The following is a 225,353-nucleotide window of genomic DNA, read 5'->3' on the forward strand; positions in this document are numbered from 1 at the left end:
AAAAATACTTAAAATTATTAATTTTAATAGCTAAGATTTGAAAATATAAAACAAAGTCTTAAAAATTACCATATACCTAAGCGGTTCTTACAGCAGACTAAACATTTAATTTACATTATATTCATATCATAATATGTAGATTATTATTTTTATTTTCATAGACATTTCTAGCTTAAATTTTTGATAAATTGAATATTTATACGAAAAATAATGATTTTAGTTATTTTGTTAAAATTAAAAAAATATTATTCGTAGGGAGACTTGCCATCATTAAATTTACTATATTAATTATATATGTATATACCTAATGATATTTTCAAAATATTGTTTAACCTACTGTATTAGTATTACTAGGTAATATAAAATATCTTAAGATATATAGGCTGACAGTTGTCGTTTTCACTTCTTCAATATTTTCCCGTGTGCAATGTAACATATTATTATAATATATATCATTGAATTCAAATTTAACACATCCATTATTGTATACCACCAATAACAAGGTAAACTCAATACCTACGATACCTCTACGGCTCTACACCTAACACCTAACCTACAGCAGAGAAACTACCCCAGCGTTGACCACATAATTTTTGTTACACTATAAAACAATGTCATTCGTATTATTATATACATTAAAATATATATGAGAATTTGGTATCAATTTCTAAATAAATGAAGCCACACTAAGTACAATAGTATTTGGTTATCGGTTTTCATTATAATATTGATAACCGTATATAATATATATATTTGTAAAGACATATAGTATGAAACGTATACTTAGTTATTGAGTTAGGCATTAATGCATTTTTTTACAAATATTTATAAAATTCTTTTTAGAGAGAGTTTCAGCTGGGAATATTATTTTTCAACAAACGGTTACTAGCTTTATTTGTGTAAAATAATGGAATCTCTCTTTTATACAATAAATATATTTTGAAAAATAATTCAATTTTTCAATCTCTGTCTGAAGTGTTTAATAAAAGAAATTAAAAATTAAAAAAAATGTATTGACACCTGTAGTATGAACAATGTTTTGAACCGATGATGATTTTATTTTCTATTCTCTTAACATAATAGTGGTTTTTATTTTTAAATTAAATATGTATTTTGAATACTATTTGTATGTTAAAAGCACGTCGGCTATGTACCTTCCTGAGTGCCAACTACCTAATACGTATGTAATATGTATTATATTTTATAATCTATATTATTGTTGTACTAAACTAATATTTTATTATGTATTGTATTACAATTGGTGCATACAGTCATTCGTAAAGTGAACGAAAATAACATTCGGGCAATTATTTACCATACCAAGGTAGTATACCGTATACCAATAACTTCTTACAATATGAGGTAACATACCACATTACCTATCATTAATGGTCGTCCATGGGGTAGTTTTTCTGTGCATAATACAAATTTGACCGGTATAAACGTATATACAAAATATAGTTATAGGTATTACATATTTATTGTTGTTTTTTTTTATTATTCTCTAAAGCATTTCTAACGTATAGTGCGCGTACATATAAAGTGTTTATAGTGTATAAACGTTATTCTATATATCGCTTCTCTTATTCTCTTTCTTTACCCTCTCCCTCAAACTAATTCTCTCTCTTTCTCTCTCTCTCGGTAATCGGTCCTGAGCTGAGGAGCAAGGGCGAAGTATGTCAACACCGTGTAAACGGGGCGTGGGTCCTCGTCTCGTGTGTGTGTGTGCGCACAGGTATAAATGTATAATACGCGTATAAGAGTAGATATAGGTGGTACAAGATATTATACACCTATATAGATATAAGAAAATAATTTAATATTATACAACATCAGCTGTTTGGCCATCTTGGCCGGTACTACCACCGCTGGCGGCGGCGCAGCAGCAACGGCAAACTGGTTTTCAATCCGTCTCTGTTTTTGTTTTCCCTTCGGCGCGCCAACGAGCACTGAGCGTCGAGAGTCGATACACCGAGCAGTGCTACGTCGAGTTTGGTGTTTGAAAGTTTGTCGTCGTTGTCGTCGCGTCGTGTGGTGACGCGTGCCGGTTGTTGTTTTTTAAGGTTTTTGTTTCATCTATTCCGTTAAAAATTATACGACGTCGTTTTCCGGACATAATGTGAACCCTGTGGATCTGCTCGGCGGCAAGCAGATCAAGAAGATACTTACCGGGCCAACACTACATATTGCCGCCAAACCCATTTGGATTTGAACGACACAAGGATCTGGTAGGTACATTATGAAAAATATTTAAAGTATAATGTTTATTTAACTTAAATAGTTAAATGTCTTATCGTTTTCGTTCTTAAACCTATGCGTTATCCAAAACTTCAATCCGTCGTTTCAGCATTTGAGTCCTTTTAGTTATAATACTATATAGTTCCTTAATATAATATGTTGAACGTTGTAAAATTGTAGGAACTTATTGAAAGCAAGTGGGTTTTTAGAATTTAAAAAAAAAGACATATTAATTATTTAAATTAACACTTGATATTTTAAAAGAAAATTACATCTTAAATTTTCGAACACAATAAAATTAATCAGAATAAGAACCAACATATTTTTCATTCTAAAATACTACATTTTAAACGAAAAAATCTTGATATATGACAAATTATATGTATTGATTTGATACTGTGGGATAGGTGTGCATCTCAAAAGTAGTCGCCTTTTAAATTCTATAACTACGTTTTTATTAGTCTATTAACTATTTACTGTTATAATAGTTAAATATAATATGTAACTTTATTTGCAAATATCAAAAATATTGGAAATATTTTACGTCTTTTATAATGTTCGTAAAATGTGAAACAAATTATGTGTATTATAGTGCATATTGCTTTGGAAATGTAGAACTATAATATGGAAGTTCTTCTAAGGAGCATTTAAAAGTATATAATTTTTATTTGTTTACATTACATGTCTTATTTTTATATAGCTAACCCCAACCGTCATACACAACACACTTCATAAGTATTAAGTACATACATAATTATCGTTCTAGTATACCTATATAATTTTTTTTATTAATCCGACCGGCTATCCATAAAAACGAAACTTTCGAATAAAAAAATAGATGAGACACGAGAATCTATTCAAGTTATAAATCTATAGGTATTTGCGTGCAAAACAGTTATAATTATGCTAAATGCAAAGGATTGTACCAAAATATCATACATTTTAATACTAAAAATTATTTATTTTCGAATCGAAATATTAACATACATAATGTATATGGCAGATATAGCTACAAAATGTGTGTGTAGTAGATTATTTTATTACAATGTATTATTTTTAAGTCTGTTAATTTCAACTTGTAATTTACAAACTTTAAGTTAAAAATGAAATTGTTTTTTTATTATTACTTATATTTCTAGAATAGTTATTATTTTAGTTTTTAAATAAAAAAAATTACGATTATTAATACATTGACATTAATACATTTATTAATGTCTCTAATAGAAACAAACAGCAGGTGTCAAGGTCCGATGGGTATTATTTAACCTTTAACGTATAATATATAATGTAAAATAACAGTTGAGACTAAATACACTATAATATTACACAATATATTCACTGTGAATGCGTTTTGACGGTTAAAAAACGGACAAACTAGACGGGACACGTGTTCAAATTAACTACTTGCACGGTAAATTGTTTCCTGCAATTAATTTATTGCTATTATTTTTTTCGGGTTCTCGTCGTGTCTCCAAGGAACACGGTTTGAGAAATTATCACGTTTACACATTTAATATAATGCCATCATTGTTCCAGTCGTGCGCATGAATAGCACACATCACCCACATTTCTTTATAGTTTCCATAATATTATAGTCATACTATTATATAAATATTAATTATTATTTTATTTAACCCTTTTTCTATTGTGCATTTTCATTTGAAACATTTTTAACCTATCAAACTAAAATAGATTCCTATATTAATATACATACGTTCATTGAAATAAACTTTGAGGCTTGTCGTCTGGAATAAAAACGTAATAACATACTAAATAAGAATCAACTAAAAAAAAAGCGGACTATTATTGGTCTTAAATAAAATTCGAACTCCGCCGAACTGTGTCCGATTAGTACGTGTTAAAAAAAATGTTTTTTATAGATGGTTGTAAAAACTGATTACTTTGGCTCTTTTATGGGCTAAACATTGTTTTTTTTTCGTGCAGGTTTATGACAACGTAGCAAATACTACGAACTCGTAGTGGTATATAATATTATAAAAATAGTCAACGTGAAATGCAACTTCGCGAGTAGTTTATGTTTTCTTCTAGAACGTTAATATTGTATTATCAGTATACTAGTATACACCTTTTTTGTAGAGAGAGATTTCGCCGAGTAATATGATATTTTAAATACGGCTCTAAAATGTAAGCTAAATTGAACGTTATTTTAGTTTTGATCACACTAAATATAGGTTAACGAGTTTTCTCCTATTTAATGACTCGTGTATTAATCGTACCTATATAAAAAAAAAATCTAGATGTAAACATATTATATTAATAATATAATAATGCACCACCCCTTTGCTTTATTTATGTATATACAATTATGAACTGACTTCATTAGATTTTAATTTTACTAGGTATATCTATTGAAATTTAAAAAGTTAAAATAAGCTATTAAGCTGACATAATATTATTGCTATTACTTTTGTAATCAAAAACAAAAGTATATTTTTGGTAAAACAATCTGTACATTAAAGAGCATACTATAAAAATGTAGTAAATTTAAAAATGTTATTTATTCATTGCAATTATTGTAAATGTAACAAGTACTAGCTAGGTATAGGTATTGTCAAAATCTTTAACTTTATTATAGCGTTTATACCAACCCATGTTTTATAATTAGTAGTTATTTCCATTTAGAATGCATATACATTATGAATTCCTTGAAATCAACATTAAGGAAATAATTGTGTAGCGTTGATTATCGGTACTTTTACATTTTTTAAATTTTATTTCAGTTATTTACAACATTTAATATAATTAAGTAACCTGTAACTAGTGTAACTCTAACTTAATTAGATATTGCTAAGTAATAATACTTAGATAGTGCTTCAATCTAAGGTTCTTTATAAATTATATTTTATACAATTAATCATTTCAGTGAAAAGACAATACAAGTTATTTTAGTGTATTTTTATCAAAACTCTTATAGGTAATACATTTTTAAAGTTTATACAAACCAGATATAGGTACATAAAGGACATAGGTACGTATTAATAAAAAACTAATTCAATTTTAATTATATTAATAAATAAAAAAGAGAGTAAATTAAGTTTGTATAATATAGCTGTATAATATTATGAGACTTGATAGTATATTAAAGTCAGAGCCAAGAGAAAGGCATAAGACAGTCACGTATGACGTATACAAACAATTATGTTTAATAAGGCTTCTACAACTTACAAGAGTTGCTAAAGGTTGGAAGTACATCTCATATTTAACTTAAGCTACCTAACTACAGATTGAAAAAATATTAAAAGTTTTACTTTTGTTTTCTAAAATTAAACGAACATACTATACATTTTCGAATAGATCATCTACGTCACTTTTACTTTAACTATAAAATTAAAGACTAAAACATATAATAATAATTAATTATTTAAAATTTTTGAAAAATAATATTTTTAAATATGATATGGTGGATTGATTCTATTATTGTCTTTGAAGATTCTATTGTTATGTAATGAAGAATTTAATCATAATAAGTCTTCAACAATGGATTTCTTATTATAACTTATATGTTTACAGACCAATGAACAATAATATAGGTAGGGGACCATAAAATAAAGGTTAGGTTAGATATATGAAATAGGCAAATGTATTAAATATTTAACAATATTCTATTTTATAACAAATTCGATATTACTATATTACTATATTATATTCTTCAAATTTCAAAACAAATAAGGTTCTAAAAATAATTTGATATTATTTTTAATGTTTGAAAAATGAAGTTGATTTTTTTAAATAACTCAACATTTTAATATTAAATCAGTAGTAAATGAATTCAAAATATTTCAGGAAAATATATAAATAAATAGTCAAACTGATTTTACATTCTTTGTCAATGTTTCAGTATAGTTAATAAAAAGTAAAGAACTGCATAAAGTATTTACGGATAATAAACGTAATAAAATATAGTTATATTATTGCAGAATTATATTTTATATACTATATCAAAAAGGCAAAAATTCTTAAAAGAAATTTAAATGTATGCAGATTTCAAAATATACAAATACTTCCTGTTATATTTTAATAATTCAACATATTTTACTAAAATATTATACTTATTGATCATGTTTTTGAAAACAGTAAATAGTTGAATGCAATCTTTGTGTCTTACTCGAAAGCATTGGAAAATGTGATTAAAAGAATGTCTGTTATTATTGGATATAAATACGAAATAAGTGCCACTTAGATATTAAGTACAACATAAAAAAAGCACTATGAGTAATATACTAATAAATATATTGGTAGTTAATTCTATTTTTAAATAATGACTATTATAGTTTGAGTTCAAATTCCACCTGATAATTGTATAGCTACAAAACATCATATATATTGTTCTCATTTACTGAATATAAACGATCGTTATATCATAAACGCATATTAAGGACGAAAAAAAAATGGTTTTAACATTGTCATTTGTCAATAAAGTCAAATATTGTGGATATAAGGCTATCATGGATGGTGCTTGACTAGTTACATAGATACTTCAGAAACTGAAGAAATCGAAAAGCGTTGCAGTATAATATTATAATATAACAAAACTATAAAAGAATCAACAGTATGTGGTTTAATAAATGGTATAACTTTAAATGGATCACTTCGTATAACTTATATAGGTATACTACTTTCTTAATATGTATAAAACATACTTAGTAATAATGAGAAAGGAAGTACTTATTCAAACTATTTTATCTGAAATATATTCTCGGATCTCAACTATAAAATGATAAAATCAATAAAGTTTGGTTTTTAGTGAACAGTTTACATAATAAATTTAGAATAATTGTGAAAATATTAATCCATTTCACTAAAAATCATGATAATGTTATGGAGTTATATAGCTCTATAATAAATTATAGGGTACTATTTTTAAAATACATTTTTTAAAGCAGGCTCTTATAAGAGTAGTTTATTGCTTTACAGTTAAAATCACTTTTATTAAATAATAGTTTAAGTATTAAATAATTATTAATTACCATGTTACATTCAAAGTAAACAGCTCAAGGACATTCAAGGGAAAGGGTGGTTATTTCTTGGCAAAGTGATAATATTCTATATTAAATATTATTATTTATTGAATCCTTATTAAATTACAATATGTAGATATAAATATTTAGTCCTTGAAAATAAAAAGTAAAAATAGTGAAACTTAAGATACTTACATAAAACATTAAATGATAATATTTTGTTAGAATAGAATTGTTTTAATTATACTGTGTTTATTAAAATGCAAATAACGTATTTCGTGTTGGTTAGTATTATTATTTTTAAACAATTAATAAAAAAAATTATATATATATATGGATATGTATATCATTTTATAACATACGAATACAACAAACACGGTATGTTATTGTATTATAATAATTATAAACAATTACACATACTTACATTATATATATTTTATTTAGGCTCAATATGCTTATTATTATTAAGTTTTTAAATGTACATCAGTATGTTACTATATCATAATAAGGATAATCGACAATTTCAAGTAAATATAAATGTGATTTTTAATTTTTATAGGTGTTCAGACGTACAGCGTGCTAAATTATGTTGATAAAATATTGTCTATATGTTATTTATAATAATTTGGCTCAAAATTCAAACATAATCGCAATAAACAAATCAGTGATTTCAATTAAATAAATTATTAAATGTTTAATCACAAAATAATAATGATAAATTTAAACAAAATAAATGAGTTACCTACTAATATATACTTATTTACTGGCCATATCACTTAATGGAATAAACTTAATAATATAAAGAGTCTAACTTCTAATCGACTTTACATTGGTCGTAATAATTTGTTAAAACCTAACATATAATATATACATACACTGTTGGATATAACGGAAAAAACTGACAGACATAATAATTTAAATATTTAAAAAAAAATTTAGATAATTATAATACATTATATTATATAAGAAAAAACAAAACAAAATATTGATAGAACACTAGTCATTACTTATTAGTTATTAGTTATTACACAGTTAGTTAATCACATTTGTTGGTTCTTAATGTTACACCCTGCTGCATGTATGTATAAGCAAAAGAAAAATGATAATTTTTCTGTATAGGCACATACTTATAATATATTATGATCTAAGACGTGTAGGAAAGAGATGCATTATATACCCTGCAGCCGAACAATTACTAGGTAAATCAGGTCGTGCACGCAATAATAATAATATAATAATTATCGCTGTACGTGTCCCTATGGGGTTATCAGTAAATAGGTAACTTTAATATTAAAATATACCTTTCTTCAATAATATTGCAGACGTTGCAGTATTGTCTGTGATGTACGTATAATATAGGTCCAACAAGGCAACAAACCAGTTTCCATCTCCGGATTCCCCGGGACTGCAAATCGAATTTCTTTTTTATACTTTTATCTTTACACAATTTGTTCTTTATTTTTTAAGTCACGGCGGCGGAGTCATGGAGGCAGCCGACATCATACCCGTTCTTCAAGAACGCGTCGCCACCTTACCTGGAGGCCGAGACCTGGACGGACGGCCGTTGGTTGTGGTCGTCGTGCAACCATGGATCAACAACCATTTGGACACTGCACTAAGATACTATTCGTCTCTATACAGGTACCTACACGCACAATATTTTTACCTACACATTTATGATATATTTGCTTTCAATTTTGAGTATTCAAAGATAGACCAAAGTACGCGAGAAAGTACGTTTTACTAAATCTATGGCAGTAAAAAAATGTTTCCACTCATCCAGTTTTTTTTATTAAAAAAATTCTTTCTGTACTTTACTCAATTTACTCAATTATAATCACTTATTAATCTGCTGTGTAATTCACGGAAATTAATTATTATAAACTTTAGTTTATACGATAAATTTATAAAATTCCTTTTAACTGCCAGTAATTTACACCGGCTAGGTATCACAGTTTACGGATACCTCATGGAGAGCACATGCAGTCGCAGGTTTATCAATCGTATATTTTTTCGTTTTCTTTTTTAACCAATAAACAGGCTAATAACCTAACCTAACCAATAAGTCACTGTGGGGAGCTATATCTTGCATATAATCTATGAGTAATATAACATTATCATGTAGTACGCTGCAGCTGATTAAAAAAATTATATTAATATTGCTTATTTATATTTCTTACAGATAGAAATGTTTTAAATGATAAACAAACATTTATTTTAAAATGTTTTTTTTTATTTTTTTTACAATTTATTCTATCGAGAAGCCACGCTATTTTAAGGTATATCCTACGGAGCCCTTAAAAAGGTTAATCTTCTTCCTTATATCTTGCTATAATGCACCGTCCGTAGACATAATACGAAATACGAATAAAGCATACACGAATTACAGGATGTACCTACTGCACATTTGAGGTTGCAGAAACAGCTGCAGGTATTGGTTAATCCTCTCGCTTTTTTCCTCTTAATCCTGTCAAATCCTCTTATAAATTAAATAGGTTATATTATTATAATTAAAAATTATAAATTTATGTTTAATCTTCAACGCATCTTAAAACGATTTTTAAATCTTAGAGGAGTTCGGAAACATTTTTTATGAGTAATGCCAACCATTTTTCACAGATCGTCCCTTAATGTCGTAAAATTTTTCATAAGGCTTGATGATGAAAGTAATAATTAATTTTAACTACTGAACAAATTTAAAAAGTACCTCATTCAACTATTATAAAGTATCATATTACTCGTATATAATATAAATTAGCGCCATCCCCTACTCCGGGGCATAGCAGAAACCTACGGGTGCCCCAATAGAAATTCTGCCAAAACTCTCACCCACGTGTAAAATCAACCTACAGTTCCATAAGAACCTACAGTACTACCCCCTTCCCAATGGCCTTAGTTGCCGCGGGATAATTAAAAAAAAAAATATATATAAATTAGATTAACGAATAACGATCAATAGTTTATTACTGTAAAGAGTTTTTACTTGGTTGCAGGTTGGATAGTAGCCAGTAGGTACGAGTAGGTATACTGTTGTAAATACAAATCAACCTGCAGATTTACGTGTTGCTCCTTACCTTATTAGTATTATACCTATTTTAATCATTTGCTCATAATTATAAGTAAACGGAAACTTAATTACTGTATGAATAAGGTAAATACTTACTTATACTGTAGTTTATAAGAACCTACTGTTATTATTTGAATTTTTGAAGTTTTCGTGATTATTTCATTTATTTCATAAATAAACAAACTATAAACTAAAAATATACAAAATATTTACCTTATGTGTATTTCTAATGTTAATACAATACAAATGCTAATTTTTGAATAATTTAATTTATTTACAAACGACAACCTCTTTGTTGAGAGAAAGTTGCTCAGTTTTATGGCGACAGTTACACTTGAACAATATCCACCACACTGCGGGTAAAGGTCACATACTTCCGTAGTGTGTTTGGGAATAATATATTATCGCATATGGCCTATGCAATCTGCACATTGTAATAATCACTGTCTATGTTACGATTTAACGAATACATACTAATGTTTTATGAATACATAAAATAATTTAAGAACTGATGAGTGGTATAGGTACCTAATCATAACATACTCGTGATTTTTGGATATACGAGTAATATGCTATTGTGTTTAAACTTCTACTTCACACTGAATATTCATACATATTACTATTATTGAGCACCTATAGATAATATTATATATTATCAATGGTATTATGATATCATTGTTAAATGGAGGTAACTTAACCAAAACTAAAACAAAATAGTCGTAAAAAAATATCGCGTTTATAAATTTAATTTGGCCAGTTTTTTAATCATCTGATTAGTATTTGAAATCCACATACTCATTCATGAAAATACGATAATTTAAAAATTATTGAAAGGGAAATATAATATAATACCTAGTAAGAAATAAGAATAATATAATAAACAGGTACTGTAGTCTATATAATACAATAACGATATATATACCATTGAACTGAGATTGAACATACGAGTAAATCAATAATCAATCAAATAATAAATGGGTTATCAAGTGGTGCCTACTTTAGTTGTACTATAATAAATTATTATAAATTATTATAATATGTTATGCACTTATTTTAAATGACTCTATCATAAAAGATATTTTATATAATGGTATATAATATAATAACAATAAGGTTTGAAAGTCATTTCAATTGTTTAAACGTATTAGAACGTTTAACAATTCAATTATTTAGTTTATGATAAAACAGCTTATTATGAAATACGTAACATGTACCTAGTGTTGATACTAACGCAGAATTAAACTAAGAACGCTAATATTATGTTGTAGATAACAGTTATTTTAGAAAATGTCTATAGGAGAAGATTTTTTTTTTTAAATTCAAGTCAAAACATTAAAAACAAAGTTTATATGAAAAGTAAAAAATATAAGTTCTATATAATTTACTACTATTAAAATTAAAATATAGGTGTAGCCGGTATAGGTGCCTACTGAAAAAGGCAGCTGATCTAACAGAAGATTGAAATAGATACTATATGGATAAGACACTTAAACGTTTTGTTATGTTTAATAATATACTTTAGGCCAGGCTCCTATATAAATAACGAATACAACTCTCCATAGAATTATAATTTTAAATTGAGCTAAAATCATTTTTTGCGTAGGTTGGTGTATATTTTTTTTAACCTTGTAGATAATGCCGCATTTTTCTCTGTAGAGTGTATTTAAGTACCCGTTTGTTCCTTTAAAACATAATTTTCGCCTTAAAAAAAGAGAAGTTTGGAGAACGGTTATTCTGTTTTAGTAAACATAATACAACAACAAAGCATTTAGACTAAAAGTGATGTAGGTATGCCATTTGTACAGAATTGTATTTTTATAATTGGGGAATATATATAACACGTATATGGTATATCAATAATACGTACATTTTGTTAATTTTTTAACCTTGTTTTCGCAAATCAAAAAAAAAAAAAAAAAAAATACAACAACATTTGTAACGAATAACATAACAGTATAATATGTATCTGCATCATAAATATTTTCACTCGATATTCCAGCTCCAATCTTTAATACTACGATACTCTGAATAATTTAATGATTAAAATGTGCTCAAAACCTGTCTTGCTGAATGGAAAAAATAAATAAATCTATAGGTCATTTAAAGAGTATTGACCTAAAATAAAATTACAGTAGCCCACCTGGCGAGAAAACAACAAATATTTCATAGTTCTTATTGTATTACATTTTTACATTTTAAATGTATGGATATTATTATAATAGTTTTTTATTATAGCTTTGATAATGTTTTGATTTTAGTTATTATCTATGGAATAATACTTTTATGATGCAATTATAATTTTCAAATCAACGACGCACCTTTTAAAAAAAAATCTAAATCTAAAATACTACCGTTTTAAAGAACCAAAGTTTTTATTTAAATATATAATAATTAATTTTCTCAAATAGAGATTTTAATTTTTATTCCTTTAGATCAATATATCACGTAAGAAGTATAGATCATAATACATATAAGAACCTAAAAACAAATTTGCTAATTTTTGTTATTCTGACGTATAGTCTATTTTTTTTAGTATAATAAGACTTAGCGCTCATATAAGTTATAACGCATTTAGAGCATTATAGGTACGCTGAAGTATTAGTATTATAGTAAACTATACGTGTCCAAGTTGAAAACAAAGCTAACATTTTAAATTTATATTATAATAGTAAAAAATCAATTAATTATTACAAAAACATTACGATAAAATATTATGTATAATTTAAAAATATAAATTAAATTGCACTATCTAAAAAAAAACTAACGAAAAAAAATTTTAAAATTTTTCTAAAATCGAAATGTTGACGTATTCACATACTATATTATTATACCCAGATTTAGATTTTCAAGTAGAAATCCAGTTCATTGATACTAGACACTAGTGATACTCACAACCAAACTATTATTGTTTTTTACATAATATGTATAATTTATAATTACAGTCCAGAAACGAGACAGACAGGTTTATGCGTCGTTCTCGATGCTCAGAGAAGTACATGGAAAACAACCAAGAGCGTCATGCATAAAGTGTTTGAAATCTTGGATGTGAATATCGGAGCGATGTTGATTGTGAGGTTAGATGTGTTTTGGGACAAACAACGTGTAGACAACTGTACAAAGTCTAGGACTGAAGGAGAGGTACGTAAGATAATATTATTGTAGAGACCTAATTATAGTATAGTTATGTATATATAGTTTGTATCGTAGACTTTTATTAATTACTAAGCACGTGACTTTTTCCGTAGCCAATTTTTGTGCCGTTGTCTAGAATCCACAAGTACGTGTCGCAAGATCAATTACCCGCAGATCTGGGAGGATCTTGGATTTATAACCATGAGCAATGGATACACAATCGTGTGGTAAGTATATACCAGAAACGCTTAAATATGGCTGTAATAAACACGGTCTGGGTACATGTTTTAGAAAGTTCAGCTTTAAAAAAATAAAATTTAGAAAATACGTGTTTTGAAATACAAGAATTGTAATTTAAAAACCATAAAACAACATTTTTGATAAAAAAATCTTTATTGTTTGCAATTTTTAGTGTTATTTTTCTTTTAAGTTTTTTTAGTTTTTGTTATTTTTTTGAGAATTTTGCTATATAAAATGATAAATATACATTATAATAATAACCTAATTAAACTATTAGATGATTAGTTGTAGTGATATTCTAAAACTTGATGTCCAAAACTATGACTTTCTAAAGAAACTCTCTTCGATCTCATTAAGTGCGTTTTCTTCTTATTTTCTTCTTGTATACAGTGTGTCCCGTGAAGATTTAGGTACCCATTGCAATTATTTTATATTTTAATTGATTTTAATGTTTTGGTAAAAAAGTTAAAAAATATATTTTTTTATTAATTATTTCCAAAAAACTTAAAGAGCCATTTTGTAGAGTTTATTTTTCTGAAAATATTGACATTTCAAAATTTTATTTTCATTAATTTTCTGATTTTTAATATTTTTTTTAGTTTCGAGAAAAATTGTGAATTATTTAATACCGTAATGTTATCAAACATGTGACCCGCCGCGCCGCGCGCATTTCCATACGGCCGACCGAATACCTTCCGTGTTCCTATAATAGTTATGAATTACCTATAATCATATTTTATTTCTTCAAAACTAGAAAAAATATTAAAAATCAGGAAATTAATGAAAATAAAATTTTGAAACGTCAATATTTTCAGAAAAATAAACTCTACAAAATGGCTATCTTTAATATTTTAAGAAATAATTAAATAAAAAAATATATTTTTTACATTTTTTACAAAAACATTTAAAATTAAAAATGAAATAATTGTAGTTCTTATCCCTATGAATCTTATAATAAAACCAGTATTTTGATTTCTCCGTTATGTCGTGAGATATCGCAATGGGTAAATCCTCACGGGACACCCTGTATATATATATTTTTTTTTATTTTTTTAAATACATACTTTACTGTATTTAACCGCGTTTGGCCTGTCTGTTGTCTTATAAAGAGAGTTGAAGAGTTCATCAAAAGCTCGGAGATTGCCGTGTCTGATATGGAAAAATTAAGACAGCACTTGACCAATAATCAGGATTTGCTAAAACACAGCACAGCTGACATCGTGCTGACTGTGTCTGGTGAAAAGTTTAACATCGTTATCGATCATGTGAAAAAGGTATCTCAATCCGGCCAGGCCATATGCCAGCGGATTGAAAAAATGTACGCGGATCAAGGGCAACCGTTTCCGCAGGATGTTTTAGATACCAAAGAAGCGCTTGACCGGTATATGAGGATCGTCCACGATAAAATGATGGTGGTCGTCGACTGCTGGAACGGCGTACAGAAAAAAGTCGAAAGTATTAAGGTAATTGTTTTTTAATCATATGTGTTAGTGTATCCGTTGACTATTCATTAGACGCCTATTTGATATTTTGTGTATATCTTCGTTATATTATAGGAAATGCGATATTTGGAACAAGGCATAAAACACGTCGTCAATTGGATTCTCGGGCCGGGCGAAGAGATGTTGAATGGAAAACAACAAGTAGGCTACGATATTGTCTCGGCGGAAGAGTACAAGAGAAATCATGAAGCATTCGAACTTCAATGCCGAGTAATTATATAACATATATTATTATATATATAATTTAGTTCATGGTAGAAGTGATCATAGTACCTTTTCTAGCTTTAAATTAGTAGTTATAGCGAGTAATTAATGTATATTGTTTGTTAAAAGGATACCTATGGACATTATGCTGAACTACTTCACAAAATCAATAACCTTCCCAACTCTAATTCCCATTGCTACAAGGACCTATTAGCTCAACGGGACTTCATGGATTTCGTGTGCCGAAGTTTTGCTACACGGTTAGAAAGAAGGAGAAATTTACTTATAACGTCAGCTCGATTTTTCCGATTGGTCGCAGAGGTAATGTGTGTTATGTATTATGTACAATGTTTTTATTTATTTTTAAATTTGTTTGTCATACTAAATAATTGGACGCAAACTTGTTTAGTATTTTCAAACTACAAGTGATGTTTACGAAACTTTGGTTATGGGTACCGACATTGAAGCCTTAGAGTCAGCTGATAATACTCTGTTACAGTTGAAGCAACAACAAGAGAATATTGGTAATTAAATATCATAAAGTTTTGACATAGAATTATTATTTTTGAATTTATTTTCTCATGTGTTATATTATTATGCATTGTTTAGAACAAATCGAAAGAGATTTAGTAAAAGAAGGCGAAAAATTATCTGACATGCTATCGATGCCCGTTAAAAACGCCATGGGAGTCGCATTAAACGTCGATTACGAAGCGGACATCGTAAACGTATCTGAAATATTGGAAATGACTAAGGCTCGGTGTCAATTGTTTTGCGATAGCGTGGAACTGCAGCGATTGACGTTGCAACAGGTTTCGTATGTACTAAACTACGAAACAGACGCTTCACAAGTGAGTTCTATGATATATGTGTATTGTGTAACCTATAACATTTATGGTGTGTTAAATTATATTTTATGTATATATACATATCACTATATCAGACACAACTTTCATTAATTTATTGTAAATTAATTTTTATGGAAAGTAACAAACGTAAAATATAACTGTATTCAACAATCTGTGAGCACTGCGTGTGCACTATGCAGCATTAAACGGAATATTTAGATTTAGCACGACTTATAGTTGTTGTTTTTTCATCGTTATATTAATTAAAGCAAATTAATATATTTTTTATACTTTGTAGTAATTATAATCATAGTATTACCACATTGTTCGATTCGATAATTTGTAGGCAATCCAATGGTTAGAAGACTTGTATCATGTTCTACTCAAATCTCACTATCACGTAGGATCTAACGCGGAAGAAATTCAAGCTCAAAAAGAAGAACACCAAGCGTTCCAAGAAACAGCAAAAGTAATGCATTATTGACATAAAACTACCTATTGTTCGCATCTCACTTGACTGATAATTTATCGGTTTTATTATTTTAGGGTACTTATGATTACGGTTGCCAGTTGCTTAACGCTGCTCTGTCCCTACGACAATCCTGTAAATTGACCGAAACGAGAAATTCTACACTCGCCAACAGTTTATGGCAGTCTTGGAAACAACTCGACGATATTAGCCAAGAGCAATTGACGCGGTTACGAGTGTCTACCGTTTACCACAGAAACGTCGATAAGGTAAAAAAATCTAAAAATCTAAAATATATGGGATAGATGTTAATACTTATAAAATATTGTCATGTCTACATATGGTTTGGGATGGCTATACATATCGTTGTGGTATTAATTGAATAGTTATTGTGATTTGTAATTATTATTACATATTTATTTAGTACTGCGGACAGCTCAGAGAGCTAATGGAAACCGTGCAAACCATTCAGGACGAGAACAACAACAATACCAGTAAACATAAAGGTCGATTGCGCAAGTGTTTGGTGTCGAGGGAGAAAATCCTGTTGGAAGTCGGCCGGACCGTTCGTCTCGGGCGCATGCTCAAAACTAGACTTCGCGAGCCTCTTTGCGTTCAACAAAAGTAACAAAAAAAAATTAATAAAAGATTAGAAAAAGCAACACAGATGCTGTGTATAATATAATGTTTATATTTATAAAAAAATATCCGATGTTATGTATGTATGTGCGGTTTTCAGGAACGAAGACGTACGGTACCTCAACGAGAGTGCGGTGGATTCGGTTTGTCAGAAACTGTCCGTGGTCACCGAACTTGCCGAACAATTAGACTTTACCCTATCCGGATTGGCCCAGAGTACGATTACACACGTGCTAGATGATTCTAGCGGTAACGTTACACAGGCGAGTTTATAAATATTTATGACTTAATCCAATAATATACGAGATACGACTATCCTATATGATACCTTTCCATATTGGCATCATGAATGCATAAAAAAGTGAGATATAGAGATAAACCCCAGTCCTCACGTCAACGTTTTTATACATTAGTTTATTCATTAGGAATCGTTGAAATGTATAGTTTTAAATTCTTCGTTGATTAATAACTTATGAACGATTGTTAATAATGCATGATGATAATAAATATTAATTAACACGCGAATCTGTTGGTGCCATAGGAGTGGTATGTGAATCTGAACAAATCGCCTGACAAAAATAAGGACTGCGTGACGGCGACGACGAAAATGGAAGAGAACATCCTCTGCGGGAGTAGCCGGTCAGACGCCGAAGACTTTGTGACGGCTTCAGACTGTACCGGTACGCCGCCTTCCAGGTCATCTTCGTCGTACCACACGCCGTCCGAAGGCGAAGCGACTTCCAATTCACCGTGGTGGGAACTCGACACCATCATTGACGCCGAAACGACGATGGACAGTTCCAAGTGTATGCAGCTAACGGATGAATCTCAACAGGTATAAAATTTTAATTTTTAAAAATGTTTGTTTCATCATTATAGGTATTTTTCAAATAATAGTTTAACCTATACGATTTATATTTTTTATTTCCTAATCTGAAGCGGAATTCTATTCTAAAAAAAGCGGGTAAGTCGTGGATGTCGCTCTGCTGTATAGTAGCTAGGTTAAAAGTGGGTTACTGTAATGGATGGAATTAAATTTGAATCCAATGATATTATTATATCATTGTATACGAAAAACGATTCTGAACGAAGACAGTTTATCTGTCTAGGATATATTATAGATTATTAAAAATTTTCAAATCTTAGATTTAAAAAGAAAATTTTTTATGAATTTCTAGTTTAAAATAATTTGTGAATTTTCGTGATTTTTACTTATGTTGTCAAAATTCAAACTTTGAACGCTTGTAAAAAAAAATTGTGCCAATATATTTCTTTTATTTTTCACCTGCTATTGTAAAAATGTGTTAGAAGCCTTAAAATGAGTTTTATATAAAAAAATTTTTTTGTAAATACATATTATTATTTTGATACGTACTATGTATAATTTAGATTTGACTGATTTGGAACTATGTGTGTAGTACGAAAATTTGAATACTTTAGGGACTGGTGGCATATACGCATATATAGTCCTCTAAGTTAATACTTATTTTTATTTATTACTGCTATAACCAAAAGAACCGGTAAGAATCATGTAAAGAAAATGCCAATCTTAATAACTGGTAAAATTTTCAAGTATCTAGGACTCATACTTTTTGAATAATAACAAATATTTAAAATCGTTTCAGGATAAATCGTTATCGTTACGCTATTTCGTAAAAATTTAAAATTCAAACGCAATTAAAATTTTTCCTATAATGACGCTTCGAGTTTTCTCTATAGCTACTTGAAGTAAAACTTATGGAAAACTTAGTGATGTATTCTTAATCTTTAGTTATAAACACAAAAAATTTTATGATTTTTCAGCTTCAAAATTACTTGCAAATTTTCACATTTTCGACAGATTTCGTAAAAATTTGAACTATAAACGCTTATAAAAAAAATTGTGCCTATGTATTCTTATAATTTTTTAATCACTTTAAGAATAACTTATGAGGAACTTTGTATTAAATTTTCAAGTATTTTGATAGGGCCAAAAAAATTTTATCAACACTTAAAAAAAAAATTTTCAGACAAATTGAAAATTTCAGTCGTCTATAAATATCTCAAAAAAAGTCAAAATATTTTGAAAATTTAATCATGTAAAGAAAACACCAATCCTAATAACTGGTAAAATTTTCAAGTATCTAGGACTTATACTTTATGAATAATAACAAATATTTAAAATCGTTTCAGGATAAATCGTTATCGTTACGCTATTTCGTAAAAATTTAAAATTCAAACGCACTTAAAATTTTTTCTATAATGATACTTCGAGTTTTCTCTATAGCTACTTGAAGGAAAACTTATGGAGAACTTAGTGTTGTATTTTTAATCCTTAGTTATAAACGCAAAAAATTTTATGATTTTTCAACTTCAAAATTACTTGCAAATTTTCGCGTTTTCGACAGATTTCGTAAAATTTTGAACTATAAAAGCTTATTAAAAAAAATTGTGACTTACGATTTTTAATTTTTTTTAGCTACAATAAGAAAAACTCATAAGAAACCTTGTATTAAATTTTCAAGTTTTTTTGGTCGTCCAACATTTTTTTACCGACACTTCAAAAAAAAATTCTCAAAAAAAGTGTAAATTTCAGTGGTCTATAAATAACTCAAAAAATGTCAAAAATTTTTGAAAATTAAACTGTATATAGAGAACACTAACATAAACATTTGGTGAAAATTTCAAGTATTTAAAGTGATTATTTTTTGAATTACAACCATATAAAAAAATCGATTTGGTCGAAAACTGATTTTGTGTAACCTAACCACTTGGTGGTCATTTAAGTGGAAATAAATAATGATTAAAAAATATACTAGGCTTAATCAATTAACTCATAAACAATAAATAATTATAAATTAACTTTATAACAAATCACTGTCGTCTGTCACGAAGCCCGTGGTTTGAACGATGATTTATTCCTAAATAATTGAAATTACCTATTAAATTTCAGTTTAATATTTTTTTTTAAATTTAATCTTTTAATAACTTTTTTGACAAGTTCGAAAATTAGTACGAATGCCAAATGTAGTAATTAGAATGATTCACATTTGCAGGATATCGACGTGAAAACCGAACTGGAAGAAAACGAGTCGGAATCACCGAATACCAGTGATCTACAATTGAATACCGAAGACGTCGCCGCCATAGAGAAGAGTCTACCGATTCTGGACGAACAAGTCAGCAGCGACGCAATAGACGAAGGAATTATTATTTTACAAGGTTCGGAATATGAACAAGAAACCAATAACAACGATTGTACATTTTACAAACAAAATTTAGCCAAACAAGCACTAGCCGGAGTGTTCTAGGGTATCTATTATAGGTACCTGTTTAAAAACTGTTTAATTATTTTTATTTATGTTTTAATTTTATGTTTATAACGCACTTATGCACCAACAAGACTGGTTCACGAGACAAGCGTCTGATTTTTAATTATGTTTAAGATGCAATATTATTATTTTATATTTTTTCTCTGTTATTAATTTATTATATTTAAAATATTAAATTATTATATCACCAAAAAACTTCAATTATAAATACCTACCTATATATATGTAATATGTAAAACTGGGTAATACACCTACTGTATTAGTCAAAAACTGTAGTTTGTTGTTTATTTTAATTTATAATTAATATATATTATAGTTTTATTTTTTGTAAACATTTATATTTACTATCATTATTATTATTTAAATAAATCAAAAACGTGTTGAATTAATTATCTATTGTTTATTATTATCATACAAATTGTATGATACAATAACAATGGAAAATTACGAAAGTACATTTAAATACTTTTTCGTCGATTGTACCTATACTTGTTGTCTTTTAACAAAAATGTTATTTCAGAATTTTGAGTGGAATATAAAATAATTTACCAATAAGGTAATAAACTAATAACGAACCATAATCATTAAATATAAACACTGTCGTGTAGCGGTGAATCCTTACAAGTTATTAGTTTGAATGTTTTTATCGGTAATAAGGTAATATTATAATATTATTTTATAACCAAAAGATCACAAAGGGTAACTTTATATAGAATTTAAAAATAAGAATTACAATTATTGTCTGTAGTAACTGGCATTCTATTTCACATCGCTCGTCTTCGCAGAGTTAAACGCGTCAATGGCATGTGTACCTAACTAGTGTTAAGTCTAAGTAAAAGTATCACATTGTTACTAACACATTTAAATATTAATATGAATGTGTATATATTGTACATACTTTGGAAATTCTGGTAAAGACTTATTTTTGAGAATTCTCTTATGAAAAAAGTCCCCAATAAAATATTATATCTAAAAGCTACTTTTTTACGTTTACCAATTCTAAATGTTAAATTTTCTATTATACTATCAGTAAGTTTGATGAACTTGTATGTTAGGAATACTTTATAATAATAATAAAAAAAAAGAAGCTACTTTTGAGTTAATTCAAATTTGCTGGTCCTATATACACGTGCTTAATTACCTATATTATGTTGGTAAACAGTAAAGTTAGATAGATAGCTATTTACCTTTGAAAATGTTAATTTCGGTTAATCGTGATTCGTGATGGTCATTTAGGCCAGTTGTCACTTGTCAGTTATAATAATTATATTAACCGTTGTAGTTATGGTTAAACTAGCTTATCCTCGTGTACTTTGTTGCCTGTTAAAAATACGATATGATATATATCTGTATGACTCGAGATTTGTGTTTAATTCGTCGTAGTTAAAGTGATCATAATATTTTATCGCATTTATTGCTTTGTAAAGGTGAAACATTTACAATACAATCATAGTAATAATTATTTTTTTTTTATAACTAATTTGTAAATGAAAAAACCGATATGGGTACCTAATTTACGTGCAATTTAAACGACTGGTGTCGTCTCCCGCGGTCAATCGTAGATACTCACAGTTATCAGTGCGGCGGAGTAGATAGAGCAAGTATCACCGCACTATCAATCAACGACACAGTAGTTCATTGATAAGATAACACGTCCTCAATTTGATGGTTATGTTATTATCGTTATTACACTGGCGACTTGCTTAACTGATTATTATTATTTTTCGAAAGTCCGAAGACACGTCGTCGGGTAATCGTTGCTGTTCGTCTTTCAACCGCTTGACAATATGGTGCTCGACTTGGACTTGTTCCGGACTGAAAAGGGTGGAAACCCGGACCAGATTCGTGAAAACCAAAAGAAACGTTTCAAAGATCCGAGTTTGGTGGACAAAGTTGTCGACGCCGACGGTAAATGGCGGCAGCTGCGTTTCAAGGCGGACAATCTAAACAAGTTGAAAAACCTGTGCAGCAAAACAATCGGTGAGAAGATCAAATCTAAGGAACCGCAGCCCAAAGATGGTGGCGACGTCGCGTCCGATTTCGTTTTGGACACCATCACAGTCGACGTTTTGAAACCATTGTCAGTGGAACAAATCAAAAAAGTGCGCGTACTTATCGACAATGCGTTGACCCAAAACGACAAGGACCTAATTGACATAGAGAAAACGAGAAACGATTCGTTCAAAGAAATCAGTAATTTCTTGCACGAATCGGTTCCGATAAGCAACGACGAAGAAGAAAACGCTGTTGTCGCCACTGTTGGTGATTGTACGGTAAAGAAGAAGTACTCTCATATAGATCTAATTCACATGATCGACGGTGTAGATGCTGATGCAGGAGCCACTGTATCAGGCACCCGAGGATATTATCTCAAAGGTCCAGCTGTGTTTTTACAATCTGCACTTGTCCAAGAAGCTTTGCGCCGATGGGATGACAAAGGATACAAACCATTGTATACACCGTTTTTCATGCGAAAAGAAATTATGCAAGAAGTCGCTCAACTTGCTCAGTTTGATGAAGAACTATACAAGGTAATTGGCAAAGGTAGTGAAAAAGTTGGTGACCATAATTTGGATGAAAAATATTTGATTGCAACTTCTGAACAACCAATAGCAGCTCTTCATCGCGACCAATGGTTACCTGAAGCTAGTTTTCCTATTCGTTACCTTGGAGTATCGACATGTTTCCGACAAGAAGTTGGATCTCATGGAAGGGACACAAGAGGAATATTCAGAGTACATCAATTTGAAAAAGTTGAACAGTTTGTCTTAACGTCCCCATTTGATAATCAATCTTGGATTTTATTTGATGAAATGATTAATAATTCTAGACAGTTTTATGATGATTTAGGCATTGCTTACAGAGTTGTTAACATTGTATCTGGTGCATTGAATCATGCTGCAGCCAAGAAACTCGATTTGGAAGCGTGGTTCCCTGGATCTGGAGCATTCCGTGAATTGGTTTCTTGCAGTAATTGTTTAGATTATCAATCAAGAAGATTACTAGTACGATATGGTCAAACAAAAAAAATGAATGAAAAAGTTGATTATGTGCATATGTTAAATGCTACTGCATGTGCTACAACCAGAGTGATCTGTGCTATTTTGGAGACTTATCAGACCGAAACGGGAATCAAAGTGCCAGAAATATTGAAGAAATACTTGCCAACCAGATATCAAGATGAGATACCATTTGTGAAATCGGCACCCATTGATGAAGAAGATACGAAGAAGCAAAAAAAACAAAAAGAGGGAATGAAAAATAAAAAATAAAAATAAATATATTAATTGTTCAACCTTCCATGTATCAATAAAAATTTTTAATATTTAATTTTGCTTAAATTTGTAACAAGTTAAAATGCTATTATATCATAAATTATCCTATATTATAAGGTATATTACTGGTACAGTGGTACTAAGCAAAACATTATGTGAAGTTTAAAAATATATTATTTTATACTTTTTACATGCATGCAGTTCCATCAAATAATTTGTGCTTTTTACTACGTCTAAGAATTAAATAAGAGTTGAATTTAATTAAAAGGTCTTACACAAATAAAGTAATAAAACAATTTTAATTACTTATATCAGTATGAGATTTTTAAGATAATATTTCTTGTACTACAGACAATTAAAAATAAATACTTAAAAAATAATGTTGTATAAATTAATTAATCATGAACCTTTTTGTATCATTAAAATTTACTTTAGTCATAAGTGGTTCATAGGTTATATTTATTGTTTACAACTAATATTTCATAACATTTTTAATATTTAAGACAAGTTTATAATTTATTTTATCTGTGATTTTATAATATAATATTTTTAATATTAAAATAACTATATGACTTTAAAGTGGCCGGATCAAAAATAATCAACTCATTGGTTAGTGCTTACCATATAAAGTTCCTAAATAATATAATATATATATATAGATTATATCAGCTATTGATTGTAGTGATATATGGAGATTGAAAAGAACATTATAAAGTTATAGGTATAAATAGCCAAATAGATATTAGGTAGGTAATGAATAGTAAATATTATGTAGTATAAGTGTTATAGGTTAGGTAAAATATTATTATTTTTTTGTTGTTGTTATTATTTAAGCTTCAGCAACTGAGCCCATTAGGTGTAAGTTGATTGGTACTGTTGAGATTCTGGGACTGTAGGTTTTTGGGACACTTGTGTATTTGTACAGCAGAATTTCTAGTGGGTATCCGTAGGTTTCTGTCATGCCTGGATGGAAGATGGCGGCACGGCAGGAAAATGTTATAATAACTTACATATATATTATTATTTTTTACTTCTAAGTATGTACTATGTATAAAACTTATCATATTTTAGAAAACACTAATTTTAAAATGAACTCGCCCAAAATAAATTATCTTCCTAAATCAATAGATTTTTTTTTGAGAGTTGACATCTAACATATAATCTAGGTATTATACATTTGTGTAGTACAAAATTTGACAATCATAACTACCTAGTCCCTAGGTACGTACGAGTATTAGAACCAAATACAAAATCTTTCAGTTATAGAATCAATATGTTTTTCCTAAGTCCATGTGTTATGCAATTAAAAAATTGTGTCATTTTAATGTTGGCGGTGACTGCTAACTGCCCGGCTGGTAGAATAATACTATAATAGGTAGACTAATCGCATGCGGACATGTACATAATATATTTAGTTCACAAATTAGATCAATTATCAACATTTGAGACACTGATTTTTTTCAAATTTTGTTTTCTATTGAACTAGGTACCGTAACACTTGCATTATACCTATATCATCTTAAGAGGACGTTATACCAACATTTGTTGTCTCCGTCTTACAAATGCGTAACATACCAAATTTTACTGTCAGCAGTAAGCAGATCACGTTTAGCTTCGTAATTTTATGAATCATAGTAAATTAATCTCTCATAAATTAAAGCTAAAATTGTCATAGACTTTGTATTATATTTTTAATTTTAAAGTGAGTTGTGAGTTTTTTAAGGTACTTATACAAACAATTTACAATTTTAAAATTCTTATAACTCGTTTTAAAATTAAAATATGATAAAAAGAATATGATATTGCTGAGATAATAATTTTAGTTTTAAAATTAATAAGAGGCGAATTCATTCTAATTTTTAAACTAATCGAACATCGAACTAAATGTCTAAACATGATCTGCTGATCGTAAAATTTGGTATACCTACCTATGTGACGCACTTGTAAGGTGGAGACAAGAAATGTCAGTGTAACGTACGGTTAACATAACGTAAATCTGTTATACAAAATATATACCATAGCTATATTTTTAAAATCATATGTTTCATGCTTGTATGTGTTAAATGTTATTATTTATGGAGCTTTTTTTCTTGATAATGGTTATTATTATTAATACATATCATAGACTATAATCTAGGTATAGTTAAATTTAATATATTATTTAATAATGTACCTATATCAAAAGGATATCAAACCCATATATTGTCTTGTCCACATCTAATAAAAAAAAAAACAAATATTAGAAAACGTACAACGTAGAAAATGTGCATACAGCCATTTTAGCCGATCCAATTTTGTATTATTACTCGTTTATATCATAGATTTAATATTGAAGCGAATACTGAGTGATTGACCTATAATAATATTATTTTTTTTTTTATATTTGTGCACATTATACCTATCTTAAAATTTGCAACGCGATTGTATAACAATGTTTGTGACGGAGATATTTATTATGATATGTAAGCCATTTAGGTGGGAAGAGTTTAAAATAAATAATTTTGGCACTGTGTCGCCGGGCGATGGGCGACTCTCGTTTATAGAGTGTATATATTTTTATAAAATGACAATATTTCAGAGAATAAAAAAAAAAGTTTCATAGAGGTGTTTCTCTGCTATGCCGACCATCAGTATAATGTGTATCGTGGTCGTTTAAACGTTGCTATACAGTCGTATCACGGTCGCCCGTTTTTACTTACTGCATAATATTGTATGTTACATGCACAAAGTACCTCTATTATGATACATATTTTTTGTCGTGCACAGGTTTACTTTGAATTTGTATAGAATGTTCGTTTCGTCATAAACGGAATAAACTCGGGTATGCTGTTATTTCAACGGTCTGTTGTGTCCAAATAATAGGTAGGTACGTTTTTGTGACAGTAACATTAACAACATTATTTAATATAGATGAAACACTGAAGTATCCATCCGGGATTATCGAATATAATAATAAAAGTCGCGTTTTACTGTATCCAGCTATATGTTTATGAATGGATGTTAAATTATAATATTATCACCGACGTGTTTCCGAGCGTGTAATGCAAATATCGATTTAAATAAATTTCTAGTGTCGACAATCGGCAATAGTGCGCTGTAAAAAGCCTAGCTGTATGATACAATATTATTGTATTGTACCATAATATCAGAATTTATTGAATTTATTTAATCTTCTAACAGCGTAGGTATGCACGTTGCACGCATGTTACCAATTAGGTATCATAGAAAAAAAATTTTAATTAACTTGTACCATAATTTTTTGTAGACACAGGGAGCGGAGGAGGGGATTGGAATTATATTTCAATAATTTACACATTTACATCGTATTTTACACATTAAATATTATTTATCATGTACTTCCGTACGTAAAGATTATTATTATTATTATTTAAGAAACCATTTTCCAACTTTCGAGATAAGTATTTTAGTTAATTAGGTTTGTAAGCAGATAGGTAGATAATTTTAAATCAAGTAAATGATCTCGTATACTATTGAAGCATACTTAGTCAATTGATCACATGCCTCATTAATGAAATAGAATATTAGCAGAAGTTATAGGAACCGCAGCTATTTCCTTAAAATAATCAATAAGTATTATAATATAATAAACGTGAGAGAATTAAAAGCGATTTTAAAACACTGAAGAGATTTAATTTTTTCATTAGATAATTAAATAAAATACTTTCACTAATACTATTAAATAAATACTTGAATTGGAGTAAGAAAATTGTGTTTTTTTTAATCACATTTCGTATTATATTATGTTTATGTTCAGATAAAGTACATACATAACAGTTACAACTTACAATACAAGGTTATAATATATAAATTATACATATTAGGTACCAACTTCCCACACAGTAGTGGCATACCTATAGTATACCTACCTATCTGACTATAAATATTTTACAATATTTTCAAAGGTTAGAAAAGAAAAAGTGATAAATTATAGTATTATAATTTATAAAAGTCTACTTCTATAATACTCTGATCACTCTTGATGTCTGTAGCTCATTACCATACTAACATTACGTCATAAATGACTCAGTTGGCTGATATTTATATAGGAATGCCTTCTACGATATACCTTTATTGATCAGCTTGAGGTCGCATACTAAAAACACATCGATACTGAATTTTATGTTTTGGTATTATATGTCTTTCGAGTTTCTATTAGTACATACCATTATACGATATAAATACACGATGCGCACTACGTATATATATCATAGCGGTGTAGGTATAGTTCGAATTGAATAATATAAAACATTTCAGCATTACAAAAGACATTTTATTTTATTTTATTAAATATTTACGAAGTTACTAACACATTTTTTGATTATTTAAGAAATGTATAATTTTAAAATGATGTATTAAAAATTATTTAGGTTAATATAACTTATAACAATAATATGGTCGGTAATGACTAATGACTAATAACAATAATGCCAATACTGTAATCACGAACAATTATATATATTTTTATTTTGGACTGTAAGTATACCTATTACTATGTTTTAAAATTTTCCTGTTATGTATTTATGTAAGAAATGTTATATAAATGTCAGTATTTAAAAGTATTTAGGGATTTATTATGTTCGATATTACGACTAAAATGTAACCTTCTGTTTTTAAAAACTACTATTTTTATAATAACACAATTCTTCCTGCAGATGACACTTCAAAAACAAACGTGCATTCCTACCCCTTGAGTAAACATGTACTGGTTCCATTAATTTAGGGTTCTCTATTGAATCATCTTAACATCCATATATAGTGGTCTTACTTTTTATCTTTTCAGTTAATCTTAGCTGAGTAACAGACGAGGCAGACAATATTAGTATTATTCGTCGTCAATAAATAGGACATTATAAAACAACATTATCCAGATTCCAGCACATAGACATAATCAAATTCTAGAAACTAATATTATAAAATAGTATGATATTATACGAGTATCGGGGACCGGGGTACTGTATTAAAAATAAAGACAGATTCCGAATTCATGATATATTTTATAGAAGTTCATTAAAAGATAAATAGGTATATAATATTTGACCAAAATATAATCATTAGTTGCATATTTATAACTCACACATTGATATCATAATATTACCAACGATTTACATTCATAAAATCTAATTTTACACATAATTGGACATAGTTGTAGATTTGTTGGTTATAGATCGATTATTTAATTCACAAGCGATCAATATCAAATTGAAAAATTATGCTGAAAAGTTTAAAAAAAAATTATCATATTGACATAATAAATTGTCAGCTTGACGCGATAATTCGGTTAGTCAATAATCTGGCGCTGAAACAGCTGTCTGCAGCCTGTTTCCCATTGACGAAGTCTTAAAAAGTTATTATACTTTATAAAAATAAACCATTTTTATGTTTTATAAATTGTGTTCTAAAAATATTTTTTTATACTGTTTTGCTACAAGCTTTTTTAAATTAAATTATTGAAAAAATAAGAAATACAATTATTTCGTGTAACAATATTTTAAACAGTTAATTAAAAATACTCATAAATTGAAATCAATCGCCCCCTTTCCCCCACGCATAAAATTGCGCCTGTTCAGTCCATGGTATATATATATATATATATGTATAACGTAACAATAATAATTATTATTATACGCTATACACTTATAATTGTTTATATAGTGGGTTTAATATAAAATAACGCGTATACTGGTGGTCTGGTCCAGTCAGAGGATCCTGTTTTTAAGACTCGACATGTGTTCTCATGTGCGCGAATATCTGAGATATTGTACGCTATAAATACGAACCCTGAAGAAGCTTTCTCCAATCTCGCTTTGTGTCCCGGCAATCTGCCAAAAAAGATCACCACGACGTTGGGTTTCCAAGATGAAATGCCGACGCTTCAATGCCGTGTTCCGATGTTTTTTGTTTTTTATTTTTATATAATAATATCGGTGCATAAATTTTACACGTTAGATTTTTACGCGGCAAGTGATTGAATTCTGGATATATTGTGTGAATGCGTGCATATCATAAAATATATAATGCACAAAATACATTTATCATAATTGTGTAAAACTTATGAGTTACATCCCGATCCCACTCCTGTATTGTAACGTACCTACTACTATTATTATATTATTATAGCGCCTGGGTTTGTGTCTTTGCGTATATAACTAAATGTGTATATTATGTGGTCTATACCTACTCGCCACTCGCGTGTCTACGAAAACTTTATATTTCCTACTATTAATAATAATATGTTTGAAAATATTTACTCAATAAATTACTGCTACATTTTAAACTGCAGCTGCGTTTTAAGTATTTTTGGTGTGAATTCAAAATAATGAAAATTAAATTTGTTGTTTTTGTTTCACTTAACGATATGTGAGGCGAATTAATAGTTAATTTATTAGGCTAATAAATAATTTATGTAAGCATTTTAAAAGTTGAATTTTACATATTATACTTGGCAAGTGGGTATTAAATTGTAATTCTTACGAGGACAATCTACGTATTAGTGATTGTTGAGAAACTATAGAGACACCATTTATACATGTTTATCTAGCAAAATATTAGGTATAAGTTATATTACCTACGAATTATTTCGTATTTATTATAGGCATTATTTATATTACATTTTGTCTTTTGAATAAATATAAAAGTATTACGTTTGCTTCTATTCGCGTTGTATAATATTGGAGATTACTATATATGTAGCTAGTACAATAGTTTGACATTTAAAATACAGCTGTTTAAGCGGGTTGGGCTTAAAGTAGGTAACTATTATATAGGATAATAAAACGGATGAAATTGATTGTATTTGCGACTTGGGGACGATTCATTTAAATGTTTATAGTATAAAATATAAAAAAAAACTTTGTAGATGGGTATATTTATTAAATCAATATACATCAGGGATCATGTGCACAATTTGAAATGTATTTAAAAGTTTTTACTTTGTAAAAGTTTTTAAACATTTAGGTACCTAATATCAAATATGTATCAATTATGTAAGTTAAACAGTTTGATCGTATACTTAAATTTCATAAAAGAAACTGGTGTTGTGGAAAATGTTTATACTTAGGTACACTCAGTGGCGTAACCAGAGGGGCTTAGAGGTTCAACCCTGCCCCTCCCTTGGCCTAAAAATAAAGGATACAGTGATATTCCCACTAGTATAAATCCTGGCTACGCTACTGGGTAGAGCAGTTGTTTTAAAACATTATTGATAATTATTAACTTTGCTGTAAAACAAAATGGTATACACATGTCGTATGCTACCTACGTAAAAAATATATTCTGAACTTACCAAAACGTTTTTATTGAAGCTTGCAGTTTGTAGTTTTACAGTTGTCATTGAAATTATAACAATTGTATACAGATGTGTCTTTTACATCTCTTAAAAAAACTTTTAAACACATTGGTTGGATTTCGAGTAAATTTGTAGCTCCTCGCGATCTTATATTTTATTTCACTTTTACATGTTTCATAAAAACTCGATTGTTTGTATTCGAGCTTTGAGCACCTGTATGCGGGTTTATGAACCTCTTGATATGGTCAACAGTGTAGCGGATAAAATGTGATATTTTAAAGTGATTTATGTAGTATGCTCTCCAGTCTCCACTCATCTTAATGAATTGTTGATCTACGAAGCAAATACGAATACAATCATAAGAATAGTTGTTAATGTGTTAAAAATAGAATGAGAAAATGCGTAGATGGCTTTATTAATGTAGATAGTATACGATACCACCAATAAATTGACTGTAGTAGCATACGAGTCACATTTACTAACAAAATAATCCCTGGAAACATTATATTATTACCATGGTCATTTTCTGGTTGACATTAATGAATGATTAACGAGTTAAACCTGAAACAATATTTATGATTGTCATCAATTTCTCTTTGAAATGTTTAATAGTACTTATACCAAGTTATTTTTTACTTATTAAAAATTACAATATACAATTATTTTAATATGTCTGTATATAGTATCGTAAATATTATTTTTATCTATCAAGTTAGATGAATAATATTGTTAATATTGATAATTATATATTTATATAATATACCTAATTTAATGTTTTTTTGGAATCATAAATTCATACATCATTTTTATTCATAAACTTCATAGTTAATACCTTCACCGCGTATTAACAAACAATACAAACTGTCTGATGTCGATTATGAATTAATATTATATGTTTCATATTGTCATCAACAATTTGTGGCTTGAGCGTAATGATTTTTTGCGTAAATTTATTAATTTATGATTTTTTTTGTGTTTTGTAAGCGTAACCATATCCAAAGAGTAAAAACTAAAAACAAAATATGTTAAATTTATTGTAGAAATAAAAAGTTATTAAATATAATTTTTATTCTCTCTGTGCAGAAAATATTTTTGAGTAACACTATAATTATATTTTGGTCTGGACATATAATACGGTTCCTAAAATTATTATTTTGAACAAATTTATAAATATTATGTAATTTTATTTAGACTGATTTATAATTATTTTATATTTACTTTCAACATTATAATACATTTAAGAAAACGATAGATTGTTTCACTATTAAATAACACAAGCATTAAAATCATATGCATATTTTGTTTTGTTTTTCTTTATAGGATGTGGTTATAATTTGTTTGGTCTGCAGTACCAATTGTTATTTTTATGATTATTATAATAGTAGCTTTTTTCAGAGAAATGGAGAGTGATGATGATTATTATACCGTTTCCGAGTGTTTAAGTTCAAAAGTTTCTTCATACGGCTCTTGTACACCAATCGCTTCCGATCAAGATGAAGAAGTAAATATGGCTTAATTAACTATTAATACTTTGTATTATGACAAATTTTACGTAATAATAATATACCGTAATAAAATTTTAAATTTTAAAATTATACTACTAATTAAAAATAAAATCATGTTCATCAAACAATTTTTATTACCAACGAACGATTGCATTTAATCAGCTAGTGTACCTACCTACGATCGAAAGATTTTAATATTATATTTTATGTAATATCATTTTTATAATTTAATCACCACTGCAAGTATTGTTTCACGAATTGTAAAAAATACTATAATATACAATCGCATTTAGAGATTACTTATATGTTTGTTATTACAATTATTTTTTTTCTGGTGCCGTGACTTGCTTGAGCTTGATATATAAATCACGTCCTAAAAAAAAAAAATTATGATAAAAAAATATATATACATACATATATATATATATATGTATTAACGTATATTTAAGTCAAGAGTAAGTGTCATAAATGGGTGGCTGCTTTCTTCAAACGTAACATGTGTATATTATAATTTATTGCAAACTGTTTTAATATTAATATTGACTATGTTTTAATACCTTATATGTCTATTGTATATTTGTATTACATTTACTCATTGTGCCACGATAGGTATATAGATTGTAAATTTCATATAAAATAAAAATAAAAACATTTTTTTTTGCATTAAAGTTCTCAAACAAACAATTTTTTTAGCATGTAGTGTTTTTTAAATGTATGGCATAATGACTAGGTACATGCCTGAACATAAAACATAAAAAAACGGTTGTTGCATTGACTTCCAAATACTAAAGAGCTCCATAAATGATCAATTGTATAATTTTATCAATAATATTATGATCAATAAAATTAATATCAAATAGTTTTGATATATTCAATGTATTGAACACGTCATGTTCAATATAATATGGTCAATAATATATTAATATTACCAATATCAGATATTGATCATTTATGGCACACTAAAAATGTATTTATTTATATAAACATCTATACAACATTATTTATATCATTTATCTTTTGCTATAGTTAGTTATAACGTAAAAACGGTAACTAAATTTGAGTTGAATCGCTTTGAAATTTTCAGATCAATAAATTTTTTTATTTGAAATAACTTATCAAATATCCTAAGCATGCAAAGATCATAAGGAAGAACTCATACTAATAAACGCATAATGGATATATTTTATAAGCAATCCTTACCTAGCTAAAATACTTAATAATTTGTTCATAATATGGTATATAGTAAATGTGCAAACAGTTAATATTTAGTATTCCTTTAAATTTTCTGATTTTTGAGCTATGATTTTTCAGTTCGATACGAGCTCTGTGGTCCGAGAAGTGTTGCAGAATAGAAGATTAGTGCTTTCGCCGGTTCGAGGATGTGTAGAAACTAGCGAATATATTTATAAAGATACACCAATTCTAAGAACTGAAAAACAACCTAAAGTAAGTAAATAATTTATTTTCATCACTCTACAGTAAATTTCAAAGCGTTCATTTATTAGTTATTTTATTACATTTGTGTGACGGATGCATCTAAGAAGAGGTCAAGAAATTAGTTATACTAGGGTTATAATAGTTATTTTATTGTTTTATTTTTTAATTACATCGTTAATATTTATGACTTCGATGGTAAGACTTTACAAATGTATTCGTGTTGGTACAGTTCATTAAATAAAAATTGCCCTAAACCACAGACTGGAATCCAAATTACATATTATGTGTAATGCATGTTGATTATATATGGCTTATTCTAAAAATAAAATGTAGGTATACAGTTATAATTCTATTTGATTTTTAGGCTTAATTATGTATACTACAGTGATTCTATCAACGTAAATCACATGACAACCAAGTACAAATAACACTAAATATTTTTAAAAAAGACTTGAAATGTATTCAAAAACAACTCATTTAACGTTACAACTTACAAAGTCAAAACTTAAAAACGTATAATCACAATGAAGATTAAATATTAAATAATTTATAAACACTTGACGTAAATTAATATAATATACAAACAATAAAAAAAAGGTTTGTTATAATATCTATAATTTTTTTAAATTAAATTATTTTAACTTCTAGTTGGGGATGTCTAGAGTTTTGTGTTAAAAATATAGTATTCACGCTATATGATAAACAAATCAATATTGTAATAAATATAGTCGTAAATAATTGAAAAAATTGAGATCAATAATTAATAAATATAAAAATGTAAATTTAATTATATTAATTAATTTAATTGCTAAATATCTATGAGATTTTATGATTTACTACAACTCTAATACAAATTAGGTACTTCAGAACCATACACCTTTCTCCCATGGACCATAATATTTAATATTAATTTTTTTTTTAATAAAAAAAAAAAACAACACAATACCTTCCACTTATAAAAACTTGCTCAAAAACAAACTGCATGAGAATCTTAGTTCTCAGATATTATATAATATATACTGATGCATTTAAAACAGATATCAAATCTTGAAATTATAATAAAAATAACATACAAAAAACCCCTCCCCTTCCCTTTTCACAAATGTCAATATTCACAGCAAAAACGATGGTAATAAATAATAATACACCAAAGCTTTAAGCCGTAAAATAAATCCACGTAAAATATAGAAACACCCACACACAATTTGGTAGATCCACATGCCCATTGATTAAAAACCATTCGGTTCCATCGTATAGGCGTCTTGTTTCCGTTTATTTCCGAAATCCATCGTGGCGTCATGACATTAAATATTGACTTTTTGATCTCAACCTCGCGCTCGCTGATCATCAGCAATAAAACACGCAGCAGCTGTGTTGTGGTCCAATTAACCTTTTATAAATCCGTCGTCGAATCTGACTAGGATTTTTGAAAATCGATTGGCTACATATTTTTAACTTATAAGCTATAAGATATATTAATAAATATACTGATTGTAGATAAAGAAAATTATATTACCGATATACGCATCATTGCTGGTTTTTATATTTTATAATGTATATATTTATAGGTACCTATGTAACGAATTAGTCTGGTATTAAAAACATGAAATATTTATTATTAGATATAAATTTTTATAGCCTATAACCAATAACTATATTTTAAGTGTGGCTTGGTGAGGCGCGGTCGGACGCTCATTCTGCGGGAATGCAGTTGCTAGTTTTCAGATGGGTGACCATCCGACATTTTTAGCAACAAATCCTTGCCACACGCAAGTCCCCACTAATAATAATAATGATATACATATTATATATTTTAAGTTTTGGATGTCAAAATAATATAAGTATACTCGTACATCAAGCATTAATTATACTGTGTTTTAGGGTTTCTCGTTTTCTTTAGTTTTAGTGTTCTATTACTTTTACCTTTTTATTATTTTTAAATGGAAAAATGTATGTATTATGTTTTTTACATAAGAATTGACTGTTGAAGTTATTACTTATTAGTTATTACTGATAATAGTTTCTACATGATTGTATTTTACATTTTATTATTTTGTTTGTTCACATGTTATATTAAACTGTACAAGTTGGTTATTTTAGATTAGTAACTACCTAATAAGTTAGTACTGTTTGCAATCAAAAAATCATAAACTATGCGAATATGATCCCATCAATACAGACATTCTATAAAATATCTATAAATATAATGTTTTACTCAAATAAATAATAATGTTGCATATTATTTAATATTTATTAAAATCTACGAAAGAAAACATATGTCAATAGTATAGTTTTTTGAGTATCAGTATGTCACATAAATGTCACGTAATAATAATATATTTTACACTTAACAGTTAGGTTTCATGTCAATAAGTACTTAATGTATTATTATAAATAATTTATTTTGAAATTTAAGCTAAGTAACTAAAATATATAAATAATTGTAATTGTATATTATGTTAATAATATGTTATATCAACTATTTTTATTAAAAAATATTACACTGTTAAAATTAAAATTAATATTATTATTAATCCCTACGTCTCACATTTTTCTCTTTTCTCTACATTCAGACCTAAAACTAAAAACAATTAGTTATGAATCTAAACGTTTCTATAAAAGATTCCACAACTACCAAATACTCATTCGAATCCACTTAAAAAAAATTTGGTCTCCACCACAATACCTGGTAATCTCTCTAGACGCCTAAAGCGTAAGCGGTGTCATGATTTTTTGTAAAAAAGCCCATATATATAAATAAACAAAAAAAATCAATAATACTAAATGTATTAAGTAACCATAGGAAGTATCATCAATGGGTGGCTACTTTCATCAAAATAATTTTACCTGTCAATTTATTGTCTTTTGCCTATATGTTTATTGTATTGATGATACAGATTGTATATTACTGGTGAAAAAAAAAAAATTATAATAAAAGATAAAAACTCAGCTAGCTATATTTTATATGATTTATTTTTATTTAAAAACAAAAATCATTGAAAAAAGCATAGATAAACCATAAAATTGTAAAATTAATCATTAACTTATTATTCATCTTGATAAATGTTAATCAATTAAATTTTATACCTAATTGATTAGATTAATTTGTATTTTGCATAACATATTATATCATTGATTCGCATCGTATAGGTTTGATGAACGTTGTCGGAATTTTAAGGAACATCAAAGGATGTTTAGATATGATTGTTGCGCAAGACGAAAATGTGTCCGTCACACAGACACGTGACCCGAATAACCTACAGGCCACAATATAGGTACTAAATTGTTGATAATTTATCAATAACTAATAATCAATAGGTGCCGAATAGGCGAATAGGAACATATTATTTATTAAATTAAATTAGGTATGTGTTAATGAATACATAAACTAATTACAAAATACGAAATAAACGATTCTGGTTAATCACTCAAAATGTCCGACTAAAGATTTGTGACCAGTGTATTTATTATTTATTATATATTATGCATAAACAAGCGATGTACGTCATCCGCTATAGTGGTTCGAAAAATTGTAATTTGGGCTCTTTTTGACTCGCCGGTGTTTGATTATAACAAGGGAAATGTAGTGGAATATTTGTCGGTCCTATAACACATATTCAAATAATATATCAAAATATTTTATTTTTTTTTCGGTTCAGACGAGCTTTGATATCTCTGATTTTCGAGATAGACGCGTATATCTAAGCACCTACACTAATACCTATAGTATGGGATGATCCATTATATCGGGATGACCCCAACCACAGTTAGTAGTTATTCTTTAATTAATAATTATAAAATCGAAAAGAATTGTTTCCGATGTATAGGTAGAGTAGTCAGTCGCGGACGGTAGCGGCGAAACAATAATAATATTATTAGTTACTACGACTATCGCGCGATACGAGAGAGTGATCAACCGACAACAATCGGCGGTGGTGTCGGCGGCGGCCAAGTGGTCGCGTCGTGCGTCGGTAACTGGACGGACGGGTGGGCGGGTGCGGCTACATGACTCTGTGGTCATCTCGAGCGCGTGCAGTCAGTCCGAACCCGGTGGACCGATCGGTTGTGTCGCGCGTGTCCCCTCCGCTCGCGTAAGGTTGCCGTCAGGTGCCGCCGCCACAACAACGTTCCCCCCGAGCAACGCGACGACGTTTTCTGACCCGCGTGCGCATATTATACAACGGACTCGGTAGTGTTTAACCGCGAACGTGTGGAAAATATTGTCGCAGCCGGCCCGGGATGGACCGCGACTCCCGGCCGCCGGCCACCACGATCAGCACAATAGCCGTCCGGAGCGGCGCCACCAGGATCGTCATAGCCCTGTTACAGGTATGCCACACGTCGTTACGATGACTTACAAAAAAGACGTTCTCGATCGGGCTCCCTCGTCGGCTCATATTATTATTTATCATTATATTATCGAGCCTCACCGTGGTCACCCATGGGCCACGACCAGTGTTGAATCCAGACAATTTTTCTGGGCGGGGGCTCACTTTTTTTTCATTGGTGAACGGTGATACGTCATTTTAGTATTATGAGTTACATCTATTAATAGGTAGTTATTCTTATTACAATTTATAATTTAGACATTTCAAATTTATATAAAACTACAAAACAAATTATTTTTTTTAAATTTTTAAATCAATCTAAGGTTAATTATTATAATTTATTACAATTCAGAAATTATAAATATTGAAAAAATTACAAAATATATTAGAAACCTATTAATTATTTATATTTAAATTAGTATTGTGCATTTAATAAATAAGTACATTTTGTTGAAAGTCAAAAAGTTGTATTTGTCAGGGGGGGGGCGAAATAAATTTCAGGGGGGTACCCCCCCCCCCCCCCCCCCCAAAGTATACCAGGATTCAACACTGGCCACGACCCACCCGGCGAGTCTCTGTATATATAGGAGGAGTCGATTGAAAAGCCGATATAACACATATTATTGCTGTTGTTCTTGTTCTTGTTGTTCTTGCTGTTTTCGTCGTAAATGTCGTTCGCTTATAACTCGATTCCGATTTTGACAAACATCCCTTAAAAAAACAGCCGCGATCTACTTTGAAGTCCGTGACCCACACGTGTAGCTCACGCGATACGCACTTGTAATATTATGGAATAAAAGTTCGAATCGGCACGCGATTAGTCGTTACGTTGTATAGTATCGAATAAACGATTTTAAGCGCCGCGACTAACATGACATGTCTGTGATATTATAATTAGTATATATTTTTGTACATACGAATAATATAATGATTACGATGATAGCACGTATGTGTAGTTAACGTCCAATTTTAATCACGTTTATTCTTTATTCTTAAAATTGAAAACGCGAGCGAATAATTAAGTACCACATTTTTTACAATGACATTATAGGTACCTACCCAGTAGCACTAATTGATTACAACGGTTAACAAATGTTGCGTGCGCAAAAATAATTTTTATCGTTCAGCCGAGTTTCACGTATAGTTTTATTATTAGTGAGCCATACTACTGAGTACGGTATTTTTTTTCACATTTAAATTATTTCATATGCTGTGTACCTACTACTATATAATATTATTATTATTATGGCGAAATTTGTAATAGGTATGAAATTTATGTGTTGATATAAGAAACCTCTAATATTATATATTTATTATTTATGTGAGATATTGAATGGATTTTAAATGAACACTATCACAATAAACCATTCCTAGAAATGTAGCAATAATTTACATAGTATAATAGAAAAAGACGAATATTTTTCGGGAATTTGATCGCGCAAGTATTTTATAGTCACACTTTCTAACACGTCCTGTAGGTACATTTGTATATTAAAAAAATAAAAACTGACAATTATTGATGTAATATAACATATAAGTGAATATTGTATTTTCCGACAAGATTGTATTTAAATAAAATATATACTATGTACATATGCGTAATACATACGCGAGACGTTTACTCTTAGAGTACAATTGGACCGCGGAACACATCTGGAACCGTTCCACATATATAGGTCATAACTCATAATAGATTTTAAATGCACCATGACTCGTCGACGAACTGGCCAAAACAAAAATCCCTTTACAAAGGGTTAAGTAGTGTGTGTGTGGGGGGAGGGGGAGTCGGGAATCTAAAGCTCATATTATAATATATTATATACATACATGTACAGCCCATTTTTAGCGCATTTGCCATATTTTACGACTCGCATGAAAATAATACGTGATTTTACGTATGCCGTACATTTCGACTATATCAAAAAAAATAAACATTATGATACATATTAAAGTGAATCTTTATTATAAAATTATAAAAATTATATTATATTATAGAGTATACGATTGATGGACTACATAGCATTTTTTTTTTTCTGTAAAAGTAATAAATATCAAATAAAAAATATTTGAAAACTTTGCAAATTATCACGGCCCGTGACAGTCTTAGATCCACAGAATGCTGCTGTATACTCTTTCCTGCTCTCGACGATCGTTTCGCATCCAAAGGGTTAGAACGTGTGAGCATATTGTCTTTGCTCTCGGCGTGCGTGTAAGTACTGCGGGACAAATTCTTCGAAGAATGTTGTCCCGGTGCCGCGATTCCTATTTTGGGCATGGCGGAAATGAAAGTCAGTGAAATATCATTAGTCGTCGTCTTTTACTGCAGTCACACACACACATATATATATATATATATATATAGGTATTGCAGGTCATACCAAAACGTAGTCACAGTCGAAACAAAATGTTTCCCTATAAATCGTATTATTATATAGTCTCGAAAAATAGATTTCTCGCGGATAAATTTCTTCTTCGTCCGTCTCTTTTTGTATATAGGTTCTTAACAATCGATGATATTCCGCATGACATATGCGACCATAAGATGTAACTCGAGAGTGAGGCGATATCATTCTTTAGTGCGAGATTGCAGCGTTTTGCATATCTCCTAATTTGTTGGCATGAGATGTTCCGTATTTTTAGAATATATCTCAGCTTGCAGCAGTAGCAGCAGCAGGAGTTCGCGCCTGCTGCCCGAGTTCAACCGCGAATAATATAAACGCTGCAATAAAAAGAAAAATGTAAAAATAGAAAAGGAATACACCAGACTGCACATCGAAACAATATTTATTTTTTCTTTCATGGGAATGCATGTCGAGTTCATTCATACAGCAATATTAAGTGCTTTCAGATATCAAACTGTAGATATATTATATTGTATTAATGTAGGTATAATATCTGGGGATAGAATATTTTTTTAAATTATTTTTGACTGTCAACTATAAGTTATTATAGAGAATAATATTATATTATAAATGTAGGCAATAATGGATCATGGATGTTTCTACATATAGGGATTCCTATAATATTGGTGTTTTATTTTTTATCGAAACTTTGTACTTTGGCAGATAGCGTTGATATCATCAAAATATTCAAAAGCAAAAATATAAATTTTGTACTGCGAATGATATTAGTAATAATTTCCATTTATAAAAATATGTTGATAACAAAAAAAAGCAATGAGATTGAAGAATTTTTAGAAATACGGTTAATATTCAGAAAATTACATATAATATTATGTTCAATTTTGTGAACACATATTAAATCGTATACACTATAGGTACATGTTAAATTATTATAATGACAAAAAAAAAATATTTAGTTCGGTATTTAATGAAATATTTCATATTGCCATACCTACGTAATAAACTATACAGCGTGGAAGACAGACTGCAGGCATACAATATATAGACATACATCATCATAAATGACCCAGAAAATTGAAAAAAATTCCGTCTACTATGCTATGTGGTCGAGTGAAATTAATGTGAACTTGACATATACATCGTGAATAACTATAAATATTATTTTTATATTATCATAATAATATGTAATTTTAATTTTACCGTATTTACGAATTTAAATAAATGATATTATTATTAAAATATTTTTTTTTATAAAAAATATCTATATACTATTTTCTGAAAACATTTTATATTATTTATATTACTAGAAACAAGTATTGTAGAATATTTTTTTATTAGTTGAAGAAAATAACTTAGAAAAGTAGAAAATAATAAATTTATCAATTATAATAGTTCATAAAAAATTGTATTCAATGAGTATTAATATTGGGTAACTATATTTATATTCCAATACGTTTTGAATTGGAATAAAAATTACCAAATAATATTAAGTTTTATTCCAAAACGAACAAATTGATTGTTATTTTTTTATTATTATTTAATATATTAGGTATATATCTTATACTTAATAAATTGGTTATGAAATAAAGATATTATGGGTACCGGGTACCGGGTACCTAATTAAAATTATTTTAAATAAGGTCATATTTCAAATTTTCTAAACACTGCATGTCGTAGACCCCATTAAGCCTACACACTTGGAACATAAAACAATAGACTATTACGGATAATATGAATTCTCCGATTGTGCGTTGCTAACAAATGACGTGTGTCGTGTGTGCGATTTTTGATGATATTTGTCGAGGTCATATACATACATTACTCGACAATTTTTCTGTATGTGTGTAGTGAAATTTTAAATTGTCATTATCATTACTGTTGCACATAAATATATGGTATATATTATGGAAAATCACATGGCAATTTAATGGTCCTTTTTTTTTAAATAGAATACAAAATATAGATAGGTTCGGCTCTAAATCAATAGCAACAGCTGCACATGCAACACACGGAAAAATGTCTCGGCTTTTTAGGTCTCACTGTTAAAAAACATGTACAAGTACTCAAAAATGTTGCATTATATTGATACATTATAGGTTTTCGACATTGTATGTGTATTGTGTAATACATATTTAATTTTTAAATTTCTTCTTTTTATTAATATATGATATACATTATATACCTATGTAAAATATAAATAAGATAACTAATCAAAAAAAATAAAGATCCACAATGTGAGTTGAATAAAGTACTGTTGCATTTAGTGAATTACATTTTTCAAATCATACAACATCATTACATCAACAAAGAGTTGGCATATATAGTTAAAAAAAAATAGTTTGTTTATCTTAACCACTTCCGTTTAAAATAAATTTAATATGCAAGATGTAGTTTTTATTGTATTTTGAAACAAACATATGACTACAAAATATGTCATTTAAAAGCGTAAATTATAGTACATATATTCTTCTTTAAATTATATAGTTTGTAACCGCAAGTAGGTGTAAAACGTTTATAGGATAAGTTGATGTTATATTGCCATCGAGGGGCAATTACACCAACATATTATTTCTTTTTCAATATTTTTCGCATTGTAATTACTTTCATTATCATTCAAATAATTTGATTTATTAACACAATATAATTATTTAAATTATTATTTTATATATACTATTATATACACAATAACAACTTACTTATAGTATGCATAATATGTTTATCTGCCTAATTCAGTCGTTGAGAATATGTATTTTAATTACATGAATACCATTCGATATTGAATAAATAATATAGTTGGTAGCCGTCGTTAGAAAGCATTTATAGTATTCACATACATCACAGTTATTAAAAAAAATCGTATGTTTATGATAAATTATGAATGTTTCTTGTAGCATTTTTTGTTTTAATTTTAACTTATGAGATCGAATTAATATGCAGTACAGTACCTGCAGGTGCACACATGTGTGGCTGTGTATATACCATAATATTTATTTATATTTTGTGTTGTACTGTCGGTTTTCTTTGAGTAGCCTATATAAACGAAATTTTGAATTTTGATTGTATAATACGTTATACGCCATAATAGAACATATTATATGCATTTACTAACGTAGGTAACCAAATACATAAAGGATTACATTTTGCTCGTTTGGAGTTGATGTTGTATACCATTTATTTATAAGATCAATGAATTATTACGACAACAGTCTGGACCATGAAATGTAGAACACGAAGTTTTGTTACGATCTCAGTTGTTTTGTAAAAATTATATACTTTAAACTGCTTGCAAATGACTATTCACTACTAAAACGATACTAAGGTCTAAAATAAATATACAAAATATATCCACTTGATGGAAATACCCCAGTACTGGCACACCAATATTTGCTGTATTGGATGTAAAAATATAAAAAAAATCGTCCGTATTTAAATCGATGAAAAAATGTTTTAACTGGATGTCTCTAATGTATACATCGAGTGTTTAAAAACCGGTTGAAACGGTATCTGTACAAAACAATCGTCTGCGTGCAACATCTCGAAGAGAAAATTGGCCAATCGTTCAAGTGTATCAAAATTCAAAGGGTATACCAGATATCTAACATCTCATTTATATAATATTATTTTAACTTAAACCATGTGTCAAGGTAGTATATTGGATTTCAAGTACCTATTTATTTGTGGGAAATTTATTTTATATTCATCACTGTCGAAAATAATGAAACATTTCTATTTAGAAAACATATAATGTAACATACACAATATTGCAGATGTACCTACCTAATTATTAACTACATTCCACCATTTTAGAGGCAGAATTCAGGAAAAATATAATGAATATAAATGTCAATAGCAAATTATCAATTATCAAATGATATATGTTTATGTATAGTGCGTAGGTATTATCACCAAGAAGAAGGCCTTGTGAAATGCTTTAACAAATGCAATACAACTATTAGACAATAATGTTTTCCGATATACAAATGTCAAAAATATAAATCAATTATTATATACCTAATTTATATGATTAATGTCAGAAAAGCTTTAGTATAAAACGATTTATGACTAATGGTCGTAACAATGTTGATACATTAACGATAATAGTGTGTGTGGAAATCGTTTTAATTTGACACCAGATCATAGTACCTATTAATTGTATATAATAATATCGAGTCTTGAAAAAATAGAAAAATATTTCTAAAACCACATTTATTATAACATATACATATATATTATATACAATTATGGTAAAGTGATGCGTATAATTGTGTACCTATTATAGTGTATTTAAATTATATTTGTCAATTATTTATAAAATATTATTCGATTTGTAAGTTATGTTGATCTTCCAAATTAACTATTCAATATACCTAATAAAAACAATGACAGTATTTTTCATTTTTAAACGATTTCAGATTTTCAGTTCTTATTATAATATTTAAAGAGTGAAATCATATCATACTCGTATACCGTGACAATTTATCGTTTTCCATCAAGGAAATTATTAGTTATTTCGATTGATATTAAACTTAAGATTTTGTTTACATTGAATACCACACTCTTAATATGAATTTGCAGCACCCATAGATTTAGCTGGATGAATATTTGAAAATTGGATAGTGTGCGTGATCATAAGGATATACAATAATATTAACCTACGTAAGACGTCTAAATAATAAAAGAAATAAAAAATAGAATCTAAAATTACGTGGGCTAATGATTACAATTTTTGACACTATATACTAGCTGTCTATTGATTAACCATTTAGATTTTTATAGTAGTAAAAATCGAAATGCGATATCTTATCGTACAGCATGCACATGAGTATACAGAACACACACACACACATAATATTATATTATAATAATCAGGCTCAGCATATCATCACGTGTTTTAAATTTTTTGATTTTGAATTGGTTGCATTAGCCGCCTAAGTCGTAGTTGATGGTGGTTATAAAACAAAAATAATTCATTTATATTATATATAACTATATAAAGATGTAACCGTGTTACAAGTCAATGTATGTTGACATTTAACAAGTGTATCGTATAATATAGAATGTGACAAGGTACAGAAAGCGTATATATGAGATTATCGGTGAATACTATATATATATATGTGTGTGTGTGTGTGTGTGTGTGTGTGTGTGTGTGTGTGTGTGTATACCCATAAGGTATATAATATAGATTATAATATATTATATAGTTGGGTCCATGGTTTCTATAATAATTTCTAAATAATAATGTCAGTGCCGATTTTGTGATCGCGATCTCTTAGATACTTAGATCGTTGAAACAGTAGGCGAACCTGATAGTTTCAGAAATACGTGTGATGATATTTGTCTTAAACAGAGACCCTGGTTGAAATATTACACAAATCATTGCATATTATATATCTAAATGTTCGGATTGTTATCACCAGATAAAAAATAGCTGTGTAGGTAACGGGATATTAAAGTTATAGGTACATTTCGTGTACCGTATTAATCGTACATATTATGTAGGATTATTATTGGTTCCCTTTACGCTGACATTTTTGTTTTTATTATCAAATATTTGACGAAGAATGGGTCATACAAATGGGTTATATACATGATACATGCAATAACCTTGTATACTTCAACCGTGATAAGGACTGCAGAGCGGTGGCTAACAATAATATTATATTACGATGAATTATTATTCACGAACGTCGAGAAGAAAAGCGCGTAACTGCAGGTACAACTTATTCGCGGGATGTCCAAATCAAGAACCGTGACCCGGAGTCACGTAATATTGTCTGCAACGGTCGATATATACCTACCTACCTACGTATATATATATCATCGAATTCATCGGACGTATAGAAATAATTATTAACTAACCAAACATCGACACCGGATGCTTCGTTACACTACTACCGATATACGGGTAGTGGGTATACTATAATATGTGTATAGCTAATATGAGATCTTCGCGAGATGTTTATAACTTTATAAGTATCATACATGTAGGTATAGAGGAATAGAAGGTATATGGTAAGACTCGAGACTTCCATACCGGACGACTTCTTTCGTCGTCGTCGTATACGTTATACGGGAATATTGACGTTGAGGGTATAACAGGTATAGGTTAAGTTTATGTGTATAAGTGACTATGTGAGTACCTATGTATAATTGTGCGAACATATTGGTTTTATAGGTACTTATCGTTGGAACGTATAGATACGTCTCGAACATTTGTTTTTTACTTTGGCACACATTATGTTATTTTACAAAGTATTTATATCGACTGTACTGAATGTATGAATAAATCGGTACTATCATAATAGAATGTGTTCAATTTTTTTTCTTCATAAAACCATCTAATTTTGATTATTATTTTATGCGTCTGGCTGTGTGAAAATATATTGTAAGATATGCGAGCTAGTTTGACATTTAATTATTTAATAGTTAATAATTAAATTGTATATGTTGTATATGACGTAAGTATTGGTATTACCAATTTTCATACGACTGCGGATATCGGATCCACTTCAAATTACGTACCTATTTATAAATTTGCTAATACTATTAAACAAACTAGATGAAAATATTTGATATCTAGATAGTGTAATATATTTTTATTGATTAATAGAAAATATAATATATATATATATATATATAAATATATTACTAATAAAACAAAAACATATAAAAAATAATCGTCCCCTCGAGTGATTAAAAAATATAATATACATCATTTAAATTACCCGTTTGGTGTACCTACTACAGTTATAATTTAAAGTATTGCACTTGATATTTTTTTGAACTAGTTAACTGTTTTATTAAATAAAGTACGATTTAAAAATTTTCTAAATTTAAAATTAAGATCAATAAACAAAATATTTTCATAACTATAAATTCTATCAACGATAATTTATAAATTATTATTAAATTATGTTACAGTTGTTACACTACAGATTTTATGAATATTTATTAACAAAATATTATGTATAATGTTCAACAAGCTTATTATATTATTATAAAATAATACAATTACTCATTACTTATGATATTTATAGGTGAAAAAAAAAACTAATAAATTATTCTTTTATTTAAAACCGGATATTATATAAAATTAAAAAAAAATATATGTAGGAGTTCCGATTGTCGTAGGATGCCAAAATAGACCGCTGACCGTTGTATCCTATTAATACAGTATACATGCGTTGACGCATATAATATGAACTCGATTAATGAATCCATTGCATTGATACACAAACATTGATATATAATATATTGATATGTATCACAACTCATATTTCTAAAAACTAGAACAAATATTCAAAAAGCAAAATAGAAAATAAGTTAAAATCACCAGTGACAGCTGACATGTATGATTAAGGAAAATAAATGTTCTATTCGATTGAAAATAAATTACACAACATTTTTAAATAGATTTTATTCCTATATTTGTCATGTAAGTAGTTTTGTAGGATGGAGAAGACATTTTTAGAAAATACGAGTATGTATGTCATTAAGTTAATAATATAATATAGGTACCTATATTAAACATTTTTAACTTACAACATTTACTGAAATGTGAAAAAATATAATTCATGAAATGAATTCAATGAATTTCTGCAAATAAAAATGCATAACATATTTTTCAGTAAGAGTTTAAAATATATTAATTGTGACTTCATAGTTTTACCTTTATAATGTAGAATAGTACCTATAGTGTAAATAAGGTAATTTTAGAAAGTGATAATACTGGGTGACAAAATTTTTTTTATATTTATGGGAACTGCGTGTCTGAGTAGGTGTGTAAGGTATAAAATATAATATATCATAACAATAACACTCACATGCAGTCATCATTATGACATATGGTCAATTGTTTAGTTTTTTAATAATTCTTTACGCGAGTTCATATTAAAATATCTATAACAATAGGTATATTGCCTGAAAAAATCGCGTTTCTACATATTCGACTCTACTGTGGTGACTGATCAGGTATTGCAGGCTTTCCGATATATCCTTAAGTGGAAATTAAAATATATATAATATTCACTATAATTTAATAACTACCTAGGTTCACGTTTCAAGTCATTGTCATCTACATATTATAATAATGATGATCATACGCTGTGTGTACTTGTAATCACGCTCCAATAGATCATGGCATATTAATGTGCACAACTGCACATAAATCAGAAAAAGCAAACACAAAATAATATATATATTTGAGGCTATCTAAAGTTATAATTCTGAATATTTTATTAGTTACGTGCGATAGACTTCTGAGACTAAGAGCGCCTCAACTATATAATAATAATTTAATAATAACATTAATAACACATATTATAGCGTATAGTAAGTACGTATTAAATAGGTCGACGCGCTACGACGACTAACGGCGTTTTTCCGAGTGATCATATTATTAATAATAGACACATAAACATTAAATTTTAAACATTATTAACGTTGATAAGTCATAAATGACTATGACTAATTAGTTATTATTATTGTTCGCAGGGTGTATGACATTATTATGTTCTGCGCGGATCAACTAATTTATTACGATGCTTCGAGTATAATATAACAATTTTTACAGTTAAAAAAATGTTTAGAGTATGGATTCTGGTTGAAAATCAGATCTGGTATTCTGGTTGGTACTTTGAAGGATCAAAATATCCTGTAAAATTCTAAATCATCAGATAGTCTTCTCGATAGTTGAAAAAAAACAATAACAGTAAAGCAATAATATTAACGTAACACCAATTTTTGACAACATCTATTCTGTTGTTTTGCTGTACCAAAATACCTAATTCAAAAATAAATGATAGCATTTATATTAGAGTATTTTCTAGACATATTTTCACTATGTGTTGAATTTTTTAAGATATTTATAGATATTTAACATTTTGAACTTTATTTTATATACATGTTGATAAAAAATGTGTGTTATGGACTTATGGTACGGTAAGCTTGAAAATTAAATACAGGGTTCCTACTAAGATGGTTGAAACAGCTATCTAAAAATATTGAAAGTACATATACACAATTTTTTTTATAGATGATTTAAGCTTAAATTTTAAATAAATTAAATATTATAATATTATTTAATATTTTATCATAATTAAACAACTACTATAAGTAGAAACTTGAAACTTTCCACCTTTATGTATATTATTATTAGCATAATGAAATATACAAAGTACCAACTTATTTAGATTAATTCTAAGCTATTAATACCATGCATTTATTCAGATGCAGTTTTGAACTTCTACGGTACTACAACTTACCTATTATATAGACTTATGTTATTAAGTTAATATAAGTTAGGAATATTATACACGATGAAATAATATAAAAATATTATTATTAGTATAGTAAAAAGTATATAATATATAATTATAAAATATAAATATAATATAAAATATTCGACAGTATGTCAGCTCAGAATAGTTTTTTGTTTTATTATTAAACTAAAATTTACACACCTATTACAGTGAAATACAGATGTATATTAACTATCCAAAACATACATACCAGCCCTGATAAATCACTGGCTAATTTTTTCGGTGAACGGTATGTAAACCTAAATACAGTGTATATAATATTGTACATAATATGTAGTTCGTATTTATATTTTATATGCATCTATACATTGTTTTCAAAACAAAATATTTCTGTCTCATATATTATTGTGTTACACAATTATTATGTTCACTATTAATTCAAAGTAAAATAACAAATAAATATAGTGTAGTATAGTACATCGTTCGTTAGTCATTCAGAAGTAATCGGACACGGTTTCTTATTTAATTTATTGGTAGGTATCTATAATTTAAAACTCGCGTATACCTATATAATACGTTCAATAAGTTTCGGATAATAACATTCGGGGCATATCTAATGCGACACCATTCATATTATTTACACAAAGAATCTTTCGCTTTCTACTCGTCATCTACACGTGTTTTATTTGACTATTATTAAAATAAAATTGAATTTTTTGTTTTTCAACTTTTTTTCTCCGACTTACAATAACGTTTAAAATTAATAGTATATTATGTTATTTTAGTGCACATACGATTATGTATTATGCATACGCGCGTGCGTGATAAGAACTTCAAACATCCACGCGGCGCCGTCAAAACGTCGGGCGTTAAAATCCCTTTTAGAGATTTATGAATATACCAAACGAGCGCGCTGATAACGGTTTTGTGTAAAAAAACAAAAAGAAAATTAGGTAAAACACTTTGGCCCGTGATCGCACGAAACTCGTCAGAACAATATTTACGCGATTATGATGATAATATTTTTCTTTAAAACGACAAGACGTTGGGCGTGATTATTCGTGTCGACTGTGCGCGTCGGGACGGACACGAAATAATAACGCCGAAGGAGTCACGGTGAATGTCCGTGGTACCTACTGTCGAATGTCGAATAAGTAATGGCTGCAGGTAGTTTATTATACACCTTCGCAGCTGCAGCCTGCTGTATTATAGTATACCTATATGTGTCTATACGTAAACACATTAATCCTTTCATCGTCGCGGTATATACTCGCGTTTATATCCATACTATACCGTGGTAGTGGTCATCGCGCCGGAAATCCGTTCGACCCGCGGATCGGCGATGAGGGGGAACGATGTATATAAAAAAAAAAAGTCTGCAAGTAGAACAAATTAACGATACAATGTAGGTATACGACACAACGACGACGGTTGTCTGCACGAGTTTACGCGCGTTGTTGTCCGTGTTTGGGCAAGACTCTCTGCGTCTCACCACGCGCCGCCTGCAGTCAGCGCACGACTATACAGCTTTGGCGGCTGAGTTCTTTTATTTAACGGGACTCCAACGGATCACCGACCGTTGGCTCTCGGCGTGTCGGAAACGTTTGCACGTGCAAATTGTGTACCATACCTATATTATAATTATATCTCGAATGTAATCGATTACGTACATAATGAAATAATATATTATAATCACCGTTTTTATAACATAATATTACTATATACATCGTCGTGTGTGTCCGACACAGCAGATTTTTTTCTTAATCGTCGCGGCGCAGCAGTGTGTAGGTATACACATATTATATAGTACATATTATTATGCTTATACAAATTTATTAATATTATAACCACATCATAGATTATAACTATAGGTACACTGCAGTGTGTGTACCAGTGGCGTAGTTATGATTTGGTTCTGGGGGGGGGATATTTAATTAATTGGATAAACGTAAAGTGGGGTCTTTGCCCCCACACCCCCTAACAGGATATTTTTTTTTTAACATAATTCTATACATAGTTACATTAATACAAACATTTATTTTCATAAATACACACTGTGTACATAGTATATAATTTTGTATTATTGACACCGTATCATTATTATTATTATTTATTGTTATTATTATTATTATTATTATTATATGATTACTGTTGGACGACGGTGATGGAGTAACAACTAACAAGCAACGTGTATCGATTAATTATCAAATGATATATTTACGTTATTATATTTAGGTGTTATGTACTTATGGCAAGTACACAATATACTGTACGCGCACGTGTTTACACAGTACCTATAACGATGGTATAATATTATTATGCTGTAAAGTGTAATAAATATTATAATCGTTACCGTTGCGAGTTATAGCGATACTATAATATATAGGCGTATATTTATTACGCCGTATATACTATATTGTTTGATGTAAATCGCGATTTATCGAATAACACACATGTACAATATATATATATACAACAGTGTCTATGATAAAGAATGAATGATAATAATGATAAAAATCGATACCTTTCTACCTTAGGACATGTTATGACGTGTCAACAATAAAAACAAAGAAACAAATTCGAATTTTGTCACGCACGCCCTCGACTATAATACGTTTATAATGGGTATCAATATATACATATTAAAGTATTAGACACATAATATATAATTACTATTATGTTATGGAAATAACTACTAAATAGCTGTAGACATATAGTTCTGCAGATAAGATGTATAGATGAAAAATTGTCTAATCATTGATGAAGAAACTGCGCAAATGAAAAAAAAAAATGTCTTGAGAAAATCGACGTATTTTTTATCACCTGAAATTTGTATTATCTATACAATATTTGATATAATAGGTTTAAAATATTATAGTTAGGATTTCTCTGGCTTGGTGACTTGAATGGAGAAGCCGCACTAATGACACTCCAGAAGAATTAAACAAATTATGTATAAGATAAAATTACTATTAACAAAAAATGTCGTTTGATTATTGAAAATTGGTTCGTATAGAAAACTGCTATAATCACAATGTTTCCATATTAATATATTGCAGTATTCTATAAATCAGTCAAATTACAATACAATATTACAGTATCACAGTTCATTAAAGTTATAAAATTACTAATAACAAGTTAACATATAGGTACTTACTGCAAAATTACGTAATTAATTATCTCTTCATTTTATACTGCGATTAGGAATCAAAAAATTTTGCAAATCCACCTTTATAGCCATTAAAATAAGTCGTAAAAATGTAAATATCGGTAGGGGTATAGGGTAAGGGATGTTTGACGAAACTATATTCTACTGGAATATTTTTTTCGTTTTGTAAATGTTGGGCCAAATTTTTACGGGTTTTTGAGGCTTGTATTATATAAGTAGTTTCGCTTAGTCGATAACAACAACGCAAATTACACATACCTATTGTTGTCGGTGCGCTGACCTGTACATAGTGTGTCTGCGCTTGGACACATTACTTCTATATAAATGCGTATATGTGTGCATTTTTCATTTGCCGCGTGCCAATATGTTGCACGTTTCTCGGTCATTTGTACGCGGAACACGTGGCCGAGAGCCATCGTCCTCATGTATATAATTCCCCCGCGGGAGACTTATGGGAGACGCTTATTTTGTGTATAGTAGCTGCAGAAACTTCTTTAAACCACTGTATAGTTTTGGTTTGTTTTCATACGAAGCGGAAAAATTGCAATGATTTTCTGATGATCGAAGCCAGAACGGTATATTTCGGATTTTATATTTTATATAGCGATGTTATATATAATATATACATACATATATGCTCAATCGAGTGTTTCTTTTGGCTTACTTTTGTTTTGTCCACAATATTTTGATAAATTATACACACCGTATTCGTATTGTTTATCTTTAAAAACATTCCAGTTATCTACCCCCTCTCTTTGTTAAATGTGTTAACTGCGCCTCAGGACGATTTTTTACACACAAACACTCCACTCATCGCTGTATCTCAATAACAATAATAATAATAACAAAAACAACAATAATGATGCTGGTCGATTGTTTACAAAATTCAACGCAAACCGTTTGATCTCTCCGAACACATGTTGCATATTATACAGGTATAATATTATAAGGACAGACGATGATTATAATTTATAAGACGTAGCGTCAGTATGAAAAAAAATTGTGGCGAAATAAATTCGAATTGGTCACCGTTAGGCAGTAAACCATAGTAACATTTTCTTAAACGCACACCTATTATATTAAAAGTAGGGAGTAGAGACGCATGCAGATCACTATAATAATATAATAATATTTAATCGCATAATATATTACCACTGTCTATTCATTGGAACCCCAATTAGTATATCAATATAGGTATTGCGGCATTGCGCACGTTTCGCTCATTTCCCTCCGACCGGGTTCGTACACGTTTTATATATGGCGCACAATTATTACAATATAAAACCATATATCTGTTATGATACACGTGTCTATATTATGTCGTTTTCGTACGTACGTACACTAAAATTATTAAGCCAAAACGTGTTTCTTAACGTATAAGTCATAGTATTATAGGTACTCGCCATATGGAATATATTATTATATTTTATTATTGTACGGTGCGAAACGTCTAACGAAATCGTTCGACAAGATCAAACGGTTCACAGAATGCGAAATAAATAATATTGTGTACGACACATCATACATCGATTTTATGAAGAAAAAAAATGAATGTATTAAAAACAATTAAAAATTGTACGCAATTGTCGTTATTACGGTACGATTGTATGAATTCGTTTCGGTGTAATAATGTAGAAAAGGTAGGATAATATAAATTTTTTTATTTTATTTTATTTTATAAATTATTCGTATATGACATTTTATGTATATGTATAATGTATTTACTACATTATTCGTGCCAACAACTGATAGTTCACCAAGTTTTTGGCATGTGTAAAGAGTGATTTTACGATCATTATTTTAATGTTATATATTATTTTTCACTTTAAAATTACCCTTAACAAATTAATTTGATCTGCGACACACATCTTTTAACATCATAGGTAGGTTATAACATTAAATGTCATATTAAGATGGATCTAACCATCCAAGATTATAACATTACATCCATCACTAACGGACTCCAGCACATCATCCGTATTTATATTCCGCGGACTCAGCAGTCACCTATCGAACTATTCTAAAAAAGAATTATTGTAGTACTGTTTTATAAATATCTGTGTCCAAAATGTATTTTATCTCTCCTCACGGACACGTGACCGTGTTTCCGTAAAGAACTTTTTGAATCTCCGAATGTAACAAATATTTATACGCCTTCAATATATTTTGCACCTGGTGCACGGGTGCACCCCAGGTGTCATCACACAATGAATCTTTATTTATTGATTTATACTACTAAATGTAAATTCGAATAAAAGACACGCAAAGGAAACTGTTAGTGATCACTATGGGTGGATTAATTTAAAAATATTTCACGTTTATATTATGGCTAATAACTTTCAAACGTTTACCTAAATGTTTAAAACTGCCGTAGTATATAGGATTTTAAATTTATACATGGAAATAAAGACTTCAGATTGCCAAGGCCCAGGAAAGTGTATATCTTTAACAACACACGCATTATAATAATAGTAGGCACGAGTATATTAAAAAAATTCGTATATTTATTGAAATATTTGACATTCATAACAAAATTGTTTCATAATTTATTTAAATTTTCTGAAAATGCGTACGCACGACTTATTATAGTACGTGTTTTATAAATTGCATGATTAGGTATCTACTAAAGTAGGCAATTTTATTGACTTTTTATTACATTAAATTTGTATATTATTATATATAACACTTAATCGAATTCTTAACAAAAAATATTTATGATTCATTGGTACATGTATGTGTAAAATATTCAATAATTTTTAACATTACCTACTTATATTAATATAAGTTTCTATAATAATTAATTATTAGTTACTAGTAACTTATAATCTAGTTTAATAACAAAAATGTGCATAAGTTGTACAATATCAATAAGTTAATTAATTCATTGATTACACAATTACATAATAAATTAGGTATATTCATACTTTATATTCTTATAATAATAATAATTTATTATGGTTAATTATATTTTAAAGGTAATACGTATTTCTACACAATTTTAAGTTATAACTATTATTGATGATTCAATAGATCAGTTATTGTTGTAATAGAGACTATAAGTACTTTTTTTTAAATTGGTAGTTTAATATCTGCGGTGAAAGGTAGAGGAAAATCGCGTGCCACTAATTTCTGGGTACAATTATTACACCTTCATAATAATTTTAACTGTATTTAAATTCGATAAATAACAAAAAGTATTTCAATGCACTTTTCCCCATTACAGTCTACAAGATTTTATAAAAGTTATTGTATGTGTTATATAAGGTTATAACTCATAACATATATATGTACCAGTTATTCATAATATTCCATGGAATCTTATATTGTATTTATGTTATAATTGTCGGCGTACACTCAATTTAAGTTATTACGAATTTACGAAAATAATAATAGTATGTTAAATTATTGAAATAAAAACATTGTTTTTTTTTTATTATTGTTTCAGTGTCGTGACGTTTTGGAATTAAAAGTCCTCGAACTATGCCCGGAACTTACGTTGCTCGGGGAGACGTTGGTAGAGGCTTCAAGCTTGCAGGCCGAACACGAGAGAGTGTTGGAAAAAATAAAGGTTTGAATCGTTTCAAAATCGATTGTTTACAGAGATTTGGATGTAAAGTGTTTAATTTTAGAACGATAAATGTACCGGACGCTTTGCGTGTGTATTGCTATGCATCGTATAATATATAATATATATATTACGAACTACGGTGAACGGTGCCAATTTTGTTTCGAAACCAGACCTTTCCGTTAATCATTCTTGCTGTTTGTTCACGTACATTACATTTTATAAATGTGTTATAGTTAATAGTTATATATACATTTTATAATAATATAATGAATATTATTATTTATTATTTTATTACCCGTACGAGTGCCTTCATTTTTCGTTCACCTTGACGCCAACAAACACTTTCATAGATCTAACTATTAAATGTAACCCGATTTACATGCTCATTAATGAGTTCGCCCCGACAACGTCTCTTCAATTAACCGAAGATTATATTTCTATAATATATTGCAGTCCATATTATAACATTGCGTTATACATTTTATTCTTATATTTTGTTTGCGTAAGTACATAACAGTGCTCGTATATACTATTGATGACTTTTATTTCATCACGAAACGAATAATTACTAGGTAAAGTTACCTACTGTTGTGAAAACTCCAATATCCCACATCTATTTTGAATTGCCGCAGTAAAGTTATTTTGTTTTTTAAACACTTAACATTTTTATAATCATCAATTGAAATCCAAAGACTGTTTATTATAATGTACACCCAATATACACATAATTCTCTAATATCCACATCTATAATGTACGATTTTGTTTGGAAATTTCGATTGATAACTGGGTCATGATTTTCTGGAATTAAACGTACCCAAATTAGTCGCTGTTAAGAATACAGTTTAGACACCTCTTGATTCACTCAACCTAACTATACATTAGAGATTAGAATATTGTCACATCGCAACTAGCACACGAATATTGAATAGTTAATATCGCCACACTTCATTAAAATAATATAAATAATAATATATAGTATAGTGTTCATACATACCATTTATGGTGGTAACCGGCAATGGCATCAGCCTTGGCTTGATAACGCCATATAGTATACCTATACATAATATATAATGTATAAACATATACCTACGCGGTTGTATTTATTTGTTTGTGTGAGTGTGTATTTTATTATGTATGCATATTGCATATATTATTACACATTTGTGTACATTCCATGTACGAATATATAATATTACATATACGTAACGCTAAAAAATAAACGTGTTTTTATGATTTCGGTGTATAAACTGTTATTAAAATATAATATCATGCCTCTATTATATACAGGAAAAGCAGAGTCCCGTCAACGAGTTGTTGAAGAAAGCCGATCATCTGATAGCTACACAAAACACGCAGCCCCAGGTGTATGCCGCTATGGCCGATTCACTGGGATTAGCTTGGAAAGACGTAAACGATGTACTTCAAAAGAGAAGTTACTTGTTACACCTGAACGTCGAATATCACCGGTATGAGGCATATTATTCAGTATTCACACACACGACGTTGTAAAAATCGTACATTAATGGTACATTAATGGTCAGGGGCGGAGTGGGAAAAAAATTCAGGCCAGGAAAATTAAGTTCCTCCAGGCCACCCAAAATTTTCATCTCCTGGTTAAAAATTGTATTTTATCTAATTTTATATGTAAATACATATACGGGGTGTCCCAAAGAGATCTGACATTCTGACAAATCAAATAACTTTTGTTCTAATCAATATTTTTAAAAAATTTCTTTTAAATATAATCCATAGACACTTGTGCTACATTTTTTATTTTTTAATACTGAAAATAAAAAACTTAAAAATTGATAAATTTTTTTTTAGAAATATTCAATATAGCCAATTTGTAAATCTGATTTTTAGAAAAATTTATATGGTAAAAACACTTATTTAAGTCAAATGGCTGATTTTTTACATTTTTTTTAAATATCAATATTTTCGTTAAGTAAATTACGATCTAGTTTATGTTAGAAACATTTTAATTTCAAATAATATAAAGTTTTTTAAAAATATTTTATAAGAAATGTTTTAAATATGTGCATGTCAAAATATAATTATTTTTTTTTATTGCATTTTTTTTAATAATATGTGATGTATAAACTATAAATTACTATAATTAACTATAATTTACTTAACGAAAATATTGATATTTAAAAATTTTTAAAAAATCAGCCATTTGACTAAGTGTTTTTACCATATAAATTTTTCTAAAAATCAGATTTACAAATTGGCTATATTGAATATTTCGAAAAATATCAATTTTAAGTTTTTTATTTTCAGTATTAAAAAATAAAAAATGAATTCTAAAAATGAAGCGCAAGTGTCTATGAATTATATTTAAAATAATTTTTTTTTAAATATTGATTAGAACAAAAGTTATTTCATTTGTCAGATCTCTGTGGGACACTGTATATAGGTACTTATATATAGGCAGGCAAAGGCAAACAACAAATAGGTACTAAAAGAATAAATTATAGTGTATGTATTTTACAGATAAAACTATTATCAAAACTATAAAACCGAAATAAAAATACACAAACCAAAATAATAATAAATCATAATATGTTCTAATGAAATTAAAATAAATATAGCAACCGTATATAGATAAATAAACTCTTTCATTACTCTCCATTATTTTTTTTTCTATCTTTACTTTAGGTAAACTGGCCATTTAGCTTCCAGGTCACCGGGAATTTTCCTCTATCCCGGTGGGCCACTCCGCCCCTGCCTATGGTGGTATTCGAAATTCGATAACATTGTATGTTACTTTATCGGCTCCTACAACCAGAATAAACCCATGTATAATTGATATCGCCTTTTTTTCTCGGTGACCTACGTTTCTCAATAGCCGCTGATAGATATTTTAATTTTTATGTTGTGATATATATTAAACCACTGTTTTCAGACAAGCCAAAGTATGTATGGAACGTATTAAAACGTTGGAAATGCTCTGCCACAGTTACCTGCCGACCGACGTCGAATCGATAAAAAACCATCTAGAGCATATCCAAGAAGTTCGTAAGTCCATACTGGAAGCGCTGATGGTCGCTTTGGGAAATGGTACCCAGTTATTGGACGTTTTGAAAGAAATGCAAGCCAAAGGAACTCTGGATTCGAGGCCGGGATATAACTATAATTCTATATCATTAGGTATGGCGTAAAATATTATGTGCATCGTATTCAATTATATGACTGCGATACCAATCCTTTATTAATTACGAATGGGACAGAATGATAGACAGTTTGTTGCCCTAAACAATCAGTAAGAGAAGTAACGATTAAATTACACAAAAAATGCATTTCATTGCATTAAAAGAAAAATACCGCAGGTATTATAATTGTGCTTGAACGATAAACTCGATTGAAATATTTTGTACATGGCTAATTAAACAATAAATCCAAGTAGGTAAGCAATCAATAAAAAAATGCGCAAATGCAACAATTATAATGACATAATATTGGTGACAAATTATTATTTTTATAGTTATTCAAATAAAAGTAAATTATTATATAAATGATTCATACCTAGGTAAATTCCTAAAATTGTGAATAGACAAAAGTAAAATACATCAACATGAATTCAACCATACTACGAATAAACAATTTAAATATAAATACAAATGTGATATGTATAAACTGCAAAATGCATTTTATCAGTTTTTATTATTGCATGGAGATAACATTTTGTATGAGTATTCCTACCTAAACATTAAAAAAAAAAAAAAAAAAAACTATCCACAATAAAATTCTTTTAACTCGATGTATACATTTTCATAAATAATGTAGTGTAGACAAAACTTTGATAAAATATTATATAGCTAAACTATTTACACATAATTATTATTATAAAACAAAAAATAGATTTAGAATATTAAATTAGACTCCATTTAATAAACTGGCAGTAAACATTTGGGATGGCGAAGGGAATATAACGTAGAATGGGTTTTTTTAAAATATTTTTACACCATTATGTAGATATTAAAATTATGATTTTTGGAATTTTTAAACATAGTTAAAGACAATATTATAAAATACTTACATAATTTACAATATTTAAGTATCTTGCGGCCATACCAACTTAGGTTTTTAAATTGAGAACCTACATGCATGTTTTAATATGAATTGTCAATCAAATGATTTTTCTGAATATTTTAACATATTGAAATATTTGTAAATTGTAATCGAAATCTGATCGAAAATTTTCTGTTGTTCTGTTTTAAATAAAAGTATAAACATTAAACATAGTATCTTTTAAAAGGATATTAATATTGTTAATTTTGTTTTAAAAATTATTGGATGTAATATTTTTCCTTAGGCATTCTGTAATATTATTAAGTTATTGTCTGAGTATACTTGACCAAGAAGTAATTATTAAAAAATATCTTATACTGCATATTTAATTGTAATTATTACCAAGTTCGTATCCATTTACAAATTATTTAAAATACAGTCGATTCCGTTCGATTACTATTAAATAAAAGTATTTGAATCAGAATTGCGCAGATACTCTTCGTTAAAATTTAAATTAGTACAATACGTTATTTTCAGAAAAATCACCTGATTTATAATTTGCACTAAAACATGCAGTATCATTTGAAAAAGTTTGTATTGCTGCAGGATACTTTTTGAATCCTTTGAGAAATCAAAGTACTTTAAATAAATGGATTTTACTACATTTAAAAATTCCTAAAATTTTAATAGAATATTTCTGTAATAGCCAATAGGTGTATACGTGTGCATAATTTAAATATAAAAATTACATGAAGGTTCTTATTAAAAAATACTCTGTATATCATGTAATGAATATAAATGTGAACAATTAAGTAAATTAGATCAATTATTATATGTTAAATAATTTATAATTTGTTATTAATTCTATGAATTTTTGTTAATTATTTTGCAACAGTTAATTTAATTTAATTCTATATTGTTTCACAAATGTGTAAACATGTATTGTTACGTGTTTTACTTGTATAGCAAGACGAGTAACACATTTTTTTTGTATAAATTAAAGTTGGTTTTTATAATAACGTTTGGTATATATTTTTTTAAGCCGTGTCTCAAGTAGAACATTGGTTGGAGAAACTTCACGATAAACGTCATTCATTGGACATTGATTGTCACGAACGTAAGACAATGTTGGAAAAACGACTGACAATATCTTTACTAGTCACCGATCTAAATTTACTTGAAAATATACTATCTGAAAGAAGAAATTCTTTGGAAAAAGTTAAAAATTGTCTAGGCGATTCACATTATGAATGTTCTAAATTTACGGAAGTCAACTCTAATCTGATGACCGAAGCAAAGGATATAAGAGACCAAGCGCTGAGGGTAGCAAGAGCTACGGAGCAATTGGTGTTAACTAAAGGATACATGGAAGAAGATTATAAATTTAAAGCATATAAACTATTAGAATTAGCAACCGAATACTTGGAAGAACTAAATAGGAGAGAAAATCTTTTGGATGCCGCTATGAAATTTTTCGAGTCAGCTGAGAAAGTAATAAAATATCATGTCATAAAATGTATTTTGTAAACAATTATTTAATTTGCATCGTGGTAGGTTCTCCGAGCATGGGAAACCATACTTCAGCATTCATCCGATGAGCAATTTGCATCAAAGAACACATACGTTACAGAGACGGTAAAGCGAACCGGCGCCTCAGTAATTCAAGAAGGGAATTTAATACTGAAAGACTTACCAGAGGCAGAGGTATTTAATTTATCTTAACATTTGGATAATACTAGACGGAGTAATAACTTTACTTTTTAGGGCGTTAAACGGGTTGTAGACGAGTTGGAAAGGAAAAAACAGCTAATATTGTCAATCGTTATGAAAGACCGTGACAAATATATGGAATCTTCAGAAGCAGTTAACATGTTTTCAGAGAATTATAATAAAGTAACAACATATTATAACATTACTTAATGATACATAAATTTATCAGTATAAAAACCAATAATTTGTTAGTTTTATTTATAATACGTAGAAAATAATAATTATTAAAGGTGTTCTTATAGTTTGATTAGAAGTAATCTATTGCTCTGAGGGAGGGAGAAACGCCTAATTATACTGAATAAAAATGTGATAAGTACATTTAAGAAGTTTGAAATTTACCAGCATCGGGGAACAACACCCTGTTGTAAATGCCCCCCCCCCTAATTACTTCTCTGTTGATTAGATTGGTAAATACGTGAGTAGGTACTATGTTCTAAGAAAAAGTGAATTTTTTTAATTATTATTTAATTAAAATTCCTATAATTCTTAACGAGGAGGGTACTTACTTATTAATTTTTAGTGTACTTAATGTTATCATAAAACTTGTGTTTAACTTATGGAATTAACATTGTGTGAAATTTTAACTAACTATTTAAGTTATATATGATTTGATCAAACTAAATTAATGATTTATATTAAGATTACCTACACATACTTATAAATTAATACCAATCTATTTATTAAAAAAAATATATTTATTAATTTAACCTGTATAATTTATGATACTATTTCAGATATTTTCATGGCTTGTAAGTTTTGCTGAATCTTTCTTACACGAACATAATTTTATGGGAACAAATCTCACAGAAGCACGAGAGTTTTTAATATCCCACAAAACTCTACAAAGAGATCTTAGGGTACGTAAATAAAACTGCATATTAATAATTAAAAGATTGATTTGATAAAAATTATACCATTTTTTAATCAATTGCAAACTTATCGTATACGAAATATTTAAATAAAATATTATTTGCTTTGAGTAAAAAAAAAATAATAATAATAATAATAATAATAAGGTCAGTAAACTATTAAAGTATCAAAATGCATTTTTGATACCAAAATATTATTTGGCTCTGGAAATGTATACAAAAATATACTTATACATTAAAGAAATACGATCACATAAAATGAGGTTAAATTGATTTATGGATGATAATAATATTGTATTGTCGTCATCACCATCATTGTTCTGTTATAATAATAATATCATACCCTGAATACTACTACGTAGACAAGATTTTATATTATATTTTATGCATTTTTTCAGACTCGAGGGATCGACATTAACGCATTGGTAAACTCAACTAGTCTGCCACCGTTAACGTATATCGATGCTGAAACTAGAGTTGATCTGGAAGGTAAATCGATTGTTTTAAAAGATCATTGGAAATATTTGGATAGAATATTGGAATGGAGAATACAATTATCCGAATTGTATGTTAAATTTTACACATCTTGTGAACATTTAAACATCGAATTTTCAAACTTGGATTCGGTTATCGGAGATCATACCGATGTGTCTGATCAAAGATTAGATTCTGCGCACAAGTATTGGACAAATATTCTGCAATTATATATCCAACTTAAGAATACAGGAGAAAAGTTTTTGCATCAAAGTTCAAAAGTGAGTAAACTGATCATTAATAGTTATTAGTTAACAACTTTTGTGATCGATTTATTAAAAAAAAAATGTAAACATTCCCTTAATTTTACGCATATAGGCAACACGTTTACATCAAAATATAGGTAGTTGTATCACTTGTATCCTAATGATATAGATCCAATAACTATAATTTAAAAACAATAAAGTTATATTTTACATCATTATAATTCTAATTCATACACATTTATACTTATATTTATGTTAGATTTATGTCAATAATTTTTTATAATTTTCTATAAAATGTATGAAATTAAAAAAATTGTATTCAGAAACAAGTTTTGATGCCCATCATACATCAAAAAATCATATTATCAGTCTCACAATCAGTGCCCGTCCAAAATTAGATGAAAAAATATGTACCTAATATCTTAGTTTTGTCTTATTGTCACTGCAATTATCAGATAATTGAGGTTTTTGTATAGAAACTCCATTATTTATATAATCAAGGTGCATTTTATATATAATATTTTATAGTTTATACTTGATTAATATCATTGATTTTAAATATTAACATATTATTGTATCTATCTATATGAATTAAAATATAAACGCATCAATCAGTAATGTATAAAATACTTTAAATTCAGTAATATTAAATCGACATTATTTTATCAGGTAAATATTAAAGTACAATCATGGTCTAAAATTAATTAGAGTAGTTTAATTTTTCAAAATATTTTACAGGATTATTGTTTTGAAATGAATGAAATAAAATACCTGAGATGTTGCTTACATATGGTTGAAACTATATTTATAATTATAAGCGTTTTTATTAAAATTGTTGTTACTGACGTTAGGACGAATGCTATAAAATTAAAACGCTTAATCGTAAATGAAATGTTATTTCATTAACTACATATTATATTTTTATTTATTTATATACTTATAATAAATGAACTCTTATTTTTGGAATTCTAAGGAACACACATTTAATATATTTAAAACATTTAAACATTTAAACACGGTTGTTAAAAATTTTTCGGTAGTGTCATTCACTTAGAAATTATAGTTAGGTGAGTTTAAAATTTACAACATTTTATTGAAATTTGGAGTACAACTGTTTTACATTCAAAATTATTTTAAGACATTAATAATCTATCTGTGTGTTGGTCTAAATTATATGACATTATTTATTTATACTCACAGTTTAAACATGAAAACTAATTTGATTTTGATTTTTAAAAAACATTTTTAGTTATCGTTTAAAATCAATTCAAGACATACATGATACATAGTGTTAATATTTAGATTTACCTACTACAAGTGAGCATGAACACACGCAGCACTTAACGTATTATACGTCATATATTATGTTATATATTTAAATCGATAATGCATATATAAGTACGTGTTGTGTTGTATGTGTGCCAAAATTATAAAAATGAGGTCTCGCAAAGGAAAGTGTTCTCGATGAGCATCTCTTTGCGATTTTATATCAGACAGGCTTATAAGATTATTCTAGTTTAATTTTGATTACTATTATAACTTGACAATTATATTATGTTAATTGTTGGTCTGCCATCTATGAAATAACAATTTTTGAATTTTGAATATTAAAGCAAATTTATGTTTGTTTAGTAAACAATGAACTTAATAATTTTCCATCAATAAATTATATCTTTTAATTTCAATGAAAATATAATTAAAGTGGTTCAAGTATGAGAATAATATTATAAATTATAATACTTTAAAATTGAGCCAGTCTTACGAATTTTAAGTTAAAAATAAAATAAATCTAAAAATTATTTCCATCGCACAGCCCAATTTAAAACAATTTTTTTTATTTTTTTTTTATTTTTTTTTTGTCGTTTACGTCTTTTGGCAATGGCCGGCAAAACTAATTCGCACTTTTGAAAATTGGCCAACGTGAACTGAAGTTGACTAATCACGTAATGAATTCGTCCATTATTACGTAAATGCCGTTTTCTTGTTCGTTACATTTCAAAATGACCGAGCCGGCCGGCATAGTAATTTTTATTTTCTATACTATCGGACTGTCAGTTTAAAGACGTATACAGTCTCTTCTTCTATAGGTACATAAAAAACTGAATTTAAACGATTGCGACACGTACTAATTGGGTCGGGTCCCATTGAAACACTATGATAAAAAGTCAACACCAATGTACTGAACGTTAAACTTGTATCGTATTCGAAATTTAGAAAAGAAATTTTCAGGAAAGTTACAATTATATATTAAAAAATCTAATTCAACTTTAGAGCCTCAATAAACATTATCGTAAGATATTTACATACAATTGGGATGAATTCTAAGTTTAGAATCAAATTGTATACTTCTATACCTACTAACCTATCCATTTAGAATAGCCCTCCAGTCCGTTATATTTAATTGTTTCGTTTTTGTTTTCCACAGAGATTTATTTTCGTGTTTAAAATTTAACAAAAAACACTACGTTTCAAACAATTATTTAGATTTTATTTTAATGTTTATACTGATTTTGGGTGTTGGATGAATTCACAAGTTTCACATCACACGGATCAACACGTTCCATACGCACCAAGGCTCTAATTAGTACATTTTTCAAACGCAATACCTATTGAAATTTCAATCTCGACCCTATATATTGGATATTTGAATATTGTGCTACCTATTAATTCTACTGATTATTAAAAGAGATAAACATAATAACAACTCGGCGAATGTACTTTAAGGAATATAATATATGTATATTATATTCTAATAATAATAACAATAGAAGCAATATATAATATAAGAATTTTTTTCATTAATTAAAATATGATTACAATCTAAAATAAGAATATTAAGTTATTATTTTGTTTAGATAGGTACATAATGACGAGAATAAGTGAGTTTTAGAGAGCAGTCAGTAATGCCACCCAACAGATTACATTAAAATATCTCTATTAAGCCTGGTATTAGAAATTAAACCAATTTATATCAAATAAATTTTTAGTTGTTTATTTCATGTGGTAGCTTGATGATCGTAGTCAAAGATATCTAGTTCGAGTGAGTTGAAAAATTTCATCACCACAACTAGCCTATAGCATAGTCTTTATCACTATACTTTCCGAGCCCCTCGACAATAATTAGCCACCGTCGGGCGTAACATCGTTTTATGGGTGACAAAATAATATAACGCGTTGAGATGGGGGAAGAGAAACGTTTTTTTTTCTATTTCTATATTATGTATGTATATATATATATCACTTTCTTACTTTATTTTTCCATTCCACTCCTCCGCGCGTGTATATTTCCGACTTTTGGGTTTTAATTAGCGTTTCGTGCGTATGGTGGGGTCTTGTTGGCTGGCATGGTTCCTAATCGAGGGATGTCGCGTCTGTTAATACTGTACCGGCCGTTGTGTGTTACAGTCGGAGGACGCTCATCTGGAACTAGACGTAGCTCGGGATCACGTGCGAACGCTACTGGACACGTTCGTGGACAAGAAAACGAGAACTACTTCCGTCTGGGAGACTTGGCAACGAGCGTCGGCTGAAAACAAACTGGATAAAGTTCTCTGGTCCGAAACAATGTGCGAGAGCAGCAAGGTGAGTAGACTGTACCGGCTCGCGTCGTACTTGAATATTTACTAATTTTAAGTTATAACTTATATGTTAGGTATGCTAACTGAAGACCTTTATCATACAAATCAACCGTAACCTAATTAACAATTTTATTATTGCTATGCGCGCATAATATCATTATGGTTGAGAGGGTATCGGTTTAAAATACAACTTAGGTTTCTTGTATGTGCCATTTTAAATAATACAAAAACCCAAAATGTTGTCTAAATTTAATATAATTATAAGTTAGCTTAGTCTCAAGAGAAAGTGTGGGCTCGTATAAAAAACGTATTCAGTGTTCACTTAATCATAGTAATGTGAGGGTCAATGAGTTTAGTGAAAATAAGTGACAAGCCGACTACAACTGACAGATATATTACACTAATGCTAAACAAACACGTATTTTAAGTTTTACAAAGCTGTTTATATGTATCACGCACAGTTGTATATATTAATGAAAATATTTAAATCAGAAACAAAAATCAATTGAGGATCAATTGTTACGGTTGGTCAAGTTTACACTATTCAATGTGAAATACAATAAATTGTTAACAGCATTTAAGATTTTTCAGAATGTGTTTCAATTTTCTTGGTTTTCGTAGATTAATATTTAATTATTTATAAATAAATAATTTAATGTGTAGATATAGTATTTTTCACAATTTCTTAAATCATGAAAATAAGTAAAAAAAAAATAAATAGTTTCTTCTTATATTATTGGTATCATTTGAAACAATGAGTGTATTATACTAAATTGATCACTTTATAAATAATGAATTTAAAAAATATATTATATACCTTACTGCAGTTATGCACATTCGAATTTATTTTTTTAGAATTTATAAGTTTAATTTAAAATGTACAGCTGTTTAAATATTTAAAACGATTACTATTTTACGATGCGCATAATTTATCATTTATGTTTAAACTTCAAGTTCCCGTTTAAACAGTAAAGCAAATAAAATAATCTTCAACATTTATTTTCATGTTCTGCACTGTACATTTTCCAAGAATATATATAATATATTATTTATTAATTATTTGTTAATAGTTTGATTAGGCTTGAAAAATAGCAAATGTGCAAAAAAAACGTCACAATATCTTAAGTAATATCATAACCTTCGTTTGAAGTTCCCAAACTTTTTAAATATAAACGAGTTTTATGGCGCGGTGGATTGATGCCAACATCCATGGAATCAAGCAACTTTGTCTTTCCGCGTCATATGTCTACATGACATACAAAACTCGTCAAAACAGATTAATAATCTATTTTTTCTTTTTTGAGATTATTATTATCATACGATTTTTTTTTTGTTTAATGATGTTTTTTTTTTTATATAGACAGTAGATTGGGTTTCCAAATTGGAATCTCAATTATATCCAGTTTTGAAATCTGAACCGTCATCAGTTGATCGACATATTTCAGAAGTAAAACAGAAGTTAAATAATGTTCTACCGGAAGTTAAAAGAGCCCAAGACGATATTGAGTCCAGAATAAAAACAGCTGAAGAACTTATTGGAAAAGGTTAGCTGTTAAAAATCAATTACGAATTAAATCTAAGTTTTGATACATTTTAAAATTTGAAACCTAATAAATATTTTGTATTTGTTGTTTTGATTTAGGAAATATTCAAGGTGATAATATTTCTATACCTCCGAGGTTGAAAGAACTTCATAGTCGCCTTGTTGGAATCACTACAGAGTATCAAAATCTTTTAGATATGTTCTTATCGTTTTTCAATTCTTTACAAGAAGTAAGTTTCCTACTTATCATATTAGAAATTATATTTATGTCATGCACGTCATATTATCATAAAATCATTTGAAAAATTATTTATTTTTAAGTTTCACAATACTGTCAAAGAATCTGAAAGTAGTAGACCTGTCGATATTTTCAACCATAAATTAAATGAAGTCGAAGAGCTTCTTAAGAAACACAACCAATCTAGACAAACAGTTTTGGAAAGTTTTAAAACTGTTTATGCCGAAAATATTCGTTTAATGGATAAAATTAAACAACAGGTATTTTTTTTTTTTTTTACTTAATTTTAGGATAAAATTTTATTTGTACTTTTTTTCAAATATTCTACTGTCAATTTATCTATACATATATACAGGTCGTAGCCACCGTAAAATTGTTATTTTTATAAAAAAATGTTCATAACGGCTTTTTTTACATTGTAAAATATGAAAATATTTAAAGAGTCATTTTTTGTGATATTAACATCGTGTAATTTTATTTTGCGAAATTAAACATTTAATTCACACCATTTTAACTATCTATTAGTTGTTATTAGTTAAGTTTGGACGTGTTTTTGGGGTGGTTATAAATTATTCTAAGAACTAACATTTATTTTGTGGAAATTTAAGTAAAACACAAGGTTCGACTTTAAATATTTTCGTATATTATATCATATTTTCGAAAAAGTTCTGAATTGAAAATTCGTTATTTTATAAGTTTTTTTTTACAAATATAATAATGTATTCGTTTTGATTTATTCAATTACTATTTATGAAAAATATTTCTCAAAATGAATTATATTTATTTTAGAAGTATCTTTATTCTCTACCGTTAGTAACTATTACCGATAACTTATGTACGATTAAAACCTAAACGATATCTAGACTCTATATAGTAACAATAATTAAAAAATCAGTAGCTACGTGTTTGTGTATTTGCTGAATTATTATTCATATTATAATTTAACGTATGGCGTAATGTAATGAGGACGTACGTAGAAATTTATATACATTATTTTTTATTTTTTTAACTACATCAAGGTACTTACTTTTTTCCTTTACTTAAATAAGTAATTTTTTTCATATTTTATAATGATATAAATATATAAATTATACAAATATTAATATTAATATCACTGTGTATAATTTAGCATGTTTTTATAAAATACAACTTAAATTTACATATTTATGTACAAAATTTGGTATGGTATTTGATATGACATAAATAAATAATAAGATTGATTTTGTTCAATAAATGTTAAGTTTCACAATTAAATGACAAAATTGTGAAAAAATTACATAATATCAAATTATAGTGATCGTACTTATCCTGAAATATTTGTGTACTTGCAAATTACGTTTCCATTTCATGGAATGGCTAGTTTTTCATTAAAATTAGATTTTACGCAGTAGCTACGAAATTTATGATAGATTAAATGACTAATTAAAAATTGAAATGCATGTTTTATGTTTTTAGGAACCTCAGAAATCTGGAGAGCAAGATATGTATGTAGTTCGTTATTTGATGGAGAATGAAAGAAACCTTTGGGATCAATCATGTGAAACTTATTGTCAAAGAATTGAACAACAGCAACAATTAAGTCAGTTTGATAATGATCTTATTCAGATCAACAATAATTTGAATGATCTTTCACAACAACTATCCTCCACGCGAGGTCAATATGGTGCAAATTTAGCATCTGCCAAATCAGCTTCACTTGCCTTTCATTATTTTGAAAAAACTATATTAGTTAGTTATTAACAGAATAAAATACTATAGAAATATTTCTGAACTACGAATAATTTATTTTTATTTACAGCTTTTAGAACAACGAATCGAAACATTTATTAACGCTGCAAACTCATTGATGAATTTTGATCATAATAAGTCTGAACACATTCGTGAAGAATTAAATAAACTGAAGTCGAGATGGGATACGTTCCAAACACAAGTGTTAGAAAGTCGAAATCATATTGATCTGTGTGTTCGATATTTTACATTAATTAATGAAGTAAATGCTTACATTACATTTTTATTTTATATAATTATAATATTAATTATTAATCTATTTGTAATTTTGTAATTGTATTAATAGGCACAAGATTGGTTCCACGAAGGAAGTATACTTCTTATGAACATTGCTCGAAAATCAACCGAAGTCAAAACGAGTGAAGAAGCTTCAGCATTATTAAAAGAAATTGAAATATTTTTAAAACCTGGTGATTTAAGACAAGAAGAAAGATTAAATCAAATACATGAACTTAGTGTTCAACTTTTTGGAGAACATGCAGTTGCTGAAGTACCCCAAGTTGTTACAGAAAATAAAGAGCTTCTTGATTCATTCTCTTTGATTGCAAATGAATTAAAGTCTTTCGACAATAAGCTTAAATCTAGAGAAAAATGTGAAATAGATAACGAATTCAATCAAATAATTACTAATACTTATGAAGAAAAAATAACTTCTAACTCAATGACTAATGTAAATAAAATATTATATTTATTTAAACAAAACTTTGTTAACATATTTTTATAACATGATACGTTCTACAGGGTGTGTCACAAAATGAAACTAATGTTCCATCATCAAAGAAAATAAAACTCGAAGAAATCAATAAAACCAAACCTACAATAATCATACCATTACAGGATAATACAGTTGATGAAGGGAAACAGTTTACATTTGAATGCAGGTAAATTTTTTTTTTTAAATTAGTTTATGCTATATTAGAGTTGGTTAAATTTCTATACACTTATTGGTCAAAAATAGCATTGAAGGTGAACCTTCAAAAGTAACCTGGTTCAAAGACAACATTTCAATCGATAATAATCCAGACTATCAGACGTCTAAAATCGATAATCGATATATATTGACAATTGAAGAAACATTTGTAGAAGATTCAGCAAAATTTACGTGTCGGGCCGAAAACGATTCTGATTTTATTGAAACAAGTGCATATCTGTCAGTTAAAGGTAGGTACCTAAATAATATATTAAACAAACAAAATATAAATGTATGATATAATAATTTATAATGATCGTTTTATAAATAACACTTTAAATTATAGAATGCGAACCTGAACACCAAATTAGTCCATCTATATTTACAAAATTATTATCAGATTTGTTAGTAAAAGAAGGCGATGCTTGTTCGTTGTCTTGCAAGGCAGAAGGTAATCCTTTACCGACAGTGCAATGGTTTAAAGATGACATCTGTATCGATAATAGCCCTCAATACCAAATTACATATAATAATGGTGAAGCATTATTAAAAATTGAACACACCAATTCGTCTATTCACAGTGGAAAATATACTTGTGTTGCAACTAATAGACTTGGTTCAGATTCAACTACGTCAATTTTATTAATTAATGGTAAGTAATATTATAATATAATGATTTATTATACCAAAGGGCAGGGCCGATCAATAGCGGCGCTCATGGCAAAAAAAATTAGCATCCCCTCCCTAGATTTTCAAATTTAATTATATAAAAGTTTGCGCCTCTGGCAGGCGCCCACCTTGCCAGGCCCTCGACCCACCCCTGCCATACCATAATAGTTCAAAGTTTTTATAACGAACGATTTTGGGGTGGCATTTAGCTCTAGAAAAGCCTGAAGATGGACCAACGTTTGTTACACCTTTATCTAACGTAATGGCTAGAGCTGGTCAAAAGTTGAAATTGGAATGTGAAGTTGAAACGAATAAACCACCGGTATTAATTTGGTCCCACAATGGGAAAGTCATGAAAGAAATAAAAGATTTCAAGGTAAAATAATTATTTTATATAGTTGAAAGAAATTATTTAAATCGTTATCAATTGTTTAGGTTTCTGAAAATCGTGGGAAAATTAATTTAATTATTCCTGAAGCCTATCCCAAAGATGCGGGAACTTACAGCTTAACTATCAAAACGGAACAAGGTGAAGCTACCAGTAGCTGTCAAGTATCGGTAAAAGGTATACTCCCAAATGAAACTTCCGATTCGGAAATTGCAAGTGATTTAGAACCAATCAAACCATCAATACCGTTGTGTTTAAAAGAACAAACCGTTTTAGAAGGTGGAAGTGTTCATTTGAAATGCATAATTGTTGGACAACCCGAACCCGAAGTAATTAATAAATAATGATAATATTAATTAAAATGATGAAATTATGGTTTAATATAAAAAACGCGTCAATCAAACGATTAATTAGGTTATATGGTATCATGATGGAAGACCTGTCAAAGAATCCAAAGACATTCAACTTTTATTTCAAGGTGATCAATGTTCACTAATAATCAAAGAAGCTTTTATCGAAGACGCGGGGGAATACAAAGTAGTGGCTATTAACTCGGCGGGAGAAGCCAGCAGCACATGCGTGTTAAGTGTCGAGCCTAAATCCGGTATATACATAATAAAATAGATTTTCGTTTATAACACTTGATGAAAACTAAAATAATTGTTACCTATTTCTAATTGAATTTGTTTTTAGTACCTGATATAGACGAACTAGTGGTTTCACCAAAGTTCACCAAGCTGCTATCGGACGTATTAGCGAGGGAAGGTGATCCTATTACTTTAGAATGTAACGCCGATGGTTGCCCGAAACCCGAATTTAAATGGATTCGGAACACCGTTGAAATCAAGCCCGACCAAAGAATAATAGTAATGCTTACTCAGGGTGTAATGTATTTGGTTTTTTGTAATTGTGTGCTATACGTGTTTACATATTATCTAGTTGAGTACGGGCGAAGATGGTATGGCGACTCTTCACATACAAAACGCTTTGCCCGAGGACAAAGGACAGTACACAGTGAGAGCCGTGAACAAAGCTGGAGAAGCCAAGTGTTTTTCGCACGTGATTGTAAAAGCCATTTCGACATTTGATTCCGCGATCAAACCCTCAACGGACAAAGTCCATTTCGAAGAAAAGTTAGAAAAACCATCATTTACTGAGACGTTTCCGTCAGATGTAAACGTATTCACTGGTGAAAGTGTAAAATTCGAATGCATCGTTGTTGGCAAACCAGCTCCAAAGGCAAGTACCTATAGCTCGATCATTCGTCAGCCTTAAGAGTTAATACCACATATATATCACAACACACTGAGGCAGAAGGCTATAATATAATAACGATAGTAAACACACATTATAGGTGCGTTGGCTTTTCAACGAGAAGCCGGTAAGTGGAAAATCGTTTTTGGTGTCTACCAGTGGTGATCGTCAAGTCCTCACCATCCCCGAAGCGAACCCCGAACACGGCGGAATAGTCGAGTGCGTGGCCGAGAATGAAGCAGGCAAATGCAGATGCGTGTCTTCGCTTAAAATAGAAGGTATGGCATATCGCAAATAATAATAATAATTATTATTATTATAATTATAACTATTATGATTAATTTAATTTAATAACCCAAAGCTAAACACCGTTGAAAATATTTTATTTTATTATAAGCTTAAACGCACCTAACGAGTACGTTATAGTAGCGTCGAGGTATAAAGATTATAAACTATTCTTGTCACACAGTTATACGAAAGATGTCTGAGTAACGATGTTCTAAAAATATAGCCTGTGCCAGCATTCGTTTCCAACGTATGCATTCCCATTGTACAGTCACCGAACACTTGCACCACACACTACAATCCCTGTGCATCTGTCGTTCGTTTTGTAAAATAAAATACATAATATTTCGTCCGTTCTTTTTTTTCTTCACTGAACGTCGTTTAGTAACTCATAGATTTATTTTAATAGAAAGCGAAGTTGTTCCATCAACCATCATGGCCTATAACGGCAGCGGTGATTTAAAACATACAGTTTCCGAACTTTATGAATCCAGTTCGAAATTTGAGTCGAAACAATCGACGTTCATGTCGTCATCGTCGTCGATCAGTGGCGATAATGCTCCTAAATTTAAATTGGACTCTTACAGCTTACAATCGGAAAAACAAAATAGGCAGTTTGGTGACAACGCTCCAGTAAAGGTCGGTTACAATTTTGCTATACATAAAACTAATTTATTTATTTTGTTTTCATTAACATAACAATAATGGTTTGTAATAATAATAAAAAAAAAAATGTTTAGTCTGAATCGTTACGAACGGAAGAGTACCATAACACGGACGGAAAGCAAAGCCAACACGTGAGTGATCTGAGTTCCACCAACGTATCTGAAGAGCATCAAACTTCATTTTTCGAACGAGGACTGTACGGCCAAGGCGGGATCGTTAAGGACACTTCGCAAAAATCGTTGCTCGAAAGAAACATTTCGAAACAAACCAGGAAAGAAATGGCTCCTCGTTTTGTATCGGCTCCACAAGGTAAAATCGCTGAACAGGGAAAGGACGTGTTTTTGGATGCTATAATAGACAGTTATCCGCCATCCGACATCACGTGGAGCAAAAATGGTGTCGATTTGATTCCTGATGGTGTTAAATTAAAAATAACCAACGAAGTCAACAAAACTCGGTTAGACATTAAACGTTTAACTGTGGAAGACAGTGGCCAATATACGTGCAAGGCTATGAACACTGCTGGAGGAACAAGTTGTACAACAGACGTCATTGTTAAAAGTAAGTGATGGTACATTATAATATAAATTTAAAATTGCATATGATATCAATAACATGCCAAACTGTGCTTGTAACAGAAAACGTTTTTCCACCGGTAATGTGTCGAAGACTTTTACCGAATACAGTCGCTGAAGGTGAAAGAGTAGTTTTAGAAATTGAAGTGGCCGGCACGCCTGAACCAACAGTGAATTGGTTTAAAAATAATCAACCAATATCGTCAACGTCGAGTTTATACAGATTAAGACAACAGGGGTCTTGTAGTGCTGTAGTTATCGATAAAGGTAATAAAGTGAACATAATGAAAGTTTCAAACTTTAACGCAACTAAAATAATTTGCAGCTACTACGGAACATGCAGGAGAGTACAAAGTTGTGGCAAAAAACGAAGGTGGGGAGGCGGTAAGTTGTGCCGATTTGAGAGTAGTTCAACCTTTACCCGATATTGGATTAAATTTGTTACCCACATATGAACCGAATGACAACACAGATAAAGTGAATGTGGTGAGTAATAATAATAAATAATAAATATGATAATATTATAATTTTATTTAAAATATTTGGTTATTTATTTAAAGTTTCTAAAATATTATATTTTTATTCATTATAATCAGAATGCAATTCATTCACTTATTATTATTAATATTATTTTCGATATTTATTTCGTATACATGGTACATAATTTGATATAATTAAGTCTATTAAAAACATTACTACTTGTTCAAAAACAAAAAAGATATAATCCATCTATCCACGGTATTTTAATATTTTAAAGATTAATATTTTTTTTTTTACAAATCGGATCACGATAAACCAGTAATTTTATTGTTTACGGTACTTTATTGCATTTGTATCTATATGTTTATAGATTCTTGACAGTGTAGAAATATTATATACAAATATCTATAGTAAAAACTCTCTAAATTAACTGTAGACTATTATTTACATACAGTCGTAGGGAGTATCAAACAATGACATTCTAATTTGTATACTAGATAACAATGTAATCAGAAATTAACTCGCTTTTTAAATTAGTTATTCTTTGTGTGTTGTTCTAAGTATCTGTTGTATAATTAAGTTAAATTCAGTTCATAAAAATAAAATGTATGTAGGTACGACATTTTTAACAGCATATTGTCTAATACTAGTAGTAATGTTTTTCTTCAATTATTTGAATATAATTGAAAAAAAAAATTTAATGTAATGCCTCATAAAATTCTAAATAATGCACTAAAAAAATGGATTAAATTGTTTTTATTTTTAATAAATTAAATTAAGTATAAATTATAAATATACTTTGCCGCTCCACCAATCGCAAACTCGATCGTTATCTATGTTTTTCATAGTACAATATTGTATTGTATTGGACGATACAAGATGCAAGTATCTACTTTATTGTTTGCTATACAAAAAAAAAATATATAAATATATTCATATAAATATATTCATATAAAACTCTTTCTTATTCTCATTCATAAGTACATGTTCTGGAATTGTGATCAGACGAGTATCGAAAAGCAATCTTTGGAAAAAATTTAAAATGTATCGAAATTCCAGCCTTATTCATTATACATTTTGAAAATATTTAAATGCACATTTGTTTGTTTTGACTTTTAAGATATTTACATTTGAACATAAATAATAATTTTTATCATTTGGTTTGGTGTCTTGTTATGTATACATGATATTTCACGTAAAATCTTGAGTATCAATATTATAACATTATCTGTTTTAACACAAAAACAATTTAGGAAGTCTATATACATTACAATAAGAAGGGTTAATTAGTAAATATTAATTATGTTAATATTACAAAATTTAAAACAAAAAATCTAACAGTAGTTATTATTAAAATAACACAGTTATCAATCATTTTTAATAAGTACTTATTCAAGATCGATAATTGTTTTTAGCTATTGCATAATATATTATTATAAACAATAAATATTTATTCAACCATAATATACAAATACATTGTTTGATATGTTATAATATATCCTCTAATAAAATGAACATAAATATAATATTTATGTAAGTTATGCATTTAAAATTCAGATTTTTTAAAAGATATTTATTTTCTAAATATATAGGATTACTACAAAAGTATTGTACCGACAAATCAATCGAAACAATTGAATTTTACTACCAAAACAGAAGAGAACTCACATTTTTCTAAATCTGTCTTCGTTAAAGAATCGATGAACAGTAGTAAGGATGTAATTATGACTGTTAACCGCTCCGAAACAAATGATTTTGATTTAAATTCGAACAATTCAAACGCCAATTATGAAACTACTGAAAAACAGATATCTGTTCAAAACGAAAATATCGAAAATGCATCCATTACGAAAAAAAGTGCGCTGCAGTTCTTTAAAAATGTCATTGAAGATAACAAAGTTGAAAAGTCCAGTAATTCTACTATTGCTCCATCGGCAGGAGCATACAAAAGAGAAAGTCCAATAGATAAATTCAATAATAATTCAAGTAATTTTGCATCCGATGTTTATAATAAGACGTATAATATTGAAGAAAGCGTATCAAATAGTTCATTTAAACAGTCAAACGACGCGGAAGTCATTTTAGAACCAGGTCCACCGCCCACTTTTGATTATATGCCAAGAGTGCAATCTGTAAAAAAAGATCAAATGACTGAACGGTTGAGAAGACTATCAACAAATCAAAAATTATTATCACCCGAACAAATTCCATCCGGTGCCGTTAGAATATTTCCTGACGTAACCTCTGAGATAAAACAAGAAGTTGTTGAAGAAAGTTGTGTAAAAAAAGAAGTTATCAAATCTGGGTTATCCGAAGACACAAAAACACACACACATTTAGCTACATCCTATGCGTCACAACCATACAGTGAACCTCATGTTCCGCTGTTGAGACCTCAAGCTGACATAGAAGTGCGACCAGGATCCCCAAGACCTTCTGCCGAAGCTATTTCTATGGAGAAGCTATGGACTAAAGCACATTCACCACATGTTCAAAAAACTCCAGTATCGTATTCACCGGTTCATATGAAAACATATTCTTCGACGGAAAGCCAATCATTTGTTTCAGAGACCATTGAAAAAAATGGTGAGCTGGTAAAAAATGAAAGCAGAGAAGAGAAACAAGGTAGTCTAAAAATAGACAATGGCACTAAAAAAGTTTCTGAATCGTTTTCAGAAATTTCAATTCGTCCGACAAAACATGTCGAACCACCACGAAATGAAATAAAACGCCCAGCATCAGCACATATGTTTAATGAAGTAACGTCTAAAGATGCGTTCTTCGGCAACAAAGTCCAAACACAACATTTTTCTGAAGAATCGTCACAAATTAAAAAAAGTTCAATGTTTGACGTAATATCGAATAGTTCTGAAACTGTAGAAAGAAACAGTTTCAAAGCTAAATCTGAATATCAAGCGCAAAATAATCAATCGTTTGACAAAAATATGCAAAACACATATCAATTTTTACCAGAACGTTCAATGGGTCCAATAAAACATGTCGAACCACCGAACAACGATAAAATTGGTTCTAATTTTACACGGTCACATAGCGTAGAATCTGCCAAGGAAAAGCAATGGATGTCGCAATCGCCGGTAGCTTTTAGAGGACCTCCTCAAAATAAAACTTATTCATCGTTTGAAGCACATTCAAGTTTTTCAAAAAGCTTAGAAAAGGACGGGGTGTTAGTAGCCTCCGAACATAACGAAGAAGGCGGTCGAGTAGTGGACGACGGCGTTCAAAAAGTATATGATTCATTTTCAGAACGTTCAAAATTACCGACAAAGTTCGTGGACCTTTCAAAAAATACCAATAAATCAAATTCTATAAAAACCATGCAAAAAATGTTTGAGCAGACCGGTTCGTCATCCATGGTTTCTAATGTTGCTTCGAACGTAAGACCTTACAGCAGAATTAAATCCCGAGCAAGTGATAGCGATTTTGAGAGTGAAGCAGAATTGTCAAAATATAACGTAGAGCAAAAAGTTTCGGAGAGTTTTAACAGTTATGAATCGAAAATGTACTCTTCAAAAACTCAATTACAAGAAATTAAAAGTACTTCGATGATTATGCAAAGTCCGATTAAGGAAAGTGGTTACGCGGCTGATACAGACGAACCAAGGGGCTTTCAGAGCGAAGCGATAGTTAATAACCAAACGTTTAACTCCAAGAGGAATTCGGGGTTTCAAAGTGCTTCGATAAAGAAGGTTCGATGCGTGTTTAAATGATCGATTGAACTAACTGTGTTTGTGTTTAATCCCACATAATTAAAAGAATAAAAAATCTTCGACGTTTTTGTATTTTCTACGTAGATAATAATATGTGTGTTTATATTGGTTTTTTATGCAGATTTCTGATTTTTTTTTTCACATTTTGTTTGCAAACTCCGTGATAACACAATGGAATGCATTTAATTTAGTCACAATAATAGTATTAATAATATATTTAACACTGAAAAAACTTATTCACTGTTTATCGGGACGCTTTTTTTTATACCAATCGCAAAAGTGATTCGATGTCGTTAATGAATGTTAGTAATTTCACAGGCTGAGTATTCGGAAAACGAACGTCGTCAACCGCACCGAGCACATCCGACGCAGTGGACAAACCAGTATAATCAACACAGTCGGGCTCAAATCCGGAGCCCCGCGAAGTTCGTAAGGGGCGAATTCCGAGAGAGCGATTACGAGAGCGACTATGAGTGCAGAATACAACCAATATGGCGTCCGTACGACTCGGAATCAGAGGAACCGGTGTACAAGCCGGTCAGACCTGGTTTCAAGACTCCCGTAAAAAAGCCCGAGGTGTCGCGACACTTGCAGTCGGTGCAATCAGCGGCACCGGCGCCGGCTTTCGAATTGAAACCAGGGTCACCGCCCGAAATCGGTTTCGCGCCGTCGCCGGATGTGCATAGGTCGGTGAGCTTCGTAGAGTCAGAACGCGACGAAAGCGTGCAAAGGACCACACACTTCTTATCGTCTGACGGCCGTGGCCACGGGACGCTGGAACGAAATGCCGAAGCGAAGCGGCTGCAAAGGGTAGACGAGATGAGGAAGAGGTTCGAACAAAAGTCACTATGTCCGGCCGAATCGGATTCGGTGCAACAGACGGTCTCGTCTCAGCTCTCCCAAGGTATCATATTCGATCAGACGATTGTTATTGTCATTATTGTCATTATTTATAAGCTTTGGCATTATACATTCATCATATATAGTGGACGATAAATACTTAATCAGAGCTTTGCGCATAATAATAATTTATTGTTATATGTATTATATTTATCTTGATTTTTATTATTCTACGACAACAATAATATTAGTGTCTGATATTATTATACGATTAGGTACTAACCAAATCGATTTGTCCCAAACCGGAATTCCGTATTTCAAACACGATTTCGGATATGAGTTCGGCGTAGTGTATCCCGTGAACTCGAGAAACGGTAAAACGGCTAACCCGACGGATAGCGTCAACATACCAGTGACACACGAGTTTTCCAAAACCGATCGGACACAGACATCCGAGGTGTCTAATTTTAACACGCGCCGAGAACATTTTAATGCAACAACAGGTGAAGGATTTAATATTCTCTTCGGTACTCTTGATTTTACAAACTTAAAACTGTTCATTAACCGTACCTATTCGCGTACTATAATACTACAATAATATACTTTAGTATACGTAGATACTTGTTGGAGTGCTATTTTATAGATTATATCACTACTGTATCGGCTGAACTACGTATTATGATGTTAATAATTATTATTATTTTTATCACTCTATAACTGATACTGCGTCGCGTTTGATTTAATATAATATTCTTGATTATTTCTGTATGGTAGCTTAAACATTATTATATTGATTCGACAACACGCAGAAAACGACCGCTTATTGTTTGTGCAACGACCGGCTACAATATTGTACTCTACCGCTTTCGACTGCTTTGGTAAAATCTTATCTTCGTTTGTAAGTTACGTGCAAGTAGTATATACTATTCTTCTACTTTCGTGTTGATTTTTTTTTTAACCTTCTGCTTGAACTAATCTATTTATTACCATTGCACGAGCAATTTTTTCAAATCACTCTTGAGACTGTGGCCACGAATACTACCCCTGATCACTATCAATAATATCTATTACGTGCTTATACTTTCAGATGGAACCGTTATTAGCCCCGTTTACCAAAAAGAACTGAACGCCACCGAACACTCGGATCCATCGCACAGTTCACCGTACTTCGTAACCGTAAGCACCACGTTATAATCACTATACCTACATATTATTTTGATATTAACAATTATAAATCGCACGAAATGCTTAACTTTAACTAGTTCTGAGTGGTCGTGAATTAATTTTTTTAATTTTTTGTTACCTCTGAATCTGAGTTACAGATTTAAAGTTAATTTTACAATTACAAATTACAAATACAATAAATACTATCTAAAATAAAATATTAAATATATTTAATTTCGATTATTGAAGAGTATTTGGAAACACTGAAAACAATATACTTAATGATAAATTTAAGTATAAAAGTTTTAAAACAATTTGGTTCGATTGTAATTAATAAAATGTAAATACTGAATTTCTGATAAACATTCACAATGCGTGGTAAATTTATTTATTATACATAGTGTATATAATATGATGAATAATAAGTTCAATATTATTTTTTCAATCGATTAACTGTTGTTAAAATATATGTAACGCGATAGAGCCATATTATAACTCTTAATATTATTGAAAAGTTAACATTTTATTTGAAAATAACAATACTAATGCAGGAATTTATAGTAAAAATAAAAAATAATTCTAAAACCAAAACAAATTAAAAAATTATACATAATATTTTGATTAAAGTAATCAATAAAATATACAACTAAATACTAATAGAAATTATAAAAGTGTTTTTGTCAACATTTAAACCGTTTTGATTTGTGTCATTTCAGGTACCTACATATAAATTAAAATACAATCTTATATTCTTTCTGAGACTATGTAACAATGTGATTGATTTGTATCGTTGCAGCCGTTAAAAGACATAGCTGTAGTTAGCGGCAAGACTGCCAGATTCGAGTGCATAGTGCAAGGTGAACCCATCAGTGAAATCGTGTGGTCATGTAACGGCCAAGTGCTGGAGAACTCGGACTGCTACCAGGCACAGTACAGAAACGGCGTGTGCAGATTGACGATACCCAGGACGTACCAATGTGAGTGCATACCTCCCCCCCTCTCGACTTACCTGTAGAATCCAATACGGTTATATAAGTCCAAGATAATTTTTTTTTTTTAATTTGGTTCAATGATGGGACTTTTAATGTATACCAAATGTTATACCGGACATGTTATTTTCTAAACGTGGGTCACACTACATCGGTACCGGACATTAAAAAAGAAGTTCCACTATTTTTGATATTTGTTTTAAAAAAATAATTGTCGTATCATTTCAGTCAATGCCGGATCGTATTCGTGCACCGTGTCCAATTATCTGGGGTCCAGCAGCACGTCGGCCGACCTCCGAGTGTCAGGTGAGTCTCGCACGTTCATTCAACACTAAATTCATGTATGGGCTTGTACTTCTTTCTCTTCGAATACAAAAAAATTACTTCCGGTTGACGTGGTGGAGTTTTCGAGATTCTTATTTTATTCTATACAAATAATAATAATAATAATAATAATTTAATTTATTACATAGTGTTTAACATAATTTACGCAAATTTGTTTGTAGAATGTTAAGACTTATAAACGATTCAGTTATAAGAAAGTACAATATTGTTTAGACTTTAGAATGTATAGTGTTGTCTAACTACAAAACATGTCAAACTTATTTAATATCATTAACTTTGATATATCATATATATTATAAATATTATATTAATGTTTAGTTTTTTTTTTTGCAATTGTAACGAATATAGAGGTATGTTTTCAATTTCATCGTGGAAATAACAATAATAATATTATTGTTTTGTAACAATAAAAAGTTTCAATAAACTTTTTTTAAATTGGTTATGGTTTCTTCTTTCTCCTGTCTGTACGCTCTCGTGTGCCTCTATGCCTTCTACGCTTGTCTGCAGCAGTAAGTAATATTCATGGCCCGGTTAAATGGCAAACTTTGTTTCTTCTTTGTTTATTAAAAGCACGTTTACTTGTAATAACACATTTGTTATATTTACTAGCGAATGAGTGCGGTAGTATACAAACGAGCTTTAAAGTTTAAACCGCACGTGTTCGGTGTGATAATGTGAAAACGTACCTTACGTTTAATTTCTTCAAATTTTAAAATGATTAATCGATATAGAAATTTCGCCAAACAAAAGTATGTAAACACTGTATTTTTATTTTTTTAAATACTTAAACACACTTATATGACGCGCATCATTGCAGAGTTGCGCCGCAATCGAATAAATATTATTAACGTGGTAATTGGTATTGGGTAACCGTGTTAGTCAGACACATGAACACAATCTTATTAAATTTATTATTACGATAAGTATTCGTCCAGTCACTTGCAACTACGAATATAACTTGAACACAAGTCACAACCTGTTGAAGAAAAGTTCTTAAATCCGCTTCTAAAATATGCTATAAGATGCTGTAAACAATAAAATAAATTACACAAATGTTATTACTCGAATCTTACTTATTATGAGGAAATCATATATTATTATGATTTAATTATACGTGGTGTTTATTGCGTATGTATTTTGACTAGATGATGTAGTACACTCGTGATTTATATTTATACCACCATACATTTCACTTGTTTTTTTTTTAGTTGTTTATCGTATACTTAACAACTTTGAAAACAATATTTTTACATATTATTTTATAATTAGGTATTAAATTTTTTAATTCAAATTCTTAACAAATTGACAACTGCCTAGTAATTATAAAACCTAAATATACCATAAAATCTAAACATATATATTAATTATATATTTACCTCATATTTATACATACCTATTTCTTGATAAATTGAACGCTGATATTTTGATAAAAATAGCAATGACAAAAAAATAATAAAATCATATGAAACGTCGTTATTAAATTTCCTTAACACGAAAGTGTAATACACTTAATCTAAATAACCAACATTTTCTTGATTTAGATAAATTACCATAATATGTACTTATATGTACATGTATTAGGTTAAATTATTTCTTTTGATAAAATGTATTATTTTTTATTTTTTATAAATCAGTGTATAGGTATGTTGTAGTTGTATCAGTGTGCATCTTACAATATCTGATCTCACTATATTATATGCTAGCAGTATGGGTGTATGTAGGTACTTTTAAAGTAAACGTATTACTCATATTTATTCTAGATAATATATTTTGTACAGGTACGTAAATATGTTCATAGTTTATAGCGGGGAAAAAACCGTAATCCATTAAGGTCTAAACATATTCTATTATTTTTATACCGATAATAACGCTAAGCTTATAATTATTAAGTTTAAATTAATTATTTTTTTATTTATCATAATAAATTGAGGATAAGATTTCATGGAAAGACATCCGACCTGCATATGTCATGCTATTCATAATATACCAAGTATCATATTATTTACACGGTATTTATATTTGCTTTATTTTCCTTTTTAAAAATTGTGAATTTACTTTATTTTAATAACCTAACCAGAATAGTTTTCATTATGTGTAGGTATAACCAACTAAAATAATTATACTTATAGTAGGTACATTGTGCATAATATGTGAAACATTAGAATATTATAGAAATTCGTAATTCAAATATTTCTATATTAAAATTAGGTACTTTTAAAAAATGCACATTTAAGAGGACGCCACACCCGCACGTGTTGTTTCCATCTTACAAGTGTGTAACATAACAAATTTAACGCTCAGAAGTTCCAATTTAGCTCCATTAGTTTACAATTTAGAGTGAATTTACCTCTTATAAGAATTAAAGATAACATTTTGTCTATGTTATCACATACAGGCTTTTTATTATATTTTTATTTTAAAGCGAGTTATAATTATTTTAAGGTATACAAACAATTTACAATTTTTAAAAAGGAAAATAAAGCAAATACAGAGACAAAACATGCAGATGTGACGTCCTCTTATGAGCTTTATCTATTGTTTGACGGCGTAAATGTAAAAAAAAATTGCGTATTAAACTAAATTAAATTCATATTTTGTAAAAAGACTTAACAAGTGAATATTATTTGAACAATCGAAAGTAAAAATGATTGAAATATCAAATTTAAAAAAACTGAAAAATATTAATTGATAAAATGTACACCTATAAAAATAATGTTAAGACAAAAGTAAATTTTCCATCGCGTAAAATTGGGACATTACTATATAGTTGCCTCTGTATATTAAACTCAGTAAACCCGTTTATATTTAGACGTGTGTTATTTTTCGTTTTACTCCCACAACGATACATTATTGCATTCCGGTATTAAAAAATTCATTTTATATGATATGTGATCGTTTTATTTATATTTTTATTCAAGTGAATGATAATTTTTGTATGCATTCATAGTTAAATATTATTTTTTTACATGAACAATTATAGTTAAGTGAAATCACTATATAACATTGTATAGACAATCGTGGCCGAGTGGTGGTGGCTGGTGATAGGACATTAGAACACACCTAATTACGTTATAGTTATCCGTATTTTAATTTTATAATTATTAATTAAATATATTAATTTTATAAAATAATATATAAATGATTATACGTTTATGGGGCTTAGACATGGAAACTACTAATCCAGTTACTCCAGGCAGTTAGCACCAAATTATGCAAACAAATTTCTCGAGATTCGACGAGTATTCATTTCTTTCATATTCATTTTTCAATCCCTATATGTTGTCATAGAGTTGCTCACACGTGAATTTCGCTTTGACTTCTAAAAATATAGGGTGCACCCTATGGAATTATAATATTATGTTTACATTATTCTTAGAGATTTCAAGAATATTTAGATAGTAGTTTGAACCACATTCGAAAACATTCCGAGTGCTAAATCCAATCCACCCAAAATGGATTGCCCATCCTGTAGAAATTAGTTGACGTGTATCTATATATATGTTGTAATTTAAAATTAAAATAGTTTTATACCATAACCTGTAATATAAAATAATATGTTTGTTAATTTTCGTTAGTATTTTATATAGACGCAGGTAGAAATAATTATAATTTGATTAATTTAATATATTTTAATTTTGTATTAATTATTATTATTATTATTAGGTAGTTTCTTTACTGTAGTTTTTATTATTAGTTATCACTCAGCTGCGTTCATTCGACATTTGTTAATAGATGAGCTTAGTATAAATAATCTATGATTCAGGTGTAGACGTGTAGTGTGTAAACTAAAACGATCTATTTATACATTCCAATGAAAACCGGCTTTGAAAACCATTTCAACACAATTTTGGCAAATCGAATTTATAATTCCTGAATGTAATAATGTGTCGTTGTGGGAGGATAACAAATAATGGACTGCACAGTGTACACCTTCAAAGCTTTAATATTAAACTTAGATTATGTTTATTACGACTCCGCTAGTATATTCATGTTTCAATGTTTAAAACCATGGAACAACTGACTATTTATATATGGTTTTTATCTGATAAAATATATTTTTTAAATTTTATTTACCTATACAACTGCAATTTATCAAGAAATTTATTTTCCTAAAAATTACTGATTGATTTCTCAATACATGATATGATATATGAGTATTGAAGTGTTGTCACAGTAAAAGATCTATTTTTATCAACTAACTTAAAAGTAATTTGATGGTGGTATTAAAAATTATTTATATATAAAACATTTTGCATGATTATAAAATTAATAATATATTTTTATTTTAAATTTATGCTAAGCAGTTTTATAATTAGACCGATGAGCTATGTCAACGTAGTTGGCATTGTTATCATACATATATTTACATTTTAAAATCTATTTTAGTTACACGAAAAATGTTATCAAGGTAGGTAAATATTTCTCTCTTAAAGTTAAGCGGGATATAATTTAATCTAATCGGACGTCATACACGATCAAAGACTAAAGAGAATAGATTCTCGTGGATAATTTTAATGTAACTTATTTCAGTATTCGTAATTTAAATTTTTTTAAATTTCTGATGGTACAAAATAAATTATCAATATCTGCCATTTAAATAAGTTTGGGTAATAAGAAAATGATAGTACACTCTAAGCTATCCTAACAGAATACAAAAAAAGCTGTTACAATGAATTTTTTGGGGTGACTTAAATTTATCCGGTAAGATTTGTTTTGTTTAAGAAAAACTTGTTAATTCCACTAAATATACTAATTAATGATCAGAAAATAAACTTAAATTCCACCAAAATAATTTTTTGAAAAATTTAATTTTTTAGTTTGGAAAAGGCTTCGGTCACTATGGCCACTGACTGGTAAATTTTATTATAATGATACACATTTTCTTTACAATTTAAAGCTGAAATTAATTATCCATCGCGTTCATGCTATGTCATAGACTAAAATTGTTTGATTATTATTGTTTAGATTATTTATTTGTTTATTTATTAAAATTTGACAGTTATGAATTTATGATAGATATAAAATATATAAATCTTATTACTAAATTTCCTAAACTATATCTTATCAATAATCATTGTTGGCGATTAATTTGAAGTCTATTTATTTTTTATTGTATGCACATTTCAATGTAATGATGATTTGATTTTAATTTATTTTTTATTATAATGTCAGTAGAATTTACATAACTTAATTTAGTACCAGTGTGATTAACATTTATTTTTATAAACAATGTACTTAACAGTTGAACAGTTCACAGTTAAGCTTACATATTATTATGAATCTGACCCTACTATCAGCTAGGTACCTGAAAATCAGTGGAATTTACATGTGCAGGTAAACAGAGCCTTGTATTGGAATTTTTATTTTTATTTTTTTAAATTAATACGCAAGATATTTGAACCCTTTATGTAATTCGTCTCAGGAGGAAGTAATTTTGTTTTTGCTTTTGCAGTATAGGTAAGAATTCCGTCAGAAAATACCTAAATGGCCCAAATATATGTTATCATTCAGTGGCAACGGCCACGGTCCACAGAACCACCTCCAATGAGTTGTGGGAAAATATATAATTTCACTTGCACAGACGGACAGACGAGTTTAAATTTTCTTGATTTTCATAATGTAGAGGTTTTGGGGTAGGTAGGAACCTACATTATATATTATATACAGTAATATATATCTTAAAAGTTAAAATATGTTTTTTACCCAAATGATTAAACACTTTGACGTCACTGCGGGTAATCCATGTCATCATCACCGTCACCAATAACCAACCGTCTTTCAGACACAATATAAGCTTGTATTCATCATGGTTTTCGACGACTGTCTGACTGTCCGTTGTAATATAGACACCGAAAATGAAAATAAAATGGCAACAGGCGATGGTGGTGGTGACGACGGATTTTAAATTAGAAGAGATTCAAGGCCGGCCGTCGGACGATGGCACATACAGCATGTCGCGGAATATCGAAAAGTTTCACTCACAGTTTGGATTATGATGTTTATTTTTCATAAATCAAGTTCTATGAAAACGTATATTATAATACGACCAAAGATCATGTAGTTTTATTTTTACTTAATTTTTCTGCATTTTTACTATCCTTGTTATTGGATCAAAATTATAATCACATATCAGTCGTCCGTGATTCGCAAATACGGACCCGTATTCTGATCTTTCGTATATGTACCACGTCGTATATAATATATTCTATACCTATAATGTTCGGATTCGGAATGGTAGGTAAGCACTATATAGTATTATAGTATGTACCTACTACTATTATAGTAATACGTAATACTACCAAATAAGCCAGATTTTCTGTCGGTCGGTTGACAATGCGGATAAGTTTCGAAAATAAAACATCATAATGAATAATTAACGACTATATACATATCTATAAATACAGTATGCACTCCACAGTATTGGGAAATAAGCATTAATAACGGAATTTTCTACGCTGTATGGACTGTTATTAGTTATATCACCCATACGTGATTCAAGCGAACGATATCTAGATAATTATAATAAAAACAATTAGGTAATATTATTATTATTATTATTTTTGTAACGTTGGAATAGACGGAGAAAACAGTGGACGAAGATCGCAGCAACCCGCGGGATTTGGCATCGTTTCTTGAGGCTGTTTTTTTGGCAACTCGGCTACGACGACGGGTGACGGCGCGCATAATAAACGACTCTCCGGGTGCTGCCTGAAAAATCACTGGCAAAGCCGGTCTAATAATAACGCCCTTGTCGACGGACACGGCTTATCTTCTGTCTCGTCGTCTCTTATTCGCCACCCTCTCACACTCTCTCACTCGTTCTATTTCGCGTAATATCAAAATATTATAAAAACATAAAAATGATAATATTCGTTCACCCTCGGGAAGAAAATCGGTATAGGCGCTACTACGACGTAGGAAAAAAATTTGCATGCATTATCCGGATGTCGCCTCAACGACACGTCCAGAGTGAGGGCCCTACCTCAAAATATATACTTTCGAAATGTAAAAGAATTTTAAGCATTTAGAAACTCGTTGTTTTATTATAAATAATAATATGGTGATGGTTGCAATCAGTGTGATACGACTATAATACGAGTAAAACAAACTTCCATCGTGATGGTTAACAACAAATGCGTTGCAGCAAACTTGGCTGTGATTTTGTTCCCACTCGACTGGTGTGCATACTGTTCAAACTTACAAATTTTGATAAATAATTGACGTGACATTATGTTCTTTATATTTCTGTACTGCCAGATTTTGTGTACTTTATTTTGTATGTATGAACTGGATAAGCAAAGTGATGAACGACGGGTTTTCGGCAGATTCGTGGATAACGAATTAACAATAAGAAAATGGCCACGATCGAGGCAAAGTGCGCAAAATTAGTTGTATGTTGCTATAACAGGGGAAACGACTGGTTAAAAAATAAAAAATAAGTCTTCAGCTAGAAGAGTGACACCGGCAATATAATATATAATATCCATAAGATTAAATATGAGCTCATGATGTTTATTCAGACATTATTGATTATTATTACAGATGAGAAGTCTAAAATATTATAATTGGAATTCGTGTCCCCGCTAAGACCAGTTTGTAGCAGAAGTAACAGCAGGTCCTAGTTTGAAGAAAAACAATTGCAAATTATTAATTAATATTATTATAGTATATGGAATTAGTTTACCTATATACGTGCACAGTGATTTTTCGTGAATTTGGCAATGTATTTGCAATCTGTAGTGTTCCATTGCGCCCGTTGCAAATCGTGTACGTGGTATAGTCACTATTTGGACACGTTTCAGCTTATTATTACGATTTGCGAGCCGTATCGTCATCATCGTCACAATATATATACGTATATAATATTATGGTCGAGTGAAATAAAATTGATTTATTTATATTAAAATACTATACAATTATAAGTAATATAATATATCAACGGTACCTACAGAAATCCTCAAGTTCCGTCGGAACTCTACGCTACTGCACAGGTTGAAAAATAATATCGAAAAACTAACGATTATTGGTTTCAACAATAATATATCATATTCTGTTAAAAATAATAAGTGCTTACTTACGTATAATAAGTGACACGACACAATATTAATATGTGGACCATGAATAATGAAATATGTTAACGAGGATACCATAAACACAAATCATCGCAGAAGAGACATTATTCGATAATAATGTCACTATAGATGTTCATCATAGATCGCCCAATTCTCTACCCGCTAATGGTTCATCCAATCCTTGACTGTCCATACTGTAACAATTTTGCATTCGTTCGGATACATTCGTTTATAATAATAAATAAAATATAGTGTTGACATATTTTGTCTTGAAACATTTTACTTGACACGGTGTGTGGGCAGTGTATATATATAAAATTATATTATATAAAGTGATCACAGATGAGTTCTTGTGCAGACCAACACAATTGTACCAACGTCATATCTGTATTCTCGAACACAATTTATGATCAACGACCATCCTTGTCATGATACATCGTATCATCACGCGTGACGTGTTATTTTATAAAACTTTTTTGTCTTCTCATATTTAGTCGAGAAATGATTTTGACCGCCGAGTGTTTCCATTAATTAAACTAATTACTGAATAAACCGTTTGGCATAAGTATAATAATAGAAATGTTCAAGGTTAAAGTTGACTCGTCATTTGGTCCGTTAAAAACTTCGTTATAAAATTCGGACATTGGGTTAGGATGTATATAATATAAATTATAATAGCAAAATAATCCATCGATTTATCGTAACTTAGTCCAAAAATATCAATAATTCGTACTATAATATAATATTACATACTGTATTCAAAAATATGTAATTATTAAAGGGAATGAAATCGTTTTGCTATTACTAATACTAATAAACAATGTGTCTATAATGCTAATTTCAATGGTTATATACTATTACATACATTTTTAAAAACAAAAGTTAATAATCAATTTTTTAAGTAATTAAAAATTCTGCCGACGATGATTGGATAAATTGTCGATTTTCTGTTAAAGATACCCGAATTGAAACACGAAATAATTCCTAATGCTCAAATACATTATACTTATTACGTTTATGTATCACGACGTTTGGTCAAAGGAAAAATGACTAACAATGTTAAACGTGTTCATTTTTCGTAACTTTGCGTCATCGCGTCTTTTTTTTTTGGCACTCTAATGGCTTAGCACCAGTATCATATCAGACGAAGCACAGCGTTCCATGACGTCCATTATAATATTCATAATATGAAGAAAAAAAATTTATATTTGAACAACAGTTATCACAAAATGTGCAATCGGAACAGAGTCAATTCGACTGTAATCATTATTTAAGTTACAGAACTGTGTTCTTATCTACGACAATGGTACTGATCATATAAAATCTCTAATAGAAGCTGATAAACGATAAATAATATCTACAATTTTAAACTAGACAAAAATTAGTTTAATTTATGTACAATTTTGAATTTTTTTTTCCATATTATCATTTATCTCATAATTAATAAACATTTATAATTTATGTCCAATTTGCAATACTACGCGTACTATTAATTAAATATTGAATTACTGCTTATTTATGATACCTATAGATTTAATAAATTATAAGCCCAATGTGTATTCAGTTATTTTAATTTAAACTTTAAAGTACTTATATTTTAACGTTAAAAAAAAAAATAAAAAAAAATTCTAGATTAATAGTTAATGTAAATACAAATCGATCTAATTGAATGTCTCCTATTATTTGGAATTTATAAATGTGCAATATTCTTATCAATAAAACACTAAAAACAACCTTCAACAGGTTATTTTATTTTTAAATATTCTTACATATTTGATCAAACAATTATTTTTAAAAATTGAACACGCATGTAAAGTGCAAATAGTTTGCATTTTCAAAATTTAAAGGTTCAATAAATAAATTTTCCTTTTACCATATATTCATAATATATAATTATTTTTTAACGTCTCGTACTCTCATTTCATGCCAGAAGATGATTATTAGATCCACGAGGATAAAATATATTGTGGGCAAGAATTGAACATTTTATGTTCGCCTACACATCTGTATAATTTTATTCAAAATAACTCCATGAGCCGGCTGTACTAGAAGTCTAGAAATAATCCTATACATAATCGTCCAGTTATTATTTACTAACTTACCCGATGAAGGTAAATTCTGAATTTTTTTTTTGTATTAAATTTTTTTTTTTCCCCGTAATTATATATTAGGTTAGGCGACTGTCTCAAATTTTACTATAGCTACAACATTGTTTTATTTTAAATGAATAAAAAAGCCATAATTACTACCTATAGTTAAGAATACGAATACGATATCCCTACTTATAAATATATTTATTAAATTAAATAGATATATTTTATTGAAATAAATTTGCAAAGAAATATTTTTATTAAGTATAAAAATAACGAGATAAGTATAAGCCATATGGGCCTTCATATTTCATCGAGTTGTGTCATATCATACGTGTATTTAATAATATATTATGTTGGCTAGTGGTACTATCTTTATCACTTATACTATAGTTTAGCAAATTGTATTATAAGTATGTTTTTGAATAAGTTACACAATATACACTATACATCATTCTAATAACTATTCAAGTTACCTGATATAATATCAAAGTGTCTTGTTTAATCAATTTAAATATTAACCAATGAATAACAATCATGTAATTTTTTTTGTTATACGAGTATATTAATATTAATGTATAAATGTATTAAGATATTTTCGCTTGGACGTTATAAATTAATAGGTATTATCTTGATTTTTTAACTGCTAAAATTAGTAACAAACAATTTATGTAGGTACAATATTTTATTTTATTACGAAAACGGAAAACGGAATAATATGAAGTAATAATTTTTATAAAGTCATGTGATTGCTAATGAACAATAAAAATAAGATTTCTTAGAAGTCATTAATTGAAAATCTATGAAATCTTATTTTTATTGCTCATTAGTTAAAAATGTTAATAATAGGTTGCGAGTATACAATTTTGTATAAAAGTAATTACTAATTAGTAGCATAAGTCTTAAGATTGTTTTTATACTTTTATAGCATTATATTTAATTTAAAGATAATTATAAAATATTTTTTAAATAGAATATTAGTGTAATTTAGAATTTTAATATAATTTATAGTTAGTAAACGTTTTATATTTTACTATTTACTTATTATATGTACTACTTTTTTTTAGAGTAGACATATAGTCTAAATAAATTATTAAAGATTTTTTTTTACTTAACACCAAACAGGCATTCATCAACATTATATGCCATCACAAAAGATCATAACTTTATTGGCTAACAATTAAATATGATCATAACCAAACTGATAATAATATGTCATATAGGTCTATATAGTATTTTTGGGCAAAGTATCAATCATACTTTAAATATACCAAATGTATATAATATTATTCATAAATATCGGGTGTATAGTATCATGTATTAAAAATTAGAACTATTAGGTACTATATATACTAATTATTATAAATTTGACCAACTGGCGATGCTTATTGTGACAGATGATTAATCTATTGCTATTAAAACAACATAAAATTGTGAATAATATTAATACTAATCATACTATAGTCAAATAATTCAAGATTGTTATTGATAATAGTTATTATTAGTTGAATTATACAATAATATGTAATTATGTGTTGTATTTTTCAGATGGCGAATTAGTTAATTCCTACAATAATGATCTAGTGGACTGCGGTATTGTTATCGAGTGTAAATCCAACGAATATTTTAGTAAGTTGTAATATTATACTTATCACACTTAATATATCTATATATCCATTCTATGCACATGAAATATTTTATAAATTACAATAACGAACCAGATTTGATAAAAATAGATAATAAAGAGCTACAAATCATAGAGTACCCGATTTTGAGCGAATCTCATCGGATTATTTGAAAAATACTGCTCGCTGTTATTTGTTTTTTTTTGTTGTATTTTTTTTTACATTTGCTGTAGGATAATCATATGTTACACATTCAGAATGTGACAGAAATATCAAAGAACTCATATAATATGTCAAATTTAATATATACCAATAAAGTAATAAGTAGTAATATAATAAAATAATAAACATTATCTAAAACTAACTATGTAATAACTAATAGCTCTTATTGTTATCAGTGGCATGCCCAGGGGAGGGAGGTTGGAGGTTAAATCCTCCCTTACTATCCTATAAATTGCATTAATTCTGTCTTCGGCATTACAATAAATTGCAATTCATTAAATATATTATTAGTCATAATATCCCATTCGCCTCTTGAGATTCCTGGGTACACCACTGATAAGTAAACATTTTTTAAATATTTAACTATTAAATAATTATTGTTAGGTAATTATACATATATATATATATATAATTATTGTTAGGTAATTATATATATATAAATATATTTAAATGTTGGTACTTATAACTTATTTTTATTTAGTTAATTAAATTTGTTGAACATTAATGTCACACTCTGCATGACGTACTATAGTTATAGTATTCGTACAGGACATGTAAATTACGATTCATGTGTCTTTAAATTAAATTAAATCTAAAAATTAACTAAGAAATAAAAATGTGAAAAAGTATTTATAAATCCTGTTCATCAAAATATGATTTCAAAAAATTATTATTTTTATTTAGGCTATAAAATATCTAAGAAGAGTATTTAGTAAATAAGTCATAAAACTGCATTGCATCTCAAAATTATTGTAAAATATATACCTAATTACGTAACTCCGTTACATTTTTTTTTTATATATAAGAATAAGTTATTAGTACCTACTACGTGAATTAGTTATAATTGAAAAAGTTATTAATTTTTCGTGAATATTGCAAATTGCATATTATCATTTATGATAACAATCGTATTTGTTGATTCAATGTGCTAAACAAATTGTAAAAGTGAAAAATATAAGAAACCGAGACTTAAAAAATAATACACACGAGCTTTCGGCTCAAAACAAACTGCTATTTGTTAAATTTTATACGTAATTAAAAACATTTTAGGCCAGATTATATATCTCTCACAAACTGCTATAATTTTTCAACCGGTGAAATTCGCGACATATTTCGACAGGGTGCGCAATCAATTTTGAATGAGTGGTAGGAGGAGGATTAGTTTTTAAAAACTAACTCCATGATACACTATAATAATAATAATATGTACACGTGTCACTCTATTTATAACACTTCTATAGAACCTATAATAAGCAACTCGATTAGTATTTAGTTATAACATACTGTTATATTAATATTACACGTAAAAAGTCTTTGAACGTTTATCATCATTTTATTATTTGTTTTTTCGTCGTCTCACCAGAAATAAAATAAAATAAAATCGAACTTATCGTACAAGCTAGGTATGTTTCATAAGAGTGGTGCAAATTTTCATCTATATCTACGTGTGGTAGATTTTCACGGTTTAGGATATTATTAAAATGTATAATATATAATGCGATATATTCTTTATATAAAGCATAAAATATTGTTGACATATTATTAAAGCCCTAATATTTTCATGACGTAAATACTCCTAAAATATGTTTTTTACATTTTCAAATACATATTTTTTTATTATGGATTGCGTTATATAAAAATATAAATCTTTTAACAAGAATAGCTCGCTTAAAAGTTTAGATTTTTTTAACGTTTGTCAAGAAGAAAACTTTTATCGTATCGTTATTCGTTAACATATGTTTAATGCGACTGAACATAATATTATACAGTTTTTATTGGCACCATCAAGTAATTATTATTATTTTTAATCGTTTAAAATGTTACTTTATACATTTTGAGGCACGACGTTAGTAATATTATTATTGTAATTCGTTAAAATAAATTTGAATTAAATATTATTATCGTATTATATTACGGGAATTAAAAATAATATATTTAGAGCTTTAAAAAACATACGAATTAAAATGATATTAGTGAACATTTCATTTTAAAAATATTAAAACATTTAAATGTAATTATATATAGGTAGGTAGTTAATAAAAATGAAAATGTGATAGCCACCAGCCACCTACACATCTATTGCGCAAAACCAAAATTCTTATCTAAAGTTTAAATAATAATATATAGTATAGTTATGAATTATTGAGCCAAAAATTATTAAATGAGAATATATTTTACTCATTATTATTTAAGTTGGCACTTACCTATTCTCTATAGGTATGTACGCGTACCTGCATCTTATAGTTTCAAAATACAAATTCATAACTGATCGCTGATTTAGGATTAGTATAGTACCTATTAAAGTTTTTAGTTTTTTGCGTTTGAAATAATACTTTGGAATTCATTAAATCATCAATTTATAAAACGAATTTATTTGATTTTATTATCTACCCGTTTAAGAAAGTTAAGCATATTGTTATTTTGAACTACACTATTGCAACGTGCATTTTTTACGATGCATAAAATCGGTCTTATTACCAGACGACAACAAGGATTATTATTTTTAGAATATAAATCATTAAAAAGCCCCTTAAGATTTTTGACACCCCGCATTGTCAGAGTATTACGTTTTTGTCTATTATAAGTATATTTACAGGCACCTCAACACTTTCAAGTTCACCGTATACACCCTACACTTCTTAATAGAAATAAAAATAAAAATATTAGGAAAGAATGAAAAATAATAGTAAATAAAATAAACCACGTCCCACATAGATAGTCGCCTGTAAGGGACCCTCTAATTTTACAGAGATCTAAATAAAGCACATTACTCAAACGTCGGTCTCCCACCACGACAATTCCGCCGCCACTACAGCCGCCATCGTTCCAAGTACCCATAGTGCCACATACTTCGGCGATTCAGTTACCACCAAGGCGAGTCCGAGAGTGAATATCGAAAAGAACAACAAACACGATACCACCGTCGTACATATTATTATACTTAGCGAAAAAACATTTTCGGTAATCGCTTATATATACACTTATAGAGAGCGTGAGGGAACCTGTGCGAGTCGACCACTGGTGTCAATTAATATAATTGTTAAAATCTGTGTCGCGTACGTTTTCCACTCAAGTTTTCACTGTTTTCCGTTCGGTCGTTTTTTTTTTTTGTTTTGATTTTTTGAAATTCGTTTGACGCGCGTGCAATTTCCGGGACACAGGATCTAGTGAAGGATTTTGGTCCCGATCGTCACCCACCGTCCTGCCGGGGCGCGAGGAGACTTGTGCGTTAGTCATGAACCGACAACAACAACAACAACAGATTACCACCACCACCACCACCTCCTCGGGACAGAGGAGCGTGAATCGTACCGAACAACAGGTCACGAGACAATTCACGCAGACCACACAGAGACAAGGTATCTACTTACCATGGTTACCCGACTGTTTATCGTAAAACTATATTAGGTATCTAACACGAATCCATGAATCATTAGCCGGCGGTTATCCATGCCTATTCATGGTTGCGTTTACCACCTTGAAATCCTCGCCAAATTCTTCAATTTTTTTGAATCACCAACCTTTAAGGATTTACTTGGTCAAATTTCTTATATTTTGAACATCGTCTATCAGAATAATTTTGGGATCTATCTGTGATCGTTTAATAGTGTATAACGCATACATAACCATAAATTCAATAGGGTCTCGTAGAGATAAACTTATCATTTAAATCACTAAAATATATTGTAACTAATATTAATAGGTACTTATATTTTTTTGTTTAGTGGTAATACTTACGAATTTTGATTTTTCCATAAAAAGTGTTTATATTTATGTAGAACAATAGATTATTTCCATTAAAAAATAACCGTTTTGACTGATATTACTGTAGAATCTACAGTGTAGATAATAATATAATATATTTGAACAAACAGTATCTAAATAATAATTTATATATTGAACTTATCGGATAAATACGTACAATTTATGTATTATGTAGCTTAATATCATTGGTATTTTAAATGTATTTAAACTAAAATGTGAACCTAGCTAAATTATATTTAAGATATATATAAATAAATAAAATTGTATCAAATGTTATCTTAAAATGTTAACATAATATTATCAATATTGAGATGTATCCAAATATCTTATAAGCATTCTCGGGATATTAATCAATCCTTTTATTTTCGGGAATTTTATTTTTAAAAAAATGATTCAGTACTGAAGAATCTATGATGTTATTTTAGGTTATGTAGCGTAGTAGCGTATTGCATTACAATTATTTTAAAAAAAGTTTAACCTTTCTTAAACTTATATATTTTAAATATAGATAATTTTCAACAAAATTATAAAACATTATACTAATATGAAATACAAATTAAGCTGACTTTCAAATTGTTATTCATATATTTCTAAACATTTATGTTTGAATAATAATAATAACGTTATGTAATTTTGGTATTAACATAGTAGATTTAATTGATATGATTATATATAAATTCATTTTTTATGTTCACCGTATTCGCAAGATATTATTAATCACATTTTTTTGGAAAATGAATAGGTAATTGGTTTAAATTAAATTGAGAAAAATTACCAATTTATACAATTTAAGTATGAGACAATAAATAAAAAAGTAGATCTTCGGTTTTACAATTTTAAAATATAAATTTTATATGGAGTACAAAACTTATGAGAGTTATTGGCACAACATTCTAACTTGATATTTAGGTACAAGCTGAACACTGATATTCACTTAAGAGTTAAGAGTCAAAACTTTGCGAGTATTGTTTCAACGAATACCACATAAATAGATAATAATATTGCCATACCTATCGTATATGATGGCAATTGACAGTCATGCAATAAATTGAGTTATAAGACTCAGTGCATATATCTATTACACCTATTATGTTACATCTCGGTGTCTCGTTCGGTGTTTTCCATAATTCAAATATTAATTGTAAAACAATAATAAACTTATTACTTATATAGATACAATTTTTTTTAGAAATGGGTAGGTGTAACATGTGATATTATAGTGGTTTGGAACTTTGGAAGTTAATGGGATTTTGATGCATCGCATATTGTAAGTGTGCCGTTGGTTGGCGCGTCAATTACAGCAATCATTCATACCTGAAATTGTAATCTGTCCATTCATCTTACAATATAATACACAAATATACACACCAATGATCTATTCACGTTAATCTAGCTGAATATACAAATTTTCATGAATAATATTTGTGATAAAAAAAAAATATATAGTATCATATAGAATACAAATATTTACCATACCTGATGTTATCGCCCGGTAACATTACCTACCCTACTTATAAGTTATAACCACTTTAAGCTCAAAATGCAATTCAATAAAACAATAACATTATATTCGATATTATTTCATATTTGTACTTAAAAGATTTGGAAAAAATATTCTGCTTAAAATAAGTAAGATACAAATATATACATTTTCTCATAAAAAAAAGATAGTTGTTTTTCCGATGTTATATTGAAGTCAATAATAGTGATATAACATTAGATTTTCAAACTTCAGATTTAACAACGAATATTTTTTCAAAATAGCAAAAAAAAAAAAAAAAAACATCAAGACAATTCAAGTCAAATGAATATCTCTTTATATTATACATATTATATTTTATTATACCTCCTACACCGCGCTCATTAAACATATAATAATATTATCATACGCGTATCGGATGACAGCTACGATCAGCTGGGATATGAACCACCGCGCCGCCGCTGCTGCCGTCCTCTTCTTGCATACAGCGTGCGCGAAAAATATCGTATATAGTACCGTATGCATACCTCATGATTACGGGGCGACGTGACTATTTACACGACGACGATGATTAATAATTTTATCCTAACTGGAAACGGGCCGTATCGCCTTATATGATTCTTGCAAGGCTGGGGACACTGTGTTCCCAATATTGGTGCTTCGAAATGCTATCGACCTTTCATAAGTTCGACGCTGTTGTTCAACGACAGTCGGTAGAATGAACGCGCTGTGACCAATAATATTATTATATTGTTTGCCTGTAAATAATAAATATCATATCAATATAATATATGTATAAATGCTTATACGTTTATCGAGAGATAAAAAATAATCAAAAACTAATAATTACAACACTAATTGGAAAAAAAAATGATCTTACGGCCAGCTTGGAGACCGAAAATACCGCGAGACTTTTCAATTCACAGTAAGAAATTCGTAATGTATAAATAATGTATAATATAAACAACAATGATGTAATTATTATTTTTTTACGTGGGCGAGCTAGTTAAATTGTTTAGTAAATTGTTTTGGGGGACGGGACTTTATTTATCCGTACGGTTATCATCATCGTCTTCATCATGTCGAGTTATGGATAGAATGTAGATTGTGTTTTTTTCTTTTCATTTAATATATTATACGAGTGAGCAACCGTTATTTTCCGTATCTCATCCAGCTTACAGTGTAGGGAAACGGACAATTACGGCGTCTAATTTTGTGTAAACATATGAATTAAAGTATATTATATAATACATGGAAATGATACCATTTTTAAATTTTTTATAATATTTTTGTATAAATATTAAATTGTAAACTTGTAGACAACTTAAATTTTACTGTCCTCTATAGTATACTTGTAAATTGTAATAGAATAATAGTAATAACTAACCAATACCTATGTTATGGAAATTGATTGGAAACCCTTGTTTGTACATTTCAAGGAATATTTTATTTTTCAATAATTAATTTATACATAGGAAATGAATATTTTTGATCACGGTTAAATTTTTTTTTCCGATTTAAAAATGTAAATAAGTACGAAAAAATAATTAATATTATTACTCAGCTATTTTAAACATGTGAAATTCAAGCACCTACTACGCAAAACCAAAGACTGCAAATAACTATACGTAACTATTTTTAGTATTAAGTATCTTTTGATACTTTAATTAGATTATAGTACCTACTTAATTGTACATATTTCTTCACACAATTTGTTTTTATTCAAAAATATTAATTTATCGCAATAAAAAATTGCAATTTAAGTGGATTTAATTCGATTGTATATTTGTATAGTATTATTTTATTAAATAATTGTTGTGTAAATTATGTATGTATCTACCTAATATTGACATTAAGAGGACGCTACACGAACATTTGTTGTCTCTGTCTTACAAGTGCGTAAAATAGCAAATTTTCTCTCAGCAGATCACATTTAGCTTTGTTAATTGAAAAATTATGGTTAATCGCCTTAGATATTATGAAAATGGATGTAGTAAGAACGTTATCTGTGTTTGTATGTTGGCTTTGCATGATATTTTAATTTGCTAGCAAGTTTTGTGTATATATAATATAGCGTAAATTACAAATGTTCATAACTCGCTTAAAAATTGAATCGTTGTAAAAAATCTATGTACAAACACGGATAATGTTCTTACCATAAAGTTATAATAGATCGATTCACTTTAATTTTTAAACGAAGCTATAAAATGATCTGGTTGTGAGCATACATTTAGTATATTGCGCACTTGTAAGACGTGGTCAACAAATATTGTGTAGCGTCCTCTATTAAGATAAAATTATTGTGTTAGTTAAAAACTAAAAATTTAGACCCCTAACAGTCATAAATATGTAAGTTAAAACGTCTTATCTAACTTATATTTCTTTAAAAAATCGTTCGATAAAAAAAATATAAATAACAATCTACAAGTATTTAAATAAAATTATACCTACATTATTTTTAGTTATTATATTACTAATAATTAGGATGCACCGTTAGTATAATTAATTTGTCTCAAAATCAAACACCTCCTTGTACACTGTCAAAGCCACGTAAAAACCAATAATAGCCTAGGGATTCCAGACATCCTTTTTGAAGCTTTAAGTCTAATCGAAGACATCAGCAAAATATTTATTTTATTTCTTAAATATAATAACATGTACCTACAACTCCATCTAAGAAATTCAATGCAGGTACTCATTAATTTGCAGTTAATATTACTATTGTTTTAAGCTAATAACCTTAGTTGTTGATGCTGTACCAATAAGAAAAAAAATTAATTAATATGTACGCTGAAAGGTAAGAAAATCATATTTAATAAAATATAAAAAGTCACTATATAATACTATAAAGTTATCTACAGTCTGCGTCCATACTGTACATTTATTACTTTTAAATTTTAATTGGTAGGTATATATTATAATAATTTATTCACATACGTATTTAACAGTTTATTATTATGTAATCTGTTCCGGTAAATAAATCAAGCCAAAGTGCATTTTTAAGAACTTACTATAAATAGGAATTTTTATATTGACCTACACTAAACATTAAATTATGGTTTCGGTCAGACGTGTACAATAAGCAGAGTGTTTTCAAATATTACATTTCGTCAAGTGTCAAGTCAAATACAAAGTAAATTAAACCCGTACATATATATAGCAAACGAAATTCTAGCCGTGGTATTTTTTCTTATTTATTTATCGGAAGGTTAATTTTTTGTAATCATTATTAGATTGTCGAACGATGAATACATTCGATGTCTAAAATTCGTTATAAGTACGTTTGTTCTCAATACCATACATTATTCATTATTATATATGTTTGTATAAATCTATTAGAATTGATTTCTGAAATGCAATGTTTCAACATTACATTACTTAATTTCAAGAAATATAATTATAAATTATAACATTTTTAAGTTCTGAGTATTCTCACATTTAACGGTGGTTTTATAGACATGGCTTTTGTGATATTGCTTACTGACTGGAATTATTACACGAAGCATTTATAGTTTCTACTAGTCTAGAGAGACTTTATTACTCATAATATAAATATGTAATATGTTCCGATTTTGTGAAACACATACGAAAGAAGACCTTGACAACAATTATGATTATAAATGTCCCTTAGCTAAAACCAGATTTATCCATTTTGGACCGTGGATAGACCAATAAGAAGTGGTTTACATTGAATGCTGTGTTTGATTTTACATTTTTACCAGATTTGCCACAGTGACGTGCGAGTGAGTTGAATCCATCGCACCGCTGACACTGTTAAGTTATAAATATATACCCTATAAATCACGGTACGCTGATAATAGAAATGCACGCGCATGCGCTTGTTGCCGAATGTGCCTATTGTGCCGAATCACTTTATTATAGAATAAAATGTAATAATAATAGTAATTATTATTATTATCATTAATTTTTAATTGAATCCATTTATTTTTCTCAGTCACGAAAATATCATATTTTTACTTCTTTTTTTACTTCATACACTTTTAATTTTTGCATATAATTAAAGAAATTGTGCACATGCCATTAAATTAGATATACAAAAATGTCGTACGAAGTTAATGCCACTGTAATTTTTAACATCATCTAAATCATGGTGTTTACTTTATTTCGTTGTAATGTCACTTGGCGTAAAACAGCTGCGATCGCCCACAGCGCATGATGCATATATGACCTGTTCCAAAAATGAGTCCTAAGTAATTTGATCCCGTATTTCGCGCGACCATGCCAAGAAACGATATTATTATAATTACCGTTTACTCGAAGGGTGTAATTATAAAATTAAAAAATATGTTATATCAATCATAAAAATTGTATAAATAATATACATAATATACTATTATGATGTATTGTTCATAATATTATGTAGGTATAATAGGATTTCTTATTTAATAGGTAATTTTATAAATTTGATTTCTATTATTTCAAGTTCGAAATGTAAATAACTTTCAACTATTCAAATCTCTTTGGAACTATAAAATAGAAATTCATTTTTAATATATTATTTAACAAAATGCCTTGATTCAAACTTGTTAATATTGACTTATATTATGATAATTATTAATTATAATATTTCTTCTAAATTGCAGTCCACGAAGGATTTATTGTGCAGCAGTCTACTCCAAAATTTGGGTAAGTCAAAATTTGAAATACATACATACATTATGCATATAAATTATCTCTATAATAACAACAATTTCCAAGTAAAGCGATTTAACAAAAATTTATTCAATTTAGAAATGACGCTGCTCCACCAGTATTTGAACAGATATTCAAAAATGCTAGATTCGCTCAGGGCGGAAATGCGGTTTTTGAAGGAAAGGTTACCGGTATTCCAAAACCTTTTGTTTCATGGACCAGGAAAGGTGCTCCACTATTGGGTAAGTATAGTATACAGTATTGATCTATTACAGATCATTAAAAGAAAAAATAATGTTTAATAATATAATTTTTAAATTAAATATCCATTTTCAGAGTCATACAAATACAATATGACGTATGATCAACAAACAGGGAATGTTGTTCTTACGATCAATCAAATCGGTCCAGGAGATGAAGGCGAATACACATGTTCAGCGCGCAATCAATACGGTGAAGCAATTTGTTCTGTTTTCATTCAACCAGAAGGTAAAATAAAATCGCACTAAAAGCCTGAAAATAAATACAAAATGATCGACTGACTTATAGTTGTATATTATTAACGTGTTAAATTTTTATAGGTCATACCGTTCAAATACCTCAAGGCACGTATGGTTCGCAGCGACTACAACAGACACAGAACACGATGTATACAAATAATTATTCAAACATCGATGAAGTAAGCAAATATTATAAGCATGATCATTGATTACTACTAGTGGCTTATTTGAGTTATTAATATTTCTATTATCATGATGTAACATTGTAACAATGGTATTTATATTTTTGAATAAGGATTTCAAAGTCGATACTTTCGAATATCGCTTACTTCGTGAAGTGTCCTTCAGGCAATCCGTCACCAAAAGGTATCTAGGTGAAGAGGATGTCAAGTTTACAAGCAGCGCACACCAAGGCCCGGTCGTAGCACCTCAAGTGCTCCAGAAACCGCGTAACTCTAAATTAGTAGAAGGATCGAACGCTACGTTTACTGTAAAAGTGTCAACAGCTAAGGATACTAGGGTAAAACAATACGATACCATAGTAGCTATTAAATACTAAATAATAAAAACACGTTTTTAACGTTATTTTTTTGATCGTTTAGTTGACTTGGTTCAAGAATGGTCAGAGACTTGTAAACGGACCAAAACACCAGATAAATTTCACTAATCAAGTCGCTACACTTTATATACCACAAGTTAATTGTGAGGATTCTGGACATTACACTTTACTTGTCGAAAACCCACAAGGCTGTGTAGTATCATCTGCATATCTTGCCATAGAACCAACGCCGATACCATATTATGATAGAACAGAAGACAAGTAAGTTTGACTATTCCATACTTCGGGTACTAACCTACTTCGAAGTTAAATTAAACATATGCTTTAAGTAAACCAAAAAGAATGTTTCAAAAACATGTTCATATTACGTCAAAATTTTGCACGACGCTCAATTTTTGTTAGAAACATGTTATAGTGACCACTATGAAATAATATTATACTATAAACTTATCTACCTAATTTTATTTAGTTAAACAAAAACATTTATCATAAATTGTTTCGATTTTCTATGCCATATGTGTCTTATATTCTCGTCAAAAATCGTAGTATTTTTATGTTTTATTTTAAACGACTATAAACGATTGTTAAAAATAGTATTAATTACGTTGTAGGAATTAAACTGATTATATATTATTCATCCAGCACCAAAAATAATTATGATTTTTATTTTAGTTTTAGTAATAATTATTAAGTATTTAAACGAATGACATTTTTTTTTAGGGAAAACGTAATAACTAAGACTCACAATAAGCTTGAGTCAATAGAAGTAGTTGAAGGCAAGATGTTAGCACCAAACTTCGTGCGTGTGTGTGGAGATCGTGACGTGACCGAAGGGAAATTGACACGTTTTGATGTCCGCGTTACGGGCAAACCTTATCCCGAGGTCTCGTGGTATATAAATGGTCAGCAAATTAAGGACGACGCAACGCATAAGATACTGGTCAACGAATCTGGTGACCACGGTTTGATGATAACTAACGTGTCACAGGCAGACGCTGGTCAAGTGGTTTGTGTTGCAAGGAGTAAATCTGGAGAAACTTCTTTCCAAGTAAATATCACATAGTTCTTTTTTCGTCTAAACTTAACTACTTAACCCTTTAACGAATACTGACGTCAAAATTTAGGACGTTTTGTAATTTCTATTCTTAATAAATTATGACGAAAACTGAAAACCACGTTAATATTGTCGTAGAGACGTATTGTAGATATCATTGATTAATTAATCTAAAATGTTATTAATGTATTGAATACATTAGGAATTTAGGACATTTAGGAATACAAGAACGGAATACATAAATTAATTATGTATATTGTATACGAGTGATTCTCAACCATGGGGTTGTGACTAAATTTTGGGTTGCAAATAATTTTGAATGCATCGCCAAAAATTATAGGTACCTACCTAATTATACATTTAATCATCGTGTCACACACAGTCATAGAATACATATTAACATATTATGCAGTATTCAGAATTCAGATATATTATATAGATATTCAGATTAAAAAAATTGATTATTTAGTTGAATACTTGAATTAGATGGCACAAAGGTTCATGACTAAATATTATTTAATTCATGCAGGCACTGTAATCAAAAATAGTTCAATTCCTTATCGTGTATAGACGGGTCACATTCGATCAAAGCGTCGATAACACTATATAATACGATATATCAGCAGCTAACGACTACAGTTTGTAGCTGAGGGTCACTGGAGGGGCCTTATAATATAGTGTGATTGATCCGGGCACCATTTGTTTGTAAGGAGACCATACTATGGACATCATTATCACCATGTTACAATAGTACAATAAATTACTTTTATTATTTAATAATTTAATATTCCAATCATTCGATTTCATAACACATTATTTTTATTTAATTATTTCAGTTACTCTTCTAATGGTTTGTTATATTGTATTGATCGATATTACTTATTGCGATTTAGGAGACAGTTTTCGATACGCAGTGGTATCGGGGTGACCAAGTCCGAATCAACCCTACCTATCGCAAGACTTAAAAAATTCAAAATTTATGATAATAATTCCCACAAAATTAGCTGATCAAATTTTCCAATAATATTATTTATACTAATATAGATACGATGTAAATATGTAATTAATTAATACAATATTATACACAACGTTAAACGTTATTTGAAATTTAAAAATACTTTTTTAGAAATTGTTCCATGAAAAGTTAGGGCCCGTCCACTCGTCCACACAGCAGTGTTTGCGCGGTAAAGTCCAAACGGATTGACCGTCACGCTGTGATTTTTACGTAACTGTACAAACAGCCGTTTTTAAATCGACTTATGAACCATACTGTCCATAGTTACTATGCGATTTTAGCGCGTCCATCGCATGGTAATGTAGGCAAGGCATGCCACCTCCGTAGTGTTGCTTAGGAAGTAGGATATCAGGATGATTAAACCTCGGGGAAAATGCTGAAAAAAGTTTCTGAGTAGGAACCTACCCATAGTTGGCTAGTAGCTAATTAATTATTACGCCACCACACTAAATATTATCTACAATACGTCATATTATATCCTGACATTCTGTGATACAACAATGCACTATGGCACTATGCACATGTGTATTGTGTCATGTACTGATTTTACAATTACTTAATTTCATATAGGTAGGATAGGTACCTAATTATTTATGTAACATTATCACAGAATAGATTAAATCATGCCGAACTACATTGATTGTGATTTGAGTCAGCTGCAGCTCGCTGCCTACAACTCCCGCCAAAATATACTATCACAACATAATAATATTATTAGTTTATTGCAATTTACATTTCATCGTAGTTTATCTTTATATCAACGTTGACTCTTGAAGACGTTCTGACTGAGTTTCTGAATTTTGAATTCTGAATGTTCAAAATCCAAATAGTGAAACTGAATTTGATGTGCAATACGCTTATAACTAATAAGTAGGTACCTATCTAGTATCTATTAGTATTAGCACAGAACAAATTGTTCTGTGATATTAGGTAATATTATTTTCTTTCTTTGAGAATTTTGTATGTGCAATAAAATATTCATTGATTTTTTTTCATTGTTTATTTTATATGTTATATCTGCATCTTATACCTATAATATCAAATAATAAATAATATGTCTGAATTACTAATATTGACAAGACATGTGATTAATTTCTGGACAGCTTAATATTTAATTCTGAATGAGAAAGTGATAAGTAAATTATATAAAAACAATTGGGTTAAAAGTTAATTCCTAAATTATTTAATACACAAAATTATGCTATAGGTGGTTTTTGAAATCAAAAATCTTGTCAGTTAAGCATTTAGCTCTTATATTATCTCAACTTCTGACTTTTTTTATAACATTTTGTATTGTTTTTTTATCATGAAAATCTTCTGTAGAAAATTATGATTAATGTTTGTAAACGATTAATTTTTATAGCAAGATGGCTCTTATTATTTTATTTGAAAAAAATTAACTGATTTAAAAATGAGTTAATCATTTATATATTATTATGATTGAATTGCATAAACTTTTTCCAAAAAATACCTTTCCAATATTGATTTATAAACCTGTAATTTGTATTTTTATTCAAAGAGTAGTTACTAAGGCATAATATTATTTTAAGAAATATAAGATTTTTACCATCTTGATTTAGTATACCTATGTGGCTATGTCATTATATTATTTCTTCAATAATTGTCTATCCCTACTAATAAAAGTGAAAACGCTTAAATAAGTTAGTTTCAAGTAGGTGTTCATTTTTTATTACTGGAATTTTATTTGGTTTAAGCTTGTGAAACTTTTCTTTACATATAATGCAGCCATATCTCCATAAGTTTAAGGAATTATTGTCATCATTTTTAGAACATATTTTTATTGAGAAAAGTTGGTTTTATTATAGATTAGACATATAATATGGGTAAATTAATATTTTTATATCTATAATATAATTTAATCTATAAAAAAAATATAGATTAATGATTATAGTATATTGTTTGATTTGATGGATATAATATTAGGTTCAAAAATCAAAATTTTTACTCTGTTTAATATTTTTGTACTATATTTGTGTATTTATTTTTTAATTGTTCTGTGTTGTTCAAGAGGCAAGAAATAATAATGAATATATTATTTATAATTTAGTTCTTTTAAAGCAATTAAGTAATAATATATAATACTTGTTATTATATATTTATAAATTTCAAAGACTTATTGATGTCTCTATTTTGTATGTACCTAATTAACTAGTTTTTTTTATAAAGATAGTATACTTGTTAATGGGTTAAAATAATTAGTTTACAATTAGTTTTATTTGGTTTAATTTATTAAATTTATTTAGTGTAATTTGGGAGTTGTTGAAAAAGAACTTGTAGTTGCTCCAAAGTTTGTACAACGTTTTACACCTTTAAACATAAACGAAGGAGAAACAGTTACATTGAGTGTCAGAGCTGTTGGAACCCCAGTACCAAGAATAACATGGCAAAAAGTATGCTGAAATATTTTATTATTTTTAACATTATATATAGGTATGTAGGTTGACATATAATTTATCAATATTATTTTAGGATGGTGTAAACATCAGGGAACAACCAGGAATAGTATCTGTGTGGACAGAAGGAGGTGGTTCAGTATTAGAAATAGCAAGAGCTTCTCCAACAGATGCAGGTTGGTATCAATGTACAGCTCAAAATACAGCTGGATCGACAGCCACACGGGCTCGACTTAACATTATAAGGAAACCTCACCCTGAAGATTTCTCAGAAGACAGACGTCTCAGGTTGCCAAAACCAACACGAGTAATCGAACCTGAGTGAGAAATAGTTTTTATTATATATTATTTATTTAAATAAATTAGTCAACAAATTATTGTGTATCTTTCTTTAGGCCTGAGCCAGAACCAGAAGTCGTTTTTCTGAAGCATGTTGAGAGAGCAAAATACCATACTCCTCGTCCAGAAGAAGACAAGATTTATCCACCACCACGGTTCATTGTTCCACTTGCGGATATATCTCAACAAGAAGATGGCCGAATTCATTTTGAGGCTAGAATTGAACCTATTGGAGACCCAACAATGGTGGCTGAATGGTTTGTAAATGGTTATCCATTACAAGCTAGTAAGTTTGAACAAAATTTGGTTGTTAATAAAAAATCATTTTAGTATTGATTAATGTTTATTATTTTGTCATTTCAAGGTTCTAGAGCTATGACTTTACTAAACTACGGTTTCATAGCTTTGGATTTATTGAGCATTATACCAGAAGATGCTGGAGAATACACATGCAGAGTAACTAGTAGCTCAGGAACAGCTCAATCTACTGCTGTTCTCAAAGTTGAAGGTATGGTTGAGCAATTATTTTCTAAATGAAATCCCTGGGTTTTGATGTTAAATGATATATTATAGGGAGAGATGAAATTGATAAATCAAGTCAATATCCAGACAGTTTAAAATATATTGAACAATTGGAAGATTATTCCAAATATCAAAGAAGTGATAGTTATGATGAAGTTCAGCCATTACCACCCACTTTAGTTAAATCATTACATGATATGGGCGATTTACAAGAAGGTAGAAATGCTCATTTTGAAGCTCAGCTCAACCCAGTCAGTGATCCAACAATGAAAGTAGAGTGGTATAAAGATGGAAAACCTATTACAGCAAGTAAGTATAATTTTTTTATGGGAATAAAGTATCTCTACTAAAAATAATACTTATCATTATGTAATGGTTTAAGGTTCAAGAATAACAACAATATTTAATTTTGGTTATGTTTCGTTAAATATTATGCATCTTCGTGCAGAAGACAGTGGTGAATATACTTTAAGAGCAATAAATCGATGGGGAGAAGTTATCAGCACATCAACATTAAATGTCATTGGTTAGTATTTAACACATTATCAAATTATTATTCATCAGCATTTTAAGATGGTAATTCTATTGTTTTTTTTTTTTTTTTTTTTTTTTTTATGTATTAGCTCATAGTAGCATTACAGGTGATTTAGGCTACCCAGAACAACAAAGGTATATTGATCAAACTGAGGCTTTAGAACAATCTTACCTGCAGCAAAAAAATCAGGAATATAAAATAAGTGTGCCAGAAAGCGTTGCACCCCCACAATTTAAAACACCAATTAAAGATCAACAAAATATTAAAGAAGGTGGTTTTGCTCATTTTGAAGCAAGATTAGAACCATTAGGTGACTCGACACTTCAAGTAGAATGGTTAAAGGATGGTAAACCAGTTGAAGCTAGTATGTATACATTTTATGTACATAAAAAAACAGTTTAATATTATTATTTAAATAATAATGATTTATTTTAGGTTCAAGAATGACTGTATTCTTCAACTTTGGATATGTTGCACTAACAATAAAATATGTTACTGTTTTTGATATCGGAACATATACTTGCAGAGCTTTTAATAATTTAGGAGATGCTTCGACATCTGCTACATTGACTATTCTTACTAAAAAAGATGTGGTACAAGATAGTCAACACCCTGGAGGTCTTGAACGATTCCAATATTTGGAAGATTCAAGGTAAATTGACAAAATACAATTTTTAAATTAAGTTTTTTAAATGATTTTAATCAAACTAACATTTTAGAAAGAATAAACGAAAGGCAGAAGAAGAAACAGTTGTTACTCAAAAACCTAGATTCCTTGGACCATTAAAAGGAACAAATAAAATTGCTGAAGGGCAAAGAGCTCATTTTGAAGTTCGAGTAGAACCTCAAAATGATGTGACCATGAAGGTAATAATTACTACTTAATGTTGCATTTTTTATTTTAATTTTATTCATAAATATAATTTTTTATTCATTTATAATTAAAATGTTTTTTTTAATCTATAGATTAATATTATTCATTAATTAAAAACAAATTTAATATTTGTATATAAATATTTTTATTAAACATTTAAATGATATATTTGTTACATTAAAATTAAATGTATCTTTAATTACTAGAGTTACACAACATAAAACTACACATTTTTCAGAGAATTTTTTTAATTTTTAACATTCTCCATGATTATAGATTGAATGGTATTTCAATGGACGAGTAATAATGAGTGCTAATAGAATTCAAACATATCATGATTTTGGTTATGTGGCTTTGGATATTCTTGGTGTAAGAGCCGAAGATACTGGTACATATGTGGTTGTTGCAAGGAATGCATTAGGAGAGGCCCAGCTGTCAGCAACAATGCAAGTTGAAGGTAATTTTCAAAAAACTTATATAGTAGTATAATTTTGAATAATTTTGATATCTAATTAGTAATTATTATACATATATATTTAGTCCGTTCAAACATTGATACATCTACTATGCATCGGGGAGTAGTCGAAAAAGCTCCTTATCTTGAATCTAAAAAATTCACTGAACCTCAGTATGATATAGAGGAAATTTCAAAATCGAAACCTATATTTATACAACCATTAAGTGATCCTGCACCATTGAATGAAGGTAAAAATGTTCATTTGGAATGCCGTCTTGAGCCTATGGGTGATCCTACCATGAGAGTAGAATGGTTCCAAAATGGAAAGCCTGTAACAGTTGGTAATTATTAATTCAGATTTACCTTAATAATTTCATTAATATTTTATTTTATAAGCGTGTATAAAAATGTATAACGCAAATAATTTATCATAATATTATGTTTCCAAAAGGTTCAAGGTTCCGTACATACTATGATTTTGGATACGTTGCTTTGGATATCATACATGTCACATCGATTGACTCTGGTGAATACACTGTGAGAGCAACAAATCATTTAGGATCAGCTCATACATCTGCATGTGTCAATGTAAATATTATGTCTATTTTGACTTTAATATGAATGTTAACTATCTAACTTTTTGAATTTTATGTAGGTATTATGCCGATCAGATATTTTAACTGAAAGTCAAAATGAGTATGCATTAGAGCAGATACAAATGTTAGAAGATGCTTCAAGATATCAAAAAATGACAACTGAAGAAGAAACTATCACGCAAGGGCCACAGTTCACAAAACCATTACATAATATACAGACATCTGAAGGTACAAACGTGCATTTAGAATGTAGATTAAAACCAGTTGGAGATCCAACTATGAAAATCGATTGGCTGGTTAACGGACGTCCAGTAAAAACGGGACATAGGTTCCGCCCTGCCTATGATTTTGATTATGTAGCGTTGGATTTATTAAGTGTATATCCTGAAGATTCTGGAGTGTATACTTGTCAAGCTAGAAATGAAATGGGTGAAGCTGTTACCTCCAGCTCAGTAAAAGTGATTGCTAAACAGAATTTAATATTAGACTCACAACATCCACATGGTCTGGAAAAAATACAATATCTAGAAGATTCAGCGAGATACAAAAAGGCTGAAATGATTGAGGAATCTGTAAAAATAAAACCTCGTTTTTTGTCCAAGCCAAAGAATGTGGATAATTTAAAAGAAGGACAGCATGCTCATTTTGAATGCAAATTAGAACCAGTCACTGATTCTAACCTAGAAGTTCAGTGGTTTAAAAACGGAAAACCTATTATTATCGGTAAGATGATGTTTGAAGATATAAAATAAACTATTTTTAAACTATGTGTATTTTATACTGTATTATTTTATTAAAATATATTTTTATTATTTAAATAGGCCATCGCTTTAGACCAATCCATGATTTCGGATATGTAGCCTTAGATATCATAGATGTCATTGAAGAAGACACTGGAACTTATACATGCCGGGCTGTTAATTTACTTGGAGTTGATGAAACAAATGTTCATCTTACCTGCAGAAGTAAATAATTTTAATATTACTTAATTATGATCTAGTGATTATTAATTCTATTTGTATGCAGGTTCATCAGGTATCGTAACAGATACTCAAAATGAAATTGGTCTTGAACAAATTCAATATCTTGAAGAAAAATCTAGGTACAACAGAAGAGAAGATATTGAAGAAACAACTACTCAGGCTCCGATTTTCACTACTTCATTGAAGCATTGTGATATTAAGGAAGGCCAACGAGCTCATTTTGAATGTAGATTAATCCCAGTATCTGATAACACCATGAAAGTTGAATGGTTTCATAATAATGTCCCAATTAAATTTGGTTCTCGATTTACTGAAACTAATAACTTTGGATTTGTTGCATTGGATATTCTTCAATGTTTACCTGAAGATTCTGGCACATACACATGTCGTGCGACTAATTGGCTAGGACAATCTATTACATCAGGAAATCTCAATGTTCAATGTAAGTTTATAAAATAATAAATTAAAGTATTTTTTTCATTAATTTTATTTCATACAATTTCAGCGAGAAAGTCAATTTATTTAGAATCTCAACATGAAGATGCATTAGGTCGTTTAGCTCAGCTTGAAAACTCAAACCGTTATCAGCGTCAATCAATTATAGAAGATGCAGTAACACAAGCTCCAGTATTCACTCAACCTATGAGGGATATTACAATGATTGAAAGTCAGCCAGCTCATTTTGAAGCAAGATTAATACCAGTGGGTGACGACAAATTAAAAGTAGAATGGTTAAGAAATGGAATTCCTATTCAAGCATGTATGTATTCTATTCAATATAATATTTACAATTTCTTACTATTTAATAAAAATAAAATTTTAATCTTACATTTTTAGCTAATCGTGTATCAACAATGCATGATTTTGGTTATGTCGCTCTCAATCTTAAATATGTCTATCCTGAGGATTCTGGTACTTATACATGCAGAGCTATAAATGACTTAGGACAAGCTGTAACCTCAGCCACACTTAATGTGCATTGTGAGCATTATTTTTAACTTATTATTAACTATTTATAAAAATAAAATAACTTAATATCTAATATTGTTTTTCAGCTAAAGCTTCTCTTCAATTGGAAAGTCAACACGAAGCAGCATTAGATAAATTAAGACAGCTCGAAGATTCAAATAAGTATAAGAGAGTAGAACAAAAGGAAGTGGAAGTTACTGAATCACCTAAGTTTATTGTGCCATTAAATGGAACTGAAAGTTTAATTGAAGGTCAAAGTGCTCATTATGAATGCCGTATTGAACCTTATCCTGATCATACACTACAATTAGAATGGTTACACAATGGGAAACCATTGCAAACAGGACATAGATTTAGAACAACTTATGATTTTGGTTTTGCATCATTGGATGTTCTATCTGCTTTGCCAGAAGATTCTGGAGAATATACTTGTAAGGCAATTAACAAACTTGGCAGGGCTGAGTCATCAGTCAAGCTAGGAGTTCAATCTCGAGCATCAATTATTAGTGATACTCAACACCAAGGAGCTTTGAACAAAATACAGTATTTGGAAGACGACTCTAGATTTAAAAGAGCAGCTGCTGAAGACGTTTTAATGACAGAGAAGCCTCAATTTGGACGACCTCTTAAGAATATAGAACATCTTCCAGAGGGACGCAGTGTACATCTTGAAGCTACATTAATCCCAGTTAATGACCCAACTATGAAGGTTGAGTGGTATAGAAACGGAATCCCAATTCCTCAAGGCCACAGATTTAAGACAGTTTATGATTTTGGATTTGTTGCTTTGGATGTACTTTATGCTTATCCTGAAGATTCAGGTACATACATGTGCAAAGCCAAAAATGTTGCTGGAGAAGCAGTCACTACTTGCATAGTAACAGTTGATTGTAAGTTTTTTTCTTCGTCAATAAATTATTTTCAATTTTATTAAAAGTTATTATTGTAAATAACAACTTTTATTTATATAGCTAAATCTGGCCTTCAGTTAGACACTTTGGATGAAGATAGATTGAAAAAGATTAAACAACTTGAAGCTTATGAAAGACCTACAGCTCAAGAAGCTGTATTTGAACTTCAAAAACCAGTATTCCTCACGCCACTTAACAGGTAAATAAAGCTATAAATATTTTTATTCAAAATATTGTATTAAATTGTATACATTATATTTTATTTATGTATGTTAAGCCTTGAATTATTGAAAGAAGGAGAACATGCTCATTTAGAAACTCGAATTGAACCAATTAATGATGCTGATTTGAAAATAGAATGGTTTGTTAATGGGGTTGCAATCAAAACAGGTCATCGCTTTAAGACTACACATGATTTTGGATATGTTGCATTGGATATTTTGTATGCATATGCTGAAGATTCTGGTACTTATATGTGTAAAGCCACTAATAAAAAAGGAGAAGCAGTAAATACTTGTCAGATAAATGTTGCGTGTAAGTAAATTTATTTATGCAAATGTTATCGTTATGTCCTTTAAATCTTATAATTTTTTATTTATATATACTTTTATAAAATGTATTGTCATTTTTTATATAGCTCGTAGAAGTATCTACTTAGAAACACAACATCCTGATGGTTTAGAAAAAATTCGTGAACTTGAAGCGCAAGGACGCCCAGCTAAACTTGAAATAAATGAGCCTCCACCAACAGCACCAACATTAACTGATTTATGGGTATATTTTAATTTTACTCTGCTTAATTTCGGTAGTATTAAAAACCATTATTATCATTTTATCAGGGCACTACTGAGGTAGCTGAAGGAAAAACAGCCCACTTTGAGTGTCAAGTAAAACCTGTACACGATTCTAAATTGAAAGTTGAATTCTTCCATAATGACAAACCACTTGGATCTGCTTCTCGTTTCCATACTACATATGATTTTGGTTACATATCTTTGGACATTGGTCATGTTGTTCCTGAAGATGCTGGAAAGTATACTGTTAAAGCTACAAATGAATTGGGTCAAGCTACTTCAAATATTAATTTATTAGTTCAAGGTATTTATTAACTCCAAACTAGAGTTAGAAGATTATTCAGGAATAAAACTTACAATGTTTTGCATAATAGGAGGTGGAAGTATAATTTTGGACTCTCAAAGACCCGAAGGATTAGAAAAGATAAAAGAGTTAGAAATGGCTGTACCTTTCAAACGTGCAGATTATTCAGAACCTATATCAAAACAAAGACCAATGTTCACACAACCTTTACAAAATATTGATAGCATAAATGAAGGACAAACAGCTCACTTTGAATGCCGTCTTATCCCAATCGGAGATTCATCGATGACTGTCGAATGGTTTAGAAATGAAAAACCATTAGAAACAAGTATTAGTGGAATTTTTAATCCATTTGAAACATAATAAAATATTGCTAAACATTTTATTTTAGGTTCAAGGATTACAAAAACATATGACTTTGGATATATATCTTTAGATATATCTCATGTAAGAGATGAAGATAATGGAGTATATAGTTGTAAAGCTACAAATGCTCTTGGAGAGGCGGTCTCAACAGCTTCTATGAGAGTTAGAAGTAAATAATATTAAAAACTTAAATGATTGTTATTTTTATTAATTTTATCAAAACAATTTCTTTTGATTAGCAAAATCTGATATTCAGTTGGAGAGTCAACATCCAGAAGGTCTTAAAAAAATTGTTGAATTAGAACGTGGTCATGAGCCATTGAAGAGAGAAGAAGTAGAGAGATCATTTGAGAAACCAATTTTCACACAACTTCTTACTGGCCCTTCAGAACTTATTGAAGGTCAACATGCTCATTTCGAATGTAGAGTTGTACCAGTAGGTGATCCAACTTTACGTTTTGAATGGTATGTTAATGGAGTCGAGTTAAAAATGGGTAAGTTGTACAACTCAGATAATTTGAATAATTTAAATTTGTTGATACAAATTGTATATAAGGTATTTTATTTAGTATTTATTTGTGAATTTATATTTTATTTTTAATTGTTTTAAATAGGTTCAAGATTCCATGTAACAAATGATTTTGGCTTTGTTACATTGGATATCAGCTCAACTGTCTCGGAAGATTCTGGAGTTTATACATGCAAAGCAATTAACAGGGCTGGAGAAGCTGTTTCTTCCACTTCAATGAAAATTAAACGTAAATAGTAACTCGATTACATGTTATTTCTTACATAAAGTAATTAAAAATTGTTTATGTTAGATCGCTCATCAATTATTCATGAACCATTACAACCTGATGCATGGGAAAAAATTCAGCTTAAAGAAGCAGAAATGAATAAAGTTCCTGAAATGTTTATTGATACAAGACCACAACAAGCACCTGTTTTTACATCACATTTGCAAAATCAAGATCGCTTAGCTGAAGGTCAGCATGTTCATTTAGAAGCTCAAGTAGAACCAAGAGCAGATCCTAATCTCCGAATTGAATGGTTCAAAAATGGAGTCACATTAACGACTGGTATGTGTTGATAATTTATATTTTAATTTATTTTTTATAAAAAAAATACATAAAACAACGGTTAATGCAATTTTATGTGAATACATTTTAATGTCTATTATTAAAGGTTCAAGAATACGCAGTACTTTTGATTTTGGTTTAATCACATTAGCAATAAATAGTTTGAGACCAGATGATTCAGCTATCTATACGTGCAAAGCATCAAATCTCTTGGGTGAAGCTGTTTCAACTTGTACATTAAAAATATCTGATAGCCATTGGTTATTAAGTAACACATTACACCCGGAATCACTTTCAAAAATTGAAGATTTGGAAAAACCACACACTGGACAAGTTGAAGGACCAGAACCAGTTTTTGAAAGTCCTGTTTTTGTTTCTCATCTTAATAACTGGGAATGTAAAGAAGGAAGTGATGTTCATTTTGAATGTCAAGTAGAACCTTCCAAAGATCCAACTTTGAAAATTGGTATTTAAATACTTAAAAATATATTATTGAATTTTGAATAAATTTTGTTTATATATTTGACAGATTGGTTTGTAAATGGAAAACCACTTCAAAGTGCATCAAGATTTAAGTCTGCCTATGATTTTGGTTTTGTGACATTAGATATACATCATGCATACTCAGAAGATTCTGGAATATATACTTGCAAAGCTAGTAATAGCAAAGGTCAGGCTGTAACAAATGGAACATTAAAATGTACAGGTAATATTAATAATTTGAATCTGTAAACTAGTTTGTATGTAAAATCAATTATTATTTATAATTATTAAGGTCTCCAAGGCATTCATTTAGACACACAACATCCACAAGGAAAGACTGGATTAGAAAAAGTACAAAAAGTAGAAGATAATCTCGCTTCTAAATATCAACGTCAAGTATCTTTGCCAGAGGCAACTTTCCCAAAACCAATATTTGTTGTACCCCTTGAAGCTGAATTCATATTAGCTGAAAGTAAGCCACTGCATTTGGAGGCACAAGTTGAACCCAAGAACGACCCCAATCTCAAAATTGAATGGTACTTTAATGGAAAAGTACTTGATTTAGGTAAAATTACATCAATGATGTTTAGATTATTTATGTCATTATTTCAATTTTGGAAAATCTGTATTTTACTTTTAGGATCGCGTTTTAAGACAAACAATGATTTTGGTTTTATAAGTTTGGATTTAACTGATGTGTATGAACGAGATCAAGGAGTGTATACCTGCAAAGCATATAACCATTCTGGAGAAACATATACTTCAACAACTGTGTATTGCAGTAGCAACAAAGGATTAATTGAACATACTCAACATCCAAAAGGAGAAGAAGGCTTGGAAAAAATTCAAAGTTTAGAAGAATCTTTACAAAGGCAAAAACAAGGAATTACTGATAATGAGACTGGGCATGCACCTGTTTTCACTTCACAAGTAACATAATATACAAAAGTTTTATTAATATATATATTCAAATTTTAATTATTGTCAATTTTTATACTGTGATATAGTTCAAGGATCTTGGATTTTTAAGTGAAGGTGAAATTGCTCATTATGAAGCTTCATTAACACCGGTTGGTGATCAGAAGATGGTTGTTGAATGGTTCTACAATGGAAATGCCATCGAAGCTAGTAAGTTATCTGTTTGAGTCATTGATATTCGTGTATTTATTAATTTTAAATTATTTAGGTCACCGTATTCGTACAATATATGCATTTGGAATGGTTGTTCTTGAAATTCTTGGTACTAAAATAGCCGATACAGGAACTTTCACTTGTAAAGCGACAAATAACTATGGATCTGCAGAGATGAGTGTTACACTAGAATGCGTAGAAAGAATAACTGGTCAAAAACCAAAATTCACATCTCAAATTCAGAGTCTTATTGGCTTAAAGGATGGAGATTCTGCACATTTTGAATGCACATTAATACCTGTCAATGACCCTGATTTAAAAGTAGAATGGTTTCACAATGGTCAACCATTATTACACAAAAATCGTGTAAAAATGATTTCCGATTTTGGATTCGTAGTCATGGATATAGCATATATACAAAACCACGATTCTGGAGAATATGTGTGTAAAGCAAGCAATAAGTAGGTTTAAAGTTATAATCAATGAAAACAATTTATGAAATTATTAATCAACAATTTTATATTTCATTAAGGTACGGTGAAGATATAACTAAAGCTACCATTCAATACTCCGGAAAAGGCGGTGTTTATTTAGATTCATTACAACCTACTTCCTTAGCTAGAATTCGAGAGTTGGAAAATGCAACAGGACAACCAATTGGATTTGCATCATCTCCTGTATTAGAAGCTCCTAAATTCACAACTCAATTGGTTGACATAACAAATTTGAAAGAAGGGCAAAGTGCTCACTTTGAAGCTCGAGTTACACCAGTGAACGATCCAAACCTTGTTGTATGTTCTAGAATTTTTTGTTACCAAACTCTAAGAATCAATTTCATGAATGCATTTTTTTTAAAGGTTGAATGGTATTTCAATGGTGAAAAGTTACAACATGGTCATAGATTTAGAACATTCCACGATTTTGGTATAGTAATATTGGATATATTGTATTGTTATGAAGAGAACTCAGGTGTATATGAGTGTAGAGCATTCAATAAAGCAGGAACTGATACTACAAAGGCAAATCTTCGTTGTTCCTCCAAAACTAATTTGATCTTAGATTCTCAACTGCCTCGAGGAATGGAAGGAGGATTAGAAAAAATCCAAACTCTTGAAGATTTAACTCTCAGAGTCAAAGATGAGAGAGTATCTGTGGAAAATCGCCAAGCTCCAATGTTTACTGAACCATTATCCAATATTGATAGTCTACGAGAAGGTGAAAGTGCACATTTTGAAGGTCGCCTGACACCTATTGATGATCCTAATTTGAAGGTAAATTCATAACTTAACATTATTAAATCAGTTTTAATGATGTTTTAAATTATTAGGTTGAATGGTTCTGGAATGGAAAACCATTAAAAGCTGGATCTAGATTCAGGACTTTCTGTGAGTTTGGTTTTGTTATATTGGAAATATCTCCAGTATATCCTGAAGATTCTGGAGAATATTCATGCCGTGCTTCTAACCATTATGGTGAAGCTGTCACTACAGCCAGCATGAAAGTTCAAGGAAAGAGAAGTATCATTTTTGAATCACAGCTTCCAAAAGGAATGGACACTACTATTGATAGAATTGCCGAGCTTGAAGGTCTTGGAAAATCAAGAGCAACTATTGAAACTGAAGATGATCTTGGAAGAGCACCAGAATTTATTACAACTCCAGCTGATCTTAGTTTGTCAGAAAATTCGTTGGCTCATTTTGAATGCAGGCTTGTGCCATCAAATGATGCAAGCATGACAGTTACTTGGTTCCATAATGGCAAAGTATTATCTGCTGGATCACGTATAAAAACAATCAATGATTTTGGATTTGTTATCCTTGAAGTAGCTGGTGTTTATATTAGAGATTCTGGTCTATATACTTGCAAGGTTAGTTTTTGTAAATTTAAAGTCCAATTATATTTTATAAATAACATAAATAATATCATCTATTCTATATAATAGTATAGTAATAAATAAGTAAGTACTATATAATCATATTCCCAACATCATCCATTGTATGATTAATGATTATGCTCTTATCTTACATGGTACATTTATTTTTAAATTAATAGGGAAGTTTATGAAAAAATTGTATAATTCTACTTAAACCACAGAACATTTTGTACATACAGGGATTTTATATGATTATTATAATATTGTTTGTATAATTTTCCTGAATAAATATTCATTATATTTAATAGCCAGCATATTTAAATTTAAAATAAAATATTGAAACTTTCAATCATTTAGTAACATAACTTTCTTGACATACACATAGGCATTTTTCGGAGTCTATTGTATTTGGTTTAATGAACATAACCTGCTAGTTATATTGTAATATAAAGTACACATTTGCTTATAAATTAATAATAACAAAAACTATTATGTAGAATATAAGTATAAAAAGTATAAAAAGTATTAATTAGTGATTGTTACTTTAGGCTACCAATAAACACGGAGAAGCAACAGTAACATGTAAGTTACAAGTAAAAGGCCGACAAGGTATTGTTTTAGAACCTCAATTGCCTAATACATTCAGATCTGGTACAAAAAGTATTCAAAAGCTTGAAGAAAATATGTATAAACGAGAAGAAATATTGGCTGAAGATGAAAAACCAAATCCTCCTCGGTTTACTGTAGAACTGAAGGTGAATATTTTCTTACAATTAATCATAAGATTAAGAATCCAATATAATAATTTTTAATGTTTTTAGGATGCATTGGATGTTCAAGAAGCCAAATCCGTACATTTTGAATGTAGAGTAGAACCTGTTAATGATTCTACATTACGGATTGATTGGTTTTTCAATGGCAAACCTTTTGCTACTGGCTCACGTGTACATGTAATAAATGATTTTGGATTTATATCTTTAGATATGGATTATGTTTACTCTCGAGATTCTGGCGAATATATATGTCGTGCAACAAATAAATGGGGAACTGCCTTCACTAAAGCAAAATTAACGTGCATTGCCAAACAAAATGTCATATTAGAATCACAATTACCAGAAGGAATGAGTGGTGAAAAGTTAAAAGCGTTAGAGCAAGGGCCAGTACAAGAAAAAACAATTCATGATGAGATAGAAGCAATGCCACCAAAATTCCTATCTCAGGTAAAAAAAAAACTTTTAATGAATTATTATGTTCCTTAAAAAAATATATATTTATATATACACTATATGTAATATATATGTAGATGCATATAAGTATACATTTCAAAAGTTTATTTAAACTATACTGTTTGTTATGTTTAATCATTGTGTTTGGATATTATTTAAAATGCTTTGATTGAATTAGTAAATACTGGTGTTGTATTTTAATACACAGATTGAGTCAACTACAGTGGAGGAAGCAAGTTCGGTTCATTTTGAAACCAGAGTCGAGCCTAAAAATGATCCAAAATTAAGAGTAGAATGGTACAGAAATGGGAAACCATTACCTTCTGGGCATAGATACAAATCTATATTTGATTTGGGTTTTGTATCTTTGGATATACTCTCTATGTATTCTGAAGACTCAGGAGAGTACATTTGTAGAGCTGTAAATGACCATGGTGAAGCCATTACCAAAGCTATGGTCACATGCAAACGTATGTTAACATTTATATCTGATTTTAAAACATAATAAACTAATAGTAATAGTATTTCAATTTACAGAGCTCCCAACAATATTACTTCAAAATCAAGTACCAAAAGGTATGAAAAAGTCAGAGGCTTTGACTCAAATGGAAGCAGCTATTAAAAAATACACATCCGAGATCCATTTAACCATAGATGATTTATATGAAGTTGAGAAAAAACAACCACCTAGGTAAATTAATTAATTTTTATTTCCTTATTTTATGGGATGTTTTTTAGAAGAAGAATCAATGGATAATCTGTAGAAATTTGAAGTCTGCTTTCAGAAACAAAATTTCTTTAACATTATCATATTTACATACAATTTTATTATTACTTACTGATATTTATATTAATTTTCTTCCAATTATCTCACCAATATTATGCCACAAGAAAAAATGAAAAAAAAAAAATGTTTCTTTAATTTTAATTTTAATTTTAGGTTTGTCACCCAAATTAAAGATCAGTTGTCATTAGTTGAAATGGAATCAACCAAATTTGAATGTCAATTAGCTCCAGTTGGTGATCCTAATATGAAGGTTGAGTGGTTCTTAAATGGCAAACCACTAAGACACAGTATGTTTAATTAATTTATATACAATATTATTTTATATATGTATATATAGGAAATTATCAATAGTAATTATATTGTTTTATTTTATAGAGAATAGATTTAATCCAATTTATGATTTTGGTTATGTTGCAATGAATTTTGGTTGGATATATCCTGAAGACAGTGGTGAATATGTTTGTAGGGCTACTAATTTATATGGTCAAGATGAAACAAGAGCTACTATAAAAACATCTGGTAAGCCTGGTATCATTTATGATTCACAACTTCCTAAGGGAATGAAGAGTATTGAAAAAATAAGAGAAATGGAAGCATCATGGCAAGTGTAAGTACCCATAATGAAATTATATAATAAAATAAGATGTTTCTGATTGATTTATAACATTTATAGAACACCTGAAATGAAAGAAGAAGAAGAAAAACGTAGAGAACCACCACAATTTGTAAGCAAACCAGAACCTGTCACTATATGTGAAGGCGATTGGGCTAGATTCTGTTGTAGAGTCACAGGTTTCCCGAGACCAAGAGTTATGTGGCTAGTCAATGGAAACACTGTTGTCAATGTAAGTTTTGAATAAATATTTTGGTTTGTCAAATTTGTTATAGTTGATAATTTAATATAAATAAATGGTTTATTATAGGGAATGAGATATAAATTAAATTATGATGGAATGTGGCATCTTGACATACCAAAAACAAGGCAATATGATCATGGTAAAGTTGAAGTTATTGCTAGGAATGTATGTGGGGAGACTCGCGTGGAAACAATGCTCACAGTGAATTCAAGACATGATGATTATAGAGGAGTTTTGAAAAACTCACCGAGACGTAAGTATAAATATATTATAACGCAAAAAAACAACAATGGAAGACGCTTAAAATTAATTTTTCATGATTGTGAACGTTATATAATTTATAAAGTACCTATGTCAAAATAGGCTATGCACTATGCAAGTCTTGAAGGTGAATAATGCTATAATAATTAATAATATTCAAGTATGTAGATTTAATATTAAAACAAAATATTTCCACACATACGCACAACACAAAACTCAAAAATACACATACTTTTCCAATTCTTATCCTTTATATCCAACTATATAAGGCTTTTCTAACATGGTAAATTGGCTTGTCAAGAGGAATTCTTCGTAGCTTCTACTAACTATCTACAGCATTTCAATTTTTGGAGTATTGAATCAGGTATTGTGTTGGTTTTCTTTTTTAAACTTAAAATATTACCTACAATAATACTTAATATGGACATATTGTATAGTAAAAAATAAACTGTACAATAACTAACGCTTTTAATATTTTATTACTTGCTTTATAATAATTTTAGACGTAATAAACTTATTACGTTTTATTTTTTTTTTTGTATACTCATTACTCATCATTACATTTTTCATATATTATTTTGTAAGTTTATTTTATGATAGTTTATTATAATGTAAGTGTATTGCATGCATAGAGGAACCTTTATACCAATTTTTATAATTTGGAAAATGTATGAAGACAAATTGTAATTGAAATGTATGTTTAGCATGGTATGACAGTGATTTGGTGCAGTATCAAAGGGACCTTAAAGAGAATGAACTAGAAAAAGTGTTCACTGATAGAGCATCAAATGTTCAAAATGTTGATTATAGTAATATGATTATATCAACTGTTGGTGATCAAATGAAACAAAAACAGTTAAATGAGTCAAAACCCGAATGGACTGAAGCTGTAAAACAAAAGAAGAATGAAGATTATTACAGTAAATTAAGTAAAGTAAGTAAATGTTATACAAATTCATTAATAAATTAAAAAATATTAATACGTATTTTGTAATTTAAACATTGTCATATTTTTATACTTATACCTACTTTATAATAATAGCATTGGCTAAAATAAATTGAAGTCTGTTGTTTTATTATTTGGTACCTAAATCACAAATAATACCTTTAGCCTATGTTATTCAAAATATGAGTGAATGTATTGAAATTATACATTTATTTATTAATTTGTATAGTTGGAAGGAGATCAAGTGGTAAAAGAAGCTAGGATCAGAGAAGCTAATCATCAAGTATCATTAGCTGGCGAGAAGTTGAAAACTACAACCAAAAATATGTCTAAAAATTATGAAGAATCATTGTAAGTGCAGTGCGCTATAAAATTAATTTTTTATTTACTATAATTAATTAATTCTAAAATACTGTATAATATATGCAGTTCAATACAATTAAACATAACACCAAATTTATTTTATTTAGAGATAAAAAAGAAGAATTAATGCCTTGGCAAAAAACAAAGTTACTTAAAGCACGGGGTGGTGATCAAAGTCAACAAATAATACCGGATCCATCTGAGTCTTCAGTGCACGGAAAAGAAATTCATGTTGCAAAACAGCAACAAACACAAAAAGAGGTGAGTGAAAATTAAAAACAATAACATTCAATTTTGAATATTTATTTATATTTACTACGTAGATACAAGGCGATAAAGAAATACGCAGAAAAATTACTGCTACCGAGACGACTGAAGTAGAACACACACGCAAAAACCAAGAAAGAGTAGTCCAAGGAAAAATTGTAAGAAATTAATCATATATCATAATATAAATATTTTAGACACGTTTGTATTTTTTTTTCAAGGAACCGTCTAAACCACCAATATTTACAACCAAAATTCAACCCTGTCGTGCCTTCGAACAGGACCAAGCTCGTTTTGAGGTCGAATTCGATGGCGAACCTTTACCTACGATCAAATGGTACCGAGAAGACTTTTTAATACAAAATTCACCAGACTTCCAAATACACACGTTTAGTACAAAGTCCATTCTTATTATTAGACAAGTAATAATCCATTTTCAATACACTACAAATGGGTCAAATTTATATATTTTAATATTATTTTGGTTTTAAGGTTTTTATGGAAGATTCTGGTGTGTTTGCTGTCATTGCGGAGAACAGGGGCGGCAAGGCAAAATGCAGTGCCAATCTACTTGTCGAAGAACGTAAACAAGTCGGCAGGAAAGGACCCGGTCCACCGAGTTTTCTTTCTACAATGCAAGGATCAGTTGTGAAAGCCGGTCAACTAGCCAGGTTTGATGTTAAAATCAGCGCTAATAAGCCACTGGATGTTTATTGGTTAAAGGTATTAATTTAAACAATAACGGTAGTTTTCACAAAATGCGTGTTTTTAAAAACGATTTCAATTTTATTCTCATGTAGAACGGAAAGAAAATAACCCAGGACATTCGTTACAAAACAGTGGACGAAGACAACCAATACACGCTCTTAATCATCGAGTCAGTAACCGAAGACAGCGGAACTTATGAGTGTGTGGCCATCAACAATTCTGGCGAAGCGAGGTGTGAAGCTCCGTTGGTAGTTCAACCTTTAGAACAGAAGGATAAGCCCAAATCAAAACCCAGTGGTAAAGAGCAGGCTCCAACAATTACTCAACCGTTGTCCGGACAAGTAATACATGAGGGACAACCTGTGACGTTCAGTTGTAAGATTTCTGGACAACCTCGTACGTATATAAAAAAAAATAAAAAAATAAAAGGTAATAATTACATTGTATTTATATTGTTATTTTTATAATTATCATAGCAATATCAGTAAAATGGCAAAAAGGCGATAAAGTGATTAAACCATCAAAATATTTCCGAATGACGCAAGATGGAGAAACGGTATCACTTCATATATCCGAAGTTTTCCCAGAGGACGAAGGCACGTACAAATGTCTAGTATCGAATGCCGGTGGCCAGGCTGTCTTGTCAGCTAATTTGAAAGTCATTGGTAAGTCGTAAAACATTTTTCCATGTGAACAAAATTTAATATAATTCAATAATGTTTCAGTACCTGAAAATCAAGATGTAGCTCCAACTTTGAGCCCAATGAGGGACGTTATCGTTCCAGAAGGTAATTCGGCTCAGTTCCGTACGCAAGTGTCGGGTCAACCATCTCCGGCTGTGCAATGGTTGAGAGAAGGAACACTTATTCCTGAAACACCAGATTTTAAGGTGAGTCTTAGTATTTTATACCTATTTTTGAATGACATAATTTATACAATATAAAATATAAATGTATATTATGGATTCGTAATTTTTCCGAAGGACTATTTATGTAAGATTTAATTAAAATACCAAGCCTATGAATATAATTTTACATTTTAAGCAGAACCATTGAATGTAATTATTGATTTTATTGGTGGCACTTGGTCAAAAATTAATCACAATTTACTGACCCATTTAAAAATCTTCTCACATTCAACTTATCTATTATATTCCACCTATATTTTCGGCGCATACTAGTTGCTTCCCAAAATATACCAATAGCCTCCCGTCCTTATCGTAAATAAAAAGGTTAATTTACACTAGTTGCCTCCCATATATAATTAAGTAGTGGTTCATAAACTTCACTAAACAGTTCCACATAAATAGGTTATGTTTATTCATTATTAAAAATATCAGACTTGGTAAAAACAATAATAATATAAAAATAATCAATACAAATAAAACATATTTTACTACTAATTAAAAATATATAGTGCAGTTAAAAAACATCAGTCTTAGGTATAATGTTATAATGTTATAATTTAAATATAGAATAATGTTATAATAGTAATTTTAGACAAACAATTGCTGTCTGGGATATGACATTTAAAAAAAATTATTTATTACTCATTATTTATAAAAAAATTACACATCTATAAAAATAATAAATCAATAAGTCCAACAAAATATGAAGTAGTACCTTTTATTAGTCAATAACATAAATGTATGGTAATAATAATTTAATATAATATGTATAATATAATGGTAAATTATTTATAATATAAATTACGACTTTGAAATTACAAACTTATTTTGATACATGATGTTTGAAAATGTCTAAAACCACTCATATATTTATTACTTGACTAATGTGAGGCAACTAGTACAAGACCCTTTTCTTTTATGATAACATTTAGGGTATGTCGGGAGGCAATTCGTATAAAAATTATGGGCCTTTTTGACTTCGGGTGGCAACTAGTGTGCGTCCTAAATTTTTACTGACTCACTAGCTAAATAAGAACAGACAACATTTCACTTTCCTATACTCAAGTTTCACTAATGGGTGGCTTCTTATTCCTATTTTCATTGTATTTTTGTTTTGTCACCAGATTTATTATGCTAAATAGTACACATTGTGCATATTATAAATATATATATAATAATAATAATAATAATAAAAAATTAAATATACTTATATGTTGATGAAAACAGATACATATATATTTAAATCTTAAAGTATGTAACCTTTTATATATAAAACTATTCTATATATTATTATTTAATTATTTCATCAATGTTGACCTCTTATTGTTGTTTCTGAGTCAAATCTATTAATTATATTTTGGAAGTAAATTTTATATTCCTTATGTATGTACAGCATTGTTAAATTGCTTAAGCGTTCTTGATCTATAGTTACTCTTAAATATGTTTTCAATCGACATAAAATGGTGAAACTGGGTTCACAAGATGTAGGGTTGGTTGGTACCTATAGTTAAACATGTTTTCAGAATTTTCGAGTATATTGAAACCCTGCTTGTATGTCTTAAGATTTCAAATAATAAATCTTTTTCTTAATGGAGACACAATTTGGCTATAAATATTCTGTTCAATATTTTTACTTTACCTACCAAATCTTTACTTTGTACTTCATAAGTTTTACAAACATTATTCATGGATTCATCATGATTTTAATATCTAAATTAATGATCTTAATTTCTGAGTTTAAACTAATTATAATTTTGCACATACCTATTTGATATCAAATTCAATTCATAGTTTTGATAAATATTTTTACAACTATTCGTATTTTGAAAACTTTTTAACTTACACAATTTAATTTTGCAAAATATATTTACTTACCAGAAGTGAAATTCTGGTTGTTCTTATAAAAATCATGCAAAGTCTTCATTTTTTTTTTCTATATCTCTTGATAAACTTGTCTGTTGTAGATTAGGCTCGATAAAATTAATTTATAGTTTATAATAAATAGGTATTCAAATTCAAAATAAATTTAATGTTCTAACCATTAAAACTCCAATAAACTAAAAAGTTTAGTTGTGTTGAGTAATAGCCTTTTCAGTTATTACTAGTAGATAGGAAACAATTAACAACCTAATAATAGGCATGGAAAACATTTAAAGTGTATGAAACTGATAAGACGATAAGTATATCAATATAATATGCTATGTTATGTTTTAAGTAATCATAATATTATATTTATATTCAGTTTTTATAAAATTTACATTACTTAAAATTAATTGGGGAATAATTTTTTTGTATAATCTTACAAAAGTAAATAGTAATTTAAACATAAATATATTATAAAAATTAAAAATTGTTTAAATAACATTTAACTAAGGAGGAAGGAAAAATTATAAGTTTGACTTCTAAACATTTTTTTTTAGGGAACAGGTGCACATTCCTGCCTATGATTGATTTTACAATGATAATATTATTATTTTTATTTTAGTTTTCGCATTTTTAAAGTAGTGAAAATATTTTGAACTTAAATTTCGAGAGTTGTCTATAGTAGAAAATCTGGATCTGGATGGTCTTTTTTTGGGAGGGGGTCTCAATGTTTTTAGGATGATCGAGGGTAAGGAAAACTGGATTTTTTCACGCAAATCCAGTTTTGGATTAAATTGGTTTTGAATTTATGTTTTAATTAAAAAATGAATAATATTACGTAGAGACTTAATATTTTCATCAAATATATATAATATATTCAACTGAAAAATATTAAATTACATGAACACAATTTTTTTTATACAAGTTTGAAGTTAGTGTATATTGACAAAAATCGTCAAAATAGCGATAACTTGATAATTATCTTATTTTTAAAAATGCATGCATGCATGTATGCAAAAAATATTATGATTATAAATGTAATAAATGAGTTCTCATAAGTCATAAGTTTTTCTACAGGAATTTAAAATTAAGTTTGAGCATGAAGTGCATATTTTATGAGTGATTGATACTTACGTACATTACAGTAATTTGCTTAATTATAAGGTACACTGAGTACTCACTATTCGTAGAGCAAATTCCCTTTTTTTTATATGTATAAAGATATATTTGTATTTTACAGAAGAAGTAATATAATATTCTATTACGAAACAAGTTTATATCATAGATTATCCATTTGTAAATAAGTTAATTGTATGCTGTAGGTCTATGTAAGACTTTGATATTCATTTACCAATTGCTTAAATGTGAAAGAGCTATGGTTAATTTGGTTTCTATAGATTTAAAAGTCATTACTCATTATAAAACATTATATTTGAAAAATGATATTTAGTGGAACTTGGTTTACTTAAAGTTGTTAATAAACAAGAATATGTTTGAAAAGAAATTATTTTTGTTTTTATTGTTTTTTTCTTGTTCTTGATTTCCAAAGTTAATTTTTTAAGTGTCTTTGTTAAATTTCTACTCCATAAAAATTGTGAATTAAGTATGTCACATGCATTTTACTGATTTTTATCATGTAAAGAGTGATTTACTAAGCATTTCAGCCCTATTTTCTCCTTTAATAATGAAATTATTGAAACTGATTTTTAAATATACTCAAAGACCACATATTTTTTTTTAATTCAGTATATAAAGAGTGTCTTTAATGACATAAAACTTCTGTTTTTCAAAGAATACCTTCCCCCATTTGAAGTAAATTATTTACCGGAAATTTTTCTCAAAATGTTTCTCAACATTTGAACAGTAACTTTTAATATCAATCTACCAACATTATTAATTTGTAAAAATGGTCTAGTATAATAAATTGTAAATCCAATAATACATAAATTTTGATAACCTTTAATTAAATATTTTAATAGCTGAGAAATTAATCATTAGATTTTTGAAATAGGTAAGGACATTAACATTTTAAAAAAAGAGGGGGGTGTTAAAATTTGAAAAACAGAAGTTTGTAACACCACATGTCACTTATTAAGTTTTACAAAATAATTCAATAATTTGAAAAAATTTACTTTAAGCATATTTAAATAATTCAAAAATTAAGATTTAAATAATTCTATTATCAAAGGTAAAAACAGGAGTGAGCATGATTTCTGCTTGATGAATCATCTTGTATATCTTATTAAGTAAAATAAATTAATTTTGCAACGCAAGTATAACTCTCTCAAACCAAAAAAAAAAAAGATTTATTGTAAATCTTATGTAAGCTACTTTGTTCCTCATTTCAGAATCTGATGTATAAAAGAGTATAAGATTGAGTACACGTTAAAATTTCAAATAATTATTTGCAAATCTATCAAAGTTAGTTTTTCACAAAATGTGTCTTTCGTAAATAAAAAAACTAATTTATTGTGAAACCAAACATACTTCCATTTTAATTTATAATCTAAAATAGTTCAAAACAAATATATATTATAGAGTGCACCTACCTATAGGTTCAAGTTAATAATTTATAACGCAAAATATACATGACTGGCAAAAAAAATATTTAGAGCATCACTAGTAGTTTGATCTGTAACGTTTATAATGTATATCTATCATCTATTACTAAACATGTTTTAATTTAAATAAACAGTTGTTCATTATAAATTATAATATAACAATTTTCAGGTTAGATATTTGGTTTCTTAATTTATTAAATATTATACTTAGTGTTTGTATTTATGAATATTTTATATGCATGGTTACAGATGATGTACGAAGGTAACATGGCCGTTCTGTTGATAACATCGACTTACGAAGAAGATTCTGGTGTGTTCACGTGCCGTGCCACAAATAGCGCTGGACAAGTTGAGACCTCGGCCAAACTTACGGTGAAAAGTAAGAAATAATCACGATTACGTATAGTTAAATAATCAAACATATATTTGTACAGTATATATATATTTATAATACATGATGTATATATATATATACTGTGTCGGTTAATAGAATTAAAATATTATCGTTAAGTCACATATGGAAATGCTACCTGTGCTTTCAAATATTAATTTAAGAACCAAAATTTTCCCGAGGGAAAAATATGCTTAAGGTATTATTTTTTCTTCTCTTCCTATCTGTTTTTTTTTAATCAGTCCGTTAAGGTTGAGTGCTATTTATTATTTTAATAATGCCGATAATGAAAATGATAATCTATAAAGCTTAGTGTTTAGGCTTCGTTTTAACCTATGAATACTTATCAAGTGCCATACAATTATACACATTATTTCTTCTTAATTATTTATTAGTATTAATTTTAAATGTGTTGCAGTAAATTTTGTCTTATTTATTTAAATGGCTTTCGCGGCTATAGTTATTGTTATAAAAATGTATTTTTTATTTTTAACCTGATTTTTATTTGTTTTTGTATAATCATATTTTATTTATTAAATTATTTAAGCTGATGCGATTATATAATAAATTGTATTAACAAAAATTACATTATTATTTTTAATAAACGTCTATTGAATGCAAGTACTTATGTATCCTGTAATTTAGCCGATAAGTAGTGTTTATGGAATATAAGCCATCGGTTGTAAAACTGAAATAAGAAACTGATTAGACTGTATTTCCTTTTTCTGACTTGTAAAACTTTCGAAGTATTTACGAATTTATGTCGGATTCTTACTTCTTAGTAATTAATATATTATACTAGTAACAGATTTGCAACCGAAAGTACGTCCGTATACACAACGATATTATTGAGTTAGAATTTAAAATTATGTTACAAAACAGAACATTTATGGCTATACAATAGGATTTATCTGCGGAATATCTCATATGAAAAAATATTGCAGAATGGCTGTTTGTTTTAGCACCATTAAGTTAGCAGAAAAAATACAAATCAAAAGGCACCATTCAAGTAGAACAAACAAAATCAGTGTGTTGTATATATGAGCGATACCGCCAACCAGTATGAGCGTTGTACATGTTTTTCTTACTTAATTTCTTTTGTGCAATAATTATACACTATGTTCACGATGTAAAAACGCCAACGATTAGAGAGTAAAAAAAAAAAAAATTGAATTTGGGTCTAGATGCCGGTAAACATTGAACCGCAGAACGAGAAACTTATAGTAAGCACCACCACTCCAGAAATAATAATAGTGATAATTGAATACCAATGAATTCATTTCCCGTTCGCCACGGCCGTTCGGAATTTGTTCAACCGATCGCCGCCACCGTCGTGTCTAGGTGGATTTCCTTTTTTGCCACTGTTCGTAGTATTTTGCACTCGATGAATCGGTGTGTATATTTAAATACGAAAGCAATGCCATTTAATTATCGGGGCCATAATTTAACAGCAGTTGTTGTACGCAGTGTTTGCGTTTATCGTAATCCACCAAGGGGGAAACGTGTTGTTAGGACCAAAAACCTCTGCGTGGGAGTGGAGCTGGCAGGAACGGTGAGCGATAGAGAGAGAGAGAGAGAGAGAGAGAGAGAGTGACACGCACACACAGACAAATCTTGACAGGGACGTTGAGAGAAAAAGAGAGGGAGATAGAAATAATACAGTATTATTGTTAAGGCAATCTATTTTTGAACCGACTGGTGGTGCTTGCGACTGCCTTGTGACGTGCGCACCCTCGTCGAGTCACTATTTATGGAAATTCTTCGGTGTGGTGTATACACATTACACACACATGCACGTGGACAAAAAAAACTCATACACGGCGGTGGAAGTTTTTTACCGATGGAAAATTTTTTAACTCACGTTTTTTACCTAATCACACGGCCGTTTATAATTAAAACTCACAACATTGTGTTGATTTTACATTTGGCACGCGTCAGTCCTTTGGCGATTCTAATTGATTGCCGTAACGACGGCCACGTGACATCTGTGTATAGCGATGAATCACAGGATAAGCAGCGTCAAGAGAGAAAAAAAAATGATTTATGACCCTGAAAAGAGTGAAAAAAAAGCCCGACAACGAGTCCTCAAGGTCCGTCTGCTGTATACCTACATGTGCAACTGCAGGAGACGCTCTGAATCGAACTGCCACCGCCTTCACCATTATTGCTAGCGCACCATTGCTACTTGCCACCGCTGCATAGAGACTGTTTAAAAAACATCATACGATGGAATAAACTTTTACAATCAACAAGACAACAAGCGATCATCATCATTGGAGAAAAAAAAAACATATACAAACAAAATGTGTGTGGATTTATTTTTGGAAATAAAGACTAAAAGATTAAATAGAAAAAAAAATAGTTATTTATGTGTTTACAAATGTTATATGATTCGTATAAAATATATAGAATATACTATATTCAATATAGAATATTATATTATTATGGTACAATAGTAAATCGCCAAAACGGTGTCGGCTGCATCTGCCAACCCATGATGTAGTCGTCTGCGAACTGGTCGAACTCGGCGGATCAGCGGCGAGTCTATAACAAACAAAACCAATAACAGATTGTAGTGAAAAACTGGTTTCGCAATGCGGCCTCGGCCGTTTGTAACATGATAATATTATTTGTATTGCTTCAACGCGTGAATTCGCAGTTTGGGCTTACAGCGTCCGTGATCACCTTTCGCCCGAGATAAGTGTTATTTATCATTGTCTAAGTTACGATAGTTGCGGTCGTATATGGTCATATTGTCATATTGTTATACCTATACGGCATGGCGACGTGTGTTCTGTGTACCCGTGTCATGGTATTATTTTTAGCCGGACCTGTCATTTCGTTACCTGGTGTGATACCTATGTACGCGTAATCGGGTCATGCATATCTACAGACGCGTTCCGGAAAAGTCGGGATTCCCAATTCCACCGCCACCGTCGAAAATTACGCTGTTTGCCAAAAAGCTGCAAACATTGAAATTCGTTTAAAAATAGTGATTTTTCACAGTCGCATAATGCATTACACATCAAACGGGCAAAACATTTAATCGAGAGTCCGTGACTTACGTGATTGTCGCAAGTTGTCACACAAAGTTCGTTGGTCATCTGACCGTAAAATTTATTTGATTTAATTGGTACGTTTTGTTGTTCGTGACTAATGAAAATCTAATGCGGATCTTCGCGTACTCACGGTTTCATTACCTAGTTACGTGAAACGTTCCTGTTTTTGATTTATTAATAAACATGATGCGTGATCTGTTCGTTTTTTTTATTGGACATACATAATAATATTGCTGTTTTTTTATCGTGTCTGTTACGTATTATGTACTACAATATACATCTAGAACAGATTATTTAACTCTAGAAGTTTAGTTTTAAGTTTATATATTAGACATTTATATTGTATAGTCAATATGAAAACTAGGTCTAAATCTACGTTTATTGTAATTGTATGGCCTCGATAATCCCAATTATACACACAAAACACTACATTATGTATAGGTATAAATATATACATACGATTATACATATTATAAATAACAACAGAAGAGCCAAGTACAGGTCCGCACATTAGATCATTGTTTATTTATGCTTTTCACAAATAAAAGTGATCACATTTTTGTTTAACTATTTTATTAATACAATTCAAAGTTACATAGTATGCTTGAACTGTATTGTGTATACAAATTTGATAATATTACAATCGTTTCTCAGTGTAGTGAGGGTTTGTGTTCTTTGTATGCATAAAATATTATGAAGTCTTATTTTTTTATTGTTTAAATTCACGGATTACAACAAAATAAGCTTTTTAAATCAAGTATTTTCGAAATAAATTTAAATTAAATTTTTTTTTCTAAGTCTACATCATTTTTTATTTATTATTTATCTAACTGTATTTAATTTCTATACGTATTTATCTATTTTTTGTGCACTGTACTTCGCCATTTAATTATAACATACATTTTTGGTCATGATACCTATTCAAACTGCATATTTAAAAAAAATAAAAGTCAGTCATTCATAAAAATAATAATCACGTATACTGCAAAAAAGTAGATAGTTACAAATTAACATTGTTACATTAGGTGCACCTATAGTGCAATGTTTTTCAATAGTTTGGTGTTATTATAATAAAAAATATTAATTTTTTATTGAGTTTGAAATTAAATTTTAAACAAATAACATTATATTATAATTCGAAATATAGTACTCACGTTCTCAGTAGCCCAGTAGTGTAGTAGACGTAGTATAAGTAGTAGATAAAGAAGTAATATTATGGAAGTCTTGTTTTCTTGCCATACGCATATGAATGTTTTTAACAGAAGCCTCAGATCATACTGTTCTACAGTAGCACGTTGGCATATGTAGCATCTCCCCTTCTCGGTTAGCAATAATAACTCTTTCATCACACTTGGGGGGCCACTACACGTACATTACATCGATGAAACCTTCAACATGCCGCCGTTGGATTTGAACTCCTACCAAGAAGAAACAAAACAGAAAAAAATCTATTATAATAATAATAATAATAGTAATAATTTGAATGCCAAACATTATTCATACAGCAATTATATCGATGAACAATCATTGTTCCACATGCCAAATGCATTTGACCACCTTTAGGTTTGAAATTAATTAATTCATTATTATACCAAGCATTACTATATATATTGCGTATCGTAAATTATATTTTAGAATAATATACTATTTCCATATGTGATGATAAAGTATACACGATAACATTTTACTTCTATTTATGGTGACATCGATAATTACTTGGTTATTGGAATTTGGTCTGGTATATTATATATTACATTTTACGTTATACAGTAGGTACGTAAGTGATTCGAAAATAATATTCAGTATACATAATTTTTAAGTTGTATTTATAGTTTTGTTATAATAATCTTACTTAAAAATGTTATTTAAATTACTCCGATCAATAAATTAGATTTTAAAATACCAACGAATATTTTAAAAACTTGCTAAAATTACTATCGATTAAGGGATATTAATTACTTATGACATTTAAATTTGGCATTCGAGTATTGTACCTACGATACAATTTCTTAACATAATATTAAATTTTAATTCATCATAGAACATATATTTATTATTATTAATCATCGCTAAAGATCATGTGGTCATATCCATATATATATAAAAAAAAAATGAACTGAACATTTTTAATTTTAATTAAAAACATATGTGTGTAGAGCAATATACAATATAAAACAATTATGAATATGAAAATAATTTAATGACAGTTAAAAGAATGTATTACATTTATGTTTATCGATCTATATTTTTATGTTATGTTCTACATGGAATTAAGAAAATGTAGCTTATGTTAAGATTAATACAAATCTCCAAGATAAACATTAAAATAGTGAGACATGAAATATTCCATACAAATGGTGGCATAACAATATAAAATAAACGTTTTTATTTGATTTATTGTATAACAAAAATAAATAGATTCTACAATTGCCAAATTTAAAAAATCTCTTTCTATAATATGTTCAAACAAACATATTAAATATGATAATATACATATAATAATAAAACAATACTCTTAATGACCTCGAAATAAAAAAGAGTTGCCCACATATTAAAGATTAAATTTTAAAATTAGTTATGAATTCCATGTGACACTAAGTAAGTCAGATATAATGACTCATTTATTTGTGGGAGGTAAATTGTTACAACCATAGAATAAAAACTATTTAAAGAATTCACTATTTTTATATTGGCTATTTAGTCATACTTTATAGCTGCAATTTAAAACTTAAGACAACTAATAATGTTTTTACAGGACAACGCGGGGTTATTTATAAGACCGGTACATTTGACGATAAAGGTGTAGTGGATAGTATAGAACTAAAACAAGGGTTAGGAAAAACAAAAGAATTAGGTCCAAACGTTACTACTAAAAGTGATAAAAAAGGGTTAGAAACAAATGACAGTTTATTGCCATGGAGGAAAGGAATTGTTATTGATAGAATCAGAAAAACTTCAGTAGAAGCAAAGAGCATAATTACAGAGAATGTATTTATTGAACCTACAGAAATTGGTGATTTAATTACAGTAACACAAGAAGGTAAATTCATATATACATATGTCACAGAACAAATATTTACCTTAATTCAAAATAAAATTGATTCTAAAGATGTTGAAAAGGCAAAACAAATAATAAATCAAGTTTTGGTAAAAAAAATGAAACAAGGTGATATCGCGACTTTAAATGAAAGTGATAAAAAAGAAATAGTTGGTGAGGTAACTAATAAGTTAACACAGTTATACACGAAGAAAGTGGATACTAAATCATTTGCGAAGGATATTCTCAACAAAGTATTAACACGAACTATGGAAAAAGAACAAAAACATCAACCATATACGTTAGAACAACAAAAGAAAATTGGAACATTCATAACAAATACAGAAATGATTGTCCAAAATAAAAATAAAACACAAAAATCTAACTCACAATTGACGGAAGAAATAATAAAACCAAAAATACCAATTAAACAAGAAACACAATTAGAAAATCAAATTATTCATCAAAAACATCAAAGGACATTTAATATTAGAGATCAGCAAACTGAGAATTATGAAATAGTTCCAGATGAATACCAACCTAAATTAAATACTGATGTTATTGAAAAAATCGAAACCAAAGGTCAACAACATGAGCAACAAAATTACAATACGAAACCAGGGTTAATTCACAAAAATATAGTTACAACCAATCAGGAAACAACTTATTCATCGGAATACAAACATGCTTCAAAAAATGAAATGGATACTTTAATTGAAGATTTTAATATGAAAGGTCAAAGAAAAAACATTATTCCCTGGATGGAAGAAAAAAATGAACTAAAAAAACTTGAAGAATCAAACAATGACACGACTAATGACATAAACGACAAAGGAAAGCCAACCATTAAGGAGATTAACGACACATCAATAGATAAAACCCAAACCAAACCTAAAAAAGAACCTGCTCGTCCATGGAAAGAAGAAGCCGTTATACTTAAGAAAACAAAAACTGAAAAGAAACCTGTATCCAAAGAATCTGTTGAAGTGGTTACGCTTAAACCATTTAAGAAGCCCTTGGTAGATGAAACTTCGTTAACGGAAAAATCCCCGCAAATCGAGACAACCGAAACAGTGGAAACTGTCGAGGAGAAAGGTGGTAGACGACGAGTCAGAAAAACTAAAACCGTCGGAAACGACGATGTTCAAGAAATCGTTGATACCGTCGAAGAACAGAAACCTACAATCGAGGAAGTTCAGGATACGCCCATTGAAGAAGTTCAGACTGAACAGCAAAGAAAACCATCCGTGCCATGGCGAGAAGAAGGCGTTACACTTAAGAAAACCAAAACTGAAAAGAAACCTGTATCCAAAGAATCTGTTGAAGTGGTTACTCTTAAACCATTTAAGAATCCTTTGGTAGATGAAACTTCGGTAACTGATGAATCACCGCAAATTGAGACAACCGAAACAGTGGAAACTGTCGAGGAGAAAGGTGGTAGACGACGAGTCAGAAAAACTAAAACCGTTGAAAAGGACGAAGTTCAAGAAATCGTTGATACCGTCGAAGAACAGAAACCTACAACCGAGGAAGTTCAGGATACGCCAATTGAAGAAGTTCAGACTGAACAGCAAAGAAAACCATCCGTGCCATGGCGAGAAGAAGGCGTTACACTTAAGAAAACCAAAACTGAAAAGAAACCTGTATCCAAAGAATCTGTTGAAGTGGTTACTCTTAAACCATTTAAGAAGCCCTTGGTAGATGAAACTTCGGTAACGGATGAATCACCGCAAATCGAGACAACCGAAACAGTGGAAACTGTCGAGGAGAAAGGTGGTAGACGACGAGTCAGAAAAACTAAAACCGTCGGAAACGACGATGTTCAAGAAATCGTTGATACCGTCGAAGAACAGAAACCTACAACCGAGGAAGTTCAGGATACGCCAATTGAAGAAGTTCAGACTGAACAGCAAAGAAAACCATCCGTGCCATGGCGAGAAGAAGGCGTTACACTTAAGAAAACCAAAACTGAAAAGAAACCTGTATCCAAAGAATCTGTTGAAGTGGTTACTCTTAAACCATTTAAGAATCCTTTGGTAGATGAAACTTCGGTAACTGATGAATCACCGCAAATTGAGACAACCGAAACAGTGGAAACTGTCGAGGAGAAAGGTGGTAGACGACGAGTCAGAAAAACTAAAACCGTTGGAAAGGACGAAGTTCAAGAAATCGTTGATACCGTCGAAGAACGGAAACCTACAACCGAGGAAGTTCAGGATACGCCAATTGAAGAAGTTCAGACTGAACAGCAAAGAAAACCATCCGTGCCATGGCGAGAAGAAGGCGTTACACTTAAGAAAACCAAAACTGAAAAGAAACCTGTATCCAAAGAATCTGTTGAAGTGGTTACTCTTAAACCATTTAAGAAGCCCTTGGTAGATGAAAATTCGGTAACGGATGAATCACCGCAAATCGAGACAACCGAAACAGTGGAAACTGTCGAGGAGAAAGGTGGTAGACGACGAGTCAGAAAAACTAAAACCGTCGGAAACGACGATGTTCAAGAAATCGTTGATACCGTCGAAGAACAGAAACCTGCAACCGAGGAAGTTCAGGATACGCCAATTGAAGAAGTTCAGACTGAACAGCAAAGAAAACCATCCGTGCCATGGCGAGAAGAAGGCGTTACACTTAAGAAAACCAAAACTGAAAAGAAACCTTTATCCAAAGAATCTGTTGAAGTGGTTACGCTTAAACCATTTAAGAAGCCCTTGGTAGATGAAACTTCGTTAACGGAAGAATCACCGCAAATCGAAACAGTGGAAACTGTCGAGGAGAAAAGTGGTAGACGACGAGTCAGAAAAACTAAAACTGTCGGAAACGACGATGTTCAAGAAATCGTTGATACCGTCGAAGAACAGAAACCTACAATCGAGGAAGTTCAGGATACGCCAATTGAAGAAGTTCAGACTGAACAGCAAAGAAAACCATCCGTGCCATGGCGAGAAGAAGGCGTTACACATAAGAAAACCAAAACTGAAAAGAAACCTGTATCCAAAGAATCTGTTGAAGTGGTTACTATTAAACCATTTAAAAAGCCCTTGGTAGATGAAACATCGGTAACGGATGAATCACCGCAAATCAAGACAACCGAAACAGTGGAAACTGTCGAGGAGAAAGGTGGTAGACGACAAGTCAGAAAAACTAAAACCGTTGGAAAGGACGAAGTTCAAGAAATCGTTGATATCGTCGAAGAACAGAAACCTACAATCGAGGAAGTTCAGGAAACGCCAATTGAAGAAGTTCAGACTGAACAGCAAAGAAAACCATCCGTGCCATGGCGAGAAGAAGGCGTTACACTTAAGAAAACCAAAACTGAAAAGAAACCTTTATCCAAAGAATCTGTTGAAGTGGTTACGCTTAAACCATTTAAGAAGCCCTTGGTAGATGAAACTTCGTTAACGGAAGAATCACCGCAAATCGAAACAGTGGAAACTGTCGAGGAGAAAAGTGGTAGACGAAGAGTCAGAAAAACTAAAACCGTTGGAAACGACGATGTTCAAGAAATCGTTGATACCGTCGAAGAACAGAAACCTACAACCGAGGAAGTTCAGGATACGCCAATTGAAGAAGTTCAGACTGAACAGCAAAGAAAACCATCCGTGCCATGGCGAGAAGAAGGCGTTACACTTAAGAAAACCAAAACTGAAAAGAAACCTTTATCCAAAGAATCTGTTGAAGTGGTTACGCTTAAACCATTTAAGAAGCCCTTGGTAGATGAAACTTCGTTAACGGAAGAATCACCGCAAATCGAAACAGTGGAAACTGTCGAGGAGAAAAGTGGTAGACGACGAGTCAGAAAAACTAAAACCGTCGGAAACGACGATGTTCAAGAAATCGTTGATACCGTCGAAGAACAGAAACCTACAATCGAGGAAGTTCAGGATACGCCAATTGAAGAAGTTCAGACTGAACAGCAAAGAAAACCATCCGTGCCATGGCGAGAAGAAGGCGTTACTCTTAAGAAAACCAAAACTGAAAAGAAACCTGTATCCAAAGAATCTGTTGAAGTGGTTACTATTAAACCATTTAAAAAGCCCTTGGTAGATGAAACATCGGTAACGGATGAATCACCGCAAATCAAGACAACCGAAACAGTGGAAACTGTCGAGGAGAAAGGTGGTAGACGACGAGTCAGAAAAACTAAAACCGTCGGAAACGACGATGTTCAAGATATCGTTGATACCGTCGAAGAACAGAAACCTGCAACCGAGGAAGTTCAGGATACGCCAATTGAAGAAGTTCAGACTGAACAGCAAAGAAAACCATCCGTGCCATGGCGAGAAGAAGGCGTTACACTTAAGAAAACCAAAACTGAAAAGAAACCTTTATCCAAAGAATCTGTTGAAGTGGTTACGCTTAAACCATTTAAGAAGCCCTTGGTAGATGAAACTTCGTTAACGGAAGAATCACCGCAAATCGAAACAGTGGAAACTGTCGAGGAGAAAAGTGGTAGACGACGAGTCAGAAAAACTAAAACTGTCGGAAACGACGATGTTCAAGAAATCGTTGATACCGTCGAAGAACAGAAACCTACAATCGAGGAAGTTCAGGATACGCCAATTGAAGAAGTTCAGACTGAACAGCAAAGAAAACCATCCGTGCCATGGCGAGAAGAAGGCGTTACACATAAGGAAACCAAAACTGAAAAGAAACCTGTATCCAAAGAATCTGTTGAAGTGGTTACTATTAAACCATTTAAAAAGCCCTTGGTAGATGAAACATCGGTAACGGATGAATCACCGCAAATCAAGACAACCGAAACAGTGGAAACTGTCGAGGAGAAAGGTGGTAGACGACAAGTCAGAAAAACTAAAACCGTTGGAAAGGACGAAGTTCAAGAAATCGTTGATATCGTCGAAGAACAGAAACCTACAATCGAGGAAGTTCAGGAAACGCCAATTGAAGAAGTTCAGACTGAACAGCAAAGAAAACCATCCGTGCCATGGCGAGAAGAAGGCGTTACACTTAAGAAAACCAAAACTGAAAAGAAACCTTTATCCAAAGAATCTGTTGAAGTGGTTACGCTTAAACCATTTAAGAAGCCCTTGGTAGATGAAACTTCGTTAACGGAAGAATCACCGCAAATCGAAACAGTGGAAACTGTCGAGGAGAAAAGTGGTAGACGAAGAGTCAGAAAAACTAAAACCGTTGGAAACGACGATGTTCAAGAAATCGTTGATACCGTCGAAGAACAGAAACCTACAACCGAGGAAGTTCAGGATACGCCAATTGAAGAAGTTCAGACTGAACAGCAAAGAAAACCATCCGTGCCATGGCGAGAAGAAGGCGTTACACTTAAGAAAACCAAAACTGAAAAGAAACCTTTATCCAAAGAATCTGTTGAAGTGGTTACGCTTAAACCATTTAAGAAGCCCTTGGTAGATGAAACTTCGTTAACGGAAGAATCACCGCAAATCGAAACAGTGGAAACTGTCGAGGAGAAAAGTGGTAGACGACGAGTCAGAAAAACTAAAACCGTCGGAAACGACGATGTTCAAGAAATCGTTGATACCGTCGAAGAACAGAAACCTACAATCGAGGAAGTTCAGGATACGCCAATTGAAGAAGTTCAGACTGAACAGCAAAGAAAACCATCCGTGCCATGGCGAGAAGAAGGCGTTACTCTTAAGAAAACCAAAACTGAAAAGAAACCTGTATCCAAAGAATCTGTTGAAGTGGTTACTATTAAACCATTTAAAAAGCCCTTGGTAGATGAAACATCGGTAACGGATGAATCACCGCAAATCAAGACAACCGAAACAGTGGAAACTGTCGAGGAGAAAGGTGGTAGACGACGAGTCAGAAAAACTAAAACCGTTGGAAAGGACGAAGTTCAAGAAATCGTTGATACCGTCGAAGAACAGAAACCTACAATCGAGGAAGTTCAGGATACGCCAATTGAAGAAGTTCAGACTGAACAGCAAAGAAAACCATCCGTGCCATGGCGAGAAGAAGGCGTTACACTTAAGAAAACCAAAACTGAAAAGAAATCTTTATCCAAAGAATCTGTTGAAGTGGTTACGCTTAAACCATTTAAGAAGCCCTTGGTAGATGAAACTTCGTTAACGGAAGAATCACCGCAAATCGAAACAGTGGAAACTGTCGAGGAGAAAAGTGGTAGACGAAGAGTCAGAAAAACTAAAACCGTTGGAAACGACGATGTTCAAGAAATCGTTGATACCGTCGAAGAACAGAAACCTACAACCGAGGAAGTTCAGGATACGCCAATTGAAGAAGTTCAGACTGAACAGCAAAGAAAACCATCCGTGCCATGGCGAGAAGAAGGCGTTACACTTAAGAAAACCAAAACTGAAAAGAAACCTTTATCCAAAGAATCTGTTGAAGTGGTTACGCTTAAACCATTTAAGAAGCCCTTGGTAGATGAAACTTCGTTAACGGAAGAATCACCGCAAATCGAAACAGTGGAAACTGTCGAGGAGAAAAGTGGTAGACGACGAGTCAGAAAAACTAAAACCGTCGGAAACGACGATGTTCAAGAAATCGTTGATACCGTCGAAGAACAGAAACCTACAATCGAGGAAGTTCAGGATACGCCAATTGAAGAAGTTCAGACTGAACAGCAAAGAAAACCATCCGTGCCATGGCGAGAAGAAGGCGTCACTCTTAAGAAAACCAAAACTGAAAAGAAACCTGTATCCAAAGAATCTGTTGAAGTGGTTACTATTAAACCATTTAAAAAGCCCTTGGTAGATGAAACATCGGTAACGGATGAATCACCGCAAATCAAGACAACCGAAACAGTGGAAACTGTCGAGGAGAAAGGTGGTAGACGACGAGTCAGAAAAACTAAAACCGTTGGAAACGACGATGTTCAAGAAATCGTTGATACCGTCGAAGAACAGAAACCTACAACCGAGGAAGTTCAGGATACGCCAATTGAAGAAGTTCAGACTGAACAGCAAAGAAAACCATCCGTGCCATGGCGAGAAGAAGGCGTTACACTTAAGAAAACCAAAACTGAAAAGAAATCTTTATCCAAAGAATCTGTTGAAGTGGTTACGCTTAAACCATTTAAGAAACCCTTGGTAGATGAAACTTCGTTAACGGAAGAATCACCGCAAATCGAAACAGTTGAAACTGTCGAGGAGAAAAGTGGTAGACGACGAGTCAGAAAAACTAAAACCGTCGGAAACGACGATGTTCAAGAAATCGTTGATACCATCGAAGAACAGAAACCTACAACCGAGGAAGTTCAGGATACGCCAATTGAAGAAGTTCAGACTGAACAGCAAAGAAAACCATCCGTGCCATGGCGAGAAGAAGGCGTTACACTTAAGAAAACCAAAACTGAAAAGAAACCTTTATCCAAAGATTCTGTTGAAGTGGTTACGCTTAAACCATTTAAGAAACCCTTGGTAGATGAAACTTCGTTAACGGAAGAATCACCGCAAATCGAAACAGTTGAAACTGTCGAGGAGAAAAGTGGTAGACGACGAGTCAGAAAAACTAAAACCGTCGGAAACGACGATGTTCAAGAAATCGTTGATACCGTCGAAGAACAGAAACCTACAACCGAGGAAGTTCAGGATACGCCAATTGAAGAAGTTCAGACTGAACAGCAAAGAAAACCATCCGTGCCATGGCGAGAAGAAGGCGTTGCACTTAAGAAAACCAAAACTGAAAAGAAACCTTTATCCAAAGAATCTGTTGAAGTGGTTACGCTTAAACCATTTAAGAAGCCCTTGGTAGATGAAACTTCGTTAACGGAAGAATCACCGCAAATCGAAACAGTGGAAACTGTCGAGGAGAAAAGTGGTAGACGACGAGTCAGAAAAACTAAAACCGTCGGAAACGACGATGTTCAAGAAATCGTTGATACCGTCGAAGAACAGAAACCTACAATCGAGGAAGTTCAGGATACGCCAATTGAAGAAGTTCAGACTGAACAGCAAAGAAAACCATCCGTGCCATGGCGAGAAGAAGGCGTTACACTTAAGAAAACCAAAACTGAAAAGAAACCTGTATCCAAAGAATCTGTTGAAGTGGTTACTATTAAACCATTTAAAAAGCCCTTGGTAGATGAAACATCGGTAACGGATGAATCACCGCAAATCAAGACAACCGAAACAGTGGAAACTGTCGAGGAGAAAGGTGGTAGACGACGAGTCAGAAAAACTAAAACCGTCGGAAACGACGATGTTCAAGAAATCGTTGATACCGTCGAAGAACAGAAACCTACAATCGAGGAAGTTCAGGATACGCCAATTGAAGAAGTTCAGAATGAACAGCAAAGAAAACCATCCGTGCCATGGCGAGAAGAAGGCGTTACACTTAAGAAAACCAAAACTGAAAAGAAACCTGTATCCAAAGAATCTGTTGAAGTGGTTACTTTTAAACCATTTAAGAATCCTTTGGTAGATGAAACTTCGGTAACTGATGAATCACCGCAAATCGAGACAACTGAAACAGTGGAAACTGTCGAGGAGAAAGGTGGTAGACGACGAGTCAGAAAAACTAAAACCGTTGGAAAGGACGAAGTTCAAGAAATCGTTGATACCGTCGAAGAACAGAAACCTACAACCGAGGAAGTTCAGGATACGCCAATTGAAGAAGTTCAGACTGAACAGCAAAGAAAACCATCCGTGCCATGGCGAGAAGAAGGCGTTGCACTTAAGAAAACCAAAACTGAAAAGAAACCTTTATCCAAAGAATCTGTTGAAGTGGTTACGCTTAAACCATTTAAGAAGCCCTTGGTAGATGAAACTTCGTTAACGGAAGAATCACCGCAAATCGAAACAGTGGAAACTGTCGAGGAGAAAAGTGGTAGACGAAGAGTCAGAAAAACTAAAACCGTCGGAAACGACGATGTTCAAGAAATCGTTGATACCGTCGAAGAACAGAAACCTACAATCGAGGAAGTTCAGGATACGCCAATTGAAGAAGTTCAGACTGAACAGCAAAGAAAACCATCCGTGCCATGGCGAGAAGAAGGCGTTACACTTAAGAAAACCAAAACTGAAAAGAAACCTGTATCCAAAGAATCTGTTGAAGTGGTTACGCTTAAACCATTTAAGAAATCCTTGGTAGATGAAACTTCGTTAACGGAAGAATCGCCGCAAATCGAAACAGTGGAAACTGTCGAGGAGAAAGGTGGTAGACGACGAGTCAGAAAAACTAAAACCGTCGGAAACGACGATGTTCAAGAAATCGTTGATACCGTCGAAGAACAGAAACCTACAATCGAGGAAGTTCAGGATACGCCAATTGAAGAAGTTCAGACTGAACAGCAAAGAAATCCATCCGTGCCATGGCGAGAAGAAGGCGTTACACTTAAGAAAACCAAAACTGAAAAGAAACCTGTATCCAAAGAATCTGTTGAAGTGGTTACTCTTAAACCATCTATAGTTGATGATAATCTTGTTCCTCAGGATGATATTCAGAAATCTGATGTTGATTTGTATGTAAGTAATGATATTGCAGATACTGGTTTACCATTTAATGAAACGGATCTACCTGCTGTTGAAGACTATCCTATTATCAAAATTAGGTTTATGAAGCATGATGATTTGTTGAAAGAAGGTGTTAATAAAATGCCTGACGCAATTGTTTGTGCTCAAAAAGTGATTTCGTTCCCTAAAGATAAAACCAAAAATAAAAAGAAACATGTTCAACTAAATGAAGACATGAACCAAGAAAAAGAGTTTTCCCCTGACGATGAAGTTAGTGCTCTTAATGATGTAGAAATTATAGAACTTTCTCCAAACATATTAGATTCTAAGGATCTAAAGGGAATTATGAAACCAAGTGATGATAATATTGCAGATTCTTATATTATTTCACAAGTTGATGATTTATCTTTGGATACTTTAGGAAAGGCTAAAAATTTAACCGAACAGATTGTTCCAATAAAGCTTCTTGGTGAAAAATTAGAACTTCCTTGGAGAAAAGGACGTAAAGAAATCGATAATGACGTCGTAGCTCATTCTGAAATTATCGAGAAATCGGAATGTCGTGTTCCTAAAAAAGAACAGTTGAATTTAGTAGAGTTTAAACCACAACAACTGAAATCATCGGAAGCAGATAAACCGTTATTTGCTTCAATTCAACTTAAAAAAGCTTTTCCCAAAAAAGTCAAAGAAACTGAAACTTTGTCTGTTCCTAAAGTTCTACTGAAATCTCACATACATAGAATCGATTTTAATACAAATGAGCATTTCCCTACTTTTTCGTTGTTAGAACCAATTTATGTTGACAACGGTGTTCTGTCTAGAAATTATGCCGAGGCTATGAAAATAAAGAAAACTAAACCAAAAAAATTAATTCTTCCTGAACTTGAACCTGTAGTACTTGAAAAATATGAACCAACTGAATTTCATTACGACAAAAAGGATATACCTGAGAAAAAACCATCTTTAACAAAGCAATCAGTTGAGAAAAAGATTCCAGATGACGAAACCCCGAAAAAATTAATAATCGGAAAAGGAAAAATACCTGTTCAGAACGATGATCAAGAAAAAGTAGTTTTGAAAAAAGTCCCTAAAAAACCAATGGAAGAAAAAGTGGAAATGCCAAAGACAGTTGAAAAACCACATTTTAATCCTGAACCTACCTCAAAACCATCTGAAGACATAGATTTTACATTAGAACCTTTTAAACCTATAGGTGATGGTAAAAGTCCTGAAGGGTCTGAGCTGACACCGTTCGATAATGAAAGTTTACCTGATAGTGAATCACCAGTTAAAAAACCTAAATATATCAGGAAAAAATTAAAAAAAGAAGAATTGCCAATTCCTGATAAAAAAATATTACCTGGAACACCAAGGCCTATTCCAGTGGATGAAGAAAATGATATTAACCTCAAATATAAACAAGGAATACCAGAACCAGAAGTACCAGAGGAAATAAAACTAAGACCATTTTTATTTGAAAAACCAATTGACAATAGGGAACCAGAAGACCTTAATTTAGGTAAACCGGATGTATTTGATTATCCTAGAGAAGAGGAACAACTGGAGCCTAAAGGCTACGAGTTTAAACCTAAGAAAAAAATTAAACAGAAAAAACCCGGCAAAACTGTTGATATTCAAGTACCAACTGATGACAACGATGATGGCAATCAAGTGCAATTGTCACTGGTTAAAGATAGTCCCGTACCTGTAGAAATGGTTACTATTGATGTAAAGCCCACCAAAGTCGTTACTGTTGCGTTAGATAATAAACCATTGTTAGCAACTATCAAACTTAAAAAAGCACCTGCCAAGTCGAAGATTGATGTTGACCATGTCAAAATCCCAAAAGTACTATTGAAGTCTCATATTAATTATATTGAACTTAATGCACATGAGCATTTCCCTACTTTTTCGTTGTTAGAACCAATTTATGTTGACAACGGTGTTCTGTCTAGAAATTATGCCGAGGCTATGAAAATAAAGAAAACTAAACCAAAAAAATTAATTCTTCCTGAACTTGAACCTGTAGTACTTGAAAAATATGAACCAACTGAATTTCATTACGACAAAAAGGATATACCTGAGAAAAAACCATCTTTAACAAAGCAATCAGTTGAGAAAAAGATTCCAGATGACGAAACCCCGAAAAAATTAATAATCGGAAAAGGAAAAATACCTGTTCAGAACGATGATCAAGAAAAAGTAGTTTTGAAAAAAGTCCCTAAAAAACCAATGGAAGAAAAAGTGGAAATGCCAAAGACAGTTGAAAAACCACATTTTAATCCTGAACCTACCTCAAAACCATCTGAAGACATAGATTTTACATTAGAACCTTTTAAACCTATAGGTGATGGTAAAAGTCCTGAAGGGTCTGAGCTGACACCGTTCGATAATGAAAGTTTACCTGATAGTGAATCACCAGTTAAAAAACCTAAATATATCAGGAAAAAATTAAAAAAAGAAGAATTGCCAATTCCTGATAAAAAAATATTACCTGGAACACCAAGGCCTATTCCAGTGGATGAAGAAAATGATATTAACCTCAAATATAAACAAGGAATACCAGAATCAGAAGTACCAGAGGAAATAAAATTAAAACCCATTCCCCTTAAAACAACTTTAGATAATAGAGAAAGCGATGATGATGAATTAGGAAAGCCTAAGCCTTTTGTTTGTGATTTACCTAAAATTGATATATACTCAAAGTCTAAAAAATCACCTTCATTGAAATCCATAAGCGTTGATAGCCCTTTGCAGGATCTTGAAATTGTGAGTATAAAAAGAAGTGAAGAGTGCCCTGAAAATGTATCAATTGAAAGTGAAATTGTAGCACCCTATTTTATTGAAAAAGTGCAACCATTAGTAGCGGAACACGAAAAGCCTACCGCTTTTACGTGTTCTGTTGGGGGAGTCCCTACACCTGAAGTTAAATGGTACCGGGATGATCGTGAACTACATACAACTGATGTTTACGAAATAATTGTTTATGAGAATACATCTACATTGAGGATTTCTAAGCCTACAGAAGAACAGGCTGGTGTTTATGTTTGTCAAGCTACGAACGCAGCTGGAATTTCAACTTGTACTGCACTTCTTGTAGTGTTAGGTAGAATTGGAGTGTCAGTGATGTCCCTGAGTGATTTAACGTTTTTGTGTGATGTTGTTTATCTAAATATTGTACATATAATGTAATTTATATTTAAAATACATTTATTATGATCGCTAATTATTTTAACCATTTCCCATATAATGGTCTGTTATGCTTACGAAACCTATTTAATATTAACAGGTTTTTGGAAATGATTTATTTTTATTTTTAGTCTTTAATATATTATTTAAAAAAAATTTTAGATTCTGAAGAAATTGGTGAAGCTCCGACTTTTGTTGAACCTATTAAACCTAGAAAAGTCAGGGGAAAAAAATCTATTGAATTGAGATGTATTGTGAAAGGAATTCCTATACCTGAAATTATCTGGTGTCGTGAAAATGAAGAAATAATTTCAGACGATGACGAATATAGAACTTCATTTGACTTTAAAACTGGTGAAGCCATTTTAACATTAGTAAATCCTATGGATGTAGACCGATCCACGTATCTAGCTAGGGCGGTGAATATTCACGGGAAATCTGAATGCATGGCACATATTACATTTGGTAATACATTATACGATTTTGACTTAAATTAAATTAAAAAAATTATATATTTTAATTTCAGAAAAAGAAGAATATGGTGAAGCGCCCAAGTTTGTGGAACGATTGAAACCGAAAGTTGTGAAAGCCCATGAAACGACTGAACTCACATGCTTAGTCAGAGGTGTTCCATTACCATCAATAGTATGGTGCCGTGATGATGAAGAAATTATTCCAGATGAAAATCATATGCTAATTTACACTCCTGAAACAGGAGTGTCCAAACTTATTATAGTGCATCCTGATGATATTGATGAGTCAACGTACACAGTGAACGCAATTAATAAATTTGGAAGAGCTGAGTGTAGGGCAAATTTGATAGTTCGTAAGTAACATTGTATCTAATAAAATATATTTGTAGTTAATTAATTTTTAAATTTAATTAGAAAAAGATGAACTTGGAGAGGCACCAACATTTGTACAACCAGTTAAACCAAAAATTGCCAAATCAAATGAAATAACTGAACTTAAATGTACTGTTAGAGGAACACCGAACCCATTAGTAATTTGGTGCCGTGGAAATGATGAAATAATTCCTGATGAATGTCACTTGGTTACATACCACCAGGAAACTGGAGAATCGATCTTAACGATTTTAAATCCGACTGAAATCGATGAAACTATGTATACCGTGAACGCCGTGAATAAATACGGCCAAGCACAATGCCGGGCGAATTTAATTATACGTAAGTTTGTTTTATAAATGTCTAATATATCCTATTAATTATCTAAATATGTTTATTAGAAAAAGATGAATCGGGCGAAGCACCAATGTTTGTAGAACCAATAAAACCAAAGATCGCCAAAGCTAATGAGTCCACCGAATTAAGTTGTTTGGTTAAAGGAATACCCACACCTACTGTAATTTGGTTTAGAGGTGATGTAGAAATAATTCCAGATATCACTCATTCAATTGAATTTATACCGGATACGGGTGAATCGAAACTAATTATTTCAAAGGCCACAGAAGTTGATCAAAACACATACACTGTGAAGGCAACTAATAAATATGGCAGAGCTCAATGTCGAGCAAATGTAATTCTACGTAAGTAACATCGTTGAACAAATATATTATACACTATAAAAGTTTATTAATGATTTTAATATGAATTTAATTGATTATGTATTTAATATTTTCAGAAGAAGATGTTTTTGGTGTAGCCCCAACTTTTGTTGAGCCTATTAAGCCCGTACTAGCAAAACCAGACCAAACAACTATTTTACGGTGTTTGGTGAATGGTAATCCGATGCCAACTGTTGTTTGGTGTCGTGAAAAAGAAGAAATTGTTCCTGATGACATGCACACAATTCAGTTTATTCCAGAGACTGGAGAATCCACATTAACCATTGAAAAACCAACAACAGTTGATGAAGCACATTATACTGTAGAAGCAATAAATAAATTTGGAAGAGCTATGTGCAGAGCGAATTTAGTTTTAGGTTAGTATTGTAATTATGTAATTTACCATTTGTTTTGAAATAAAATTATCTAAGTAGCTATAATAGATTAACAATGCTGATGATTGTAAAATATGTGAGTTTTTGGTTTTTAAAATTCCATATGGTGCGTATCTATCATTATCGGTAATCAGTATTAAAAATTATGCAATATCTCTATCTTAGATTGTAAAAGTACCTAATCATAATAATAATAAATATTACATTTTGTTAATTAATTGATACACATTATTATATCTCATAAAAGGTAGGGTTAGGATACTTATTAAATTAATCAATTATCCCTTTAATAATTTGACCTGAGATAGGTACACCTTTGTTATACTGCTGTTATTTTCGCAAGCGAGTTTTGTGAGCAATGATGTGTAGAATGACTATAAATTAAAATGTAATATAATTTTCTCTGAAAAAAACATTGCTTCCCCAAAGAGTGAAACTCAAAAGAAATTGAACGATCACAATTTTTTATTTCTCTTTATCAGAAAAATGTTTGATAATGTTGAATTTACAGAAAAATATGATACTGGAATTGCTCCAAAATTTATCGTCCCGATCAAACCCAAAGCCGTCAAGCCAACCGAAACTGTAGAACTTCGTTGCTTGGTTACCGGGACACCAATGCCTACCATTGTATGGTGTCGCGGAGACGAAGAAATCTTGCCAGACGAAAGTCATATCGTATCTTATACATCGGAGACCGGCGAGTCAACGCTAACAATCTGTAATGCTACGGAATTGGACGTAAACGATTACACTGTGAAAGCAGTCAATGATTTCGGAGTGGCACAGTGCAAAGCCAATCTGATTATAGGTAATTACTAATGAATAATGGTCAAGTGACACTGTTGAATTCGGCAATAGTCACCGATAGTGTTAATTATTATATGAATGGTTTGTATAGTGGACGTTACTGTTGGTTCGTGCTCAATTTTAGCCCGTGATTACATTGATATCAGTTACAATATTTAGAATAATCAAGTTTTTACAGGCAGTTCTAGTTTTAAAATTAAAATTTGATTAAAATTGTTTATTATTAGACTTTATGGTAGTTCCTAATGGTTATAATAATGCTATATACTATATAGTATTTGTCATCAGAATGTTAACGCTAACCAAACAAATTATTTTTAAATTTAGTGCGATGTAATGGATATAAATTTTTCAATTATCAAAAGGTGCCCAATTGGATCTGTAAAAAAGCTTAGAAGATTAACTTTTATGGTGTTTTTTGCTAAAAAAATATAGGATTTAGTTAATACATTTTTGTTTATGGTAGGGGGAAGTAATAATAATATTCAATATTATTATTATGGTGGCGTAACTTGATAATAAGGGGACCCATGTGAAAATGTCCAGACTGGGGCCCTTTCCCCTTACCTGCTAAAAAAAAAATAGTCATAAACCTTATTATATTATAATTAAAAAATATTATTTTCTCACATGTCAATATGTCATATAATTATTATTTTTTTTTTTTTTAATTGTTTAATTATTTAAAAGTTACATAATTATTTTATAAAATCAAGTATAAAAATTAATTTTTCTTGCTTTGACGGTAGCAAAGTCGTTAATTATTTTGTTTGTATCAAAGTCAGCTGTTTTTTATTTTTCAATGTTCAATATACTGATGTTGGAAAGACGATCTTGGCCAATTGAGTTTCGCATGTAATTCTTTATCATTTTTAATTTTGAGAAAGATCTCTCTGCCGAAGCAACTGTTATGGCTAACGTTAAATAAATAAGACATGCACTTAATTCATCACTGTATGTAGTGTTAAAATCATTTTCTAAAATAAATATGGCCAGATCTTTTATATTTTTTATTCCTGAAATCTTTACAAACAATTATTCTTTTATGGATATAATAATTGACGTGTTAAGTTTAGACTTATCATGATATAATTGTACAAAATCATAAGAAGCTTTGACTATTTCTTCTTCTTACTTGAAACTAATATAGATGGATGTAGAAAATGGAAATATTCATTAACTTTTTTAAGCCTTAAAACCTTGAATTTATTTGAAATAGTACTGTATCTATAATTGGTAAAAATAATTTAATTTTTATATTTTCTTCCGTAATATTTAGTCGACGATCTCCATCTATCTCATCAAAATGTTTGATTGCAAATCTTGTTCTTTCTGTTCGATAATTCGTTGGTATGTCCCAACTTTTGCATAAGTTTTTGGTTGTTAATAATATATTTTCATACTCATAATTCAAACTCTCTAAACTCAAAAGATTTAAGATTTTATTATATTAAAAATGTAAAACAAAATATATAATATTTGTATACTACAGAATACAGATTATAGTAGAAATATTCAAATATCATACAAAAGATATCAGGAATCGCACCCAACACTCCCGATAATTGCGCCACTTCCCGGAAGTTCTAAAGTAAACAATTAATATAATACTTATAATTTTTAAGCACAATTGAGCTAAATTAAAAACCAATTTTTGACATAATTATATTATATTATCAAATGTTTTGATTAAGAAAGTACATTTTTATCAACATTAATTTAAGTAATATTAAAAATAAAAATGTCAAATGTCCATAAATTTAAACATAACTTTAAATAAAATAAAATAATTTAAAATTGAATTGTGTATTGAAAATAGTAATTTATGTGGAATGTTTCAATGTTCTATGCATAATTAAGTTTAAAAAAAATATATACTGATTTTAGGCTATATTTATTTTTATAGACATTTGAAATTTTATAGTTTTTTTTTTTTTTGATTCATAAATAAAAATGTACTTTAGTGGTTTAAATACATTAAAATTAAATATAAAGTTCATCGTAAGATTGTAAGGGAACATTACTATGACATTTGTTGTCTCCGTCTTACAAGTGCGTATCATAGTAAATTCTACGTTCAGCATATCTCGTTTATCTGCGTTAATTCAAAAATTAAAGTAATTTACCTCGCATTCAATTTTAATATAAGAATACAATCTAGATAATGCCATAGATTTTTTTTTATTTTTATTTTAAAGCGAGTTATGAGTTTATTAAAATTGTAAATTGTGTGTACATCTTAATATTTGTATAGCTTGCTTTAAAATTAAAATACAATAAAAAAATCTAAAATATTTAGACAATAATTTGACCTTTTAATTTTATAACAGGTCGATTTACATTAATTATTTAAGTAACTGAGTTAAATATAACGGAGACTACAAATGCCAGTGTAATGTTAATATTTAACACAAATATATTTTTGGACTGGATACATTGACTAATTTTTCGTAATGTTTTCGTTGTTATTGTTACTGATTGATTAACAACAGCATATCATTTATTATTCATGGGTTTTAATGTATATGAAACATATCAAATAGCATGCTATTCTGTATATTTTTATTAGTGTTTGAAGTTTAATTTATGACAAAAATGGATATTTTAAAGAAAAATAACGATTTTTTTCTTTTAAATTCTAGTTATTTGTTATAAATAAAAAAAAACCTTATCGGAATGATTTTTTTTTAAATATTCAGACGAATTCTTAGCTATTTATCCCACAAACCTATTTATACTGATATGTGGTACGCATGAATTTATATTTGATTTATAAGATAATTATAGGAATATATTATGATATATTTAAATAAATATAATTATAAGTATAATAAGTATAATGATACGAAATGTCTGTTGTACTTATAAAAAAAAAAAATATATTAATAATATATTTATATACAAAAAAATTATATAAAATACCATACAATTAAAAGTTAAATCTTCGCTAAGAATCATTTTTGTTTAAAATAATTATAATTCATTACATATCTATTATTATTGTATTTAACTCAATGAGTTGGTGTACTGTGTATTTAAAACCTTTATGATAAATGGTAAAGTGATCACTACTAGTTTTTAATATGAAATCCGGTATGGCTGATTTTTTAATATAGACTTTTTAATTATTTATTATATAATTTATAATAGTTTTCGGATTTTAAACAATGAAAAAAAAAGTCATGAGTGATCTATTCCCTTCTCCCTTGGCATTTAGCCGCTACTGATGAATCCACTTGATTATAATTTAAATTACAGTTTATGGAAATTGTGATTCACTTTAATGTTAATGTTACACTTGGTATATTTTCTATTTATTTTGAACATAATATTCAGGCTATTTATTTTAATACAATATCTCAAAAATGATGATACCATATTTAAACTTATTAGTTATTGCAAATATATTTTTAATGTCATTTTTAAGTTATTAAAATAAACCTTAACTTCTTATATAACTAAATCGATTTGTACAAACGATTAATTTTATCAAAATTAATTTCTTTTGAACAATACGAGCTACCTAATATATTATAATATATTTTGTTTTACACAGACGAATTCGTAGAAGAAATACCTGAAACGTTAGAGGAGGCGCCATCTATAACGAAACCTTTGCAACCTATTATAGCCAAAAAAGATTCGTGCGTGACGTTAGACGTGCATTTCAGAGGTACTCCCGAGTTAAAAGTTCGGTGGTTCCATAACGGTAAGGACATAACTGATAAGAAAACATTCGGGCGTACCTTAACTATAACGGAAACTACGACCGTGATCATTATTAAAAAGATTACCAAGAAGACCACTGGGCATTATGAAGTTGTAGTTACTAATAATCGCGGAGAAGCGAAAACATCTACTACATTATTGATCGAAGGTAAAATAATTCAATAGTACAACTGACATTAGAATTAACGTAAGCGTTAAAAACTGCAATTTACAAAGTACATTTTTCAAATATTACGTTATCTGTAGACGAAGATGATAAGGAAGAGACGATCGAGTCAGAAAAGCTGGTGGTCGGGAAAGCGCCATATTTCGAAACGGAATTGCAAACCGAAACAATATGGGAGGAGGAAGAGGAAGTAGAGGAAACTTTAATACGTCTCGTCGTAAGAGTAAAAGGTACACCGACGCCCAAGACCCATTGGTACGAAAACGGCATAGAAATAACTCCCAGTGAGGAGTTTGAAATTGAAGAAAAGGACGAAGGAGTATCTGTGTTGACTGTTAAGAAAAAGCCAACTGAGACCGTTCGGGAAATAACTTGTGTGGCAACGAATGAGTACGGGACAGCTACAACTAGTACATTAATAATCACAGGTAATTTTGGATATTTATAGGCACAGTTTTTTGAAGATTAGATATGTTCTTTGAACATGTGTATACTCTTATATAAATAGATTGTTTTGTTTTTCAGTTTCAACCGACGTTCTCTTCGCCAACTTTCCTATCGATTAATTTATTATTAATTATCTTGCACACTCACACATAAACACACACACCCAAACAATATATACATACTTCGTCATGAAGTGACGCCCTCCAAATGCTCTTATAATTCAGTATTGTTCATAAAAACAAATTTATTTATGTATCCATGTTCTTTAGGTATCAAAGGGACGAAAGCCTACAGAAAGCCGTCGTGGGTTACTCAGATGGAAGAATTGCGGGAACAATTACAAGGTAAATGCACTGCTGATAGTTTTGATGCTTGTTGTGTGTACAGTCCCGAAACCCGGGTCGATGAAAACGACGGAGACGAGACGGTCGTCCGATACGGTACGTACTTTGCTGATTATGACGTCAACAGCACATTTTACTTGAGCCCAATACAAGAGCACAGTGAACCCACTTCTTCGGACGGTGGCTCGGATCGGGTTCGGTCCCTATCCTGCCAGGAGGTATCGTCCTCTTCAGCGGCGGATACAGAAGACCCGACTGGACGCAGCCAGACTTATCCTAGGACGCATGCTGACGAATCGGTGGCTACGTATAACCGCCGCAAGTATGCTGGCCACCCACTAGAACCCCGTGAAATTGACCCTGAAATGTTCTTCCAGCTGCATACAGCTGATAGCCAAGACGAGCTCCAGGAGTTCTTGTTACTGGAGAGTCAGTGCATGTCCACTGACGGTGGTCTACACGCAGCGTTTGTTGACGAAAAACCGAGAAAATAACTGAAATTCAAGATATTTTATTATGTTATAATTATTAACGATTATTTTTGTTATTGTCGCCGCAGAAACGGTTCGTATACGTCTTTTCGTGACGTTTGTTGTAGTTTATGTGAGTCAGTTAACTAATTATAATTGCAAGGTTTCATTTTGTCGAAATACGCTGGCATTGATTTACTTATTTATCGATAATCTAGAAAGATCGATCAAGGATGAATTGACAGTGTATTTTTGTAATACTTGAGATAGGTAATTATTTTATATTATCCATATTGATTTCATCGTTAACTTTTGATATTTATCTATTTCAAAATCCAGACGAAACGAAACGCTGTGAATTAATACGTTTTTCTTAATGTTTTTGTGTTTTTTTATTTTATTTTGTTTGCTTATAACTGTATGAAATAATATTAGTTTTACTTTTTGTGCTTGTGTTGTTTTTTTAAACTTTGTTTTTGTTGTATCCTGAAAGTACTTAAATGTTGATTTTCGATCCAATTAATTAAAGATTCAAAACTCTATTCCAAATAAATGTTTGTTGTGTTCCCAACTTCAATCTATAAAAACGCTTTTATATAGAAAAATATAACCTCATTAGAGCATTATTAACTTATGTAAATTATAATACTATTTCGTCGAAAACGAGTACATTAATTAATCCTCAAGAGGACGGACGTCGTACTCGCATGGGTTGTCTACGTTTTAGAATAAAACCAACAAGATTATATAGATAATATTCTTACCTAAAAATTTCATAATATATCAATTAACTATAATATCAAAACTAACAGCATCAATTTGAAACTAGTGAATGGAAATTTGATATGTCATAGTGTGTTAGACGGAGACAGCACATCTGGGTAATGGGTATAAAATGTTCTCTGAATGGTATTCGATAAAATTAGCCACTAGTCACAGTAAAACGTTTTAGTTGAAATTTCTAGGTAAAAAATATTTTGATGTAAAATTGGCAAAAATTATAAATAAATAACTTTTAAGTATGTATTATTAATTACCTATTATAAAAAGTAAAAAAAAAATATTTACACTTTAATCACTGAAATCGATTTCGAATATAGGTTAGAAATACATTAGAAAAAACTCATGATAAATATGAAATATTAGGTGACAGTACAGTTAGAGATAGTTTAATTATGTGTGTAATAAATGTACGTAATAAATGTATACATTTTTGATAACTAATTTTATTATATTTTTAATACCATAATATTTAGCTTAATAATTTCCCGACTAATAATTTGTTGATATTTTTAATTTTTATACTCAACCGTTGTTGCTCTGGTAAATTGTCTATCCAAAACACCATGTTAGTATGTCACTATATTTTTAGGAAAAATCAACAACAATAATTAATAAAATATAGTCAAGAATCATTTTACAATAAATAAATTTACTTGTAAATAAATGGCTTTTAAATTTCAGGTGAGTAAAATCGATAGATTTCCGTATTTCCATCTAACACGTGTTATAAGATACTTATCGTTTGAAGTAAAGTAATATGAATTCTAAATACCTGTTTGAATATGTCGCAAAGTCTACCTAAGTTTTTCTTTCCCTAATTTGATATTTCAATATTACTCAAAAAATTATACTGAAAATAGTAAAAATAAAAAATGGTAGGCAGAAATTTAATGTCATTTTATAATTGAGTATTGGCACATCAATCAGTATACGGCTGGTATGACAGCCTTTCAATTTTCCCATGTTGAGCATATGTTTGAAATATCGAAATATTGATTCCAATTCTCTTACCTAACATTTGGAATAGGTAGCATCAGACGAGTTTGGGCATAATTCAGTTGGAATGAATTTTAGTTGATCAAAATGATGTTTTTTATAATATTAGTGATGTATATGGTATACTAATAGTACTAAGAATTATCTAGCAAAAACAAAGGCATTATGTTAAACACATATGTAGTTGAACACATTTATTAAAATCTATAGTGATCGTATGTAGATATAACTCTTATAAGATGTTAAGTTTACCATTATAGTACAATATAGTAAACCATCAAACATTTAAAAATAAAGAATATAGTTATTCAATTTCTTAACTTTTTTAAAACTCAAAATATATTTTAGTACTTACACCTTACAGTGTAATTCTCAGGTAAGATTAAGTGGACTTCATTTTTCATTTTTTTATGTATTTAAATTGTAAACTATTTAGCATAAAAAAAAAATAATAATATATAGTCGTATAATAAATTCTTGAGCCTACTTAACTCAATTGGAAATAGAATACCATTTGTAATTAAGATTAGATAAGTATAACATCATTATACAATTTTAGATTCTGAAATGAGTTATGAATGTTTTGGTTCTTCAACGATGAGAGTTTTTTTGTGTCTAAATACACTTTTTAAACCTAGTAGAAAAATGAGTTGATGAAATAGTTTGAGATTAATTCCTGGTAGACAATTGGATTTAGTTGATATTTTAGAATGTCAAAGGTAAAATATTTACAGTATTTCCCAAAATAATCATGAAAAAAATATTAATCATCCACAAAGTTCTTTACGCTAAACCAAATCAATTTTGTTTTTTTTTTCGGGTTAACTTAAATAAAATAACTGCGGATATTTATAATCTCTATAAAATGTGACTTTCAATATTTCATTTACATGGTATATGAATTTAAAAATATTTGACTTATTGAACTGTTATTAGGTACTTCAGATCTTCAATTTTATAGTTCTCTATTATATCAATTTGTTTTCTGTCCAAACATTAAAATAAGATTAAAGGTTTCTCATAAATTATTCTTAAGGCTTAAGCCTAAAAGCATTAAGAGTACACGATTTTATTTTTATAAACATTTGAAGTGCAAATGTTGACAAAATAGAAACTTAGTATAGACTGAGAGACGGTTTTCGCTCAGAGTCGTTTTTTGTAAATATACTTCAGAGACTTGATTAGTGACTACACTTAACACCTACTGTATAGCAGACTGATTATCTTAATCTCCATTTTTAATTGAGATAAAATTTTTAATTTAAACATATTTTTTGTATGTAGGTATTGATTGACTTTCAAAAATCAATGATTTCATGATATTATTATGCTACTTTAAAATTAAAAGATGAAAAATCAAAATTTTTATGCCTAATTTTTAGTAACAGAACATTTTGAACTTTTAGAAACACAACTATCACCATTTTTTGGCTAAATTAATTTGTTTTTTTTATGACAAAAAAAAAAAAAATAAAAAAAAAAGCTCATCCTAGTGTCGTTGTCTGTTTTTTTTTTTTTTATTCCAAATTAATCTACGACAAAATGGTAAGTTCTATCAAAAATTTAAATCCAACAGAAATTATTTCAATTTATAAAATTAAAATATTTAATTTTTAATTTAAAAATATTAAAAAATTCTATAATTTGTATTATTTATTTGAATTATTACTGTTACAGCTTTCCAAAGTGTACCAAGCTTTGTAAACGAGTTAAAAGATGAGCGAGCTGTTGAAAATGAAACTGTTGTGTTTGAATGTCAATTTTCAGGAAATCCTACTCCTGGTTTGATTACATAATATTGTCATAATATATAAGATAAATTCATACAACTTTTTTTGATTTTAGTGATTATATGGTATCATGATGATAAAATTGTCAGGAACTCATCGAATATTCAGGTTAAAATCACTGACACAAAAACTACATTGACTATCAAAAGAGTAACAAAAGAAGATGAAGGTGTTTATGTTTGCAAAGCAAACAGCAATTTAGGAGAAGCTAAAAATAAATCAAAACTTTATGTTAAAAGTAATATATTATTACTAATAATGATTAAAAAAAAAAAAGAAAAGAAAAATATTTAATAATAAATTAACTGAAATTAATTTATTATACAATTTAGAACATAGGGACGAAACATTCACAGCCACCGAAGATGAAGTGGAAGTGCAAGAAGTGCAAGAAGTGAAGAAGATAAAAAAGACTAAAAAGAAGGCTATGAAAAAGAAACAAAAAAAAGAATCTGAGTAAGTATTAAACGATGCAGCACATGAAATACCTACGATTCTTAATATATAATATTATTATAGATCATACAATGAAACGGAAACAAAAGAAACGCTTCGTATTACTACTTCTAAAATGGTAATTATAAATTTTTTGAATCAATACAATTTTTATACTGTTAATTTCAGAATCAAATACGAGTAAGTACCTATTAACTAATAAATTATACTATTTTTAATATATTATTATATTAAATGTGATTTATTACGATATTACAGAATTTAGTTTTTATCATAATCAATTATTTTAATCATTCAATATTCTTCATGTTATAGGCTGATATTTTTTAAAGAAGCTTAATTTTATTTATGTAAAATTTACTCTTATGGCCACTAAACAAAGCAACATTAAGTATATATTTATACTAGCTGTATAATTTTATTACTGGTGTCATAATAATTATAATTATAATACATATATACAGGGTGTCCCAAAGAGATCTGACATTCTGACAAATTAAATAACTTTTGTTCTAATCAATATTTTTTAAAAATTTCTTTTAAATATAATACATAGACACTTGCGCTACATTTTTTATTTTTTAATACTCAAAATAAAAAAACTTAAAAATTGATACATTTTTTTTCTCGAAATATTTAATATAGCCAATTTGTAAATTTGATTTTCAGAAAAATTTATATGGTAAAAACACTTATTTAAGTCAAATGGCTGATTTTTTACAATTTTTTTAAATATCAATATTTTCGTTAGGTAAATTATAGTAAATTATAGTTTATACATCACATATTATTAAAATAAGTACAATAAAAAAAATAATTAGATTTTAACATGTATTTATTTAAAAATGTTCTTATAAAATATTTTTAAAAAACTTTATTATTATTTGAAATTACAAGGTTTCTAACATAAACTAGATCGTAATTTACTTTTAATTCGGTTGATATTTTAGAGTTATAAAAGTAAATTATTCTCAGTAGGTAGTTTTCAAAAACACGACAAAATATAAAAAAATCAAGAAATAATTGGAATTTTAATACGAAATCATTTTTTGGTAAAATTGATTTTGTTTTTGTATTATTCAATAACTAGTAACCATTAATACTTAAAATTTTCACCAAAAATAATCACACATTATAACATTTTAAATTTTGACTCTAGATTTTAGAGTTATTTCTAGTCTAGAGAAATTATTTTCCAATCATTATTCATAAATAATTTTTGCTCGATCAAAACATTTTGAAAAAGAATACAAGCTTTCTCATAAGTTTTATTAATTTAATTAGTAGACGTTATATATACATCGAAAGTTTTTTTTATAAGCATTTTAAGTTAAAATTTTGACCACATAATTAAAAATCATAAATTTGCGAATTATTTAGTAGTTAAAAATGTATAAGATGTTTGATTTGGAACCGTGGCTTTAAGCTCAACATTGTCAAAATGAGTGCTATATAAAATGCAACCATAAATACATTAATTTTCACTCATTTGTATGTGCCATAATTTTCGTTTTTTTAAGCGATGTAATATTAATATAAGACTATAATTACAAAAACTTTACAATAATAATGTATCAAGTGTCGTGTTTGCAGGTAGAAGAGAAACCATCGTTACCAGAACACGAACCATTGTCCACGTCAGAAACATTTTCGGATGAGACGGTCAAGGAAGTGCGTGGATCCGAATTTGTTCGCCCAAAACTAATCGAAGAACCAGCACTGTTCACAGCACTTAAAGTCAAGGAGCCATCAGTGGTCAATGAAGTTGAACAAGTATTGGATCAAGTTGAATTGGCCGAGTTTGGACCAGCTGAGTGGCCCTTACGAGAATTGGCCACTATTGATATACTCACCCGACACGGAATATCCACGGAACAGGTAATCGCAAATCGCAATGTCAGTCATACAAATTGTAGGTATGGATCATCAATTAAAATTTAAACTATGTTTAAAGTTGAATTGATATAATAATATAATATAATATAATTAAATTACCTAGGTAAATTAAGTTTTTTATAAGTTACGTGATATCACGACGAATTACTTATTTTTGAAATTACATACAGCGACTTTTGACTTGATAAGTGTATTTTATGTCTATTGATAAATTAGATTTTGTATGAAATTAGCAATAAAATTATTTTAAGAGGACGCTACACCCGCATATGTTGTCTCCGTCTTACAAGTACGTAACATAGCGAATTTTATGCTCAGCAGATCATGTTTAGCTCCGTTAGTTTAAAATTTAGAGTAAATGGACCTCTTACAAAAATTAAAGGTAACATTATTATCGAAGACATAACGTAGGCTTTTTATTATATTTTAATTTTAAAGTGAGTTATGTGTATTTTAAGATATACAAACAATTTATAATTTTAAAATACACATAACTCACTTTAAAATTAAAATATAATAAAAAGCTTACAAAATGCCCTCGATAATAATGTTACCTTTAATTTTTGATAGAGGTCAATTTACACTAAATTTTATAGTAACAGAGCTATACGTGATCTGCTGAGTATACAATTTGCTATGTTATGCGTTTGTAAGGCGAAGACAACGTATGCGGGTGTAGAGTCCTCTTAAGTATTCTAAATTATCTTCCTGATTACAATGTTATTCTAAGGACGTTTTCATACTATTTTTATCTCGATGTTTTAATACATAAAATTTACATTAAACTGTCATTTATGATTTTAACTTCTACTTTAATTTATTCAATTTTTTCGTATGTTTCTGTGCTAGGTGATTGAAGAGTACACGTCAGGCCAGTTTCCTGCATTGAGGACTGCGCCGGCTCAGTCAGCTATGGTGCATCTTATCGAACGTGAAGGGTATACATCTTTGGTTGCTGATGTCTTCACGAAAGAATCGACAATACCTGAAACTGTCAACGAAGTGTTTAAGGCATTCATGACAATGATTGAGTTGAAACATAGCACACTTGAAGAGATCATAACCTACTTGATGCCAGAAGATTTTCAAACTAGCACCTGGGATTTTGAACACGCATCTCAAATTACTACAGATGATACGATAACCGATACAGCTGAAATTAGCGAGCCCGTAAACATATTAGTCAATGGTAAATTAAAAATTAATACCAGTTATCACAATACCAACATATTTATCATATTATTTTGTTAAATTAATCTTTCTTTATTTGGTAATATTATGCTTCTTGTTTTCTTTTTAGAAGTTAAAAAGAAAACTCGATCAACGAAAGAATCAACTAAAATAACCAAAGAGACTTTATCAATTGGTATGTTTATTATTGTTATTAATATTTCAGTATTATTAGTTAGAACACAATAATTAAAAATTAAGATTTTGAAAAAAATTGTTTGTTCTATTATATAAATTATGTCATACATTATACTACATAATTTACACATGTTATAATGTACACATGTTGTTAATATTGTACAACGCATTAGCTTTAATATTTCAGCTTCAGTCAACTATTTAAATGATTTTAAATAGTTATTATCATTAAATAAAAACGCAGCTTATTTTAATGCTACTTAATGACAGTATTTTGATTAATGATTATTGGTGATATATAAATCTTAATTATACTAACGGTAAGTCTAGTTATTTTTATTAACTAAGAAAATTAACATATTGTGCTATCTTATGTGACTTATCTAATACTAATCATAATTCATATTTATTTAAACATTCAAGATTCAACGAAGCAACGCGTTTACCCGTCATTGCTCATTGTATGTGTAATGTCGGCAACCGATTTTAAAAACGATACAATTTTTTTTTTGTTTTTGTTTCTCATGGAGTATGGACAATTCTTTTTTCACATATTTACAGTTACATTTATCAAACTACATTGAAATATATTAGAAATTAACGCGTAAACGTATCAGCAGCAAAACGGTAAGATGCGTTGCAGTGTTGAATGTGTTAAAAAAAATGACGTGCTTATGTAATCCTAAATATTTATTTGAATCATTAACATACAAAATACAGCAAAAGATTATTTATTTTTTAACTTGTTTTTGCTAACAATAAAAAACACTAAAAACTACGTCTATAATATAGAGCTTATAATTCTAATTATTTTTGTATAATTAGATTCTTAAAATATTTTTGTCTTATTCATTTTAATAATGGAAACAAAACTGCATGCTTTCACTAGTATCTCATATCGTTAAATGGACTTAAAACATTCCATATTAATATTTAATAAACATTTTCATAAAATAAAATCTCATATACCTTAGTAGATATATTAAATTGCATTTTTAAAACTTTGAGATAGTTTTAATATTCTTTGGTTATATTTTATCAATTAAAACATTGTTGCAAGTTTAAATATAATCTTTGGTAGGTATATCGACATCTTAAAAGATTATTAAATCAAATGAATAAATAAATAAATAAATAATATATTTATTGTGTTATTTTTATAGGAAATGTGCTCATGGTATTGTGATGAAATGCTCTCGTTTTGTCTATGTGCTTGTTGTTATTATGCTATTTTTTTTATATTACGCTTCTTCAGTATTTTCTTCGACTATATCTATCATCTTCTGCGTTTTTTTTTTAAATTTGTTTTTGTTATTGGATTGTTCAAAACTTGATGTTATATCAAATAACTAGTATATTTATTTGACGACTCTTTGGTTTATCCACAGACGATGGACAAGTACAGAACATGCTAGATGATAGCAATATTAAAATCACTGAAATCACAGATAACAGTAATATTATAATTGATGTATCAGAAGATAAACCGATTAAAACGGAAAAAGTAATAAAACAAAAAAATAAGACAGATTATATAACTACCCGTGAAGATAAGGAAAAAGAAGAAGTGATCACAAAAGAAACAAATATGGTAAAAAAAATTAAAGTGAAACGATCAAACCCTGATGAAGAAATTATCCCTGAAGAAATAACATACGAATTTGACGTAGAAAAGTATCCTGTTATATCTCCAACTATTCTGAAAACATCAAAAACTTTAAACGAAACCATCGCTCAGCAAGAAGCTGTTGAGTTGTCAACTGATTATAATAATCTACCAGAAAAAGCACACATTAGAATTATAACAAGAAGCGCTGCAGAAAGCATTGTAACAAAAGACGAAGAGAAGGAAGAAATGCGAAAAGAAACGTTGGAAATAAAGAAACATAAAGCAAATTCTGTTTTTGAATGTAATGTAAGTTTTTCAACAGATAATCCTGACACTCAATCGCCTCTTGAAGAAATAGTTAAACCATTTGAATTCATTCCATGTATGGCGATAAAAGATTTTATACCAAAAGAAAGTGTAAAAATTATTGAAATTTATCCTAATCAAAGTCTAGGTAAAGGACCAGAGTACAAACCACAAAATAAAGAAGCTAATGTTACTGTAATTTCACATTTACAAAAAGTAGTTACAGAATCAATTGCCTCTACAAAGGAAGGTGAAATAGTGCCAGAATTTATACCACAGAAAAAAAAAGCAACACAAGAATATATTGAACTTGAGAGTATCAATGTCGTGGAAGTTAATGAAGCACATACTGAAAGTCAATTACAAGACGTGTTTAAACCAACACTAGTGAAGCCTTCAGTTGAATATCCACTAAATGAACAATTAGTTATCAGTGAATCACATTATGAAATTCAACCAGAAAAATACTATCCAGAAATAATTGTGCCCACTGAAATCGCTAAACAATTAATAGTACCATCAAACAATGCTATAACCGCATTCCAAATAGAATCCGCAGAAAAAGAAGCAAAGTATAATCGAATAAAACCACCAACTGCATATAAAGCAGATATTTCAGTTATTCCCAAAAAATATATTGAAGTCAGTGAGTCAAACATACAAGAAAAAGAAACTAAATTAGAAAAAGAAAAAATACCAGAGAAATCATTCGCAATTTCTGATATAATCGTACAATCAAGTATAATTGTAAATTCAGTTGATCAAGAAGAAAATGAAGAAAAATTCAGTTCTCATTTACCTCAACCACATACTGCAAAACTAACAATAAACAATCCAAATAAAGTGTGTACTTCGTCAATAATAGAAATGAATGAAGCAGAATCTGATTTAAAAGTTCCGCTCGTTCCAGAAATGAAACAAATTGAAAGCTCCGTTTTTGGCTTAGAAGTGCTGGATGTAACTGAAATTATACCTAACGAGACAGAATCAAATTTTACATCACAATCAGCATTAGAATTATTACCACATACGAGTTTTACCGAAAACAATTCATACATTGTCACAGAAACTACACCTGATGAATATTCAACCGATTTATTAAAGCAATTGAACTACAAAACATATGAGGCGGAACCAAAATTTGAGGAATTAGAAGCTAAACAAATATCTCAGATTGATGTACACGAAAATGATAGTCCATTAAACGAAATTTCTAAACCAACTCCAGTTAAACTGGAAACAAAATTTGCCCCAATTCAAAGTATCACTGTAGAACAAACAATTGCGGCAGAACAAGAACAGTGCTTGTTATTGAAGGTACAACCAAAATTGCACAATACCGTAAGTGTACCATCTCACTCTCTACAAGCTGTAGTTATTGAAGAAATTACACTGGAGAATTGTGTTACAAACCTAGAAAACACGTTTGATGACGATAATCGTAACACATCAAAAACAGCCCACATTAATTTTGTAGATGACCAATGTATTATTGTAAAGGAAGTTTCAGCTTATGAATCAGAATCAAATTTATCACTTGATTGTCAACCTGAAAATGTATGCGCAGTACCAGAGTTTTCTGGTCATGATGTAGCTGAAACAATAGAAGTAATTTCAAATGATGCCGTTGAAAAATTGAATATAAAAAAATATAAAAATGATAAAGCAGTACTCAAACACGTACCATATGAAGCACTTATCTCAGAAGTCACATCTACTAATGAGTTGGAAGATGTTTTACATAATAAAGAAAAAAAACAGCCAAAAACCTTAAACGTTACAATTGATGAAGTAATTAGTGTAAATATTATAGAACCACCTGTTTATGAAAAAGAAAAAATTTCAATTGAACAAAAAGAGTTTAAAACTAAAAACGCTATTACTGAATTTGTTCCAATTGAGGCGGTTAATCGCTCGGAAATTGTGACTGGAGATTATACTTTAGATTTGATACAACCGGAGGTTTCTAAATTGCACGCATATCATCAACCTAGTACATTTGAAAGTGTCATCTTGTACGAAACCAACATATCTGAAAAAGAAAAAATAATGATAAACCATAAATTGCCATCACCATGTTTGGCAAATACATCGTTAATAGTTGATGAAGCAATAGAGGTTACTGAAATAACTTCTGACAATAGACCAGAAGATATTTTTGATTCAATTGTGCCTAGAGAAGAAAAAGCTGAAACTAATATTATTCCATTTAAATCTCTTGAAGCTCAAGATATCATGACCTGTGAAAATGTTGAGGCAGTAACAGATAAGAGTCCTATAACAGGAGTTGCCCATATATCTCAAAAACCGTTTCATAGTATAGAAACGACATTAATAATATCAACAGATTCAGAAAATAAGCTATCGGAATTTGTGATGCCGAATTTAAAAAAAGCTGAAACTAACTTTAGTGAATTAGATATTCCAATTAGTGTAGTTGAAATTTTAACGCAAGACAAAGAATTAGATTTTAAAGCTAACGAAATTCCATCACATACATTGGACAAACAAGAAATTATCTTAGATGAATGTCGGGAAACGTTAGAAACAATGGTATGCAATTCTACTTGTGATTTTGATGAGTTTACACCACAACCAGTTTATGCTTTGACATCTAAAAGTACTCAAATAGCAATCGAGTTACTAGAAACGGCTCCTCTTGAAAAAGAAGGAGGTTTAGTGGATGATAAGATAGTTTCAAAGAAGCGTGCTGATTTCACATATGAAGAAGTAAAGAGTATTCAAATCACTGAACAAGTTAAACTTGACACCAAGCAAAACTTAATAATTGAAAGTATACCTACGGAGCAGAAAAGTAATATTATAATTACAGGACAAGATGTCGCAGAAACATTTGAGACAATCATTGAAAGCCCCATTGAAGAATTAAAAATAGAATTTCCAAAAGAAAAATCGGCAAAAACTATTGGAGCAATAGAAGTTCATGGCGTTGAAATATCTGAAATAATAACACAGGAGACAGAATCTGCATTCGATGATAATAAACGACATAAAAAAAAAACAGTTAATGTTTTAGTTGAAGATAATTCACCATGTTATATGGTTACTGAAATATTTCCAAATGAAAAAGAAACTCAACTTAAAGACAAATCTCAGCCTAATTATTGCCATGCTGAACAAGATATTTTAAGCCATGAAGGACTGCAAGTTAATGAAACAAATGTTTCAATTTGTGAAAAAGTGTTAGATGATTTTGAATATTCAACAAAATTAGGAAGTCAAGTAATAGAACCCCTCAAATGTATTGAAATATCTGAAGTAAATGTTCAAGAGCCAGAATGTAATTTATTTAAATTAGTTCGTCCAAAAATGGAAATTGCCGTTCATGGTTTAAATGAAAATGTAGGGCTTATAATAAATACTACAGTAATTAATGATAAAGAAAATGAACTTAAAATAGATAAATTAAATACTAAAAATGCAACTAAAGTTTCAAATTTAATTGACTATAAAGTTCCACAGAAATCCGAAAAAAACACCTTAGAGTGTGTTAAACCCTTAAAAGTTACAAAAGAAACTGTACAACAAGCTATATCAGAACATATATTATTGGAAGGTATACATACAACAGAAGTCGATTTACAAGATACTGAAATTCCGTTTGATCAATCAACAAAATCAACTGAAAAATCTGCCTCTCTAGAGTATGAAACGGAGCAAACCTTAGATGTAACCGAAGTATGTGTAGGAGAATCAGAATCAGATTTAATTCCAACGTCTTTACCAAGAAGCCACATTGCAGTAAGTGATATGTCAGAAGCTCAACAAGTTGCATCCAGTTTTGAAATGATCTCTCAAAATTCTACTAACAATTTAACTGTCAAAGCATTGCCGTCAATAACTTCTATAGTTCCACAACTTACAGAAATTCATAGCATAGAAGTTACTGAAACACTCTATCAAGAAAGTGAAATACCTTTTAAAGCAGTTGAAAATGTTTTAAAAACTGGAAGTATTACAATTCAATTGGACCAAAATATTGAAGTAACAGAGACTATTACGAATGAATCAGAGAAAACATTAAATTCAGTTGAAGTGAATAAAGATTCAGTAGCAAATATAGTATTTGACGAAAATCAGACTGTTATGATCGAAGAAATAGAAACATCTGACGATATTGCTCCGTTAACTGAAATTGCATGTAAACCATTAAGTGCTAAGAAACAATTTGAACCATTATTAGGAATTTTAGTAACCGAAGTTATGTCCGAAGAATCTGAAATTACTCATGAAAAACCAATCCCGCCACTATTAAAACATGTTACGCAAATAATACCAGAACATCAAAGTTTGAATGTAACTTCTACTATATCAGTAGATACAGAAAGTATTCTGAAAAAACCTAAGCAAGAAATTCAACAAAGTGCACAAAGTTCATCGGTATACAGTCCTATGAAAGTTGCACAATTTGAAGAAAAAATTATACAAATGGGTTTGAACGATCTAAAAACCACTACGCCAAGTGAAATATATTTAAAACCATTCCAAATTCCTTTTGATTCAATCAATCAATTGGAAATCAGTCCATTAGAAAAAGAAGGTGAATTGGAAGTGACAATAAACCAGAAAAATGAAGTGGCAAACATTAATATGGATACTATTAACATATTTGACACAACAGAAATTATACCCTGTGAAAAAGAATCTGTCTATATTCCTTTAACAAAACCAATCACAAGACAAGCTTTAATTGATATAACTGACAGTCAACCAGTTAGTAGAGTTTCAGAAATAAAAACAGAAGATAGCACGAGTGAATTAAAAATTCCAAAAGTCGTTACATGTACAGTAATACCATCTCAGGAAGTTGTCCATGGTGTTGTGATTGTTGACAATATAAGTCATGATAGAGAGGAGATATTTGAAAAGGAATATAAACCACCACTTACTACTGCCAAAATAAACGTAGAAAATGAAAAAGAAACGAAAACTGTAACCGAAATTATAACTCAAGAAATGGAAGGACAGGTTAAAAATTTAGATATGCCATCAACTAAAATAGCTCAAGTAGAAATAACCTCTGGAAAAGAGATAGCTGAAATAATAGAAACAATATCAAATACTGCTTTAGGATCATTAAAAGATTTTGTTACTAAATCATCAACAGCTATTCCAGTACAAGATACATTTAAAAGTATTCAGTCTACCATAACTATAACAGAGGACAAAGAAAATTCATTCTCCTCTAATTTGATCTATGAAAAATCTAAAGTTGACATAAATATCGAAGAATCAAAAAGCGTAAATATAACTGAAGTAATTGTGGAAGATAAAGAAGAAAAATATATTTCCCCGGAATTACCAACATTAATGACTGCTGGGGAATCAATTTTAACAAATGAAGCAGCTGAAAATACTATTATATTAACTAATGAACATTTAAGAACACTAGAGAAGCTTAAAACAAAAGAAGAATCGGCTAATATTGTACTCGATACATTTACGAATATATATCAAACTGAAACAACTGTACAAGAGAGTGAAAAAAATTTTGAACCTGTTGAACAAATTTTAAATAAAGCTGAACTAACAATGATACCTAACAATAGCTTAATAATAACTGAAGTAATAACGGACGATAAGGATGAAAAGTTGCACATAAAAAATGGACAGAAATCACAAAAAGTTACTACATCTTTATCGAAATTACATAAAGCGCCGCAAGTATCAGAAATCATTTCATCAATTACAACTAGTGATGTATTTATTCCCGGCATTGATAATAATCATGCATTGATTTCACAATCAGAACTACATGACACAGTGATATCAACTGAAATAAATGCGTTAGAAAAAGAAAAATTGTTTACACAAAAGATTAAATTTGACAAATTTAATGCAGAGATTAAATTTAAAGAAGATAAGTCACTCAATGTTTTTGAAACCGTCTCAAACGATAAAGAACTGCCATTAGCAATAAATAAACCTTTAGAAAAACAAGCATCATTAACTCAATCGTCATTTGACGTTTTTACTATTTCGGAAAATACGATAAATGAATCTGAAATGAATCTTGAATCAACAATAGTACCAGAAGAACAAATGGTCAATATATTATTCGAAAGCAATGTTAATGTGCAGGTGACTGAAGCGAATATTATTGACACTGAAAGTGATTTGATAACCCCTATTCAAAATGCTGAAACTGCTACCATCTCTAAATTAATAACACAGCCAGTTGCAAATGTTACTGAAATTATCACTAGTGTGAATGTTCAAGAATTACCTATATTGAATCAACCTGAATATAGAACTGCAACTCCATTACAAGTCCAATCGACGTATAAAAGTATATTACAAACGGAGATTGATATATCAGAATCGGAAGGTATTTTAGATAAACCAAAATGTATCAATGAAAAAGCATCGATTAAAACTGAAACATTTGATAACATAATAATAACAGAACCAGAAGTATCTGAAAAAGAAGGATTACTTGAAGGATTAAAGAAAACTGATTTGAGTCAAGCACAACTTTTATTAGAAGAAACAAAATCTAGTATCATTATTTCAAATGTTGCTAGTGAAGATAAAGAGACTGAATTTACTATTGGACCACAACGCAAAAGTTCAGTAGCCAAAATTACTTCAGAAAATTTACAAGCAATCACAAATAGTGAACAAAATGTTTCTGAAAAAGAAGGTACTTTACTTATGAAAATTCCGAGAGACGAAACCGCAAATGTGATATTTGAAGATGTTCAGTCGGAAATTGTAGTTTCAACTGTATTACCTGAGTATAAAGAGGAAAATTTAAAAATAAAAAATACAACATATTCCACAGCGAAGCTTTTGACGGAAAATTTTGAAAGCTTAATACAAAATGAACAAATTGTGAATGAAAAAGAACAAATCATAAGACTTGAACAAAATCCAGCAATAACTAATGCATCAGTCTCAATTGAAAAAGCAAAAACAGGAGTGGTTGTTTCAGAAGTATTAACTCATGATAAAGAAAACGATTTTCATGAATCACAAGTAAGAAGGACATCAAAAGCGTCAATATCTACAGAAGAATTGAGACCACTAATAACAACAGAGACGCGACATTTATCAAACGTAGATGAACTAAAAATACAAAAAATAGTTCCGGATGATGTCGCAAAGATAAAATTAGACGAATTTAGACACCTAACAGTACATGAACTAATTACTAATGAAACAGAATCTAAGATGATACAAATAAAACCGATTAAATTTAATATATCACCAACTATATTAGAAATAATACCATTAGAATCAAATCAAGTGGAAACGGAGACTCAACCAATTATATCAAAAGAACCATACATGATGAGCGAATTATATGCAGAAAAACTTGAACCACAAAAAAATGATAGTATCAAAAACAACGAAGACAAAATTCTAGAATCAACTATAAAACTAAAACAAGATGCAATCGACGATAACAGAGCATCAATCACTGAAATACCAATGGACACAGGTAAAATAATATACAAATTACTATTAATCGGAAAACTATTTAAAAATCCTACTGATATTCCTTCTGTATGTATAAACCAAATATATCCGTACTAAGGAAACTGAATAATAAAACTAAACCATAGCAAATGTGATAGACAAAAAACTATATGAAAAAAAACAAACAGTAGTAATTCAATACAAACAATCTAAACTAAGATTAAAAAGGTTAACGTAAAAAATAAATTATCATAAATATTTTATATCAAACAAAGTAGGTATAAAACGTATAAAATAAAATAGAAAAAAATAAAAAAATATGATTATAAACAATGACAGAAAACAGATAAACATAAAACTAGAGAGTAAATTAAAAAAAAGTTTAACAAAATTAATAAACAACACAACACTAATCATGAATCTTAAACATTTGACAAAACAAATATAACACAAAATAATATCATACATACAATTTAAGTAGTAATCGATAAACAATTATTAGTTATAAGAAACAAACATGATATAAAAACATAACACAACCACATAAACACAATTTTAAAAACAAATTACAGATGATAAATTGCCAGTACTGCATGAAGAAAAAAAAATCTCCACGGTGACACAAAAACAAAAAAATTACACACAACGACACACAAATCAATCAGATAAAACACAACAAAGCAATGAAAATATAAAGGCCCTTAGCAAGAAACCAGAAAGTTTTGAGGATGAATCTACTAAACAACAAGAAGCTACCCCAATCGTTGATGAGACTACATCAGTTGATATAAAAACGACAACTGTAATTAAGGGTGGAAAGAAAAAGGTGACGAAAAAGAAAACAATTAAAACTGTGAAAGACGGAGTAGAGAGCATTGAGGTTATTGAATCAAAACCTGAAATTACAGAAATTCTTGACGAGGAACTCAAACCTTTACCCGAATTAGAATCTGCTACACCACAAGTAGCTAGCCCCGTCTTAGATGAGGCCACTTCAGTTGACATAAAAACGACAACTGTTATTGAAGGAGGAAAGAAAAAGGTGACGAAAAAGAAAACAATTAAAACTGTAAAAGACGGAGTAGAGAGCGTTGAGGTTATTGAATCAAAACCCGAAATTAAAGAAATTGTTGACGAGGACCTTATAACTTTACCCGAATTAAAATCAGCTACACCACAAGAAGCTAGCCCTGTTGTAGATGAGGCCACGTCAGTTGACATAAAGACGACAACTGTTATTGAAGGAGGAAAGAAAAAGGTGACGAAAAAGAAAACAATTAAAACTGTGAAAGACGGAGTAGAGAGCGTTGAGGTTATTGAATCAAAACCTGAAATCACAGAAATTGTTGAAGAGGAACTTAAACCTTTACCCGAATTAGAATCAGCTACACCACAAGAAGCTAGCCCTATTGTAGATGAGGCCACGTCAGTTGACATAAAGACGACAACTGTTATTGAAGGAGGAAAGAAAAAGGTGACGAAAAAGAAAACAATTAAAACTGTGAAAGACGGAGTAGAGAGCGTTGAGGTTATTGAATCAAAACCTGAAATCACAGAAATTGTTGAAGAGGAACTTAAACCTTTACCCGAATTAGAATCAGCTACACCACAAGAAGCTAACCCTGTCGTAGATGAGGCTACATCAGTTGACATAAAAACGACAACTATTATTGAAGGAGGAAAGAAAAAGGTAACGAAAAAGAAAACAATTAAAACTGTGAAAGACGGAGTAGAGAGCGTTGAGGTTATTGAATCAAAACCTGAAAATACAGAAATTCTTGACGAGGAACTCAAACCTTTACCCGAATTAGAATCTGCTACACCACAAGTAGCTAGCCCCTTCTTAGATGAGGCCACTTCAGTTGACATAAAAACGACAACTGTTATTGAAGGAGGAAAGAAAAAGGTGACGAAAAAGAAAACAATTAAAACTGTAAAAGACGGAGTAGAGAGCGTTGAGGTTATTGAATCAAAACCCGAAATTAAAGAAATTGTTGACGAGGAACTTATAACTTTACCCGAATTAAAATCAGCTACACCACAAGAAGCTAGCCCTGTTGTAGATGAGGCCACGTCAGTTGACATAAAGACGACAACTGTTATTGAAGGAGGAAAGAAAAAGGTGACGAAAAAGAAAACAATTAAAACTGTGAAAGACGGAGTAGAGAGCGTTGAGGTTATTGAATCAAAACCTGAAATCACAGAAATTGTTGAAGAGGAACTTAAACCTTTACCCGAATTAGAATCAGCTACACCACAAGAAGCTAGCCCTATTGTAGATGAGGCCACGTCAGTTGACATAAAGACGACAACTGTTATTGAAGGAGGAAAGAAAAAGGTGACCAAAAAGAAAACAATTAAAACTGTGAAAGACGGAGTAGAGAGCGTTGAGGTTATTGAATCAAAACCTAAAATCACAGAAATTGTTGAAGAGGAACTTAAACCTTTACCCGAATTAGAATCAGCTACACCACAAGAAGCTAACCCTGTCGTAGATGAGGCTACATCAGTTGACATAAAAACGACAACTGTTATTGAAGGAGGAAAGAAAAAGGTAACGAAAAAGAAAACAATTAAAACTGTGAAAGACGGAGTAGAGAGCGTTGAGGTTATTGAATCAAAACCTGAAATTACAGAAATTGTTGACGAGGAACTTAAACCTTTACCCGAATTAGAATCAGCTACACCACAAGAAGCTAGCCCTGTCGTAGATGAGACTACATCAATTGACATAAAAACGACAACTGTTATTGAAGGAGGAAAGAAAAAGGTAACGAAAAAGAAAACAATTAAAACTGTAAAAGACGGAGTAGAGAGCGTTGATGTTATCGAATCAAAACCTGAAATTACAGAAATTGTTGACGAGGAACTTAAACCTTTACCCGAATTAGAATCAGCTACACCACAAGAAGCTAGCCCTGTCGTAGATGAGGCTACATCAGTTGACATAAAAACGACAACTGTTATTGAAGGAGGAAAGAAAAAGGTAACGAAAAAGAAAACAATTAAAACTGTGAAAGACGGAGTAGAGGGCGTTGAGGTTATTGAATCAAAACCTGAAATTACAGAAATTGTTGACGAGGAACTTAAACCTTTACCCGAATTAGAATCAGCTACACCACAAGAAGCTAGCCCTGTCGTAGATGAGGCCACGTCAGTTGACATAAAAACGACAAATGTTATTGAAGGAGGAAAGAAAAAGGTAACGAAAAAGAAAACAATTAAAACTGTAAAAGACGGAGTAGAGAGCTTTGTGGTTATTGAATCAAAACCCGAAATTACAGAAATTGTTGACGAGGAACTTAAACCTTCACCCGAATTAGAATCAGCTTCACCACAAGAAGCTAGCCCTGTCGTAGATGAGGCTACATCAATTGACATAAAAACGACAACTGTTATTGAAGGAGGAAAGAAGAAGGTAACGAAAAAGAAAACAATTAAAACTGTAAAAGACGGAGTTGAGAGCGTTGAGGTTATCGAATCAAAACCTGAAATTACAGAAATTGCTGACGAGGAACTTAAACCTTTACCCGAATTAGAATCAGCTACACCACAAGAAGCTAGCCCGGTCGTAGATGAGGCCACGTCAGTTGACATAAAAACGACAACTGTTATTGAAGGAGGAAAGAAAAAGGTGACGAAAAAGAAAACAATTAAAACTGTGAAAGACGGAGTAGAGAGCGTTGAGGTTATTGAATCAAAACCTGAAATCACAGAAATTGTTGAAGAGGAACTTAAACCTTTACCCGAATTAGAATCAGCTACACCACAAGAAGCTAGCCCTGTCGTAGATGAGACTACATCAATTGACATAAAAACGACAACTGTTATTGAAGGAGGAAAGAAAAAGGTAACGAAAAAGAAAACAATTAAAACTGTAAAAGACGGAGTAGAGAGCGTTGATGTTATCGAATCAAAACCTGAAATTACAGAAATTTTTGACGAGGAACTTAAACCTTTACCCGAATTAGAATCAGCTACACCACAAGAAGCTAGCCCTGTCGTAGATGAGGCTACATCAGTTGACATAAAAACGACAACTGTTATTGAAGGAGGAAAGAAAAACGTAACGAAAAAGAAAACAATTAAAACTGTGAAAGACGGAGTAGAGAGCGTTGAGGTTATTGAATCAAAACCTGAAATTACAGAAATTGTTGACGAGGAACTTAAACCTTTACCCGAATTAGAATCAGCTACACCACAAGAAGCTAGCCCTGTCGTAGATGAGGCCACGTCAGTTGACATAAAAACGACAAATGTTATTGAAGGAGGAAAGAAAAAGGTAACGAAAAAGAAAACAATTAAAACTGTAAAAGACGGAGTAGAGAGCTTTGTGGTTATTGAATCAAAACCCAAAATTACAGAAATTGTTGACGAGGAACTTAAACCTTCACCCGAATTAGAATCAGCTACACCACAAGAAGCTAGCCCTGTCGTAGATGAGGCTACATCAATTGACATAAAAACGACAACTGTTATTGAAGGAGGAAAGAAGAAGGTAACGAAAAAGAAAACAATTAAAACTGTAAAAGACGGAGTAGAGAGCGTTGAGGTTATCGAATCAAAACCTGAAATTACAGAAATTTCTGACGAGGAACTTAAACCTTTACCCGAATTAGAATCAGCTACACCACAAGAAGCTAGCCCTGTCGTAGATGAGGCTACATCAATTGACATAAAAACGACAACTGTTATTGAAGGAGGAAAGAAAAAGGTAACGAAAAAGAAAACAATTAAAACTGTAAAAACCGGAGAAGAGAGCGTTGAGGTTATCGAATCAAAACCTGAAATTACAGAAATTGTTGACGAAGAACTTAAACCTTTACCCGAATTAGAATCAGCTACACCACAAGAAGCTAGCCCCGTCGTAGATGAGGCTACATCAGTTGACATAAAAACGACAACTGTTATTGAAGGAGGAAAGAAGAAGGTAACGAAAAAGAAAACAATTAAAACTGTAAAAGACGGAGTAGAGAGCGTTGAGGTTATCGAATCAAAACCTGAAATTACAGAAATTGTTGACGAGGAACTTAAACCTTCACCCGAATTAGAATCAGCTACACCACAAGAAGCTAGCCCTGTTGTAGATGAGGCTACATCAATTGACATAAAAACGACAACTGTTATTGAAGGAGGAAAGAAGAAGGTAACGAAAAAGAAAACAATTAAAACTGTAAAAGACGGAGTAGAGAGCGTCGAGGTTATCGAATCAAAACCTGAAATTACAGAAATTGCTGACGAGGAACTTAAACCTTTACCCGAATTAGAATCAGCTACACCACAAAAAGCTAGCCCTGTCGTAGATGAGGCTACATCAATTGACATAAAAACGACAACTGTTATTGAAGGAGGAAAGAAAAAGGTAACGAAAAAGAAAACAATTAAAACTGTAAAAGCCGGAGAAGAGAGCGTTGAGGTTATCGAATCAAAACCTGAAATTACAGAAATTGTTGACGAGGAACTTAAACCTTTACCCGAATTAGAATCAGCTACACCACAAGAAGCTAGCCCTGTCGTAGATGAGGCTACATCAGTTGACATAAAAACGACAACTGTTATTGAAGGAGGAAAGAAAAAGGTAACGAAAAAGAAAACAATTAAAACTGTGAAAGACGGAGTAGAGAGCGTTGAGGTTATTGAATCAAAACCTGAAATTACAGAAATTGTTGACGAGGAACTTAAACCTTTACCCGAATTAGAATCAGCTACACCACAAGAAGCTAGCCCTGTCGTAGATGAGGCTACATCAATTGACATAAAAACGACAACTGTTATTGAAGGAGGAAAGAAAAAGGTAACGAAAAAGAAAACAATTAAAACTGTAAAAGCCGGAGAAGAGAGCGTTGAGGTTATCGAATCAAAACCCGAAATTACAGAAATTGTTGACGAGGAACTTAAACCTTCACCCGAATTAGAATCAGCTACACCACAAGAAGCTAGCCCTGTCGTAGATGAGACCACGTCAGTTGACATAAAGACGACAACTGTTATTGAAGGAGGAAAGAAAAAGGTGACTAAAAAGAAAACAATTAAAACTGTAAAAGACGGAGTAGAGAGCGTTGAGGTTATCGAATCAAAACCTGAAATTTCAGAAATTGCTGACGAGGAACTTAAACCATTACCCGAATTAGAATCAGCTACACCACAAGAAGCTAGCCCTGTCGTAGATAAGGCAACATCAGTTGACATAAAAATGACAACTGTTATTAAAGGAGGAAAGAAAAAGGTAACGAAAAAGAAAACAATTAAAACTGTGAAAGACGGAGTAGAGAGCGTTGAGGTTATTGAATCAAAACCTGAAATCACAGAAATTGTTGAAGAGGAACTTAAACCTTTACCCGAATTAGAATCAGCTACACAACAAGTAGCTAGCCCCGTCTTAGATGAGGCCACATCAGTTGACATAAAAACGACAACTGTTATTGAAGGAGGAAAGAAAAAGGTAACGAAAAAGAAAACAATTAAAACTGTAAAAGACGGAGTAGAGAGCGTTGAGGTTATCGAATCAAAACCTGAAATTACAGAAATTGTTGACGAGGAACTTAAACCTTTACCCGCATTAGAATCAGCTACACCACAAGAAGCTAGCCCTTTCGTAGATGAGGCTACACCACTTGACATAAAAACGACAACTGTTATTGAAGGAGGAAAGAAAAAGGTAACGAAAAAGAAAACAATTAAAACTGTAAAAGCCGGAGAAGAGAGCGTTGAGGTTATCGAATCAAAACCTGAAATTACAGAAATTGCTGACGAGGAACTTAAACCTTTACCCGAATTAGAATCAGCTACACCACAAGAAGCTAGCCCTGTCGTAGATGAGGCTACATCAATTGACATAAAAACGACAACTGTTATTGAAGGAGGAAAGAAAAAGGTAACGAAAAAGAAAACAATTAAAACTGTAAAAGACGGAGTAGAGAGCGTTGATGTTATCGAATCAAAACCTGAAATTACAGAAATTGTTGACGAGGAACTTAAACCTTTACCCGAATTAGAATCAGCTACACCACAAGAAGCTAGCCCTGTCGTAGATGAGGCTACATCAGTTGACATAAAAACGACAACTGTTATTGAAGGAGGAAAGAAAAAGGTAACGAAAAAGAAAACAATTAAAACTGTGAAAGACGGAGTAGAGAGCGTTGAGGTTATTGAATCAAAACCTGAAATTACAGAAATTGTTGACGAGGAACTTAAACCTTTACCCGAATTAGAATCAGCTACACCACAAGAAGCTAGCCCTGTCGTAGATGAGGCCACGTCAGTTGACATAAAAACGACAACTGTTATTGAAGGAGGAAAGAAGAAGGTAACGAAAAAGAAAACAATTAAAACTGTAAAAGACGGAGTAGAGAGCGTTGAGGTTATCGAATCAAAACCTGAAATTACAGAAATTGTTGACGAGGAACTTAAACCTTTACCCGAATTAGAATCAGCTACACCACAAGAAGCTAGCCCTGTCGTAGATGAGGCTACATCAGTTGACATAAAAACGACAACTGTTATTGAAGGAGGAAAGAAAAAGGTAACGAAAAAGAAAACAATTAAAACTGTGAAAGACGGAGTAGAGAGCGTTGAGGTTATTGAATCAAAACCTGAAATCACAGAAATTGTTGAAGAGGAACTTAAACCTTTACCCGAATTAGAATCAGCTACACAACAAGTAGCTAGCCCCGTCTTAGATGAGGCCACATCAGTTGACATAAAAACGACAACTGTTATTGAAGGAGGAAAGAAAAAGGTAACGAAAAAGAAAACAATTAAAACTGTAAAAGACGGAGTAGAGAGCGTTGAGGTTATCGAATCAAAACCTGAAATTACAGAAATTGTTGACGAGGAACTTAAACCTTTACCCGCATTAGAATCAGCTACACCACAAGAAGCTAGCCCTGTCGTAGATGAGGCTACACCACTTGACATAAAAACGACAACTGTTATTGAAGGAGGAAAGAAAAAGGTAACGAAAAAGAAAACAATTAAAACTGTGAAAGACGGAGTAGAGAGCGTTGAGGTTATTGAATCAAAACCTGAAATTACAGAAATTGTTGACGAGGAACTTAAACCTTTACCCGAATTAGAATCCGCTACACCACAAGAAGCTAGCCCTGTCGTAGATGAGGCCGCATCAGTTGACATAAAAACGACAACTGTTATTGAAGGAGGAAAGAAAAAGGTAACGAAAAAGAAAACAATTAAAACTGTAAAAGACGGAGTAGAGAGCGTTGAGGTTATTGAATCAAAACCTGAAGTCACAGAAATTGTTGAAGAGGAACATAAACCTTTAGCCGAATTAGAATCAGCTACACAACAACTAGCTAGCCCTGTCGTAGATGAGGCTACATCAATTGACATAAATACGACAACTGTTATTGAAGGAGGAAAGAAAAAGGTGACGAAAAAGAAAACAATTAAAACTGTAAAAGACGGAGTAGAGAGCGTTGAGGTGATTGAATCAAAACCTGAAATTACAGAAATTGTTGACGAGGAACATAAACCTTTATCCGAATTAGAATCAGCTACACCACAAGAAGCTAGACCTGTCGTAGATGAGGCCGCATCAGTTGACATAAAAATGACAACTGTTATTGAAGGAGGAAAGAAAAAGGTAATGAAAAAGAAAACAATTAAAACTGTAAAAGACGGAGTAGAGAGCGTTGAGGTTATCGAATCAATACCTGAAATCACAGAAATTGCTGACGAGGAACTTAAACCATTACCCGAATTAGAATCAGCTACACCGCAAGAAGCTAGCCCTGTCGTAGATGAGGCCACATCAGTTGACATAAAAACGACAACTGTTATTGAAGGAGGAAAGAAAAAGGTGACGAAAAAGAAAAAAATTAAAACTGTAAAAGACGGAGTAGAGAACGTTGATGTTATCGAATCAAAACCTGAAATTACAAAAATTGTTGACGAGGAACTTAAACCTTTACCCGAATTAGAATCAGCTACACAACATGTAGCTAGCCCCGTCTTAGATGAGGCCACATCAGTTGACATAAAAACGACAACTGTTATTGAAGGAGGAAAGAAAAAGGTGATGAAAAAGGAAACAATTAAAACTGTGAATGACGGAGTAGAGAGCGTTGAGGTTATCGAATCAAAACCTGAAATTACAGAAATTGTTGACGAGGAACTTAAAACTTTACCCGAATTAGAATCAGCTACACCACAAGAAGCTAGCCCTGTCGTAGATGAGGCTACACCACTTGACATAAAAACGACAACTGTTATTGAAGGAGGAAAGAAAAAGGTAACGAAAAAGAAAACAATTAAAACTGTGAAAGACGGAGTAGAGAGCGTTGAGGTCATTGAATCAAAACCTGAAATTACAGAAATTGTTGACGAGGAACTTAAACCTTTACCCGAATTAGAATCAGCTACACCACAAGAAGCTAGCCCTGTCGTAGATGAGGCTGCACCACTTGACATAAAAACGACAACTGTTATTGAAGGAGGAAAGAAAAAGGTAACGAAAAAGAAAACAATTAAAACTGTGAAAGACGGAGTAGAGAGCGTTGAGGTTATTGAATCAAAACCTGAAATCACAGAAATTGTTGAAGAGGAACTTAAACCTTTACCCGAATTAGAATCAGCTACACAACAAGTAGCTAGCCCCGTCTTAGATGAGGCCACATCAGTTGACATAAATACGACAACTGTTATTGAAGGAGGAAAGAAAAAGGTGACGAAAAAGAAAACAACTAAAACTGTAAAAGACGGAGTAGAGAGCGTTGAGGTTATTGAATCAAAACCCGAAATTACAGAAATTGTTGACGAGGAACTTAAACCTTTACCCGAATTAGAATCAGCTACACCACAAGAAGCTAGCCCTGTCGTAGATGAGGCTACATCAGTTGACATAAAAATGACAACTGTTATTGAAGGAGGAAAGAAAAACGTAACGAAAAAGAATTCAATTAAAACTGTAAAAGACGGAGTAGAGAGCTTTGAGGTTATCGAATCAAAACCTGAAATTACAGAAATTGTTGACGAGAAACTTAAACCTTTACCCGAATTAGAATCAGCTACACCACAAGAAGCTAGCCCTGTCGTAGATGAGGTCGCATCAGTTGACATAAAAACGACAACTGTTATTGAAGGAGGAAAGAAAAAGGTGACGAAAAAGAAAACAATTAAAACTGTAAAAGACGGAGTAGAGAGCGTTGAGGTGATTGAATCAAAACCTGAAATCACAGAAATTGTTGAAGAGGAACTTAAACCTTTACCCGAATTAGAATCAGCTACACCACAAGAAGCTAGCCCTATTGTAGATGAGGCCACGTCAGTTGACATAAAGACGACAACTGTTATTGAAGGAGGAAAGAAAAAGGTAACGAAAAAGAAAACAATTAAAACTGTGATAGACGGAGTAGAGAGCGTTGAGGTTATTGAATCAAAACCTGAAATTACAGAAATTGTTGACGAGGAACTTAAACCTTTACCCGAATTAGAATCCGCTACACCACAAGAAGCTAGCCCTGTCGTAGATGAGGCCGCATCAGTTGACATAAAAACGACAACTGTTATTGAAGGAGGAAAGAAAAAGGTAACGAAAAAGAAAACAATTAAAACTGTAAAAGACGGAGTAGAGAGCGTTGAGGTTATTGAATCAAAACCTGAAGTCACAGAAATTGTTGAAGAGGAACATAAACCTTTAGCCGAATTAGAATCAGCTACACAACAACTAGCTAGCCCCGTCTTAGATGAGGCCACATCAGTTGACATAAATACGACAACTGTTATTGAAGGAGTAAAGAAAAAGGTGACGAAAAAGAAAACAATTAAAACTGTAAAAGACGGAGTAGAGAGCGTTGAGGTGATTGAATCAAAACCTGAAATTACAGAAATTGTTGACGAGGAACTTAAACCTTTACCCGAATTAGAATCAGCTACACCACAAGAAGCTAGACCTATCGTAGATGAGGCCGCATCAGTTGACATAAAAATGACAACTGTTATTGAAGGAGGAAAGAAAAAGGTGACGAAAAAGAAAACAATTAAAACTGTAAAAGACGGAGTAGAGAGCGTTGAGGTGATTGAATCAAAACCTGAAATTACAGAAATTGCTGACGAGGAACTTAAACCTTTACCCGAATTAGAATTAGCTACACCACAAGAATCTAGCCCCGTCTTAGATGAGGCCACATCAGTTGACATAAAAACGACAACTGTTATTGAAGGAGGAAAGAAAAAGGTAATGAAAAAGAAAACAATTAAAACTGTAAAAGACGGAGTAGAGAGCGTTGAGGTTATCGAATCAATACCTGAAATCACAGAAATTGCTGACGAGGAACTTAAACCATTACCCGAATTAGAATCAGCTACACCGCAAGAAGCTAGCCCTGTCGTAGATGAGGCCACATCAGTTGACATAAAAACGACAACTGTTATTGAAGGAGGAAAGAAAAAGGTGACGAAAAAGAAAACAATTAAAACTGTAAAAGACGGAGTAGAGAACGTTGATGTTATCGAATCAAAACCTGAAATTACAGAAATTGTTGACGAGGAACTTAAACCTTTACCCGAATTAGAATCAGCTACACAACATGTAGCTAGCCCCGTCTTAGATGAGGCCACATCAGTTGACATAAAAACGACAACTGTTATTGAAGGAGGAAAGAAAAAGGTGATGAAAAAGGAAACAATTAAAACTGTGAATGACGGAGTAGAGAGCGTTGAGGTTATCGAATCAAAACCTGAAATTACAGAAATTGTTGACGAGGAACTTAAAACTTTACCCGAATTAGAATCAGCTACACCACAAGAAGCTAGCCCTGTCGTAGATGAGGCTACACCACTTGACATAAAAACGACAACTGTTATTGAAGGAGGAAAGAAAAAGGTAACGAAAAAGAAAACAATTAAAACTGTGAAAGACGGAGTAGAGAGCGTTGAGGTCATTGAATCAAAACCTGAAATTACAGAAATTGTTGACGACGAACTTAAACCTTTACCCGAATTAGAATCAGCTACACCACAAGAAGCTAGCCCTGTCGTAGATGAGGCTGCACCACTTGACATAAAAACGACAACTGTTATTGAAGGAGGAAAGAAAAAGGTAACGAAAAAGAAAACAATTAAAACTGTGAAAGACGGAGTAGAGAGCGTTGAGGTTATTGAATCAAAACCTGAAATCACAGAAATTGTTGAAGAGGAACTTAAACCTTTACCCGAATTAGAATCAGCTACACAACAAGTAGCTAGCCCCGTCTTAGATGAGGCCACATCAGTTGACATAAATACGACAACTGTTATTGAAGGAGGAAAGAAAAAGGTGACGAAAAAGAAAACAACTAAAACTGTAAAAGACGGAGTAGAGAGCGTTGAGGTTATTGAATCAAAACCCGAAATTACAGAAATTGTTGACGAGGAACTTAAACCTTTACCCGAATTAGAATCAGCTACACCACAAGAAGCTAGCCCTGTCGTAGATGAGGCTACATCAGTTGACATAAAAATGACAACTGTTATTGAAGGAGGAAAGAAAAACGTAACGAAAAAGAATTCAATTAAAACTGTAAAAGACGGAGTAGAGAGCTTTGAGGTTATCGAATCAAAACCTGAAATTACAGAAATTGTTGACGAGAAACTTAAACCTTTACCCGAATTAGAATCAGCTACACCACAAGAAGCTAGCCCTGTCGTAGATGAGGTCGCATCAGTTGACATAAAAACGACAACTGTTATTGAAGGAGGAAAGAAAAAGGTGACGAAAAAGAAAACAATTAAAACTGTAAAAGACGGAGTAGAGAGCGTTGAGGTGATTGAATCAAAACCTGAAATTACAGAAATTCTTGATGTGGAAATTAAATCGTCACCAAAGTTATTATCTTTAATGCCACATACATCCATGATACCTAGTTTTCCCTTAGCAACACAACCCATTACACATGTTCACGATGACACTTCACAAACAAATGATAGTAAGATACATGTCGATACACTTTCTTCATCTCCAGTTTATATAGCGGACAGTCATATGTCAGGTATTGTATATTTATATGAAAAGAATACAAAATATTATAGATGTTTCTTATGTTGAATTGTGATCGTTTTTTTCTTTTTCTTGGTATTTACTCTTTTCTCAATATTCTGCAATATAAACTTTGGGAGTTTTCAATATTTTTTTCTTTATTATTTTTTAGTTTATTTTTTTCGACTATCATTTTTTATGATATAGTTTTTTATTTCTCTTAACACACATTTAAATACTCAATTAATCTTATTGAAATTTATTATATTATTATTCTATTTTTTTTCTCGAATTTGACGTTTATTAATTATTAAGTTATATTTAGCTTTTTCGATCATATATCTTTATAATTTTTTTTTTTTTAATATTATTTTAAAAATGTTTTGCATTATTTATAGTAATTTTTCTCTTCAATTCATATATTTGACAATAGTAGATATATTCCTAATTATCATTTTTGCATTTTATGATTCCTTATGTGTTTTTCATTAACGGATTAATATTTTTTTTAAATTTCACTTCAAATGGTATTTAAAATCTTCTATAATATAATTTACTTATTTCAGAAAAATTGTTTAATGACATTCCAAAAGAAGAATCAACTGATCAATTGGCCGAATCTCCAGTTAATGACTTAATTTATAAACCCAAATTGGACATTATTGACGATGCTTCAAAACCCTTGCCTTTAGATGATGACAAAAAAAAATCATCCAATGAAGTTGACATTAGAGAAGCTTTTTCGACATTAAAACCGAGAAATAAAAATTCTACTTCTGAAGAAGATGAAATTGTTAGCATTACATTTGTACCAAAACAGACTAAACAAAAAGAGGTAATTGAACAAGAATTTAGTATAAAAGCTCATACGTATGAGGAAGAAGAAATTTCCATGACTGGCAACGTGAAGTTGCATAGAAAGTCAATATTAGAAGAACCGATAAAACAATTAAGTATAAATGAAAATGAAGATGTTCATTTGCATCACACTGATGAAGGTATGACACCTAATAACCAAAACATACTCACTGAATTGGAAAATTCCGAAATTCCTTGTGAAATTTTGGAAAATCCTGGTGACGAAAATGCAGAAAAAATCTTTAATGATAGAACAACAATTGAAATGCCGGAAGAAAACAAAGAACAATTAAAAATTGTTAATGTCAAGCCTGAAAGAACTAGAACACCATTAATAAAGGATAATTATACAGCAGACGAGATAACTATTGAAAAACTAGAATCCATTGTGAATGAAGAAGAGCAACCCTTAGAAGAAGTTGAAGTGAAATTGAAATCAAAACGTAAACCATCCCTCAAAAAAGAAACAAAAGAAACATCACTCGAACAAACATCAGTTCTTCTTAAACGTCCCAAAAAGAAAGAGGAAACTCCACAAGAACAAAAGACATCCGGAGATGTTATTACGATTAAACCAATAATTGAAAAGCCAGAAGATGTTCAAGAGGTTACTGAAACAGTGGATATTATAACTAAACCAATAAGAAAACATTCTCTCAAGAAAGGAGATGCATCAGATGAGATAACTATTGAAAAATTCGAACCTGTTGTGAATGAAGAAGAACAGCCCTTAGAAGAAGTTGAAGTGAAATTGAAATCAAAACGTAAACCATCTCTTAAAAAAGAAACAAAAGAAAAATCTCCCGAACAAACATCAGTTCTTCTTAAAAGTCCCAAAAAGAAAGAGGAAATTCCACAAGAACAAGAGACATCCGAAGATGTTATTACGATTAAACCAATAATTGAAAAGCCAGAAGATGTTCAAGAGGTTACTGAAACAGTGGATATTATAGCTAAACCAATAAGAAAACATTCTTTTGAGAAAGGAGATGCATCAGATGAGATAACTATTGAAAAATTTGAACCTGTTGTGAATGAAGAAGAACAGCCCTTAGAAGAAGTTGAAGTGAAATTGAAATCAAAACGTAAACCATCTCTTAAAAAAGAAACAAAAGAAAAATCTCCCGAACAAACATCAGTTCTTCTTAAACGTCCCAAAAAGAAAGAGGAAACTCCACAAGAACAAGAGACATCCGAAGATGTTATTACGATTAAACCAATAATTGAAAAGTCAGAAGATGTTCAAGAGGTTACTGAAACTGTGGATATTATAGCTAAACCAGTAAGAAAACATTCTCTCAAGAAAGGAGATGCATCAGATGAGATAACTATTGAAAAATTCGAACCTGTTGTGAATGAAGAAGAACAGCCCTTAGAAGAAGTTGAAGTGAAATTGAAATCAAAACGTAAACCATCTCTTAAAAAAGAAACAAAAGAAAAATCTCCCGAACAAACATCAGTTCTTCTTAAACGTCCCAAAAAGAAAGAGGAAACTCCACAAGAACAAGAGACATCCGAAGATGTTATTACGATTAAACCAATAATTGAAAAGTCAGAAGATGTTCAAGAGGTTACTGAAACTGTGGATATTATAGCTAAACCAGTAAGAAAACATTCTCTCAAGAAAGGAGATGCATCAGATGAGATAACTATTGAAAAATTCGAACCTGTTGTGAATGAAGAAGAACAGCCCTTAGAAGAAGTTGAAGTGAAATTGAAATCAAAACGTAAACCATCTCTTAAAAAAGAAACAAAAGAAAAATCTCCCGAACAAACATCAGTTCTTCTTAAACGTCCCAAAAAGAAAGAGGAAATTCCACAAGAACAAGAGACATCCGAAGATGTTATTACGATTAAACCAATAATTAAAAAGTCAGAAGATGTTCAAGAGGTTACTGAAACTGTGGATATTATAGCTAAACCAGTAAGAAAACCTTCTCTCAAGAAAGGAGATGCATCAGATGAGATAACTATTGAAAAATTCGAAACTGTTTTGAATGAAGAAGAACAGCCCTTAGAAGAAGTTGAAGTGAAATTGAAATCAAAACGTAAACCATCCCTCAAAAAAGAAACAAAAGAAAAATCTCCCGAACAAACATCAGTTCTTCTTAAACGTCCCAAAAAGAAAGAGGAAACTCCACAAGAACAAGAGACATCCGAAGATGTTATTACGATTAAACCAATAATTGAAAAGTCAGAAGATGTTCAAGAGGTTACTGAAACTGTGGATATTATAGCTAAACCAGTAAGAAAACATTCTCTCAAGAAAGGAGATGCATCAGATGAGATAACTATTGAAAAATTCGAACCTGTTGTGAATGAAGAAGAACAGCCCTTAGAAGAAGTTGAAGTGAAATTGAAATCAAAACGAAAACCATCTCTTAAAAAAGAAACAAAAGAAAAATCTCCCGAACAAACATCAGTTCTTCTTAAACGTCCCAAAAAGAAAGAGGAAATTCCACAAGAACAAGAGACATCCGAAGATGTTATTACGATTAAACCAATAATTGAAAAGCCAGAAGATGTTCAAGAGGTTACTGAAACAGTGGATATTATAGCTAAACCAATAAGAAAACATTCTTTTGAGAAAGGAGATGCATCAGATGAGATAACTATTGAAAAATTCGAACCTGTTGTGAATGAAGAAGAACAGCCCTTAGAAGAAGTTGAAGTGAAATTGAAATCAAAACGTAAACCATCCCTCAAAAAAGAAACAAAAGAAACATCACCCGAACAAACATCAGTTCTTCTTAAACGTCCCAAAAAGAAAGAGGAAACTCCACAAGAACAAAAGACATCCGAAGATGTTATTACGATTAAACCAATAATTGAAAAGCCAGAAGATGTTCAAGAGGTTACTGAAACAGTGGATATTACAGCTAAACCAATAAGAAAACATTCTCTCGAGAAAGGAGATGCATCAGATGAGATAACTATTGAAAAATTTGAACCTGTTGTAAATGAAGAAGAACAGCCCTTAGAAGAAGTTGATGTGAAATTGAAATCAAAACGTAAACCATCCCTCAAAAAAGAAACAAAAGAAAAATCTCCCGAACAAACTTCAGTTCTTCTTAATCGTCCCAAAAAGAAAGAGGAAATAGTACAAACTCTCAATGATCATGAAGAAGTTTTCACCTTTAAAAATACAATTAAAAAGCCAGAAGTAATTCAAGACATATCTGAAACAGTTGATGTAAAAATCGAACAGAAAAAGAAACCTTCAATTGTGAAAGAAGAAGCGTCTGACAATATAACTATTGAACAAACTGAAACTATTATTAATGAAAAAGATCAACCTTCAAAAGATGTCGATGTTAAGTTAAAATTAAAACAAAAAACTTCTCTCATAAAGGAAACAAGAGAGAAATCTCCTGATGAATCTTCTGTTATTTTTAAACTCCCAATGAAAAAAGTAGAAATCCTAAATGAAATTGAAAAAGTGTTCAGTGTTAAGCAAACACCCGAAAAATTAACGCCATTGAACGAAGATATCTCTGAATCTGTTGAGTTTCAAATGAAACCAAAACGTAATACGCCATTTTATAATGTAGATGAAGGAACTGAGGAATTATTTCAAATAGAATTGAAACCAAAAAAGAAATTGCAGGATATAATAATTTACGAAGAAGAATCGTTAGATTTTAAGGTTAAGCGAAAGCCTTCATTACAGTCTTTCAGTCAAGGTATGAATGAGGTTTGATTATTTTATAATAATATATTATAAGAAATATCTTTATACTTACTAATTTTTTAAACAAATTGTATTATTATTATTTTTTTTTAAATTGAATTTATATTACTTGCTACAGATGGAGCTGAGCTGAAAATAGTTCAAGAAAAAGATATTTTCGTGAAGGGTATGACGAACTCTGCTCAGTTTTTATAGCTTTCGCTATTGTCTTGTATTGTCACTTCTGCTTTAATGCTTCACACTATTGAATAATTATTTCAATTTAATTATAAATATATGCATTGACATGTTTCAGATAATTACACTTTACACGAAGATAGTCATGATGGGGAAATAATGTTTGCGATCCGGTCATATATTGCTGAAAATGAAGATGCTTTAGACTTAGTTGAAGGTGAAAAAGTTTATGTTATTGGTAAGTTATTTAGAAATTTAAAAATTTAACAAAAATATTTCTAATTTTTTATTTTTTCATTTTAGAAAGCAATAATCAAGAATGGTGGTTTGTAAAAAAACATTTAACGGAAGAAAAAGGATGGGTTCCTTCTATTTATTTGAGAGACGAAACCAGCTACATGCGTTACGTACAAAAGAAATTACATGAAAAGATTGATAAACTGCCAATTTTCCAAAGTATGTATAAAATATATAAAAATAGTAGTATTACTGTAAGGTATTTTCATTGAATCATATGATAACCGTATTTAATCTATCTAAAAAATATACTTGACGTAGATTTATAGGAAGTTAGAAGTTTAGATGCGTTTTAATTATAAAATTTAAAAAAATATCAATAGAAGCTATCGGGGAATGTGCATAAAATTTCCTACCATTTAAGTTAATCCGTTTACATCCAATTTAGTAGGTACCAATTAATATTTAAAAAAAATGCTTTGATATTTTCATGAACCACATGATTGTAAGTGACACATAGAAATACCGGTAGTTTAGGTTCACATAATGTTTGAACATTTGATTAATCATAAAATAAATATTTTAAGGACATGCTTCAATTGAAAAACCTTCTGCTCCGCGTTTTGTCGAAAAACTCCAACCCAAACATGTGCCAGATGGTGGTACAGTCCAGTTTGAATGTCATGTGGAAGGAAATCCAAGGCCTCAAATCACATGGTTTAGACAAACAGCAATTATTAAACCCTCTCAAGATTTCCAAGTTAGTATAAAATTATGGTTTTGATAATAAAGTATTTTTAATATATAGTTTTCTATCTTATCAAAATTAATCGATTTCAGATATTTTATGATGAAGACAATGTTGCAACGTTAATAATTCGAGAAGTTTTTCCTGAAGATGCTGGCACGTTTACGTGCGTTGCTAAAAATGTTGCTGGATTTGCATCTAGTACTACAGAGTTAACTGTTGAAGCACCATTATCAGATCACGGTTCTGATGTAACAGGTCTTTCCAGAAAGAGCATGTCTAGGTATTTGTTTTTATAATTAAAATTTGTGGCCAACACATTATTATTAAAATATTATCTCCAAATATAAGACTTAAACCGTGAAATATCATCTATCAAGCAATGGCTTATTATAAAATCATAGTTTACATAATTTCTAAAAAGTGTGTATGGGATTTTCAGAGAATCGTCGTTAGCTGATATACTAGAAGGCATACCACCGACATTTTCTCGTAAACCTAAAGCTACGTGTGCATCGGAACACTCCGACGTTACAATTGAATGTCGTCTTGTAGCCGTGCCAGAACCAGATATATTCTGGCATTATAATGGTAGAGAAATTTCAGTCACCGATTCTATTAAAGTGAATACATACTCAGATATGCACTTCTATGTGAGCAGCATTAAAATTAATGATGTCCTAAAGACTCAAGAAGGTGTATACTCTGTAATAGCAAGAAATAGAGAGGGAGAGGCTAAAATGGATTTGGTTCTCAAAGTTAAAACTGGATTACCAGAGAAACCACAAATACTTGAGCCTTTATACGACATAACTATAAATGAGGGAGAAACTGCAGTTTTGAGTACTCAAATTAGTGGAGAGCCACAGCCTATGGTTGAATGGCTAAAAAACAGTAAGAAAATAACGGATATCAAAACTTTTGTGACCAAAGATGGCGTTCATTCATTAACCATTGATAACCCAACTCCACGCGATTCCGCAAAATACACTGTTATCGCTTCAAACCCGCTTGGTAATGCACAAACTACATGTTTTCTGGCAGTTGAAGGTACGTGCTATATGTTTGCATAAACTAAATAACATACTCAAACTAAGTTAAAGAAAAAAGTGTACGATTTTAATAAAAAAATGATTTACTTTATATTATTGTTATTATTATTTCTACGTTAAATAATAATTTGAAAAATAAAATCCAAATAAATAAACACATAATAATAGCTAGATGCATCATATTCCTCCTGAACATAATAACTTAATAATGATACTAAGTAATTATATCAAGTATAAATTTACAGAACTACCTGGTCCACAAGCTCCACTTTTTATTGAACGTTTCCAAGAACAAACTGTCAAAGAAAAGGGAACGATTACATTAATTGCCAAAGTAACTGGAAATCCAGTTCCAATAGTATCTTGGTTCAGAAATAATAAACCGTTACTTGCTTCTTCAAAGAAAAAGGAAGTATTTGATGGAGAAAATATAGTTTTGGAGATTGTAAATGCTGACAGTGAAGAAGACGCCGGTGATTACAAATGTGTAGCATCAAACACATTTGGTACTGCCACACATGGTGCAAGGGTGTCGGTTGATGTACCACAGGTGTAAGTATATAAATAAAACTATTGCACATGTATTGATAGTTTGCTTTTATCATGGTATAATATACATTTATTATTGTATTAATAACATTATAGGAAATTTGTACGATCATTGACAGACGTAGAAGTTGATGAAAAACAATCAATTTATTTGGAATGTGAAACATCCCACACAGTTTCTACGAAATGGCAACTGAATGGCAAAGACCTCTCTGGAATGGACCATAGAGAACTACACCAAGAAGGAAGACTCCATCGTTTAATTATCAAAAAATCAAGCATTCTCGATTCTGGAAAATACACTTGTCTTGTTAAAGATCAGTTTACTTCCAGCACAGTGATAGTTCACGATGTGAAAGCAGAATTCATTAAGAAACTTGAAGATGTCGAAGTAAAAGAAAATGATTGTGCCATTTTGGAGGTAGAAGTTTCTTCGGAAACAGTAAATGTTACTTGGCACAAGGTAAGTAAATATACCTATATCTTATTTTTTTTTTTAAAGGAAAATTATTCATTTTTATGTTATTTAAATAATCAGAACGGTGAAATGCTTACGGATGGTATGAAAAATAAAATATTCTTCGAAAAGGAAGGTCAAACACGTAAGCTAATTATTCGAAGCGTATCTGTTCATGATGACGGTGAATATACGTGTTCATTGGGTGAACAAGAATGCACAGCAGAAATAAATGTTATAGGTATTTATACCTATTTTATTAATTATATCATTATTTTGTATGTTTGTTTAATATATTATCCAATGTAATATTAATATAGCTAGGTAAATATTTATCCCTTAATCTGAAAATGTCTTCAACTTACTCGATATTTTTGTACAACCAGTTATCACACAGAATACAGTTATATCCTAATTATATTTATTTTCTAATGATTTAAATGATTTTTAATTTGTTTTTATTATGATTTATAAATTATACTCTAAAACTACACACTGAATTTACATGAAATTAACCATCTGAAGTTGTTTATTGTATTTTATAACATCTTAAGATGAAAATGAATTATAAAAAAATGGGTAAAAGGATGTCGCTCTGCTGTACAGTAGCTTACAAGTAGGTTACTGTAATGGATAGTATTAAATTTTAATTCAATAATATAATATCATTGTATACGAAAAACGATTCTGAGCAGAGACGGGTTGCAAGTCTTGGATACTTTATAGTTATCTACTATATAATATAAATTATATTGTTATTATTTAAATTTAAAAAATGTAGGTACCTATAAATGAATTCCAAATTAATCAAATCAAATTTATTATGTACTCGACTCACTTAGTCATTCATTATTTTATATACAATGTATTATTAAGTATTAATATAAGTCTTTAAAGATATTAACTATTAAAATTATAATATCAAGCATACTTTAGAAATTTCAAATACTCACGATTAATATTTTTAAATTACAACAATAAAACTATAATTTTTTTCTTAGTTATTTAATATGTAATTTCATCCAAATTTGAACTTAAAAACTTTTGAAAAAAACTGTGTTTGTATAGTTTTTAGATTTATTTTTTTGTTACAGAATTAACTACTTACGTAGAACCTTGTTTAAAATTTTCAATCCTTAGCTATAATTGAAAATAAATATTTTATACATTTTTAATAACTGAATAATTTATAAATTTTCAATTAAATACATTTTGTCAAAATTTGAACTTTAAACGGTTATAAAAAAAAAATATATATGCCTTTGTAGTTTTAATATTTTCCAATTGTCATGAATGAATAAAATTTCTTTGCTATTTATAGAATAAAAACTAAGATAAAAAAAAAAAAACGGAAAACATTTGGTGTGAATTTCAAATTTCTAGAATTATTCATTTTTTAATAACAACAAAATAAGAATATCGGTAGGTACGATAGAAGTTAAGTGAATATCCGATGTTGTAATCCAAATGTACATAAAAATTTTATTTGACTTTCCGGTTGAAATAATTTATTTGATAAAAATAGACAATCTTATGAAGAATCTTGAATTGATTTTGCAAACAAATACATTTTTATGAATTTCAAGATCAAAATAAATTGAAAATTTTCGTTTTTTTTCGTATTTTGTCAAAATTTAAGCTTCCAATGCTAATTAAAAAAAAAAAAGTGACTATATTTTTAATATTTTTTAACTAGCGTCGTGATAATATTGAAGCTTTTTTATGAAACGAATACAATTTTATTGTCATTTAAAAAAAAAACCTAAAAAGATTAAAATTTTTAAATGTCTCTAAATAACTTTAAAAAGATTTGAAATATTTTGAAAATTTCATCAAATATAAAAAATGCCAGTATAAACATTCACTGTTAATTTCATGTGTTATCGGTAATTTTTTTTTTAGAGTTACACCAATCGATTTTATTAAAGATGTCCGTTTTCTCTAATTTTTTATTTTTCCCAGTGGTCTTGAAAACTATTGGGAATTTCACCCCTACACACCAACTAGATTTACTTTCCAACCAGAAAAGCTGCTAAGGTGGAAAATCGAAGCATTATTTCGACAACTCATGGTCTACACAATCACAAAAAAATAAAAATAAAAAAATAAATATAAAAACTCACATAATTGTAAAATCAATACATTCATCGCTCCGTCCAGAATCTAAAATATATATGAACTATTAAATTTCTCCATAAACATTATATTTATTACGTTGGCATGATAAATTAAGCATTTAGTTCCATGGTGCACTTATCTAATACGAGTATATCATTTAATGTTTAATATAATATTTGTGAATTTAATTTCTATACACTAGATTATCCATTTAACTAGCTACACGAACTGAATATTGATACATTTTTTTAGAATTATGAAGAAGAAAATGAGTTATTATAATTTTTAGTTTGAATTATTTGTTGCATTTGAAGCAAATCTTTCGTATTTATAAAAATATATACATTATTTGTTTAAATTTAAAGTAGGTGATGGATGGATGCCATTATAAATAATTGAAAACTACAAATGTACGCATATCAAATATTCTGTTAAAAAATTAGATATTTTTTTAAAGATTTAGTGTTATGCATACTTAAGATTATATGATATCTAAGATTTTCTCTAAATTACAAAATGTCCCTGAGTGAAAATAAATAGGTAGCTACTTAAACAGATCAAGCAATTATTTGTTTTAACAGTTAGTTTAAAAATATTAGTAGGTATAGTATACTACAGGTAGCCTATTTGTAATGTAATCTCATATTATTTTATATTAACATCTATAATGTATTAAAATTCTATGTCAATTTATTCTGCATATTATATGTCCAGAATTTAAATTAAATTGGTTATTTTTCAGAACTAGCACCGCAAATAATAAAAAAACTAAAAGATCAAAAAGTTGCTACCGGTGAACAAGTGTTATTTGAAATCGAATTAACTAAAGGTGATGCATTAGTTAAATGGACAAAAGATGGTAAAGAATTACAGTTAAATAACAATGTGAGATTAACCATCGATGGAAAACGACAAAAGTTAGAGATAGTTAAAGCTACCAAAACAGATACTGGGGTTTATGGATGTCAAGTTCACGAACAAACTTGCACAGCAAAATTAACCGTCGAAGGTAATAATATTTGAAAATATTGTATTTTTGTAAAGACATATCAAACAACAAATGTGTATTCTTTTGACAACAGACTAAATATATGATGCACGAAAGCGATTTTTCACACTTTTTGTAGAACCTGATTATAAAATTAGTATTTGCACATTATCAATAGACAATTTTAGCTATACAAAATTTCCCAGATTGAAAAGTAGATACCTGCGTTTAATCTACTGATGTTAGAATTTTATAATGTACTTTTTTCACTTTATATTCAGTGTAACATTTGTCTCCAAACGACTGAACACTAAACGAGGTGCACTGGAACTATTAGGTCTTAAAATTTGTACAAAATATTGCTTAACTAATGATTACTACTCAACTAATAATTGCTTTTTTCTAGAACCAAGAGCCAGTTTCATTAAAAAATTACCTGATATAACACTCGCCGTACAAGGTAGTAATATTAAATTAACAGTTGAGCTTTCCAAGCCTGATATACCAGTAAAATGGCTAAGGTACTAAGTGTCAAATTGTTATTTAATTCATATTATTTTAACGTTGTGAAACTTTACGATTTAGATCAGGTAAAATGATAAAAGAATCTGAAAAATATGAAATAATTTCTGAAGGAGCCGTCCATACCTTGGTTATTAAAAAACCTACAACTGATGACGAAGCAGAATATATATGTACTGCTGTAAACGTAAAAACATCAACGAAATTAAAAGTTGAAGGTACACTATTTACAATGTTGAAATCTATTAAAAAAATTTTATTATTATTTTTAATTATGAACTATAATTTTCAGTAAATGAAGAACCACCTAAAATAAATAACCTTCCAAAAGAATATCGTTTGAAAAATGGGGAAGATCTAAACGTGGATGTTACATTTACGTCTACATCTTTGCCAACAGTAGAATGGTTTATCAACGGAAATATACTAATAAAATCAAATAGAGTATGTGCATTTTAATATCTAATTAAAACAAAAATCATAAATTACATTTTGGTTTAGGTGTCCTATTCTATTAATGAATCATCGGCGAGTTTGACCATTACGAAGGTAGAAGAATTAGACACTGGTGTCCTATCATTGAAATTAAAAAATATTTATGGCGAAACTACTGCAGATATGAACATTATTGTTATTAGTTAGTATTGATTTTTTTTTTTTCTAACAAACTTGATCAATAATGAATTATTATACATATTACAGAGGTGCCTGGTGAACCGGGAATTCCAGATATTATCGAAGTCACAGACACTTCTGTAACACTTCATTGGAAACCTCCACAGTTTGATGGAAATTCACCTATTGAAGGTTACGTTGTTGAATACCACGACAAAGATGAGTTTATGGTGTAAGTAAACAGAAATATTTCAATGTCTTCAGTTGTACACGCATTTTTTATTACAATTATTTTTCAGGTGGCATAAAGTAAAAGTGACAGATACTACACACGAAGTAACAAATTTAGTAACTGGACATGAAATAATGTTCAAAGTGGCTGCAATAAATTGTGCTGGAATAGGACCTACATCACACAATACAAAATATATTAAGATGGCAAGTCCCGGGTCATTTACTCCACCCGTTATTCAAGAACCTTTATCTGACTTATCAATTGGAATGGGTAAATTGGCAGTGCTCCAATGTGTAATTACTGGAAAACCCACGCCGGATATTAAATGGTAATCGTCTAAATTACCTTATTAGGTATTGCGTCGTAGATTTTAAAAACTTAACATTTTATTTTATTTGTTATATTCATAATGTAATTAATTACATATTGAATATTAATGGTTTGAAATTTGATTAAAAAATGTATACTTAAAGGTTTAAGAACAAAATTGTATACAAAACTAAGACAACATCCTTTGAAAACCATGTGGCTAAGTTAACGATCACTGAGTGCAGTGAATCTACAATAGGTACTTACACCTGTCAAGCGACCAACGGAGCTGGTACTGCGCAGACATCATGTAAACTCAGCGTACAAGATGTTCCTAAAATTGAAGTCCACGAATCGGAGATTTCGCAAATGATTAGGGTGCGAAATCAATGGAAGGTCAAGGCTACATACAAGGGTTATCCGAGGCCAACAATTTCATGGCTGAAGAACAATCAACCGTTATCGGTGGCTGATAAACACATAAGTGTATACGATGACGACGATGAATGGTCATCGACAATAGCTATTTACTCGGCGGAAAGACCGGACACTGGCGTTTACACAGTAACCGCATCGAATGATGCCGGCACAGCCACGTGCAATCTGAACCTCAAAGTTATTGGTGAGTTAGTCGCATTTTAGGCTTTAGGGTTTTTAACATCGATAAAATATAATATTAACGTGTAGTATTGTGTTTAGAGCCGGCTAATGATGGTAAGCAATAAAAGAAATTCTGTCGGTTGGTAATGTTTTTTTCTCGCCCCTTGTGTCAATCCCGTTAATTTTTTGTTATTTTCCTTCCCCTTTCTCGCAGAGAATGCGATTGTGAAAAATCCAATCATATGTGTTTTAACATTGTCACCCGATTCAAATAACGAATACTTCATATTAATAATTTATCTAACGGTTGTTCTGATACACTGTTATATTTTCGTGAACAGATAAACCAAGCGCGCCGCAAGGCCCGATGCGCATCAAAGAAATCAACTCAGACTCTGTGACGATCGAGTGGAATAAGCCATCCGATGACGGTGGTTTGGAAATATCGTCATATCAGGTTGAAAGATGCAACGTGGGTAAGATGGTCTGGTCAAAGGTGGCCGACGTAGATCACGACGTTTCAGCGTACAGCGTGCAAAAGTTACACGAAGACGCCGAATACATGTTTAGGGTTTGTGCTCAAAACGCTGTTGGTGCATCAGACTTTTTGGACAGCGAACCTGTAACCGTGAAATGTCGTTACCGTAAGTATATCGAACGTCAAACAATCTCAGTTAATGAACGATAAGTCATATATTCAGGTCATTGCACGACAGTTAACATAACTGTGATCAGTTAGTATTAACATTAAATAAACTTACCTAAAATCATAAAATACTTATGATAAACAATATTGTTATGATAAGAAACAATATTTTGTATAGAAGTACCTATCACGAGGAAATACAATAAAGATACATGTATATTTAAACTTTTAAACAATTATGCTCAAAAATTGTGTGACAATATATTATTATAGTCACTACTAGCAATATAATTAATATTATTATTAATATTTTTATTTAAACGCTACAGATAAACCGTCAGCACCACAAGGTCCTTTGCAGATCACAGGCGTGACAGATACATCGTCGACAATCGCTTGGTTACCACCTTTCGACAATGGTGGAATAGCGATCGAAGACTATTGTGTGGAAATCAAGGAGGTAGACAAAAAAGCTTGGAGGAAGGTATGTTAAATAAATTATTAACATTGAGTAACGTAAACTATAATGTAATTTAACTTTGCTTTCCGATATTCAGATTGGTTCCACAAAAGACTTACACATAAAGTTGTTGGACTTGAAGAAAGGGTCTTCTTACGACGTCAGAATTACAGCTAGGAATCATGTGGGCTACGGAAAACCATATCAATCAGATGAACCGATTGTGGCGGGCAAACGCATAAGTGAGAAAAAACTAATCTCGTAAAATACTTGCTGTCTGTATAGTATCGCTTTACATTAGTCTCGACATGCTAATGCTTTTTTGCTTTTATTAATCTGCTTATATAGACTTTAGAAATGGAATATCAGATGAAACACTATACGTACTTATGGGAATATTCCCCACCAGACCAAGAGTTTCCGGTAAGTAATTATTTACCCACTTTGGTAGCTATTTTTTAAATCCCATCAACCAAAGTTTTATTATTTCGCGGTAATCTCTATCATAGAAACCGATTTTACGTTTCACCCTAACATATTGCAATGGTAATGACCTATGTCCTATACGATTATATGAAAATATGCTTATCAATAGGTATATGTGTTTTCATTTCCAGCTTTCTACTCTAACAATAGAATATTTTTATTTTCATAATTTATTGTACTTTATTTTTTTATTTTTTTTAATATGTCTAAATATTGCATATAAATAATTGTTTTTTATTAACATTATTGTATTTTAATATTATAATATAACATCATTATTTTATTATTTTATATTTTGTTTTAATTATGACAAAATCTATGTTTAGATATAGTAAAGTAATGATAAAATATATATTTTCTAACCAAACGAATATTTACTAGATGATTTTATTATTTTCTAAACAACGTATAATCATTTAATAATTATTATTAAAATAATAACTAACAGCAAAGTTAATTTATTATTTATAAGTTTATAACATTTAACATAAATCATACGAATGTAAATAGTGAAAATTCTATAACATTGTTTCGTGATTTCCCATTTTTATTTAGTTATATTATAGACTAGTATATAGTATATACATAGGTATTAAATATAGATTAGGTACTTATAGCCTATTTATTATTTAAGCCTTATAAAATTATTGTTTGTTTTTTTTAATTAGTGTGTTATCTTAGATGAGTTGAGTTTAAAATTTAAATCAATCTATATTTATCTGATTCGACAGCTATATTATACTGTAATATTAAAGTACTAATTTTCTATATCTATAAGCTTGTTTAAATATTTCTACTTGATTAGTTTGCTTACTGGTAGTGAAAACCATATTGCTAAACCTATACGAACCCATATAAATTATATTTTATTCAAAATAATATATACATACATTATTTTCTACTGTGAGATTTATTAACAACACCGGTTAAAGAAACCTCTCAATGACCCGTCATACAAATTGTCTACAAAGTTCAAAAATATTTTGAAAATTAAACAAATATTACTACATTAAAAAACTTGTTTTAGACACCCTGTATAAGCGTGCCGTGTACGTAGACATAACATAATAGTATATAATATATCGTGACCACTTCGTGAAATCGATCTTTTCGTGAAAAGAAGACCATTTCGTGAAATGGAAACACGTTTTTTACACTTTGTGAAATTCAAAAGTATTTCACGAAATGGTCGCTCAAATTTAACATCGTGTAATTTTTTTTCACAAAGTGGTCGTTCACTTTTTTTGTACTGAAATACAACATTTAACGACTTATTCTACCCTTATAGATTTAACTTAAATAATTATGTATAGTAATAAAATTTATTTATATCATAATAATTTAATAACCGTATTGTGAACATTTTTTATTTATTAGAGAAGGAAAATGAATTTGACAACGACTATTACATTTAAAACAAACACATATTTTGGTTTGATAAGCATTTTTACACGAACAACTTACAAATCCCTGACCTCCAGATAAAATTTAGACAGTTTCACGCAAGGTTAATTCTGTATGATCATCATTATGATTATGACTTTTATCAAAATCAATTAATATCATCTACACATTTCAGATAGTCTGGTAATTGCAGTATAATAGTCGTATAGTATAATCTAGATATTATTTAAACATTTCTTATATTATTTGACATGGGCACGAGGTTAATATGGATATATTCAAACTTGACGTTTCCGTTAAGTTGTTCGTATAAATGTGCGTGTCAAACCATAAGATGTGTTTGTTTTAGAGGTAATCTAAAATGTAACAGTCGTTGTCACAATTCATTTTCCTTCTCTAATAAATAAAAAATGTTCACAATACGGTTAATAAATTAATATGATATAAATAAACTTTATCACTATACATAATTATTTAAGTTAAATCTATAACTTATATAATTAACTATAATCTATAATTTATGTAACTATTCTAAGTGCAAAATGACTCTCGACTCTCGAGAGTGGCCCAGTCTAATTAAAATGTCTAGTTCCGCCTATGTCTATAAGGGTAGAATAAATTGTTAAATGTTGTACTTCAGTACACAAAGTGAACGACCACTTTGTGAAAAAAATTACACGATATTAAATTTGAGTGAACGTTTCATGAAAAAGTGACCATTTCGTGAAATATTTTTGAATTTCACAAAGTGTAAAAAACGTATTTCCATTTCACGAAATGGTCATATTTTCATGAAAAAATCGATTTCAAGAAGTGGTTACGACATAATATACATAAAAAATAAGCTATTTTAATAAATTTAATACTTCTACCATAACATTATACGATTCATTTTATAAACATATTTTGTACATATATTTACAAGGTACATGGCCAATGTCACAATCTTTGAGTGATAAAAATAATTTTATATATATCATAAAATTAATTTTGAACTATATAATGATTTTTAGCTTCACCGTCGCCGCCCACAGAACTCACCGTGAGTGACATTACAAGTAAAAGCGTTACGTTGCATTGGGGACTACCAGAAAGTAATGGTGGATCTGACATCACAGGTACGGATTACAATTATGTTCGAAAGGATACAATTTAATTTAAATTAACACTATAGATACTTTATTATCTTTATTCTTTGGTAAGCCGTGCAGTGTAGTAATGCAACTACACAATGCAATTAAATCATTATTCACCATTTTTATAATATCAGAAACGATAAACGTGTCGTCATGCCATAAAACAAAACTTTTATTTATTGCATCATTATATTGTTCTTTACCCTTTACTATTTTTTCTCCATATTTTAAACAATAATTTTAAGCTATACCTACAACAACAAAATAAATGTATACTCCACAGGTTATGTGATTGAAAAGCAGCTGAACACGACAAATAAGTGGTTCAAAGTAGCCACGCTAGAACCGACCGTAATGAAGTATTGCGTAGAAAACTTGAAAGAAAAATCGGAATATTTCTTCAAGATCTATGCAGAAAATTGCATCGGTCTAAGTCAACCGGTTGAAACTAAATTAGTCAGTCTGTTAACCCATGCTAGTAAGTATACATAAGGTGGTGGTTTGTGTTCTTTTGCGTACAGAAGAATTATATCAAAATGTTACAGGATTGTAATACTATATCCGTTCAACGACAGCAAAAGGGACAATTAATACCATTAATATATTAATGTTTTGTTTAATTATCGTTTTCATCATCTTAAATTTCTAGCCGTTCCCTCGCCGCCAACTGCTCCGTTGGAAGTTCGGAACCTGAGTAGCAACGCAGTGATCGTTGAATGGGGCGTACCAGAAACGGATGGTGGTGCTCCGCTGCTTGGTTACAACATAGCTATTCGGGACGAGAAGAAAACTATGTGGATGGAAGTTGGCCGGGTGGAAGCGGATGTACAAAAATTCAACATCAAAGACTTACAGGTACAAATTTATTTTATCGGAGAACTGACTCTATAATCAAATTAGAAACTATAAAAATATAATCACGACTTGGTTAATTTCATTAAGTTACACAAAAAATAAATCTAATATATTATCTTATATAATATTTGTATACAATACATATAAAATGATATACAAGAGGGTATATTTAAGTGTTCATACTCATTATTTCTAAAACCTATTAAACTTCATTTTTTCATCATTAATTTTAATGTATTTTAAAAAAGTTTACATTTCTTAATGAAAATATGAGTATAATTTATTTTTACACTGTGAATTATAGGTAGTAAGTGCCTCAACGGTTTTACTAATAAACACGCATTGTATTTTTTTTTAATTTCAGGAGAACCATAGGTACCAAATTAGAATACTGGCCAAAAACGAAGTGGGTATCAGTGAACCACTGGAAACTGAAGAACCATACACTGTACAAAAACCGACAGGTGAGCCATTTACATTGATGTTGTATATTATATTGCAAATCATATACATATTAAATGCTATAATTAATATATATTGTTGTATATATGGTAAAATAATTAAATCTGATTATACACATCTCAAAAATATCAAATTATTATTTACTACAAATTAAAATTTGTAGACCTGAGGGAAACAACAAGATATCTCGATATTTTGGTCAAAATCAGTTTTTAATTGCACATTATAAAGAAAACGAAACTACGTGGTTCGATGCATTAACCGGACAAATTCTACTGTTAAATACAGAGATATCATATAAATGGAGATTTCTGGTTTTTATTTTAATGCAACCCTCAAGACATTTTTAAAACAATTTAAAGTGATTCCTGAAAAATTGTATTAATTGGAGAAACCTTGTTGTTACCCTCAGCTCTTAATTTTCTCTCCTCACTCGAACATTATAACCTATAGGATATTATGATTTAAGGGCTATATATTATACCTATATCTATGAAAACTAAACATGCACAATTGTCCTTTTTATGTGCCTTCTAGAGTTTTACAACATTTTAGAGCGTATTGTAAAGAGTGTCTGTGATGTTAAAATTTCTAACAATAAATTAGCCACACAATATTAATTTTAAGATGGACAACAAATAAAATGTTTTGTTATGCTAAATATCAAAAACAGGCATTTTTTTGGAGGTGAGGAGGGGGTCAATAATTAATAAACGTAGTGGAAGATAAGGAACATCATTCCATCTACATTGAATGATATTTGATACGTTATTTTCTCAGATTATTACGAGTCGGACGTTGAAGAATCGGTAATGGAGTCCAAACCATCTCTGACACAAACGTCGGAAACCACAACATCATGGCTCAGAGAAAATAACATGGACGCAGACATATCGTCTTATTCGAACGCTGCGTTATTGAAGAGGAGCGAATACTTTTTCCGCATTTGGTATTACGCGAGAACGTTATTCAAATAATAGGCACGCGTCATTATTGTTTTTATTATTATATTTATATTATTACCTATTTTTATTATTACCTATTAGTTTATTACCCTTTATTATTACCTATTTTTATTGTCAAACTAACGTCAACATAAGAATAAAGTGGAAATGTTTCGTACTGATATTCCCTGAATCAAAACGAAACGTTTTCACTAATTCCTATGTTATTATTTTGTTTTTCTTAAATGATTGTGATAAAAAAAATTGTTTTTAATTTTAGCTTAATAATTCTCCCCTCCCTTCCAAATCCATATTATTGGATCTAACTTGTTTTAATTTATAAATTCAAATGGTGGTAACTTAACATAATGTTATTTATAGATTAATTCAAGTAGATAATATTAATATAATCCTTTTAATTGCTATCAATGAGATATAAATTATGATTTTGATTTATATTTATAATATTATTAATATTAATAATATTACTATTGTAGGTATATTAATGATACCAATGATTGTACTCCCTGTTATTTTAGTGTTAAGGAATATTATATGTACCTATATCTAAATAAATATATAAATATATTTTTTTTTTAATTACCTATAAATTGGGTCATTATTCTGTGTCAATAAATTAAATTGAACATAGTTTAATTTTAATAATTAATAATACAAACGATACTGTAGTCGTTATTATACATTACACAAGACTAATCAAATCTGAAATAATACTAGCAGTTATCAGATGGTTGCATGTGAAAGCAATACAATCACAGAGAACTCGTGGATCCTGTTGTTTTTTTTTTTTTTACGTAGAATGTAAGTAGCTATTATCAATTTATGAAAATGCAATCTTAATAATATAATATAATACATTCAATAATACTCAAATTCAAATTCAAAAATAAATTGCTGTTCTTATTTTTTATCAATAAAGGCAAATAATTACCTATCACCACGATAAAATAATTGATCTTTATGTACAAGCCACAAGGTAGTAGGTACTATATATATATATCTTCTGCATGTTGATCACTGTAAACAATTCAAGTTAATCACAATAAAATAATATTAAGCCTTATAAAAATGATCGTTACATAACTAACTTATATTAATTATTACATAGGTATAATTTTAAACTAAATTATAATTTCACTAGTATAGGTATCTACTATTAATAAAACAAAATAAAATTACAAACTTAGTGGTCGATTAACTAATAATTAATTAATAATTATTACAATATAATAAGCTGATACAAATTAACATTTACAGTTTACACTTGATGTCTTGATCGAATATTGTTTATGTACGTCTATAAAATAATAATAATAATAAGTTGGTGTACATAATGTTATTATACACAAATATAAACTTAATAATATTATGTTACGAATTTAAACATTTATTTCATTATTTGATATACTTTTTAATTAACTATATACAATAGGTAAATAATTATTATTATAATTTAGGAATAATAATTAATAACTATACTATGCTCCGCTTGCGCACTAGAGTATAAAACCACTTGTCCACTTGATCGTGAAATGTATACCGATAGAAAGTTACAATTATCGACAACATTAACAATAATTTTCTTGTTATATAAAACAATTCAAGCAGACAACAGTTGAACTGTAATCGATATTATTGTTACCTATCGTCTATAAACTATAATGTACCCTGTGTGCAAAAATCATTCTCAGAGATGTTATATAGCAGTTATTTTGTGTCATGTGAAGTTTAATTATATATAATGTGAAATACTAAATGCATCCCGAAGAGACTTGTTTTGCAGGAGTTACTTTGGAGCACTGAATCATGCGAGTGGCTGTGGGCGAGTAAGTTAATAAACATAAATTATTTAACAAGTGTAAAGTATAATTATATTTTCTACTACGTTTCAGTTATGCCCTGCATGCGGTATAAAGGGTAAGCTAGTGTTAAAAGTGTATAGTTTGCTTCACGTCTGAACACTATTTCTTCACTCCATGTCGTTAGTAAATTAGCAAGTAGGTACTGTCTTCACTATAAGCTTCTGATTTTGTCAAGTCAATGTTATACTATACAGATGATAGATTATTAGATAAATAATAAAGTTATTAATTAAAAATTCAATAAAATCAGTATTTACAAATTAGCAATATACCTATAAAAATTTTAATTTAAAAATAATATTATTATTGTAATAATAATAGTTATGTTTATTTTTTATATTAAATCAATACACACGCAATACTTAACTTAAAATATTAAGTAAAGGTATAAACATAATTATAACTATTAATTATCTTAATACCGCGAAAAATAACGATAAAATATAAGTTATAATATGTAAATCATATGTTTTACTAAATTCATACAAGTAACTTTTAACAATAGTATTAAAGAAACATAAAATGTTTTCTGTAATTAAACCTATACAAAAATATAAAAAAGTGAACTACAGCAGTTGATACTTCATACTGGCGTACCGCTAGGCTGTACATATACAGCCATACAGGTGTCATGTAGGTCACTGTAATGGATATGTTAAATTTGTATTCAATTATACATAATTATTGTAGATATTACCTATTTACTATATTACTTTCTTATATTTTTCAATCTTAAGCTATAAAATTCAAACATTTAAAAAAATGTTCAATCACATAATAATTTGAAAATTGTCGTGATTTTGATGAATTTTGTCAAAATTTTGACTTTGGATGCTTTAAAATGATTGTGCCTATGTATAATGTATATTTAATAACTTATCTGGAACCTTTCATTAAATTATTAAACTTTTTTATCTAGTGAAATTTTCATACCTATAGACAATAATTATAGAAAAAAATTATATATCTTTAAAATGTATCGATTTACATATTAAATGTAAATTTAAAGAATTTTTTTTCTCTAAAATGAGACTTGTGTGAACAATGACTTTAAAATATTTACCGTTATTAGTTTTTGAGTTAAAAATAATATCGATTTTGTCAAAAATAGTTATTCCTGATGCTTTCGAAAACATCTATGAACTTTCAACCTTGGCTATCCAAGGGTATCAACTCGATTCTTTATCCTATAACAAAGATTCCTATGTCGAAAATTTCAGAGTTATACACGCATCACTACGCTCAGAATTTAAAACACAAACAATGAAATTAATATTAATATTTAATTTTGTTAATTTTGTTAATTTTGTCATGTATCTGTATGACTGTATGTCTGTATGTATATTAGAGCATAACAAAAGATTGTAATTGTGGAAATAAACATAAAAACATAATTAATACTTATAGTTTTAAAAAAACCATTCACATTGTTATATTGTTTCAATATTTTTCAAAATTATTTACTATTAAACTTATATATTATTTAAGTACAAAAAAAAACTTGTAAATCTATTAAATATTATATATAATCTAATATCTAATAAGCCTTAATTAAGTTTGGAATCCAATATATCGTTTTACATTTGAAGCGTGTACCTACTACCTACCTATAATTTCACAATACACATACCTTTACAATATATTATAATTTGTATCTATATTAAAAGTATAATATTCATTTTTTGTAAATATTTGAATAGTTAATAGTTTATATGTAGGTACTCACATAATTTGTCAAGATCATTTTCAACATGTATAACGACTTCTAATAAATTCCGCAGAGCTCTGCGAGCACGATCTACATCTGCAATGGTATCGATACTCTAATCCTAACTGTTGAACCTATTTCGAGTGGATGAAATTGAAAAATGATGACGACTTAACATCTTTCCTGCTTATTTTTTCAAACATGAGACTGATTTTTTCGTTCGTTCATTATTTTGTTTTGACGCTCGTTATATTGTTTACACAATAATTACTTACTATATATCACATAATATTATGTATATGTCACATCCCCATCTAGTTCATGAAATGAGTGATATACAATTGGGGATGTGACATATGCACATGTGATTTATCGTAAGTTTTGAAAGTAGGTACCAATTAACTAATATGTAAACAATTGGGGATTATAATATATTAAACAAATTGGACTGTAATATACGTATGTCAATACAATAATATTACCGTTCGTCGTCATGATTCAGTGAAAATATAAAGGTAAATATGACATTGTTTTCTAGTCCATTTTTAAATTATTGATATAAATTCAAATCATTTTTGTCATAATGACATTATATAATTCATAATTAATTTAAAAACTAAATATTGTTATGTTATAATATATATTTTATATAATATTCTTATATAATTAATTGTATTAATTTGTCATACGTTATTTCTCCTTTTTGCTTTGAAAAATATACAGAATTTTTATTTATTTTTAATTAGTTATAACTTATATAATATTATTATGTCAAAAAATATTTGAATTTATATTAATAATTTACTAATCTATTACATAAAACGAGTGATTTCACTATGTGGATATAACATATACTTAGTAAGTTTTGAAAGTACCAATTAACTACTAAGTAAAAAATGGACATTAGTATGCAATATTATATTTTAGTTTGTGATTAGGTAGAATGCAGTCATGACTCATGGGTAGTTATTTGATGCACTAAGGTCTAAGACTAAGCACACGGATGTTCATAGCTGGAATTAAATAATTTCACGTAAATGTTATTAACGAAAAAGGTCGGAAAATAGTAAATATCGTAAATAAACATACTTGTAGAATACTTCCAGAACATCAATGCATACTTTCATTTTGGCTTCTTGTTTTGTTGGCGCTACAAAATATAAATGAATAACCAATTATAACTGATTATTTTATATACATATTTTATCCTGAGTTACAATAAATATAATTCTCAAAGCAATTGAAAACTTTTGTTGAAAACATCAATTATTGTTAAAAATATATGGATGTTTAAATATAAAAAATTACCATCTGCTTCAAATATTTGCTCACAGATTTTTGCTGCTACTCTAACGTTTGCCGGAGGATTCGATATAAGTTCATGATGATAGTATATGTATGGTATAAGTTAATTTACCATAGCCACCGGATTCATCAATTTTTTTAATTTCCGGCGGTATATCAGCCTAAAATTAAAGAATGTGAGTTTAAAATTATAATATTGTCATAGTGAAATAACATAGTATATACAGTATTGCAGTAAGTTCTAAGTTTTACATATAAATTGTTTATGACTTAAGTCATGTATTTATTAATACTGTAATAAGCATTAAATTATATCGTACTGTCAAATTTACCTTTCGTACAATAATCATTGTGTATTCATCTTTTCCAATCAAATTCGGTTTGAGTATTTTTTCAGTATTTTTTAAATCTCTATCTGAACGCCTCTCTATTGTTGTTAATGGTATGTCCGTATCTTGTTGAGGATCGCATATACTAAGAAAGTTGATTGCTTTTGAAACAGACATCGAAAGTGTTTTTTCACGAAAGTTCATCTTATAGCACACATTTAAATTCCTGATCACACCATTTAATTTTGGAGGTATTATCGAATAGTGAATTGTATTTTTTAATTCATAAGCTAACGGAAATCTAAATTTCATACTATAATTAATTGAAAAAAAATTATGTATTAATCAACAAATCGTACGAAAACTTTAAAAGACTTACATCCAAGCAAGTACATTGAAATTTGTCTGCTGTTGATATTTAATAGTAAAACTTCAAACACTTGGATTTACATTTAATGGAAACATAAAATTTTGTATATCGTAAAGGTGGAACAACGATCGAAATCATTAAACTTTCTGATTTCAGGCTTAAAGGTATCATAATCATAAACGTAAAAAACATTAGCTATATGTACTTACATTTAAATTAAACATTAAATAATATTTTTTTTCAAATCTTTTATAAAATACATAATATTTTATACAATTAGTTTGGTCAAGATTTTATAAATTTATAATGTAAGTTAAATTACAAAATAAACATATGATGGATATTACTATGCATACTTGCATCTAGGATAATTATTAAAACCAAGGACGGAGAAAAAGGTTATCCACTAATTTACAGAATTCCAGTTCATGTCGAGTAATTGGGGTTCATCTAAATAAATCTATCAATCTCGATGATTGTAAATAGATCAGAAATGTCACACAACAAATGATAAGTATTCTCCTGTTTACTCTGAAATATATCTAACATACGATAGATCTTGTATTAACTTTTATAGGTTACAGGTAATTGTAAATTGGCGTAATATTATAGATTGAGTGACGTAAAATGTTTTAAGCAGCTATACGTTTTTAGGGGTACAAAATCTGTTACGTTTGTAATGCAGCCGTTATGTATTCTTATTTATAGTATATTATATCACTCAAAAAGGGTGCAGTTTGTTTCAGAATTGGAACGAATAGTCCCTCTTTCACGGGGTTCATTGCATAAAATTTCACGTTAGCTAAGATCGGAATGAGATTAGCAGAGTCACGCAATAATTGGTGAGTGTTCTTGTTCGCTTTGATATGATCCAAAACTTTTTTCATGGCCGTTGAATGTCTGTGTTTACCAACATGTCCCCATAATGTGCATGCCTGCAGATAAATTTAATATCTTGCTTTCTTCATTTATCGCCAACTGTAAATTATAATAGTTATTGCATTGCATTATCACAATACTTATAAATACCTACCACATGTGAACGTATCTGACATAATTATAATTTGTATACCTTTAAATTGTCTGTTTTCTTTACACATGCAGCCCTTCTTTTTTATTTCTTCCATAAATATCTGCAAATTCCCGCCAATCCGACTGCGCCAAAAGCAACACTGACTATTAGTGATTTCGTAAACATATTGCTAACGAAATTAAGTATATCTTCAATAAGGTACAGAAAAGAAAACTGTTTGTAGGTATATTAGTATACGTATAATACAATCGTCGAGACGTTTTTTACCAAACTAAATAATAATTTGTTTTTTCCATAAGTTACCTATTTAATAAACAGTTTAGTATTTTACTGTCATTCATAAAAATATATATTTAATATACAATAATAATCACCATGTTTGTTATTATGTTTTTCTTATTTTTACCTAGGACAATTATTGAAAACTAGTCAACCGATTTCAATAAGACTACATGCATAACGTGGTAACTTTTGTTCGACATAAATTATAAGATATTATTGATCTCACGTTTGGTGACCTTTAATTTTTTTGAAATTTCACCGTAATATTTTTATATTTTTTCATTTATTCATCATCTCTAGAACAGGATGATTGAAACATTCATTTTGGATAAATTGACACAATATAGGTGACACGTTTGATTACATATATTCATCGACATTCTTTGTAAAATAGACACGATGAACTATCTTTAAATGTGTCAACGTTTTAAAAAAAATCATCCGATTAACAATTAACAGTAAAAATAGGGGTAAATTTTACACTCCATGTAAATACATTGGTACATTTTTATCGTATATGTCATGCAAATACTTATTCCATTCGACATAGGAAGTATTAATTAATCAATATAATTATTATATTTGAGTGGTATAAAAAATCTATAAAAATATTAGAAAATGTATAAATCGTACTAAACATCATGACAATACGTGTAGTCTTTAAGCGCGTCTACTTAAAAATATCGAAAATCAGAATTGTATTCAATATTGTTATCAAAGAATAAAACTGGGGAGAACGATAAATATATAATACAGCAATAAACAGTATAGGTCTAGATCTGCAATCTACAATTTTCAATCTCCTGATTTCAGATACAATCAGATATATACGAGCAGGGGCGGACTGAGGCCCTGAAGGTCCAGGTGGGTATACCTAAGTTTTAAAACTACCAGACAAGAGACTCATGTTACAATGTTTATTATAAATAAAATAACTTTTTAAGGAACTTATAACAAAATGAAAAAAATTCTGTAGGTTTATACTCAACTAAATTTAACATAATAAAATAAAACAAATTATTCCAATATTAAAATTTTTAAACTTTATTATACAAATAAAATGAATACAAAAAAGGCGGGTAAGTCGTGGATGTCGCTCTGCTGTACAGTAGGTTACAAGTGGGTTACTGTAATGGATGGAATTAAATTTGAATACAATGATATTATATCATTGTATATACGAAAAACGATTCTGAGTGAAGACGGTTTATCTGTCAAGGATATATTATAGATTACTAAAAATTTTCAAATCTTAGATTTAAAAAGAAAATTTTTTATGAATTTCTAGTTTGAAATAATTTGCGAATTTTCGTGATTTTCGTGATTTTTACATATTATGTTGTAAAAATTCAAACTTTGAATGCTTATAAAAAAAATTGTGACTACGCATTTCTTTTATTTTTCAATTTCTATTGTAAAAATATGATAGGAGCTATGAATTAAATTTTCAAATCTTAGATGTAAAAGAAACATTTTTTATGAATTTCTAGCATAAAATAATTTATGAATTTTCGTGATTTTTACGTATGTTGTCAAAATTCTAACTTTGAATCCTTGTAAAAAAAATTGTGACCATGAATTTATTTTATTTTTCAACTGCTATTGTTAAAATGTGTTAAAAGTCTTGTATTAAATTTTCAAGCTTTTCTACCGAACAAATACATTTTTATCGATATTTATAGCAAAAAACTAGAAAGTTGAAAAATTAAAATGTCAGTAAACAGCTCAAAACAAATCTAAATATTTTGAAAATTTTATCGAATATACAAAATGCCTATATAAACATTCAGTCAAAATTTCAAGTATCTGCGGTCATTTGTTTTAGAGTTACACCAAAATAAGGAAATCGCTAAAAGTGAAAATCCAATATTGTAAAAATTTAAATTTCAAATGCTCATAAAAATTTAATTTGAATTTTCGGTGGATTTTTTATTTGTGATAAAGATTGAAAAACTTGTAAGGAATCTTGTATTAAATTTTCAAATCTTAGACATAAAAGGAAAATTTTTTATGAATTTCTTGCTTAAAATAATTTGTAAATTTTACGTATTTTGTCAAAATTCAAACTTTGAATGCTTATAAAGAAGAATAAATTGTGACTATGAATTTATTTTATTTTTCAACTGCTATTGTAACGATATGTTAAGAGCCTTATATTAAATTTTCAAGCTTTTTTGCCAAACAAATAAATTTTTATCAATATTAATTTTAAAAAAACTAATAATGATGGAAAATTTCAAATGCCTATGAATAGTTCAACTTAAGTCGAAAATTTTTGAAAATTGCATTGTGGATAGAATATACTTATATAAACATTCGGTGAAAATTTCATGTATCTATGGTCATTCGTTTTAAAGTTACATCAAAAACCAAAATCGATTTTGTTGAAAAGTGAGTGTGCGTAAAATTTCCCGTCTTTTTCTCTTAATTTTTAGTTCTCGATTATTTAGACCCCCCAAAGTACCAACTAGATTCACTTTCTGATCGAACGAGGTACTGAAGTCAAAAATCGAAGCACTTTTACTTCCCCAAAACGTGATGACAGAAAAAAAAAAAAAAAAAAAAACACACATCATGATAAAATCAATACATTCATCGCTCCGCTCAGAATCTAAAATTTTTTTATACAACTAAGTTCCGCATAATAATGTTAAGTTACTTCGATATTAAAATCTTAAATCTTATTCAATACAAATAAAATAAAAAATTTCAAAAATAAATGTATTGTTTTTAATTTAAACACTATTTTTAATACTAATTACTATTATTGTTTTAAAAAATTAATAAATTACACATATTCCAAAAATGAATCTAAAAAACTTTCATAGCCTAAGCGGCTGCAGTCTGATTGTTCCATTTACTTAATTTTTGTAAATAGGACCTATTGTAATATTGTAGTCTTCGTTTTCGTGGGAATAATTACTGCGTGGAATTGAAAAATTATTAAACATAACAAATATAGCTCGAGGCCCAAACATAAAATGTCTAGAGGGCCTGGGTGGGTATGGCCACTTACCCGCCCTGCCAGTCCGCCCCTGTATACGAGTCATTACGTTTAATCGTGATTTCGGTTAGGTCCTGGTTCGTACTATGTCACTTTAAGATGATAAATTATTATCAAAATAATATGGACCGCGTGTTTTTTTCAGACATGTTTCAGCTGCATGTGTTTACGATGACGACAGGTTATAAAATATTGTCATTCTCGTCCCTTCTTCACAATATAAGCATATATTATTATAATATTATGTGAAACCCATTTTTGGACGTATTTTGTTTTACAATAATCTACCAATGACTGCAGAGGCTGAAACTTGCACCGTCGATATGATTATAATTATATGATTATTTGACCCTATACGACGACCGATCGATTACCGACGTTCGTCGCATTCTATAATCTTTTATTGGCTAGCCAATAAGAAGCTTCTTCATACCAATTTTATTTAAAGCTAACTTTGATGATTTTAATTGCTCCTAACGACAGTTGTGTTTGGATGAACTTAAAGACGCTTTGTTGTCATCATGTTTTTGTGTAATTATAGAAGATACAGTGGCGTATCCAGGGGGGTTATGGGGTTGTACCCCTCCCCCCCGAAAAAAATTCTGGATACGCCACTGAGAAGATATAATATCACTAAATTTTTCTTCATAACGTTTTCATCCATATTTAAATATTAAATTTAATCAAACATTAAATATCTACTATTTTTTTAAACAAAGTTATAAGTAATAAATACAAAAAAACAACTCATACGCCAAATGACAATTACGATAGTCGATAGTGTTTACAACGCAGAATCGCACAATTCTTATGTCTACTTTATTTATAAAATTAATTATATCGATTTTCCAAATGATAGATAATACCTATAAAACTGGATTTGATCATCGATTACTTATACCTTTAATCTTTAGCTAATGATTATTAGATATCTTGCCCAAAAACATATTTATAGATATTAGAAAACTACCTAATGTAAAACTGTGCCGTAGAAAAACATAAAAGTTGTGTGATAGCCGTATTCTAGTATTATACACAACATTTACCAATTTGTTTGGTGAATATTGCAATTAATCGGTAGACATCGAAAATCTTCATTTTATATTAATTGTGTTTACAATAATTATAGGTTAGTTACGTAATTTTCATGCTTTATATCATTTATCGTGACACATATATTATAAATTGTTACCTATTTTAACTAGGTATCGACTATTGTATGCAATACATTAGACTAGAGTTTAGACTTTAGACTATTACAGATGATAATACAATACGATATGTATTATAAATGGTTGAACAACATCATATATTTAAAAAATACAAAATAAAAATATCATACATTTTCAAGGTAACACTAAGTTTTAAAGTTTATAACTTGAATTTTTTTTTATTTCCTTAGAAAATTCTTACCCTATAAATTAGTTAGATATCTCGAATAATACATATCTCGAAGCGAATTTTTATCCCCCTTCAACTTCGAGTTATCGCAACTCGATTGTTTATATATATGGCATATGATTTATTCAAGAATATTATAGTCGTGCGCATTTAATAACTAATGCCCGCAAGTGGTTTAGAAATAAATTATTTACAGTACTAACAAATAAAATAAGAAATCGTGAAGACAAAACATGGAATTAAAAAGAACAAATTATTCTTAGTTTCTAGAAGTATGAAAACTAAAATTAAACAATAGTATACATAATAATAATAAATAGGCAATAGGTTTTAAATGTGCTTGTGTAATATTATATGAAATGGAGTATAATGTATCCTCTTTTTTTATCTGCATGGCTGGATCTGTCCTTGAATAATACAATCTTATACAGCGTTACATGATAATATACCATGTAGATCAAATTACCTAGTCACTTATACAACTTTATAAGTTTAAGCATATATTTTATTATTTGCTATGATTGACTCATGACTGACAACTGTTTACATTTGTGGGATTACCAATGTGCGTTAAATACTCGAACTCTTAAACACAGTAACTCGTAATATTTAAGTATATTAGACAAAAACGAAATTATCTAGAAAATAATTTAGAAATACCTGTAATAGATGGTTAAAATGAGTGCCGTCATGATACATACAAATCAGTAGGCTATAATATTGCATTTCTCGAAAACTTTAGTTTAATTTAAAAAGTATCTGGGATTTTGGATAAAAGCCAGTTGAATACAGTAGATCAGGTGATTAGATAAAGAATAATAGTAAAATATATTATACAGGCGTACAGCAATAATACAAATATTGAAAAAAAGAAAGTAATCTACTGAACTATACGGAGGTGTTCTATTTATACTCACAAATTGTTTGGACATACCTACTCTACATATTATAATAACCTACGCATAAATGGCATAATACATCTCAACAACTTCAAATAGTAAAACATCAGCAGCGTAGCCAGGATTTTTTTCTGGGGGGGGGGGGGCTGATCAATTTTTTACACAGCGGTGCACTAAATACCTATTAGCACGGCCGAAGCTATAGAAAACTAACAAAATAAAGATGACAAATTAAAATTAGTAAAATACAATTTAAGACTTTTTTAGTGAATATTGTAGACCATTGAAATAATTTTTAAATTTTATTAACATTTCGGGGAGGGGGGGGGGGCTGCAGCCCCCTCAGCCCTCCCCCTGGCTACGCCACTGTAATACATATATTATAGAAAATATCAATAACGTAAATATCTATTTTAGCCTATAAATGTATGTTTAACGCTTAACGTATCATTTATATCAAGACATTATGCGCAAGATACGTCATATAGTCGTGTTTAGCTTAATTTCGCAGATCTGGCTAATGGTATTTTTTTTTATATTTTTTTTTATGAAATATTCATTGTATAAGATCAGGTACCCCACTATACATAAAAATTCTAAAAATTAGTTTAGAGTAAATTTATATTTTCCAGTATAATATACTGTATATTATAATATGTATATATATTAATAATTATGAGCACATTGCCAGTATGGCCAGATATCACAAACAGAAAACACAAGTCTAAGGTTACGTTAAGAGATTTATAACAATGATTTTGTTTTCTTAAAAGTTCTATCCGAAAATGGAAATTTTAGATAACCGTTGAATATCTTGAATGTATTAACGTAGTGGAACTTAAATAATCTATATTTAATATTAAAGAAAATTTGATAACTTTGAGTTTCATTGAAAAGGGAAGAATAGTATTATTGTGTCTTATCTAATGAAGAATCAAATAATAATTATATGATATTGTCTTTTCAAATTCTTAAGTGACAGTTGACATCGGCAGTGACTGTGATGTATGGGCGTTATACCTACTGTTTATTATTTCATTACCTTAATGCCTTGTTTACACGTGACGAGTACTCGGCCGAGCACTGTCCCGTGTGAACTCAAGGAACCAGTACTCGGCCTAGTAATCGGACGAGTAAAATAAGCAGGCGAGTGAATAGAAACAGTTTCTATTCGCTGGGCCGAGTGACTACCCCCACTACCAAGACCGAGCAACATAACGAGTGACACGGCCGAGTACTCGTCACGTGTAAACAAGGCAATACTCTTCTGTATAGCCTATACAGAAGTAAACTCTCCATATTATATATATGTTGGACTTTTCTCAATAAATTGACTCACTTCAATTGATTCTTCTTAGTAAATAGTACTATCTACTATCTATGCGATTGTTCATTAATCGTTATTCGATGTTCCACTTTATGCCACATTTTATACGGTATCTTCCACAACTATTAATATATTAATATTAAATTACTTTCTTAGTTATAATTAGTTACCTACTATAATCTTCATGTTTAAAAATAATTTTATGACAATATGATATTTATAGATTATAAATTCTAAAAAACCTTCAGAGAGGAAGTGAATATTAATTTTGGAGTTCCATTTTTCAAATATTAACCCTTGACAGTCTTGACACATTTTTGGCTTTTCTTCAAGGAGTTGTTTACCACCTATACCAAAATTTGTTACTTGTAAATATTATTATATGTATTAAACGGGCGTGTCGTCTGTTACCGCACAACTGTTCAAAATACACATGAAACAAAACTGCACACAAATTTTAAAATACCGCAAACGTATAATATTATATTTAACAATTATCTGCGCTTATCAATTATCAATAATGATCTATAAAGATATTATCATAAACAACTTACTCTACATTTGTTCAATTGTTCAATTTTGTTTGAATTTGATTATAATTATTATTTAAATAGTGTCAGTATTCAATATAAAAATGGTGATATACTGATATCTGGTTCTGCATTTTTCAGTGTAAAATTCAAGACAAGCGTGGTAATAATCGCAGTTTTTTTTTGGAAGTTTCAATATCTGTTTTTTTTTGTCAAAGCAAACATTTTTAATAACGTAGTTTAATACAATATACAGTCGTGTTGTGGTTTAATTTTTGTTTTATTTGTTAAATATTACATTCTTTGACTATTTGTTTAAAATACATTAGAAATTCATGAAAATTATTTCAGAATTTACATATCAGTTATTACACGATGAATATTTATCACTTTATAACTTTAAAATATACGGTATCACGGTATTATGTGATAACAGATATAAACAAACCCCACACAGCATATGGCATCCAACTTCAATGTAATATAATGGCCGAATAGGTATTTGGCCATCTAATAGTTTTATATATATATGGATATTATTAAGTTTTATCTGTAAAAGATTGTAGTGTGTAGTATATGTATTGTATGTAGTTTGTAGAGAGTTCTCAGTCGGAAATTATAGTCTTTGATGTGACATTTAAAATACAATTATTATAATATTTAAACTTTTATGATTTTAGAACTAATTAAAGTTTGGCAGATATTGTTTGGAGATATATGCAAAAAATATATTGTAGTTATTACCAACAATAAAAAAACGGTTTTAGTTCGGAGTATATGATCACCAACAACGATGAAGACAATGATAAACTAAAAAAAGAATTACAAAAAATTCGAACAGTTATTATATATACGTAGGTAAAGCTGTTGAAAATGTAAATGAAAGCAAATAAAAATAATTCGAAATAGATCGCAATTTCAATCCACCATTATTAATTCTCGATTTTGAAGTCAGAGCTCATAGTTCATACTACAGCGAGTAATGTATTAAATACGAGTAAATACTAAAATTAA

General features: G+C 29.9%; 4 protein-coding genes and 2 long non-coding RNA genes across 14 annotated transcripts; 4 read left to right on the top strand and 2 right to left on the bottom strand.

Moving 5' to 3' along the window:
- The first annotated feature begins 1,938 nt into the window (after positions 1–1,938).
- On the top strand, positions 1,939–21,018 carry LOC107168392 (SEC14 domain and spectrin repeat-containing protein 1-B). Of its 2 annotated transcripts, none has more exons than XM_015517786.2 (15): positions 1,939–2,232; positions 8,685–8,858; positions 13,227–13,422; positions 13,530–13,643; positions 14,766–15,119; positions 15,213–15,368; positions 15,492–15,683; positions 15,772–15,886; positions 15,972–16,213; positions 16,557–16,679; positions 16,757–16,948; positions 17,104–17,303; positions 17,419–17,581; positions 17,860–18,153; positions 20,354–21,018. In XM_015517786.2, exons 2-15 carry the CDS (start codon positions 8,701–8,703, stop codon positions 20,606–20,608), a joined length of 2,754 nt encoding a protein of 917 aa, XP_015373272.1. In that variant the 5' UTR covers positions 1,939–2,232; positions 8,685–8,700; the 3' UTR covers positions 20,609–21,018. The 2 variants fall into 2 exon arrangements, with proteins under 2 accessions (XP_015373272.1, XP_015373271.1); XM_015517785.2 differs by having other exon boundaries at positions 1,939–2,228.
- A 1,301-nt stretch (positions 21,019–22,319) lies between these two features.
- Positions 22,320–23,959, top strand: SerRS (Seryl-tRNA synthetase). The gene has a single exon (XM_015517788.2). The coding sequence runs from the start codon at positions 22,417–22,419 to the stop codon at positions 23,899–23,901; it is 1,485 nt and encodes a 494-aa protein (XP_015373274.1). The 5' UTR covers positions 22,320–22,416; the 3' UTR covers positions 23,902–23,959.
- A 2,581-nt stretch (positions 23,960–26,540) lies between these two features.
- zormin (spectrin and immunoglobulin domain-containing protein zormin) lies at positions 26,541–84,116 on the top strand. 5 transcript variants are annotated; one of them, XM_015517781.2, is made up of 37 exons: positions 26,543–26,766; positions 32,606–32,711; positions 34,027–34,161; positions 56,721–56,843; positions 58,132–58,310; positions 59,750–59,994; positions 61,898–62,346; positions 62,410–62,559; positions 62,620–62,748; positions 63,360–63,482; positions 63,893–64,249; positions 67,640–67,816; positions 69,173–69,356; positions 69,455–69,585; positions 69,677–69,853; positions 71,049–71,321; positions 71,392–71,583; positions 71,668–72,051; positions 72,123–72,262; positions 72,340–72,542; positions 72,638–72,943; positions 73,170–73,336; positions 73,396–73,677; positions 73,763–73,952; positions 74,042–74,214; positions 74,288–74,587; positions 74,703–74,880; positions 75,297–75,526; positions 75,628–76,114; positions 76,192–76,395; positions 76,454–76,614; positions 78,201–80,315; positions 80,655–81,240; positions 81,452–81,679; positions 82,264–82,352; positions 83,137–83,317; positions 83,558–84,116. In XM_015517781.2, exons 2-37 carry the CDS (start codon positions 32,610–32,612, stop codon positions 83,662–83,664), a joined length of 9,837 nt encoding a protein of 3,278 aa, XP_015373267.2. In that variant the 5' UTR covers positions 26,543–26,766; positions 32,606–32,609; the 3' UTR covers positions 83,665–84,116. The 5 variants fall into 5 exon arrangements, 4 of the variants coding, with proteins under 4 accessions (XP_089074573.1, XP_015373267.2, XP_015373270.2 ...); XM_089218447.1 differs by lacking the exon at positions 78,201–80,315 and having other exon boundaries at positions 26,542–26,766; XM_015517784.2 differs by lacking the exon at positions 81,452–81,679.
- A 7,062-nt stretch (positions 84,117–91,178) lies between these two features.
- Positions 91,179–92,162, bottom strand: LOC149058431 (uncharacterized). Its single transcript, XR_016190545.1, has 3 exons — positions 92,030–92,162; positions 91,359–91,940; positions 91,179–91,292 (listed from the first exon to the last, which is right to left on the bottom strand). It is a non-coding gene; the product is annotated as an uncharacterized LOC149058431 (long non-coding RNA).
- Positions 92,163–98,536: 6,374 nt separating this feature from the next.
- Positions 98,537–211,180, top strand: sls (sallimus). 4 transcript variants are annotated; one of them, XM_089220612.1, is made up of 107 exons: positions 98,538–99,042; positions 105,533–105,575; positions 105,681–105,823; positions 105,918–106,070; positions 106,163–106,260; positions 106,377–106,601; positions 106,684–106,901; positions 107,361–107,688; positions 110,974–111,120; positions 111,200–111,444; positions 111,519–111,748; positions 111,827–111,970; positions 112,036–112,293; positions 112,367–112,510; positions 112,608–112,883; positions 112,955–113,171; positions 113,239–113,386; positions 113,670–113,850; positions 113,934–114,191; positions 114,302–114,438; positions 114,506–115,169; positions 115,268–115,411; positions 115,473–115,871; positions 115,935–116,189; positions 116,267–116,410; positions 116,485–117,288; positions 117,370–117,508; positions 117,587–117,843; positions 117,947–118,083; positions 118,149–118,407; positions 118,478–118,735; positions 118,799–118,942; positions 119,013–119,267; positions 119,388–119,531; positions 119,595–119,852; positions 119,959–120,318; positions 120,382–120,558; positions 120,628–120,900; positions 120,976–121,265; positions 121,343–121,463; positions 121,522–121,927; positions 121,999–122,257; positions 122,324–122,737; positions 122,794–123,333; positions 123,888–124,094; positions 124,161–124,559; positions 124,774–125,035; positions 125,103–125,256; positions 125,506–125,639; positions 125,728–125,959; positions 126,026–126,197; positions 126,276–126,462; positions 127,175–127,404; positions 127,646–127,767; positions 127,887–128,040; positions 128,103–128,204; positions 128,268–128,468; positions 128,539–128,769; positions 128,847–129,150; positions 129,231–129,419; positions 129,480–129,643; positions 134,335–134,464; positions 140,291–153,091; positions 153,337–153,639; positions 153,701–154,000; positions 154,062–154,361; positions 154,421–154,720; positions 154,816–155,115; positions 155,645–155,944; positions 159,500–159,820; positions 159,919–160,266; positions 160,555–160,629; positions 164,556–164,660; positions 164,724–164,906; positions 165,001–165,124; positions 165,188–165,242; positions 166,718–167,002; positions 167,870–168,209; positions 168,321–168,386; positions 169,777–177,768; positions 191,286–195,260; positions 195,387–195,434; positions 195,564–195,683; positions 195,749–195,901; positions 196,270–196,442; positions 196,523–196,713; positions 196,873–197,480; positions 197,728–198,034; positions 198,128–198,494; positions 198,570–198,729; positions 201,349–201,615; positions 202,001–202,115; positions 202,180–202,334; positions 202,409–202,560; positions 202,618–202,753; positions 202,819–202,963; positions 203,031–203,294; positions 203,440–203,897; positions 204,217–204,519; positions 204,851–205,005; positions 205,079–205,223; positions 205,330–205,404; positions 207,885–207,989; positions 208,291–208,485; positions 208,657–208,862; positions 209,227–209,326; positions 210,105–211,180. In XM_089220612.1, exons 1-107 carry the CDS (start codon positions 98,919–98,921, stop codon positions 210,299–210,301), a joined length of 48,165 nt encoding a protein of 16,054 aa, XP_089076738.1. In that variant the 5' UTR covers positions 98,538–98,918; the 3' UTR covers positions 210,302–211,180. The 4 variants fall into 4 exon arrangements, with proteins under 4 accessions (XP_089076740.1, XP_089076738.1, XP_089076739.1 ...); XM_089220613.1 differs by lacking the exon at positions 205,330–205,404; XM_089220615.1 differs by lacking the exon at positions 140,291–153,091 and having other exon boundaries at positions 98,541–99,042.
- On the bottom strand, positions 136,770–137,792 carry LOC149058432 (uncharacterized). Its single transcript, XR_016190455.1, has 2 exons — positions 137,247–137,792; positions 136,770–137,020 (listed from the first exon to the last, which is right to left on the bottom strand). It is a non-coding gene; the product is annotated as an uncharacterized LOC149058432 (long non-coding RNA).
- Positions 211,181–225,353: the final 14,173 nt, after the last annotated feature.

Source organism: Diuraphis noxia, unplaced genomic scaffold (assembly GCF_037042655.1).
Source record: "Diuraphis noxia isolate RWA-SAM2 unplaced genomic scaffold, SU_Dnox_SAM2 contig0002, whole genome shotgun sequence".
NCBI lineage: Eukaryota > Metazoa > Arthropoda > Insecta > Hemiptera > Aphididae > Diuraphis > Diuraphis noxia.

Coding starts and splice junctions, on each gene's coding strand:
- LOC107168392 (XM_015517786.2), top strand. CDS start 8,701: ATGGAGGCAGCCGACATCATACCCGTTCTTCAAGAACGCGTCGCCACC. Junction 15,887..15,971: donor GCAACAACAAGAGAATATTG/GTAATTAAATAT, acceptor TGCATTGTTTAG/AACAAATCGAAAGAGATTTA. Junction 18,154..20,353: donor TAACGGATGAATCTCAACAG/GTATAAAATTTT, acceptor TCACATTTGCAG/GATATCGACGTGAAAACCGA.
- SerRS (XM_015517788.2), top strand. CDS start 22,417: ATGGTGCTCGACTTGGACTTGTTCCGGACTGAAAAGGGTGGAAACCCG.
- zormin (XM_015517781.2), top strand. CDS start 32,610: ATGGAGAGTGATGATGATTATTATACCGTTTCCGAGTGTTTAAGTTCA. Junction 69,357..69,454: donor TGAAGAACTTATTGGAAAAG/GTTAGCTGTTAA, acceptor GTTTTGATTTAG/GAAATATTCAAGGTGATAAT. Junction 71,322..71,391: donor ATTTTGAAAAAACTATATTA/GTTAGTTATTAA, acceptor TTTTATTTACAG/CTTTTAGAACAACGAATCGA.
- sls (XM_089220612.1), top strand. CDS start 98,919: ATGAACCGACAACAACAACAACAACAGATTACCACCACCACCACCACC. Junction 196,443..196,522: donor AACCCTCTCAAGATTTCCAA/GTTAGTATAAAA, acceptor AATCGATTTCAG/ATATTTTATGATGAAGACAA. Junction 204,520..204,850: donor AACCGTGAAATGTCGTTACC/GTAAGTATATCG, acceptor TAAACGCTACAG/ATAAACCGTCAGCACCACAA.